The 232,077-nt window shown below is 44.5% G+C and overlaps 4 protein-coding genes and 2 pseudogenes across 6 annotated transcripts; 2 read left to right on the forward strand and 4 right to left on the reverse strand.

Annotated features, from left to right (window-relative positions):
- Nucleotides 1-14,547: 14,547 nt before the first annotated feature.
- On the reverse strand, nt 14,548-17,905 carry LOC138986237 (zinc finger protein 740 pseudogene; annotated as a pseudogene).
- Nucleotides 17,906-33,236: 15,331 nt separating this feature from the next.
- On the reverse strand, nt 33,237-46,055 carry LOC138986223 (coiled-coil domain-containing 92B-like). Its single transcript, XM_070365034.1, has 2 exons — nt 43,894-46,055; nt 33,237-33,844 (listed from the first exon to the last, which is right to left on the reverse strand). Exons 1-2 carry the CDS (start codon nt 44,388-44,390, stop codon nt 33,790-33,792), a joined length of 552 nt encoding a protein of 183 aa, XP_070221135.1. The 5' UTR covers nt 44,391-46,055; the 3' UTR covers nt 33,237-33,789.
- PRDM10 (PR/SET domain 10) lies at nt 43,030-142,082 on the forward strand. Of its 3 annotated transcripts, none has more exons than XM_070365031.1 (22): nt 43,033-43,461; nt 75,727-75,908; nt 78,213-78,377; nt 80,317-80,376; nt 100,724-100,949; nt 102,734-102,975; nt 104,783-104,986; nt 106,560-106,632; nt 108,992-109,109; nt 111,930-112,059; nt 112,563-112,805; nt 118,241-118,588; nt 120,706-120,861; nt 122,660-122,839; nt 124,170-124,280; nt 125,723-125,923; nt 126,621-126,764; nt 127,644-127,814; nt 129,616-129,756; nt 133,482-133,650; nt 136,532-136,635; nt 139,162-142,082. In XM_070365031.1, exons 2-22 carry the CDS (start codon nt 75,840-75,842, stop codon nt 139,357-139,359), a joined length of 3,453 nt encoding a protein of 1,150 aa, XP_070221132.1. In that variant the 5' UTR covers nt 43,033-43,461; nt 75,727-75,839; the 3' UTR covers nt 139,360-142,082. The 3 variants fall into 3 exon arrangements, with proteins under 3 accessions (XP_070221134.1, XP_070221132.1, XP_070221133.1); XM_070365032.1 differs by lacking the exon at nt 43,033-43,461 and adding an exon at nt 70,774-72,831; XM_070365033.1 differs by lacking the exon at nt 129,616-129,756 and having other exon boundaries at nt 43,030-43,461.
- LOC102280339 (caspase-3-like) lies at nt 89,861-90,960 on the reverse strand (annotated as a pseudogene).
- Nucleotides 142,083-143,106: 1,024 nt separating the features above from the next.
- NFRKB (nuclear factor related to kappaB binding protein) lies at nt 143,107-174,321 on the forward strand. The gene is given in 27 exon segments (XM_070365276.1): nt 143,107-143,220; nt 145,659-145,815; nt 148,245-148,446; nt 153,242-153,369; nt 154,019-154,193; nt 154,723-154,824; nt 155,434-155,507; nt 156,317-156,401; nt 156,751-156,931; nt 157,145-157,253; nt 157,486-157,612; nt 157,868-157,888; nt 157,891-157,932; nt 160,984-161,063; nt 161,185-161,231; nt 162,197-162,257; nt 162,656-162,830; nt 163,624-163,730; nt 164,465-164,588; nt 164,744-164,823; nt 164,914-165,134; nt 165,228-165,495; nt 166,103-166,315; nt 168,492-169,238; nt 171,813-171,919; nt 172,565-172,700; nt 172,808-174,321. Coding segments are annotated over 26 exon segments (3,873 nt in total). The 5' UTR covers nt 143,107-143,220; nt 145,659-145,680; the 3' UTR covers nt 172,934-174,321.
- A 2,835-nt stretch (nt 174,322-177,156) lies between these two features.
- On the reverse strand, nt 177,157-202,592 carry TMEM45B (transmembrane protein 45B). Its single transcript, XM_005887541.3, has 6 exons — nt 202,508-202,592; nt 180,815-181,010; nt 180,132-180,338; nt 178,999-179,183; nt 178,403-178,548; nt 177,157-177,378 (listed from the first exon to the last, which is right to left on the reverse strand). The coding sequence occupies exons 2-6, from the start codon at nt 180,993-180,995 to the stop codon at nt 177,267-177,269; spliced, it is 831 nt and encodes a 276-aa protein (XP_005887603.1). The 5' UTR covers nt 180,996-181,010; nt 202,508-202,592; the 3' UTR covers nt 177,157-177,266.
- Between the last annotated feature and the right edge of the window lie 29,485 nt (nt 202,593-232,077).

Here is a 232,077-nt window from a genome sequence, read left to right on the forward strand (position 1 = left end):
TGAAATTTCTATTTCTCATTTTACAAATGAGAAATGGAAATAAAGAGAAGCAAACACTGGCCAGTGGGCTCCACCAACATGACAGGATATCTGAAACTGAACTGGCTTGAAAAATTCGGGATAGAGGATGATCAAGGACTTGTTAAGTCCAGTCCCTGGACTCCTTAGAAGTATCTGTAGCTTTAAAATTCTTCTACTCTGTTTTTATCCAGAGTTATTTCTCAGTTACTAATTTTTCTTTGTTCTTATTCAGAGATTCAGCTGAGTTTCTGACTCATCTTGTTTCTTCATAAAAAAAAAAAAAAAGACATAGAACCCCTTCTCATCTTCCATCCATTGAATCTCACATTTTCGCTAAAGAAGCATAGAGGAGAGTTGATTAGAATATGTATTGCTGGCACCTCTCTCCCAAGCTTCTGAGTCACTGGGTCTCAGGTGGAGCCAGGGAACATGCTTTTTCATAAGCATGTGATTCTGCTTACACAGGGGGGGTCTGAGCATCACCCTGGAAAATACACTCAATGCACAGTGAAGTTGTTTGTAATGAGTTACTCTCTGTGGTTGATTAAAATCAAGGCGGCCTCTCAGAGTCTCCTTCCAGTTCATTATTGTTACAGCAGAGAGGCAAAGCAGGGAGCTGGGAGTGATGATTAACCTCTAGTGAACTGAAGATAAGCCAGTGGTGACGGCAGACAGGGCTAATATTTGCCTAGCAGTTCAGGGAGAGATTCACAGACTTAAAAGTCATCATATGTATCTTCTTTCCCTCTGAAACCCTCCAATTATGAGACCAAAATCATCTCAGGGTCTGCACAAGTTGCCTATTTGCTTCCAAGGAGAATTTTAAGGGTTGACCATGTCTGTAAAGACTTAAGTGGTTTGAGATTTGGTTACCCTAGTGACTGCCTCTCTCCCGCTGTGGCAATTTGTGATCTGGTGGCGCACACCTACTCACAGGTCCCAAATTCCATCTAGAAAACAGGGACCAGGAGACCACAGAGGCCTCACCGTGGAGGACACTCGTTTACCTAAGCTCTTCTCCCCTCCAACCCTGAAGAAGCCTCTTGTGTGGCTTCCTGCAGAGTTTGTACCAACATTTATCTTTCTTTAGCTGGCCTCTTCAAAAGAGGGAATTTTGTGAAAGCTGTTTTAAAATTATTTAAAATGGCTTAATGCCCAAAGAGTACATTTGTCAATGGCTGAAGGTTTTTATAGTTTTGCATAACTTTCTGAGGGTTCTTAATTTTGTACTCATGCCTCAAGGCAATTATTGAAAAGGACATACATTTATTCATTGAAATTATAAATGTTTTATAGGTGTCCTAATAAAATGTGATGATTTAAGGTTTAAGTGGTACATAGAGTCATTCTCGAAGAGCCATAGAGCACACTTGTGTAAAAGCCAAATGATAAAGTACAGAGGGAGGAAAAACGTAATGAAAAGTTAAATAACAGTGCACCAGGTACAGAGAAACAGTGGAGAGAATTTTAAGAAAAAAATCTTAGGACTTTCCTAGTGGGCCAGTGGCTAAGACTCTGCTCTCTCAATGCAGGGGGCCCGAGTTCAATCCCTGTTTAGGGAAATAGATCCCATGTGCCGCACCTAAGAGATCCTGAGTGCTGCAGCTAAGACCCAGCAGAGCCAAATAAATACATTTTTTAAATGACCCAGAGGGATGGTATGGGGAGGGAGGTGGGAGGGGGGTTCAGGATTGGGAACACGTGTACACCCGTGGTGGATTCATGTTGATGTATGGCAAAACCAATACAATATTGTAAGTAATTAGCCTCCAATTAAAATAAATAAATTTTAAAAAAAATTAAAAGCAAAAATCTTCTCATGAGTTTTGGAAAGATGTAGTCACGAGAAACTTCACTTGCTAACTGTTTTTCTTGTCCTCTACAAAAAGAAGAGTCATCCTGAGCTGTGACCACTTGTTGACCTTATGGAGTCACTGAACACAAATTGCCCAGTTTCCTGCTCTCCACATTGTGTTAGCTGACTGTTAGTCTACCTTTCAGGAAGGAAGAAGTGACTAGAAGTTCGTCTAAGAATGAAATTAGATTACTGATTACATTTGCCTCAAATCCTGGAACTTTCTCTCATAAACCAACATAGTAAGGAGCCTTGGGTATACAGACTTACTTCTGTCTCTTGGTAAGATCTTTTTTACAAAATATTTTTTTATTTGATTTTTGGCTGCACTGGGGTTTCACTTCTGCCTGCAAGCTTTCTCTACTTGCAGCAAGCAGGGCTACTCTCTAGCTGTGGTTCAAGTGTTTCTCCTCTTGCAGGGCACAGGCTCTAGGGTGCAAGGAGTTTAGCAGTTGTGGCGTACAGGCTTAGTTGCCCCTTTACTGGGGATCTTTACTCACAGACCTGGAGAAGGCGATGGCACCCCACTCCAGTACTCTTGCCTAGAAAATCCCATGGACGGAGGAGCTTGGTAGGCTGTAGTTAATGGGGTCCCTAAGAGTCGGACACGACTGAGCGACTTCACTTTCACTTTTCACTTTCCTGCATTGGAGAAGGAAATGGCAACCCACTCCAGTGTTCTTGCCTGGAGAATCCCAGGGACGGGGGAGCCTGGTGGGCTGCCGTCTATGGGATCGCACAGAGACACGACTGAAGTGATTTAGCAGTAGCAGTTACTCACAGACCAGGGAATGAACTGGTGCGTACTGCATTGACAGGTGGATTCTTAACCACTCGACTACCAGCAAAGTCTCCTCTTGGTAAGATCTTTATCTGAAAATCTTAGAACAATTCAAAGATGGAGACAGGACAGAAGCCTGAATAGCTCATGAGAAATAGCATTCCCTAGGGAAGAGTGAAGAGGGCTCAAATTAGCTAGTTTTACACACATCATTCATGTCTTACCCACAGTTTCCTCATCCAGAGTTGTACCTGCAGAAGCTCTTCACAGTTAGGTAGGAGGGGAGTGTGGAAAGTGCTGGAGCTGCTGGCACGTAACTCTAGACCAGGACCTTCCTACAGTTCTTTCTGAGACGCAGTTGTGTTTGAGACCTGGGCTGTCCAGTGTGGGAACCACCAGCCACACGTGGCAACTGAGCACTTGGACACGTGTCCTGTGCGACTGAGGAACTGAACTTTAAATTTTATTCAGTTCTAATGAATTTAAACTTAAAGAACCACCTATGCCTGTGGCTACTTACACTGGTGCAGTTTTAGACTTTCAGGTGACTTATCCAGTTATTAGAGCCCAAATTCAGATTTCCTGGCCAATTGAGTATTCAAACCTTAACCAACTCCTCAGTTTGGTTCAAACTCAAAGAAGTAGGTGGTTGAGAAGTGAAAAGGTGAAAAGAAAAAAAAATACCCTCATATATTTTTAGTTCTAAATTAAGTAGACTAAAAAAAAAATTTAGCTGATCACCTGAACAGTTGGTATCTATACAACATCAAAAAACTATTGCTTTAAAAAAAAACAAAACTGAATGGAGTGAACTGGCAGATGAATTTGGCATTATGTAACACAGTAAAATATAAATGAATAACAAACACCAGGCGATCCTAAGTGGATGTGGATTGAATTAAATATTTACGCTCTACGCAGCAGATCTTGTGTAAAGAGCAATTTTATAAACCATGCAGCTTCAATAATAAAAGGATGGAGGGAATGTTTCATTTTCTTAAGGCCTGTTGTTTGACACCTGGGCCATCTAACCCAGATGCTATCAGACGACTTAGGTACCACAAACAAAATGATCCAGTTGTGTTTAAGTGCATTTGTGTGTATAAGTGAATGAAAATGATGAGTGGTACATATACCCATGAATGTTGATAGCAATTATTCTAGTTGGGTTTTTATTTTTGTTATTGTCTTTATCCTTTTCTGTTGCCTCCAGATTTTCAATATTGAGCAGAAATTTTTTTTTTTTTCAAAAGATAAAAGCACAGAGAAAAATACTATAAACATTCATATGTCTACCACTCAGATTGAACAGTTGGCCCGAATTCATTATATTTGCTTTGACTATTTCTTTCTTTTTCTTTTTTTGAAGAAATAAAACATGATACCTATGGCTGAATCCCCTAGTTAGGCCCATGGCCCCTTTTTCCCATTAGCTTGAGTTTACTCATTTGAAAGTTACACATTTGAAGTTCTTTCTCTTCATATGCATATGTTCATGAACAACACATAGCACCATTTTTACATTTTAAAAAATTTAAAGTGTTTTGCAAGGAAGACATACAATGGCCAACAGATACATGGAAATACGCTCAACACCCCTTATCAGGGAAACACAAATCAAAACCACAGTGAAATACTGCCTCACACCTGTCAGCGTGGTAGTCATCAAAAAGGCAGGAACTAACCAGAAATCTTTTCTCCAGGATGTGGGGGAAAAAAGACCCTTGTGTACTGATGGTGGGAATGTAAACAAGTATAGACACTATGGAAAGCATATGGAGGTTCCTCATAAAACTAAAATTGGAACTACCATATGATTCAGTAATTCTACTCCTGGATACATACCTGAAGAAAAAGGAAGCACTAATTCAAAAAAGTACATACACTGCAATATTCATACAAGCATTATGTATAATAGCCAAGATACGGAATCAACCTAAGTGTCCATCAACAGGTGAACGGATGAAGAAGACACTGTGAAAGTGAAAGTCGCCCAGTTGTGCCTCACTCTTTGCAACCCCATGGACTATACAGTCCGTGGAATTCTCCAGGCCAGAATACTGGAGTGGGTAGCCTTTCCCTCCTCCAGGACATCTTCCCAACCCAGGGATCGAACCCAGGTCTCACATAATGCAGGCGGCTTCTTTCCCAGCTGAGCCACCAGGGAAGACACTATATATATATACACACATATATATGTATATATACAGCATTCCACTGTATACAGCAGTGTGCTATTCAGCCACAAAAAAGAATGAAATGTTGCCATTTGCAAACACAGATGGACTTGGAGGGTATTGTGGTTAGTGAAATAAGTCAGACAGAGAAAGATAAATGCTGTGTGATACCATTTATATGTGGAATCTAAAAGACAAAACAAGGTAGTGAAAATAACAAAAAAGAAACAGACTTACAGATGAAGGAGTGGTTACCAGTGGGGAGAGGGGAGGAGGACGGCAAGATAGTAGCAGGGGATTAAGAGATACAAACTATTATGTATAAAACAATACATGACAAGGATATAGTCTACAACACAGGAAATAGAGCCAATGTTTTCTAATAACTATAAATGGGACTATAACCTTTAAAAATTGTGAATCACAATATTGCACACCTGACTCATATATTGTATATTGACTACACTTCAATTTAAAAAAAATTAAAAATAGAACTACCATATGATCCAGCAATTCTCTTCCTGGGTACTTACATAAAGAAAATGAAATAACCATCTTAATGAAATAGTCACACCCCCGTGTTCGTCACAGCATTATTCACAATAGCCAAGACACAGAAACCATTCAAGTGTCCATCCACAGATGAGTGGATCAAGAAAATGTGACATATATACAAAGGAATACTATGTAGCCATAGAAAAGGAGAAAGCCCTGCCTTTTGTGATGACATGGATGGACATTAAGAGTATTATGCTAAATGAAGTAAGACAGAGAAAGCATAAATGAAGTAAGACAGAGAAAGACAAATACCATACATACCACAGGTACCACTTATATATGGAATCTTAAGAAGTTATACTCAGAAACAGAGATGGAAAGGTGATTTCCAGGGCTAGGGGGTGGGGAAATGGGGTGTCAGTCAAAGAGTACAAACTTTTCAGTTATGAGTAAGTTCTTGGGCTCTAATGGACAGCATGGTGATCACAGTTAGTGATACTGTCTTATATATTTGAAAGACGCTAGGAGAGTAGATCTTAAATATTTTTACCACAAAAAAAGAGGTGATGGAGGTATTAATTAGTAATTATTTTGTCATATACAAATGCACCAAATCATCACACTGTACACCTTAAACTTACAGAATATTGTGTGTCAACTAGATTCCAGTAAAGCTTGAAAAATAAAATATGCAAGAAATTACATTGCATATGTTTCTACAAATTACTCTTCATTCAATTTTTTTAATTATTATTTTTTAATTGGAGGGTAGTTGCTTTACAATGTTGTGTTGGTTTCTGCCATATAACAATGTAAATCAGTCGAAACTACACACATATATGTAATTCGCTCCTGCTTGAGCCTCCCTCCCACCTCTTTAGGTGGTCACAGAGTGCCAGGCTGGGCTCCCTGAGCTTTACAGCAACATCCCCCTACTGCTGCTACTGCTGCTGCTAAGTCGCTTCAGTCATGTCCGACTCTGTGCAACCCCATAAATGGCAGCCCACCAGGCCCCACCGTCCCTGGGATTCTCCAGGCAAGAACACTGGAGTGGGTTGCCATTTCCTTCTCCAATGCGTGAAAGTGAAAAGTGAAAGTGAAGTCTCCCAGTCGTGTCCAACTCTTAGTGACCCCATGGACTGCAGCCTACCAGGCTCCTCCATCCATGGGATTTTCCAGGCAAAAGTACTGAAGTGGGTTTCCATTGCCTTCTCCGAACATCCCCCTAGTTATCTGTTTTACCCACGGTAATGTATATGTTTCCAGAATCCTTTCTAAAATCATCCCATGCTCTCCCTGTGTCCACAAGTCAGTTCTCTACGTCTGGGTCTCTATTCCTGCCATGCAAACAGGTTCATTCTTTTCATTCAATTTTATGTTTCTGAGAGAAGTTGAAATGTACCTACAGATCTTAATTAGACAAATACTTTTTTTTACGGTGGTCCTTTAAAAACCATCAGCACGAAAATTAAAAGGAAGATTTTTGTGGAATTATATGGTATGTATTTTCACATTACCTTATATGAGCTTCACAGCCTCACAGGAAACAAATATTATTAATCCCATTTAATAGATAAACATAATTCGTTCAGGAACTTGCCCAGGGCTACAGGCAGAACATGAACTCAGACCCTGAGCACTGCAGGCAGAAGTTTTTGTTCCTCAACCTTTTGCCTCCTGTGGTGCCCTGGATTCTCATTTGATCCTTAGAGCCACCAGTGAGAAAAAAGGAAAGGGGGAGAAGAGGAAGAACGAGGTTTATAAAGATTGGGAGGAGAAGCCATTTAGCTGTCATTCTATCACATTTTCATCATCCTGGTTGGCAACGCTAGGGATGTAGGTGGGGCTGAAGGCAGCTCTTCACTTTCCCTAGAGCTGCTTTTCCTAAACTGTAGGAGGAACCAGAGATAATTTTAGATGTCACGGTCAAGGCAGCAGTTGAACGGCAGAGTGTGAAAGTGAGATCTTTTTAAGTTGGTTTAATCGGTATCTACCCAGTTTATTGAACAACCTGAATCAAGTTGGGTATAAACCCAAAAGAGGAAGCTCATGACTCAGTGGAAAAGAATCTGCCTGCCAATCCTGGGACACCAGTCCAATCCCTGGGTCAGGAAGACTCCCCTGGAAAAGGAAATGGCAACCCACTCCAGTATTCTTGCCTGGGAAACCTCATGGACAGAGAAGCCTGGTGGGCTACAGGCCATTATGTCACAGAGTCGGACATGACTTAGCAACTCAACAACATAAGCCTGAAATGTTTTATTTTTTTCCCTTCTGCCATGCTCAGTGGAATCTTTTCTCCCATAATTTTGGGAAGGAAAGAAGACAGAACACACGTCTCCACTCTAAATGAAGTCTGATCCTCTTAGGCTTAGTTGCCTCTCTGGCTAACACATCTTGACTACTGAGGTCCCCTTGTTCTGGGTGTCTTAATAAATGCTGATTCTCTCATTAGCTTGAATAGTTCCCTGACACCGGAGGGTAACTCTGGTTTGACAGCCTCACCTGTCTTTTAGCTGTCATTCCACGTACTTTCCACACTGTGGGGGTGGGGTGGGGGGAGCACCCACAGTCTCCAAGGCCTGTGTCTCTGTTGAGGTCACAGCTCCAGGCTGAGGCGGCTTCCAACCTCCAGTGGATGGGTGCCATCTCCTCCCTTACGATTCTGTGGTCCCCACGAGTGACTTTCTCGGGCCACGTCCTGCCTCAGAGGAGGCAGAATTCCTGCCCAAGTCAGGAGTCAGCATGGCGGTCCCCACCCCTCCCCAGCCCCTCCTTCTGGGCTCCTCTTCTGGATTATCAGCCACCTTCCACCTCTGATAACCTAAGAAGATAATCTGGCTTCCATTGTCTTCAAGTCTATCAATGATGGAGGCTCAAAAAACCTGCTTTGTTCTCAGTCTGGGATACCTGTCTCGGGTTCTGATTACATCAGAGACAAATTCCCCTTTGGTGCTGGTATAAACCACCTCGCTAGTATTGTCAGTCTCTTCTCTCAAGCAGAGAGAACGCGAGGCTTCCTTAGGTTACAGCACTTGTCTGCAAATCGAGATTGTTTGGCTTTCCCTGTGCTTATTTTCACAGTACATTTTATTTGTGACAAATGATACTGATTTTTTGTTTACCTTAGTGATATTTTTTAAGTGAATTTATCTAAGTTTTATTTAAGTAATTTTGTTTAAAAAACAATATTTGGTTGATAACTGGTGTTGACGGTAAGTGAATAAGGAAAAGATAGTAAAAGTGGTGTTTGAAAGACTCAAACTAAGAAGTAGGCCTTAGAAATAAATGAGTTGAATTGAGTTACAGCGTGTAATGTGTTTAAAGCAGCTTACCAGTAAATGTTTATTGTTAATATTATGTATTTATTATTAATTAATATGTATTATTTATTATATTAAATGAATATAATATGTATTATTGATACTTATTTTCTATTATTATTTAGTGATTTGTTATAGTATTGAGTATCTATACATGTCTGGTGGGTTTCTAAAAACAACTTTATTGAGGTCTGATTCAAATTTCATAAAACTCCACCATTTTAAGAGTATGTTCAGTGGCTTTTAATAGATTTTACAGAGTTCTGCATCCCCACCACCACAGTCCAATTTCAGAGCATTTCCATCACCCCGGACAAATCCTCCTGCCCACTTGCAGTCTCTTCTTTCCCCCCTTCCCTAGCCCCAGGCAACTCTAACCTACTTTAAGTTTCTATAGATTTGTCTCTTCTGGATTTGCCTTTCCTCGTGTAAATGGGCTCAGGCAATATGTGATTTTTTTTCATGTGGCTTCTTTCACTTAGCATAATGTTTTTGTGGTTCGCTCATGAATAAAGCGGCTATGAACATTCACACATCAGTCTTTGTGGTGACATATGTTTTCATTTCTCTTGGACTGATGCCTAGGAATAGAATTGCTGGGTTGTATGGCAAACTGATGTTTAACTTTTTAAGAAACTGCCAAACTGATTTGCAAAGAGGCGGCACCATTTTACATTCCTCCCAGCAAAGCACGAGGGTGCCAGGTGTTGTTAATATACTATTTTGCAGAGATGCTCTGTGTGTGCTTGGTTGCTTAGTCATGTCCGACTGTTCGTGACCCCCTGGACTGTAGCCTGCCAGACTCCTCTGTCCATGGGGTTCTCCAGGCAAGAATACTGGAGTGGGATGCCATTTCCGATTCCAGTGGATCTTCCTGACCGGGGACGGAACATACATCTTTTGCATCTCCTGCATTGGCAGGCAGGTTCTTCACCACTGAGCCACCTGGAAAGCCCCCCATACCACACTTGATCTTAGCCAAAAGCTTTGCAGATATATGAGGTCATTTCATGACCACTATTTTAAAGGTGGAAAATCTGAGTCTGAAAGAGCTTAACTGACTTGCAGGAAGTCACCCAGCCTTGACGAAGCCAGTATTCAGCCATATCTGATCCCACATTCCCATCGTTCTTCCCTGTGTGACTAGGCTCTGTGCTGGGTGTCTGTTTTCTCCAGAGAGGTGGGGGAAGTGCCGCGGTAGCTTTGTTCTCAGCTCCCTCTGTGGAACCACTGGAGACATCAGGTGAGTAATGGGACCTGGGGCCAGGGAAGGTGTCTCCTTTTCCCACCTGGTCCTGGGCACCAAGCCCCGGAAATGATTTACATGACTCACTTACTTCTTTAAACTTACAATGGAACTTCGGTCCTGCTTAACGGATGACATAGCAAATGACCCAGCTCGGTCTCCCATCCCCGTGAACTTTTGCAGTCTTGTAATCGCTTGGCTGGCCACAGAACTGGGAGAGGAGATTTTGTGCTTTCCTATCGCCTCTGAGTCAGCAAGTAGTTAGTTATTGAAATCACATCCGATAACAAGTCCAGGCAACTGCTGACTGCATTGTTCCCGTTGTCTTGTTTTGTATGGCCGGTCAAAACACAAACAGCAGGCTGTAGAAACTGACTCCATAAGGACAAGGGAGACAACGTAGTTCAACTGAACACATCAAGGAAGAATTACTGCTTTTTATAACCTCCACCTTCAGCAGGATTTTAATACGAATCCCTCTTCTCTTATTCACAGCTTTCTACATCACTGGCTCCAAGGGCCTTATGTTAGGGTAAATGAGCATGGAGTTTGGCATTTTTCTTCAATTATCCTTCCCGGCAGGAGCCATGTTTTGCTCAGCTTTTCTTCCCTGCAGTGCTTTGCAGGATGTCTTGTAACATCAGACCTTCACCTTATCTCACCTGGACTACTGAGTCCGTCTAACAATGGTCACCCTCCATCTGTATCTCCTCTCTGCAGCCAATTTTTCACATTGATTCCCGAATTATCTTTCTAAAACACATCTTTTTACTCAAAGAGAAATGACGAGTGTTTTTTTTTTTAATTTGATTAGATTCATGGTATTGCAGATATGGCAAATGTAGCACCATGCATGTCTGTGCATTTAAAGATGCCCACTGATTTATGGTACAGCCAAAAGAAAGAAAAAAATATATTTTAAGGCTGTTAATGACAATGGGGAAAAAATCCATATTCTTTCAGGTTATCAAAGATAATTTGTATCCTGGCTGTGGAACCTGCAGGTAGATTTCTCACTATTCCCTTTTCTTCTCTGCTTTACCTGAAATTATCTCCTGGTCATTCTCTTTATATCTCCTAGTACATGTGGCAGGTCTGGACATAAAGCAGTGATCAATAAATACTTCAAGGTAGATGATAGTTGTTCTGACCTGTGAAGAGCTCTATTAATTCCATGAGGCTTCAAAGGAGACTTCTACTAATTCCTAGAACTTTCTTCATAACAGAGGAGGTATAAGAATGGTAAGCAAATGTCACTGTTTGCTTTTCCCTTCTTAGTGAAACCACTGATTCCTTCAACCTCTGTCTTAAATTATTTTTAACTGAAGTTTAGCTGATTTTCAATATTGTGCTGGTTTCAGGTTCACAGCAAAGTGATTCAGTTGTTTATATACATACATTTTCTAATTCCTTTCCATTACAGGTTATTACAAGATATTGGATATAGTTCCCTGTGCTATACAATAATTTTTAAAGTCACTCAGTCTTGTCTGATTCTTTGCAACCCCATTGGACTATATAATCCATGGAATTCTCCAGGCCAGAATACTGGAGCGGGTAGCCTTTCCCTTCTTCCAAGGCATCTTCCTAACCCAGGGGTCAAACCCAGGTCTCCCGCATTACAGGCGGATTCTTTACTAGGTGAGCCACCAAGGAAGCCCAAGAATACAAGAGTGGATAGCCTATTCCTTCTCCAGTGGATCTTCTCAACTCAGGAATCAAACTGGGGTCTCCTTCATTGCAGGAAGATTCTTTACCAGATAAGCTACCTTGTTATACGCTTTATATATAGTGTGTGTGCATGCTAAGTCATGTCAGTGATGTCCAACTCTTTGTGTCCCCGTGGGCTGTAGCCCACCAGGCTTCTCTGTCCATGGGATTCTCCAGGCAAGAAAACTGGAGTGGGTTGCCATGCCCTCCTCCAGGGTGTCTTCCTGCCCCAGGGGTTGAACCCGGGTCTCCTGCATTACAGGCACATTCCTTACCATCTGAGCCACCAGGGAAGCCTTTATGTTTATAAGTAGTATCTGTTAATCCTATACTCCTAATTTATCCCTCCCTACTCCTTCCCCCTTTGGCAACCTTAAGTTCGTCTTTTATGTTTGTGAGTCTGTTTCTGTTTTGTATTATTTTTTAGATTCCACACAGAAGTGAAATCCTGTATTTGTCTTTCTCTGTGTCTTAAATTGTTTTTAAAGCCAAGTCTTTATTTTAAAATTACAGAAGTGCTCACCCTTCCAAGTGAAAGAAATTTGCGAAGAAATAACAAGGCTGCTTAGTTTGCTAACATTACACAGTTTAGTAAAATGTAATTGAAGGGATGTAATGGTCATGGGAAGGCTTCCCCAGTGGTGAAATGGTAAAGAACCTGCCTGCAATGCAGGAGACACAGGAGACAGGGTTTTGATCCTGAGTTGGGCAGATCCCCTGGAGAAGGAAATGGCAACCAGCTCCAGTATTCTTGTCTGGAGAATCCCATGGAGAGGAACCTGGGGGGCCGCAGCCCACAGGATTGCAAAGGGTGGGACACAACTGAGCAATGGAGCACACACAATGGTTATTTAAATGTGAACTGCTAAATATTTTCCCAGGAAAACAAAAATAAATAAAGGAAAGAAAACATAAATGAAAGGTTTCCAAAAGATTAAAAATTGCTCATACTTTACAAACTACACTGAGTTTAGCATTCAACGGTTCCTTCAGTGCTGTTCTAGGAAATGGATGAATTATGACCACTAAGAGAATCTTAAAGTTTTGCTCAGTCATGTTCGACTCTTTGAGACCACATGGACTATAGCCTTCCAGGCTCCTCTGTCCCTGAAATTCTCCAGGCCAGAATACTGCAGTGGGTAGCCATTCCTTTCTCCAGGGGATCTTCCCAACCCTGGGACAGAACCCAGGTCTTCTGCATTGCAGGCAGATTCTTTACTGTCTGAGCCACCAGGGAAGATTAGCACATTTGTAAATTGAATGATTATATTAATCATTTGACCACCAGAATGTCTTATCTATTGTGTGTATGACCACCCACATTAAAGTTGGACATGACTGAGCAACTTTCACTTTCACCCACATTAGCAAAGTGACATTATAATAGAATCAAGTTATTAAAACTTTTAATTGTATCAGTTCAGTTCAGTCACTCAGTCGTTCTTGGCATCCCCATGAACTGCAGCACACCAGGCTTCCCTGTCCATCACCAACTCCCGGAGCTTGCTCAAACTCATGTCCACTGAGTCGGTGATGCCATCCAACTATCTCATCCTCTGTCAAGCCCTCTCCTCCTGCCTTCAATCTTGACCAGCATCAGGGTCTTTTCCAATGAGTCAGTTCTTTGCATGAGGTGGCCAAAGTATTGGAACTTCAGCTTCAGCATCAGTCCTTCCAATGAACAGGCAGGACTGATTTCCTTTAGGATTGACTGGTTTGATCTCCTTGCAGTCCAAGGGACTCTCAAGAGTCTTCTCCAACACCACAGTTCAAAAGCATCAATTCTTCAGCACTAATGTTTCTTTATAGCCCAACTCTCACATCCATACGTGACTACTGTGAAAAACCATAACCCTGACTAGACGGACCTTTGTTGGCAGAGTAATGTCTCTGCTTTTTAATATGCTGTCTAGGTTGGTCATAGCTTTACTTCCAAGGAGCAAGTGTCTTTTAATTTGAAGGCTGCAGTCACCATCTGCAGTAATTTTGGAACCCAAGAAAATAAAATCTGTCACTGTTTCCATTGTTTCCCCATCTATTTGCTATAAAGTGATGGGACCAGATGCTATGATCTTAGTTTTTGAATATTGAGCTTTAAGCCAACTTTTCCACTCTCCTCTTTCACTTTCATCAAGAGGTTCTTTAGTTCCTCTTCACTTTCTGCCATAAGGGTGGTGTCATCTGCATATCTGAGGTTATTGATATATCTCCCGACAATCTTGATTCCAGCTTGTGCTTCATCCAGCCCAGCGTTTCGCATGATGTACTCTGCATGTAAGTTAAATAAGCAGGGTGACAATATACAGCTTGACATACTCCTTTCCCAATTTGGAACCAGTCCATTGTTCCCTATCTGGTTCTAACTGTTGCTTCTTTTTTTTTTTTTTTAACATACACTGCACTTTAATGGTAAAAAGATACAAGTTTATAACATCTTATAAAAACTACCATTTAAAAGTGATCTTGTTCATTTGATATTCCCCTCCCCTAATAGCAAAATAAGTATATTAAAAAAAAAAAAAAAAGGTGGAGAGGAAGGGTGGGGTGGGAGGGATTAAGATAAAAGCCCCAGGGCCACACAGAGGCAGAGAACATCTGGGGAGAGGGTTAAAAGTTGTGGTGGGACCCCACACCTCATTTAACCCTCTGATATCAAGCCATGGGGCATAATCAGTAGCTAAGTGATGACAAGAGGTTGTTGGAGGCGGGTGGACGGAAAAGACTTGAGGTGCTGGGAAGGGCAGGGCTGGTGGGGCCTGGTCCAGCAGCCCACCCAGGAACTGGCGCTACTCTTTCCCAGGTCCCTGAATCCCATGTCCTGGTTCTCAAGAGCTGGCCCCATCGCCGTTCCCTTCACTCCAGACACACCTGAGGCATCTTTCCAGTGCTGGACCCCACCCAGCAGAGGGGTGGAATGTTGGGCCCAGGAGCCTTTGCAGCCGTTGGTGATCTCCCTGGGGTGTAAGTGGGACTCTTGGGCACTGTCACTCCTCCTGCCTCTCAGTTCCCCTCTCCTCACAAACCCATGGCCTCATGAACATCAGCACCTGGGCAACTGAGCTAACCACCTGCTCCTGAGTTTCCACTCACCCAGTCCTCGGCAGGGGTGGTTCTGGTATGGCTCTCTGCACATATGCTCAGAAGTTCCCTCTCCCCCACACACCCAAGCAGGAAGCCGAGGCCTGCAGGGGGCCAGGACACATTCGGACCTAAACACACATTCGCACATGCAGGGGCACACCTCACTAATGTGATTCTCTCCACACACAACCCCAATCCTAAGCTGACTAGCTACAGGTGGCAGGGAGCGACGTCTTCCACTTGCAAAAGCACCGTCTGGAAGGACAGTTTTCTAAATGTGTCTGAGACAAACCCCAGCCCCCAGCGGGGCTCTCTGAGAGGGGCTGGCTCACATGCAGAAAGAGGCCCTACTTGCAGGGACCAAGAAGGGCTGGTTTCAGGACTCGCCGTCTAGTTTCTGGACCACGTCAAACGTGCCAACACAAAACTAGGCGAGAACAGGCTGCAGGCACGTTCCCCAGCGTTTCCCCATAGGATCTCAGATGCTGTCAGGGAAGAGCTCAAGGGTGCCACGCTTCCTTTCTTTTCCCCAAATCCTCACACCTCAGAGGTATGGAGACCCGCCCCCGCCTTGTCCCCACTCCCATCTCCTTCAGAACAGGTAACAGGAGTGTGCTGTTGCCTACCTTTTCTGAGAAAGGAAATCACTTTCTGCAGACTGCCATCTCAGACCCCCCACTGACAGCCTGGTCAGGTTCAGCAAATCTCCATGATTCTTCTGTAATTACTCAGCACACCCCCGTAGGTCAGGAAAGCCCACAACCTGGGAGTCAACCAAACCCCCAGAACCTCCTATAAGGATCCTTTCCTTAGCAGGAAGAAAGAGGGTTTTTATTTCACTTTAGAAAATTCATATTCACAAGCCCTGGCTTGGGTTAGCAACATCCTAACCAGCAGTCTGTTGAATCAATCTTAAAAAAACCCTCCAAAACGAAGCCCTCCAGTCCCCTCAAACTGAGTTCTTCAGCTCCTCTTGAACCTAAAGGTTCAGGCCTTCAGGTTTTGGGGGTGGGGCAGTCAGGAAAAGCTGTTTCATGCTCATCCTCCCAAGCTGGGGCTAGAGAAGGGTTTGGCTCAATAATATGCCATCTCCAAGCATACAAACACGAACACTCACATACCACACACACACTCACTCACACACCCCTGATCACTTCTGGGGAGGGTGTAGATAAGGTGGTGGTGTCGGAGCAGAGAAGAGCAAAAAATATAGTTAAGAGTAAAACCTACATCAGGTTTCTCCTTCGGTGTTTTCTCCGCAGCCCCCTCCCCACCCCCCCACAGTTCTTTTTGTGTAGGGACGGCCATCAGGAAGGAAGCCAAGATCTTTTCCTTTGGGACCAAAAGCTAGACCCCTATCTCCTCTACCTGAACACAGTGATGGGACGTGAGCGAGGAGAACAGCACAACACTGCTCAACAGTCACGTCAGGGGACACCAAATTTCTGTGTCTTCAACAGCTGTCACCGAACTTGGGGCTAGTCTTGGGTGGTTCCTAAGAGGGCACAAGGAGAAAGAACCCACTGTATCATCTGCGACTCCTTGCTCGACACCTCTGTCTGGCTTAGGAGTCAGTCAGTATCAGCGAGGTAGCCAAAAACTATCTCCAAGATCAACTACCCAAGGAGAGAAAGGGAAGGGGCTTCAAGGGCCACTCTCACCCAAGTTTCCTCCAAAAGGCACTTGAGCTGACCCCATTAGGTACCAGTGTGGCACCGGCCACTGCAATAGCCCAGGCCACAGCTCCTGCTCTTCCCTGAAGGAAATGAGAGGCACCTGCCCACTCTTCCTGGATCCAGCCCTTGTCTGCTCCCCTCACTGCTCTTCCTTTGTCGCTACAGTGTATAAGGAGGCCAAAGTAAGCACAGCCGCCACCCTGATCCTATTCTCCTCCAAACAGGAGGTGAGGTACAGGGCTGTGGAACATCAAGGATCAACTGCAACTAAAAACTCAATTTGGGGGAGGGCTGGACCAGCCATAGTCCCTGCTTTAACCAGGACTCTATACCTCCATATTACCTATTTCCACAGTGTGCCTGTTGAAACTGCTTTTGGATAAACAAAAACAAGAACAGAACAAACAAACCCCTCTCCCCAGTCTCCTCCATTTCAGCTGCCAGCGGGAGTCCAGGGTTGTGGGAGCCACGCTTCAGTCTTGGTCCTGCACCTTGAGTCCCCACCTGTGACCTCAGCCGAGGGTCTGGGGACTAGCTTCCCTACCCAGGAATGCTGAAGGAACTTCCCCGAGATACTCAGAGTCTCAGATTATTTACAGAGCTGAAGCTCTGGGGCCTGCCGTCCCCTGATGCACTCTTCCGGTCTCCTGGGTCCACTCCTCCAGCAGGGAGACAGGTACAGACGGGGCGGCGGTGGGACTATCAGACCAGAGGGGGTGCACTCTTCGGTGGATTCTTCTGATTACTCCCACCACCCGGGGCCCCTGTGCCTAGAGAGAAAACTGTCCGTCGGAAGTCTTGGACTGGAACCCTTGGCACATCCGTTTGTGTCTGAGTAATCGATCTGTCCGAGAAAAACACTGGTGACACCGTTCAAACTGGTAGGGATTTTCCCCACTGTGTACACGCTTGTGACGCTCCAGGTGGTACTTCTGGATGAAACGCATATCACATATGTCACACTCAAATGGCTTCTCACCGGTATGAATAAGGATGTGCCTCTTGAGGTGATAACTGCTCCTAAAGGCTCCAAAGCAGTGTTCACAAACAAAATTTTTGGGAATCTTTACTTGAAAAGAACCATTTTGTTCCACTACCACCACCTTTTTAACAGTCTTTTTTGAATGAGAGGCCTCAGCCAAGCTGTCATCGTCTTTGCGGCTCCGGGATTTATCACTGTCTTTTCGGTGGCCCTGACTCGAGCACCTCAGCACATCAGGGCTACCTGCCCGCTCTCCATTCTCGGCCTGCTTGCTGGCAATCTGGCTCAGCATCATCTTCTTGCTGGCTGCAGTGGGAACCGAACTCACACCTGCTAGGCCTTCACAAGCCAGGAGACTTGCCTCCTTCATTTGACTGGAAGCTCCCTGAAGGCAGGGGCTGTGGCCTGTCTCCTTTCCTTCCTCTAGATCTCCCCCTGGTGTTTAATACAGAGCTTGGCTCACTGGGTTGGTCAATATGTTGACTAAGGCAGCATTCAAGAGTGAAACTGCAAACACGCTTCCCAGTGATCTTGAAGGAGGAGGACTCTAGAGCTTTTTACCTGAGCCATGCTGATTTCTCACTCAATGCAACTCAAAAGTTCGAGTTCCTTGCTCCACCTTTCCTTAAGACACTGTTGTTTGAAGAACTGTCACCAAATCACTGTAACAACTCTTTCGTGTCCCTTCAGTCCTGCTGCCATACTGAAATGCCTTTGTCTTCAAACAGAATTTAGAGTCCTCCAAAGTAAAGATAGATGTTCCAAGAATCCCTGGTATCTGCTCGGCTCCTGCCTATTGTCTGAAGAAAAAGGCTGCCAGTCTCAGTTTTCCAGATGAATTCTCTGAATGAAATTCACGATTTGTTTCAGAAACCTCTCCTCGGGAGCGCCCCTAACTGTTGCTTCTTGACCTGCATACAGATTTCTCAGGAGGCAGGTCAGGTGATCTGGTATTCCCATCTCTTGAACAATTTTCCACAGCTTGTGGTGATCCACACAAAGGGGTTGGTATAGTCAATAAAGCAAAAGTAGATCTTTTTCTGGAACTCTTTTGTTTTTTCAATGATCCAATGGATATTGGCAATTATATGTCTGGTGTATCTGCATTTTCTAAATCCATCTTGAACATCTGAAAGTTCATGGTTCACATACTGTTGAAGCCTGGCTTGGAGAATATTGAGCATTACTTTGCTAACGTGTGAGATGAGTGCAATTGTGTGGTAGTTTGAACATTCTTTGGCATTGCCTTTCTTTGGGATTGGGATGAAAACTCACTTTTTGCAGTCCTGTGGCCACTGATGAATTTTCTAAATTTGCTGGCATATTGAGTGCAGCACTTTCACAGCATCCTCTTTTAGGATTTGAAATAGCTCAGCTGGAATTTCATAGCCTCCACTAGCTTTGTTTGTGGTGATATTTCCTAAGGCCCACTTGACTTCACATTCCAGCCAGGATGTCTGGCTCTAGGTGAGTGATCACATCATCATTTATTGTATACTCATAGGCATTATTTAAAAACTAAACCATGGACACAACAAATCTAGGAAAAAAGTATAGCAAATTTGAGAACAGATAAATATATTGTTATATAAAAAGCTATTAACTTGAGAGAAAATCCTCTCCAACAGCTTTGATGGGCAAAAGCCATGAAAGACATATTACAGAGGACGTGATATGATAACAGAAAAATTTCAACTTTTCCAGAAATCAACTGAGCAAACTAGTTGAAATTAAAGAAAAAATTTGCAATATCCATGGCTAAGAAGTATGTGATAAAACAAGGTACTATATTTCTGATGAGAATATAAAGTTGGCATAATCCTTCTGGAAAGCATTATTTTGGAAAGCATATGTTGGAAATCCTTATGGAAAGCATCCTTGACAATATGTGTCAAGGATCTAAAAAATCTTCATGCTTTTTGATAATTTCACTTTGAGGATCTACACTTATTTTTTTTTTGATCTACACTTAGAGAATAATCCTACATGAAAAAAATATAATATGCCAAGTGATATTTGTTAAAATATTGTCTGTATAGTTGCAAACCACCTAAATATTCAACATGAGAGAAATTATAGTATATTTATTTGATGAAATATGATATAGCAAATATAACTTGATGATGCCCATAAACACAGCATGGAAGAGAAAATATAAGCATGTTGCAGAATACAAATTGTATGATATTAATTATGTAGAGTCTGAAACATGCAAATGTTACTACATATTACTTGAGGATACATACATATGTGGTAAAAGTATAGAGAACTGTAAGAACTGAATAGTCACAGAATTTAAGAAAGTAGTTATGCTACAGAGAGAATGATCCCACAGAGGTATGAATTGTATTGTAAAGATTTATTTATTTTATTTTTTACCTTTTAAATAGCTTTATTGGAATATAATTCATATATCATAGAATTCCACTTTTAATTTTTATTTTTTTAATTTATTTATGGCTGCAACGTGAGGCTTGCAGTATCTTAGTTCCCTGACCAGGGATTGCCCCAGTGGCCCCTGCAGTGGAAGCCCAGAGTCCTAACCACTGGACCACCAGGGAAGTCCCTCCACTTTTAATTTTCCTCTCTTTAAACACTTTGTGTGTATTTACATTTGAGAAAAGTCCTGGGGAGTGTATATGTGGCACTGTGTGGCGAGGGAGCTTCCTTTTTCCAGGGCTGCAGATAGAAGCCATTCTAAAAATAAAATACTTTTGTACATTATTCCAATAGCTTGCACTTATCAAGTTTAATCAAGTACAAATGAATAATAAAAAGCAGTGAAGATATTTTACACAGAGACAAATTGGTTTTTAAGCAATAAAGGTTATATTAACATGGTTAATAATTAAAATGCTATGTAACATTTGTAAACACGTATAAACATTTACTGACTGCTTATTGTGTGTCAATTTCCCTGGTGGCTCAGACAGTAAAGAATCTGCCTGCAGTGCAGGAGACCTGGGTTTGATTCCTGGGTTGGGAAGATCCCCTGGAGAAGAAAATGGTGACCACTCCAGTATTCTTGCCTGAAAAATCCCATGGACAGAGAAACCTGGCAGTCTAGAGTCCATGGCGTCACAAAGAGTCAGACACGACTGAGCAGCTTAGCACTGGTGTATTCATATACTGTCCCAAGCGATTTAGTACTGTGCTGCCTCATTTGATTTTTACAAGAACCACGTCAGACAGGTACCGTTATTATTTCCATTTTCTGGATGAGGAAATTGAGGCAATGGTCCAAATTTGTATAGCTAATAAGTGACAGAACTATGACTGGAAGTGATTTAGGCCAGCTCAAAATTGTGCTGTCAACCATTATGCTAAGCTGCTCTTCCCTAAAGTAGTACAGGGAATTAAACTGTGGCTTTAAAATATGAAATTGTATTTTTTTCTCAGTCAGTTATATACCCTGTACATGGAAGTTAGTGTGAAAATTAAATGCAGATTGAGCTTTCAATTTTCAGACCACCTCTCACTATCTTGAAGCTTAATCTGCTTTTTACTTATATTTTACAACCGCCCCCACCCCCCCAGTTTTGATGACTCAGCTTATCTGTGTTGTGCTTCTTTTCATTACTTCTAGATCTAATAAGGGTTTCCCTGCTGGCTAAGCTGCTAAAGAATCTGCCTACAATGCGGGAGACTTGGGTTCAATCCCTGGGTTGGGAAGATCCCCTGGAGAAGGGAACGGGAGAATACCCCCTCCAGTATTCTGGCCTAAAGAATTCCATGGACTATTCCATAGGGTTGCAAAGAGCAACTTTCAGTATGAAACACTGCCATTGTTTTGGAGAAGTATGTTTTAATCTGGGGCCATTTCATTAGACTGAAAAAGCAATTTCACAAGGAACAGAGTTTTTATATAACAGATGCAAGCACTTCCCTGTTTTGAAGCTCAGCCTTGTTTTTTCTCTAGAGGAAGAGAGAAATGACTTCGCTGTTCATTTTCACTTCTTTTAGATTTATGAATGTGTATTTTAATAACTCTTGACCATATTGTTAGGCATGAAATAAATTAAAAGAAACATAGGTTTTATAACTGGAAGATATACTTTTTTATTATTTAGGCTTTCAAAGTATTTAGTGTTTTTGAACAGCTAAATGGTATTCAGAAGTCAGTATGAAAGATGCAGAAGGGCATTCAGTGAAAACTGAGTCCCGTTGCTTTTTTATTCTGCCCTTGACAGAAGTGACTGCTGTTATCACATTCTTACTGTGCTGTGGGAGGGGTTTTATCTTCATAAAAGCACCTTGTCCTTTTCAGCTTCTTAGACTACTTTTATTTATTTATTTAATTTTTATTGATGCATAGTTGATTTGCATAGACTTATTTTTTTTATTTACAAATATCTATTGGGCAATGATGACATATTAGGTCCTGTGATTTTTTTTTCATTAATTTTAATTGGACTGTTGTTGCTTTACAATTACAATGTTGTTAGTTTCTACTGTACATCAAAATGAATCAGCCACACATATACATATATCCCCTACACAGACTTACTTTTAAATGACTACCCCTACTTGTTTTGTTCCAGCATTTTAATGGTAATAGTCCACTGCTTTATGTTGTCCTTTCCTCTCAATAACAGGCCATCAGATATTGTATTGTGGTTCTATGGTTTATGTCTTAAGCTCTGTGAGGATACATGCATTTCATTCTATTTATTCCTTATGTCTTTTTGTGTGAAATATTTCATGATAAATTTAAAATGTTATGTAGCTATCAAAAAGTTACATATAAAGCAAATATGATAACATGGAAAACATTTGTGCTATAACATTAAACTAAAATTCAGAATGATTACAACTATGTAAAAGGCACCAAAAAAAATGGACAGAGGAAGACCTCTCCAAATTGATGCATTTCCCTTTGAATGGTGGTATTATTACTTCCTTATTTTTAAAAAGTATTTCATTTGCTTTCCTTTATGATTGGCATTATACTATAACTTGAACATAGTAAACCTATTTTTAAAAATAAGCACAATATATTTATTAGGTATTAAGCCATTTCCAACCGGTCTATCCTAAAGGAGACCAGTCCTAGGTGTTCATTGGAAGGACTGATGCTGAGGCTGAAACTCCAATACTTTGGCCACCACATGAGAAGAGTTGACTCATTGGAAAAGACCCTGATGCTGGGAGGGATTGGGAGCAGGAGGAGAAGGGGACGACAGAGGATGAGATGGCTGGATGGCATCACCGACTCGATGGACATGAGTTTGGGTGAACTTTGGGAGTTGGTGATGGACAGGGAGGCCTGGCGTGCTGTGATTCATGGGGTCGCAGAGAGTCAGACATGACTAAACACCTGAAATGAACTGAACTTCTGTTTTATGTTTTTGTTTTTTAGCTATGAGGCATGTGGGATCTCAGCTCCCTGACTATGAAACTGGAACCTCCTGCACTGGAAGGCAGAGTACTAACTACCAGACCACTAGGGAAGTCCCATCACATTTGATTTGTAAGTTAGTGTTTTGCTTACCTTGGAATTCAGCATCCTGCGTAAGCTGTAGGAGAATGGGAAGGACAAATATGGATTTCACTGGTACCCAATCTGGTTGACAGAGCAGTGTGAAAGCTGGGTGAACAAGGGTTGCTGCTATAGATTCCTGAAGTTTATAAGATGATTGAAGTTTGCTTCCAGTGAGACTTGAGGTAGCAGCAAATTTCCTTAGACCCAAAATATGAAATGTGAAAAAGTCGAGACTAATATTGAAATTGAGGCTCTGAACTCAAGTTTAGATATTAGAATATGTTCATAATTCCCAGTGACTCTTAGACTTCTAGAATGGTCTAGGTCTTTGAGAGCATCTGCTTTAACTTCCTCATGTGATAACTGAGCAAATGAAATGCCAGCCAAGTAAGCAAAAGAATCAAGTATTTCCACTTCTTTAATTGTATTGGTTCCTGTGTCAAACCCAAAACAGTGTCCTAAAATTTTCACAGGAAAATAGACTAAAAATTCTTTGACCTGCTCTTTGCTAGTCATAGAAAACCCTTGACAATATGGCTCCAAATTCTCTAACTTATCCCGCACGGATCCTCCAGAAATATGTGGAATTTCTGCTGCACTCTACTTCCCAACCTCCCTACCTGTGTTGACACCTCTGTTTCCCTCACCAATAAGACCCTGGTCTTTCTCTCTGCCTACTTAAGACAATTCATCTTTCAAGCCACAACTAAAACACTTGGTGAGTTGGTTACTGTCCAGATGCAACATAGTGAGTGGCTTGATTTGCTTGATGGATGTGGAAATAAAGTAGAATGCAAAATAACGTGTGTTACAGGGTTAGGGGTGGGAAGAATGATGGAGCCATAGGGAATAATAATAATAATATAATGGCAATGATAACTACTAACATTTATTGCATGCTTATTATGTGCTACGCCCTGTGTTAACGATTTTTATATTCACTGTCATACTAATTCCAACTCATTGTAAAAGACCCTGATGCTGGGAAAGACTGAGGGCGGAAGGAGAAGGGGATGACAGAAGATGAGATGGTTGGAGGGCATCATTGACTCAATGGACATGAGTTTGAGCAAACTTCGGGAGATAATGAAGGACAGGGAAGCCTGCTGTGCTGCAGACTACGGGGTCACAAAGAATCGGACATGAATGAGCAACTGAAAAACATCACACAATAATATTCTCAAAGACAGTGAAATAGGCTATCAGGTTTGTGTTACATGTAACAGAGAACCCTGCTGCTGCTGCTAAGTTGCTTCAGTCATGTCCGACTCTGTGCGACCCCATAGATGGCAGCTCACCAGGCTCCTCTGTCCCTGGGATTCTCCAGGCAAGAACACTGGAGTGGGTTGCCATTTCCTTCTCCAATGCATGAAAGTGAAAAGTGAAAGTGAAGTCGCTACAAGAGTTTAAAGAAGTCCAGTGTTTTTTTTTTTTCTCTTCTTTCATTTAATAAGGACTCCTCCAGTCCAGTTTTTGTGTGATTCAATGACATCACCAAGAATCCTATCTTCTTTCTTCACTCTTCTCAGCATATGTCTTTCATTTTCACAGCCATAATAGCACTGACACTTCTCCAAACATTGCATCTGCCTCCTGAAAAGAAAGAACATGAACATCTCTTTTCAAGAACCTCCATCAGCATCTTTTTGGTCAGAACTATGTCTCGTGGTCCCCTCTAGTTGCAAAGGAGGCTATGAGATCACTAAATAAAAATGTGTTAATAAAGAGGAAAGAATGAATATTTTGGAAGACAAACCAAAATATTATCCTCATTTTACAGTTGAGACAGATGAGGCATAAGAATGCTTAGAAATACTGTTGGAAGGAGGTCTGTCAGCAGAGCCCAAGTTATTAAGCATTTACATTACATGGCACTATTATTTAACCGCTTTGGTCCTGCTCTCAGTTAAGATGGGGTGTAAATGATTGGAACACACTTTGTGCCACCTTTTCCTTCTTTGGCACCTTCTCTTTGTCTTTGCTGTTGTCTTTCCCCCTCAGATCTCAGAGAGGAGGCTACAGTTTTTAGTTAGGGCTGGAGGGAGGAAACCCAGTGTAGTTCATCATCTTCTTTCCCACTTGAAATCCTCAATATTGTTTTTGAAAACGAGAGGATGATTTGACGAATCTGGTAAATGATTAAGTGTGAAGCTTGACATAGAGTCCAATACAATCTTAAGGTTTTGATCACAAGGTGTTTGGGTCATAGAAGATACATATGGATGAGAAAGGGGAATTGTTAAATTTCTTGTGTTAAGTTTCAGATGTTGGCAAAACTTCAAGATAAGACTTATGGACATGCGGAGAGGGGAGGGGAGGGTGAGATGTATGGGAAGAGTAACATGGAAACTTACATTACCATATATAAAATAGATAGCCAATGGGAATTTGCTGTATGTCTCAGGGAACTCAAACAGTGGCTCTGTATCAACCTAGAGGGGTGAGATGGGGAGGGAGATGGGAGGGAGTTACAAAGGGAGGGGATATATGTATGCTAATGGCTGATTCATGTTGAGGTTTGACAGAAAACAGCAAAATTCTGTAAAGCAATTATCCTTAAATAAAAAATAAATTAAAAAAAAAACTTCCAGATAGATATTGATCATCATGAGTGAGTCAGTCATAAGAGGCAGAATATACTGTGAATATCTGACCATACTTTAATTTAAAAAATGCATTAAAAAAAGAAAGCAGAGGAGAAGAAAAGTAAGGTGAATGTATGAAAAAGCAATGATATTACCCCACTGAAATAATAAAATAAATTTGTTTTGCTTGTTTCTAAACTTTTTTGTAACAAGGCTTTATATACCTGAGGATGAACAAAGAGGGTAATATTTCAATCTTGAAGATAATGAAACAATGACTTTTTTTTTTAAGGAGCATCATTAATTTACATCTATTCTGCACTTGGGGAATAGACAGCATCTTATGAAACTCTGTGAACAATTCTATGGACTGGGGCAGGGGATGGAAGAAATAGAAAAATAAAGAATGCAATCAGAGAGCTCCCATGATGTATGATATTTATAAAATCAACTTCAGATCTCCCAACAGTGAGGGAGAGTGTTTCTTTTCATCTCCTGAATATATTCTTTTTTCTGAGAGAGGCAAAAGTCAATGCTGGGGGTGTTTACTTTCCTGTCTTCATCAGACACTAGGATATACTGACAAACATAGTGTTAGAATCATCTTAACGGGTGAAATTTTCCAAGCTCTGCATAGGATCCTCTTTGGATGTGTCATATTTTTTTTGCTATTACTTAAAGTGTGCTCAAACTACCACACAATTGCACTCATCTCACACGCTAGTAAAGTAATACTCAAAATTCTCCAAGCCAGGCTTCAGCAATATGTGAACCGTGAACTTCCTGATGTTCAAGCTGGTTTTAGAAAAGGCAGAGGAACAAGAGACCAAATTGCCAACATCTGCTGGATCATTGAAAAAGCAAGAGAGTTCCAGAAAAACATCTATTTCTGCTTTATTGACTATGCCAAAGCCTTCGACTGTGTGGATCACAATAAACTGTGGAAAATTCTGAAAGAGATGGGAATACCAGACCACCTGACCTGCCTCTTGAGAAACCTATATGAAGGTCAGGAGGCAACAGTTAGAACTGGACATGGAACAACAGACTGGTTCCAAATAGGAAAAGGAGTATGTCAAGGCTGTATACTGTCACCCTGCTTATTTAACTTATATGCAGAGTACATCATGAGAAACACTGGGCTGGAAGATACACAAGCTGTAATCAAGATTGCCGGGAAAAATATCAATAACCTCAGAGATGCAGATGACACCACCCTTATGGCAGAAAGTGAAGAGGAACTAAAAAGCCTCTTGATGAAAGTGAAAGAGGAGAGTAAAAAAGTTCGCCTAAAGCTCAACATTCAGAAAACGAAGATCATGGCATCCGGTCCCATCACTTCATGGGAAATAGATGGGGAAACAGTGGAAACAGTGTCAGACTTTATTTTGGGGGGCTCCAAAATCACTGAAGATGGTGACTGCAGTCATGAAATTAAAAGATACTTACTCCTTGGAAGAAAAGTTATGACCAACCTAGATAGCATATTCAAAAGCAGAGACACTACTTTGCTAACAAAGTCAGTCTAGTCAAGGCTATGGTTTTTCCAGTGGTCATGTATGGATGTGAGAGTTGGACTGTGAAGAAGGCTGAGTGCCGAAGAATTGATGCTTTTGAACTGTGGTGTTGGAGAAGACTCTTGAGAGTCTCTTGGACTGCAAGGAGATCCAACCAGTCCATTCTGAAGGAGATCAGCCCTGGGATTTCTTTGGAAGGACTGATGCTAAAGCTGAAACTCCAGAACTTTGGCCACCTCATGCGAAGAGTTGACTCATTGGAAAAGACCCTGATGTTGGGAGGGATTGGGGGCAAGAGGAGAAGGGGACGCCAGAGGATGAGATGGCTGGATGGCATCACTGACTTGATGGACATGAGTCTCGGTGAACTCCGGAAGTTGATGATGGACAGGGAGGCCTGGCGTGCTGTGATTCATGGGGTCGCAAAGAGTCCGACACGACTGAGCAACTGAACTGAACTGAAAGTGTGGTCCATGGGCCAGCAGTAACACCATCAACTTAAATTTTGTTAGGAATGTAGACTCTCAGAGTCGACTTAGACCTTCTGAATTATAACCTGCATTTTAAACAGGATCCCCGCATGATTTGTGAATTAAACTTTGGTAAGCACTGAGGGAGCCAATTAAGAAAGCACACGGAATGCAACAGAAAAGCTTCTTGGTTCTTAGTAATTGTTATAAGGTAGTGATTACTGGTCTTCATGGGATCTTGGACTGCAGCAAACTAGGAGATCTCCCTTCACGGCAAGTGTACCTGAGAACTGAAACACAGTACTTTGCCTCAAAGTTTTTAGAGGAATCCAGTCTCAAGGCTAAAAGCCAGGATCTTATTTTCCTTTTCTAACCTGGGGAAACACTTTCCAACCACTGACATCCAAGCGGGGTGATTAACTATGGCATGAACACAAGCTGAATGTGTGTGTGACTTCTGCGTGAACAAACAAAACTAAAAAGTACTTTTTCTAGAAACTTGGTCACCAGCCATGACTGTATTTGCAGGTATTGGTGATTAATGTTTCTTCCTGCTGAGGAAATAAAAAAATTTAAACATAAAAAGCATTTAATTTTTGTCTTGACTGAAATGAAATCTGATGCCAGACTAGAGTTTGAAAGCAGCCTTGAGAAGAAAGAATCCTGCTTAAATCCCAAGCCCTTGGTTGATGATTTTAATAGGATAAGAGAGAGAAGTTAAGAGAATATTTACATTCTGTGACTATAGAAGTAGAGTTTAAAAAAAAAAAAAAAAAAAACACTGGGAAGGAGCAGGAAAGGTCTTAAATTTAAATCTATACAGGACCTGTCTCTTGTCAATATTTACTGAGAAGGAACAAAAAGCCTAAACAATTTAAAATCCACACTCATTTTTCCAGCCAATGGGACTGAGCTTCCTCTCAGTCTTTAAAATTAGGCATCCACGGCCCTGGTAACAGTAACGCTGTGTTTTATTTTTCTTTATCGTCATATGTGCTGGAAAAATTCCACCCCAATTTTTTTTTATCTGATTTGCATCAGCGATATCTATTTCTGAGGATTATTCATGGATTACCCATCAATATTCAGAACAACGTTTCTATGGATCTTAATCTTTACTATATTTGGCTTAGTGTTTTGATTTCTAAAAAAAATTTCCATTTCCTTTCTGCCACTCAGCATAAGACTAAGCCCAGTTTACTGTTTGGTTGGCCAATGTATTTGCAGTCTCACTTAGATCAAAAGGCCATCCACATGAAAGGCTCAGCAAGCTGAAGCTATACAGAGAGAAGGGCTTAACTCAAAATAGAAATTGTCCTGCGCTTTTTTTAAAATTAAGCTTTAAGCAACCCCAAAAGGGTGCTCTGAATGTTTCATTGTGGAAATTCTTAGAAAGTATTTTTCTGTAATATTTTCTGGGAGTTTTTGAAAACTGGTCATTCACAGCAAAACTTACTTGAGTGAAGTTGATGGCGGTGGTGATTTTGTTGTTTCTTTTTTCATTTTGCGCTCCATTCCTACTTTTCCCATCAAATTCTGCAGTTGTCGTTCTTGCTATCTGTGGTCTTGTCTTTCTGTCATTTTCTCCCATGATCGTTCAGCAAGAGGGGAAGCCAAATCATAAACAGGAGGAGAAAGTTGGCTAACAGCCACAGTTTGTTTAAAACAGTCTACATGTAATACAGCTCTTGGCTTCTGCTTAGAAAGTGACCTTCTCTCATAAGCAACCAGTAAGGCAGCGACTCCAGTGGCTTCAGATCAGATCAGATCAGATCAGTCGCTCAGTCGTGTCTGACTCTTTGAGACCCCATGAATCGCAGCACGCCAGGCCTCCCTGTCCAACACCAACTTCCTGAGTTCACCGAGACTCACGTCCATTGAGTCAGTGATGCCATCCAGCCATCTCATCCTCTGTCGTCCCCTTCTCCTCTTGCCCCCAATCCCTCCCAACATTTTCCAATGAGTCAACTCTTTGCATGAGGTGGCCAAAGTTCTGGAATTTCAGCTTTAGCATCATTCCTTCCAAAGAAATCCCAGGGCTGATCTCCTTCAGAATGGACTGGTTGGATCTCCTTGAAGTCCAAGGGACTCTCAAGAGTCTTCTCCAACACCACGATTCAAAAGCATCAATTCTTCAGCGCTCAGCCTTCTTCACAGTCCAACTCTCACATCCATACATGACCACAGGAAAAACCATAGCCTTGACTTGACAGACCTTTTTGGCAAAGTAATGTCTCTGCTTTTGAACATGCTATTTAGGTTGGTCATAACTTTTCTTCCAAGGAGTAAGCGTCTTTTAATTTCATGGCTGCAGTCACCACAAGTAAAGGCACACAGTCTTCCCCCATGGCTTAGCGGGTAAAGAATGTGCCTGCGATGCAGGAGACAGAGAAGATGCAATTTCCATCCCTGGGTTGGGAAGATCCCCTGGAGAAGGAGATGACAACTCACCCCAGTATTCTTGCCTGGGAAATCCCATGGACAGAGGAGCCTGGTGGGCTACAGCCCATGGGGTCACAGAGAGTCCGACATGACTTAGCGAGTGAACAACATCAAAATCACACAGGGGGCTTGGATGCTGCTGCCTATAGACGGCTTTGGAAGCAAACGACAATGATCAGAGAACAGAGAGTTGTAGACTGCCCCGCTGTATTTCCTGCTGTCAGGGAGGAATGTGGAGAGGATAAAAAGTAAGCACGGTAAGTGGGCAGACCACAGACAACATGGTAAAGCAGGTTGGGGTACCTGGAGCAGAAACCTTGCTGCTGGGATTCAGAAAGTCCTCTGAATGACTGAGCCATCTCTTGTCTTTTTTTTTTTCTTCTGTTTTCTGGCGACGCTGTGCAACAAGCAGGATCTTAGTTCCCCAACTAGGGATTGAACCCCTGGCCCCTGCAGTGGAAGCATGGTGTCTTAACCACTGACTGCCAGGGAAGTCCCTCAGACGTGTCTCACTTCTTGAAGGACAGAGCCAAGTGTGTAGCAGGCTCTCCATATCTACATATTTTTCTATGATACTTCTTAACGATTTTTGTTACTGTTAAGGAAAACTATTAATTTGCATTTATTATTGTGAGCCCGCCTGTCAACGCAGGAGATGTGGGTTTGATCTCTGGGTTGGGAAGTTTCCCTGGAGAAAAGAAATTGCAACCCACTTCAATATTCTTGCCTGGGAAATTCCATGGATAAAGGAACCTGGCGGGATACAGTCCGTGGACTCACAAAGAGTCTAACATGACTGAGTGACTAGACAACAACAACATTGTGCGTGTGGTCACCATTTCAAACTCTCTTATAGACCCAATTGTGTATCAATGGATAGCTTCTGGATTTCTGCACATAACCCTGACCTTTTCCCTTCTTTCCAACAATTATCTTGTTATTGTCTTCTATTTTATTGCACTGATTTGAGCTACCAAGGCAGTGCTAAATAATTGCAATTCATTTGACATAGTTGTTCTCTCCTTTTTAACAAAAATTTTGGTCAATTACTGTAAGTTATATACTATAGCGGGTTGAATTTTATCCTCCATGGTAAAGAATACACCTGCAATGCAGGAGACGAGGGTTTAATCCCTGGGTCAGGAAGATCCCCTGGAGAAGAAATGGCAACCTATTCCAGTATTCTTGCCTGGGAAATTCCATGGATAAAGGAACCTGGCGGGATATAGTCCATGGGGTGGCAAAGAGTCAGACATGACTTAGCGACTAAACAACAATGAAAAGATATGTTAAAGTCCTAAGCTTTGTTACCTGTGAATATTGACCTTACTTGTTGCTGTGATCAGATGAAGATGAACCCTAAATCCAGCGATGGTTGTCCTCTTAGGAGGAGATTTGGAGAAACACATGTACTCACAGAGGGAAGACAATCATGAGACAGCAGAGGCAGAGACTGGGGTGATGATCCTACAGGCCAAGGAATGTATGGATTGTCAGCCCCCAGCAGAAGCTGAGATGAACCAAGGAAGCATCCTTTCCCAGAGCCTTCAGAGTGAAACTGACCTTGCCAGTACCTTATCTTCAACCTTCTAGCCTCCAGGACTGTGAGACAACAGGTGTCTATTGGATCAAGCCATTCATTCATGGTAATTTTCTGTTTTAAAACAGATATTTGAGAGTAGTTCTCTTTGATTATGATGTTTTAGAATATTAACAATGAGTACTCTTTTTATCTATTGAATACTTGTTAAATATGTATGTTAGTTTTTAAGTGTCTTTATATATTTTTATGCACATAGATTATCTTATATAAATTCACAAATATGGAAATATGATGACATGATAGCCTGGATTTTATGTTTTTAAATTTTTTCAGCCTCTTCCTCAGTTTTTTTTTTTTAATTTTTGGCTATACCCCATGGCAGATGGCGGAGAAGGCAATGGCACCCCACTCCAGTACTCTTGCTTGGAAAATCCCATGGACAGAGGAGCCTGTTAGGCTGCAGTCCATGGGGTCGCTAAGAGTCGGACACGACTGAGCGATTTCACTTTCACTTTTCACTTTCCTGCACTGGAGAAGGAAATGGCAACCCACTCCAGTGTTCTTGCCTGGAGAATCCCAGGGACGGGGGAGCCTGGTGGGCTGCCGTCTATGGGGTCGCACAGAGTCGGACACAACTGAAGTGACTTAGCATAGCATAGCATGGCAGATGGGACTTTAGTTCCTTGACCAGGGATGGAACCCATGCTCCCTGAAGTGGAAGGTAGAGTCTTAACCATTGGACTGCCGGGGAAGTACTGTGCTTTTAATATTGTAGTCTTTTTCTTGCTTGGCAGCATCCTCCTCTTCTCCACCTCCTACTCCCATCCCCCATCCACTGTACATTACCCTAACCCATATACACAACTTCAGCATTTTTTTCTCCATGCTCAACCATGTATATATAACTTCAACATATATTCACAAATGTACAGATATTTGCATACATATATGTACATAAATACATAAACACACAGGCATTTTTCTCATTATTTGTTTTTCAAAAATGAAATATTACCCATGTGATGTCAGATGTGTGTGTCCTGGGTTATTCCACCAAACACTGATTTAAGTGTTGTTGTGTATTTTGTAGATGAGATTACAACCCATGACCAGTGAGTGACTCAGTTATGCAGGCAGGTCTTATCTAACCAGCTGAAAGCCTGGAAGAGCAGAGCTGGAACCACCAGCTTTAACCCTTCCAGCTGCCCTCCTGGGCATCCCTGTGGATTTTGGACTAGACCAGCTAGTTCCTATAGGTGTGAAAGCGAATCCTGCAATAAATCCCTGAATATATGTCCCTACTGGTTCTGTTTCTCTACATGAGTCCTGACTGATACAACACACTCTTCTTACTTTGCATTCTAATTCAACAATATTTCTTGGAAATCACTCCAAGCCCACTGACAGAGCTATAGTTCATTCTATTTAATGCCTGCATGCTGTACTATGGCATGAATGTACCATTAAGGTTTGACTATTTCCAGCTTTTTTGCCATTATAGAAAATGCTACATTAAACGCCTTATACTGGTGACTTTTTTCCTTCTAGATGGAATCCCAGAAAGGGGAGTGCTGAGTTAAATCATTACGTAGGTATCTTCTGTAACATGTATACACATATATACATAATATTAATTGATGTTAATACCTTACTTTCCAAAACGAGTGGAACAACTCCAGTGCTCTTCCTTATGTGAAAACATTCTAACTATAGGTGCTACTGTTCTATTTTTTCTGATGACTATAAAGTGATATAGAATAATCATTTTAATTTTCATTTCCTGATGTGTAAATTGAGTATGTTTTGTGTAGTTTTGAGCATTTGGATTTGCCCATCTTCCTTGAAATTTTCTTAATGTACCTTGTCTATTTTACTTTTGGGCTGTTTGCCCTTTCTTACAAATTTGTAAGATATTACTCTGTTCTCTGTATAGCAAAAATCTTAACATATTGTTTATTGACTTTGTTTATGGTATGTTAGCCAACATTTTTATTTACATGCAATTAAAATATGCCTATTGTCTCCTTTATATATACATACGTACATACATACATACCTACATACATATTTGGCTGTACTGAGTCTTAGCTTTGGCACACAAGAACTTCAACCTTCCTTGCAGCATGTGGGATCTTTAGCTGTGGCATGTGAACTCTCAGTTGGGATGTGGGATCTAGTTTGCTGACCAGGGGCTGAACTCCGGCCCCCTGCATTGGGAGTGTGGAGTCTCAGCCACTGGGCCACCAGGGAAGTCCCTCCATTACAGATTTTATCCCCCCATTACAGCTCCCTGTTTTCAAATCTCGGAGAAGGCAGTGGCACCCCACTCCAGTACTCTTGCCTGGAAAACCCCATGGGCGGAGGAGCCTGGTAGGCTGCAGTCCATGGGGTCGCAAAGAGTCAGACACGACTGAGCAGCTGTTTCAAATCTTGGTGAAGAAGGTTGCCGATGTGCCTAGAAGAGATGACATTTGAAGGCTGTCTTAGAAGATTTGTATTGCTTTATTGTTATATTTAAGCCTTTTAGTATTTTTGTGTATATTATGTTTACCTGAAAAACCTAAGCAGCTTTGGTAAATCTTAATCAAATGGAGACTGAATTCTCCTTTTCAAATTCATAACGCATTTAAACATTTCTTGACTTACTATAATAGTCAGAAATCCCCCACAAGCTGAACAGCTTTACTGAAGTATAATTGACATCCATTAAACTGCACATGTTTAAAGTGGGCGCCTTAATCAGCTTTGAAAGATGTACACATCCATGACTCCATCACCACCATTGGGAAAGTGAACATATCCATCTCAGAAGCTTCCTTCGTAACCCCTCCCCCTCCTGCCTACACGCAGGCAGTCAGATCTGCTTCCTATGGCTACAGTGAGCTTGACTTGTCTAGAATTTTATATAAACGGAATCATGAAGTGTGTACTTTTTTTTTTCTTGGTCTGCCCTTCACTTAGCATTTTAAGATTAATTTACATGATGGAATATATCAACGGGCTTCCGTGGTGGCTCAGATGATAAAGAACCCACTTGCAAAGGGGAGAATTGAGTTCAATTCCTGGGTCAGGAAGATCCCCTGGAGAAAGGAATGGCTACCCACTCCAGTATTCTTGCCTGGAGGATCCCATGGACAGAGAAGCCTGGTGGGCTACAGTCATGGGGTCTCAAAGAGTTGGACACGACTGAGCGACTTCACTTTCACACTTTCATGTATCAATAGTTTTTCTTAGTTAATTTCTTTTTCAAATTTATTTATTTATTGATGTGGAGTCTTTTTAAAGTCTTTATTGAATTTGTTACAATATTGCTTCTTCTTTTTTTTTTAATGTTTTGATTTTTGGCCAGGAGATATATGGGACCTTCAGAGAAGGCAATGGCACCCCACTCCAGTACTCTTGCCTGGAAAATCCCATGGACGGAAGAGCCTGGTAGGCTGTAGTTCATGGGGTCGCTAAGAGTCAGACACGACTGAGCAACTTCACTTTCACTTTTCACTTTCCTGCATTGGAGAAGGAAATGGCAACCCACTCCAGTGTTCTTGCTGGAGAATCCCAGGGATGGGGGAGCCTGGTGGGCTGCCGTCTATGGGGTCGCACAGAGTCGGACACGACTGAAGTGACTTAGCAGTAGCAGTAGCTCCCCAACCAGGGATTGAACTCCCACCCAGCTGTGTTGGAAGGCAGAGTCTTCGCCATTGGACCACCAGGGAAGTCCCAAGTTTATCTCTTTTTATTGCTGGATAGGACTCCATCATGCAGCTATACCACAGTATATTTACCATTCACATGTTTTTGGACATCGCCTTCAGCATCGGTTCTCATATGTGGAGAGTAGGCTTCTCCACACACCTGTGTGAGTTCTTCACATACAGTAAGCAGTGCGATTCCACAGGCTTTCCACCATTAGTACATTTACAGGGTACATCGCCTATGTGATGCTGTAATATTTAATGTGGCACAGTTTCTGCCTGAAAGTTTTTGCACATTCACTGTATTTACAGGGTATCTCTCAAATGAGATTTTTCACTTGCCTTTGAATACATTCTCATCTTCCTTACATGCATAGGGTTTATCTCCAGGAAGACCTGTCAAGCACCTACTAAGGCTTGACTTTGGAATAAAAGCTTTCTCATAGCTACCACATCCATAAAATTTCTCTCTTGCATGCATTTGATGAATAATGAGGTTTTCCCTTTTGTCTGCAGATTTTTCACATTCATTACATTCACCGAGTTCCTTTCCAGCCTGAATGTTTTGATCTGTAATGAGGCACTGCTTCTGGGTGAAGACACTTCCACATTGATTTACACTCAGGGCAGTCTTTCCAGCGTGGACTGTCTCACACTCTGTGAGATGAGATTTGCTACGGATGTGGAGATCGCCCACTCTCTTTATACTCACGGGATCTCTCCACATGCCCTCTTTGATTTCGAAGGAGAAATGACATTCGAATACAAGTTTTCCCACACATTTACAAGGTTTCTCCTTAGAAAGATGAGCGTGAGCTTTTTCTACAACAGCTGAAGGCTTTTCCACCTTCATCACTTTTATATGATTTCCTCCTTATGTGGATTCTGAAATGTAAAATGAGGAATGAGATTCAACAGAACACTTGAAAGAGAGAGAGAGAGAGACACTTGACTCCACTCAGCGCATGCCTGAATGCACAGTCTCCAGTATGCATTTCCTCCTGGTCTCTGAGGTACTTCTTCTGGCTCATTATATTCGTGCATGTTCCTCCAGTATAAATTTCCAACATTCCTTACATTGGAATGTTTCTCTTTGGTATTCATTCTCATGCATCTATTGACATTGTATTTCTGAGAAGAGTCCTCCCACAATGCAGTTTCTACACGTGGACTCAGTAGCTGTGACTCCAGGGTTCTAGAGCACAGGCTCAATAGTTGTGGCATATGGGCATGCAGGCTCTTCCTGGATCAGGGCCTGAAACCCTCAATGAGATCACTGCATGTAGGAGGAACCATATCAAGATCATTATATTCATAGTCATTCTTGCTCACATTGGCTCCCTCATCCTGAAATCTAAGTTATGGTCCAAAGTCTTCAAACTAAGCTACATTCATAAAATGTTTTCTTGAAGGAACAGTGTTGGATGGGAAGTACTTTTCCATTTGTCATTTTTGCTTTAAAAAATTAAATAATTGTTATGCTTGCTGCCAAATGATCGCTCTTCTTCTTCTAGCATTCCTTTCCCTCTGATCAGTTTGCTTTCTTCTGAAATGATGAGCTTTCCCTTTTTCGCTCATGGACTTTGTTTTTAACCTTTGTAGAGTCCTCACTCTGTTTTTTTTTTTAATGCAGCTCTGTGATGCATTAAAAAAAAAAAAAGTCTTTTACAAACAGCATATACAGCATTTTAGTTGTTTTCCTTTTTTTAACTTTATTTACTGAATTTTATTTTTGGCATACTGGGTCTTCGTTGCTGTGAGGGCTTTTCTCTAGTTGTGGAAGCGGGGGCTGCTGCCTAGTCGCGATGCCCAGGCATTGTGGTGGCTTCTCTTGTTTCAGATCTCGGGCTCTAGGGCGCTCAGGATTAGGAAGTTGAGGCATCTGCGCTTAGTAGTTTCAGCTCCTAGGCTCTAGAACACTGACTCAGTAGTTGTGCCACAGGGTCAGGTGGGATCATCCTGGATCAGGGATCAAACCCTTGTCTCCTGCATTGGCAGGCAGATTCTTTACCACTGAGCCACCAGGGAAACCCTTTGATCAACAGTTGTTTATACTGGCCTATCGTATATGCTATACTATTGGCAGCAGATATCACTCTTCACCTCCCACTCTTCCTTCAGAAGATTCCTACTACAGTTCCTAACCCTTCCCTGAAGCTGCTATTGACAAATGACCAGCTGCTTCCTCTCCATCTTTCTGGTTATCTGCATCTTTCTTTACCTCTCAGCATCATGAACTGCATCTGACGACTATACCCTTTTTCAAGTACTCTCTTCCCTTGGCTTCTCGGACTCCACCCACCCCTGTTCTCCTGTCTTACTGGCCTTCATGATCTTTTGGTTGGTTCCCCTCTCACCTCTTTGGTTGGTTCCTTTCACCTCTGAATTCAGCAGCTCCCCAGAGTTTAATCCTGGACCCTTTTGTTTCCTCTGTAAACACCCTCTCCCTTGTCTAATCCTCATTAGATGACCTCATCTTATTAGACTTTATGGAATCCAGTGTATTGAACAATGATTTATGGCCGGAGGAAGGATAAATTAGAAACTGGGATTAGCGATACAAACTACTATATATAAAATAGATGACTAATAAGGACCTACTGTATAGCACAGGGACTTCTACTCAATACTCTGTAATTAATGGCCTATATGGGAAAAAAAGATATCCTTTTCATTATAGGGGACTGGAATGCAAAAGTAGGAAGTCAAGAAACATCTGGAATAACAGGCAAATTTGGCCTTGGAGTACAGAATGAACCAGGGCAAAGGCTAATAGAGTTTTGCCAAGAAAACACACTGGTCACAGCAAACACCCTCTTCCAACAACACAAGAGAAGACTCTACACATGGACATCACCAGATGGTCAATACCAAAATCAGATTGATTATATTCTTTGCAACCAAAGATGGAGAAGCTTTATACAGTCAGCAAAAATAAGACCAGGAGCTAACTGTGGTTCAGTTCATGAACTTCTTATTGCAAAATTCAGAATTAAATTGAAGAAAGTAGGGAAAACCACTAGACCATTAAGGTATGACCTAAATCAAATCCCTTATGATTATACAGTGGAAGTGACAAATAGATTCAAGGGATTAGATCTGATAGAGTGCCTGATGAATTATGGACCGAAGTTCATGACATTGTACAGGAGACAGGGATCAAGACCATCCCTAAGAAAAAAAAATGCAAAAAAGCAAAATGGCTGTCTGAGGAAGACTTACAAATAGCTGTGAAAAGAAGAAAATTGAAAAGAAAAGGAGAAAAGGAAAGATGCCCATTTGAATGCAGAATTCTAAAGAATAGCAAGGAGAGATAAGAAAGCCTTCCTCAGTAATCAGTGCAAAGAACTAGAGGAAAATAATAGAATGGGAAAGACTAGAGATCTCTTTAAAAAAAATTAGAGATACCAAGGGAATATCTCATGCAAATATGGGCACACTAAAGGACAGAAATGGTATGGACCTAACAGAAGCAGAAGACATTAAGAAGAGGTGGCAAGAATACACAGAAGAACTACAAAAAAGATCTTCATGACCCAGATAATCATGATGGTATGATCACTGACCCAGAGCCAGACATCCTGGAATGTGAAGTAAAGTGGGCCTTAGGAAGCATCACCATGAACAAAGCTAGTGGAGGTGATGGAATTCCAGTTGAGCTATTTCAAATCCTAAAAGATGATGCTGTGAAAACAATGCCCTCAATATGCCAGCAAACTTGGAAAACTCAGCAGTGGCCACAGGACTGGAAAAGATCAGTTTTCATTATAATCCCAAAGAAAGGCAATGCCAAACAATGCTCAAACTACTGCACAACTGAACTCATCTCACATGCTAGCAAAATAATGTTCAAAATTCTTCAAGCCAGGCTTCAACAGTATGTGAACCATGAACTTTCAGATGTTCAAGATGGATTTAGAAAAGGCAAATACACCAGAGATATAATTGTAAACATCCATTGGATCACTGAAAAAACAAGAGAGTTCCAGAAAAAGATTCACTATGCCAAACCCTTTGACTGTGTGGATCACCACAAGCTGTGGAAAATTGTTCAAGAGATGGGAATACCAGACCACCTGACCTGCCTCGTGAGAAACCTGTATGCAGGTCAAGAAGCAACAGTTAGAACCAGACATGGAACAATGGACTGGTTCCAAATTGGGAAAGGAGTACATCGAGGCTGTATATTGTCACCATGCTTATTTAACTTACATGCAGAGTACATCATGTGAAATGCTGGGGTGGATGAAGCACAAGCTGGAATCAAGATTGCCGGGAAAAATACTGATAACCTCAGATACACAGATGACTTCATTGGGAGGACTGATGCTGAAGCTGAAACTCCAATACTTTGGCCACCTGAAGCAAAGAACTGACTCATTTGAAAAGACCTCGATCCTGGGAAAGATTGAAGGTGGGAGGAGAAGGGGACGACAGAGGATGAGATGGTTGAATGGCATCACTGACTCAATGAACAAGAGTTTGAGTAGGCTCTGGGAGTTGGTGATGGACAGAGAAGCCTGGTGTACTGCAGTCCATGGGGTCAGAAAGAGTTAGACAGGACTGAGCGACTGAACTAAACTGACTGGTACTTTCCTTCTCACTTACACTACTATTTTAGTCCAGATCACCATCAGTTCCTGTTTAGTTCATATTGCAACACTTACTATCCTTTTCTCCTGATTTGTTCCCTTCCCCACCATGATAAGCTTCCTTGAGCAGTCTGAGTTATCATTAAAACAAAACGAAATAATGTATCACATCTTTGCTTAGAATCCCTAACTACTTTAAATTGTGCTTCAAATACAATCTTCCATATCATAGCCTTCAAAACCACATATGGCCTTTGCCTGTTTCCTCAGTTTTTTTTTTTTTTTTTTTAAGATATATTTGTTTATTTTTGCTGTGCTGGATGTTTGCTGCTGATTGTGGGCTTTCTCTAGTTCCAGAGAGCAGGGGCTACCCTCTAGCTGTGGTGTGCAGGCTTCTCACTGCTGTGGTTTCCCTTGGTGCGGAGCATGGGCTCTAGGCCTATGGGCTCAGCTGTTCCTTGGCATGTGGGATCTTCCTGACCCGGGGATTGCATCCTTGTTCCCTGCATTGTCAGGCATTCTTTACCACTGAGCCACCAGGGAAGGACCCCCAGCCCCCAAGGTTTTTTGAATCACTATATTCCTTGCCCTGTGTTCCAGCAACTCAGGCCTTATTGTATTTTTCAGTGTGTTAGGATAAAAGCTCCATAAAGGCAGGGATTTTTATGGGTTGTTTTTCCTTTTGTTCATAATGTTGACAAATCTGAAAGCACCTAGGACAGTGCCTGACATATCAGAAGCATCTGGTGAATATTCGCTCAGTGGAAGAATGAGTATGTGCAAACTTTTCTTTCCCTATCATGCCCTTAAATTTGCTGCTCTCAGACTGGAATGTTCTCCAGGATCTTAGCGTGGCAGGCTTTTTTTGTTTTTCATCAATCAAGTCTCAGCTCAAATGTTAAGATGTTCGAAAGGATATCTTTGACACCTCTATTTAAATTGCCAGTGTTTTCCTCCCCTTTGCATTTTCCTGCTTTTATTTTCTTCAAAGCACTTATCGTTACCTGAAATTATCTCATTTATCAATTTTCTTCTGTTGCCTCCACCAGAATGTAAGCTCCATGAGAGCAGGGGCTTCATCTCGTTTTTGGTTCCCCATTCCATCTTCATTTTTTACAATGGTGATTGGTACACAGTGCATATGAACGTGACTTACTGACTAAACAACAACATATGCAATACCGAAAGGAGAGAACTCTACTGTATGCAAATTTAATTTAAACCTTTAAATAAAAGGCAGATTCCTGAGGCTTGTTCCAAACCTTCTGAATAAAAAATCGCTGGGACTGTGTCTACTCAGCGATTTTTTGTGCAATCTAAGTTTTAGACAATTTCTCCAAGTCCATGAGGCTAAGTTGGGCTCTCTAGTCCAGATAGCCCCATTTCTCATGGCAATCTCCCTATTTGGGTTCCTCGGCAACATTTAGGGTGACCAGGCCTCAGCTGTGATGATCCCAACCCATCAGAGAGGATGCAATCACATTATATCTGAGAGCAGGTAAGTTCTCTCCAGGGGCAGTGGATCTGTCCGCTTCTGCCATCGTCTACTCACCGCACCTAAAGAGAACATTCAAGTGGGTCTCTTACCCAACAGAATCTTTCCTAAGGCACCTACTATATAGCACAGGAAACTCTGCTCAATGTTGTGTGGTAGCCTAGATGGGAGGGGAGTTTGGGGAAGAATGGATTCATGGCATATGTATGATTGAGTCCCTTCGCTGAAACTATCACAACATTGTTAATCGGCTCTATCCCAGTGTAAAATAAAAAGCTGTGGGACTTTCCCTGGTGGTCCAGAGGTTAAGAATCTGCCTGCCAATGAAGTGGACACGGGTTCAATCTCTGGTCCAGGAAGATACTCACATGCCTCGAGGCAGCAAGAGAAACCACCACAGTGAGAAGCCCCTACACTGCAACGAGAGAGTAGCCCCCGCTCTCTGCAGCTAGAGAAAATTTGTGCACAGCAGCGAAGACCCCGCACAGTCAAAAATAAAATAAAATTTTTAAAAAGTCAATAAAAAGTTAAAAAAAAAATTTCCTAAGGCCACTGACTTACGCCCGTCTATACCCAGTGATGAGTCAACAGCACCTCTCACCATAAATGTTAAGGTCTGCCTCATCCAGCCCAAAATATGCTTTCTTTTCAGTTAAATTCAACAAATGTTTAACTACAGCTTGCACAGGAGTCTATGGAGGAACAAGCCATTGGCTAGTCATCAAGTTGCTTACAGGGTAGTCAACTGTCTTGAAATTCTAAAAACATAATGTTGTCCCAAGATTTCCCAAACTTTGTTTCCAGTTTTTAAAATACATAGAACAGTAAAGAGGATATTGTTGAATGAATTTTACCTCCTTCTCACCTTCTCCCGTCAGTGTTTTCTATTCTCGGGTCTTTTACTTGGTTGTACTTTTTTCTTGGTTAGCTAGTGAAGTGACGTTGCTCAGTCGTGTCTGACTCTTTGCGACCCCATGGACTAGTAGCCCGCCAGGCTCCTCCGTCCATGGGATTTTTCAGGCAAGAACCCTGGAGTGGGTTGCCATTTCCTTCTCCAGGGGATCTTCCCAACCCAGGGATCGAACCGGGGTCTCCCACATTGTAGGCAGATGCTTTTACTGTCTGAGCCACCAGAGAAATCCCACAGTTTACCAGTTTTGCCTGTTTTATCGTCGTTAATACTTTCATCCGTTTAAATTCTAGTGTGCTATTTTACATGTAAATTCCCCCTTATTCTTCAACACGTAGCAAGGTAGATGTCACGGACAGGGTAACTGCCCCCTGAAGATACAAAGGTTCAAGATCTGTTCAACAGCTAGTTGTCATTCATATTAGGGGCGGGGGGATTAGGGCTGATGTCTTGCTGCTAAGCCTGAGCTCATTTCTCTGCCCTGGGCTGTTACGCGAAAGCAATTTTATGGGATGGTACGACGCGGAAACCTGAGGTTAAAAGAAGAGTGAGTGAAGCCCTGGGTTAACCAGGGTTGATAAGACCATGTTTGTGAAAATCACTTCCTCTGAGCACAGTAAAGGTGAGAGGAGAGAGTCGGCGTGGCGCTCTAGGGTTCTGCCGGGCAGAACCCAGACTTCGTGGCCCGGCTCCAAGGCCAGGGGCGCGAGTCCCGGCCGCGCTGCGCTCGGCTGCGCGAGAGGCGTGGGCTCGGCTGGGCCTCCGCAAATCGGCCCGTCGGGTGCCCAGGCGCGGCTCCCGGGACGCGGGTCCTCGGGGGCTTGCAGGGAAGGCTGGGCACCCGACAAGCGGCCCCTCCTCCCGACCTGGGGTACAAGCCTCCCCACCTGGCAGCCGGGGGTCCCTGCAAGCTGTCCCGGCCCTGAATCCGGAGAGTCGGCTTCTCTGATTGGCTTAGAGCACAAACGCAGGAGAGCGCTGCCTGAGACGCGCTCTTTGATTGGATTTGAAACGAACAGCAGAACACGAAATAAAGAGGCCTTCCGTCATTGGGCCATCGTGTGAATCTCCTTTTGGCTTCTCCGCCGACTGAATTAGCGTCTCAGGAGCTCGGTCATGAGTCTTAAATCTGGGCCTGTCAATTCACCCCGGCGTTACTCGTCTCTAGACGAGGCACGGAGTTTACAGAGTTCAACCAATCACATAAGGCCGAGATCAGGTTGCCAGGCAGGTTATGCTAATGAGACCCCGCCTTTTATGCTGCTCCCACTCTGCGGCGGGAAGAACCACCTGGAGGTGGCGGGGGGGGTTTGATTTCCATCACCCCTAGGGAGAGAGGATCGGGGACCCGCTGATCTCCCAGCTCCCCTCACCCAACGTCGTGTAAGTACCTAAAGGATTAGGGGAACCGGATAAGCCAGCGTCCAGAGTACCCCATCGACTGGGAGGGTGTTTCGTCTTTGCTTAGTCCCACCCAAAATGGCGCCAAGCTCTTTCCGCGTCTCAGAGCCCGGTCGGGGCCAACCGACCGCGGACCCGGGTGGGGGGGGACTTGATGGTGGTGGTGGGGGGGAGAAATCCCGGCGGCACCGCCCGATGGTACAGTCCAGCCGGGGCTGGGACGAGGCACCTCACTCGGGGTGGGGGGTCAAACCATCTGCACCTTCCAAGGGGAAAGGGCCGAGATCTGCTCTCGGAGCCCTCCTGGCGCTGCGATCGGCCATGGCTCCGGCGCCTCTTCGCCCTGCCTTCCCCGCGCGCGGCCTCCCCCCTGCGACCCCCGAGCGGCTCGCACGCTCCGCCGGCCGCGCGCACCTCTCCTCCCCTGCCCGCGTTGGTTGGGCCGGGACGGCAGTTGGGCGCCCTGCGCGCTCCTGCGGCGGCGGTTGGCCGGGCGCTCGGGGTGCGGCGGGCCGTCTCGGTCGGCGGGCGCGGGGGCGGCGGGCTCCGTGGATCGGGCACCCTGCTTTGTCTCGGGAGGCCGCGCCGCCGTCCTGCCGTGGATCGCTGGTGTCCCCGGGACCCGGCGAGGCCCCGCTCGGACGGCGTGGGGGTGGCCGGCGTGGGTCGGTCGTGGTGGACGGTGTCCGCGGTGGGCAGGGCGCGGGCCAAGGTCCACGTGCGCTCGGGGTAGAGCCCGAGGCCTCTGGGGAGCCGGTTGGTGATTCCAGCCGACAGTCTGCTTTCTTTAAGCACTTGAAGCTGCGGCCCCTATCAGGCCCTCCACCAAATAGAGCGAACGCAGCGCTCTGGAATCGCGGGCGTGCGTGCCTGCCTAGCCTTTTCTGGCGGATTGGTGGGTTTCGGTCCATTTTCAGTCAGTGTCTACGTCTAAGCATGAGCCGGTTCTGGGTCTGAACCCGAGGGTTCGGCGCCTGAGCCATCCCACCCACCCTGGCCCTGTGCCGTCTGCGCCTGTTCAAATCTGGCCTGGCTCATCGTCCCCAAATGGTCTTGAAACTCAAAAGTAATCTTCGTTAAAAACAGAATTTGCTCGAGACGGTTTGCGGCCTCTGGGTCAGACCCGCTCCTTTGTTTCTTTTTCCACCTTTTGCTGGAAGCTCTTTGAGGGCAGGAAGATAACGCGGCGTGCCCCGAATACCCTCCCACACACTCCTCCCACGGCACTGCAGCAGCTTCCACGTTCAGGAGCCGTGCTTACATGATGCTGTAGAATTGAAAAAGCAAAATTAAGAAAAAAACTGGGCTGGGGCAAAGCCATCCTTAAAGCAGCTTTGATTCAATCTAATATGTTGACAAAGTAACTTCTGCGTTTTTAAATGAGTGAAATTGACATAAAGTGAACACTTTCGTAGTAGATGCACATTTAAAAATTTTGAACCAAGACTTTTATTTTCACTTTGTAACTCATATTTATTCCTTGAGCACCCATTCTTGGCTCTGTTCTTTGTTTTGCAAGGGCGCTAAACTGCTGTCTGCTTTTCTGAATAAGGCATTTTTTCCCTAATGTTTTGCAGTATGCTCCACCTCGCGATAATGTTTCCATAGAGTATGTATTGTAGATAAGGCTGTAGATACGGCGAAGCTCAGGTCTTCAAGGGCCCTCAGTACTTTTTAAGATACCGGTGGTATAAGGGATAGTGTAGCAATCCAGTGTAAACCTAAATTGGTTGGCACTGCCTCAGCCTCCACGTGTCTGAATTTTTTTTTTCTAGTTTTAACAGTAAGACATGATCATTGTAGAAAATAGAGAAATAGTATATAAAAAGTAAAAATTAACCTGAAGTTCAATTACTGGAGATAGTTTATACTAGTATTTTGGTTACTTCAGATCTTTTGTGTGTGCATAGAAAATGTTTTTACAAACTTGTCATCATGATATGTGGTTTTCATATCTAGTTTTTTGGGGGTTTGTTTACTTATTATTTTTCTCTTTTAAAAATGTAGATAGTTACCTAATGACTTCACTGATGATTTGCCATTTTCAGTAGTTTTTCCCCATTATTTGAAGGGGGCGTCATGAAATCCTCTGAACTAAAGGAATTAGGAAATTTGGATCATTCTGTTTTTCATGGGTAGAATTCATTGATTGCTGTTTAAATTTATCATAGGTAACCTAATGAAATAGGTTTCTGAGTAATAAGTGGAATTGTTTCAGGAGTTGAGAAATACTGTAATTTGGAGAAGGCGCTCTCAACCTACTCCAGTACTCTTGCCTGGAAACTCCCATGGACTCCCTGGTAGGCTGCAGTCCATGGGGTCGCTAAGAGTCAGATATGACTGAGCGACTTCACTTTCACTTTTCACTTTCATGCATTGGAGAAGGAAATGGCAACCCACTCCAGTGTTCTCGCCTGGAGAATCCCAGGGACAGGGGAGCCTGGTGGGCTGCTGTCTGTGGGGTCGCACAGAGTCGGACACGACTGACGTGACTTAGCAGCAGCAGCAGCACTGTAATTTTGGCTTCCATAGTAAGCTTATATGTTAAACTGGTGAACACATGGTAACTGCATAATTTCATTTGGTACAAGTGATAAACATCCTGTCATTCCAGTGTTGTATTTGTTTAGCCAAAGTTTGTTCTAAAATAGGATACTGATGTACTTTGACCTGTGCCCAGCAAAATACAGTCTTTCCCCACTGACTTCAGTCCCAGAGAGTGTAGACACACCCTGTCCAGCCATTTGTATGATTTTCACAAGCAGAATTCATTGGTTACCATTTAAATTTGTCACAGATGCTCTAGTAGATTAGCAGTATTGGTCTGGTGACTAGAAAGAGCCGTGAGTTAAGGCAATGCTAAGGCCACCGCTTTGTAGAATGGTCCCGCTGGAGTTCTCCTGGGGATCGGGTAGGGACAGGAAGGTGAGAGGGGAGCTTTTCTGACTTTATTATGTTGGTCATTCTCAAACTCTTCCTCTCCCTCTGTGGCCTTATGCTGTTTACATGAATTACTGCTTAAGGTGTGTCTGGGTCGTTTTTATTCTCTAAATTGTAAGCCTAGTTCAGGACTTAACATGGGGCATTCTGAGCAGTAGCCTTTCCAGTTTTATGCACAAAGCAGTTTATTTGCCCTTTCTGTGACACTTGATACATTACTATTAGTACTGAAACATTCTTCCCACTCCCTTTCCAAAGTCCTTTGGTGGCTTCAGACTTCCCCTTGCCCAGACCTGTGTAGATTTTAAGTGTTCAGGTTGTGGACAGCAGCTGCAAGTAGGTTCTTTTTGGATAACTTTGAAATATTCGAAAGAATTGGGGTTGAAGAAATGGAGAGGGAGGAGAGAGACTATATAGATCCTCCCAAGTTACAGTCATAGCAAGACCAGTTAAAAATGTGGTGAAAACACTCATTATAAAATTATAAAACACTCATTATTGCACATTATAAAACAATAATGTGCAGTGCTTTAATAACTCCAAACATAGAGATTGCTGGAAGGTGAACCTGCGAATAGCCTCTCATTTATCTCAGCATTGGAGTGCTGGAGCCAAATCCCCACTTTTCTGCCCACATGCTGCTCTCTGATTGCAGCCACAGTCTCTTCCTAACCGTCTCTCAGACCTGTGCTGTCTGGACCCGTGGCTAGTGCCGTGTGTGTGACTTACAGGTCAGATTTTGAGATTTAGTGTAAAAAAAATGAAATATTTCAATTTCTCAAATACTGATTGCATATCGAAATGATAATATGTTGTCAATCCCATGTTAATAAATAAAATACATTATTGCAATTAATTTAGCCTGTTTGTACTTTAAACAAATGTGGCCAGTGTAAGATTTAAATTTATGTTTATGGCTTGCATGTGTGGCTTTGCCTGATAACAACAGCCACCTTAGGCTTAGTCCCATGGGGCGGGGTGCTCCCAGGTGGCAGTAAATCATCATACTATGTATTATCTCTTTGTTTCTGTAGTTTCAGCCAAAAGATACTGCCTATGGTAGATGCATCTGATTTCTTTCAGTGCTTTTATGATAGCTCTCACAGAAGCACTATTCTTCTGAAGAATACCTTAATCTTAAAACCACTTCCAGGTAATTGAGTTAACTGTTACTGAGTTAATATATTAATTAATCATTGAACTTAATGAAATGACATCTGTTAAGCACATAATCCATTAAAGAAAACGTTGAGCTAAGCATAATCAGCTGAATTTTCCCCATTGGTCTGCTACTTACTCATTGATTTTTATAATGGACTATTTTTCAAAGATTTAAGAAATATTTCTGAGAGAAACTTGAAATTGAGAAAATCAAGCTCACGATTTATTTTTTTCTCCTGTGATTAAAGAAAAGGCTACAATAGTTAGCTTTTAAGTGTGGAACACTTTGGACCAGCTTGTGGGACAACTATCCTTTAAACACAAAGAATGGTTCTCTTTTGGGACTTCCCTGGTGATCCAGTGGTTAAACCTGCTCTTCCGTTGCAAGGGGCATGGGTTCTATCCTTGGTCAGGAAAGGAGGATCCTGCAGGCCAAGTGGCCTGGCCAAAAAAAAAAAAAAAGAGGTAGATGAGACACTATACTTAAAAAAAATCATATTATTTTTATTTGATTTTACTACCCTGTGTGAGGGTTTGATGCAGTGTCCATTTTAACAGCATGGGCCTTGTGGGGCAAAGGAACCTATATTCAGAGCTCAGCTCAATTAGACTGGCTGTGATCTTCGGCCCATTAGTTAACTTCTGTAAGCCTTAGTTTCTTTATCAAATTATTAAACTAGTTTCTTAATTATTAATGGGGTGTAGTAGTATCAGACTTCCCAGGTGGCACAGTGGTAAAGAATCTGCCTGCCAATGCAGAGATGCAGGAGATTCGAGTTTGATTCCCTGGGTCGAGACGATCCCCTGGAGAAAAAAATGGCAATGCGCTCCAGTATTCTTGCCTAGGAAATCGTATGAACAGAGGAGCCTGGTGGGCTACAGTTCATGGCGTCATAGAGAGTCAGACACGACTGAGCACACACAATATTGTGAAGCAACTATTTGTGCTTATTTCTTGCTTCCTAAATGTAAATACCTAGAAGCTTTGAATATTTTTTTAGTCCCCTCATATAGAATGCAGAGAAGGCAATGGCAACCCACTCCAGTACTCTTGCCTGGAGAATCTCATGGATGGAGGAGCCTGGTGGGCTGCAGTCCATGGGGTCGTTAGGAGTTGGACAGGACTGAGTGACTTCACTTTCACTTTTCACTTTCACGAATTGGAGGAGGAAATGGTGACCCACTCCAGTGTTCTTGCCTGGAGAATCCCAGGGACTGGGGAGCCTGGTGGGCTGCCGTCTCTGGGATCACACAGAGTCTGACACGACTGAAGCGACTTAGCAGCAGCAGCAGCAGCATGTAGAATGCAGTTCAAAAGTGTCTTTTACTTGTGCTGTGCTTAGTCTCTGTCATGTGGGAATAAAGGAGTGAATGCAATTAACATAAGACATTAAAGTGAGAACTGGAATTTTCTTCCCTCTCCTTCACAATTCTTACTTTTGTATGCACATCTCACCATTTTGTTGGCATTGCTTGAAGGTTTTGCTTGGGGGTTATTTTCAGTCTCGCCACAAGCCATCATTATAGGCAAACTTGTTATAATGCTTTTTCTGATAGAGGAATAGCTGTAATCCTTTGACTAATTATTGTTTTGTATTTGACTTTTCAAGTGTTCTTTCTGAGGCACCTGTTTACATTTAATTCTTACTGTGTGGTAGTGAAAAAAAGGGGGTTTACAAGTGAAAAAAAAGGAGACATAAGTTTTGTGAATGATATAAGAGTGGCGGGAGCAAGGTGTCTGGGTCCTCAGTCCCAGGCAGTGGTGTGTATAAGATTCAGCCTTTTACTCATCATCTATTCATCTTCTCTTTTATCCTTTTTCTCTTGAAGTTGGTGAATTGAAAGTTATCTGTATTTCAAGTGCTTCGTAAACAAGCACCAGCGGCCAATAGCCATTTAGGACACTTGTTTATGTAACACATAAGTTTTCTCAAGTATGTTTAACCCACTGAAGTAAGGTGTGAAATAACCACAAAGCAATAGTTCTAGAATGAAAACTAAATTGTGGAGCAGTAATTGTATTTTGATTAACTTTGTTTCATTTAAAATTTTAAGAAAGTTGAAAAGAATTAAAAAAACAAAAGAAAAACACACAAAAAAATAAAAAACAAAAGGAAATTTTAAAAAAAAGAAAAAACAATTTAAGGAAGTTGATCCTTATATATATATACATAGTTTTCCCAAACCTTAGAAATCTCATTGAACAATTGTATCCTTTTATGGGAGAAATATCAATAACCTCATATATGCAGATGACACCACCCTTATGGCAGAAAGTGAAGAGGAACTAAAAAGCCTCTTGATGAAAGTGAAAGTGGAAAGTGAAAATGTTGGCTTAAAGCTCAACATTCAGAAAACGAAGATCATGGCATCTGGTCCCATTACTTCATGGGAAATAGATGGAGAAACAGTGGAAACGGTGTCAGACTTTATTTTTTTGGGCTCCAAAATCACTGCAGATGGTGACTGCAGCCATGAAATGAAAAGACGCTTACTCATTGGAAGGAAAGTTATGACCAACCTAGATAGCTTATTGAAAAGCAGAGACATTACTTTGCCAAGAAAGGTTCGTCTAGTCAAGGCTATGGTTTTTCCAGTGGTCATGTATAGATGTGAGAGTTGGACTGTGAAGAAGGCTGAGTGCCGAAGAATTGATGCTTTTGAACTGTGGTGTTGGAGAAGACTCTTGAGAGTCCCTTGGACTGCAAGGAGATCCAACCAGTCCATTCTGAAGGAGATCAGCCCTGGGATTTCTTTGGAAGGAATGATGCTAAAGCTGAAACTCCAGTACTTTGGCCACCTCATGCGGAGAGTTGACTCATTGGAAAAGACCCTGATGCTGGGAGGGATTGGGGGCAGGAGGAAGAGGGGATGACAGAGGATGAGATGGCTGGATGGCATCACCGACTCGATGGACGTGAGTTTGAGTGAATTCCAGGAGTTGGTGATGGACAGGGAGGCCTGGCATGCTTCGATTCATGGGGTCGCAAAGAGTCGGACACGACTGAGCAACTGAACTGACTGGATACATCATTTAAAAAATCATCTCTTTTTCAGATTTGTGGTTTTTCAACAGTTATAAACTATAGGAGGTATATTTTAATTCTAACAAAATCTTTACAAGACTGCTACATAAAAAATTCAAAACTTTACTGAGTGACACTAAGTAAACTCTAAATAAATGGAGAGACTGGTTTGAGGACTGGAAGATTTAATCTTATAAAGAATCAATTTTTTGGAAACTGACTTATGGATTTAATGTAATCCTAGCAAACTGAAAAGCAAAAACTAAACAAGCTAATAATTTGCCAAGGCCTGGAATAAAGCAAGATACTCTCGAAAAAGAAAAGAAGTTGGAAAAACTTACGTTCCGAAGATCAAGAAGAGTTAAATAATTAAGACATTGTGATCCTGGCACCAGGGTAGAGCAACTAAACACCCCAAGGAATCCAGAAACAGTCTCTCACACAGTCAAACATTTGATTTATGACCCAGGAGGCATGGTCGATAAAAGGCCAAACCACACAACTTTTAGAAGTTGAGGTTGAGAACCAAATTCATGACCTCAGTCTAAAGAGGGGTTTTTAAAATTTAAGATGTTACCTGTACTAACAGAATAAGGGTAAAAGTCGTGAGCAGGCACTTCTGAAAAGAAGAAATCCAGGTGTCTAATAAACATATGAGAAGGTGCTCAACCTTGTTAATAATCAAGGAAATGCAAATTACAGCCAGAGTGCTATGTCACTGTGAACCTAAAGTTGGCAAACACGTACCTGACGAAGTTGGCAATACCAAGTCCCGAAGCTATTGGGCAATAGAACAGTCACACCTGGCTGGTAGAAATAGAAACTGGTATGACCATTTAGGAAAACCTTTTGGCATTGCCTGGAAAGTCAAAGACATGCAGATGTCAAAGCCCAGCCATTCCACTATTAGAGAAATTCGTATACGTCAGAGAACCCAGAAGAATATTTGCGTAATTAATTTTCCTGATGTGAGTTGATTGAATTCATATTTGAGGCCTGCTGTGTTCTGTAAACAGGTTAGCTGTATTTTGGCACAATGGTAAATAAATGTTACTTATATTTTTTCCTTCTCTGCTGGATCTTTTAATAATATCCAGTCTGGTCTTCATTTCCTAAAACAGTTGTCTGACTCTTTGCAACCCCATGGACTGTAGCCCACCAGGCTCCTCTGTCCATGGAATTCTCCAGGCAAGAATACTAGAGTGGGTAGCCATTCCCTTCTCCAGGAGATCTTCTGGACCTAGGGATTGAACCTGGGTCTCTTGCATTGCAGGCAGGTTCTTTACCATCTGAGCCACTAGGGAAGCAATAATATCCAGTCTGGTCTTCATTTCCTAAAACAATGCTGGCACAGAATAGGCCTTTAGTAAATATTTTATGTTTAAAAATTATTATTTGAATTTTTATAGTGAATACCCTTCACTATAGCTTTGTAGTTGCTTATCCCTGGCTGTTGATTAATTTGCTCAATTAAATCTGTCTGTGGGTTCCAGTTGTCAAGATCAAGATAAAGAACTTGCCTCACATCTAGTATTTTCCCACCACTTTGTACTGAGAAAACACTTTAAGAAATGTCCTGATTTGTACAAGCTATCTCTGAATACCAGGCCAGTGGTGAGTGCTGGCTTCCTATGAAGTGAAGTGAAGTGAAAGTCGCTCAGTCATGTCCGACTCTTTGCGACCCCATGGACTATACACCCATGGAATTCTCCAGGCCAGAATACTGGAGTGGGTAGCCTTTCCCTTCTCCAGGGGACCTTCCCAACCCAGGGATCAAACCCAGGTCTCTCGCATTGCAGGCAGATTCTTTACTGTCTGAGCCACCAGGGAAGCCCAAGAATACTGGAGTGGGTAACCTATCCCTTCTGCATCAGATCTTCCCACCCCAGGAATCAAACCGGGGTCTCCTGTATTGCAGGTGGATTCTTTACCAGCTGAATCAGGGAAGTCCCACTGGCTTCCTATGATAGTTTTATTAAGATGGAGGAGGTTGAAATTAGAACAGCATATTAATTACATGCCATTAATACAGAGTTTTTATGAAGGCAATAACTGCCTCATCGTGTCATCTGTCTGGGCATACTATTTTGTTAATGAGATGCTTATTTTTGACCATTCTGTGTTTCATATTTAACTTTGTGAACAAGGGACCAAGGCTGAGGAATGAGAATTTAAACACGAACAGTAGGTGAGACCCATATTACGTGTTCACAGGGGGACTGAACTGGATACAAAGGGAATTATTTGGAGCCAGTGTCTCTGGCTTCTTAGTCCTGGGACAGGGCCGTGGTCCAGTCTGTTGGAACAAAAGGCTGTGCTTATTTCAGGAGTAGAGTGTTTCATGCAGAGTGAATGGGTAGTCACACTGTCTTCTCTTGTGTTATACACATTATGTTAAATTATGAAACCTGTGCTCTAGAATGATTTCCTCTATGCAATTTAAATACTTTTTTTTTCTAGTTAAAACATTTTAAAGCACTTGAATTTATTGACGGAACAGCTTAGTACTTGAGATTATGCCTGTTAACATTACCTAGTATTTTACTCTAACCTGGATTTGTGATCATCAAGTCAGTTACCACCTGGAGCCCTCTGTTAAGTGCGGCTTCCAGGGCCCTAGAAGACCCGCCTGTGAGTCTCCTATTTAGTTACTGCAATTGTTGTTTCAGTGAGGAGCTTGCGATATATGGGCCAGATAGCTTTCTGTCTATAGGTGTGCCCGGGCCACAGACTGGACTTGTACTCTTGCCAGTTCTCTTGAGAACAGATGCTTCTGTTGAGAAAGGGGGGCTGGAGGGATTGTGCTCAGAGCTGTGTTATCCGCAGTTGGAAAACGTGGATGCTGCATATTATCTGATGAGTCATTCGTATCAATCGTTCCGTCTTCAGATGTTCCTCATAGACCCATATTTGCATACAAAGTTTGTTTCAAATATTGCTGGTAAGTGCCTGGAACGGATTTGCTTGTTATCACGTGGCTGAGGGAAGCTGGAAAATCAAGTGTGCCTGAGAGTAATCTGATTGGCAAGGAAGACCACCTGAAGTAACCACCAGCCTTTTCAGAATTCTAAGACATTCATACCACAAACGTATTAGAGAAGCTGGTAAGATGCATATTTTAAAGAAGAGTATAAAGATTCTTGCTAAGTTTTTGTTTGTTAATAAAAGATGTCTCTTTTTAAAAGGTGACTTTGGGCACTAATGGTCTGTTTTTCTTTCTTTTTGGCTGCAGTGCACAGCTTTCTGCATCTTAGTTCCCTGACCAGGGAGACTGAACCAACTGCCCTTGGCGGTGAAAGTTCAGAGTCTTGCCACTAGATTGCCAAGAAATTCCATGAATAATAATAATTATTATTATTTTGGGGAAATTGATACAATTATTTAATTTTTAAAGATTAAAAATTTAAATTTAAAATAATTAAAAAATTTTGAATTAAATTATTTAACAGATTTAGTAGATGTAATTCATATGCCATAAAATATACCCATTATAATTAATTTCTTAGCATATATGCAAAGGTTTGCAGCCATCAACACAATTTAAATTGAAAACATTTTTAGCACTGCAGAAAGAAGCCCTGTATCCGTCGGCAGTTACTTCTGTTCACCTGACAACCCCTCTCCAGGGGATACTTCTATCTCTATAGATTTGCCTATTCTGGACATTTCATATTACTGGAATTTACAAGTAATCTTCAGTGTGCATCAGCCATGAATAGTTATTAATATCATGAAGTTGGAATACGAGTTAAGTGCTCTAATCATTGCCTGTGCTTGGTTGCTCAGTTATGTCCAATTCTTTGCAACCTCATGGACTGTAGCCCGCCATGCTCCTCTGTCCATGAGATTCTCCAGGAAAGAATACTGGGGTGGGTTTCCATTCTCTTCTCTCGGGGATCTTCCCCGACCCAGGGATCAAACTCAGGTCTCCCTCATTGTAGGTGAATTCTTTACCATCTGAGCCACCAGCAAAGCCCAGTCTTTGCCCAGAGCTTCCAAAAGGCAGTTCCTGGCCTCAGTATAATCAGTCCTTCATATTGCTTCTAGAATGATTCTCCAAAAAAGTGCTATTACCATGATAAAATGTTTCCTTGGCCACGCTGGGCTGACTTCAGCATCCTCTGGAGAGGTTCATAAACAAAGACTCCTACTCTTCCCCTCTACCTTCGCAGTGGAGAGAATCTAGAATTTCAAGAGTGAGACTCTGGAATGTGTCTTTTTGCCTAGGTCCTTAGGTGAATCTGATAAAACCAGTTCACAGATGTTGGGAATTGTAATTTTTCACCTTGAAGTCTTAGAGCCCATCCTTAACTGTGTTTGAGGCTTTTCTCTCTTGTACACACACCAGTCCCTGAGCATAGCCTCAATTTCTATTGCCTTTGAAACTTTCTCAAGCTGTGTTCATCAGAAATGCCCTTATATTTACTCTAGAAGCAAATATTCTCTTTCTCTCTGTCTCTATCTCCCTATATATAAAGATTCTTGATGTTTATTGCCAAATGGCTTCCTTGAAGGTTAGCATTGATTTAAATGCCCATCTTTTTACTTTCTAAAAAAAACCTTGAACATATTCTGTTGTTCATTCTGTTAATTGATGTGCCAACTTAATTCCTATCCTTTCCTATTTTCTGCTGTAAAATAAAAATCTATTCTTTATTAAAAAGAAAAACAGCTTGAGGTATAATTCACATAACATACAATTCACTCAGTTAAAGCATACAGTTCCGTGGCTTTTGTGTATTCACAGTTATACAACTGTCAACACAATCAATTTTAAAATATTTTCACAACTTCAGAAGAAACTCTACATCTCTTAGCCATTACTCCCTAATTCCCCATTTCACCCCAATCCCTGGGCAACCACTTAGACCCATTTTCTATCTCTATTGATTTGTCTTTTCTGCATATTTCATATGGGTTCTATGTGTGGTTCTTTGTGACCAGCTTCTTTCATTTAGCAAAGTTTTAAAGGTTCATTCGTATTGTAGCATGGGTCAGTATTTCTCTCCTTTTGCTGAGTAATATTCCATTATATGGATGGACCATATTTTATCTCTGTTCAGGTTGTTTCCTCTTTATAGCTATTGTGAATAATGCTGCTAAGAATGTTCATGTACAAGTTTTTCTGTGGACCTATGTTTTTATTTCCTTTGGGTTCCCTTGGGTTTTTTAATACCTGTTGGCAATGCTCTGGGTCATTTGGTAACTGTGTTTAGCCTTAAGAAATCGCCAGACTGTTTTCCAGTGATTGCAGCATTTTACATTCTCCCCAGCGGTGTATGAGGGTTCCAGTTTTTCTACTTACTCACCAACACTTGCTATTAGCTGTTTCTGTTTCAGAATTTTGAATGAAATTGAGAAGATTAAAGTACGCTGCCAAAATGAGCATAATAGAAGCTAGAAGATCATTAACAAAGGCAACTTTGTGTAGTTAGTTATCATAAAAGATGTTGCCAGTGTTAAGGATATAGATGAATATTTTGCTGAAGTTGAGGGTACATAAACTATGTTCAGTGGGCTTTCCTGGTAGCTCAACTGGTAAAGAATCTGCCTGCAGTGCAGGAGACCTGGGTTCAATGCCTGTGTTGGGAAGATTCCCTGGAGAAGGGATAGGCCACCCACTCCAGTATTCATGGGCTTCCTTGGTGGCTCAGATGGTAAAGAATCTGCCTGCAATGAGGGAGACCTGGGTTTGATCCCTGGGTTGGGAAGATCCCCTGAAGGAGAGCTTGGCAACCCACTCCAGTATTTTTGCCTGAAGAATCCCCAAGGACAGAGGAGTCTGGCAAGCTACAGTCCATGGGGTCGCAAAGAGTTGAACACGACTGAGAGACTAAGCACAAGTTATGTTCATCTAGAATTCTGAAGCTGCAATATGCTGTATATTTTCTTAGCTGGGAAAACCTTTACTGTTAGTGGAGAGTTTACGAGTGTATGAATTGAATTTTAAGAATGTTCTGCTTACACAATAGCACATGAAAACCAGGGTTGCTCTTTCCTCCTAACCTTAGGAGTCAACTTGAACTGTTAAGGTGTTAATAATTAGTATCAGTAATGGGAAAAGACCCTGATGCTAGGAAAGACTGAGGGTAGGAGGTGAAGGAAGTGACAGAGGATGAGATGGTTGGATGGCATCACTGATACAGTGGACATGGGTTTGAGGAAACTCTTGGAAATAGTGAAGGACAGGAAAGCCTGGCACGCTGCAGTCCATGGGGTTGCAAAGAGTCACACACGACTAGTGACTGAACAACAATCAGTAACAAGAACAACCACAGCCAAGAACATTTGTCAGTGTTTCCCAAGTGTCCACTGGAGAAGGGAATGGCAAACCACTTCAGTATTCCTGGCTTGAGAACCCCATGAACAGTATGAAAAGGCAAAATGATAGGACACTGAAAGAGAAACTCCCCAGGTTGGTAGGTGCCCAATATGCTACTGGAGAAGAGTGGAGAAATAACTCCAGAAAGAATGAAGAGGTGGAGCCAAAGCAAAAACAATGTCCAGGAGTAGATGTGACTGATGATGGAAGTAAAGTCCGATGCTATAAAGAACAATATTGCATAGGAACCTGGAATGTTAGGTCCATGAATCAAGGTAAATTGGAAGTGGTCAAACAGGGATGGCAAGAGTGACCATTGACATTTAGAAATCAGTGAACTAAAATGGACTGGAATGGGCGAATTTATTACAGATGGCCATTATATCTACTAATGTGGGCAAGAATCCCTTAGAATTGGAGTAGCCCTCATAGTCAACAAAAGAGTCTAAAATGCAGTACTTGGGTGCAATCTCAAAAATGACAGAATGATCTCTGTTCGTTTCCAAGGCAAACCATTCAGTATCACTGTAATCCAAGTCTATGGCCCAACCGGTAATGCTGGAAAAGCTGAAGTTGAACCATTCTGTGATGACCTATAAGACCTTCTAGAACCAACACCAAAAAAAGATGTCCTTTTCATCATAAGGGACTGGAATGCAAAAGTAGGAAGTCAAGAGTAACAGGAGACTTGGCCTTGGAGTACAAAATGATGTAAGGCAGAGGCTAACAGTTTTTCCGAGAGAACGCACTGGTCACAGCAAACCCCCTCTGCCTACAGCACAGAAGATGACTCTACACATGGACGTCACCAGATAGTTAACACCAAAATCAGATTGATTCTATTCTTTGCAGCCAAAGATGGAGAAGCGCTATACAGTCAGCAAAAACAAGACCAGGAGCTGACTGTGGCTCAGATCATCAACTCCTTCCTGCCAAATTCAGACTTAAATTGAAGAAAAAGCAAATTCCTTACATTGTAGACAGTGGAAGTGACAAATAGATTCAAAGGATTAGATCTGATAGAGTACCGGAAGAATTATGGACAGAGGTTTGTGACATTGTACAGGAGGCAGTGATTGAGACCATCCCCAAGAAAAAGAAATGCAAAAAGGCAAAATGGTTGTCTGAGGAGGCCTTACAAATAGCTGAGAAAAGAAGAGAAGCTAAAGGCAAAGAAGAAAAGCAAAGATATACCCATCTGAATGCAGGGTTCCAAAGAATAGCAAGGAGAGATAAGAAAGCTTTCCTCAGTGATCAATGCAAAGAAATAGAGGAAAACAATAGAAATGAGAAAGACTAGAGATCTCGTCAAGAAAATGAGATCCCAAGGGAACACTTCATGCAAAGATGGGCACAATAAAGGGCAGAAATGGTATGAACCTAACAGAAGCAGAAGATATTATGAAAAGGTGGCAAGAATATCCAGAAGAACTGTACAAAAAAGATCTTAATGACCCAGATAACCATGATGGTGTGATCACTTACCTGGAGTCTGAAGTCAAGTGGGCCTTTGGAAATATCACAGTGAACAAAACTAGTGGAGGTGATGGAATTCCAGTTGAGCTATTTCAAATCCTAAAAGATGATGCTGTGAAAGTGCTGCACTCAATATGCCAGCAAATTTGGAAAACTCAACAGTGGCCTAAGGACTGGAAAAGGTCAGTTTTCATTCCAATCCCAAAGAAAGGCAATGCCAAAGAATGCTCAAACTACCATATAATTGGACTCATCTCACACACTAGTAAATGCTCAAAATTCTGCAAGCCAGGCTTCAACAAGTATGTGAACCAAGAACTTCCAGATGTTTAAGCTGGATTTAGAAAAGGCAGAGGAACCAGAGATCAAATTGCCAACATCTGTTGGATCATTGAAAAAGTAAGAGAATTAACCATCTACTTCTGCTTTATTAACTATGCCAAAGCCTTTGACTGTGTGGATCATGACAAACTGTGGAAAATTCTTCAAGAGATGGGAATACCAGACCACCTTACCTGCCTCCTGAAAAGCCTGTGTGCAGGTCAAGAAGCAACAGTTCAACAGTTCAACATGGAACAATGAACTAGTTCCAAAATGGGAAAGGTGTGTGTCAAGGCTGTATGTTGTCACCACTGGCTTTTAACTTATATGCAGAGTTCATCATGTGAAATGCCGGGCTGGATGAAGCACAAGCTGGAATCAGGATTGCCAGGAGAAATATTAAAACCTTAGACAGGCAGATAACACCACCTGTATGGCTGAAAGTGAAGAACAGAGGAGCCTCTTGATGAAGGTGAAAGAGGAGAGTGAAAAAGCTGGCTTAAAACTCAACGTTCAGAAAACTAAGATCATGGCATCCAGTCCCATCACTTCATGGCAAATAGATGGGGAAACAATGAAAACAGTGAGAGACTTTTTTGAGGAGCTCCAAAATCACTGCGGATGGTGACTTAAGCCATAAAATGAAAAGACGCTTGCTCCCTGGAAGAAAAGCTATGACCAACCTAGACAGCATATTAAAAACCAGTGACATTGCTTTGCTGACAAAAGTCCATCTAGTCAAAGCTATGGTTTTTCCACTAGTCGTGTATGGATGTGAGAGTTGGACCATAAAGAAAACTGAGCACCAAAGAATTGATGCTTTTGAACTGTGGTGTTGGAGAAGACTCTTGAGAGTCCCTTGGACTGCAAGGAGATCAAACCAGTCAATCCTAAAGGAAATCAACCCTGAATACTCACTGGGAGGACTGATGCTGAAGCTGAAGCTTCAATACTTCGGCCACTTTATATGAAGAACTGGCTTATTGGAAAAGACCCTGGTGCTGGGAAAGATCAAAGGCAGGAGGAGAAGGGGACGACAGAGGATGAGATGGTTGGATGGTATCACCGACTCGAAGGGCATGAGTTTGAGCAAGATCTGGGAGCTGGTGATGGATAGGGAAGCTTGGCATGCTGCAGTCCATAGGGTCACAAAGAGTTGGACACGACCTAGTGACTGAACTGAACTGAACTTACCACTGTGAGGTGGTCGCCTCTGTGTGCGGTGGTGATGGTGATATCTGAACGAATGTGATAGTGCCTTTGTGGGCATGACACAGGTCACGGTTGCAGAAACTTCAGAAACTGTACCTTCAGACGTCGAGATCTGCACCTGGGGCTGAAACGAGTGGACTTCTCAGAGAGTTCCTTTTAGTGCCATATGTGGTCAGTGTTTTCTGTCATATTTGGCTTTGTGTTTACTAGGACTGATTTTGGTTTTGGGTAAGTTGGGAGTGGCTGAGTTCCATGTACCTTGGTAATCTTACAGTTGGTGTGATTTCAATTCCTGTCTTGATATTCGGATTTGCTAGTTTATGGTACTACATAATGTCTTGAGTAATTTACTTTTCCCCTCCGTGTTTTTTTCTTTTCAGCTCATTGAAGTTCAGTTGTAAATATTGATATCATACATAAACTTAGCTTCTTTACCACAGAAGCAGTTATACACCATCATTTTAGTGGTAATGCATTATTTATGGGAATTCATCCTAAGAGGGTCTTTGTTAAGTAACAAGTTTCCTCTGAGGCAGAAGACTTGCCCAGAAGCAGTGGTGACTGTCTGCTCCTGGCCGGATTCCAGGTGCTGAGGGCCCTGCGTTGCCCCGTTGGGTGAGGGCACTCTTGTGCAGCTGCATTCCCCTGAGGCATGTGGCAGGGGACACAGACTCTGCACAACATGTGTGCATCAGTTAACTGATGGTGCACGCTCTAGAGAGTGTTATGGGAGAGCAGCATGTGGATGGGGAACAGGAAAGGCCTCCTGAGGAGATAACATTGACCTTGAAATCTGATTGAGGAGGAGGAGGTGGCCATTCGAATCCTGGTAGAGCCTCTGCGAAAGTCCTGAAGGCCGGCCTGAGCCCTGGGAGGGTGTAAAGCTGGAAGGAGAAGGAGAGGCTTACTGGTGCAGCCTTTAAGGGTCGGGCCAGCAAGTGAGCTTGTAAAGGAGGTGGCAGAGAGGCCAGAGGAAACCAGGGAAGTTCCATGTTAGAAGGTGGAGAGAAGAGCTTAAGGAGGGTGTGAATGTTGCAGAGGTCAAGTGAGATGAGAACCTGGAGAGGTAGAAGAGGAGGCCAACTGGGGATGGAATGTGGGGTGAGGAAGTAAGGAAGTGAAGGTGGATGTAGACAGCTCTTCATTGTGTGTAAAAGCAGCAGAGAAGGGTAGGTGAGCAGGGAGGTGGGCTCAAGGGAAAAGTTTTAAATGTAAACAATCAACTGAAATATAACAGCTGTTTAGAAAAGTGCACAGTAAAGTTAGAAGATACTGTTCACATTTGCTGATGTGAATGTTCCAACAGGGAGGAAGCTATGATGCTGCAGAGAGGGGTAGTGTAGGGTGCAGCCCCTGAGGGGACCAGCGGACTGGCTGCCGGCCAGCCCAGGTGGAGAGCCTGGCTTGGGCTAGACAGGGGATGTTTCCTCCATCACAGTGTATCAGGAAGGATGAGGGAGGAATATTTAATTTCAAAGTTGGGAGAATCACATTTTAATAACAGCACAATATTTTTAGATACTGCCTATATTCCAAAGCTTTCTCATTGCTTTTCCAGTCCTCAAAAAAGCAATGACCTGTTAAGTGATTCTGGGTGTAGATCGCTTGTACCTTGTCATATCAGGAACGTCACATGGCAGTGCTCTTTCTTACCAGGGTCTACCGTAACTGGTGTCCACAAATTTTGATAAACAGTCACAAGGTCAAAGAGAACATGTTTTCCAATCCCGCTGGGATTGCCCTCAGTTTCCTACCGAGGCAGCCAGTTCTGAGTGGTCAGATCCAGGAGAGAGGTGCTTATTAAAGTGTACCCTGCTCTCTGTACCTGCTCTCCCCCTTGGAGCATTTTCTGATTCCCAGGAGGCTGGGAAGCTAGTTGGAAAGGGCTGCTGAGAGGCAAAGAGGCAGGTAGTGCTTTAGGCTGCCTTGTGGGGCTGGAGACATAAGACATTCTGGGTGAAGGGCTGCCAAAGCTATCAGAACTGAGGGGCTGGCAGCCCAGAGGCAAGGAGGCAGCCTAATGCACCCTGCCCCACATCTGGTTTTCCTCTTGAGGTATTTGTTGACTAGGCCGGGCTGGTCGGGAGGCTCACAAGTCAAGCCCTAAGCAGCTGAATAGCAGAGTGGGATTTGAGTAGTTTCGCTTTGCTGAGAACAAAAAAGTTGGAATTCAGAGCCCACCAAGGAAGAGGCTCCCTAGAAAACATCTTGAAATTCTCATTGCCACTTCCAGAAGGTCAAACCTAGGAGGAGACTCTGTTTTCTGGTCCTTAAGAAACTGCAGACCGGCCTCAAGTCAGCTTGATGGAATGAAGGGCCCTTCCACAGCCTGCTGAGGGTGGTGGGGAGTGGTGGTGCCTTGGGAGAGAGTGCCATGAGAACTCAGGAGCTGGTGGCTTTCTGTTCCTTGATCCACATATATTCACTTTGTGAGCATCCCTCAAGTTTGGACACTCCTGATTGTGTGCTTCTCTCTAGGCCTGTTGTTTGTCATTGTTGTTCAATTGCTAAGTCTTGTTTCACTCTTTGTGACCCCATGAACACCAGGCTTCCCTGTCCTTCGCCATCTCCTGGAGTTTGCTCAAACTCATGTCCATCGAGTCGGTGATGCCATCCAACCATCTCATCCTCTGTCGTCCCCTTCTCCTTTTGCCTTTAATCTTTGCCAGCATCAGGGTCTTTTCCAATGAGTTGTTTCTTCACGTTAGGTGGCCAAAGTATTGGAGTTTCAGCTTCAGTATCAGTCCTTCCAGTGAGTATTCAGGGTTGATTTCCTTTAGGATTGACTGGTTTGATTTCCTTGCAGTCCAAGGGACTCTGAAGAGTCTTCTCCAGCACCACAATTTGAATGCATCAGTTCTTCAGTGCTCAGCCTTCTTTCTTTATGGTCCAACTCTCACATCTGTATAAGACTTCTGGAAAAACTGTAGCTTTGACTATATGGACCTTTGTAGGCCTGTGATATGCTGCTATTTGAGGTTTCCAGCTGAAATCTTGTAAGAGAAGAATGGAGGACTCCTGATAGATTTCTCTTTGAAACTGCCTTCACATTTTACCAGCCAGCCAGCTCTTCTTTGTAGAAAAGGAAAAGCAAACATCAAGGTTTACTGTTCTTTAGAACTCAGACTGAGTGCTGGTTCCTTTTGAACTCTCAAGGATATGAATGTAGAATTGTCTGGCTAAGACCTCCAGCATGTCCTTAGTCTGGGTTTTTCTTTCCTTTAAGAGTATAGTAGGAGTTGTTTTGAATGACTTGATGGGATTCTAATGCATTGCCAACAAACTGTCAAATGAAGTGGGAGGATCAATCTTTGTTTTTTTGGTGCATGAAAAGTTCTTATCTGAACTAGAAAATAAAGCCCACATTTCTTGGGCTAACACAAAGAAAGAAAGATTTGCTGGCATGCCTCTTTTGAGGCATGAAGAAAGGAGTGCCACAGCCCTGACTGGAAAAAATAACCTTCTTTCAAAGAACAGTACCCTTAGTTGATAGTCTCTGAAGCCCTTTTTGTGCACAAGAAAGGCAGGAGGAATTTCTGTAGGGGATTTAATACGATTTCTTTGGGAAGTGGAAAGCACAGACACACACGGAGAGGAGGCAGAGACAGCCAAGGTGACCGTGTCAGACCTGCCTGGCGCATCTCATTCCTTGCTTGCTGTATTTGCTAATCTTTTTTTTTTTTTTTAAAAGAAAGAAAATTTGTTCAGCTCTTTTCTGGTTACACAGTGTCATTCTTGTTTATGTCCAGAAACAAATTTGAAAGATCCCAACCAGGGATTGAGCCCTGGCCCTGGCAGTGAAGCTCCGAATCCTAACCTCTGGCCTGTCAGGGAATTCTGTTTGCAGTAGTTTTTAGATTGTAACAGGTAGTTCTGTCTCGTTAATATGAAAAGTGCCGCTTACGCTGAAATTTGTTGGCCATTGTCTCCCGCTCACTTATCCAGTTTCTGAAGGTTTTTCTGGAGTTTTTCAATTGGCATAAAATTTTATCTGGAGTTTTTCTGTAGTCTTGTGCATTTCACTATTTACTTCATTGCCAGCATTTGTAACAAATGTGAATGGCATCGGTAGAAATACCCGGAGGACCCCATTATGATGCCTTTTTCATCCTTTCTTTACCCTTAGACTTCTCTGCTTATATGGAAATATCCCCAATCCATAACTGCTTAGTTAAAACCCCCTCTTTTATTTGGAATCTAGTCAAAGGTTTGTTATTATAATTTTAAAAATTTCTTTTATAAAAAGAAAAAAATTTCATGAAAAGCTTTTATGAAAGCCTGGTTCCCTGATTATTTTCTTTCTTAGAAACTTTTTAGTTTTTTAGGCATATTTCCCTTCCCTGAAAGTGTGCTTATTTTATTAATATTTCCTTGTGGAGTTAAAAAATGATATTTTAGTCCTACTTCTCTGCCCTCACTTACAGGTTTCCAGGAGCTCTTGAGCTGGGGTCAGAGTGGTCCTGTGGATCTGGGCTCTGGCAGATGGAGGGACCTCAGGCTGACCAGACCCAGAGCTGTGGTTGAGGTCGCACTCTGTCTGTGGTCACTTTGTCTTTTGTGATCTGTAGGCCGGTCTGGCCGAGGTGAAGCCCGAATAAACAGTGTCTGCTGAGCGTGGGGCACCTTGCCAGGCAAGGCAAGAATGTTGCTGATCGTTTTCACTTCTCATTTTCATTTTTTCTCAGTGGAAATAGTCATTTGTTGTGAATTTTTAAAATTGAGAAACTATGTGATGAGTATTTGGTCTTCCCCCTTTCAGCAAGGATGTGAGTTTGTGTTGAAATCTGTATAATTCTGTGATGTGTCCATTGTTCCTTCCCCTACCGATTCCTCTTCGCCATTTAGAACCAAGTTCAGTTTTTCAAACTGATAAGAAAAAGAAACTTCTTTCTTCCAGATATCAGTGAAATGTAAAATCTCAACTTTCCATTCCAAATGAGTGAACATTGTAGAAGCTCCCCCCCCCCACTTATAATGAATTTATTTATTAAAATATAGTTGATTTACAGTGTTGTATTTGTTTTTGGTATGTAGCAAAGTGATTCAACTATGCATGTGTATATATTTATATATGTTTTCATAATCTTTTCCTTATAGATTATTAAAGAATATTGGATACAGTTCGCTGTGCTATATAATAGGACCTTGCTGTTTATCCATCCTGCATATTGCTAGTTTGTGTCTGCTCTCCCAAGCTCCCAGTCTGTCTCTCCCCGACCCCACTGCGACCACAAGTCTGTTCTCTGTGTCTGTGAGTCTGTTTCTCTCTTACAGACATGTCCACTTGTGTCATAATTTAGATTCCACATGTAAGTGATATCATAGCACATTCGTCTTTCTCTGTCCGACCTCACTTAACCTTCAGGTCCATCTACGTTGCTGCAAATAGCATCATTTTGTTCTCTTTTATGACTGAGTCATATTCCTTACACATATAGGTACCATGTCTTCTTCATGCGCCAGTCTGAGCGTCTGATCTTGTAGCTTGCACGTTTACTGCAGCACCTCAGTCACGCAGTGATGGTCAGGTGTGCGGAGCGGAGCACTTGCTGGGACAATGTCCTGTCGTGTCTTCTGAATTGTGAGGTTAAACAGCTTTCTTGGGTGTCATGACATTAAATCAGCTCAACGGACTGATGAGTGTCACTCCTGAGACCAGTGCTGGCACACGGCAGCCCAGCCTGTCCTGAGCTTGGCCAGGGGGCACTGTCTTCCCTCGGCTGCGCCAGGGTCACGCACCAGAGGGCTGGCTGGATGGAAGCTTCTCTAAGATGGAAGTTGTCCTAGATGAGTGGTTCCCAAACTACCCTCTCCCCAAACAGTAGTGTTCTAGAGCTGGGCCAATGTGTTTTCTCCATTTAAGTAAAAACAATGGATAGAATTTTCTTAATTTTGAATTTCTTGTCCCATGAAATTTCATTAACTGTTTATTGCTACTACTGCCAATCAACTTAGCACTGGGAGGTGACAAATGAACAAGGAGCAAAAAAAATTAGTGGAAGGTATGGGAATACCTAGTCTTGCTTAACTGGGTAAGTGTAAAGAACTGTAAAATGAGATTGGATGTGATATTTATATGACTCATATAATGGAGTCATTTATGCTGGAATCTTAACACAGGGCAAGTGATCTTAGTTTGTGGACTGAGAAGCAGGGTCGAATGGGAGCCTCCACCTGGATTCAGAAGCAGGTGCCTGGGCTTGATCACAGCTCTGCCACATACAGACTCCTCCCACTCTGTGACCCTGGGCAAGTCACCTAACCTCTCTCTTTCTCAGTCCCTCACCTATAGAGACAATAATGTACCAACTTCATGGTTGTTGTGAAAACTAAATGAATCAACACATGCAGAATACTTAGAATATGCCTGGCGCATAGTGCTATACAATGTTATGGAATGTTGTTCGTGACGTTAGACGTAAATATTTCATGGTGCTCAGCAGAGAACACTGTTGGTTCTGTATTGTGAACATATCTGAGAACGATGGGTTTGGGGTTTCTCTCCTAGTTCTGAAATCCTATTATTCTGTGTCACAGAATTAGATTCCCCATTATCTTTCTTTTCCTTTTTTATAACTTAGTGCTTTAATGAAAGTGGTTTTTTCCCTCCCCTCTGTACCTAGCGTGAAATCACTCTTTTCCAAGTGGGATCTAATCTTTAAATATGACTTCAAAGGGTTTCCTTTCTGTTTCTTGACACAAAAGTGGTTTTGTATTGTGTACATTGGTTACACTTATCTACTACTACACACCTAATATCCTTCAGTTTTTTATCCTATAGATGAGGACACTGAAGCTCAGAGAGAGTAAACAAACTGTCAGAAGCTACAAGTGGCAGATCCATGACTTTAAGTCAGGCTGTCTGACTCCGAAGCCTGGTCTAATGTCAGTATAGCAAACTGAAGTTGCCATTCCAGTGGCTGTGATCCTGTTCCAGTGTAACTAACCTAAAGCGAGTTCCAGCCCCACTGCTTTAAATGGAGACAAATTTCCACATAGGTATTCCTGAAGGTTGCTCTTTTTATTGCTATCCCTGCTCATTCAGAGAAAGCGGAAAGGTTCAACAAGCAGGGAGTTCTCTGGTGGCTCAGTGGTCAAGAATCCACCTGCCAATGCAGGGGATACGGGTTTGATCCCTGGTCCCTGGTCAGGGCAACTAAAGGTCGTGATCCACAACTACTGAAGCCTGCATGCCCTGGAGCCCATGCTCCAAAACAAGAGAAGCCGCTGCAATGAGAAGCCCACGCACCACAGCTGGAGAGTAGCCCCCACTCTCTGAACTAGAGAAAACCTGCGCGCAGCAATGAAGATCCAAAATTTAAAAGAAAAAAAGTTTTAAGCAAACAAAAATAAGCAATTGTTTGTGCACCAGGCCAGACAGCCTCTGGGCCCAGCCACTCTCTGTCTGCCCCAGGGGAACTTTCCTGTCCTGCACACTCTGCCCTAGCCCCGAGGAGAGGCAGCTGGCAGGCCCCCTCGGTGTCTGCTCCCCTAGCCTTCTCGTGCTTCCTTAGCGTTTCCCACCCGCTGGCTGCTGCGTGTCTGCACTGTGGTGCTGGTGGCACCAGGTGCTCAGGGAGAAGATAGAGCGTCCCACTCTGGGGGCTGGACCCCTCCTCTTCTGTCCCCAGACCCCACCCACTGCTCCCTCCCCAGATTGCGAAGCCACCACCTCCATTGCCTTCCACAGTTTTTATCCATTTTGCAAGTGTTTCAGCCTCCCTCTAACTTCTCTCCATGACTCATGTCTCATGTTAGAATTCAGGGAAGGGGTTAGCAGTTTCTGCTGGTTACTTTGTAATGAGCCAGAGAAGTTGGTTTGCATGCCTACCGTCTAGAATGCAGCACACTTCTCCATGTAAAGAATGATGTATCTGGAGGGTGCCATGCCACCCCAGCACAGAAACCTCTGCTGCAGCCTCAGTGTTTCTGAGGCTCAGTAATGTGCCTGTCTGCATTTGAAGGTGGGTCTGGGCCTCTTCTTCCATCTCTTCCTGCAGGTCATGAAATAGGAGCGTCTCGATTCCATGTCCTAAGTGGTTCTGGAGAACTGGCTTCTTTCAGCCCAGAAGGGCCAGTGATGGTGGGAACCAGGCTGGTGGGTGGTAGGGGGTGAGCAGCACCTGGGAAACATGGGAACTATGAGGAGGGGAGACGAGGTGGAGGCTAGACCCCTCAGCCACTCCATCTGGCTCAGGGCTGCCTTACCAGTGAATCGGCTGGAAAGGCAGGCGTCTCTCTTGCCTTCTTCCCCCTGACTGTTCCTTGGTGTCGGTCTTAACCACGCAAGTGTCCCAGGTGAGTTGGGAAGCCAGCTGCCCTTCCATCCCACTAGACTGTGAGCTCCAAGGGAGCAGAGTTCTTGCTCACCTTTAATGCTTGATGTTCACAAAGCATGAAAAAAAAATTACTACTGTTTTTTGAATATTCATCATCATGCTCTGTGATCCCAAATGCTGTCACGTTGTATTGAATCTAAGATGTTGCTGGTAAGAAACACAATTATTTTATGTATCATTACGAAAGGAACAAGCCTTGCCAACTAAACTCTGATACAAGGGCTTTCTGCTACTCAGAATTTTTACTGTATACTTGTTGAAAGAGTTCTTTTAGATTTATTTGGGCATGGATTGGTATCATTCATGCACATATGTGGAGGGGAAAATAAGTAAAATGTTTAAGATACTCCTAAATATTGTCACTGTCAGAATCTGACCCTTGAGAATCACTTTTGGCTCAGAGTCATTGCTGTCTCTGTGTCACCAAGAGTGTGGCTGACACAGCATTTCTGCTGTCACCTGGAATCTCCTGCAAGCAGCTCCTACCCATTCTGGGAGTTGTGATCCTGGTGTTGTTTTCCTCAGCCTGTGGCAGGCCTGTGTTTCCACGTCTCAGTAATAACGCAATGCAGCATCGTTCATGCTGCCCTGTCTCTTACCCAGGTACCATAGATCTGGTGGGCAAGGTCATTTTTCCAGTGATGGATGTTTGCTTCCCTAATCAAATTTATGCCCAGCTGCTGTTCATATGGCTCTTGGTTTAATGCCAAATTATAGTGTCATCTTTTTGAAGACATTTCAAGTGGCAGCTCCACTCAGGGAGTCTAGTGCTGACAGTACACTGACTCAGTGAAGCGAGGGCGGAACTAATGAAGGGCGGCGAGCAAGGTCACACTCAGACAAGCAGTGTGCCCACATCCTTACCGCCATCTGGATGGTAGTTGCTACAGAACCCAGTGTGGTGGAGTTGACCCTCGATCAGAAACGTGAGCAGGTGAAAAAAAGCACGTTAAAGACTTGATGGAACCTAGACTGTTTACTCTTACAGCAACCGAGCCAGGCAGATAATTTGGATTTTCCAGTGAGGAGACCGAGACTCAGTCTGTGGCTTATTAGTGTCATACTCTGGTAAACACGTGGTAGATTTGGGGGCATAGAACCCAGATTTGTCCAATTCTAAGGCTCATACTTTCAATTATATTGTTACACTCTTTATTCATATGTGTGTATGTTCAGTTATGTCTGATTCTTTGTGACCCCATGGATTGTAGCCACCAGGCTCTTTTGTCCATGGGATTTCCCAGGTAAGAATATTGGAATAGGTTGCCATTTCCTCCTCCAGGGGATCTTCCTGACCCAGGAATTGAACCCACACCTCTTAGGTCTCCTGCATTGGCAGGTGGATTCTTTACCACCAGTACCTATAATGCATATTAATATATATGACCTAGAATAGTCCCTGGCACATACTAATTTAATACATTTATTAATAAATTTAATAAATATTTGTTGAATAACCAACCCAAGGATCGAACCCAGGTCTCCCGCATTGCAGGTGGATTCTTTACCAGCTGAGCCACAAGGGAAGCCCAGGAATACTGGAGTGGGTAGCCTATCCCTTCTCCAGCTGATATTCCCGACCCAGGAATCTAATGAGGGTCTCCTGCATTGCAGGTGGATTCTTTACCAATGAGCTTTCAGGGAAGCCCATAAAATCATTAGAGAGTCCAAAAGACCGTTCAATACATCTGTGTCCCTTTTGCTGTCTCACATATAGGGTCATCGTTACCATCTTTCTAAATTCCATATATATGGGTTAATATACTGTATTGGTGTTTTTCTTTCTGACTTACTTCACTCTGTATAATAGGCTTCAGTTTCATCCACGTCATTAGAACTGATTCAAATGTATTCTTTTTAATGGCTGACTAATACTCCATTGTGTATATGTGCCACAGCTTTCTTATCCATTGATCTGCTGATGGACATCTAGGTTGCTTCCATGTCCTGCCTATTATAAACAGTGCTGCGATGCACACTGGGGTACATGTGTCTCTTTTAATTCTGGTTTCCTTGGTATGTATGCCCAGCAGTGGGATTGCTGGATCATATGGTAGTTCTAGTTTTTAAGGAATCTCCACACTGTTCTCCATAGTGGCTGTAGTAGTTCGCATTCCCACCAACAGTGTAAGAGGGTTCCCTTTTCTCCACACCCTCTACAGCATTTATTGTTTGCAGACTTTTGGATAACAGCCATTCTGACTGGCGTGAAATGGTACCTCATTATGGTTTGATTTGCATTTCTCTGATATTGAGTGATGTTGAGCATCTCTTCATGTGTTTGTTAGCCATCTGTATGTCTTCTTTGGAGAAATTTCTGTTTAGTTCTTTGGCCCATTTTTTGAGAATAGCATTGAAACATGTATATTATCATATGTGAAACAGATCGCCAGTCCAGGTTCGATGCATGAGACAGGGTGCTCAGGGCTGGTGCACTGGGATAGCCCTGAGGGATGAGATGGGAGGGAAGTGGGAGGGGGGTTCAGGTTGGGGAACACATGTACACCCATGGCTGATTCATGTCAGTGTATGGCAAAAACCACTACAATAATTGTAAATTAATTAGCCTCCAATTAAAATAAATAAATTTAAAGAAAAATAAAATTTACCACCTTAAAAAAATCATTAGAGAGAATAGAAATGCTTTTTTTCCTGGAAATGAAGTCTCTGACATTTTGGACAGTGGGTGAAAGAAAGAAAGAATGATGGGTGGCCATTCTCTAGACAAGCTACAGTTTGTGGCTCTCAGGTTCTTTGAGATTGAGAAGAGGAGCAGAGAACTCTGACTCCAAGTCACAGTGTCTGTCAGCACTCACCTGTTGGACAGCGCTAAGGTACTTCCTGGAATCATTCCTGCCCCTGACCCATTGCCTATAAATCAAGATCAACAGAGCTCTATAAACTGTGCTGTGAAATAAAAATAAAGGAAATCAAATATGACAAGCCTTGCTATGAAGGATGTCCAGGTACAGGGCAGTTGTTATTGGACAAATTGCTAAGTTAAAAAAATATAAAATGTTTTGAAAATTCTGAAGCTCTTACGGTTCATCAGGAAAATGTGAAAATTGGCATATTTGAGCACCACCATGTGCTAGATCTATGCCTGGGAGTTTTACACATGTCATGTAACCCTCACAGTAACACCAGGAGGTCATTATCATCTCCATTTTACATAGGATGACATCGAGGCTCCAGGAGCATATGTGATTTGGCCAAGGGATGTAACTGCTGAGCAGCTGAGCTAGTGGGGAAGCCCGGGTGCTCAACTCAGAGCCTGTGGATTTTCTACTGTTCTCTGCTGCTTCCCATCTAAGCTTAAGGCCAGAAACCCCTTTATACTCTGGTTTTACAGTTGACAGCGCTGATGCTAGAGGATTTCAAGTGACTTAGGAGCAGACTCATACCTAGATTTCAGTTTTCTTGAACAGTTTATTAAACAACAAATAATTGAAGAATATCACACAGTTTTAAATAGTTCAGTAGTTACAGAAACTCTGTAGGTCTTGTAAGTATATCTTAAAGAACAAGAACTGGGTATTCTATATCGGTGCTTTAGATTCCAGACATTTTTTGAATGAAAGAGTTCGCCATCTTGGGCTTCTTTATGTGCTAACTGTATTTTAAAATGAGTGAGTGAGTGAGTGAAAGTCGCTTAGTTGTGTCTGATTCTTTGCGACCCCTTGAGCTATACAGTCCATGGAATTCTCCAGGCTAGAATACTGGAGTGGATAGCCTTTCCCTTCTCCAGGGGATCTTCCCAATCCAGGGATCAAACCCAGGTTTCCCGCATTGCAGGTGGAATCTTTACCAGCTGAACCACAAGGGAAAATGATTGGGAAGTACCATTTGGGGCAATATTTCACATCTGTAATACTAAACTTTACTAGCAGGCTTTCCTATGTGTCAATGAACTGTTCTGTTATTTTACCCCCATCTGCTATGTAGTTATTTCCTTTTTTCTCCCCCTTTATCCTTGCTTTATGTGATTTCTGGTGTTTTATGTCATTGTTATATCTACTTCTTTATCTTGGTAAGATTAGAAGAAAGATATTTTAGTCTGGAGTAATTTCCCATCCCTTCCGATCTCTGCTTTCTTGTTCCTGTTCATCCTTCAACTTTCATCTTCTCCAACAAGTCATCTGTGGATACCCACTTAGGAATCAGGTGTCTTCTTCTTTTTCCCCCCGGCAACCATCCGTGCACATGATCAGGGACCTGCCACATGCCAGATCTAGAGCGACTCACATTCCTTGACATGGAGGAACTTAGGGTTGAGTTAGGGAGGCACACAGTTAGACAGAAAGATGCAATGTGATTGAATGCCTTATTTTAAAGCTACTTGGTAAGTGTTTGTCATGGGGCAGGCATTGTGTGAAGTGAGCGTCTTACGTGCATTATCTCATGTTCTCTTGATAGCTTTATGATCCCAATTGTAAGGAGAAGAAGAGTGATTTAGAGCACGTCCATGCTCTGCCTAACATCACTGAAGTCACAGAATTGCTGCCGAAATCTGGGTCCAGAGCCCAAGCTTGTAGCCACTCTGCCTCCTGTGCAGGTCAGAGCACTTACCTGTGTGTCCCCAGGCCCTCATGTGCCAGGCACAGGGAGGGGACAGCCCCAGTGCTGGAGTTAGAAAGTATCAGTTACTTAACAGTCACACAGCCCCTTTAACTGCTTATCATCCTTCAGCTAGGAATTCAAGATACGAGAATTCAAGACATAACATGCATGTCCAAACTTACTCATCACAAACGTTTATCAGCATAGCATTAAATACATTATGATGTGTTCATACAATGAAATGATAAAGCTATAGTAAAGAGGGAACAAATGCTATAGGGATCTGGAACAATGTAAAAGGGATGGTATTATATGGAATAAATAAGGTTTAAAAGAGATGCTGCTTTGTATAGAATCGATACTATGACGCCATTTGTGGTTTGGAGAGGCAGGGAGTATTTATATTTTTGTTTATATACAATATAAATTGCTTGTATAACATATCTTTGGAAGAATAGATAAGAAATCGATACTATGAATTAGTTCTGAAGACTGGTAAGGGATTCCAGGTAGCAAGATTGTCCCCCGTACACCTTTTTGTGCCTTTTGAATTTTGAGGCAACTGAATTTGCCACCTATTGAAAGTATATAGCTAAAAACAAAAGAAATAACAGGCAGCTTGCTAGAAATGAAAACAAATAAGAAGGCACGCTGGGCCGGTGTATTTTCTGAGTATGGGAGTTAAGCCTGCCTCCATCCTCGCTGCATCCCAGTGTCTACTTGGTTGTTTGTGCAGTTGATCAACTAAGTTGAAAAAATAAAATCTCCGATTCCTGTATGGGAAAAGCATAGCATTTTTTTTGCTTGTATTAATTCCTGTTGAAAATAGGTATCCTGAGTCTAACCATGAAGAGACATCAGACAAACTCAAATTAAGGGACCTTCTGAAAAATAAATGGCCTGTGAGTTTGTAATATGTCAAGGTCATGGAGAACTAGGAAAGACTGGGGACTGTTCCCGGTCGGAGGGAACTGACAGGACATGTTGGCAGCGACACGCCGTGCATGAGGCCAGAGTGGACCCTTGGCCAGAAAAAGAGGGCTTTCCTTCTCTGCAAAGGACGGTAATCAGACAATTGGCAAAAGTTGAATGTGGTCTGTAAGTTAGATAATAGCACTGTTAATATCCTGATTTTGATAGAAGTACTGTCGTTCTGTGAGAAAATATCCTTCTTTTAGGAAATAGGCACTTAATAATTTAATAGTAAAGGAGTTTTTTTGCCTGCAACTTACTCTCAAATAGTTAAAAAAAGATGGAAAAGAGAGAGAGAGGATGAAAGAGGAGGAGAGAGAATAATAAAGCAAACCTGGTAAAATGTTAACATTTGGGGGAACAGTGAAGAAATACAGAAATTCTTTGTACTATTTTTGCTGCTTTTCCATCTGAAATTATTTCAAAATAAAAAAGAATTAAACATTTCCAATGTGGAACATTTTCTGATTTTATAATATGGGGCCTCTTGTACAGTTTTTATCTCCTTTTGTACAATTTCGTGATTATCTTCCTGTAGCTCTTTATATTATTGGTGACATTCCTCTGAGTTTCTTAATATTTTTGTTCCTTTTAAAAAATATATAACAACTTTGTTGAAGTTTAATTCACATACTGTACAACTCACCCTCACTATCTTTTTATGTATGCTTAAATAGTACTACTATATAAGGAAGATATGCTTAACAAAAAGGCAACATTGTACGTGTAACTTACACATGATAAAATTCACCTCTTAACTGAATAGGTTGATGGCTTTTTACATGTGATTTCCCCATGTATCCGCCACCCCAGTCTAGATACAAGATAGAGAACATTATAGCCCCTTTGCTTACAGTCACCTGCTGTTGATGGGGGCATTGTTTGCAGGATCCTCTGGAGGGTGCAGGGCGAGTGTGTGTGGTGGGGCGGCCTCTGTTGGGATGAGGATGCTAGTGATGCACCGAGCCCCTCCCTGGCTCCCGAGAGGCTCCCAGGTGGTTCGGACGTGGCCATTCTGTATCCCAGACACCCCGAGGCTGTGTGTCCCAGTTTCTTTTCTTCCATAGGCCTTATTCCGGTGCATAGCTTCAAAATGTTTCTCAGGTTATTTCACGGTAGAGAAAGTTCTGGCAGGGTTCTGGGCAGTGGTCCTTCTCATCTTTAGTTGAGTGGTATTCTGAGCAGCTTGGCCTTGCCTGTCTATGATGCCACTTGCTGGGCCAGCAGAAGGAGGTGTATCAGGCCCGGCTGCCCTGTTAAACAGCAGATCTCACGTGACCTTTAAACCATCAGTGTTTTATCGTCATCAGAAGGGAAGATTGATTACAACATCTGTTTTGGAAAATAGTCATATTTCAAGATATAGGTTTTGTGCCCATTGATGTTTAGTGAGGCTTTGATTTGCCAGCTCATCACTCCTGTATTGACTCCATAGGAAACAGAGTTGGTATCTGTATTCACCAAACTGTGGCCCAGAAAATTTGGCTCCCTCCACCTGCCATTTTCCCTTATTTTGTGACTTTTATTATGCTGCTTTTCATTTTGAGTTGGTGGTATAGGAAGTCAGTGTCTTGACAGGTGTGCAAACAGGGACGAGCTGGCTGAGCCGCAGTAAGATTTGGTGTCAGCCCAGCACTTGACTGACTTGGGGGCCTTGTCATCCTCCTCCTGGGGAGAACTAGGGACCACACTCAGTGTGATGAAGGCTCCATCCACCTGGCATGGGCCCAGAGCAGAACGTGCATGCAGTACATTGTGTCATTTTTACATATAATTTCTCCATTTTCACCTTTTTTGCCCAGGTGTGTTATCTCTTACAAAGCTTTCTTTTTTTTTTTTCCCTCTTTGTGGCTGAGACTGTAACTTATTAAAACACATTCATGTATTTAAGTCTTGGGTCCTGTTCTCTTTTTCTCAGGCACGCTGCAGAGAGGCCTTCCTGTCCCTGACGAGCACGTGCATGGGAGACAGATGACTGTCCTTCACCCTGCACAACTCTAGGTGCCTGGGCCGCTGTCCAGCCGAGAGGGGATGGATTCCAAAGATGAAGGCTCACACGTGTGGCCCCCGGCTGCAGAGCACGAGGAGAACGCTGCGCAGGTGAAAAGTGCTCTCCCAGCTGGGCACTGACTGCGGTGTTTTAGTTGGTAGAGTTTGCTGACAGCTAGAGAAATAGCAGCTCCTGTATAGTGATGTGGGGCAAGGAGGGAGCTGATGGGCGGACGTGGTACTCAAGGAATGGGCAGCATTTCAGTGCTTCGAATCCTCCATCTGCATGGTCGCTGTGATTTCAAGAAGCTACATACCACCCATGGGCTTCTCTGCCTTTCCCCCAACTTACTGTCATAATCCTCTTCACTGCTCCATTTTATTTCATGGTGAAAGCTTCAAATTGCAGGGTTTCTTTTATGTTATCCAGGAAAGGGTTTTGATTTTTTGTGTAGTGAAGTACAAGGTATGTCTATAAAGTGAGTGGCTTTTCCTTTTCTTTTCAAATTCAGAATGTAAACTTCTCATTGAAAGTTGTCCCAGTGAATCAACAGCTCTGGAGGTTAGTCATTTATTCAGATATCGCTCTACTAACCAGCTACACATTCTTTTGACTGTCCTTAGCAAAAGTGAATCTCTGCGTTTTTGGTATGGATTTGAATTTTGGTAAGAGTCAGCAGTCATAGGGAGCCACATTTTATATGTGACCAAAGTATGAAACTTCATTGTATAGCATTATAATATATATGTAATTTCATTTTCATCAAATTACATAACCATAGTTGTTCAGTTGCTAAGTAATCAGAAACTTTATATTGAAGCCTTTAAATACACATATTATGTTTGATTTACATAGTATAACTAATGTTACAGTACATAAAATCAGTCATCAGATATGATTTAAAAGTCTGTGTCTGAATACTGAGAAAAAGGTACCAGAGAAGCTTCCAGCAGAATAATTCAGAATGCTGTTTTGGTTCTCATGGAAGCTATCTGGAAGGCTACTTTCATATAGCTATATATTTTGGGGTACTTTGTTTATAAAGAAAAATGTAGTCCATTAATAAATAGGGTCCACATTTGCAGGTAATCAGACAGTAGGCAGCAGAGCTCAGCATCCTTTGTTGCACCCCATCCTTGCAATATTTCTTCCCCCATCCAGGAATCCTGGTTTAGCCAAGTACTTGGTGATGAAGACCAAGTTGAAGAGTTTGGATAACTCTCAAGGAAAAAATTTTTTTTCTTTTTTAAGCACTGAGACTAGTTAAAGATTTTGATGTTAATGAACAAATCTAAACTCACAAAATTATCTTGCAGCACTTAAAATTGCACAGATATTTCAGAAGCCCAGTTCTTGTGCAAATTGTATCTTCATGGGCAGAGCAGATTTATGTAGAAGCTGGGGTGATCACTTAGTGCTAAAGTGGAAGTCTGTTTTATTTACATGGTGCTTGACTGCATCTTGTCTCCAGTTTTCTTTCTGTGGGTTGAATTAGCTTATGTCATCTTTGGGATCTGTTCTCCACTGGAAAAAACTGAAGTAAAAAATTATGTGTAAAGCCAAGACAGTATAAGAGTAAAGATTCCGACCTAAGAGGGCCTGACTTCAATATCAGCACATAAATTATTTCTCTCCCAAATGCGTGCTTTGACCATCTGCTTTGTACCTTCAATATCAGACACTAGGCTGTGTGCCAACCTGCAGGAACTCAAACCTCCAAAGCTGACTGCTCAGAAAGCACTTTACAGAATCAGTTTCTGCTTTACTTCTTCATAGACAGAAAATTATTTCCCCTGGTGACAACTGAAATAGTTATCCAAAACCCCTGAAAAGTACATTCTCAGAATTTTTTGTGTCCTACTTGGCAAAGAAAAGTTCTGTTACATTCACCAAGTCAGCAGACATTCACCCCTTGCCTACAGAACAGCGGTGGAGGACAGAAGAATCTGTACGAAAGCAAGTGACCTTGTTTTACTGTGTTTGCCAAAAGGCACTCTTTGTTAGAAGGTGGAATTTTTATGACATGTTGAAAGCAACTGACTTTTGAGTCTTGACATATTTTTCCACCTTACAGAATAATCCGTGTTTTGTAGTTTGGTAGTGTTGTCCATCAGGAATCTTCTGCCACGTTTCTTCTCAGCACGCCCCAAAAGAGAGACCTGCAGTTGATATTTGAAGCAAAGGGGTGTTTAAATCGGTTGCCTAATATTAAGTAAAAGTCAATGAGAAGGTCCTTGGATCCCTTTGCCAAGTCACTGACTCAGCACAGATGATCCATTCGTTCATCGTGTTCTCCTTTCATGGGGATCTTTTAGGAATGCAAGTGTGTGGTGTTCTCGGTCAGTTCCCCGTCTTTGTGCTACAGGGTGGCTTCCACAAGGGTGATCACTTTGTACTTGCTGCTTTTTGCCCAGGTGCATTTTGTTCCAGACGCTGGAACTGTGGCCCAGATCGTCTACACCGATGACCAGGTCCGTCCGCCACAGCAGGTGGTGTACACGGCAGATGGTGCCTCCTACGCCTCCGTGGATGGTCCTCAGCACACACTGGTCTACATCCATCCCGTGGAAGCTGCGCAGGCACGTTGGGACCATGGTTGATGGCTTGTTTGTTAATCTGTTAATTCAGCCCTTAGGTTTACGCTCTGCCAGTCACTGTGCTGCTGCCAGCTGATGCAGGAAATATGCAGATAAGATGTGTGCTCTCAAGGAGCTTATAACCATCGTGGCAAAGGAAGATGTGGTTTATTTATTTAAATTAAATGTTAAATATAAGGAGTTAGAGCACTAACCTGGAATGAGGTCTTTTCCCCACTGACTGTTGATATCGATTGATTATTATTATAAACAAGATTATCAGCCTGTTACTTTTCCTAAGTGTCAAGAACCAGGCCAAACATGGCATTTATTTCTGTGTAATTTAATCAAGATGAATCTCAGTGGAAACATGCACATTATTTCAGTTAAACGTGTAAGTGAGGGATCCTACTAGCTTGTTAACGGCTATTTACTAATAATTTATTGATTTTTAGGACTGTTATAGAAGTGAGGGTAAAAGCTGTACAATTATAACTGCTTTCATTTTTTTTGCTAGTGACTCTGAGTGTTGGTTTCCAAATGTATAACAGGAATATCCCCCAATATATAAATGTTACTTTGTATTTTTAGCACTTTATAATGTACATAGCACTTTAAAATATATTAGAAATCAGTTCCATTGTTTTTTGTTAAAAAAAAAATTTTTTTTTAACGTGGACCATTTTTGAAGTCTTCATTGAATTTGTTACAATATTGCTTCTGTTTTTATGCTTTCGGTTTTTTGGCTGAGAGGCATGTGGGATCTTAGCTCCCCCACCAGGACTGAACCTGCAGCCCTGCATTGGAAGGTGGTCTTAACCATTGGCCCTCCAGGGAAGTCCCCAGTTCCGTAGTTTTTGTAGTAGGATCCTGGTAATAAAAATTTGCCCTCATGCAATATTTAATCAGGAGACCCAAAGTACTCCCAAGAAGAAATGAGACCCACCTAATAAATGCCTTTCAAGTCTATATAAAGGTAAAATTGCCTGATAGTCAGATGTTACTTTTGGAATAGCCCTTCTCAGTTTTAGTCCCCCAGCTGTACTGAAATAAGAACATCTAGATTATGTAAAGAATGTCCTGTGCCCGACTTTTAAATCATTACTATGTTACTAAATGTCTGAGTTATGATAGTTTTTAAACGTCAAATATAAGAAATCAAAAGCTCGCTAAAATTCTCTTTTATAGTTTTCTGGAATCAGCACTTAACCATGGTTCCTATGACCATAAATTTGCTAAAGCCTTAGGCAAATTAGAGTCATTTAAAAGTTTTAGAGCAAAGAATACTTTTTTGGATTGGAGATTTCTTGTGGTGTCCTGGCTAAAATAATTTTGAAGGTTTTCCTTCTTTAGTTATCATGACTGTCAGCCAAATAATGTTTATAATGAGAACTTTGAAAATTATGATCTTACTGGCTTTATCCAAAAAAGAGTCTATGGAACATTAAATGCAATTTATTTATTTATTTTCTACATCTGCTGAGTGTGCATTTACATTGGAAGGAGTTGTAATCCTTGGGTATACAGTATTCTTCTCTTTGTTAGTGTATCTCCAACCATTTTCATTTAATTGCAAGTCTACCCCTATGACAGAGTGTTACGTGAGAATGCATGCCCCCTTGTTCACGGAATGCCTTTTTAATTAACCGTGACATTCAATCTCAGGAGAGGCTTTGCTTTAGAGTAAAATCACGAAGTGTGCAGTGTGTTAGCCAATGGAGAGGGTTAGCTTTTACAATCTCTTTGAAGACATATAAATGAAAGGCTTTAGCAAAATATAGGATTACTGTCTTTATCTTCTTTATTAATGAAAGATTATTACTAGCTATTTGACAGAAACTCTCTCAGGAATTGGTGCTTAGCAGTAGGATAATTTTTCCTGCACAGACAAGCTGTCTAAAGATCTATTGATAAGTTTTTGTCGTTGTTGTTGTTTGTTTAGACGCTGTTTACAGATCCAGGCCAAGTAGCTTATGTCCAACAGGATGCTACAGCTCAGCAGGTAATGAGTTGCTTTTTTGCCTTCTTGTTATTTCAGGGTAATATTATGAAGGTACCCTCTCCTGGAATACCCCCAACCCTCTGCACTGCGCATTCTCTGAAAGTCTGTGTCTCGTGTGTTTAGAATATTCTCGATGTCTGTTAATGAAGACAAAGCAGAACATGACATTAACACACTCCAACCAGTGTGTATTGAAATACTTTGGTAATACAAAAATGATCTGTCAGGGAAATTTAAGCATTAAATTAAAATAAGGATATTAATTGGGTATTGGTCCAAGCTCCAAAGAATAATCCTGAGTTTCAAAAGTGCCTGTGGAAATTCGGAAACATTTTAGTACTTGTTCTTTTTTTTTTGATTATTGACTTACATTTGATTTGTAATGTTGTGTTAGTTTCAGGTGTAGAGCAAAGTGATTCAGTTATCTCTATATTTATATTATATATAGTCTTTCTTAATGTTCTTTTCTTTATGGTTTATTACAGGATTCTGAATATAGTTCCATGTGCTATATAGTAGGATCTTGTCGTCTATCTGTTTTTTATTTATGCCCACCCCTCTCTCCCCTTTGGTAACTATAAGTCTGTTTTCTAAGTCTGTGAGTCTGTTTCTGTTTTGTAAATAAATTCATTTGTATCACATTTAGAGTCCACATATATGATCTCATATGATATTTGTCTTTCTCTGACTTAGTACGATAATCTATTTTAAAATATTGGGGTAAAATTCCTGCTTAAATTGCCTATACCCTTAATGGCAACTTTCTCCCTTTTAGTTTCTGAGAATTGAGATTCTTCCTGGTTTTCTTTAAAAACATTTCTTTTTTTTTTACCTCTATTTCTAATATATCCTGCTTGACTTTGAGGGATGTCTTCCTTATTTTTCTTCTGGTTGTGAAAGTGATAAAGAAGGTACACAAGCTTAACAATTGTCAGTCCTACCCTAAAAAGAATGTGACTCCAAATAGTTGTATTTTCACGATGGCTAGTATGGCCGTTATTCAGCTGTACCACTGAGTGTCATGAGTGATTTTTAAGTAAGCTTACTCATCAGTAAGCACTTTTTGCCTTTCAGATTTCTTAGTAGGTGATTTGGATACTTCCATTTTATTTTATTAGTACGTTTTAAATCAATGGGGCTTTGTTGTTCTGTTTTACTTTTGACTGTGCTGTGCAGCGTGTGCAATCTTAGTTCCTCTCTGAGGGGTTGGACCTGTGCTACCTGCAGTGCAAGTGCAGAGTCTCAGTCACTGGACTGCCAGGGAAGTCCTTGGATAATTATATTTTAAAATTTGAAAAGTGGACAGTAGTTGGGTTAATATTATTTATGGAATCTAGAGAAAATCAGGAGTCTTTGTCGTATCACTTACGGTTGAATTTATTCCTGATTGCTAGTGACCTACAATTTTGTGAGGTCTGTCAACTTGAATGAGAGTTTGTCTTAGTACATTGGGGCTACTATAACAAAATATCATACATAGCATATGTGCCTTTGCTCAGTTGCTCAGTCATGTCCAACTCTTTTCCATCCCATGGACTGTAGCCCATCAGGCTCCTCCGTCCATAGGATTTCCCAGTCAAGAATACTGGAGTGGGTTGCCATTTCCTTCCGGGATCTCCTGTGTCTCTTGAATTGGCCGGCAGATTCTTTACTGCTGAGCTACCTGGGAAGCTCCTACCATATACTGAGTGGATTATAAACAACAGAAATTTATTTCTTACAGTTCTGGAGTTTGGGAAGTCAAGACCAAGGTGCAATAGATTTGTTGTCTGGTGAGAACCCTCTTCTTATTCACAGATGGCTGACTTCTTGCTGTGCCCTCCATGGCAGACAGGGCGATGCTGCCCTCTGGGGTCTTGTAGAAGGGCACTCATCCCACTCATAGGGGCTCCACCCTCATGACCCAATCACCTTTCAGAGGCCCCACCTCCTAACTTCCTCACACTGGGGATTAGATTTGGACATATGTATAAATTTGGGGAGACACAAATATTTTGTAGCAGAGTTGCTATTTTATTTTAGTAATTTTGTACTAATTAAGTATATTCTTGATAAAGACAAATCATGTTCATTTCTGTGAATATTTATTGATTCTACCAAACAAGCAATGGCTAGATTTAATTCATTTTTACATCTGAAGAGGAAAAACAAAATGAAATGCCTTTGTATTTCTAGATAATTAATTCATTTACTCATTCTTAGAGTAATGATTTTTTTTCATAAAAAAGTTGAAGTAATGCAAAAAAGAAAGTACATAAAAACCGAAACAATATTTCTGCCCAGAAACATCTTCATTAACTTACAGTTGGTAACTATTATTCTAGACTTCTTTCAGACATAAAACAGACAAAAGATAAACAGGGGAAAACTGTGCCCTAAATGCTATTATTAATCTAAATACTTTAAACTTAATTTACTCATGTTTTCCTAACCCGCCTTGAGCTCTGGTCCCCTCAGGCTTCACCTCCTGCTGTGATAACCTGACTCAGCACACTGGTCCTTCCCCCGCTTCTCTCCCTCACTGTTTGGGATTCGTTGTGTTATTATTATAACTAATACATTTCTGTTCTATTCAGTAACCACAGCTATTTAGAATTCTTCTCTATTATCTCCTAGCATTTACTTTTGTAGAAATCTTGAGTCTAATTTTGATTATTTTCCTCATTCCTTCTCTATCTTAATGCCTGTTTGAGTCTTTCTTTATCCTTGAAGTTTTTCTTTGAAGTCTAGTGACTTCACCAGCACGTGAATCAGAATTCCCTAGGACAGGGTGTGTCCTTTTGATGGATAGGTTAAGACTCTATTTTGGGAACATTTTCATCTATTAGATTTTTGAATATCTTTTTAGTTTCATTGGATGTGTTCATTTTCCCAGGAATATCAATGTGAGTATATTGGTTTTACTTTCTGAACCTAACATTTTCTCTGATCATTTTTACATCTATTCTTTTCCATTTTATTTGTGTAATTTATTTTGTGTCCCTCATATTTCCTTATCATTTTTTTAAGCTTTCTGATTAAACTATAACATATACATCAGTCAGTTCAGTTCAGTTCAGTCGCTCAGTCGTGTCCGACTCTTTGTGACCCCATGAATCGCAGCACGCCAGGCCTCCCTGTCCATCACAAACTCCTGGAGTTCACTCAGACTCAAGTCCATCGAGTCAGTGATGCCATCCAGCCATCTCATCCTCTGGCGTCCCCTTCTCCTCCTGCCCCCAATCCCTCCCAGCATCAGAGTCTTTTCCAATGAGTCAGCTTTTCGCATGAGGTGGCCAAAGTACTGGAGTTTCAGCTTCAGCATCATTCCCTCCAAAGAAATCCCAGGGCTGATCTCCTTCAGAATGGACTGGTTGGATCTCCTTGGAGTCCAAGGGACTCTCAAGAGTCTTCTCCAACACCACAGTTCAAACGCATCAATTCTTCGGCGCTCAGCCTTCTTCACAGTCCAACTCTCACATCCATATATGACCACAGGAACATATACATAGAAAAGTACAAAAAATTATAAGCAGTAATGCAATGATATGAAGTAAGCATACTTTGTAACCAACACCCAGATTAAATAACAGAACATTACCATCTCCTAAAGGCTTCCCAGCTGGCTCAGGGTAAAGAATCTGCCTGCCAATGCAGGAGATGCAAGGGATGAAGGTTCAATACCTGGGTCAGGAAGATCTCCTGGAGTAGGAAATGGCAACTCACTCCAGTATTCTTGCCTGGAAAGTTCCGTGGACAGAGGAATCTGGTGGGCTACAATCTGTGGGGTCAAAAAGAGTCAGATACACACACATACACACACACCCCATCTCCTAAAAGCCATCCTTATGCTTCCTGCTAATTACTGCTCCTTCCCTTCTCGCCAAAGGTTACAGACCTTAGACTCGTTTTCCATTGTTTTGAACTTTATGTAAGTGGAATCCCTTAGTATGGTTTCCTTTCTGTTTTGTTCTCTTGTTTACCATTGTGCTTGGGAGAGTCGTGTAGTTCATGCTGTTTGGTGTGGCTGTGGTTATTTCTCCTTCTGTTTTTATAGCTGTATCATTTTCAGTTTTATGAGTGTACCACAATTTATCTGGGAGTGTGATCCCACCTCTACTAAGTTCTTCAAGAGTTTCTTATCCCTTTGCTTTTCCATGCTTCCCTGGTGGCTCAGCTGGTAAAGAATCTGCCCATAATGGGGGAGAACTGGGATCGATCCCTGGGTTGAGAAGATCCTCTGGAGAAGGGAAAGGCTACCCGCTCTAGTATTCTGACCTGGAGAACTCCACGGACTGTATAGTCCACGGGGTCGCAAAGAGCTGGACACGACTGAGCGACTTTCACTTTCACAACAATTTCACTTGCTTTTCCATACACATTGTAGAATCAGCCTGGAAGTTTCCACCAAAGTCCTATGGGAAATTTATTGGCATTTCATTGTACCTATGGGTCAGTTTGTGAAAAACTGACATCTTATTTAATATTAAGTCTTCTAATCTGTGAATATGTTCTATCCCTGAATTTTATTTATCTATTTTTAACATTTGTATAGAAATATAGTTGATTGACAGTGTTGTGTGTCAAGTGTACAGCACAGTGATTGAGTTGCACATACATGTATAAATATGTGTATTCTTTTTTTTACATTCTCTTCCATTGTATCTTATTATAAGCTATTGAATATAGGTCTCTGTGCTACACAGTAGGTCCTTGTTGGTTATCTATTTTATATATAGCGGTATCCCTGAGTTTTAAATGAAAGTTCAGAAATTGTCTTATGGGTAGAGGTCTTTCAATAGATTTACTGTTAGATATTTGGTGTCTTTTGATGGTATTTTAAATTATGGTATAATTTTAAAAAATTTCTTTTTCTAAGTTACAGTTCAATTTTCTTGGTAAATAATTATGTTGTCTATGAATACTGACATTTTTACTTCTTTGCAGTCCTTATATCTTTTTTCCCTTTGGTTTTATTGAGATATAATTGACATATAGCAATGTATTATAAGTTTAAGGTGTACAGCATAATGATTTGACTTACATGCATCATGAAACGGTTGCCACAGTAAGTTTAGTGAACATCCATCATCTCCAAAATTTAAAAAAATCGAAAAAAAACCTTTTTTTGGTGATGAGAACTCTTAGGATTTACTCTCTTAACTGCTTTTGTGTATAACACACAGCAGTGTTAATTTTATTTATCATACTATTCATTACACTCCTGCTGCTGCTGCTGCTAAGTCACTTTAGTTGTGTCCGACTCTGTGCGACCCCATAGATGGCAGCCCACCAGGCTCCCCCGTCCCTGGGATTCTCCAGGCAAGAACACTGGAGTGGGTTGCCATTTCCTTCTCCAATGCATGAAAGTGAAAAGCGAAAGTGAAGCCGCTCAGTCGTGTCCGACTCTCAGCGGCCCCATGGACTGCAGCCCACCAGGTTCCTCCACCCATGGGATTTTCCAGGCAAGAGTACTGGAGTGGGGTTCACTCCTAGGACTTACCTGTTTTGTAGGTGGAACTTTGTATGTTTTGACCACCTTCATCCATTCCCCCTTCCCCCCACCCACCACCTCTGGTAACCACATGTATGATCTCTTTTTATATGAGTCCGTTTTTTTTTTTTTAATTAGAATATAATTACTTGACAAAGTTGTATTAGTTTCTGCTATACAACAACACGAATCAGCTCTATGTATAAATACATCCCCTCCCTCTTGAGCCTCCCTCCATCCCCCAGTCCCACCCCTCTAGGTCATCACAGAGCACCACGCTGAGCTCCCTGTGCTCGGCTTGGGAACCTAGTAGGTTCCCACTGGCCATCTGTTTTATACACAGTGATGTATTTACATCAGTGCTACTCCCTCAGTTCTTTCTACCCTCTCCTTTCCTGCTGTGTCCGTAAGGCCAGTCTCTACGTCTGCATCTCTATTCCTGCCCTGCAAATAGGTTCATCAGTAGCATTTTTCTAGACTCCACATATATGCGTTAGTACACGATATTTGTTTTTCTGTTTCTGACTTCCTTCACTCTGTATGGGAGGCTCTAGGTTCATCCACATCACTACAACTGATTCAATTTCATTCCTTTTTATGGTTGAGTAATATTCCATTGTATACACGTACCACAGCTGCTTTACCCATTCATCTGTTGATGGATGTCTAGGTTGCTTCCATGTCCTGGCTATAGTAAATAGTGCTGCAGTAAAAAAATACAGATGTCTTTTTGAGTTGTGGTTTTCTCGGAGTACATGCCCAGGACTGGGATTGCTGGGTCATATGGAAGCGCAGGGTTTACTTTATTTGGTTTTGAAGTATAATTGACCTACAACACTGGGTTAGTTCCTGTTACACAACATAGTGATTTTTTCCTATATATTTCATATATTCCATGATGTCTAGTTATAACATGTCACCATACAAAGATACTGTGTACTGACTGTATTCCCCACACTGCACTTTTCATACCGATGACTCATTTATTTTGCAGCTAAGAATCTGTATCCCTTAATTTGCCATACCTATTTCTTTCCATCCCCCACCCTCTGCTACTCTAGTAACTTTGTTCTCTGTCTCTAACTGTTTCTATTTTGTAATGTTTGCTCATTTATGTCTTTCCTTTTTATTTCTTCTTTTGTTCCCCTTTGCTCTGCTGACTAGCTTACATCTTTCGTTTTTATTTCTTCTTTTGTTCCCCTTTGCTCTGCTGCCTAGGATCTCCAATCCATTAGTGAATGGAGTTGGTGCCGGTAGATGTGAGGGTTTCTCATTTTCCTTCCTGATTGCAGAGGGAAAACTTTCACTACTTCACTATGAAGAATGATGTTTAGTGCAGGGATTTTTTTTTCTTTCGGCTGTACCACATGGCACGTAGGATCTTAGTTCCCCAACCAGGGACTGAGCCTTCACCCCCTTCAGTGGAAGCATGGAGTCTTAACTGCTGCATCACTAGGGAAGTCCTCTCGTGCAGGCAGGATTTTTATAAAAAGAACACGTCAATGAAGAAAGCTCCCTTTATGGTTTTTAATGAATGTTTATTATTGATTGATGTTGATTGTTATTCATGGATGTTGATTTTTACCAAATGCTTTTTTTTAATCTGTTGAGATTTTTCTCTTCATTGTTAATAGGGTAGATTATATTAACTGATATTTAAAAGTTAAGTCACAGACTTACCTAGTGGATCAATCAGTAAAGAATCCACCTAAGTATCTGCCTGCAATGTAGGAGACGCCAGTTCGATCCCTGGGTTAGAAAGATTCCCTGGAGAAGGCATGGCAACCCACTCCAGTATTCTTGCCTGGAGAATCCCATGGATAGAGAAGCCTGGCTGGCTACAGTCCACTGGGGTCTCAAGACTCAGACACAACTTAGTGACTAAACCACCTCAAAAGTTAAGCCAGCCTTTCTTTCTATAATAAACTCCTTTTCTTGTATGTTTGGATTTGGTTTGCTGATATTTTGTTTGGGGTTTTATGTTTTTATTTACAAGTTCATTGTATTTTTAACCACTTTATTTGATTTTTTTTTTCTTTTAAAGTAGCTTTCATCTTGATATTTTTTTCTTTTAATAACATCCTGGAAAGCTGTATCATCATTTTTGTGGGCGTTACAGTGTTCTATTATGGGGATTTACTATCATTCATATTCTTCAACTATTGTTTGTATCGGTTTAGTCACTCAATTGTGTCTTTCTCTTTGCGACCGGATGGACTGCAGCACACCAGGCTTCCCTGTCCTTAACCAACTCCCGGAGCTTGGCAAGCTCATGTCCACTGAGTTGATGATGCCATCCAACCATCTCATCCTCTGTCATCCCCTTCTCCTCCTGCCTTCAATATTTTCCAGGATCAGAGTCTTTTCCTATGTGTCAGTTCTTTGCATCAGGTGGCCAAAGTATTGGAGTTTCAGCTTCAGCATCAGTCTTTCCAATGAACATTCAGGACTGATTTCCTTTAGGATGGACTGGTTTGATCTCCTTGCAGACCAAGGGACTCTCAAGAGTCATCTCCAACACCACTGTTCAAAAGCATCAATTCTTCGGCGCTCAGCTTTCTTTACAGTCCAGCTCTCACATCCATACATGACCACTGGAAGAACCATAGCTTTGGCTAGATGGGCCTTTGTTGGCAAAGTAATGTCTCTGCTTTTTAATATGCTGTCTAGGTTGGTCATAGCTTTTCTTCCAAGGAGCAAGCTTCTTTTAATTTCATGGCTGCAGTCACCATCTGCAGTGATTTTGGAACCCAAGAAAATAAAAGTCTGTTACTGTTTCCACTGTTTTCCCATCTATTTGCCGTGAAGTGATGGGGCCGGATGCCATGATCTTTGTTTATTGAATGTTGAGTTTTAAGTCAGATTTTTCACTCTCCTGTTTCACTTTCATCAAGAGGCTCTTTAGTTTATCTTCACTTTCTGCCTTAAGGGTGGTGTCATCTGCATATCTGAGGTTCTTGATATTTCTCCCGGCAATCCTGATTCCAGCTTGTGCTTCATCCAGCCTGGCATTTCACATGATGTACTCCGCACATAAGTTAAAAAACAGAGTGACAATATACAGCCTCGACATACTCCTTTCCGAATTTGGAACCAGTCTGTCGTTCCATGTCCAGTTCTAACATTTGCTTCTTGACCTGCATACAGATTTCTCAGGAGGCAGGTCAGGTGGTCTGGTATTCCCACCTCTTGAAGAATTTTCCAGTTTGTTGTGATCTACACAGTCAAAGGCTTTGGTGTAATCAATAAAGCAGAAGTAGATGCTTTTCTGGGATTCTTGTTTTCTTCTGTGATCCAACGAGTGTTGGCAATTGAATTTGTGGTTCCTCTGCCTTTTCTAAACCCAGCTTGAACATCTGGAAGTTCATGGCTCACGTACTGCTGAAGCCTGGCTTGGAGAATTTTGAGCATTTACTAGCGTGTGAGATGAGTGCAATTGTGTGGTAGTTTGAACATTCTTTGGCATTGCCCTTCTTTGGCATTGGAATGAAAACTGACCTTGTCCAGTCTTGTGGCCACTGCTGAGTTTTCCAAATTTGCTGGCATATTGAATGTAGCACTTTCACAGCATCATCGTTTTAGGATCTGAGATAGCTCAACTGGAATTCCATCACCTCCACAGACTTTGTTCATAGTGATGCTTCCTAAGGCCCGCTTGACTTCGAATTCCAGGATATCTGGCTCTAGGTGAGTGATCACAGCATCATAGTTATCTGGGTCATGAAGATCTTTTTTGTATAGTTCCTCTGTGTTTTCTTTTTTTTTTTTTTTCTTCTCATAATGATTTCCACAATCCATTTTTATTTCATCTTCATTAAACTCAATCTCAACTATCCAATTGTGCTTGAGGTAGCTGCACAGTAGTTCTATTGCTAGGCAAGTGGCATGTTTCAAAGTTATCACCTGAGTCATTAGGTTAGATTTAGAGGTGAGAGGAAAATGTAGTACCAGTTACACTGTTTGCTCACTTGGCATACAAGTTAAAAACAAAAATCATCCATGTCTTAGTGATTAGAAATACAGTTCTTTTGTGAGCATAGACATAATACAAGGAATCTGTTTCTTTGCATGAAAAGTGGAATCGGTGAAAAAGGACTCATATTCTATCGCTACCTTTTGGTTAACCCGAGTAAGAATGTGCATGAATTCGAGCTTGTGAGCGTACTTTTTCAGCATCTCACAAAGAGCCTGGATGAACCAGGATCTGTACTTTGTGTTTCGCCAGGAAAAGTAACCAGGTGCTGTAGAATATGCATACAAGAAGTCTGCCTCAACTGGTATTTTCTGACAGGCCGTCCTCAGCACCAGTGTCTGTCTCAATACCACAGTCCAGTTCTGTGCCTCGGCAGGCCTGAATAATGAAAAGTTTGGGTTTTCCAGCCAGACTTCTGCAGCAGTCCCCTCTGAAGAAACTTGCTAATTTTTTCAGATTGACGGGTCCATTGGTTCCAAAAATGATTCCTTCTTCACCATGGCTTCAGTTCAGTTCAGTTCAGTCGCTCAGTCGTGTCCGACTCTTTGCGACCCCATGAATCGCAGCACGCCAGGCTACCATGGCTTAGAAGCACGCAAATAAACCTGTTCCTTTTGCTATGGTCTTCTTTAGAAACGTTGCTCATTAATTCCAACATTTCTTTACGCGTAAGAACATTTTTAATCCTAACTTCATATTTCAAGTTCGTGAAGGTTTCCCTGAGGTTTGCTGCATCCACGTCTGTACCAGATCAACAGGCCACGCCAGTATTTTCGTGGAAGTTCTTATTATTGATTATTATACATAAACCTATTTCAAGATAATCATTTTGTAACTCTCTTCCAAGGATATTCCAGAGTCCATTGATTTGCTTCCATGTAAGGTCTTTGTCCCTGAAGTTTTAATGGATTTTGAATCCACTGAATTTTCGGTGTTCTCCGTGGATACTTTTTTTACATTCAGCCACCACACTGCAGCTCTGCTGGACTCCACTCCTGGTCTCCCTCTGTGTGTTCTTGCCACCTCTTCTTGCCACCTCTCTGCTTCTGTCAGGTCCATACCATTTCAGTCCTTTATTGTGCCCATCTTTGCATGAAATGTTCCCTTGGTATCTCTAATTTTCTTGAAGAGATCTCTAGTCTTTCCCATTCTGTTGTTTTCCTCTATTTCTTTGCACTGATCACTGAGGAAGGCTTTCTTATCTCTTCTTGCTGTTCTTTGGAATTCTGCATTCAAATGGGTACATCTTTCCTTTTCTTCTTTGATTTTAGCTTCTCTCCTTTTCACAGCTATTTGTAAGGCCTTCTCAGACAACCATTTTGCCTTTTTTGCATTTCTTTTTCTTGGGGATAGTCTTGATCACTGCCTCCTGTACAGTGTTATGAACCTCTGTCCATAGTTCTTCAGGCACTCTGACTATCGGATCTAATCCCTTGAATCTATTTGTCACTTCTACTGTATGATTGTAAGGGATTTGATTTAGGTCATATCTGAATGGTCTAGTGGTTTTCCCTACTTTCTTCGATTTAAGTCTGTATTTTACAATAAGGAGTTATTGCAAATCTGAGCCACAGTCAGTTCCTGGTCTTGTTTTTGCTAACTATATAGAGCTTCTCCATCTTTGGCTATAAAGACTATAATCAGTCTGATTTTCGGTATTGACCATCTGGTGATGTGCATGTGTAGAGTCTTGTGTTTTTGGAAGAGGGTGTTTGCTGTGACCAGTATATTCTCTTGGAAAACTCTGTTAGCCTTTGCCCTGCTTCATTCCATACTCCAAGGCCAAATTTGCCTGTTACTCCTGATGTTTCTCTACTCCTACTTCTACATTCCAGTCCCCTATGGAATGCAAGATGAAAAGGACATCTTTTTTGGGTGTTAATTTTAGAAGGTCTTGTACGTCATCATGGAACGGTTCAACTTCAGCTTCTTCAGCGTTACTGGTTGGGGCTTAGACTTGGATTACCGTGATATTGAATGGTTTGCCTTGGACACGAACAGAGATCATTCTGTCATTTTTGAGATTGTACCCAAGTACTGCATTTTGGACTCTTTTGTTGCCTATGAGAGCTACTCCTTTTCTGCTGAGGGATTCTTGCCCACAGTAGTAGATACAATGGTCATCTGAATTAAATTTGCCCATTCCAGTCCATTTTAGTTCACTGATTCCTAAAATGTCGATTGTTTGTATATGTAGGTTCTTTCTTTCTCCCTTCCTTACTTTCTTTTCTGCTAGTATGCAGAACGCTCTCATAGATGTCATATCAGATTATTTCCTTAGAGTAAATTCTCCAAAGAGAAATGATAGAGACTAAAGATATTCACATTTTAAATTATATAAGAACTAAGATTTTTGTGAAAGTGAAGAAAGATACAAATATAAAAATCTCACAAGTTAAATAAAAAGTTTGAATCCTAAATTTGAATTAGAATATCAGTATAAACTCAGGATTTTTTTTCTCTTAAAAATAGGTTTTCTAATTCTGTCCACTGGAAAGATTTGGATGTAGTCATCAGTCCAGTAGCAATGATTCTGTGTGGTCTCTAAATACAGCTTCCCAATGAGAGGAATCAGGGCTACTTAGAAAAATGACAGATTCTAGCTCTGGGGCTGGAGATGTACCTGAAACATCTACCTGAAACATCCTGTCTTATCAGAATGAAAGAAGCAAATACTGATAAAAACTTCTCTCCAGGGTCCTGGGAAAAGAGCTCAAGATGTAACTGAAGAGGCCAAAATGGAGGGTACAATTTGACCCATTAAAAAGGAAAAATATCTCTGATAGATTGAAACACATTACGTATATTTAAAACCCACGAGTTCATATTGATAGGAAAAGAAATACTCTTTGGTCACTTTCTCAGGATGCTAGGAGACCGCAGTGTTATTGGGAAAAGTGGTAAGTGATGGGCACGAATCCAGCCTTTCCCCTGGAATATCCTCGCTTGATGAGGGAAATTTCATTACGGAAGCATCCAGCTAATAAGTGAAAGGGGATGATTGGCTTAAAGCATCACCATTTCTCATCTCCTGTCATCAGGAAAAAGCTGAGGAGGCACTTTGCAGTGAATGGACCAGCTCACCCCCCTGAACACTGTTGACATCATTACAAAGAGAGAATTCATTATGGGGTTCCTGGTCTTGTGTGCCTCCTCTTGTGTTTTACCACATAGGAGGTATTCCTCTTCCTCCCCCCAAATGAAAGCTGAATCTGATCGAGTCTCTAGGCTTCACTGCCAGTGAATAGGAGGCAGAGTCAACAAAGCAGAACAAGTTATAAGGCCACATGGATGCAGTCAGCACAGTCTACACTGTGAGGAGCAGACAAATTGCAGAGAAAAAGAAGAGAAAGAGAACTTACTGATTAAAGAGACGTCAGAGACGTATCAGTCAGGTGCAATAGGCAGACCTTGTTTGGGTTCTGACATGAACCATCCTACTGTAAAAAAGAAAAAAATGTAAGACAGTTGGGGGAACTCCTAACAATAACCGGATATTTGATGATATTAAGGAGTGATTTTTTTTTTTAGGTATGATAATAAAATGTAAAAGTCGTTTTTAAAAAAAGAGTTATCTACTGAACTACTTAGAGATGAAAGTGTATAGTGTTTGAAGTTTGCTTCAAAACAATCCAGTGAGGGGAAAGTGGGTGGGTGAACAGTTGAAGAGAGGTGAGCTATAAGTTGATAAGTTTTGAAGCTGAGTGACTGGTGGATAACATCTATTACACCGTTCTCTCTGTTTGAGATATGTTTGAAATTTATAAGCATAAACGGGAAAGTTATTTTGATAGGACTTTCAAATTGCGTCTCCGATACTGAAAAAGTTTACATTCCCACCAACAATATATGAGCTCTCCCATTTCCATACTGGGTATTTGCATTCTTTTAAAATTGTGCCAATCTGATAAGCAAAGTGGCATTTTGTTGTTTTAATTTTAAGATATCGTTTTAATTAGAGGTTTTGTTGCCATTGCACCTCAAAGGGCCCTTCATCTTCTCCCATCTCCTGAAACAACCTGCCTGTTTCATGTTTTGCACAAAAGAAAAGTTGTACTCAGACAGCTCTGTTGCCACTGCCTCGCCTCTGTCTTTACTGCAGTTTCCTTTCAACCGGCACGATTTTTATTTCTGGCTGTAACACCTCAGTGATCATCAGTTTATTCTGTGACCTGGATAAATTCTGGATAGAAAGCTGGAGTGAGGATTTAACATAGATGATAGGTGCTTTTTCTTTTTTTTTTTTCTTTTATCCTTAGCAAAAAGTTTCCTGTTTTCAGTTGTCTTTAGCGGTAGCGACATCCACGTGAAGCCTTGTTCATTGATGCGTTCCCCCATCCATAAGGAAGGCATGGAGCTCCCAGACTAGAAGCGCAGTCTCTGCTTTGTTTCTGAGCAAGGACATGTGTGACTCCCCACACACTGTGAGGAAAACATGCTGCCCTCATGATTGGCCTCAGCAGGAACCCAGAGCATTCTGCTGTGTTTGCTGCCGTCCAGTGTTGTTTCATCCTTCCCTCTCAGATAAATTGTGTCCTGCAGTGTGTGATGTCGTTTCAGAAATAATTACCGAGAGTGATGCTAAGTGGGAAGGAGAAAGTATACCATGACTTTAACAAATTCCTTTTCCTCTCCCACGTTTTATGGTGCGTGACAGCATGCAGGCGCGTACACTATCTTTGTTACTATTCTTTCCCTCCAAGTGGAGTTGACACCCACGGCTCCCCGCCCTGCTGCCTGGCTGTTGCCTCAGGAGCAGCTGTGTTAGCTGGTTGCTCGGCCCACCAGGTGTGTGTGCAGTTTACCTCCTCCTCGAACAGACCCCACGCCTCAGGGGCCATTGTGAGGCAGTGGGAAAGCCAGGCCAAATCAGAGTGTGCATTTCATCTCTGCCTCTTAGGAGCTGGTGGTAAAATGACTTGGCCTCAAAGGAGCTTAAATGTATGGCTGGCACTCAGTGAATGGCAGCTGAATCTGAATTATTAATTAAACAAATCTGTAACACATGCCTCCTGTGTGTTAAGGTCCAGGCTGTCTGATATACACAGTTCTTACCTACAAATTGATGATCAGCCGTGCTTTTCAACAGTAGCTCTCATGATTCTGGTGTATGTTCCATCTGTGTGTATCGTATCAGTTCTCTTTCAGTGGTCCCCCACCTTTTTGGCACCAGGGACCTATTTCCTAGAAGACAGTTTTTCTACAGACGCAGAAGGGGATGGTTTCAGGATGATTCAAGCACATCCCGTCTACTGTGCACTTTATTTCTCTTATTATTGCATCAGATCCACCTCAGATCATCAGGCATTAGATCCTGCAGGCTGGGAATCCCTGCTCTAGATACTGCTGAAGCCTTCCAGCCTTTTCCTTGTCACAGCCTTTGAGGAGAGTTGCAGCCTGGGGATGAGGAGGTTGTCGGTCTGTTTTAATGTCAGCTTTTCCACGGTGGCAAGAAGCCAGCAGTAACTTGCCTGACCACAGTCTTTCTAGCAGCATCAGTTAGGAAAAAATAACATTGCAGCTTCACAGGAGTAACTCTCAATTGCTGATTTTATTCTTTCAGGTCAGCTCTGCAAAGAGATGAAGAATTTATGAGGAGTGGAGGTGGATGTATGCTTTGGTTTGCTCAATGTGTGATAACATTCATCCCTAATGCTGGCATAGAATTTAAGTGGCTCAAAGCTAAGGGTGATACCAGAGCCGCTCAGAGCGCTCTGAGATAGCAAGCGGGAGCTGAGCAAGTGAGGACCCAGAGGGGTGGCAGACGGAGTTTCGTGGCCAGAAGTCCCTGCTCTTTTTTCTTTGTTGAGACCTCACCCCAATGGGCGTTTTCTTGTTTTTATTGAAGTTGAAGCAGGAGCATGTCCCAGAATCGTGTCCTCCTGTCGACACTTGTACAAGGCCCTGAGCTGCAGGTGGAAGATCACAAATGAGTCTGGGCTCCTGGGCTGAGTGAATGCACAGTTCAGACATGCAGGTGCTGTTTGAGGCAGCTGATCTTATCTGCCTTCTTCAGCCTGAGGGTTTCTCGTGTTGGGCAGTGACCTTTAATTGCCAGAGCAGGTCAGATTCTGTAAACGCCCACAATACTGTTTCTTCACGGAGTTTAAGAAGTTCTTAGATGTAGATGCACAACTGAAAATGCACTTTTCTGTGATGATTGGCAGAGTCCCTTTAGGTGCCTAGAGGGATTGACATCCTTTCCAAAGGGCCAACTGCCTCTCCGCAGCCTGACCTCCCCTGGCCACCTGCCGCATGCCCAGCAGCCTGTTAGGGCTGTAGAGGAAACACGTGCTGTCGCTTCAGTCCTTAAAGGACTTATGATAATAATAATCTATGATTAATAGTAAACGCTTACTAAATGCTGGACACTACTACTGGCCTCATGCACACATCATTCCATTTAATCCTCACAACAGCTTATGAGGTATGTATTGCTGCTAAGTTGCTTCAGTCATGTCCGACTCTGTGCGACCCCATAGACGGCAGCCCACCAGGCTCCCCCGTCCCTGGGATTCTCCAGGCAAGAATACTGGAGTGGGGTGCCATTGCCTTCTCCATGTCCTTTTTACAATAAAGAAACACAGGTTCAGAGAAGTTTGTTCACTTGCTGAGTTGTGGAGCCAGGAGTTTAATCCAAATCTCTCTGACTCCAAAGCCTATGGTCTCCATCCCTGTGGTGCAGTTGGAGCGGCAAGCTGGACTCACGTGAAAATGCACGCAAATGGGCAATGGAGACCAAGCTGAGGGGGCAGCCAAGGTGTAAGATATGAGACCAAGGTTCTGAAAGATCTTGCCTGGCTAGAAGAACGGAAGAGGTGGTACAATGAAATTTCCTAGGGATAAATTTCCATTTAAGTAAAAATCTACTGTTAAGTCCTGAGCAGAAGATAGGGGTTCCATTTCCAAGGCAAACCATTCAATATCACAGTAATCCAAGTTTATGCCCCAACCAGTAACACTGAAGAAGCTGAAGTTGAACGGTTCTATGAAGACCTACAAGACCTTTTAGAACTAACACCCAAAAAAGATGTCCTTTTCATTATAGGGGACTGGAATGCAAAAGTAGGAAGTCAAGAAACATCTGGAGTAACAGGCATATTTGGCCTTGGAATACAGAATGAAGCAGGGCAAAGACTAATAGAGTTTTGCCAAGAAAATGCACTGGTCATAACAAACACCCTCTTCCAACAACACAAGAGAAGACTCTATACATGGACATCACCAGATGGTCAACACCAAAATCAGATTGATTATATTCTTTGCAGCCAAAGACGGAGAAGCTCTATACAGTCAGCAAAAACAAGACCAGGAGCTGACTGTGGCTCAGATCATGAACTCCTTATTGCAAAATTCAGACTTAAATTGAAGAAAGTAGGGAAAACCACTAGACCATTAAGGTATGACCTAAATCAAATCCCTTATGTTTATACAGTGGAAGTGAGAAATAGATTTAAGGGCCTAGATCTGATAGATAGAGTGCCTGATGAACTATGGAATAAGGTTCATGACATTGTACAGGAGACGGGGATCAAGACCATTCCCATAGAAAAGAAATGCAAAAAAGCAAAATGGCTCTCTGAGGAGGCCTTACAAATAGCTGTGAAAAGAAGAGAAGCGAAAAACAAAGGAGAAAAGGAAAGATATAAACATCTGAATGCAGAGTTCCAAAGAATAGCAAGAAGAGATAAAAAAGCCTTCTTCAGCGACCAATGCAAAGAAATAGAGGAAAACAACAGAATGGGAAAGACTAGGGATCTCTTCAAGAAAATCAGAGATACCAAAGGAACATTTCATGCAAAGATGAGCTCGATAAAGGACAGAAATGGTATGGACCTAACAGAAGCAGAAGATATTAAGAAGAGGTGTCAAGAATACACAGAACTGTACAAAAAGATCTTCACGACCCAGATAATCACGATGGTGTGATCACTGACCTAGAGCCAGACATCCTGGAATGTGAAGTCAAGTGGGCCTTAGAAAGCATCACTACGAACAAAGCTAGTGGAGGTGATGGAATTCCAGTTGAGCTATTCCAAATCCTGAAAGATGATGCTGTGAAAGTACTGCACTCAATATGTCAGCAAATTTGGAAAACTCAGCAGTGGCCACAGGACTGGAAAAGGTCAGTTTTCATTCCAATCCCAAAGAAAGGCAATGCCAAAGAATGCTCAAACTACCGCACAATTGCACTCATCTCACACGCTAGTAAAGTAATGCTCAAAATTCTCCAAGCCAGGCTTCAGCAATATGTGAACCGTGAACTTCCTGATGTTTAAGCTGGATTTAGAAAAGGCAGAGGAACCAGAGATCAAATTGCCAACATCCGCTGGATCATAGAAAAAGCAAGAGAGTTCCAGAAAAACATCTATTTCTGCTTTATTGACTATGCCAAAGCCTTTGACTGTGTGCATCACAAGAAACTGTGGAAAATTCTGAAAGAGATGGGAATACCAGACCACATGATCTGCCTCTTGAGAAATTTGTATGCAGGTCAGGAAGCAACAGTTAGAATTGGATATGGAACAACAGACTGGTTCCAAATAGGAAAAGGAGTTCGTCAAGGCTGTATATTGTCACCCTGTTTAACTTCTCTGCAGAGTACATCATGAGAAACGCTGGACTGCAAGAAACACAAGCTGGAATCAAGATTGCCAGGAGAAATATCAATTACCTCAGATATGCAGATGACACCACCCTTATGGCAGAAAGTGAAGAGGAACTCAAAAGCCTCTTGATGAAAATGAAAGTGGAGAGTGAAAAAGTTGGCTTAAAGCTCAACATTCAGAAAACGAAGATCATGGCATCCGGTCCCATCACTTCATGGGAAATAGATAGGGAAACAGTGGAAACAGTGTCAGACTTTATTTTTCTGGGCTCCAAAATCACTACAGATGGTGACTGCAGCCATGAAATTAAAAGATGCTTACTCCTTGGAAGGAAAGTTATGACCAACCTAGATAGCATATTCAAAAGCAGAGACATTACTTTGCCAACAAAGGTTTGTCTAGTCAAGGCTATGGTTTTTCCGGTGGTCATGTATGGATGTGAGAGTTGGACTGTGAAGAAAGCTGAGCACCGAAGAATTGATGCTTTTGAACTGTGGTGTTGGAGAAGACTCTTGAGAGTCCCTTGGACTGCAAGGAGATCCAATCAGTCCATTCTGAAGGAGATCAGCCCTGGGATTTCTTTGGAAGGAATGATGCTAAAGCTGAAACTCTAGTACTTTGGCCACCTGATGCGAAGAGTTGATTCATTGGAAAAGACTCTGATGCTGGGAGGAATTGGGGGCAGGAGGAGAAGGGGACGCCAGAGGATGAGATGGCTGGATGGCATCACTGACTCGATGGACGTGAGTCTGGGTGATCTCCGGGAGTTGGTGATGGACAGGGAGGCCTGGCGTGCTGCGATTTGTGGGGTCGCAAAGAGTCGGACACGACTGAGCGACTGATCTGATCTGATCTGATCCTCTGTGAGGGGACAGCTAGGCCCAGGGTCTTGGGGACCTACAGAGTCCTGATGGAGCAGCGCTAGGAAGTGGCTGTCTTCAGTGAGCGCAGGTGCAGGCTGATGGGGATCCACTGAGGGCTGAATGGACCCAGCAAGACCCTGAGGGATGTGGATGATTCGCCTCATGAGAAATGAGTCCATGACCTAGGGGTTTTGGTCTTGAAGTACTGGAGCAGCTGTCTTCACGTGGCGGAGCGGTGGACTCACTTGGTCTAACTCGAGAGGAAATTCGGGGGGCTCTTGACCCCCCGGTAACATTCCTGAGCTATTTCGGAACCATTTGGGCTGCCTGGTGGGCTGGACGGTGTTGTCAGGTGGGCTTCTGTGACTGCAGATGTACAGGAGAGAGAGCAGAGATGGTTCCTGGAGAGGTGGGAGAAGACAGGATTTAGGAGATTGCCTAAAGGGAAGAGCAAGCGTTCTAGGCGAGGACAGATACAGGCAAGGGAAGTAGCTTGATGTAACTGATGGTGCTACTGCGGCAGGAGAAACACCCTTGCATAAGAGGGCCTGGGTGGTGTATAACCCCAGGTGAGGACTCTCAAGACAACATTATTTTCTTCCAGCATATTTGGTAAAGTGGCATTAATCTAATCTATGACATAAACCATGTCTTATTTGCAGAAGATAATTTCAGCATATTTCAGCATGATGAACCAAGTAGGCATCTCTTTTCTTAAGGTCAAAGTCAAACCTTGACCTCTCTGGAGTGTGTGAAAGTGCGCCCATACCCACTGAATTTTGCCACCTGCATCTTGCACCACGTGTAAAGTTCTAAAGCCACGTGGTTGCAGGCTGGTCAGGCCTTTACTTGCACTAGGGTGTGGCCACTTGCAGAGGCAGGAGGGCCCCACCCAGAACCAAGATGTTGCAGCTGATGGTACCACACATGCTCCAGGAGGGTGTGGAAGGGTTTGTTACATTCATATTTGAAGTCTCCCGGGAGGCAGGGCAGGCCTCTCAAGCAAGTTTGGAAAGGCTGAGAGAGTGAGGAGGTGGGACTTGAAGTGAAGGGCGGGGTCAGGATGAGGGTCCCCAGCCCTCTGGCAGGAGCTTGTGAGGTTTGAAACTCTTGCTGACATGAAAGGAGCCCAGATGTGGGACAGAAACAGCAAAAATGAAAACAGATTCCTCATTACTGTCCATAGATAGGCCTTTCTGCACGGCCTCAGAGGGAGCTGGTGAGAAGAGTGTGTGCGTGTGTGTTAGTTGCTCAGTCATGTCAGACCCTTTGTGACCCCATGGACTGTAGCTCCCCAGGCTCCTCTGTCCGTGGGGTTTCCCAGGCAAGAATACTGGAGTACCTTCCATTAAAACCTCGTGTTCTGTGTGTCCGGGTTCCCTCCGACCCCACGTGGGCTGTGCTGACGTTGTGATTAAACCTTGTCCAGGCCTCGCTGCCGGTGCACAACCAGGTGTTACCCTCAATTGAGAGTGTGGATGGCTCGGACCCTCTGGCGACTCTGCAGAACCCCATGGCCAGACTGGAGGCCAAGGAGGAGGAGGACGAGGACGAGGACGAGGATTCTGAGGATGAGGAGGAGGAAGATGGTGAGGACACTGACCTGGATGACTGGGAACCTGACCCCCCTCGGCCCTTCGACCCGCATGACTTGTGTAAGTGGGGCTGCTTCTCGGGTGCAGGGTGGGCCCCTCTGCTAGGGCTCCCATGGCAGACTCTGCTTGTCTCTCTGAAGGCGCCCTTTCCCGTCATCCTCGGGCAGCCAGGGAGGGAGGTGTTGGCTGCTGCTAGAGCTCCGATTGCATCCATGAGCGGCTGCCGGAGGAAGCTGGGCAGCCTGCTGGTGTCACAGGGGCTGGGGCTTGGTCAGGACCAAGCCTCAGCCTCTGATCTCAGAGCCCCAGCTGCCAGGCTGTGATGGTGTCCAGTCCTGGCAGATCCGGCCATTCCTTCTTTCACATGTTTGGTGCCTCACCTCTCTTCGTACCAACCTTAAAAAATGCCTACTGTAAAAGGACGCCTCTCACACCCTGGGCCCTAGGGCTCTGCACTAGTTTCCTAACTCGAGCAATGCTCTCCATGGGCTTGCGAAGTCGGCAGCTTTCTAGAGGTCCTGCTCAGTTGTTGCAGGAATCAGGATTCCAGTACAGGTGGTCCGGTTGCTGGTGCCCACAGCCAGCCAATACTACTGCCTGTCTGTCCTGCCTGCTTGGAGGGCCTGCTTCCTTCCACCAAGCCACCGCTGCTGCCTACCAGTGTCCCACATAGATGGCAAAGTCCTTATCTCCTCTTTCGAGTTACAAGGCCATGCAGAGCTTTGTGGTCTCACCGTATCTCTCCTGGGACCTTCTGCATGGTGGTGGTGAGACTGTTTGCCTGGGGTCTGTGTTCATCTCCATACCCAAAAGAGAATTTCCTCGTTTTGCTTTTCCTTGAATTCTTAAGTTTTCAAGGCAACTCCTTAGTCAAATACACAGGAAGTCACTTTAATCTTCTAAATATGAACACAAGGTAGCTCTCCATTATTGGAGAGTTGTAGAAATTGAAAATACCTGTTTCCTAAGCCAGGCTACCCCACAGCCAGTTGGGTGAGATGCAGTTGGTTGACTAGATGTGTTGAGTCAGGAGTCTGCTCTCTGTGGGGCGCAGTCTCTTTCCTCTGTTCTGCTGCTGTACACATTGCAGCCTGGCGGTCAGCTCCAGGTGGGGGACTCTGGGAAAAAGTGGGTGGATGTGGACGCTTAGTGCAAACCCATCACTCCCGGAATGAGCTGAACGTACATATCAGGGCTAGCCTCGTTGTGTCATCGGGAGAATGAAGCGTGGGATGCTAAATTCATTCACTTCAGCATTATCTTCACGCAAATGCATGGGAATCTCAAATTTAACAGCACTGTTTCTACAACTCCCTTTGAGGAAACTGACTATATTGTCAGGTTTTAAAAAAAAAAAAACAGGTTTATTGACCTATAATTTACATACTATAAAGTTTACCTCATTTGTTTCATCCGATTTTGCAGCATTTAAGCAACTAATAAGCACCTCTTTCCTCTTTCCAAACATGTTTTATTTGATTTGTAAACTTTTTTTTACTTATTTTTAAATTGGAGTGTAGTTGCTCGACAATGCTGTGTTCGTTTTTGCTGCACTCAGCCACGTTGACTTGTAAATTTGCTGCCACTCTTCCAATGGACATCCAGTAGAAAAATCAGTCACAGCCTGCTTATTATTTTTGGCAGGCCACAAGCGAATTCTGCCTGATTTTAGAAGAAAAGACCAGGATTCTCCCAGTCTCTGGAGAGTCGTGTATTACAGTGGAATGGGTTGTGCAGTTGTAGGAGCTGACTGAATTTGGTCTTAAAAACTTAGACATGGGGGTTGTCCAGGTTAGGACCCTTTCCCCTGAGCCCGTCACCTAGAGGCTTTCTTTCTCGTTCAGGGTGCGAGGAGTGTAACAATGCACACTCTTCCGTGTGCCCGAAGCACGGCCCCCTGCACCCGATCCCCAACCGGCCAGTGCTGACACGGGCGCGGGCCAGCCTCCCGCTGGTGCTCTACATTGACAGGTTCCTGGGCGGCGTGTTCTCCAAGAGGCGCATCCCCAAGCGCACCCAGTTTGGCCCCGTGGAGGGGCCACTGGTCAGGGAATCGGAGCTGAAGGACTGTTACATCCACCTCAAGGTAATGTACACTTTGTCCCAGTCCCCTCGTGTCCTGATGACTTGTAAGGGGCATGCATTTTCCCACCGAGCCTCCCAGTTCAGCCTCATAGCAGTTGTTCACTGTGTTTTTCTTTCTAAGCTTGACCGATTTAAATGTAGACATTTTCTCTCTTACCTATAACATGGATGGTACAGTTTCAGACCTCAGTGTGCTCAATCGCTTAGTCCTGTCTGACTCTTTGCAACTCTGTGGACTATAGCCTGCCAGGCTCCTCTGTCCATGAGATTTCCCAGGCAAGAATACTGGAGTGGGTTGCCATTTCCTTCTCCAGGGATTTTCCCGACCCAGGGATCTACCCCGCATCTCCTGCATTGGCAGTGGAGTCTTACCGCTGAGCCACCAGGGAAGCCCTCAGACCCTGAAGCCTTATGTGAATAACTCTGAACTCTTGTCATTCTCAGGGGCTGGACTAGTCTTAGAGGGCTTCTAGGACCAAACACCACAGACCAGGGGGCTTAAACAATGTGTGTTTGTCACACTGCAGGAGGCTGGAAGGCCAAGGCCAAGGTGCAGGCAGGTTTGGCTTGGGTCGCGGCCCTTGGCTTGCAGGTGGCTGCCTTGGCACTAGGCGGTCCCTGTGTGCTCGGCGCCTCTGGTGCTTCTCTGTGTCCTGATCTCCCTGTCCTGTAAGGACAGGACCTGGTCTGATGACTTCATCACCTCTTCCAAAGCTTTGCCTCCAAATGCAGTTACAGTCTGAAGCTACTAGGGGCTGGAACTTCAATGTATGAATTATGGGGGAAACCAGTTCAACCTATAATAGAGGCTTGACAACTTTTTTTTTGAATATAAACTTTGACTATAATACAAAGAGAATTATGTCAACTCATGTTATCTGTTGGGCTTCCCTAGTGGCTCAGTGGTGAAGAATCCTCCTGCCAATGTAGGAGACATAGGTTCCATCTCTGGGTTGGGCAGATCATCTGGAGAAGGAAATGACAACCCACTCCAGTGTTCTTGCCTAGGACATCCCATGGACAGAGGTGGGCTACAGTTCGTGGGGTGGCAAAGAGTCATACAACTTAGTAACTAAACAACACCAATATCATCTGTGAAGTGCTCATAATGTTTTTAGGAAAACCTCTTTTTCAGTCTTTGAAACAGGTCTATCCTGTTGAATCTTCTGCTAAAGAATAGTTTACAGAATGTTCAAGTATGTGTATACTGATGTCTGTTCCTCACTTTCGATGCTTTTGCTTTGATCGAAAGCCTCTGCTGTCTACTTTTTGAGAGCCACTCTGGAGAACTGGGAAAGAACACTGGGAGGAGAGAATATATGGGGTGTGTTTTTGAGAAATCAGCAGCTGTCATGGGGAGATTTTCTTGATGAGAGCTCAAGACGTCCACGAAAGAATATCACTTTGTAGAGAGAACGATCTGTCACCAGCCTCCACGTTATAAATGAATGCAATTGAAACCCCAAAGGAAGCCACTTACAATGAACTGGAGAGTATTTTTCTTGCACTTTCTGGCTTATCAATAGCATTTTTTGATGTGTTAGTTAATGATGAAATGGCAACCAAAACTGTACAGTCAGTGTGCTGACTTTTAGATTTTGCTAGGTAATCCTATGACTGGGTCGTTAGAAAGCGTTTTTCCCTTTTTCATTTGGTAAGACACAATTCCAGTATCTTTCCAGATACAAAGGGGAGAACCAGTGTATCTGGTTAATTTAAAGAACAGCATTTTGCATATTACTACACAACCATCTATGATGTTAGCGGTTGTGTGTGTAGGTGTCTTTTCACTTTCACTCTGGTTGCAGGTTTCTCTCGATAAAGGGGACAGAAAGGACAGGGATTTGCACGAAGACCTGTGGTTTGAGTTGTCGGACGAGACCCTCTGTAACTGGATGATGTTCGTGCGTCCGGCCCAGAACCACCTGGAGCAGAACCTGGTGGCGTATCAGTATGGCCACCACGTGTACTACACAACAATCAAGAACGTGGAGCCCAAGCAGGAGCTCAAGGTACAGCACGGGGGCGGTGGCCACTCTGCTGGGAATTGTGATCGCTTCATGCTTTTCACACTTTTTGTCTTTCCCCTCGAAGTGGTATTCTTTAAAAAAAAGGTCCTTTTCTTGTAGTTCGCTTATTTATGAGTACTTGCTGTGTACTATACGCTTCTCAATTTTATTTATTTATGTGGCTACACTGGGTCTTCTTTGCTGTGAGATGGCTTTTTCTAGTTGCAGAACATGGGCTCTAGGGTTTACAGGCTTTGTTGTGGTGTTTGGGCCTAGTTGCCCTGGAACATGTGAAATCTTCCCGGATCAGGGGTTAAACCCATGTCTGCTGCCTTGGCAGGCAGATTCGTAACCACTGGGCCACCAGGAAAGTCGCTGTACACTTATAATAATCCCACAAATAAAATAGAATAAGAAGTGTATGACTTTGGGGTCTACCAAAGGCCTTAATTAAAGGTATTAGGCCCAGGGGGTGAGGAATTAGGAAGTAGTTATTTTGGGGGTACAGACAGGTCTGTTGATTAAAGATGGAGTTACTTCACTTCATTTTGGGCTTCCCTGTTGCCTTAGTGGTAAAGAATCTGCCTGGCAATGCAGGAGACCTGGGTTTGATCCCTGGGTTGGGAAGATCACTTGGAGAAGGACATGGCAACCCATTCCAGTATTCTTGCCTAGAAAATTCCATGGACAGAGCCTGGTGGGCTACAGTCCATGGGTTGCAAAGAGTTGGACATGACTGAGCGCGCGCACACACACACACACACACAACCTTTAGTTTTCAAGTCTGAGCAACTGGGTGGAAGGTGGGGTGTTTGTTGAGATGAGAAAGGTAGGTGAGGAGGGAAGTGTCTAGAAGTCAGTTCTAGACTGGCTCCATCAGGCAGGTGGCAGAATGTAGGTAGAGGGAAGAAGAGGGAGGGTCTGGGATACATGCGGTAACTTAAGAGTCATTAGCACAGAGTTGGCTGCAAACAGATGTGATTGCCTTGGGGAGAAAGGAGAAGGTCCTGGACATGGACTAAGCTTCCAGAAGCAGCACTATTTAGGAGTGGTGGAGGGGAGGGTGAGCCAGACAGGAAGCAGAAGCAACCTCCCCAGGGTGGGATGGAGGCAGAGACTCAGGAGGGCAGGGTGGCTCTGGTTGACCCCAGCAGTGTGAGGGTGGAGCCACTGTGACCACAGCTGCGTGGAAACCTGTGTTTAAACAGATAAAAAATCAGAAGAGGCTCTGTTTCATTAAATCAAGAGACTACTAATGTTATCTCTTGTGAAGCTGTTGTAATAACAAAAACATTTTTTTAAAAAGGATAAAGAAAACATTTACAATGGATAAGCAACAAGGACCTACTGTGTAGCACATAAAAAAGAATCCCACACAGTGTGTGTCTCGCCGTATGAACTTCCTGACTGACTGCCTGTGCCAACGGGGTCACCTCACAGTGCGGCTTCTTTTGTTAGTTTGTTGGTTTGCTGTGGGAAACCTGGGTCATGTTCTGTGAGCAGGAGGAGGAACTGAAGCCCGTGAAGCGCATCCTGTGATGTCCTTCGTCCCTGATGACGTGCTTGGTTCTTGCAGGTGTGGTATGCTGCTTCCTATGCTGAATTTGTGAACCGGAAAATCCATGACATTTCTGAGGAAGAGCGGAAAGGTACTCGGATTGTTTTTTTTTAATTTCATGTATTGATTGTAAATTGTATATATTACTTACATCTTTGGTGGTGGTTTAGTCACTAAGTCATGTTCGACTCTTGCAACCCCATGGACTGTAGCCTGTTAGGCTCCTCTGTCCATGGGATTTCCCAGGCAAGAATATTGGAGTAGGTTGCCATTTCCTTCTTCAGGGGATCTTCCCAACCCTGGAATTGAACCTGTATCTCCTGCATTGCAGGTGGCTTCTTAGAACTAAACATCCTTGTGTAATTCTAGGGTCAAATGACGATGACATATTTACATTTCTTTCATGGGTCCTAGAAAATAGTATTTAATATAATGAAAAGTCCAAATATTAAATTAGGACCTAGATCAGAGGATGATTTTTATCTTGATGTAATCGTCTCTGAACATAGCAAGGCAGGGATTGTCTTTGTTGTGAAAGTAAATGTCGCTGAAGTACAGTCTACATCCAGAAAACTACAAAGTCATAAATAACAGCCTGATGAATTTTCACAGCGTGAGAATACCTGGGGACCCAAGTCAAGACACAGGGTGGGCCACAGCCCCAGGAGTCCCCAACACCTTCTAATTCCTCTTCACTCCCAAGTAAAACTATCTCCTGACTTCAACACCACAGACACCATCTGCTTGTTACTGAACTTTGTATACATAGAATTATGTGACACATACACTTCCGGAGCATGAGAATCTTTTGTTTGTGAGACTTTTCCATACTATTGTGTATTACTGTAAGTTGTTCATTTTCTTTGCCACTTTGTTTTCTACTGTGTGAACTTGTTTTGTTCAGTCACTAAGTCGTGTCCAGTTTTTGGTGACCCCATGGATGGCAGCACGCCAGGCTTCCCTGTCCTTCACTGTCTGCCAGAGTTTGCTCAAACTCATGTCCATTGAGTTGGTGATGCCATCCAACCGTCTCATCCTCTGTCGTCTGCTTCTCCTCCCACCTTCCATCTTTCCCAGCATCAGGGTCTTTTCCAATGAGTCAGCTCTTTGCATCAGGTGGCCAAAGTATTGTATGTACCACAATTCATTTATCTATTTTCAGCACAGAAGTTTGGGTTGAACTATGCAATTCTGACACTGACTAGTTGGAGTTAGGTCACATCACAGGTCAAGGGCAGAGTCCTCCATGAGACTGTCTCTAATTTAGGCACCATCCTCAAGCGAGGGGGATCCCATGCCCCCTGCACTTCTGAGCAACTAGACTAGTAGCATTTAGGGAATTTCCACTACCCTCTTAGGTCTAATAATTCCCTAGAATGGTGCACAGAGGTCAGAAAAGTGCTGGGCTTAGAATTGCCATTTTATCATAAAGCACACACGTCAGGACCAGCCAAATGAAGAGATGCTTAGGGCAAAGTTTGGGAGGGTCCCAGATGAGAAGTGCCTGTGTCACAGCCCTGGAGGCCGAATGTGTCATCACCAGCGTGGGAGGCTCACCTGAGCTTCTGTGTCCAGAGTTCTTGTTGAGGCATCATCACAGCAGTGTGATCAATTGGATCCGTGGCCCATGACTGATCTCCTCTCTAGCCCCTGCTCCCCTCCCTGGCTATACCCCCTCATTCAAAGCCACAGCCCTGTTTTCAGGTGGTTGGTTTTCTAGGCTCAGTCATCCCCATCTGGGCCATCTCATTAGCATAAACTCAGGTATGGTCACAGATCATCAGGAGTGACAAAGACGTGCCATTTACTTGGGAAATTCCAAAAGTTGTGAGGCTATTTCCTAGGGGACAAAAGTCAGTCATAGTCTTTCTTTCTTGGTCAACAAAGTCATTTCCAGTGTCCAGTGTCTGGCCAATATGAAGGTACCACTGTGAACTTTCTTACATGTCCTTTACTGAACATATGTGCATATTTCTGTTGGGCACACATTTAGGGGTAGAATTGCTGGGTCATAGGGTACGGCTTTAACCTGTGCTTGTGAACCTTTCACTAAAGTGATGATATTGAGCATTCATCTTCCAGTTATTTGTGTTTTACACTATACTCTGATTATGAAGCTTGGATCTGAATTACTGGGTGATCTGCATACACATTTCCACTGTAGCACACCGTGTCTTCCCAGTGGGGTAAGGTTGTGTGTGTTGGGGGTGGGAGAGGGTAGCACACGGTAGTTGTTCTTTTGATGTCTTACATGAATGTATCAGAAAACCAGATCCCCAAAACTACTTTCTGTCAATCTTGAGCCTTTGCTTTTATAACAAAACAGCAGACATTGGGTATCTATGAGCACTGGGCTACGATGCGGTGAGAATGGTGGGGGTGCCAGGCATTTGAGTTTTATTGGGGCCCATTGGTCACTGGCCTCCATGGTCTCTCTCCTATGGCTGCAGTTCTTCGAGAGCAAGAGAAGAATTGGCCCTGCTATGAATGCAACCGCCGATTTATAAGCTCTGAACAGCTGCAGCAGCATCTCAATTCTCACGATGAGAAACTGGATGTGTTCAGCAGGTATAATGAGGGGGAAGTTTTCACAAACTTAGTGTTTAAAGTTCCAGAGTCATTTCTGCATCATCTATGAATGTATGAGGGTGTGTGTGTGTGTCTGTATGCACATGGGTGGGTGTGTAGACAGATAACCAGTTAGGCTGCTAAAGGACATTTCTTATGCATCATTTCCTTTCCTCCCCCTGGTCCTCATCACAACTTGGGTCTTTTCCAGAATAATGCTTACCTAGCAATAGGAGGTCTTTCCACCTTAGTAAACATTTCCCTGAACAAGCATAATCAATACCCAGCAATAGGAGATCTTTCCGTCTCCCCTAACTAGAGATTCTGAAATAGGAATTCTTGAGATAGCATACACCTTTGAAATAACCTGCACCTCTGATTTTCAAACTCTTCAAAGGTAAGATTCCTTCATTAAACTAACTCTTGTGTTTAATTCCTATATGAAAAAAAAGAAAAAGGGGTAAATGAAGGAGAATTCCACAGGGCGGGATGGGCAGCAACTGGATCATGTAGGCCTGATGGTAGTGATAGGAGATTTGAATTTCATTTTATGTGTGATAAGAAGTCCTCAGAGGTTGCTGAGCAAGGGATATTATGATGTCAATTATATTTCTAAACATCACTATGCGTGCGTGCCCAGTCCCTTCAGTGTGTCTGACTCTTTGTGACCCCCATGGACTGTAGCCCGCCAGGCTCCTCTGTCCATGGGATTTTCCAGGCAAGAATACTGGAGTGGGTTGTCATTCCCTCCTCCACGGGATCTTCCTGACCCAGGGGTCAAACCTGCGTCTCCTGCATTGGCGGGTGGATTCTTTACTACTAGCACCACCTGGGAAGCCCAAGCATCACTGTGGATAAAAGTGAAAACAGCACTGAGGTTGTACTGCAGTAAGAGGGAAGACGGGGAGTCTGGTTAGACACTATTGCAACAGTTTGGATGAAAAATGAGAGTGGTTTGGATTGGGGTAGTCTCAGTGGGACAGACGTAGGCTTGCCAGTGTTTATAGAATTTGAGAAGAGAGAAGGTGGTGTGAAATGACCTTTAGGAACGTGGGAGAGTAAATACTCCAGGGAAGTGCGGTGTGATTGCCTGCAGCCGCAAGAGCTCACTGGGGGCTCTCGTGAGTCAAGGCCATGTCCTCACCCAGTGTCTCTCCCCGTGAGGGTGTCTGTGCAGGGAGGGCACGGAGTGGGTTTCACCAAGCGCCTGCAACGCAGTGAGAGTGGCGAAGCAGCAGGGTGGGGGAAGAGCATGTGCGCGGGATCACTCCGCACTCCAGTGATGGGCTTTGGAGGTGATGAGTGGAAGAAGGGAGGGCAAACGTGAAGGGGACGCGACTGCTGACAGGCTGCAGGACTGGAGATGCTGGTGAGGGGGCAGGATCTGGGAGTTCAGGCGCCCAAGGGGTGAACTGGAAAGTTAGGACACAGTGTTGAAGTGGACAAGGCATGGCGTCAGGGTCCTGGGGTTCTGCAGCCACCGGGGACGACAAGGGCAAGGTGTGACCTCGGGAGCAGACGGCCGAGGTGCGTGGAGGGCACAGCGAGCATTCTGTCCTGCACTTCCTCCAGGGCATCCCAAACACTCCAACGTGGCTCTGTTATAACACCTTTTATACCCTCTTGAGAGTTTTGGTTTATATGCCTGCTGCCTCTGCTGGACTTCTGAGGGTAAGAACTGTTGGATATCACTTCCCATCTTTTAGTGCTGAGCACCAGGCAGGGCACACTGCAGATAAAATGTTCATTAGCCAACTGCTAAAAGAAATTTGAGACAATTAGACAAATCTGAACTTTGACTAGATTTAATAAACATTGAGCAACTATCAGTTGCGATAATGGTATTGAGATATGCATTTTATATATATATATATTTATATATCTTTATGTTTTAGAGATATGTATTTAAATATTTATGAATATGAATGAGATGAAATGATGTCTGGGATTTAGTTCAAAATAGTCTAATGGGTATGTGTGTAGGACAAGTGGTGATGATTCAAATAGAATAAAACTGCTCACGAGCTAATAAGTATTGAAATGAGGTAGTGAGTACACTGGGCTTGTATTTGCCATATTTGCCGACGTTCAGAATTTCCCATAAAAAAGGATCTTTTAAAAGTCCTTGGAAAAAAATCTATATTTTTAATTAAGTTGTTAAGTACGTGAGTGGAAGAATAAAGCACAGTCTGATTGATTTTAAATGCATCTTGCACGCATGTCTTCTAAAGGAGATTTTAGTGACATACTTTTCTGAATCCCTTTGATTAAGGAACTTTTGTATGTTAGAAACCTTTCAAAGGGGATAAAATTCATTTGGCATTTATTGGATATATTATTGAACCACTGAATTAGAAATTCGTTCTGGCCTCCCAGAAGATTATAGTAAAGCAAGAACATATCTTTGACTCTAGCCAGATTCCATGGAAGGAATATGAGGTGAGCAAGGGGAAAGACCCCAATCTTGTCTCTAGGACACACACCAGGCTCGGTGTGTTCTGTCCTGTCTGCATTGCTCACATAACTGTGGAGATGTGTTCGAGCTTTCAGAATGTCCAGTGGCAAAATGGTGTCAGCACTTTGAATTTTTAAAGCTCCCTTTATTCTGAATAATTTAAGATGTCTCTTTGAGCTATATAGACAAGGAAAGATGAGAAATTGAGATAGCGTGTATTGGCAAAATGATCGTCTACAGAATCAGGAAAAGAAATAAAGTGAGTGGAAATCAAGATTTGGAGTTACTCCGGATCATTTAGGGAAATATTTGTTGTGGAGTATTATGTAACTGTGACTATTTATCACCCGATCTCTTGTCCCCAGAGCAAGAGGCAGAGGAAGGGGCCGAGGCAAGAGGCGGTTTGGCCCTGGTCGAAGGCCAGGACGTCCTCCCAAATTTATCCGCTTGGAGATAACCAGTGAAAACGGGGAAAAGTGTGACGATGGGACACAGGTGAGGGGGGAGGGGAAGGCAGGAACTCTTCTTGGATGCCTGCTCAGAGAATTTAGAATTGTCACTGGACTCAAACACAATGCCTTTCAGAGGCTGACAGTCCTGCCTGTTGGCACTTCGCTGCCTGTTAATTAAAATCTGATCAGACAAAGACTCAAAAGAGCGTATTTTTAAACATTACTTACAACTGAAGGCCAACTTCGCAGCCCTAAAGATTTGAAATTGTCCAGAGACATTATGGGGGCCTCTGTTTAATTAGTTCAGACAATTGAAATTATGATATTCCAGAAGAATCCCGCCTTCTTTTTTCCTCATAAAGTGATCTGGAATATGTCATGGTTTTTACATCCTGTGAATGGTTACCTAATTCATGTTCTCAGGAGGAAAATAATCTTTTCTGAGCATTATGAGGCTAATCATTTAAAACATAAAGCAGCAGTTCTAAGTCCTTGCATGGATGTCTGTCTAGGCAGGGAAATAACTCCTGGTTCTTGTGATTTCAGGACCTGTTGCATTTTTCCACCAAGGAGCAGTTTGATGAGGCTGAAGCTGCGACTCCTAACGGGCTGGACCAACCAGAGCAGCCCACCCTCCCGCTCCCTCAGCTGCCCCCGGAAGCCCCATCTTCTCTAGAGCAAGAGCCGGACACGCATGAATTGCACCTGCAGCCCCAGCATGAGGAGAGCGTGCTGCCCGCCCAGAGCACCCTGACGGCCGACGACATGCGCCGTGCCAAGCGCATCCGGGTAGGCGGGATGCCCAGCTCCCCCTTCCCCCACCCCCTCCGCCCACTGCATGGGCGCCAACTCTCCTGCAGGCGGCCAGCTCTGTAGGCGCCATGCTGTTCACCATCCGCTGCTCAAGCCCTTGTTTGTTTTGGAAGAAAGTGTGAACTGTTTCTCAGGGCCTCCGTGTCCCATGGCAGGCTGGCATGGCTGGTCCTCGATTCCATCAATTTAGCAGTGACATGGAAGCCTGGCTCTTGGCAACATCCAGACTAGTGTGGTTAGAGTAGGATAGCGCCCTGGATCCTAAAACTCACAGATTGGAAATGGAGAAATAAGTACACTGAGCTATAATAGTTAATTACATTGAAGCCAGGCTAATCTGTGCCTGATCAGAGCTCTCAAGTCAATTTGGGGTTTTGAATTTGGTTGTCGACAATTTCCAGTGGGAGACTGGCAAATGCCATGTCGTGTCAATGCCCAGGGACCTGAGTCCAAGCAGATCTGGCAGGTGCGGCCCAGATACGGGGACAGCATGGAGCTAAGCTCCAGGTGTGGGGGTAGGGCAGTGTCTTCTCTCCTGTGTAAGCCGCGTTATGACTTCAGACCGTGTGGCTGCAGGGCCTCCGTCAGTGGCTGCCTGGCCAGGTGTATCTTGTCCATATTTAACAGATAGCGTTGAGTGTGCATTCGGACCTGTGGGAGACACAGGTGGAGAGCCGTGTCGTTTTGCGGGCTCAGTGCCTGTGCGGACAATTAACATCCAGAAAACAATGACTTAAATCCATGTTTGTGGCAGCAAGCTGTTTAAAGACATTTCCTAGTCCTTTATATGTGGATGAAAGAAACTTTTTGTGTATCTTCCCAGGCTTTGCAGTTTCTAGATGAACGCTCATTTCAGCTTATGTTTCTTTCAGTCTTATTTACCTATAGGCTAGAAGGCACAGACAAAACTTGAACAATAGTCTTGTCTGAGCCTTTATGTAAAAATACATTTAAACATTTGTTCTGTATGGCGTCGTGGACGGGATTCTGAGCAGTCAGGCTGAATAGCCTTTATGAGGGTCCTGAAATGGAAACCTGTGAACCTTATAGCTCCATGAATATTATTTCAAAAGCAAACATAAGCATACAGAGAAATACAGACCAGAACAGCAAAGGGCTATGAATACTTTCTATCCATCATGTTACATGATTCCCAGTCTGCTTTCCTCTCTCTCTTGCACAACTGCTGTCTTTTCGCTTTGGCCGTTCTGATTTCTTACTAGGTCCAGAGACTTGCTTCCTAGATTTAATTTTTTGCAGGCAAAAATTAAAGCCCACGTGTGTTGTGAGGCGTGGGTGTGCAAGCATAGTGCGGCCATGGTTGTATGTGTGTTCTGGAATGAACTGGGTCACTGGTTTTGGAACAAGTTTCCTTGTATCAAAGCAAAACCCACATGCATGTGACTTCTGGCAGTCAGTCTTAGGTGAGCTAGTTTTGTTTTTTTACCTTCTCACACATTCTAAAAAGCAGGGCTATGTATTTTTTCATCTCTTCTATCCAGATTGGTAATGACCCACTGAAGGGAAGCCTTCCAACCCCATTGGTAATGTAACTATTTTTCTCTCCTCTAATGCTGCCTGCTCAGTTGGAGCTGCAGGTATGTCTGTTTCCTGTTTCACTCACATAACAGAATGCTATTTAAGTGTCTGCCTGACCTACTGCTCTTTGCAACCCGTACTTACTAAATCCTAGTGGAAACTACAGTTTGGTTGCTATAGTCAATGTAAATTAGTTAATAAATAATGCTAATTTATTATTAATTTATTAAGAATCAGTGAGTAAACTGTGGGCTGCAGTGTGCTCATACATGAAATGACGGGTAGGACTAAGTAATCTCCAAGGTCCCTTTGAGCTCTGAAACAGCCGAGTGTTCTGAAATGCCTTCTGAAATGACACCGAGTTCTGACTGGATGTCCAGTACTTTCGAGGTGCATAGGAGAATTTTCACTGGAGTTCTGTCTGCTGGGATCTTCCAGTCTAACTAGGGACACAATGCTAATGTAAGCTGGGTCACAGTTCAGTATCACATTTAAGGGTGCGTACATACATGCGTGCTCAGTCATTCAGTCCTGTCTGACTCTTTGCAACCCCATGGACTGCAGCCTGCCAGGCTCCTCTGTCCATGGGATTTCCCAAGCAAGAATACTGAAGTTGGTTGCCATGCTTTCCTCCAGGGGATCTACCTGACCCGGGGAAAGGTAGAGCCCATAATTACTAGAGAAACTTGGAAGAGTGAAAGATTTAAAGAAAGCTGGATTCAGGGAATAATTCGTAGATGAAGTGAGAGTTAAACTGGTCCTTGAAAGACAGACAGGAAGAAGGGAGGCCGTTTCAGAGGTGGGCAGCCATAACTTCAAAGGCCAAGACCCAGGAATGTGCTTGGTGTGGTTGTGGGCACTGTGCACGTTGGTCTGACCCGAGCACGGGTGCCAGCTGGAGGAGAGTGGAGAGTGAGATGCTGGGCAGGACTAGCCCAACAGAGGTTCTGAAAACCAGGCAGAAAATAGACCAGAGGAAAGTTGTTGTTCTTTTTTTTTTTAAAGCAAACAAACATGATTGATTTCCTTTTCGTATCAGGGTCAAAATAACATGAAAATTGGTCAATAATTTAGGTTCCTTTTGCTATTCATATCAGACTTTAGAAACATTTTATGGGTTTTGTCTGCACAGAATCTGTTATCTCAGGACTCACTTCAATGTGAGTAGAATCCCTCGTCACAGGTTTTAGCATCTCTACCATTTTGGCAACTTATGTTCCATCCAGCACAGAGTTGTTGGCCAACGGCAACTCTGGGATTCATCTTTGCTGCCTCTGCCCTTTCTCATTATTGCTTCTAGAAAATATGTACCAATCGCAGCTCTGCAGTGCAGGAGGTATGGTAGAGATGGCCTCTAAGTGGGGAGAGGGAGCGGGCAGTTTCAGTACTTCCACTGCCTTGTCATGAAGGGGCCCCAGGAGGATTATTTGATCACAGATGCAATCCGGTTCCTGTATGTAGACAGCGTCCAGGGCTCCATGGAAGTCACAAAGACAGTCAAGACAAGGTTTGTCCACAGAGCTAAGGAAGTGGAGCTGCTGCTGGGTTTAGATCCAGTGTCTGAGGACACTCACACTAAACAGAGATGACAGGAGTCTTATAAGCGTAATGAACCAAAATAAAACTGCGATCCAGGTTTGGCGTCCAAGGGGAAGTGGAACCCCTGAGGGACCAAGATCAGTTGCTGTGCACTGTCTGCCCTTGGAAACATTGCTGAACCTGGGCAAAAGAAATGATGATTAGATTTCCTTCACCCTGTACCTTGAACCTCTGAACCTCATGATAGCATTTGTTCATTTGTAATATTTAAAGTCTGGAAAGTAGCCAGAATAGTGAGAGCTTTTATGTAAAATAAGTATATTTCCAGATAGAGTAGCGAGATTAGGTGACTGCTAAGCTGTATAATGAAGTGAAAGAGAGCTCTCTGGCTGATTTCAAAAAGGTTTTTTGTTTACAACCTCTTCAGATGCTGCAGAAAAGATCTGGAAATCATTCTTTTTGATTTTTCACATGAGATACATTTCATTAATTCACAGACTTTTACTGACACTTTCTATGAACTCAGCTTTTTAAAGAGATCTAGATTCAAAGCAGAATAAAATATGATGCAACCCGTCAGCTTGGGAAGACGACAGAATTGCTAAATATTTATTCAATAAATGAGTAGGTAAAATGTCTCTCCCAGCCTTTTTAGAGAAGCCTTGAGAAAGTTGTTTCCTGTTACATAGGAGCTATGTTCAAAATTCTTGACAGTAATAATAAATTAAAAAATTGACAATAATTATTTTGCTTTCCCCCAAGAGATTATTTCACAATAAATTTAGAAGTTGCTACTTATAAGTAATTTGAAATTTAAGAGTTTCAACATTGTTCATTATACTATTTTCCATTGCACAAATAATGCTTTAAGCTCTTCATTAATCCTTTAATTATTATTCTCTTATAGTTACCCAAGCATGAAAGTGAAAGTGTTAGTCACTCAGTTGTATCCGTCTCTTTGAGACTCCATGGACTGTAGCCCGCCAGGCTCTTCTGTCCATGGGATTTCCCAGGCAAGAATACTGGAGTGGGTAGCCATTCTTTTCTCCAAGGAATCTTCCCAACCCAGGGACCAAACCCATGTCTCCTGCATTGCAATATGAGCCATAAGCAATGGCTTATGGCTGCAATATGACCACTGCAATATGAGCCATAAGCATACCCATTCACAGATATATTTTTTGAGAAATTATTTTCTTCCCTCATTGTTGTCTAGAGCTTTCCTCCCGGTGTTTTGAGGAATTTATGAATGAGTCTTCATTATAGTAGAACTGAAATATTGAATCTGTATTCTCTGTGTGAAAGATGAGTCTGTTGATTTGCTGTCAGTAGAGAGGACAGTGTTTTCCCAGTGGTAGTGATGAATTTATACTAAGCATCCATATTCTCTCACTTGGATTCCTTATAACAATTGCATGAACTCACAAGATGGCTAATCAGCATTAGACGTGCAATCTGTAACCGAGAAAAAGAAAAAGAGCAGAATTGACTGGTCTAGACAGGGAACAGAGCAATAAATTTAACCCAGTTAGCGAGGAATTCTAACCAGTGGCACTAACCAGCTACACTGAAGAGCATTTCTTAAGTAGGACATAATTAAGGCACATATTCCATTTAGGATGTGTGCTTATATGTCTTATCTCAGCAGCAAACACGTCCATGTAAATCTGTATCTTTGTTCTCTTTCAGTTCTTTTTCATAAATTGATATGCAATTCATGTACTATCAAATTCACTCTTTGTGTTTTTAGAATACTCCTAAAGTGGTACAACCATCGCCACCAGTCCCGGAACATTTTCATCATCCTCAAAAGAAATCCCATGTCCACTGGCTCCTTCCTCCAGCCCCTGCTACGCTTCAGTTCTTTTTATTATCTTTAGTTTTGCTAAATGTCTTAATCAAGCTTCAAATTCTTTGGCTCAAGGACTTCAACAAGTAACATTTGGCTGACTTGCTCCCACCTCATCATGCATGCGTCACTCCCCCCAAGTCATTTCTTCCAAATCTTCAATTTTTATTCTACTTGACTCTGGGATTTTTTCTATTGTACAACTCTTATTTTTTGAACGTGACCTAGATCCTTTCAGAAGAAAGCACACACACGTAGGCATAAAACAAAACCCAAAGTCTGTCTTTTCAAGATCAACTTCTTTGAAGATGGCTTCATTTTTAAGGTCTCTACCAGAAAAAAATCTTCTTTCAACAGTGTATCCTAGTTTAATTTCTGTGGAAAGTCTGTGATTGCTGAGATCGTCCTCTCTTCCTATAAATGTGTGAGCTGCTTGCACGTTTGGCCTACTCACTAAGTAATCCCACTTGTGTGTGTCTTTCAGAATGCAGCTCTGCAGCATCTGTTCATTCGGAAGTCTTTCCGGCCTTTTAAATGCTTGCATTGCGGGAAGGCCTTCCGAGAGAAGGACAAACTGGACCAACACGTGCGCTTCCATGGGCGGGAGGGGAACTGCCCGTTGACCTGTGACCTCTGTAACAAGGGCTTCATCAGCAGTGCATCCTTGGAGAGCCACATGAAGCTCCACTCGGACCAGAAGACTTACTCTTGCATTTTTTGCCCAGAATCCTTTGACCGCCTTGATTTGTTGAAAGATCACGTGGCCATTCATATCAATGATGGCTACTTCAGCTGCCCAACTTGTAAGAAACGGTTCCCAGATTTTATCCAGGTGAGTACCAACTGCCGAGATGCCCGAGTACTGCCGTTTTTAGGAAAGAAAAACAGCGGTTTTTGGAAAATTGAGATGGCCCGTTATCTGTATCTTTCATCTCCCTTCTTGACAGCAACTTCATAGTTGGAAAATGATGTCTCTTCAAACTGCTTTTGATAAGCAGAGGATGATTGTGACCCTTAATTGTCGAAATAAGACATTGACGTTTAAACATTTAAGTTATATTACAGTTTGAAATAAACAATCAGGTCTGGTTATTATTTTTAAAAAAGTCTTTCTTCATCCTTGCCAATACTCACTACTTATAAAATACGTAGCAGCTGTAGAAGACAGACTCCCATTTCCTGCCTGGAAATATTTTCCCCCATTACTGTGGTTTCCTGTCTTAAGCTACTAAGGTGGTGCATTTTGGAAGGAAATGAAAGAATAAGTTGGTATATAACATACAGATTTTTGGGGGGAGACCATATTGTACAGCATGTGAGATCTTAGCTCCCAATCCTGGATTAAACCTGTGCCCCCTGCTTTTGAAGTGTGGACTCCTAACCATTGGACCACAAGGGAAGTCCCAGTATACTTTGATTTTAAACACTGAACTCCTCCCCTGTGTTATATTCTGGAGCCAAATGGGGTGAGGATAAGTTCCAGAATATTCATGATTTCATCTGGACTTCAAGTGATAATAGTGTTATATGCTAGTGAATGAATAAGTAAGTCTAAATATCTAATGAGTTTCCCTGGTGGCTCAGATGGCAAAGAATCCACCTGTAATGCGGGAGCTTGCCTGGAAAATCCCATGGACGGAGGGGCCTGGTGGGCTGCAGTCCATGGGGTCGCTAGGAGTCAGACACGACCGAGCGACTTCACTTTATTTTTTCACTTTCATGCACTGGAGAAGGAAATGGCAACCCACTCCAGTGTTCTTGCCTGGAGAATCGCAGGGATGGGGGAGCCTGGTGGGCTGCTGTCTATGGGGTCTCACAGAGTCCGACATGACTGAAGCGACTTAGCAGCAGCAGCAGCAGCAGCAATGCGGGAGACTTGTGTTCAATAATAAAAACATCCCCCTTCTCTGTTTTTTAAATTACCAAAAGAAAACTGAGATTTAATCATAGTTCTAGTATTGAGAGTCTTGGTAATTTTCTCACTTTACACAATTAGGTAAGTTTCTTCTTAAAATTTTTTTTTAATTTTTATTTTTTAGCCATGAAAAGTTGCATTAGGGCAGAATTTAATGGCAAAAGAGACTCCAAAAATAATAAAGGACAAGTCTTATAGGAATGGTTTGATAGCTCAATACCTAGGTCCCATACATAACTCTTCTTCACTGGATATTTATGACTGAGAGACTTCAAAGGCCATATTCTTTTATTTAAGTTATCTGAAAGTACAGGGAATAAGTCTCAAGTAAGAGGAAAGGATGCTAGTGTTGTATTGTCCTCATAAATGGGTAATGTGTTTTGTATCATTGAATTCATGTCTTCAGTGGTAAAGAACCCACCTGCCAATGCAGGAGATGCAAGAGACTCCCTTGGAGGAGGAAATGGCAACCCATTCCAGTATTCCTGCCAGGGAAAATCCATGGACAGAGGAGCCTGGTGGGTTCCAAAGTTGAACACGACCGAGAGACTTAACACACGTGCACACGTCTTTAATTCTTCAGAACCTGATTTTTATAGAAGGGTGTAAAGGGACCTATTACTGCAAGGGGCTAAATTGTTTGTATCCATATTGGAAGCAGCAAAAAGTGAGGAAGAATAATTTTCCGTCTTCTTATATTTAATTTTTGCCAAGATTCATTTAAATCCAAAGGAACTCTTACTTTTAATCTTTTTATTTTTTTTTAAAGAGGGAGAGAGACAAACATGGCCCATGTGATCAGGGCTTGGACTAAGCAAGCATTTTCTTCCTCCTCTCAAGTCCTGGGAGGTCCAGGCTGGTAAGGTTTTCTGGCCACCATGAAAAGGAGGCTGTTACTAAGGCCAGTTATCAGTCACACCCGATTGGCTCCCAGGCCAGGCTGATGAGAATCCAAGGCAATGCATTTGGCTCCCTCTAGTGTTGGCGAGCTGCCTCCTGTCATTTTCCCTGATTTTCTGTGTCTTCTCTGCCAGGTGAAGAAGCATGTGCGCAGCTTCCACTCAGAAAAGATCTACCAGTGTACAGAGTGCGACAAGGCCTTCTGCCGTCCGGACAAGCTGCGTCTGCATATGCTCCGGCACTCGGACCGCAAGGACTTCCTGTGCTCCACGTGTGGGAAGCAGTTTAAGGTGGGAACCAGCGGGCAGTCTGCGTGGTCTCGGGCCATTGAAATTGTCATGCCTGCTCATTTTGAGGGTGTATCACCTGTGCTCACAGCACAGACTTGAGGTGTAATTTGTGTCTCTTGTTTGATTTGAAAGTGATAGTTGCTCAGTCATGTCCGACTCTTTGTGACCCCATGGACTGTAGCCCGGCAGGCTCCTCTGTCCATGGGATTTTCCAGGCAAGAATACCAGAGTGGGTTGCCATTTCCTTCTCCAGGGATCTTTCCAGCCCAGGGATCTAACCCAGTTCTCCTACATCGCAGGCAGGTTCTTTACCAACTGAGCCACCAGGGAAACCCTAAAATTAAAGAGGAAACTCACTGTAATTTCCCCAAATAATTAATTCATATCTCCAAATAGGGTAATAATGCATCTCCTACAAGAATCCAAGTGTATAATGAATAGAACTAAACTGCTATCAAGGAATTCCTAAGAGGACAATATATTTACCCATCGAATCAAGAGATTTTTTTCTTGAGCATTTATGAAGTGTAAGAGTCTGATAATTGAGCCCTAGGTCATCAGGACGTCATCCAGTGGAAGTGGGAAGTGTATGGGATGTTGAGAGGGTTAGGCTCCTTTGGGGAATGTTAATGACTTCTGGGATTAAGATAAAAGATAATAAGTATAAGAACATGCCTGGAATTTAGAAGAAAGCAAAGGAAAACCCCACAGGAGACTCAGAGATAAGAGTTAAACAAGTAATTGTGAAAATGGTAAAACAAGCTTCCTTGGGAAGCCAGATGTTTTGGCAAAAATGTCACTGAAAGATACTCTGCAGAATATGAGTGTAGGTCATCTTGTCATAGAAACTAGAAAAGAGTCAGAAATGGATTCAGGAGGGGAAAACTGACTTGGAAAAGGAGTCCTGTGTAGAATGTGGAAGTTGGTGGGGCTGCCTGGCCATATACCTCTGAACTTAGCACGGTGGGCATTCAAGAAATGTTTGTTACTTAAATTGTGCTGAAAAATGAAGGGGGTTACAGAAACATCCTCGAGCCAAAATGTGGAAAGAACTGGTCTGGTAGGAAGGTTCAAAGTCTTTATAAGACCAATAACAGTGTAATTATATGTCTGAGAGCAGAGCCTCACTGGATAAGGGAGCTGGCATTTTCGGAGTTTGTTTTTATTCAGGATGGGCTCTGCCTAATTTTCTGTCTGTGGACTCATATCAGCCTGTATCCCTCAATCAGATCATCAGACTAAAAGCTGTGACTTTGACCTGTGATCGTCTGCCCCGTCCATAGCGGGTAGTATAAGTGCTTACACACTTCTAAATCCGTATGGTGAAAAACACTTAAATTCACTCGGGATTTAGAGGAATGCCATGATGTGTGTGAAAACATGTGGGAATTGTTTAAAAAAAAAAATGTGGGAATTGAGTACATACATGGCTTTGTAAATCCAGTATCACCTACCATTCACGATCAATTTATCTTATAGTTCTTAATACCAAATTTATTCCATGTGCCCTTTGATTGCTTCTACATAAATGCCAAGTCTTTCTTCTCAGAAGTCAGTGTGTAGCTTTCAAACTGAATGGTTATTTTAAAGCCCAGCTCATTGCAATGCACTTACTCCCTGGTGAACGGAATGATTCCCAGACAGTGTTGCCGTGTCCTTGTACCTTCTAGCAACTTGGAGCAGCCCGGTGTGTTCTGTTATTGCTAACTTGTACTGGTTTTTTTTTTTAATCCCTTCAATTAAAATTTTTCTATCCCCTCCCCCACCTGCTGCCTTCTCAAAAATTCTCTGCAAACAGCGGAAAGACAAACTCCGGGAGCACATGCAAAGGATGCACAATCCTGAGAGGGAGGCCAAGAAAGCCGACCGCAGCAGCCGCTCCAAGACATTCAAGCCCCGCATCACGTCCACCGACTACGACAGCTTCACGTTCAAGTGCCGCCTCTGCATGATGGGCTTCCGGAGGCGGGGCATGCTGGTCAGTGTCCACCGCCCTACACCTAAACAGAGTTCTGTACTCAGCCTGTCACCGGCTTTCCTCACTGGCTGGGCATGGTGGGGAGACAAACAGTTCCCAGCATGGGGCTCCTCTCCTTCCCAGGCTCCCTTGCCCCGCCTTGCCATGGTTCATTTCTGGTGTTTCTTAGAAGAGGTCTTTGTGACCACTTTTCCTCGCTGGTTTTGCTTTGTTTGCCATGCTGTCTTTGCTGTGTGTTTTCTTTTTCTCTTCTCTTCTGTGTTCCTGAACCAGCCTTTCTTCTGGTGGAGTCCTCGCCCCCTCCCTGTTCTCTTCTGTGTTCCTGAACCAGCCTTTCTGGTGGGGTCTTCTCCCCCAGCCGCCCACTCTGATTGTCCCAGATATGACACAACAGTAGACGGGACTTTCCATCTAGGCAGGGCATGGGGACCAGCTTAGCAGAGACACCAGGAGAGCTGGTTCTCAGTTCATTTTGCCCTGATGACAGTTTTTGCAACATGTATTTCTGCCAGGACCTGCCAGTAAAGTCGGAGACTGTTATTTAATTTTTTTTAACTTTTCAATTTTATATTTGGGTATAGTTGATTAACAGTGTTGTGAGAGTTTCAGGTGGACAGCAAAGGGATTCAGCTATATACATATACATTTATCCATTCTCCCCCAAACTCCCCTCCCATGTAGGCTGCCACATAACATTGAGCAGAGTTCCCTGTGCTCTACAACAGGTCCTTCTTGGTCATCCATTTTAAATATAGTGGTGTGTACGCGTCCATCCCAAACTCTCTTGACTACCCCTTCCCCATTCTTCCCCTCTGGTGACTGTAAATTTGTTCTCTAAGTCAGTGAGTCTGTTTCTGTTTTGTAAATAAGTTCATTTGAATCATTTCTTTATGGATTCTACATATGAGAGATATCATATGATATTTCTGATATTTCTCTTTCGGAGACCATTACTTATAAAGCAGAACCTTTGTTTGCATTCTATTCAATATCCTCAGTAAGGTTAGGGCCCTAAGCAATGAGAGACAGGCTTCTGTCAGTAGAATTCACTAAAGAAATTCCTGCTAGTGTAATTTTCCTTTTCTTTTAGTCAAAGGCTGTTAGTGGAATCCACAGCAACCCAATTCACCTTCAGTAATTTGCTGAATTACCGTTAACTCCTGTTAATGCTTTGGTCTCAGAGGGACCTGGCCATGCTGGCTCTGGCCGAATGCCTTACGTTCTGGGACATTGCTTCAGAGAACTTTAACTTCCAGCAGTTGATATCAGAGGTGTTTGTTCAGTGCTTGTAATGGGATCTCTTTTTCTCATTTGCTTTTTTTCCTTTTAGGTAAATCACTTATCAAAGAGGCACCCAGACATGAAGATAGAAGAGGTGCCAGAGTTAACTCTGCCCATCATAAAGCCCAACCGTGACTACTTCTGCCAGTATTGTGATAAGGTAAAGGGCAACCGTCCACAGGAGGACCTTTGCGGGAGCTCCTCTCAGGGCTGGCTTGTCTGTGTGTATAAACTCACGCTGGGCTTCCCACATGGCTCAACAGTAGAGTCCGCCTGTCGTCGATCATGGGTTCGGTCCCTGGGGTGGGAAGAGCCCTGGAGAAGGAAATAGCAGCCCACTCCAGTGTTCTTGCCTGGAGAATCCCATGGACAGAGGAGCCTGGAGGGCTAGTTTATGGGGTTGCACAGAGTCGGACACAACTGAGCAACTGAGCACACACACACATAAATACATACCAGGATCTCGCAGTTTCTCTTGACAGATGGTTCTCTGTCTCAGCAGTTTCCCATTTAGACAAGGAAGGACTAGAAGGGCACCCTCGTTTTAAGCCAAAATTTTTTTCTTAAAAATTAGTTGACTTTGTTTTTCTTGTTGTTTCTTCCTTTTGTGGTTATTATTATTATTATTATTGCTATAGAAGAAGAGGCTTATTGCCAAGAGCTTGGTTTATGAATTGGTTTTAAATTCATAAGCTCTAAAATGAGAGTGCGTGTCATCCTACAGTGGATTTTGGGTTTCTAGAAGATTGAGTAGGATGTGAAGAAGTTTTGTGGTGTAATACTCAACTTGTACATTCTTGATTTTTAGTAGTTTGGAAGAAGATAGGAATAGAATATACATTTATTGTTTCATTGCAACATTGTTCCCTATCCAATGTCAGCTGTATAGGGTATAAGCTATACATAAGTAGTGTCAACTTAAAAGCAAGAAACATTTTTAAAGCACAGATTCACCACTGTGGGTTCTAGTTGCTATTAGACTTGCTGTTTTGGAAGATTCTTTGGCGTATGAGCCAACTACATACATCACAAGAGAGCTTTCTCAGAAAGTTGAAAGGGTGAGCTGGCCTTAGAAGCAGTTCTTTCTATGACTATATATCCACCTCTTAAACTTCAGATAAAGGTATAGATATTTTTACTATTTCTGTCTTAGATGCATAACTTCAAGGAAGATGCCTCACATATCTGTTATGTTCTTGCCCTGCATGCTGTGCTCAGTTGCTCAGTCATGTCCAACTCTTTACAACCCCATGGACTGTAGCCCACCCGTCTCCTCTGTCCATGGGATTCTCCAGGCAAGAATACTGGAGTGGGTTGCCATTTCCTCCTCCAGGGGATATTCCTGACCCAGGGATCGAACCCACGTCTCCTGCATTGACAGGTGGATTCTTTTACCACTGAGCCACCTGGGAAGCCCCATTTATGTTCTTATGTTATTCTAATGTATGTTATATCCTCATTATCCTTCAATATGTCTGTTAATATATTTTATTTTGGGCTATATGAATGCTCTTTCTCATTTCCTTGTGAAATTGTTGGTTTACTTTAAGCAAGACAGCAGAACTATATACTGCTCTCACGGCAAAACTTTTGAATTTTCAGGTTTACAAAAGTGCCAGCAAGCGAAAAGCCCATATTCTGAAGAACCATCCCGGAGCCGAGCTTCCACCAAGCATTCGGAAACTTCGCCCCGCGGGCCCCGGAGAGCCAGACCCTATGCTGAGCACCCACACTCAGCTCACAGGCACCATAGCCACCCCGCCCGTCTGCTGCCCTCACTGCTCCAAGCAGTACAGCAGCAAGGTACGTGGAAGGCTCGGACTGCCTGGGAACCAAGGTCCCGGCTTAGGGAAACATGACTTAAGACAGCTTCTCGGCCGGGTGCTGTGATGGCTTCTTCTGCATTGGTGGGGGGCTAGAGGAACTGTTTTCTGTGATCAGGGACCACAGTACAGAACGGGAAGAGAATATGGAAGGACTGTCTCCAGAATTAGCACCATCTAATTGAGATCTCTAGCACCATCTAGAGAGCCCGAGCACTCTAATGGTTTCCTTTTCCGTTGGTCCGAGGAGGGTCTCAGATTTGAATATCCTGTGCTCGAGGTTTAAATGCTCAGGCTTGCAGCAGCACTATGTAAGAACTTAAATGATGGTTCCTGAAAAGCGAGTCACTTTTGCTTGGGGGCTTATCACCGATTGCTGCAGGTATAGGTGGGATGAGGTCATGCTGTGAGGTATCCTGACCTTACCTGATAGCATGGCAGGGGGTGGGGGGCCGGGGGGAGGGGGTGGGGGGAGTCACACACCTTTTTTTTCCCTTTCATACATGCCATTGTCCCACTTCAGGAAAGGCAGGTAGAGTCAGTGTTGCTCTGACTTTTTTTTTTTTAAAGAAAAAGTATAACATGAAAGACTTTAGGAACCATTGGAGGGTTTGCATTTGGGAAAGCTTGAAAATAACCAGTTCTAGTAATTATTCTTGGTTTTTGCCATTTTTCAGACCAAGATGGTACAACACATTCGAAAGAAGCACCCAGAGTACGCCCAGCTCCCCAACACCATACACACACCTCTGACCACAGCTGTGATCAGTGCCACGCCAGCTGTCCTAACTACGGACAGTGCCACTGGAGAGACCGTGGTGGTAAGTGTGAGCGGAAAGCACCTCTCCTGTCCTTCCTGCCTGTCACAGCTCCAGGGCCGAGGCCACGTGTCTCTTGGTGTTTAATTGGCTGGAGATGTAGCCCACCACCCTTCAGTGTCCTATGCGAGGCACGATGTTTCTGCCTGGGTCTCCCAGTCGGTGCTTTCCAAAGCTGTCTGTGAAAGGAACAGCAGGAAATCCTCAATGCTGCCTGTTCATCCCAAGACTCTCAGAACCTCTGGGCTAACTCCCCTGCCCGACACAGATAGACCGAGATAGAGAGGTCATTTCCAGCACCTTCTTCTTTTTCTTTTTTTAATATTTATTTATCTATTTGACTACACCAGATCCTAGTTGTGCCACACAGGATCTTGTTCTAAATGTATTTATTTGTAATTGAAGGATAATTGCTTTACATTGTCGTGTTGATTTCTGCCAAACACACATAGGATCTTTCAGCTGCAACATGTAAACTCTTAGGTGCAGCATGAGGAATCTGTTGTTCCCTGACTGGGAATCAAACTCAGGCCCCCTGCATTGGGAGTTCTGAGTCCTAGCCACCTGACCACCAAGGAAGTCCCCCAACATCTTCTTAACTTTGGATTTTTGTCTATCTGTGCTTAGGACTTATCTGTAGTCCCCTGATCCACCAGTAAGACAAACCGAAGAAAATTTTTTTTTTGATTGAGCTGTGAGGTATGTGGGATCTTAGGTCTCCAACCAGGGATCGACCCCATGCCCCCTGCATGGGGAACCCAGAGTCTTAACACTGGACCAGGGAAGTGTCCCAAGACAAACCAAATTTTGTAGGATTTCAGAGCACTGAAATAGCTACAACCAGCAGTGTTATTAGCAACGTGCTTCTCGTCATTTTTCTAGACGACAGACCTGCTAACCCAGGCAATGACAGAGCTGTCCCAGACCTTAACGACGGATTACCGAACACCACAAGGGGACTACCAGAGAATCCAGTACATCCCTGTGTCACAGTCTACATCCGGCCTGCAGCAGCCTCAGCACATACAGCTTCAAGTGGTGCAGGTGGCTCCGGTACTGTCCTGCGTTTATTTCTCTTTACCTGCATGAATACCGAATTGCCGTCAGTCAGTAGAGCAGTGGGGGTCACCTAAAGCACCCTATGCTCAGAGCTGGAGCTAGGCCCTACATCACTGTGCCTGTCAGCTGGGAGTCGAAGGCATTTGTACAGCCCCTGCTGTTGATGGCTCTGTGGTGTAAGGGATTTCTGTCAATAGTGTCTAGAGATTTTCTCTAGACACTAGTGAAAATGTGCAGCTAGCTAGCACACTAGCTGCAGTGTGTACCATTATCCTGCCCTACTGCAGGGCATCGTGAGCCTCTTCTGAACCCTTACCTTGGGCATCCAGGTTGACTACTTGTTGAGGAGCCTGTTTGATCAGCCCCTACCTGAGCACTGAATGATGTCTATCAGTGGGAGCTTATAAGGAATAATTGTGAATTTTGAGTATCAATACCTTATTAATAGTGAGGTATAATTGTTCCTTCTGCAAGGTAATTAGTAGCTCATTCTTACTGATTCAGGAGCTAAAAGGAAAAATCCTCCTCAAACTATTGTTTCACTTAATTATGCTGAGAAATTGTACTCAAGGCACACATGAACAAACGTTTTGCTTTGAAATAAACTGGACTCTGAAGATTTAAAACTAGTATGAAAGCAGGAAATTGGAAGTTGTCATCGACTGTTCTGTATTTTTTTTATAGGAGGGTTTTTTTTTTTTTTTAATATATAGCAGTGTTACTAATTTTAGGCTTTGGAAGAATCTTTGAATATCTGAAGTTGTCTGTAAATTGTGATACATATGTACATTATTTTGGAAAAAGTGTCTCTACTTTGGCCACATGTTCACAGATGTCTGTGCTACAAATAAGATTAGGAACCACTGCTCTAGTGATCGAGAGTGACAAACCAAAAGCAACTTCTCTACTTTGATCTCTTTTAGCTGATAAAGGGTAGGCCATTACATTTAATTGAAATTTAAGGGGAAAAGATTTTTGATTCCTGAGAGCTTCTTATTCAGCTATATTCCCTCATTTCCCTTCCAGTATTAAATCACATTACTGTTTCATGGTTAGTAAGCATCATTTTTAAATTAATTTATTTTAATTGGGATATAATTACTTTACAATATTGTGATGGTTTTTGCCATACATCGACATGAATCAGCCATGGGTGTGCATGTGTCCCCCTCTCCTGAACTCCCCTCCCACCTCCCTCTCCACCCCATCCCTCTGGGTTGTCCCAGAGTACCAGCTTTGAGAGCCCTCCTTCATGCATCGAACTTGCACTGGTCATCTACTTTACATATGGTAATATACATGTTTCAATTCTGTTCTCTCAAATCACCCCACCCTGACCTTCTCCCACATAGTCCAAAGTCTGTTCTTTACATCTATGTCTCTTTTGCTGCCTTGCATGTAGGATCGTTATTAGCATCTTTCTAAATTCCATATATATGTGTTAATATACTGTATTGGTGTTTCTCCTTCTGACTTACTTCACTCTATATAATAGACTCATTAGAACTGACTCAAAAGTGTACCTTTTTATAGCTGAGTAGTTTTCCATTGTGCATATGTACCACAACTTCCTTATCTGTTTGTCTGCCAATGGATATCTAGGCTAGCAAACATAATTTTTAAGGCTGTCTTTTCCTCTGAAGTTTGCCAGCTTGGCTTCAGTGTGGGCTCTTGGGACTGAGCTCTGGCTCTGAAGTCCCATCTCTTCTGGGGGACATGGTTTCAGCTGCACTTTCTCTCTGGAAGGCTTTCCCTGAACTGTACTCAGCATAGGTCTGGGTTTCTCCTCCCACAGGCCACTTCCCCACACCAGTCGCAGCAGTCCACGGTGGATGTCGCCCAGCTCCACGACCCTCAGACCTACACACAGCACGCCATCCAGGTGCAGCACATCCAGGTCACCGAGCCCCCTGCCCCTGCTATGTCCACATCCCAGGTACGCTGGCCCCTGCTCCAGGGACTAGTCCCAGGATAGTGTGGCCTCAGGGACTCTGGAGATCTACTAAGAGTGGAGAGACATTATCTCAGACCTAGTCTCCTTGACTATGGGAGTGATATCTTTATTTGGGGGGCCTTTAAAGAGTCATCTTTGCCTCCAGTGGCTCATTGGTAAAGAATCCACTTGCCAATGCAGGAGACCCAGGTTCCATCTCTGGGTTAGCAGGATACCTTGAGTGACTGAGCATGCCTGCATTAGGGACACACCATTGAATGCTCAGCCTGGCCTGTCTGGATGGAGCCTGACCTCTGATCTCCTGGAGATCTCCTGTCCTCGGTGGCTGGATGACGGCCGGCAAGAGAGGGGTTGTCTCTGTAATTTTGGAGCAGTGAGATTGTGAAGGATTACTGTGTTTGTGTGATAGAGACCTTCGTTGAGAAAGCAGAACGCTGGAGTGGGTTGCCATTTCCTTCCCCAAAAGCAGAGCTACATCCACTTGCAAAATATTTATTAAATTCTTACTCTTTGCAGGAAACTTTTCTAGATCTTGCCCTCAAGGAGCTTAGAGTCTGGTAGGGATGTAACACGTGTGCACAAGCAAACAGGGCATGAAGGGAAGGTACCTGAACCATAAAGGATGCCCACAGTCTCTCTCCTGACATTCACAGGGGCCAGGACAAGAACACACATGAAGGCTGCATGTCACCACCCTGAGTGGGTAAAGGTTTCACTCAAACCCACCAGCCATTAAATAAGTATGTTCTATCTTCCTGCTTGACATAGGTACTTTCATAATGATCACCTTGGAAAATATACATAAAGTACCCATGGATATTAAATAAGGTGGATAGCGCTAATTAAAAATTAAATGTATCCACAATGCAGTGGGATAATATTTACAGACGTGTGCAAAATTAGCTGTTATACTAAAATAGTGTGCACTGGAAAATAGTAAAAATGAAATTAAAAAAAACAATTAAAAAAAATTAAATCTGTTTTTCTGCCAAACACACGGCTGGCACTGGCAGTGGCCAGGTAGAGGTGGGAGGAAGTAAGGAAAAGGATTGCTGTCATTGTCATTTAGTTGCTAAGCTGTGTCTGACTCTTTGCGACCCCATGGACTGTAGCCCATCAGGCTCCTCAGTCCATAGGCTTCTCCAGTAGTGGGTTGCCATGCCCTCCTCCAGGGGATCTACCCAACCCAGGGATCGAACCCATGTCTCCCGCCTTGGCAGGTACATTCTTTACCACTGAGCCACCAGGGAAGCCCTTTTTTATGGTCTCCAACTGCTTCCTCTTTTGTATCCCACTTTTCCTGGCTCCAACTGCTATGGAAATCTGTAGGATAAACATGCACTTTCTCTGCCCTCCTATTTTTTTTTTTTTTGGGAGGGGGCCTCTGCTGCTTGCTGTCTAATTGCCCCTCCCCTCCTTCTAGTGTAAGGTTTCTGGTGACTTGTCCCAGCCCAAGACAGGCAGCCTCTTCCCACAAGGGGCCATGAGTTTCTCAGGTGCACTAACATCACGCTTCTGAGTTTCTCAAAGGAACCAGAGGCTGGAGGGCCAGGACGGGCTCCTCAGAGTCCCTTGTTGGGATAAGCTGGCTATTCTATCTTCCTGTGGGAAGCAGGGGCTGCTTGCTGCCCCCTTCTCCTCACCCAGGCTCCTTCTTGCACTCATGGGGCCTCTGTACTATGTGGACACCTCGGCTCATGTGTCTCAGCTCCATCCACACCCCTGCAGGTGGCAATCCAGGCCACCCCATTGGTCTCAGGTGCCTGAATACAGTTAGAGGAGCCCTGTGTGGGAGACAGGACCCCTACGGGAGGCCACGCTCAGAGGAGAAATGTGTGTGGATGGATATAGTTAGAGGAGCCCTGTGTGGGAGACAGGACCCCTATGGGAGGTCATGCTCAGAGGAGAGATGTATGGATGGATACAGTTAGAGGAGCCCTGTGTGGGAGACAGGACCCCTGCGGGAGGCCACGCTCAGAGGAGAGACATGTGTGGATGGATACAGTTAGAGGAGTCCCGTGTGGGAGATAGGACCCCTACGGGAGGCCATGCTCAGAGGAGAGACGTGTATGGATGGATATAGTTAGAGGAGCCCTGTGTGGGAGACAGGACCCCTATGGGAGGTCATGCTCAGAGGAGAGACGTGTGTGGATGGATATAGTTAGAGGAGCCCTGTGTGGGAGACAGGACCCCTATGGGAGTTCATGCTCAGAGGAGAGATGTATGGATGGATACAGTTAGAGGAGCCCTGTGTGGGAGACAGGACCCCTATGGGAGGTCATGCTCAGAGGAGAGATGTATGGATGGATACAGTTAGAGGAGCCCTGTGTGGGAGACAGGACCCCTACGGGAGGCCACGCTCAGAGGAGAGACGTGTGTGTCCTGGAAGTGGGTACAGGGCCATTTCCAAGGTCCAGGAGGCCTCATGTGAGAAGAGCCAGCCAACATCCCTACAGGGTGCCTCTTGCCCATGTCTAAGGATGACATGGATATGTCATTAGGTTATGGGCCTGTGTCTGAGGATGACGTGGACATGTCATTAGGTTATGGGAACTCAGTGGAGGGAAAGATGGTACTTAGCAGCTACTAAGTCACTTCAGTCGTGTCCGACTCTGTGTGACCCCATAGACAGCAGCCCATTAGGCTCCTTTGTCCCTGGGATTCTCCAGGCAAGAATACTGGAGTGGGTTGCCATTTCCTTCTCCAATGCATGAAAGTGAAAAGTGAAAGTGAAGTCGCTCAGTCGTGCCCGACTCTTAGCGACCCCATGGACTGCAGACTACTAGGCTTCTCCGTCCATGGGATTTTCCAGGCAAGAGTACTGGAGTGGGGTGCCATTGCCTTCTCTGGTACTTGGCAAGGAATCAAGGAAAATCATGTAAAAGTGGTATTTGAGTTAGGTCTTGGAGGAGGGTATGATTTTGACATGGTAACTGGGAGAGGTTGTATGATCTGAATATGCTGTCATTGTGAGGAAGACATGGGGGGAATGAGTGAGACAGACACAGACATGAGAAATTGTGGTGTGTCTATAAATTGTGATGTGGTGTCTTAGTGACAGGAAATTGTGCTTGGAAACAAGGCCAGGAAGGTGGTTTGGAACTGAAGTGTGGACGGCTTGAGTGGCAGACAGTGGTGGTGGGGGGTGGGGGGTTTATCCTGTAGACAGAATGGGTCCCTGTGTTTATCTCCACTAACTTGGGGGTATCTAGTGCACGGAAGTGGAGATTCCAACTTCTGGGTTCAACTTCAGTTTGTGTTACAGGTTAGTTTTGTGACACAGGAAAGTCATGGAGCTTCTTAGTTTTTTTTTTTTAAAAACCTATGCATTGAATATAATTATACTTCCATTCATTTACTTTTCTAACAATTAAGTCTTTGGATACCCTTGTAGATAATCATCCTTTGGAAGGTAATTAGGATTTCATAGTTATGATTGCTTTTCATTAATTCTGTTCTTATTTAAAATAGGTCTAATTTTAGGGACTTCCCTGGCGGTCAAGTGGTTAAGACTGCGCTTCCACTGCAGGAGGCATGAGTTCAATCCCAGGTTGGGGAACTAAGATTCCACATGCAGTATGGTGCAGTCAAGAGTAAAATTTACTATTTTAACCGTTCTGCATTCAGCGTTACAATTCCCATGAGCATGATTTATTTTCTTCAGCAACGAGTTGACAGTTCACGCATCCCACTCTCTTTCTCTCCAGGTGGCTGGGCAGCCGCTGAGTCCCTCCCCACAACAGTCTCAGCAGGGGCTCAGCCCCCCCCACGTCGCAGGTAGCTCCTCACAGGGCCAGGCCCTCCAGCAGCCTCCCCAAGGCTCCACGGTCCAGCACACGTACCTCCCCAACACCTGGAATTCCTTCCGTGGCTACTGTAAGTAAGGCTGGCACTCCAGGGTGCAGGTGGGGAACCTGCAGCTACAGGGCGGAATTTCATCGGCTTTATCATCGATTTTCTGGATTAAAGGTTCATTAGCCATTTTCTACATTCTGTGGAGCTTGTACTTCGATGAGTTTCACGATTCAGGCAGCGTCTGATGTCAGGGCCACCCCGAAATGACATTTTTCTGAGAAATCAGGAATATTGCTGCAGCAAGTGTAGGCAGGTGGTTTAAGTAGTATAGTAGCTGCATTTAGGATTTGAGGTCATGATTCATCTCTTCTAGCCATGTTTATTGAATGTGTAAATATCAATCACTGTGCGAGACTCTGTGTGTACAAAAGATGAATATTGACTTTCATACACATAACACCACACAATAATCATGCTAACCAAGTTTCATTAAACTCTTACTGTGTGCCAGGAAGGATTCTACACTGAATCTATATCACATCTACTATCCGTAGCAGCCTCCTAGATAAGTTATCAGTACTTGCATTTTATAGATAAGGCAGTTTGGACACAGAGTAACTCATCCAAGGAACACAGCTACTAAGCAGAGGACTAGGGCCCAGGCAGCTTGGGCGCAGAGTTTACACTCTAAACCAGCACACTGTGCTGTTCCTCCTCACCAGACAGTCTTGGGCTCTGAAACTGTTATCTCACTGTTATTCAGTCACTCAGTTGTGTCTGACTCTTTGCAATCCCATGGACTGCAGCATATCAGGCTTCCCTGTCCATCACCAACTCCCGGAATTTGCTCAAACTCATGTCCATTGAGTCGGTGATGCCATTCAACCATCTCATCCTCTGTCGTCCCCTTCTCTTCCTACCCTCAATCTTTCCCAGCATCAGGGTCTTTTCCAGTGAGTCGGCTCTTCGCATCAGGTGGAGACAGATATATGAGTAGCTGATTTCAAAACCCTGAGGTTAGTGTTACCAGAAGCAGTTGGACTGGCTGCCAAAGGTCAGAACAAGTAGAAATCTTGGTGGGGACAACAGCTTTGGGTGTCAGCTGAAAAGTATGAGACCTTTATCACTGAGGACATGGAAGAAACAGGAATAGTAACAGTTAAGAGCTCCATAGCAGGAACTAGGAGAACAGGGGCTGTGTTGGTCTCTGTCTTACTACTGATTTTGTTTTTTGGACCATCTTGCTGTGATTGATCTTAGGCTGTGTTATGTAGATTTGGTGTGGAGACAGGCTCAAACGCTACAGTTTAGTTATCTTTACAATCTGTCCTCTTAAATACTGGTGGTCACAATGAGAGCTGAGCCTAGTGTGTGTCAGGAAAGGCCTCCTCCTCATGATGAATCCCAGTAATCCTGGTAAATAGACTGACATTTACACTCAGTTTCATTCCGGTGAGAAGAATGTGGAATGATGCCGACAGTCATGGTAGTCATAGTAAGAACTAGCATTCTAACCTGGTGAAACAATCTGAAATTTCTTATTTGGAAAAAAAAAGTTTAAAATATACAAAAATAGGGAATTCCCTGGCAGTCCAGTGGTTCGGACTTGGCGCTTTCACTGTGAAGGGTGTGAGCTTGATCCCTGGTTGGGGAACTAAGATCACACAAGGTGCACAATGCGGGGGGAAAAACCCCCAAAAACCATATATATAAACACAGAAATACACACACACACACACACACACACACACACACAAACAGAACAGTAATGAACTTCCCTGTACCAATTATCCAGCTTCAGCACTTACCAACTCTCGGGTGGTCTTGTTTGATATGTACCCACTGTCATTCTCTCCCAGTCCTCCAACTATATAATATAATCCATATCATTTAATATAATCATTCATAAATGTTAGTATCTATCTCTAAAATCAAGGCAGTGAAAACAAAAAAACACAACTCCAGTCTCATTATCACACCTAAAAATAAATTACAGTAATTGGTTAATACCGTCAAATGTCCAGGGTTCATATTTCTGTGACTGTCTCATAAATGTTTTAACAGTTGGTTTTTCAAATTGGGTTCCAAATAAGGGCCCGTACATTGCCATCGATCATGTCTGTTCAGTTTCGTTTGGTTTATGTGTTCTTTTTCTTTCTCCCAAGTTGCAGTTAACATGTTGATGAAACTGGGTCACTTGTGTTCCCTTTTGGATTTTGCTGTTGACATCCCTGCATTGTCTGTCATTTAAGATGCTTTCCTCTGTCTCTTTTATTTCCTATTGATGGGCAGTTAAATCTAGAGGCTTGATCAGATCAGGTTCTATTTCTTTTCCCCCCAAACACTGCATAGCTGTTGATGTATACCTCCATCAGGAGGCACATGACGCTTGTCTGTTTCCTTTACCCTGCCATTTCATTAGACACTGCAGAGTTGTGCTGTTCTGATGCTATCACACTCTTCTTCTTTTTTAATAAACGTTTATGTACTTGGCTGCACCAGGTCTTAGCTGCAGCACGCGGGACCCTTTAATTGCGTCATATGGGACCTTGTTCCCTGACCAGGGATTGAACCCGGGCCCCCTGAATTGGGAGAGCAGAGTCTTACCCACTGGACCACTAGGGAAGGCCATTGATTCTATCATCCTTTATACACTTATTGCTAGGAAACGTCCACAATGAAAACAATTTTACATTAACTGTCAGGTTATTATGGGGTACAATTTGCACAGGAACGGCAGGATAGATGCTTTAAATACTTGGCTCATCTCCTTAATTTACCAGTTTTCAAAATAATGAATTGTCTCCTTGTATTATCTAATCACATCAACATAAGACTCTGGGAGCAAGCAAACCGGTGGAAAATGACTCAGTAGGGAAAGTGGTCACTGGTGAGATATTTGTTTTTACCACTTGTATTGAAATCTGAGACTACTGAACTGTGGTTCTTTCCTGTTTTTCAGCATCAGAGATTCAAATGATGACACTTCCCCCAGGTCAGTTTGTGATTACAGACAGTGGTGTGGCAACTCCGGTCACCACTGGCCAAGTGAAGGCGGTCACTCCGGTAAGCTGTGCTGCTTGGAGGGTTTTCCTGTTTCCCATGCTGTACCACCCCTGCCCTCCTCCCAAACTCTTCCTCCAAACTCTTCCTCCAAACTCTTCATATCTGAGTTAGAAGTATGTCTTCTGTTTTCCCATAATATCTGTGGTACTGTATGATAGCACAGCTTATTTTAATTATTGGTTCACCATCTTTTCCTAGTAGGCAACGAATTCCTCAAAAGCTGGGTCCTAGTCTTTATTATCCTTAATGTCTTGCACAGGAGGCTGGGCTATAGCAAATGCTCAAGAAAGATATATTCAATTAATAACTACAGTGAACCTTCTGGATCCATATATGTATTTCTTGTGTTGTTGTTTAGTCACTAAGTCATGTGTGACTCTTTTGTGACCCCATGGATTGTAGCCTGCTTGGCTCCTCTGTCCATGGGATTCTCCAGGCAAGCATACTGGAGTGGTTGCCATTTCCTTCTCCAGGGGATCTTCCTGACCCAGGGATGGAAGCTGTGTCTCCTGCATTGGCAGGCAGATTCTTTTACCACTGAGCCACCAGGGAAGCCCATACATATAGATACATGTAGATAATTAATCATCTTTTTATGTGTTTCTTAGAAAGTATATGAGTCTTCATGATTGTTGATCCTCAAGTAGGGAGAGAATAACATAATGAATGTGTTATGAAATTCTTTTTTTTTTTTGGTCATGCTGTACAGCTTGTGGGTTCCTAGTTCCCTGACCAGGAATCCATACCCTCTGTTGTGAGAGCAGAATCCTACCGACTGGACTGCCAGGGAATTCCCTGCCATAAATTATTTTGTTGTATTGCACCTGCTACCTTTGTTTTTATCCTCACTGGGTTCTTCTGGCCTGCCTCTGGACGACAGAGTGTATAAATTTAAATTAAGAAAGATATTCTTAACTAGCCTGGGATATTGAGATGTGCCCAGGGGAAGACTGATTACTGCCCAAGAGGCCTCAGTGTGTAACACGGTAGTTTAGTGGCCTCAGAAACCTGGCTTTTTTTTTTTTCAAATCACACCAAGAGCTCACCCGTTTCTCAGCACATGAGTTCATGTTAACTAGACTGAGGAGAGTTGTATAAATCTGGAGTGACACTTTTGTCATGGAAACAGTAACTAATGTAAAATGGAATGGTCTCCCTGGCATGATGAGTGAAATTTTTGCTCTTTTTGTGAGTCCCACAAGGACTTACTGACTCTTTTTAGGCCCTGCCACAGTATACATGGGGCTTCTCTGGTGGCTCAGTGGTAAAGAATCCGCCTACCAATGCAGAAGACTCGAGTTCAATCCCTGGGTTGGGAAGATCCCCTGGAGAAGGAAATGGCAACCCACTCCAGTATTCTTGCCTGGGAAATCCCATGGACAGAGGAGCCTCATGGGCTACAGTCTATGGCGTCACAAAGAGTCAGACACGACTGAATGACTAAACAACAGCAACAACAACAGCAGTGTACACACAAACAAATTTACTGTATAGTTTTGGTCGTAGATTATCTGCAGCCCACCTATGAACCACTTAGGTGTCCATGGACCCTTGGTCGAGAACCAGACCCCTCCAGCTAGAGAAAGACCTATTTGGGAAACTAAATGCTGATCAGAGAGTTGCTTTGATGAGCATGGACTCAGAACATATGCTCCAGATAAATCAAATTCATATTTGGCTGTGGCTTTCTCTCCGGACAGTCCTTGGAAAAGCTGCTATCAGTTTTCCTCTGTGACTTTTTTCTCTCTCAGTCTATATTGCTGACCAATCTTCCTTCTGACAGACACATCTTTTCTTTAAAAATGTCAAGGTAGCTGACATGGAGATGTTTTTTATCATCAGAGGGAAAAATGAGGAAAAATTAAGACAGTGTATGTCTTCATAAAGTCAAATGTATTCAATGCACAGGACTTTATTCTAAGACTGTGTTCTTCCTGTGCTTTTGAGTGTTAAAATGTCTCTTATTTGCCAGCAGCGTTTAAAAAATGATTTCACTTGGCAAATTAAAATTTGGAAACATTAATTCTTACTTTAATTTTGCTGGGTCTTTGAAATTCTGAACTCTGGGAACCATTGATCTTGACTTGGGAGGGTTCATTCTGCCTCTTTAAGGATAATTTAACTATCTCTTCTTTGATCCATTTTGTATTCACCTTTAGACATTAATTGATACAGTCACCTTATTTTATGAATTTCTAAATTCTTAGGGACAATATATACCACGTTTCCTTTGCCAGGTAGGTTACCATCATGATGCAAATTTCTGTACCTGATGTTTCTCACTCTATCATTTGGTAGGACAACTAAGGTCCTCCTTTAAGTCATCTTTGTAGTCTACTTCTGTGGCTGAATCATCCCCCCAAAGGACTCAGGTAAACCATCTCCCCCCATAGGTGCCTATTTGGGTTCCCCTTATAACATTTCTTTGCATATTCCTTCTCTCCTCCGCCCCGCCCCCCCGCCTCCATGGCTCTCACTCCGACATCTGGCCTCAGATTTCTAAAGATCCTTTTCTTCCTGCTCTAGGGTCATTATGTGTTATCAGAAAGTCAATCAGAATTGGAGGAAAAGCAAGCATCTGCTCTCTCTGGAGGAGTCCAGGTTCAGCCAGCTGCACACAGTGACTTGGACCCCCAGACCACCAGCCAGCAGCCCACCCAGTACATCATCACAACTACCACCAACGGGAATGGGAGCAGTGAAGTGCACATCACTAAACCCTAACTCCTACCCTCAAGCCAGAATCAAGCAGTCACATCATGTCTTTTCTTATTCATATGTCTGGAAGCTTCTGACACTTACAGCTCCTTTTTAAGATTTATCATTCACTCAAGAGTTTGGAAATCACAGTTTTGATCCTCACCAGGGCTTATTTTACCAAGATCATCTTTACCAAGTGGACTCTTCAAATCCTAGGAGTTCCCGCCATGGGATGGAGGTCATGCAGATTTCAAGACGGAAAAACTTTGCCTTGCTCTTGAACTGGTTTTTTTAACCCATGGATAAGCCTTACTTTTCCTTTGTGGAAATATTAAGTGATGTATTGTATTGTACCAAAGGTGGAGAAAGGATGTGCCGAGTCCACGGCCACTGGACTTCTTAATCCCAAGCCACGGCACCAAAGGCAAAGGGGCATTTTGTAGGTGCATATTAGGTCAGAACTGCTTCCTCTTGTGAGTTTGCATTTTCAGTAATTTAACAAAGGGAGCCCACTGAATATGAAAATTACAATGATGAAACCTTATGATGGTCTGAAGGAAAAACTGTCATCTAAATTTTTCTTACTGCTGATTTTTAAAAAACTTGCCATTTTGGGGAAAAGCGCTGTTGGGCTCTTGGTAGTGCTTTGCACAGACCCTGGTCCTTAGCATATTAGGTCAGAACCTCGTGTTCTGACAGATCTTACTTTATTACTCCGCAACTATGGACTCCCTGTACAAGGAAAGGTTGCTTGATGTCAGCAGAATTTAAACTCCCACCTTAAAGCTTGGCCTCCCATTCTCTGGTTGAACTTGTATGAAGGAGAGACTGGAGATGACAGTATCAAGGAAAATGGCTAAAGCAACTATACAGAGAGTGAGAAGAACTGAGACCTCGTCCTGCCTCTCAGGATCCGTTTACCACTCGTTGATAAACGCGCCAACCCCTGCTCTTCCCAGGTGTACCTGCAACCCTCACTCACAGCACGCAGTGTATTTTAGTCCTTCCAATACTGTCTTAAAATGAACATTCTTTCAGGTTGGATGGAAAGGTGGTCTTCCTTCTTTCTTAACACTTTAAATATATTGCAATTCATCTGGGCCTTTTGGTAAGATAACTAACTTCACACCTTGGGGAAAAATTTTAAAAGGTAGGACCATTTATAATGTCTGTTAGGGCAATTATAAGGGATCTGGAAGAAACCCAATCTTCATATTACATTGTTAGTTGGGAGAGGGAGAAAATTCTGCCTCAATGATAGTTTTTATCATTTTTCCTGTTTGGGAGTCTTAGTAGCTATGAATTCAGCGGGGGAAGGTACTTCCCTTCTTTTTACTGTACATTCCAGTTGTGCACAGAAAACATTGCAGAAACCAGTATGTATTTTTTGTGACATACATTTTTAGAATAATTATGGAAATGGTAGAATTTATCATTCCAGAACAGGAAGACTGACCTTCAGTTTCAAATGAAGTTAACTAATTTATTTTATTTACATTTCTGGGTAAAAACTGGCTCTACAAATTAAGAAGCATAGTAGCTTCTTTATGGTAAAGATACCTTTCTGAAAAGTAAACCATTCTATTGAAGTAACTTTACTAATATGTAGATTTTGCACTTTATTCCTGAGACCTCATTCACGTAGTTAGCCCTGAACATTTAGGCACTAAGAGAACCTGAGAGTTCTTAGGTAGTTGTGTGGAGAATGAAAATGGACTCTGTTTCTTTGGTAACAAAGGTGATGCTGGTGTTTTCAACAGAAAATACAGACTGTGTGTCACAATGCAGAGATTCGGAGTCCCACAGTCCTCCACTGTGATGGTTACAAATGCCCTAGTGTCCAGCCTCAAAAGATTTGCTAGGTAAAGAGTATCAGGCTTTCCCAAAGGTCCAGTTTAGTTTTTTGGCCCTGTTGGCTTCCTTTTTTATTTGAACCATCAATGTACCTCCTCCCCTCAGGAATAACTTGTCGACTAAGATGGAAAGCTATCATTGAATGGAATGTTCATTTTATGCCAGCTATTTCAAGTTTTAAAATACACAGAAGAGAAAAAATATTGTGCAAGGACTTCTGTTTCTTTCCCATCTAAGTTCTTTCTTTTCCTTTTTTTTTTTTTCCTTGTCCTTATGTGGAATAAGTAAGGACTCTAGAACTATTGATAATTTGTATATTATCAACCAGAGATGCAGGTGTGGCAGTTGAGCCAAACAACTTTGCTTTAAGATCAGGTATTCAGCACATTTATTTTAAGGTAATGGATTTTGAAAAGGACTTGGATTTGAGGAGATGGCAGATGATAAGCCATCTAAGACCCAATTTGAAAAAAAAATTTTGTAGCCACTGTTTATACTGTGATCTCTCCTAGGACACGCTGGCACTGTAGACTTCAGTGCAGTGTGGAAATTTTGGAGTAGGTTACATACAGATTTTACATTTTTACTGTTTGATTTGTGCCCACATAAACAGACATTTCATCATGTAAACTTTCAGTTATTCTGGAAAAATCTATTGTTTTGGTCTTCTTGAATTGTTTTCTGATTTGGAATTGTCCTTTCAAAAAACTCTTAAGACATGTAGGGCTAAAAAGCACTTCGTGAGATGCTGAAGCTGACCCACAGGTTGGAAATGTTGACCCTACCCTGTTATTTAAATGTGAACATTTATGTACATTCAGTGAGTTATAGTGTTAATAGTCTTGTGCTACTCAGCAGGTGTAAAAATTAATAAATATTTTTTTTAATAAACATCCTACTTGTTTGTATGTGTACAAAATACAAGAGCTTCTGATAGTTACTTTTTTTTTTTTTTAATAGTACAACTTACATTGTTTTGACTCTGGTTTACTCTGGTGTGGTCAGAGACACAAGGTCTGGGAATTTATGGATGACAGTACGGAACATTGTTCCCCTGCTGTTTTACTTGGTGGTGTGTAATTCCAGACCCCTCCCAACAATCTAAAGGGAACTAGAGGCAGGCGTGCAGTCAACAAGGGAACAGAGATTGGCTTTGTTTGGAAACCACTATTTTCCAAGCAGGAGGAACACTAGTTTGGCCTGCCAGCTTGTCTGACATATTTCTATGCAGAGAACAGAGGATGGTCCCCGAACAACTGGTTGGAAGTAGCTGTGTAGTAAGAAGTTCGAAGCCGTTCAAAATAAAACCTAGTGAGTTAGAAGAAAGGGGCCTAGGTTCTTAACTATCGAGAATAGTTGAGAGAAGGTATAGTAATAGAGAGAAGGCTATCCAGTTTGATTTAAAATGTATTTTAAATGTGTGTGTACTTTCTTTCCGGACGTCGAGGATCCAGGGATGGGAGAGAGAACTGGGGCCACGCCGGGGTTAGTTGGAGCGGCACAGGCTCTGATTAGCATTCTCCTCGATGAAACTTGAGAAATCACAAAGTAGGAGCTAACAGCGCACCACGCGGCTGGTACAAAGATTCTTGGATGGAAAGTGCTCAGGTGCCAGGAGCAGGGTATTGCGCTCTGCAAACGTTAGCTAATAAAACTGCTTTCACTCCCTCAAGTGCTCCGGAGCTTCAGCTCGCGCCCAGGTAAAGACTGGCCACACCGGGTTCGCCCTCCGGACACTTGTAAGCCCGGTGCGCTCGACGAGCCAGACAGCAGCCCTCCAAAGTCCAGCCCTGAGGGCTCTCGGCACTGTAGGCTGTGTGCCTTGCGAGCCCCGCCCCGGCATCCCCGGCCCCGCCCTGACCGCCACGCCCCCGGCACTTCCAGGCCCCGCCCCGCGCAGACCCGCCCCTTCCGCCGCCCGACCCCGGAGCGTGCACGCACCGAGACGCCTTGCGGGAGCGAGCGCGTCCGGTCCGGGAGCCCGCGGACTGAGAGGTGCGGCGGGTTACGAGACCGGCTCCCGCGGCGCAGGTGAGGGCGGGCGGGGGTGGCGAAAGCGTTAAAGTGTTGTGTGGGCAGCAGAGGGAGGAAGCGAGCGGCCGGGTGTCCGAGAGTCGCTGGTCCCTCGGGCTCGAGGCAGGGGAGCGGGCGCGGTGGGAGCCGGGCGGCCTGGGTGGGTGGGGGTTAGGGTTAGCGCGGTGTGGGGGAGGGGCCGTGGGCGCGGAGGTGGCCCGGGACCCGGGCCTGGGAGCTGCGGAGGGGTTTGTAGTTTGAAGCGGGCGGCTGCCGCGGCCAGATCCTGGGGTTTAACTTCTGTGTTGGGGAGGGGCCGGGAAGAAATGTTCTCCCAGGTGCAGAGGAAGGGCCCTGGGGAGAAAGGCCTTCCTGGTTGGTCAAGCGGTGCAGGACGCCGCAAGAGTTAAAAACCCTAAAAAACCCTTGGCTTCCGGGGTCCCGACCCTTTGTCAGCGGCCTGCTTTTTTGTGTTTTGAGATTCTCTAAAGAATAGTGGACAGGGAGGCCTGGCGTGCTGCGATTCATGGGGTCCCAAGGAGTCGGATACGAACTGAAATGAACGGAAAGAATAGTTGCAGGGCATAGGTTGCCACTCGGATAGATTACATTTAGCGATCCATTCAGTGTAATTGAAGAAACCGGTGAGCAGTTTGAGAAACAGGTGGTTCTCCTAAGAGTCAGGTAAAACTCTGCAGCTGTTGCCCTCTTCGGTGCCAGTTCTGGTAAGAGGGCTTTATTCTGAGCATCAGGTTGCATCTACTTTTTTCTGTTTTGTTTCTAAAAGTTTTGTTAAAGGCAGATGCCATGTGCTTTCTCACCGGTGTCAGTAGTTTAGGCATCAGAAGTGTTCAAGATGCCGTCCTTCATCGTGTACTGAAGGGTGATAGGACATAGTCCCTTGGGGACCACGCAGCTGCTTTGAACAGGAGTCTTTCCACTGTATCATTATGTAGATTTGACATCTCTTCCAGATAACTAGAAATAATTAGCGGAAAGGCGCTTGTTTTAACAGTAATATTACAGGCCTGCTCTTTATCCTTTGAGAGTTTTTCAGAATGAGAAGTCATTACATGACTGCATTAAGTTATATAAATGCATCCATCTGGAAATGATTCACTGCAGGCTTCCAGGATTGGAAATAACTGTAGAGAGGACCAGAGGACCAGGTCCTGCTCCTCTTCATCTTAGATAGGTAAGGAAATTGATAGCTGGTTAGGTAAGATGTGCTCAGAGTCGCTGAGATGAGACTAGGAGTTTGGTGTGTTTTTATTCCTTTCCATTTGGTAGGAATCAGAGTCAGAGAAGGGATTTAGCAAATGTTTGTAGAGTGGTTGAGTTCAGCCTCCCCTTGGACCAGTTTTTAATAACTATGGCCTCTGCTTTGCACCTAATTCCAGCCATCAGCCTTATGAGATGCTCTCTGAAAAAATTTTCATATGTATGTTTCTAAAGGTAGCCAACAGTGTTCACTTATTACAGGAAGGAGAAAAATAGCATTATATTTACGTGGTTATATGTATCAGCTGGACCAACTGAAGTGCATTGGCCACTGACTTTTAGTGTTAAGAACATGGATTTGCAGTCATGCACACCTGAATTTCAGTCCTGTCTCTGGGGTTGGGCAAGTTGCCTATCTATTCTGATCCTAGGTTTTAGTGTCTGTAGTGCAGATGTAATAACCCTATCTTGCACACGTATAAGAATTAAATCAGTTATATGAAAGACCTGGCAATAGGCTGTCATTAAGTAACTTAGTGTTACTTTCTGAACTTCACTAGTCTCTGGATTTTCAGTCAATGTGAAGGAACAACAAAGAGTTGCTTAAAAAACAATATTAAGTAAACTATATTAGTGTGAGAGATTTCAAGTGTTGGTCGCTCAGTCATGTCTGACTCTTTGTGACCCCATGGACTGTAGCCCACCAGGCTCTTCTGTCCATGGAATTCTCTAAGCAAGAGACTGGAGTAGGTAGCCATTCCCTTTTCCAGGGGATCTTCCTGACCCAGGTATCAAAACCTTGTATTGCAGGCAGATTCTTTACCATCTGAGCCACCAAGGAAGCCCCCAAAGTAGTGAAAGTGTTAGTCCCTTAGGGAAGTCTAAATGGTGGACTCTGATCTAGTTACCATTTAATCTGTAAGTCTCATTTTGCTTGTGTGTGAAATGAAGGTATAAGAAATTCTGTTGATTGGGGAGTTGCTGTAGAAGTGTTCTGAGTATTGGGGGAGACCTACTGGATAGGATGGATAAGATGTGAAATTCTGATGAGGATGTGGTGAGAGGGAGGGAGAAGAGCTGTTTAGCAGTGGTTAGGGTTTAAGGATAAGGTAAAAGAAGAAATTAGAGATTGAATATTTTCTGGGTTGGATATTTTGTGAAGGAACATTAGTGTCAACAGATCCCTGGGATTTCTGCCTTTGTGTCTCATGGTCTGACTGCACGGATTTGTCTAGCTTAACCTGTGGAATGTAAACAATGGATTCCTTGGACCATATGCTGACGGATCCCTTGGAACTGGGCCCGTGTGGGGATGGCCAAGGCTCGCGGATCATGGAAGACTGCCTCCTGGGGGGCACCAGGGTTAGTCTGCCTGAGGACCTTCTGGAGGACGTGAGTAGTGACATCCACACCGTTGTTTCCTTCTAAGAGTTCTTCTCTACAGTCTTTTCTACACTCTGCAAGTTTTCAGGATTTTGTGCTCCCTTCTTTGTGATTTTCTACCTTGCAACCAGAGAGATGTTTTAAGTGTAAATCGGTTTAATATTCTGATTAAGGAAGAAAGTATAAGCTGCATTCTCCATGTTTAATAACGTGTTCACTCGATAATATGGCGTAAGCCATATTTTAACAAGACAATTTTCAACAGTTTGCTAGTTGTTTTTTTTTTTTAATTATTTGGCCACTCAGCCTGCGGGATCTTGAGTTCCCCAAGCAGGAATTGAACCTGCACCACTGAGCAGTGGAAGCAGAGTCTTCTTAACCACTGGATCGCCAGAGCAGTCCCAAGAAGTTTTATATTTAAGGACAGAATTATGTGTATCTTTTATATTAGATGTTTACCCAAGTTGTGAATCATGATACAGAATGCATACATTATCTGTCCATAAGGTAACCAGCTTTCTAGTCAATTAATAGTTCATTTCTTGAGATAGTATTAATAGTGTGCTTTTGGCCACTTTTCACAGTTGAGCTGTGCGATCATCATCGGCTACCATTTATTTAGTGCTTATTATGTGCAAGGCACTAGGTCTGCTGAAACATGCCAGAGTTCAAATATACGGACAGGCATAGAGTATCATATGGTGAACATCCATGCGTTCGGTTTGGGGAGACTTTCATTTAGTCATATTTGGTTCAGATTTTTCTTTCATCATATGTTTAAAAACTGTGGATAAAGTTAAAGCCACCATTTTGCCGCCTCCTTTCCCAAAATAACAGCTACTGAACTTGGTATATGTCTTTCCCAGCCATGTTTTCTTTGCATGCTCTTTCAAGTAAACCTCTGTATGCCGTCCAGTCAACCAGCAAGTACTTGTTTTACCTAAGTACCTGCTCTGTGCCAGGTGCTGAGATGCCAGTAGTAACGTGGTGTGCAGATGCGGGTTTGTGCGGGGACCTTAGGGAGCGGGAGCTGCTGAGCTGCCCGCCTGCTGAGACGCCTGCAGGTGGTTGACTTCTCGGTCGTCTCCTGCTGACGCCCTTCAGTGTCTCCCTTGTCTGTCCTTGTCATTTAGGGTAAAGGGACAAGTACTCACCGTGTTCCTAGGTCCCTTGCTCATGTCTTACTGTCTGCTGCTTCCCTTGCCCTCCTTCTTCTTGAGCTTCTTGATGTTGCCTGGACTTCTGTTTGTTTATTTATTTACTTGGTTGAACCAGGTCTTTCTTAGGGCGGAGCAGAGTCTTGGCCATGGACCACCAGGAAAGTCCCCTGAACTTTTTTTTTTAATTAAAAAGTGAAAGGTGTCTCACATAAGAATATATAAAGTACACACACATACACACACACACACATATATATGGAGTTTAAGCTGTAATAAACACCTGTGGAGCCCCCACTTGAATGCTAACTCTCCTCTTCTCCCTCCCTATTGCCCCTAAAGGTTGCTGCTGTCTTTTGTTTTGTAGTAATTATTCTTTCATTACTCTGGGTTTTGGTCTGTGGGTTTTTAACCCTTCTGCCTCAGCACATTTTCCTCTTATCCCTTGCCGTCTTAGACGTCACTTGGTATGAAAGGTGTTCTCTGAGACCATAAGTCTGGGAGGTGTGCTTCTCCCCTGTACTCACGGGTAAACTTCCACTCCATTGCAATAGCTTGTTTAATTGTTCTCCCTCCAGACGGTATATACACTCGTCCATCTTAGCTCACAGCACTTAGGATGGATGTTTCCTGTATGTAACTGCCGAGTGGAGAACAGACCCGGTCCTGTTGCTTCGGGTTCTCAGCAGATGCCCTCAGCTCTTCAAGTTCTCACCTCCCATGTGGGCTTTTTCTGCCCCTCGTCTTGAGCTGAACTGAGATGTTCACCATCCTATCCCCTGTTGGCAGAAGTGGTTTCTAAATGAGATTCTCTCTGCTGAGCTCATTCTCCTGAGGATTATTATTTACTGCTGGGTATAAGATTGTGATTTATATGTAATCTTTACTGGTCTCTCAAGTTTTTTTTTTTTTTTTTTTTGCTGTCCTGTGCCGCTTTTGGTATATTAGTTTCCCAACCAAGGGTTGAACCCGGGCCCCAGCAGTGAAAGCATGAAGTCTTAACCACTGGCCTGCCAGGGGATTCCTGACAAATCTCTCAAGATTTCAGAATTGAGTAAAGATCAGTGGAATTTTAGTTTGTTTAAAAAACATAAGAACTTGGATGGTGTTGATGGTTGCACAACATTGTAAATGTACATAATGCCACTGAACCGTATACCCTAAGATGGACAGAATGGTAGATTTCACGTTATGTGTATTTTACCACTTACGCGCAGAAAACTTAAAAACTTTGTTTTTTTTCCTCGTTTGCTTTCCTCCTGCTTTTCCTGATTCTCCCAGCCCGAGATCTTCTTTGATGTAGTCAGCCTGTCAACGTGGCAGGAAGTGCTGAGCGACTCGCAGCGTGAACATCTCCAGCAGTTTCTGCCCCTCTTTCCTGAAGACAGCATGGAGCAGCAGAATCAGCTCATCCTCGCCCTGTTCAGTGGGGAGAACTTCCGCTTTGGGAACCCTTTGCACATCGCCCAAAAGCTTTTCCGAGGTGTGTAGCCCCCCAGTCTTGTCTTTAGAGGCATGGGGGTGGAACACGCCCCGTTCTGTGCACGCTCCTTTCTCGTTTCTCGATTTTATGTGCAGATGCTGTCCCCTTAGTCAGAGTGATTTCAGGAAGCACTTTGCTGCCTAGGCTGTTCTTTTTTTTAAAAAAAAGATTTTCACTTAATAGGAAGCATAAATCATAGTAGGTATTGCTCATTGATTTGTTATATGAACCCAGCTGTGTAGCCACCACTGAGATTAAGAAGCAAAATGTTATTAGCATCTTGAGGACACCGTTTATGACTAGTCTTCAAAACTCACTAAAGACAGTTTACCGTTTGGTTTATCACACATGTGTATGTGTGTGTGATGCCCATACACTTTTTTTCTGCAGAAAAGTTGACACTTTCCCACCAGGCACTTCAGCATATAGTGTATCTCTTAGCAAAGACGTCCTTCCACATAATCACAGTGTTAATACCACACCCAAGAAACTTCACAGTGAACAGGAAATAGCATAGTAGCCCTTGTTCAGATTTTCCCAGTGGTTCAGTGTCCTTCATGGTCAGCTTTTAAGCCAGGTTGCGCTCATGGTTTGTGTGTGGTGTGTGGATTTCCTGTCTCTCAGCTCCCTGAATCTGGGACCTTTTTTCCCTTGTCTTTCAAAATACATTTGTGACAAGCCTAGGACACTTGAATTGTAAAATGTCTTGCTTTCTGGGGAGTTACCATGTTGTTTCCTCACGATATAAATTTGGGTTAAACATTTTGCCAAGAAAGGAAATGGGAAATTTTCATCCCCCAACCCCACCCCCACAGAGGGCATGTGAGGTCAGTCTTGCTTTTGATCACTTGGTTCTGTGGTGTCTGCCGGGCCTACTGATTGTAAGGGCACCTTTTTTCATTTAATTAATATGCAGTCTATAGGGTTGTACTTACAGACCATGTGATAACCTTATTTTCAAAAAGCCTTTGTTTTCCCCAGTGGTTTTAGCACCCACCAATCCTTTCCTGAATCCATAATTACACTGGGGATTCCAGAATGGGTTTGGGGTTACTCTGAAGTCCCTGTTTGCTTTGCTCCCTGTCCCATGGAGAGGAACAGAAGGTGCTTCTCCCCTTCCTGCTTTCTGGGGTGACTTTGCTTTGGCAGGAGCCCCTGAAAAACACCACCTCTTGTGTTTTGTTAAATTGGACAGTTTGACAGCTGCAGAAATATTGGAGAGAAAAAGCTTATCATTTCCTGTCTCATTATCTTAGGGGTTCAAATGAGTGTTCCCTTCTTCAGTGGGTTATTAAGGAGGATTTCCCGCTCTGGTTGGACAGGGTTTATGTGGCTGAAGCCAGGGTCTCAGGTGGGAGTTAGGCTGGTAGGCCTGGTTGGTGGTTGAGGCCATGTCAGGGACTGTCTGTGACGTTGGCACATTTCGTTCCAAATCAGTGTGATGGTTCTGGTGAGGATGCAGACAAGGAATGTCAAGGTAGGAGTTGTGTGGTTCTCACTGTCCTGCCTCGTGTTTCAGGTCCAGTGTTGCTGAGGATGGCCGCGTCACCATGGTGATTGTGGTTGTGTGTCTTGACCGAGTTGGCATTGCTGCCAGTTCTCTGACCTTTGGTTTTGTTTTCCCGGTAATGTTTTAAATAGAATCCTTTTTCTTCTTAAGCCCAGATGCTTGTCAGGCTCCCTGGTCTTCTGTTTCCGAGGAAAGCCTCATCTGTCAGGGACTCAGCTTCCCACTTGTAGCCACACCCCAGCTCACTGTGGTCGTTGCCCCCTCACCTGCTTGTCTCAGAGGAAGGACCTTTCTTCGTTTAAGGCTGACCCCCATCCTTGCTCTTTTCGTGTTTTGCGTCCTCCAGGACCTCATTTCTTAGCAGTTGTTCCACCGTGTGTATTTGCTGTACCTGTTCTTTTTCAGTCTGTAGATGGGATCAGGGATCTCACACTAAAAAAGTCCTTAACCGTCTGTCCCCTTCATCATCGTCTGTCATTTTCCCTTTTCTCCAAACTTCTGGAAAGACGTCATAGCTTGCAGTCCTTGGGGGCTGTCCCCTGTACCTGTCACACCTTTCTAAATTTTAAACTGCAAACCTACAGAAAAGTGACAAGAATCTGTAATTGACACCCACATACTCCTCACCAGGTTCACCAACTATTAACATTTTGCCCCATTTATTTTCTTGTGCTTATTACCACTATTTTTAGTTTCCCTGAACCACTTGAAAAATCCTAATTTTTCAGCATTCATCTCCGAAAAGCAAGAACATTCTCTTAGATAACCAGAAATGATCAAGTTCAGAAATACATAAAATACTGTATTGAATTTAAATTCTGAATGTCAGTATGAATTTTAATGCTGTTATGCTACTGTGTGGCCCATATTCCTATTTTGCTACTTATTCCAGTGCTCATTTTTTCCTCTGGTCCATATTTCTTTTCAGTGAAAATGCAATTTGCAGACCAGCAGATGATTTTCAGTTCTCTTCTTAACCTATCCGTAATGTCTGATGTCTTGACCATCATGTCTGATGTCTGAAGTGAGACTTTTGCCTCCCCACTTAGTACTCGTGGCCCTCCAGTTCCTGACTTCCTCCTGAACCTTACACACCCTTCCAGCATACCCCTCTCTGCTGAATCCTCATTGACTCACTGTTCCTGCCTCTGCTCCTGCCATTAAGCCCACTCTCCCTCCTTACTTGTCTGCTCCCATCTACTAGCTCTTCTTTGGGAGCTTTTATTGGGGCTACTTCAGACACCATCTCCACACAGCCACCAGCGTGAGGATCTCAGAGTTTCAGTTTTCAGAATATTTGCCAATTGCCTTCACTTGGAATAAAATCCACCGCCTACCAGGCTCTTTTGCCCTCTTAGGAACCTCACCCAGGGCTGTAGTTGCCTTTTCCACTGTTCCATGGCTCAGCGCAGTCAATAGAAATACTACATGAGCCACATGTTCAGGTAAAAAAATTCCAGTGACCACATTAGGCATACTAAAAACAGTTGATTTTAATGATGTGTTTTCTTTAGTTTGAGGTACTCAGAATTCTCTTTTAATAGAGCATTTGTCTGTTGTGGTTATCAAAAGTGGGGGAAGCTAAAGACTGACAGAAGGTCACATCAGAGAAGTAGAGAGGTAAAGGAGTAGAACTTTCGTCCAGTTCCTGTATGTCAGCGTCAGTAGCATTCAACTCTTGCCTCTTTTCTTAAAAGTCAAATTCCCTGTTTCTCTACAGCAGGCAGCATTCAGCGTGGTGGCTGAGAGCTTGAGCTCTGGAGCTGGATGGCCTGTTTTCAGACTCAGTTTCCCCTTTTAGCTGTGTGACCTTGGACAAGTTATATAATTTCTCCACGCCTCAGGCTCTTCTGTAATTTGAGAATGTAGTGGTATCTTCTTTATGCAGGGAAGGGGGGTTGTGAAGATGAGGTGAGTTAATATATGCACGGCCCTTACATGATGACAGTTATGTGCCAGGTGCTGTTCTAAGTGTTTGCTGTTATTGATTACATTGGAATGTCATTAAAGGCGGTTCGAATAAAAACAGACATCCTGATGCCGTGTTTTAGCTTTCTGAGATTAGCTGTTCCATCTGTCTACTTAAGTTCACATTGTAGCACCCTGCTCAAATCTAATATTCCAAAACGACTTCTCTCACCACGGCTCCCGCAGTGGCACCAGTTGCCCATGTCGAGTGATCTGGGTACCACGCTCCTCTTCCTGCCCCAGCGTCCAGGCTGTCAGCAGGTCTAACCTTTGTCCCTTGAACTACATCTCAAGGCTCTACTGCCGGTCACTTAACCACTACTTAACTTATCAACTGACATACGGCTTTCTTCAAGGTTCTGGAGGTGCAGTCGTGTTCTTAATTCTAATAGGGGAAAACAAGATGATAGATAAGCAAGTGTGTCTTGGTGTTACGCACTGCAGAGACTGAGGAAGGGTAGTGGGCCTGGGAGTGACACGAAGGAGCTATCTCGGGTGGTGGTTGGGTAGGGCTTCTCTGATGAGGTGCGTTTGGACAGAGGCTGCGTGAAGATCTGAGGAGCAAGCTGTGAAGACACTGGGTCTTAACAGGAAACACTGCGGGTGGAGGGGACTCTAAGGAGAAGTACGGTGTGCTCGGGAAACAGCGTGGAGGCCAGTGGGGCTGGGGTGGAGGGAGCAGAAGGGAGGCTGGTGGAAGAAGAGGCCGCCATGCATGGGGCCCACACAGCAGGGTCCACAGGCCTCCTGGGGCCCTGGCTCTGCCCTGGCTGTGGGGAGATGAGGTGGGATCAGGCCACTGTCGGCCCTCACCTGGACCACTGCAGTGGTGACCGTCTTTCTCTTTTGCTCTTGGTTGTGTTATTCTCCTGCTTCAAATCCATAGAGTTCCCCAAACTACACAGAAGGTTCTCATTATTTATCTGTCTTATACGTAGTAGTATGTATACATCAATCCCGATCTTGAAATTTTGTAAACATAAGAAAAGTTGAGCAACAATATGTCCAGTGCACACCCATGAAACTGGCCCACGTTCATTAGCTGACGTTTCCCACGGTTGCTCTGATCAGGCCTCATTTTATGTCGCCGCCTCTAGGGCGACTCTTCTTGCTCTTGACGGTTGTTCCAGGCTGGTTCCTGCACAGCCTCAGGGAGTCGAGTCCCTGCGTGTGTGCTTCCTGTGTCTTCCCACCGCCCTCCCCCCGCCCCCCGTCCGCAAGCTCACCTCCCCCAACACCGTCCCCTGGTCAGTGCAGAGCTGTCCCCTCCCCAGCCCCCGTGGATGGTGGCTGATGTGGCGGTGCCTGTTCCTGCAGATGGACACTTCAACCCCGAGGTGGTCAAGTACCGGCAGCTGTGCTTCCGGTCGCAGTACAAGCGCTACCTTAGCTCCCAGCAGCAGTACTTCCACCGGCTGCTGAAGCAGATCCTGGCCTCACGCAGCGTAAGTGACCCCCCTCCCGGGAGCGGCGCGGACACGCACCTGGTGACCTGAAGGGGCGGGCGGGGCAGCAAGGAAAGGCCACAAGGAAGGAAACTGCCCGTCTACGCCCAGCACGGCCAAGTGCACCCTTCCTTTTTAAGGTGCATTTTCAGACATGTCCTCATTTCAGAGATGTTAGGACAGAGGGAAGAAAGGAGACGTCTTAGATTCGATGAAATGTCGTAGCTTCCTACCCAGAGAGGTGGCTTTCAGGTCCATGGTGGGTCGTGCAGGAGAACCAGGTTGCCCTCAGTTTCACGTCTGGCTGCCTGAGGGGAGCCAGGTTTAGTGGCCCCAGGTCTGGACCAGCCTCGGGAGGCCTCGGGGTCAGGTAGTTGTGGCCCTCAGAGGACCTGTAAGTTTCGGTGTGGAAATACTTAGGTATAAGTATAGTACTCTGGTATAAGTACTCATTCTCAGTGGAGTAGCTCTCCAATCAGGGATTTTCCACCATAATCGATACAAGCCCCTTTTATTTGAACGTACTCATCCACGTTCTTTATGATCGGAGGGAGGGAATTGAGCTCGTTGAAGAAGAGAAGGAAGCATGGACCTGGGGGACCAGCCAGGGTAAGCTTCCAGGACCCCGTCCTGTCTGTCCTGTCTGCAGGACCTGCTGGAGATGGCCCGGCGGAGCGGCCCCGCCTTCCCGTCCCGGCAGAAGCGGCCCTGGCCATCGCGGGCGCCCGAGGAGCGGGAGTGGCGCACCCAGCAGCGCTACCTGAAGGTCCTGCGGGAGGTGAAGGAGGAGTGTGGGGACACGGCGCTGTCCTCCGACGAGGAGGGTGTGTGTTTTCGGGCTCCCGGGGCTTGCGTCCATCTCTACCGCTGCTGCTTGTCTGCCTGGAGCCAGTGGGCGCCATTTCCCCACCCCCACGATGAGGAAGCCATGCCTGTGCCCTGTGGTCTGTCTGGGCCAGTGGTGGAGCTCGGAGCCCCTGGTCCTTGGGCCCTGAGACACTTCCGCTGGGTGGCTGTGACTGCAGACCACTTCGCTCTTGGCGCTTGGGTGCCCGCGGGCCTACCGCAGGCTCTCTAGTTCTGCCGGCTGCTCGAGAGGACTGCTTCCCCACAGGAGGGGCGTAGTGACCTGGCCTCCACAGTAACCCACCACTGTGGATGTCTGTCCTCCTGGAAAAGCTGCTTACATGACCTCAGAGCTACAGTCCAGCTGGGAGGGGTGCAGAGGGAGTGCTGGAACCTGGCTTCCCGATTGTTGGCTTAGCCATCTTGAACCCCAATGACCACTTGCCCAGTCTCCCCTGCCGGGGTCCAAGACCATGTTGGATTTACAAGGAAACTTTTCTTTTGAAGATCTCAGCTCATGGCTCCCAAGCTCCCCAGCACGCTCCCCAAGCCCTGCTGTGCCCCTGAGGGTGGTGCCCACGCTCTCCACCACAGACATGAAAACCGCAGGTGAGTGCTGGTCTGGTGCCAGGGCATGGAGGGGTGTTGAGGGGGTGTGGTGAGGGGAGCAGCACTGGCTTCTTCTGCCAGAAAAAGAGCAGTGTTCCTTAGACCTAGGAGGTTTGGAGAACTTTTTGTTTGGCTCTACTTTTTTACAAATAGGCCAGCTTGCATTCTTTACTTGAAAATTTCCCTTAGGAGTTGATCAGCTGGCATTTTGGCCTAAAGAAAGCAGAATCTTAACAATACTAAGGGACAGTTTAATAATAGAACAAGAGAGGTAACCAGAAGCATAACAGTTTCTTGGCATATCCATGGAATTAGAGAATATTCTTTTTTTTTTGAGAATTTTCTTAATTGAATAAGAATTAAAGAAGACTGTGAAGAAATTCAGGAGCAGCTGAGTACGGAGATTATTGTTACTGACCAGGTTACAGAAGAGCTGCAGAGTTGAGTCAGTGACTGTTCCATGTTTTAAGACTATGGTACTTGTAGCACATGAGTCAGAAGGGAAACCCAGAAGTGTCTTACTTATGAATACTAAAGTGGCCAGGAAAATGTGAGTCTGAGCCCTGTGTAAATAAGGACTATCCATGTGGTTCATTCCTTTTCTCCCAGATAAAATAGAGCTGGGGGACAGTGACCTGAAGATAATGTTGAAGAAGCACCACGAGAAGCGGAAATACCAACCAGTAAGATTGGAGGGGGTAGTGGGTAGGTTGTCAGTCTTATCTCCGAGCGGGTGTCCTGAGGACCGTACAGGGAGTCACTACGTCCTCAGTCCCCTTTCCTTGTACTTGTTAGTGGGCAGGAGCAGCATGGAGGCCCAGGAACACCAAAGACGTGAGGAGAAGACAAACACTTTGGCTTCATAAGACGTGCTCACTGTGATGTCTCATCTAGTCTTTAGGGCAGCACTGTTGCGTGAATCATTATGTCCAGTTAGCAGGTCTCAGAGAGGCCAGGGAGCTTGTCTTCTGCCTGATGGCTAGCAAGCAGCAGAGCCTGAACTCCTCCCACATTTTGTGTTTCTGTTCCTCCACACCACCAGATCAAGGTAACGCCAAGCCAGAAAGTGTAGTGGAGGAAGGAAAGGCAGTTCTTCTAAGGTGGAGGGGTGAGATGGGCAAAGTCTCCATGGGAATTAAATCCAGGTTCTGTCTCGTCTTTTCCACTCACAGTGATGTTGGGTGAATCCCTTCATTTCTCTGAGCCACGTTGTCAGTCTTGGTAAAACATAGCACCACTTAACAGTATTACTTGAAGAACATATAAAGAATGCACAGGAGCTTTATGAACTGTAAATGCCACACGTGAAAGGTTCTTCTCCGCCCTGTTAGAAAGAGCAGTAGTTTTTCTCTATGTACTTTTTAAACTCAACACAGTTTCCTCAAGCACACATACCATCTAATTGTGTCTGTTAGGTACACGGGCAAAATCACCAACAGTGTCTAGCTCCTCTCTGGAGCCTTGATAACACATCTCTGAATATCACGTCTAGGATCATCCAGACCTGTTGACAGGGGACTTGACTCTGAATGACATCATGACTCGAGTGAATGCCGGCAGGAAGGGCTCACTAGCAGGTAAGAACATCCTGCAGAGGTGGCCGTCGTCCAACTGGTGTCTGCTTATACAGGCCTCTGCATAACGCAGAAGGAAATGTAGCCACAGCCTCTTCCTTACTGATGATCTTTGTTTCGTTATCACCTCTTATGGATTTGTAGGGGAGAATGGTTATTAAATCAGATCAGCAGATCATTGGCTTTTTAAAGCACTCATTGGGTTTGGTTTTAAAAACAAAACTATGTCTTTATTACTGAGGCTTTTCTTTGATTTGCTAGTGGGCCTTGGGAAAATAATAAGCAGATAAGCTCCCTCATTTCCTGATGTAGAAGTTGCAGTTTTATGACTTATGTTGTTTTTTTCCCCCAGCCCTATATGACTTGGCTGTCCTTAAAAAAAAGGTTAAAGAAAAAGAGGAAAGGAAGAAGAAGAAAATAAAATTGATCAAGTCAGAGGTAGAGGACCTGGCTGAACCCCTGAGCGGTCCTGAAGGGCTCCCACCCCTCTCGCAGGCTCCATCCCCACTGGCCATACCTGCCATCAAGGAAGAGTAAGTGAGCAGAGGGGTTCATGGCTCAGGGCCACCCCTGTGTTGGTGCCTCCTCTGAACCCTGAGTCCCAGGGTCCTGGGGAAAGTGCGTGGTGTGGTCCTTCACTGAACTGTTCTGTGACTGCTAGGAGGCTTGGAGGGCCTACAGCAACTGAGAGTTGTGGGTTTTTGTTTTTTTTTTTGGTGGTCCTTATCTTTTTCTTCCCTTACTAGGCCTCTCGAAGACCTCAAGCCTTGCCTTGGAATCAATGAAATATCTTCCAGCTTCTTCTCTCTTCTGCTGGAGATCCTACTGCTGGAGGGACAGGCTAGTCTTCCTTTGGTAAGAGTTTAGGAAAAGCCAAGGGCACTGCGGTTTCAGGTGGTAGAAATCTTCAGTAGACTGTGGCTTGAGAACTCTGGGCTCTCCCCAGAGATCTGCAGCCAACTTGCTTTGTGAATTGGGCTCACTGGACAGACCCCCCGCTGGCTTGTTCCGGCACAGTCATAGAATTGCCATTGTGTTGAAACAGAATGGAAATCTAACCAGGTCCTGCCTTTACTTTTTACCTCAGCTAGAAGAGCGGGTTTTGGACTGGCAGTCCTCTCCAGCCAGCTCCCTCAATAGCTGGTTCTCTGCGGCCCCCAACTGGGCAGAGTTGGTATTACCAGCCCTGCAGTATCTTGCTGGAGAAAGCCGTGGTAAGGTGCTTTTTTCTGTAGGGTCAGTATCTCCCTCCCTCCCACCCACCCACCTTTGTCCGATTCTCCTATTAGAATGCAGCCTCACTGCTTACATCCATCATGACCCTGCCTGACGCCATGTGGCAGTGGGCTGTGCTGCCCTGATATGCTGTTGACATACAGAAGTGACCTCCCAGCCCAGGGGAGTCAGTGGTTCTGGGTTCAACACTCTCTGGCCTGTGTGGCTTGCTTATGGGCATCCATTTCTTGTAGCTGTGCCGTCCAGCTTCTCTCCGTTGTTGAATTCAAGGAGAAAACCCAGCATTGGAAACTGCTTGGTGAGTACTGCATACCACTGACCTGTCACAGAGGTGCTTTTTCTCTCTTTTTCTCCCCTAAGTTTCTGGTGCCTTCCGGGCAGTGCAGGCCATGAGAATGTTGAGAAGGCCCTGTTAGGCCTTGTTTTGCTCAGTAAGAGGATCCTTCCAGGCCCTTAGGAGCTCTCACGGTCTTAAGTTCATGAACCCCATTGGGTTTTGGCTAAGCTGAAATTGCCCTCTGTCCCGATGCACCCCGGGGCTGCTGAATCGAAATCTGTGGGGGCTTTTACATTAGCACCTGTGTTTGTATCATTCATATCTGTGCCCTTAGTGTAACTTACAGTAACATGATTGTTTTTCTTTCCTAAAATGGGCTTTGTTGTTGAGGATAATGTGTCAGGCAGCCCCAAGTAAGCTGTTTCTACAGGAAAGACTTCTTTTGTTATAAATTTGTAAAGTTCCACCAACTGTGTAAGTTGTAGTAATGTGTACTTGAAATAACTTGGTGATGAGAGGAAGATTCATGTTGATTTCCTGTGGAAATACTCAAACCTCTCTCCACTCTGTCTAGTGGTCTGTGAAGAGAAACACGGAGAGAAGCTTGTGAAGCAGTAGGTTCATTCCTTCCTTACAACGGTGATTCACTTTCTAGGTGTCAGGCAGTGTTAGGTGTTGGGGGTGTAATGGTTTGTGATGTAAACAGTGTGTTCCCCTCTTGGTGGAGCTTAAGACTTGTTTGGGGAACAGGTACTCAAATAGCAAAAGTGCACATTCTGTAAGGGAAAGTGCTGGTAGGGGTAGGTATTTGTAATGACGCATCGGTGTGGTGTGAATGCAGAGTTTGAGACAGCTGTCCTGGGGAAGGTCAATTGAGCAGAGTTCTTCACGATGGTTAGGGACCAGCCCAGCAGTGGGAGGGGAGAAGGCTCCCATGGAGGGAGTGGTGTGGGTCAGTGGGGTGGGGAAGCTTCCTTTTAGGATCACACCAGCCTGCAAAGAGATGATGATAATCTGGACTAGGGTAGGGAGAATGGACGCGCTTGAGAGTTTTAGGTAAAAGCTAGAGAGGTGGTTACGGGCTGTGACGTGAGTGAAGGCAGAGGCTGTCAAGTGCCACTGGTGCTGGACTCGTAACTGGTGAATGGGGCCCGCCATGGGCAGCTGGTGCTGGACTCGTGACTGGTGAATGGGGCCCCCCATGGGCAGCTGGTGCTGGACTCGTAACTGGTGAATGGGGCCCACCATGGGCAGCTGGTGCTGGACTCGTAACTGGTGAATGGGGCCCGCCATGGGCAGCTGGTGCTGGACTCGTAACTGGTGAGTGGGGCCCGCCATGGGCCACTGGTGCTGGACTCGTAACTGGTGAGTGGGGCCCGCCATGGGCAGCTGGTGCTGGACTCGTAACTGGTGAGTGGGGCCCGCCATGGGCCGCTGGTGCTGGACTCGTAACTGGTGAGTGGGGCCCGCCATGGGCGCTGGTGCTGGACTCATGGTGAATGGGGTGGGCCGCTGGTGCTGGACTCGTAACTGGTGAGTGGGGCCCGCCATGGGCCACTGGTGCTGGACTCGTAACTGGTGAGTGGGGCCCGCCATGGGCAGCTGGTGCTGGACTCGTAACTGGTGAATGGGGTCCGCCATGGGCAGCTGGTGCTGGACTTGTAACTGGTGAATGGGGCCCGCTATGGGCAGCTGGGGAGGATGTCAGGCTTGGTGAGGTAAGGAGCACGCGTGTGGTTATGGACGTGCTGCGGCTTGAGCTTCCTTTGAGGTGTTGAGTGGATGGTGGGTTTAGAGTCCAGACCAGAAAGTCAGGGTAGAGAGCTGTGGGCATGTGTGCAGTAAGAGAAGCCAGAGGCATGGGCCCAGTGAGGAGGCCAGAGGGCCTGGGATGAAGCCTTGAGAGACTCCAGGGTGGGAGAGGCAGAGGGGACTCTGGAGGCAGTGACCACAGAGTTGGGAGGAAGCCATGAGGTCTCAGTCAGGAGATGGGGAGTGTTCATTAGCCTCCATGGTTCCTGCAGCTCAGGAAGGTCAAGACGGGGTCTGTGGACATGAAGAAATGGTGATGCTCTTGGAAAAGTGACGCAGGCTGTGGTCAGAGGTGTGCTGAGGCCATGGGTCCACCTGGCATGGGGCTGGGGGTGGCAGGCCAGACCCAACCAGGGAGTAAGTGTCTCGGGCTTGTGGGTCAGATGCATCCGCTGCAGCCGCTCAGCTCTGCCCTGTGCAGGGCAGCCAGAGACATGACACAGGTGAACAGCCACAAAGCTGACCTCTGCGTGCGCTGTGGAGAGCTGCGTGTCCTGGCTGTCAAGGCCCTCTCCTGCAGCTCGCCTCCAGTTAGGGAGACAGCGGATCTGGACCGCACTTTCTACAAGTGTTTGTTGTTGCTGTTATTTATTTAAAAAACTTTTTGTTGGCCGTGCTGCATTGCATGTGGGATCTTCATTCCCTGACGAGGGTTCAGACCAGCACCTCATGCATTGGAATCACGGAGTCTTGAGCACTGGCCTGCCAGGAATGTCCTGGGAAACTTTAAAAAATTCTGATGCCTGGGCCTTCCCCACATCTGTTCTGATTAGTTGGTTTTGGGGAGCCTGAGCCTCAGCATTTTCAAAAGTACCCAGGTAATCCCGCATTACCAGGATTGAGAAACTAGATTAGGCATCTTGAAGATTGCTCTTTCGGAGAATGACAAGATCTAGTTGTGATTGTGGGAGTGCTTGGCTGGGGTTGAGGGAGGCCACCAAGATCAGGTGACTGAGGAGTTAAGGTGCTGGCTAGACAGCCCGTGGGGATGTCCATCAGACACTTGACGTTAATCCCGTCAGGTTTTTAATCCTTTCAAGTCAGTTTCAAGTTAATTTCCACACTTCGTGTTGTCAGATAGCAGTCCAGTTTCATCCTGCGTGTGGAAGTCCTGCGAGGGCTGTTCTGTACACAGGACCATTGCCACAGTCCTGACAGGTTCTTCCTCGGGCATAGGTACAGCCAGGAGGAGGAAGTGGGGTCCTCACGTTGTACCTTTAGATCCCATTGTTGTTATTTTCTGCCTTTTTGTTCCAATAGGCCAGTCCCAAGATAATGAAAAGGAATTAGCTGCACTCTTCCAGCTGTGGTTGGAAACCAAAGACCAGGCCTTCTGTAAGGTATGTTGTGAGAACCTTCTGTACGATATGTTGTTGAAAAACACCAGCTCTCGTCTTGGGCTTCCAGAAGTTAAACAGAATTCTGCAGTCCACTGACCTGTCACTGTTTTCCTTTCTCCAGCAAGAAACTGAGGACAGCTCAGATGCCACAACGCCTGTTCCTCGGGTGTGAGTATAGCAGTACCTGACTGAGGGTGGTGCCCCAGGAAACCCTTGTCTCAGTCCCGCCCTGGTTGCGCTGACACGTCCTTGTACGTTAGAGCCGGAGAGCTTGAGAGAGATTGGGTCCATGGGTCCTTGCCTGCCTCAGCCTCCCGGGGGGGCAGCATGCTCCCAAAGTAGGAGTGTTGCCCCAGGAGTCTGAGTGGCAGGATCCACCTGTAGCTGTGTGCTTTTCCCCAGTCTCCCTTCAGTTCCCTTGGAGAATGGTGGTCTTGGGTGCTGGAGAAGAGGTGATGGACCCGGTAGTTCTAGGCACTGGAGAAGGGGCGATGGATCTGGTGGTTCTGGGTGCAGGAGAAGGGGCGATGGACCTTAGTGGTTCTGGGTGCAGGAGAAAGGGCGATGGACCCTGGTGGCTCTGGGTGCAGGAGAAGGGGCAGTGGACCTGGTGGCTCTGGATGCTGGAAAAGGGGTGATGGACCCTATGGTTCTGGGTGCTGGAGAAGGGGCGATGGACCTGGTGGTACTGGGTGCAGGAGAAGGGGCGATGGACCTGGTGGTTCTGGGTGCAGGAGAAGGGGCGATGGACCTGGTGGTTCTGGGTGTAGGAGAAGGGGCGATGGACCTGGTGGTTCTGGGTGTAGGAGAAGGGGCGATGGACCTGGTGGCTCTGGGTGCTGGAAAAGGGGCGATGGACCCTATGGTTCTGGGTGCAGGAGAAGGGGTGATGGACCTTAGTGGTTCTGGGTGCAGGAGAAGGGGCAATGGGCCTGGTGGTTCTGGGCACTGGAGAAGGCGTAATGGACCCTGGTGGTTCTGGACACTGGAATAGGGGCGATGGGCCTGGTGGTTCTGAACACTGGAATAGGGGCGATGGGCCTGGTGGTTCTGGACGCTGGAGAAGGGGTGATGGGCCTGGTGGTTCTGGGCCCTGGTGGAGGGCAATGGACCCATAGGTTTTTGTGTTCCAGAAGGACTGACTACGTGGTGCGGCCCAGCACGGGGGAGGAGAAGCGAGTTTTTCAGGAGCAGGTGAGAAAAAACTGGAACCCAGTGTAAATCTCTGTGTCTGCGAGACCAGGCGAAGAAGAGATGCTCTGAGCCCAGCATTCTTGGAAGCAGCTCACACTCTTAACCTCACTGTTCCCTTAGTCAGGATTGCTTTTCCGGAGCAGAGATGATGTGAGGAAGGGAACAAGAAACCTTTTGATGGTTTTTTTGCAGATAACAAGACACATTGGCTTCTGGATGACTTTGCTAGTGACTGGCCTTTGGGGGTCGTCCTTTCCCCACTCTGGTCAGCTCAGTGGTCCTAGTGGAATAGCCTGATTCCTCCTTGTTCCAGTCTCTCCAGGCTGACCCCTTACTGCTTGGGGTGGCTGGAGAGAGCCCTCTGACTGACTCAGGAGCTCTGTCCCTTCTCTTGACAGGAGCGCTACCGGTACAGCCAGCCCCACAAGGCCTTCACCTTCCGCATGCACGGCTTCGAGTCCGTGGTGGGGCCCGTGAAGGGTGTGTTCGACAAGGAGACCTCGCTCAACAAGGCGCGGGAGCACTCCCTGCTGCGCTCTGACCGGCCTGCCTACGTCACCATCCTGTCCCTGGGTGCGCCACCACCCCCACCCCCCAGCAAAGGCTGGAGGGTCAGCTCCAGGAAGCTTTGCAGTGGGGACACGGAGGGTGGGCTCCTGCCCAGAGAGTTACAGGGAATCCTTGTTTTCTTTCCGGATTCTGTGCTCAAGTTTACATTCCTTTAGGAATAGTTCAGTTAGCTTAGGTGCCAGAATTTGTTCCTCCAGACTGGGCTTCTTTGAAAGGTGAGACTTTTCACCTTTTTGGTACCATGAGTTGTTGGCAGTCTGGTAACCACTGGACCCCTTCTCAGAATAGGTTTTTAAATGCCCAAAATAAAATGCACAGTTATGAAAGAAACCAGTCATATTGCAAAAATATTCAAGCAGGTTTATGGTGCAGAAATAGGTCTTTACTATGTTAAATGATGTGACATTGCCACAGGTGTTGTGACTCCTCTGATCCCCACGTGGTGATGAGTAGCACTGATACTTTGAGTTCAGCAGCTGTGCTGTGGTGAGAAATCATCTGATTTCTGTTACATATCACAGCACTGCCAGCATGTGGTTGGCAACATATGCCAGCAAAGATTGTGCCAGCCTTGGCTCACAGTGGAAGGAAATGCTGGGTTTCAGTTTAAGTTGTAATTATCTCCTGGACCCCGTAAACTCTCGAGTTCAGGGCCTTCAGCCGTGGCTGAAAGTGTGAGGGGTGTGGTGGAAGCCGCCCCCAGAGGGCCGTGTCCCCCTGCTCCTGGGTCAGCAGCTGAGGGGTGGCTCCCCTAGGAACCCTGCTAACGTGTGCACTTTGCTGTTTCTCGTGTTAGTTCGTGACGCTGCAGCACGGCTGCCCAACGGGGAGGGCACGCGGGCGGAGATCTGTGAGCTGCTCAAGGACTCCCAGTTTCTGGCGCCTGACGTCACCAGCACGCAGGTGTGAGGGGAAGGGCTGCTCGTGTTTTGTTCAGGGGTTGTTTAAAGATGCTTACAAGGGAACACAGAATGTGCGTGCTAAGATACTTTAGTCGTGTCTGACTCTTTGTGACCCCATGGACTATACCCTGCCAGGCTCCTCTGTCCTTGGGGATTCTCCAGGCCAGAATACTGGAGTGGGTTGCCATGCCCTCCTCCAGGGGACCTTCCCAACTCAGGGTTCGAACCTGAACCTGTCTTATGTCTCCTGCGTTGGCAGGTAGGTTCTTTACCACTGGAACCACCTGGGAAGCCCACATGAGGGAATACAGACTGGAATAACAAATTTAATAAAACTGATGAGGAATTTCCTGGCGGTCCAGTGGTTTGGATTCTGAGCTTTCAGTGCCAAGGGCCTGGGTTCAGTCTCTGGTTGGGAAACTAAGATCCCACAAGCTGAGTGGCAAGGCTAAAAAAAAAAATCCCAGAAGAAAGGAGTCTGTCTGGGGAAGGGTGAGCAGAGCTGCCCTGTGACCTTGCTGATGGCGAGGCTTTCCTTCAGCGTCTGCTGAGGGTCCTCAACTCACCGTCTTCAGGGCAACTCCGTCCCCCTGGTCTCCTGGTTTCTTGTTTTGCTGAGTGACAGGTGAGCCACTGGGAGTAGGTTCTGTGTGGGGGCTGTGCCCCGCCCCCCCCACCCCGGGTTTCCTCTGGCGTCTGAGCCGGTGGTTTTCCTTCCCTTGTCCCGGGTCTCAGGTGAACACAGTGGTGAGCGGCGCCCTGGACCGGCTGCATTATGAGAAGGACCCGTGCGTGAAGTATGACATTGGGCGGAAGCTCTGGATCTACCTGCATCGGGACCGCAGCGAGGAGGAGTTTGGTATGTGCCCCGCTAGCCCCGGGCGTCCTGACGTTCTGTCCCGGCCCCACCCTTCTCCTTGGCATTCGCTCAGGACGCCACTGTGCAGGGGTCGGAGCCCTGGCTCTCAGCGAGACCGCCCTCCTTCCTGAGCTCAGCTGCCCACTTGCCCACAGAGCGAATCCACCAAGCCCAAGCAGCTGCGGCCAAAGCCAGGAAAGCCCTCCAGCAGAAGCCCAAGCCCCCGTCCAAGGTGGTGAGTGACCTCGTGGGACGGCGGCAGAGCGGCTGAGCCATCCCTGCCTCTTTGCTCACGCTGCGTGCGTTCCGTCCCGTGTGCGTGCAGAAGTCCAGCAGCAAGGACGGTCCGGTGAAGGTCCTGAGCGGCGGCCCATCTGAGCAGAGCCAGCTGAGCCTCAGCGACTCCAGCATGCCCCCAACCCCGGTCACGCCCGTGACGCCCACCACGCCTGCTCTGCCTGCCACGCCGATCTCCCCACCACCAGTCCCGCCAGTGAACAAGAACGGCCCCACGACAGTCTCGGAGCCGGCCAAGTCTACGTCAGGGTGAGCATTCCGCTTCCTCTCGGGCCTTCTCCTCCAGGCTCCTTCCGCGTGCTGTCCTGAGCTGTGTCTTCTTTCCCCGGGTGCTCCTCGCAGTGTTCTTCTCGTGTCCTCACCAACCATGCCGCAGCTGGGAACCATGCTGTCCCCGGCATCCAGCCAGACCCCGCCGAGTTCTCAGGCTGCTGCCCGTGTCGTGAGCCACTCGGGCTCAGCTGGGCTCCCCCAGGTGCGGGTGGTGGCCCCGCCCAGCCTTCCCGCCGTGACGCAGCCAGCAGGGCCAGCCCCGCCACTTCCACCGATGCCCGCGGGAACGCAGATCCGCATGCCGGCCACTGGCGCGCAGGCCAAAGGTGGGCCACAGGTAAGAGGGACGGGCTGCACATGTGGGCTCATGAATCTGGTGGGCAGTCTGGGTTGGGACCCAGGACCTGGGTCACTGCTGCTGCTGATGGCATTTATCACAACAGCTCAGTTAATGCCTAGGGCCCAGTGACCGAGTTATGAGTTGTGTTTGCACGTCGGGAGTCAGAACTATGGGAAGTTTAGTGAGGTACCCCAGGTTGTGACATCAGGAACCTGGTGGATGAAGGTGGGATGTGAATGAGGCCCATGAGTGTTGGTGTCAGGCTCTTTCTGTCGTGACTCTAATCTTCTCTAGGCCACTGATCGTGGGGCTGTAGACAAGAGTCTCCTGCCTCAGGCCCCTGTGCTGTAAAGGGGTATGGTGTTTCCCCTCTCTTTGCATGGTTAAAGTGAGATGTTAGATATGAAAGTGTTTCTGAAAGTTAAGCTGTTCTACCAGCATGTCAGAGCTCCACACTGTCCATTTCAGGGGGTAGTGAGTGCTCGGTACTATAAGCTTAGAAACCCTTCTATGGGAATGCGTCTTGGGTGGTGACAGCTAGAGACTTTCTGGGTTCCGGTCTGCGGCTTCCTGTCTAAACTCTCGGCCTCCTGCCCGGAACTAGACAGTCATGGCCACTGTTCCAGTCAAAGCGCAGACAGCGACGGCCACCGTGCAGCGGCCGGGACCCGGGTCGGCGGGGCTCACAGTGACAAGTCTCCCCGCGGCGGCCAAGCCCACGAGCAAGCCTGCCACCAGCTCTCCTGGGGGCCCCACTCCCAGCACCCCCACGGCAGCTGTTCTTCAGAGCGTCGCAGGACAGAACATTATCAAGCAGGTACATGAAGCCTCTCTGCGCGGGTCTGAGTACGTTGTCCAGAATCAGAGGACAGTTGGAGACCTTAGTGGTTTGTGACCTCTGATTCTGAGTTCATTTCTATTCAAGTGTGAGTTTCCAGCAAGGGCAGTGCAAGCTTGGGAGACGCTGGAAAGGGTTTTTTTGTTTCTCTCCATGTAATTCAGGATTTAGTAGCTGAGTCCTTGGATTTGGAGTCAACTTTTCACGGATGTGCTTATCTAAAACCCTGTAGAACGGATGGACAGGTGGTGTTGGCATTTCATTTTCCACTTGTGGAAACGGAACGTGTGTGTCTGTGCTTTCATAGCAGTGTGTGCGCGAAGATAACCGTGGAGCTGCAGGGACTGTTTGGGCAGAATCGCCCCGACTGCTGAGAGCAGGGCCTGGGTGGTGCTGAACGTGCTGTAGATGCTGAGTGCTGTCGTTCTCCTGACACCGCAGGGCAGCCACTTTGATTATTCCCATTTTACTGTGAAGAAACGGAACTACTAATGATGAAGCAAAGTTATTTCTTCGTCAAACGAAGGTTTCTTGAGTGCCCTCTGTGTGCCGGGCACTGCAGGGTGTGGGGTCAAGGGGTGAATCACATGGACCAGGTCCCTGCTGTCCCGAGGCTTGTAGTGTCACATGTCACAGCTCTGGGGGACAGGCACGTACTTCCGGGGTGAATTCCAAAAGGCCGTGACAGTCGGTCAGCGGGAAGGGCGGGGGTCAAGGGTGATGGGCAGAGGTGGCGGCTGATGAGAGAAGGCCTGTCTGGGGAGGGGGCTCATGAGCAAGGTGAGCGAAGCTGGAGGGCACACGCCGTGCTGTGCTTTCCAGGCCCAGCCTCCCAGGTGTGGGAATGCCACGTGAAGAGGCCTCCATCAGGAGTGTGTGGGGAACAGCAGGAAAGCAGCTGGACGCTCCTGAGCACATGCGAAGGTGTTAGAAGGCGAGGCTGCCAGCAGCTAGCTCAGACTTCGCCTTTAATTTAGATGTGACGGGAGCCGTGGAAAGACTGTGGGCTGGGATGACTTGACCTAGTTTACGCTTACAGAGATTCCTGTTTGGGAAGGGAGCTGGGAGGGGTGTTCAGGTGGAAGAGAACATAGGTCACTGTGGCCGGTTCATGTTGATGTACAGACCAGCATAATACTGTAAAGCAATTTTCTTTCAATTAACGATACATAAATTAAAAAGAAACCCCTGCTTGTGCACCGTGGACACTGGAGCCAAGAGCAGAAGCAGGGAAGCCACGTGGGAGTGGGTAGCAGCCGTGTAGCTCCAGCATTAGGCGTGTGTAGAGGCCTGAGAAGTGAGCACTCAGTGGACAGGGGTAGTGAGTGAGCTTGACCGGCACACTGGGTCATGGATTTTGGGGAACGGGTTCACGATAGAATGTGAGGCAAGGCAGGGGAGACGGTGATAGATAGCCTTGCTTTTGCTGAGGGCGGAGACCTAGGCTGCAGGGGGATGTGGAGTGAGGCAGGGGTGGGCATGCTTTAGGGTGGGGGCGGCACTGTGACACTCAGTGGTCCGGCAGAGGTGGGGGTTGGCTCACTAGACACAGTTCTTCGGCTAGGAGGGTCGTACCTGTTGCATGTGGATGTTGGCTCTAGGTAAGTAGGCGTTGGTGTGAAAACCAGTCTGGTCCCAGGGTGCAGCCCTTCAGCACCGAGTGTGGTGCTGCCTCAAAGTGGAGGTTGGCTCAGCCATAATTAGATGTTTTTGAGACAGTAGGAGAAATGTGAGTGTGTCTTATAATATTTACCAGGTGGTTATTAGGTAAGAATAGATAGTTACTTTTAAATTTGGTCCTGGGCTATTTTATGTGAAGGTCTGGAGCAGCCTTGGATACCCAGGGACAAGTGTTGATGAGCAAAATGATGTTTATTGGTTTACTTTAAAATATTCCGACTCCTCCCTCCCTCCACCCGGGCCCTTGAAGAGTGGGGAAAAATAGATATTCCTGGCCACGTGGTGACTTCTGAAGCTGGTGGTATGTGAATTTGTTAGGCTGTTCTCTACTTTGGTGACCGTCCTCCATTTTTCAAAGTAAAAAGTTAGGAAAGTACAGGAAACATACATCTCTTGCAATGGAGGTTCCCTGGCTTTCCCCTGAAACCCGTTGAGCCCGGAGAACATCTGTGTCAGTGCTCTTCTTTCCTTGCAGGTGGCAATCACTGGGCAGCTTGGCGTGAAGCCCCAGACGGGCAGCAGCGTCCCCCTCGCAGCCACCAACTTCCGGATCCAGGGCAAGGACGTGCTGCGTCTGCCACCCTCCTCCATCACCACGGACGCCAAGGGCCAGACGGTGCTGCGCATCACCCCAGACATGATGGCCACACTGGCCAAGTCCCAGGTCACCACAGTCAAACTGACCCAGGACCTCTTTGGGACGGGCGCCGGTACCACGGGCAAAGGCATCTCGGCGACCCTCCACGTCACATCCAACCCCGTTCATGCCACTGACAGCCCTGCCAAGGCCGGTGTGGCCACTGCCCCATCGTCCACTCCAACAGGGACCACTGTGGTCAAAGTGACTCCTGATCTCAAGCCAGCGCGTTTGATGCCAGCGCTCGGCGTGAGCGTGGCCGACCAGAAGGGGAAAAACACGGTGGCCTCATCGGAAGCGAAACCAGCTGCCACCATTCGCATCGTGCAGGGCCTGGGGGTGATGCCCCCCACAGCAGGCCAGACCATCACGGTCGCAGCCCACACCAAGCAAGGGCCCTCAGTGGCTGGTGGGTCTGGAACTGTTCATACGTCGGCCGTGTCTATGCCCAGCGTGAACGCTGCCGTGTCCAAGACCGTGGCTGTGGCTTCTGGGGCGGCCAGTGCCCCCATCAGCATCGGGACCGGAGCCCCTGCCGTGCGGCAGGTCCCAGTCAGCACCGCGGTTGTCTCCACGTCCCAGGCCGTGAGTAACTTCAGGGGTGTAGGCTGGAAGCCCAGTCTGTCTCCTCTTTTGACCCAGACAGGCTTATTCACTGTGTGACTCTTGTTTAGTTCTGAAACACGTTACGAAAGTGTGGCACGGGCGGTAGTTCTCATAACATTAAAGCAGCGCAGAGGTGCGTGGAGTAGATGCGAGCTTGCTCTTCCCACCCTCTGGTTCCCCTCTCGTGAGGCTCGTCACTAGTGGTGTTTTGCCGTTTATCCTCCAAGTCCTTTTTCTGAGCATTTTCATACATATGCACGAAATTTTAAGGTTCCTATGAGAAACCTCGGTCTATATACTGTTCTGTGATTTGCTTTGTTCATTTAAAAGTACGTCGTGGGGGTTGTTCCAGATTGTACGCTGAGACTGTGCCCTTTTAGTGAGATCGCTGTCCCTTGTTAACACCCGGCGCTACGGGGCCTGTTTGTTGTGTGAACACGGGACAGTGTTTCAGGAGTGGGCCGGGGAGGTACGCATCAAACGTTCGACACTCCCGCTGTGTTCAGAGAAAGACCACACCAGCCTACGCTGCGTCAGCTAGCCTTCTGTTTCCCTTACCCCTTAACCAGCACGTGAGAGCCTGTTCTGTAAATCACTATGTCCCTGTCTTACTGGGGTTCTTTTTCTCTTTTCCTGGTTTTTGGTGGGGTGGGTATCCCTTTGTTGGGGGAGGTTGGTGAGGGCTCTCCAGGGGTGAATGGGATATTTGCCATTGTTTTTCTGGGGTGTTTTTCTGGTATTTTCATGTTGTATGAGCTCGTACCAACCTTTATATTTTTCCCATATTAGTTCTTTTATGTGTAGAAAATATTTTCTTTCAGTCTGTCATTTTTTAACCTTGCATGTGAAGCCTTTTTGCTCTGCAGGTATTTTATCTGATTAGATCATCAGCATTTTCTGGTTCCTAGGTTTCACCGCCTTATGCCTCAGCCCAGGGTTATGAAGATGTCGGCTCTTGTTTTCATAAAATATTTTTAGAGTTTAAAAAAAGTATAATGGATAAATCCACTTGAAATGTATTTCTGTGAATGTCGTGTCTGAATAAGCTCCTCCTTCATTTTTCACATTATTCCAGCATCGTTGCGTAGTATGTCTCTTCCCAACTAATTTGAGATACTGCCCTTATCGTAAACCAGATTCCTGTATCAACAGGTATGTTTTGGGGAGCAGGTGTTTATTCTTTAGCCTCTGGGTAGGGGGCATTGTTCTGTATGGCAGGTGCATCTGGACAGTACAGAGCGCAGTCTGACTTCTCTAAGTAAGCCGTATAGTAAAACCTCATCGATTAGGATAAAAGCTAGAGTGATGGGGAGAGCAGGACCAACACGGTAGGAAAGCCAGGCACCCAGCCCTAAAGTGCAGCCTGGCTTTAAAGGAGGTGTTTGTTGAGGTTCTCACATCAGAGAATTAAGGCAACGAAGAAACGGCGCTCACTTGATCCACTTTTCTCTTGAATCCTGACACAGGTGTGTCCCGCGGCATCCAGCTTGTGGCCATCAGTCGGGGTGACTGTAAGGAGAGAGCTCCGGGTGGGGCAGGCAGGTTGAGGGGTGGTGCCTAGGCAGCTGTTGCCTTGCTCACAGAGGGACGCACCGTCGGTGGGTGCTGCTCTGAAATCTCCCCAGCGCCGGGTTCTTAGCACAGCCGTGCAGCCCTCAGTCGATTCCCTGAAGGCACCACCTGGCTGCGTCCTCTGGCCTGCTGGCACCATTCAGTGCTTTCTCTGGGGCTATAGTTGACTCATTTGGAGATCAGTGTCCGGCCCGGGGGACAGGTTTCCTCCCGAGTGCCTGGCTGCTGTAGAACCAGTTTGCCTGTAGGAAATATTGATTCCTTTTCTTTGCATCTTGTTGACTGCTCCTCTTGAGTTATTTTTTTCAAGTCAGGTTTACACAAGATTTTACCGTGTATAAATTTTATCAACCAAAGGTTAAAACCAGGCCACCTAAAAACTGGTGGCTGTAGTGACCTACCCCAACCATCCTGAAGTCCCAGACACGCCAGGCATCTCCAGCTCCCTTTGCACTCCTTCCCCACATTTAACTGTGAGGTGCACTTCTCTCTTGGGTGAGTTTAGTATTAGTGTCCCCAGCTCACCTCTCTCATCTCTGGGAGGAACAGTACCCGGGAATGTGCCCTGCTGTGTGCTCCCCTGCTCTGCACCTAACCATGACAACTCCTGATCGCCTCTGTCCCGGCTCGGGTCCTCCGCCTGGCTGCCTTGTGCCAAGTGTCGGGGTGCTGGATGAGTGAGAGCCTTCCCTCTGGGACCCAGCCTCTACTGCCATGAAGGGAACACACGCTTTCCTTTATGGCTCGGGCGCACGTTTTATCCTGATGCCGGCAGGTGCCCTCGGCTGCTTTGATTCAGCAGGAAGGAGGAGGCTCACAGACAGATGACCCCTTGGTAGAACACATGAGCCCTTACCTGGACCCCAGCTATAGGAGCATTGGGCCCTACAGAGGACTCCTTGGCTCCGGCGGCCCCTGGGTGACGCTGCACGGTGGTCCTTGCCTCCTCCTTCTCATAAACCTGATTCTGTTTCTCTGTAGGGTAAGCTGCCTACACGGATCACAGTTCCGCTGTCTGTCATCAGCCAGCCCATGAAGGGCAAGAGTGTGGTCACAGCCCCCATCATCAAAGGCAACCTGGGTGCCAAGTAAGTGCTGTGGCGGGTGGGGGAGGCAGTGCTGGGGGCTCCTGGACACGAGGGCACGGGGAAGGCGGCTGGTTCCTGGGCTCCTTCATTGTGCTTGACGGTGTCTCGAGCACCTCAGGTTGTTTCAGGTGCTGGGGATAAAGTGAGGTCAGTGCTACCAACAGGCTCACGCTGTAGGAACAGTGAACTAACCTCGTCTATGGGGTGGTAGTGCATGCTCTGGGGACAGAGCAAGGGACCGACAGGAGGCACTGGGTGGAGTGGGCGGTGACCGGCGTGCTGTTAGGGAAGCCTCCCCGCGAAGTCAGGCCCTGGGGTGTGATGGTGCAGAGAACGAGGGCCTCCCTGGGTCCAGAGCTTTGTGGCTCTGACTTGACGAGAGTGAAGGTGAAGACAGGAGTCTGGGTCTCTGGGCAACTGCCCTGGGGCCGGGTTTGTGGCTGGGAGCACACACCTCCTGGCACCCATCCTGACCCCGGCCGGTCACCAAGTAGACACAGAGCCTTTTCATCCAGAGCACCAGGGGCCTTTGTCTGACACGGGAGTGTGGCAGCTGGAAGAAGGGGGGGATCTCTGGCTGGTGTCCCGTCAGTCCAGTGCTGGGGTCCCCTGGCCCGGGCTTGGCCTCACGCCTCTCCCCCACAGCCTCGGCGGGCTGGGCCGCAACATCATCCTCACCACCATGCCGGCGGGTGCGAAGCTCATCGCTGGCAACAAGCCAGTCAGCTTCCTCACGGCCCAGCAGCTGCAGCAGCTCCAACAGCAGGGTCAGGCCACGCAGGTGAGGCCCAGTGCCCTCTCAGGGCTCGGGCTACTCCCTTCCCTGTGCGCTCGTCCTCACTGCAGGCCGCTGGCCATCTGCCCACCAGACGCTCTTTCTGTGCACAGGTGCGCATCCAGACAGTCCCCGCATCCCACCTTCAGCAGGGAACAGCCTCCGGTTCCTCCAAGGCCGTCTCCACCGTCGTCGTGACCACGGCCCCATCTCCTAAGCAGGCACCCGAGCAGCAGTGATTCTCAGGGAGGAAGACATTCAGTGGCCGGATGCCACGCCAGTCGGCCTTCAGGCTGGGAGGGCAGGAGCGCGGGTGGCTGCCTCACCCACCTCTGCCGGGCGGGGTGGGTGTCTGTCTGAGGAAGGCCAGCGGTGCGACGCTGGCTGCCCAGCTGCACTCCGCGGGGAGTGGGCTGCACCAGGTGTGCTGCGCCCCCGAGCTCTGTCCTGTCTGGTCCAGGAGAAGTGTCTCTGGTGGGGGTGTGTGAACTCACTGTGGTCACATGAGCCCAGCTATCCCAAGAGGAGACACTGGGACGGGCTGATGTCACAGATGTGTGGATGGTGAGTGAGACTCATTCTGTGCAGGGGTTGTGTTTACCCTGGTCTTGTCTGTGATTGGTGGTCTGGGTCGGTGTTCTGTGTCCAGATGTTTTTATGTAACATTTTTTGAAAAAACCTGTTGTACATCTCTATCAAGGAGAAACCTGGGCTTAGACATGCCCCCACCCCCAAAAAAACGCATATTAAGTTGCTTCAGTAGTGTCCAACTCTTTGCAGTCCTATGGACTGCAGCAAGCCCAGGCTCCTCTATCCATGGAATTCCCAGGCAAGAATACTGGAGTGGGTTGCCGTTTCCTTTTCCAGGGGATCTTCCTGACCCAGGGATCGAACCCAGGTCTCCTGCATTGCAGGCATATTTACTTAATTTTTTGACGAGAGTGAAAGAACAGCAAGATCCCTAGTAAGTTAGTGGCTGACTTGATGGCTGCATGCTAGCAGAGTGGCCATGAGGTGGGGGAGAGACGTGGGCATTGAGGTCATGTGGGGTCCCAGAAGTGGAATTAGTGTGGCAGCTCTGCTTAAAGACGGGCAGTCAGGATCTTGACCGCGGTCCACCCTTCACCTGCTGACTCTGTCCACCTTGTCGAGCCTGTCTACATGTACGTCCAGAGCCACTGGACAGAGTAGGCAGAAGCCAGGACACATAACTGCTTTCACAGCACAAGTTTTATTGTGGTTCAGAGATGATATGTTTTGCTTTGCTCCAGAGCAAGAGTCAGCAAACCCGATTTTGTAAATAAAGTTTTACTGGAACATAGCCCACACCCATTCACTTAGGTATGGTCTGTGGCTGCGTCCAGTTAGAAGGCAGAACTCAGTAGTTGTCACAGGGACTGCACAGCTTCAAGTACAAAAAACTTCCTACCTGACCCACTGAGTAGAACTTTGCTGCTTCTGCACCAGAATATGGTGGGGCTGGGGGGTATGTGGCCACAGCTGCCTCGTGGGTCTGGGTTTATTGTCATTAGCTCCTGGGTGTTCACGGTTCTCAGTCTCCACTGAGCCATGGGCAGAGCTCAGAATGTGGTTTTAAAATGTAATTAAAAGCACTGGTTGTCAACAATGTGTGCCTCTCATATTGGAGTGGGTGTTGGGTAGTAAAGCTTTTCTGCAGCCATGGGGCTTTCCTGTCTCTCAGGAAAGTATCCAGGTTATTAAGAATGTTTTCCTCACCCATGAAAGTTGAGTGACATTCTTTGATGGAGTCAGGGTGAGGAAGTGGAGTTGGAGGGCAGTATCAGGCAAGTTGCAGTGGTGCAGAGAAAGTTAGAGCAGCTCACTGGACACAAAGACATTTGATTCCTAAAGCAGATCTGTGAGATAGGCGTGGTCATTCCTCTTTTAACTGAGAGAACCCGCGTCTGAGTTGAGGTTAGAACCAAGACGTGAGTGCAGTCTTCTGGTTGTAGGTCAAGTGCTCTCTTTGCTACCTTCCTGCAGGGAAGTGACATGTCCTGATGAGACCTGGTGGCCGCCCTGAGCCGGGAGGGGTGGACCTGGGGGCCAGATTGCAGGGGTGAATGGGTGGGGCGGGATGGAGCTCTTGATGGGTGGTTGAGGGCTAGCACGGAGAGGAGATTGGTGACGGGTGGTTGAGGGCTGGCGCAGAGTGGAGGTTGGTGATGGGGAGAGGTGGAGCCTGCAGGGAGGGAAAACAGCCTTTGAGCTGAGTGGAGGAGGGTGCGTCTGCACAGTGTCACTCCCTGCAGCATGTTGCACATGGAAACCCTGGGTCCTGGTTTCTGGGTGAGAAAGAGGCAGTAATTTGAGGAATCCTGGCTCTGATATTTATTGCCGGTTAAAATAAACCCCTTTTGAATTTACTTAACAAGTGATTTAATGATGTTTCCAGCCTCAACCCTCACCCCCACTTTATTTGCTAAAGTCACCTGACTCTGACCGTCTCCCTGGTGCCCACAGACATTTACATCCTAGCAGACAGGTTTTTTTCAGAACCCTGGTAATGTGTGACCTGGTGCTACCTGCCCAGCCTGTCTGTGGGTCCCCAGGGTGGCAGCCCCTCCACCCCCCAGGCTGCTCGAGTGCCACTGCCAGCACAGGCACCAGCTGTGGCTGCTTCCGGGCAGACCTCAGGGGTCTTACAGAAACATGGGAACTATTGTGGGGGTTTGGGGGGAACAAATTCAGAAGAATTTGGTTCAGAGGCTGGTGTAAGTATTCAGACCACGTATCAGACTGGATTTGGTGCAGGGCATCATGATGGGTTTGTACGTCATCACACACACCTCCCTGAAGGTGTCTCAACCTGTGCTGTGCAGGGGGCGTGAAAACAAGTTTTAACATTTGTGTCTGACCCTCAACACCTCGATCCCTCACTTTGGAGAAAATGCTGCAATTCCCTAAAGTGTTTTGTCCCCTCCTGGTGAAAGGAAGACTGGGACTAGGTTCTTCCTTCTCACCTCCAGTCCCTGAGGAAAGAACATGTTTACATTAATTACCAGTAATAGAACTTGGTTCATTCAGGACTTGCCCAGTGAACGTTTGGGCTCGTACTTAGCAGGCAGACCAAAGTGATTCCTGAAAGGGGACCCACAGGTTCTTTTCTCAGAATTCAATCAGTGTAGCTCGTTCTTAATCCCAGAGGTGTGACTTCAGCCCTGAGCTGCTGGCTCACCCTGGGAGGTTCGTTGCCTGTCACATAAGTAGAGCATTCCTTCCACAGAGCATCCGGCTTCACATAAATGACCTCTGCTGGCTTGGTGTGCAGTGTGGAGGGTGCAGGACAGAGGAGCTGGCCTCTAAGTCTTGCTGAGGACTGGCTTAGGGACTTAGTGACTTTGTGGCTTCAGGCTACTCCTGTTCCGTGAAGGGCCCCATGTTCTTGAGTGCAGGCAGTTGTGAGAACCTCACGAGACTGAGTGCATTTCAAGGTCTGGGAAATCCTGTACGAATGAGTGGCACTCTGGGTCCACACGGCCTTTCACATCTGTCCTAACCCACTCTTACAGAGCCTGATTAACTCCACATTTCCTTCACTGGAGAGTTCGTACCTGGATTCTCACTGCCTTGGATGTGCTTTTCTATAGGGCACCCCCACCCGCCTTCTTCTCCCCTCCGTGTCCTGGGGACACCAGTCACCCTGCATGGAACTGCTTATGGCGCTCCCTTTAGGCTGAATTCCATGCTGGACACATATTTTATAATCCTTAACAACCATTGCTGTACTGGTGCAAAGTAAATCTTTAATAAGTATTTGTTGAAGGAAGTTTAAAAAAGAACAAAAGATCCAGAACTAAGACTTGCATATCCAGAGTTTGTTACTCATTCAAGATTCACATTCTTTGCAGGATTTGCAGGATTCTTATCCTTGGCTTTCAGCTATATTTAAATTCAAAGCCTCCCTTGACCTGAGATTTTTCTCTGCCTCATTATGGAGCTCTCTCAGAACCCTGTCATTAGGTACTTCTGAGGAATAAGAACATCTGAGTTCAGTCCTAAGCCGGACCAGACTGGCTTCCTGGTTAAGTACAAAGTCACTTTGGCCCAACTTCATTGTTTATCAGCAGTGAGTGGTATTGCAGTCCTGTGGAGTATTAGGATTAGTTAGGAAATGCTTAACAAGTAATACCTAAAGTACCAAAGCTTGTGGATTATTTTACTTAGAAAAATTAGAATTCTCTCTCTAAAGGTTCTATCATTGAATTGATTTCTGATAGGAAAGTACCTGCCGCATTTGAGAGAAACGGTGCTAAATTATCAAAACAGTAAATTCTTCTGGATTTGTATCCTGAATTCATCCGGGTGGTCACTTCCTGTTCTGAAACTTTCAGTCTGATTTCTCCTTATTCTGAGACGTACATGAAGGTTGACTTCATTTTTCTCGACAGGATAGCACACCCATACAGACCTTAGTTGGTTAAGCAAGATGGTGGGACCCTGGGAGCAGATCACGGTGAGGGCGGCGGTGGAGGCAGGGAGCCGGCCCGCTGATTGCTGGCTGAGCACCTTTAGGACACACCACCCTCCACTGCTGACTGGGAGCTGCCCCTACTCCTCATCTGAGCCACTCAGGAGGGCCTTCCGGTATGTGTGATCCGACCTCAGCTTCTGAATCCCAATGACTTCCCTGTCTTCCGGCCTCTTCACCCGCGTCAAGAAGCTGTAACGGGGACAGCAAGGGCAGATGGGTGAGCCCCCAAGTTGACTTACTCCCTCACCCAGGGGTGCAGAGGCATTCACCAGCTCTCAGAGCATTCTTTCTCTTTCATATACTACCTTTCTGACCACATAGACAGGACTCTGGTAGATGAAGGGCCTCAGGGTCAGTAGTACTTACAGGTTAGTGTTGTAATTGAGACTGGACGTAGGTCTCCCCCGACCCCCAGTTTATCATTTCACAGACCGTGCAGTAGAACTAAAAGGAACCACAGCCTGCTTGCCTGCTGTTTAATGTGTGTGCAGCTCTCTGGGTGAAGCATCTGTGCATTGGGTAGGGAAATCAGGAACCAGGAGAGAACGAGGCATCTCTGACAACACAGAACTGGTAGGATCAGGTGCATGGTGGTTAGACTTGGGCTCTGCCGTTTACTCCTGGGGTGACCTTGGCCCAGTTACCCACTCTTGCAAAGCCTTGGTTTCCCCAGCTACAAACATGACGTGCATCCTTCACAGGGGAAGCGTGAAGCCAGGGGATTTATATACTAAGTGTAACCACAGTGCCAGGGCACAGGCAGTGCCTGGCACTCAGAGCTGCTCTCATGACCTGGAGACCAGTGCTGTAGTGAACACCTGCTGTTGTGTCTCACCTGAGAGTCACGTGTGCCTGGATCCAGCGCTTAGGTGATGGGCTCCGAGTAAACCAGGACAGAGTCCTGATGCAGAGCTACTCCTGTCAAACCTCTGGCCTGAAACCCACCAGAACTGCCTTCAAAAGCTGGGTCTGTCGGATCTCTGTGACCAGACAGGTCCTTTGTTTTCTCAGATTTCATCACCCTCGTGTGCAGGCACAGAGTACCTTGCACAGAAGTAGGTATATGCCTGGTCCTCATCAAGTGGTGGGTGTTTGCACTGCTCAGTTAGGAGAGGTGGTCACTGGAGGTAAGAAAAGTGTGGGGTGATACATTTCCAGGACAGGGCTGGTTAGGAGGACACATGTGACACGAGTTGCCTCCTCTAGGACCTACCAGTAAACCAGCGAGTAGCTGGCAGCCAAGATGCAGAGTGCGGCCAGGTAGTGCCAGCAGAAGCACATGGTGACGAACATGATGTTGTCGTGACTGTTCTGGTCCCATTCAGGGCCTCCAAAAGGCGGGAACAGCACAAACCCAATCTGGTGGATAAAACAGGGGAGCCAGCCTTGCCGTTAGTTGGGCCCACGAAGCCCCCAAGCCCGCCAGAGTGTTTGCAGTTACTCAAACAGCTCACACCCCACCCCTCTGCTTGTGTCGAGCAGCCTCTGTGCAGGGAATTGCTCTCAGTTAGCTCTGGGTTCAGTGTGGCCTTGCTTAAAGTTTCAGGGCCCACGTTGCAGATGAGCAGTTTAGCAAGGAGAGTCTGATGACGGTTAGCAGCTCTGCTGGGAAGGTCGGTCAGGGACAACCTCAGCCTGCTCGCTTGTTTGTGCATCAGCAGGTTGTGGCTGGCTAAGGTCACACAGGTCATGGGCGGCAGAGAAGCGGGCCCCGAGCCCCTTTGCGTGGTGCGTCAGTGCTGCCCCTCCCGGCCTGCTCAGCACACCTGCTTCATCCTGCCTCGCACCAGGTGAGGGGCATGGGTTTACCTGCCAGAACCAGGTGCCCTGCAGGAGGAGGAGGCTGGTGCGGAAGAGTTCCAGCACGATGTTGTCCCGAAGGACTACTTCCACGGCGAGGCTGAGGGCGCCTCCAAATACAGTGTACAGCAGCAGGGAGTGGATGTGCTGGTCCAGCGGCGGCCGGTCTCGCACGTGGTAATAGAAGAGGAAGCCTGCGTGGAGCAGAGACCGTCAGGCCCAAGCGGCCCCTCCTGGCCTCAGCCTCGTTGGGAAACGTCTGCGTGAAAGCTGGACCTTCTAGCACTCAGGAAGCCAGTTCACGTAACGCTCGGGGGCAACTCTGATGCGGGGGTCGTGTGTGTAAGTGTGTAAGCAGCACAGGATGAATCTTAGCATCTCTTCACCGAGATGGTAGGGTACAACACAGGACAGTGAGACGTTGCCGATGTGTGACAAGTCGTGTGTGTATACCTGAAATTCAGTTTTACCCTCGTTCAGCCTTTATTCAGTTCTTCCTGCAGTACAGAAGCAGATGACGGGGTTGGATCACGACATGCTTGCACTTTCCCAGTTAACATGAGTTACACTAGGAACTGTGTCCTGGCTGCTGGTGGGCCTTCTGATGGAGCCAGACAGTAACTGCGCTGCATCAGGGTGAGGTGCAGAGCCCTTCTCCCCTAACCAGAGGGTTACCTCCTTGCCTGATGGTGTGTGGAGGAGCCGCACAGGCGGGCAGGAGGAGTCTGTGCCCAGTGTGCTAAGTTACTCAGTCATGTCCAACTCTGCGACCCCATGGACTGTAGCCTGCCAGGCTCCTCTGTCCATGGGATTCTCCAGGCAAGAATACTGGAGTGGGTTGTCATTCCCTTCTCCAGGGGATCTTCCTGACCCAGGGATTGAACCTGTGTCCTTTGCATCTCCTGCATTACCCGCCCGGTTCTTTACCACTGACACCACCTGACTTCGGCTAAAAATCCCATACTTTCCTGTACTGCTTTATGGAGTCTCTCATCTGTACCATCCAGGGCACAGGATCAGGTCCTGTGTAGGGTTTTCAAGTTCAGAGAGTGGGATTTTCTGGGGAAAGTAACTAAGTTTGCAATATTTCTGATCTGTTGTGCTCCAGTCCCTTTAAATCTCCATCCATACCACCTTGTTACCTTCATTGAAGGCAGCCAGAGCCATAACCAGTCTGTCCAGCCCCAGGGGGACGTGGGTGATGAGATAGGTCAGCATGTCCATGATGCCTGAGACTGCAAAGAACAGGTACATGGTGCTGTGCTGCCAGTTCATGAGTTTTACCCAGTGGTCCTCGTGGTACAGGTGGAGGTGGGGCCCGTCAGGAACAAACTGCTCTACCAGGATCCCTGCAGGGAAACGAGAATGGAGGTCAGGGACTGGAGAACCGCTCCAGGACCAACAGACGGCCGAGTGACCCCCAGGGACAGGTGGGGATGGCCACGGCCCTGTGGACCCACATCACTGCCTCGGATGCCACTGTTTCCATGAAAGGTATTTGCCAAGGAATCTGCAGACACATTCCTGTGTTGTTCCTTAGAGGGACAAAGAGCAATAGGAATGCAGCCACACAACTGTGGTCCGTGGGGTCACAAAAGGGTCAGATACAACTTAGCAACTAGACAACCAACAGCAAAGGCGGTATCGACCATCAGCCTACCAAAGCTTGATACCCAGTGGATGCGGTGGTAGGATAGTTAGTGCCCAACTGAAAATTCTCCGTTACCCCTACCGGTGGAGACAGTTGTTTCACGGGGGCCAGGAGATGGTTTGCGTGTTCTGGGTTTGATGAGAATTCCCTGAGTCAGATGACCCCCAACCTTACCGATGACTGCAAATAAAGTTCTGATTGCGGCTTCGATGATCTCGAGACGCTGGTAATGATGGGTCAGTTGGTTGCTCTTCTCCTTTTGATAAAAGTACTTCAGTGGGTGTTTTAGCGACCACCACAGTCCAACTATCAAGAAGAAGCTCCCGGGGAGCGCGTGGCCCTTGAAGTTCGCCATCAAGTCCCAGGACACCTAAGCAGTAAGGAGACACCTGTTAGGCGGCTGAATGAAAACATAAACGGTTGTTTCTGTAGGAAACATGATCCATGACTGAGGCTTCCGAGTTGTAAGCTGTATTAAGAAAGAGCCCCTCCTCATAGAACAAACCTGTGTTATGTCACTAAAGTCTTATCTGTTAAGTGAGTTAACAAGCCCAGGAGAATACACTAGCTCTGAGGCTTTTTTTTTTTTAAGCGAAACTGTTGGTTGCCCAGTCATGTCTGACTCTTTGCAATCCCACGGACTACAGACTGCCAGGCTCCTCTGTCTGTGGGATTTCCCAGGCAAAAATACTGGGTGGGTAGCCGTTCCCTTCTCCAGGGGATCTTCCCAAACCAGGGATCAAACCTGGGTCTCCTGTAATGCAGGCAAATTCTTTACCATCTGAGTCACCAGGGAAGTCCAAGGCTTTAAAAGAATGGGTAAAATAAAAGGGTAGGGGGGACTTCCCCGGTGGTCCAGTGGCAGACCCCCGACCGCCCAATGCAAGGGCTCAGGTTCCGTCCCTGGTCAGGGAACTAGATCCCACATGCTGCTGCTAAGAGTTTGCGTGCCGCATCTAGAAAATCAGTACTGCAATTAAGATCCGGTACAGCTACATTTTTTTTTTTTTTTTTAAGTAGAAGGGAGGGAACAGGATGGGTAAATACGTCTTGATCTTCGAATAGAAAAGCCTGCCTAAACATAAGGGTAAAAGAGGGACTTCAAAAAGAGAAAGTGACCTGCATAAGCATCTTACATATAAAACAATCAGAAGGCAAACTGTTCAGGAAGACGTCTGCAGGAGCTGTGATAAATGGATATTCCACTACGGAGCTGTTACATATTAGTAAGGAAAAGACCACAGAGGAATGGGCAAAAGACACGAATGAGAATGCTAATTGATAATCTCACTGTAAAGATGTTCTGTTGAAAATACTGTTTTTTTCACCTAATCTGAAAAATTAAGGGTTTTTACGTACCCCTCTGAGTATAAGGTCATTCGAATCTGGTAAAATGACAAAGCCTGTCATTCAGCCAGAGATATGCGGAGAGCTTTATCTCAACTGTTCTGTGACTCACTTCTAGGGTTTTCCCTGTTAAATTCCTGGTTGGCCTGCTGCTCACCCAGCTGGGACTTTGACCGCAGGCTAGCAAAGCTGTGCATTTATTTCCCCTGCTCACTGCCCAGCATTCATTCCCAAGTTTAGCCTGTGAAGCCAAACATTTCTTAGCCTGCCCCCATCACCATCATGAGCTGTGTCTGTCCAGGCAGCCGAAGTGACTTGTTTTCATGGCCAGCACCACCTTATTTGAAAGTCACGGACTGAGGGGGACTTCCCTTGCAAACCAGTGATTAATATTTTGCTTGGAGTTTGACCCCTGGTCAGAGAGCTAGGCTCCCACATGCTATGCGGCCAAAAAACTAAAACAGAAACAGTATTGTAACAAATTCAATAAAAGCTTTAAAAAAAAAAAAAATGGTCCGCATTAAAAAGAAATCTTAGTAAGTCATGTGGACTGAGTGAGGGGGACCCCATTAGGATGCAGTCAAAAGGCCACAGTCTCCCACCATTCTTACCTGAAGATCTGAATCATTTCTTAATAAATGCTGCTGTTGAGAGTCTAGCTGAGCTCCTCCATAGCATCACTGCCTCAGCACCTTCTGTGTGGCAGGTGGCCTGCAGGGGCTTTGAACTGACACTACTCTCTCGTGAGCACGCCCTTGAAACAGCTGCTGAGTCACAGTGATAAAAAAATTTGACGTCCCAGGGCCTTCCCCACAGTGCACCCCTTGGATGAGAAGCCTGCAAAGCGTACCCAAGCCCTGCTCTTTTTGGTCTGAGTTGACCAGTTTGGCTTCCCTGGGAACCCTGAAGCAGTCCATCTGTGGACCCTAGTAAGGGCCTGTGTCTGCAGTCCTGCCCCCCTGCCTTCAGCCTGCTGCCCACAATGTGCTCTTCCAGGTCCTGTGGGTAACCAGTTTTTCTATTTCAGTTCTGTTGTAGGCTTTTGTCAAACTGAGGCTCACCATGCGACATTCCAGGACCTTATTTAACAAGTACCTCAACAGTCACCACAGCTTAACCATTTATTGTCTACCTTGGCCAATTTCCAGTTCCTTGAAATAGATGGTTTTGGTAACTTTGTCTAGTGGTATGCTTATTGTGGAGTGGGAGTGGGGCAGGGGCTGCAGAAAGGAATTGCCTATCTATGCCATAACTGGAAGGCCCCCTTCTCATTCTTTATTAATCCTCTACTGGAAAACATTTTTCAAAATTTCCATTTTCATGTAATGCTTAACCCTGTCCTCCAGATCAAGCCAGTGACACTCCTTTGCTTTCCTAATCAGGGTGCAGAAAGCCAGCTTTGCAAATCCTTGCCCTTCCCCATTTTTCTGAAAAGCAGAACCCTAAATGGGAACAGTTCTTGTCTGCTTGAGTGGCGCCCATCCAGTTTGTCCAGCCTCACCCTTCCCGTCTACCTGTTTAAAAATCCACACCAGTGGATCCTAAGACCTGCACCTTGTCTGGAGGAACCAGTTTTAACTTCCCGTGTACTTCTTGGAAGGCCGAGTATCCTGATTTGACAGAGGAGAGGCGCAGGGGAAATTCCATTAACAAATCAGTAAATTATTGCCAACAAAGACCCACTGTATATAGCAAAGGGACCTCTGCTCAATATTATGTAACAACCTAAATGGGAAAAGAATTTGAAAAAGTATAGGACATGTGTATACATAACTGAATCACTTTGCTGTATACCTGAAACAATCACTATGCTCCAATATCAAAAAATTTAAAAAGCACAAATTGATAAGTTGTTGTTTACTCGTCCAGTCACATCCAACTCTTTTTGCAACTACATGGACTACAGCCCACCAGCCTCCTCTGTCCATTTGATTTCCCAGGTGGGAATACTGGAGTGGGCTGCCATTTCCTTCTCCAGGGGATTTCCCAACCTGAGATTGAACACATGTCTCCTGCATTGGCAGGCAGATTGGTTACCACTGATCCACCTGGGAAGCCCAATAGGTTATTAGGTTAGCTACATTATAGATTGTCTAGAGAGATAAGATGGGTCCGGTCTTGAAAAAGAGGAAATGAAGTAATTTCAAACAGAACAGTAAAAATGTAGACTTCCAATAATTTGTACAATACTATTCAGATAGACTAAGTCCTTGAAAAGTCTAGCTTAAAAAAAAAATTCTGAAATATTAAATAGAAACACTTAAGGGGTGAGGGTCCTTGAATACACAGAATCCTGTAAAATACTTCAATCTAAGGAAAGGCTACAGATAAGAAAACATTAGAAAGTGGTTCCATAAAGACGGGCTTCCCGGATAAGCTCAGTTGGTAAAGAATTAATGCGGGAGACCTGGGTTCAATCCCTGGGTTGGGAAGATCCCCTGGAGGAGGGAAAGGCTACCCACTCCAGTATTCTGGCCTGGAGAATTCCATGGACTCTATAGTTCTTGGGGTGGCAAAAAGGTGGACATGACTGAGCAACTTTCACTTTCCACAAAGACAAATTCCCTTGCTTTTAATATGTTTATTCTCTTTTGGTATCACACGAGATAAAATGGGAGTATGAAGGGAGGGTTAAATGTTTTGAAGGATAGTAGCTTTGAGTTAAAGCTGGAAATCAAGAAAGCTAGAGGTTTGGGCAACTGTTCATTCTGAGATCACTGGAAAAGGAACATTAAGGTTTCATGTCTTTCCTTAGACTCCTAGTTTTTAACCATCTCCCTCAATCTGTATTCTTTCTTTTTCATTTAAGGTAATTGAAATGTAAGACAAGGTAGAAGTTGTCAAAATAAGAAAAGGAGGTGAGAGTGGGGAAGAGTCGGGAGCAAGGAAAGGAGAGTCCTAGGAGGCGGGGCAGTGATGCAGAGGAAAGGAGAAGCCAGGGCTGGCGCCACTTGCCTGTCGTTAATGCAGTGCCTTTTAAAACAAATCCAGTGTTTCCCTCTATTGTAGATGGGGAAAGTAGGAATTGTGAAGGAAAGGGTGTATGGAGGTGAGTGAGAGGATCAGAAAAAGAAACAGGAAAAATGAATTTCATTTTCTTTCTCAAGTGTTTCATTTTCTTGCTCAAAATTAGCAGAATCAAGGACTTGGCATCCACAGCAAGGGGAGCATTAAAGCCAATTTCCTCAAATTTGTGATGACAGGATATAGATGCATAGACTACCAGCTGTTACAGCCTGGACCTCTGCTTCACCATGGGATAGTCTTCACTGTGGAATGTTATGTGACCACTGTCAAGAATGAATTAGTGTTGGCTTTCCATGAGGTTCTGTTGGTGGAGACACGAAAGATGGAAAAGACCACTTATAATACGATCTTATTTTATGTAGCAGTGAACGTCAAATTATGGAAGATAATTTGAGGGTATATCATGCTGTTTATTAAGCATTTCTGGCTGTCCCCTGGGCACATGGTATGGTTGCTTTATTATTTTGCATATCTAGTTATCCCTGCTATTTGTTGAAAAGATTCTTCTTTCCCCCATTGAATTGTCTTGGTGCCCTTGTCTCCTTTTTTTTCTTGAAAATGTATTTCATCAATCTTCAGCAGAGGGGTTTGCCTACAGTAACGTCAAACTGTGCTGAAGAAGGGTAATTTCGTTACTGTGACACATATATTAACTTTTAATACAGTGTACAGTGTTTTGACAATAAAGGGAGGACTCCAGCCTGAGGGAAAGAGGAGGAAGGTTACAGAGGGAAGTATCACCGAAGCTTACTTGAAAAACAAATATTGCATGTAGTGTGGGTACAAAGGCTGAGAGGTGGTTGCAGCCAGGCATCCCTGCAGCTGGGTGATGTTGCCCAGCACGCTCTCTGTGCCCTACCATCACTACTGTCTTTACCAAAAAGACCAGATGTTATTCTCTTCCATGGGGTATGTATGTAAGGGCAGTGGGTGGAGGGATGCATTAAGTCTTGAAATTGTCTCTACTGGGAATGGAAAAAAACAGTGGACTCAAAAGTCAAAGACCTTGGCTGAGTCCCCTAAACTCACTGAATCTCAGTACGCCTCCTTCTAAAAAGGGACCTTAACGTCTACCTCACAGGGATCTTGTGAGAATGAATCGAAAATGTCTTGGAGTTAACTAGAACAAGTGTGTAATAAGTGTCAGCTTTGTCTCTTCCATGGTCCTCTAATTCCCATTCCCACGTTCAATGAGGGAGAAACGTAGTCCTGTCAGAACCAACAAGGCTCCTGTCCTTTGCTTTGAGTGGCTGACCCGGAGGTGGGGAAGTCACTGTGAACCTTCATGTCACCTTGGAGATGGCAGTGGTTGGGTGTTTTTTTTTTTCAGTGGGAACAGGGGATGTGTTTGGTCAGTCAGGAATAGGTTATGGGAAGAAGATAGCGTATTCTTTTACCGCAGAGCATGGTTTTTATACTTTCTGAATCTGTCCTTCCTTGGAGAAACACTCATGATTTCTGGTCTGTGTTTACTTTGGAATAGAACCAACTGTGCCTGACTCAGTTTTCTGTCACTTTGCTGACACGGCTCCTTGTTTAACCACTCCTGTGAGCTTCTTAAGTAATAGAGTGCAGAAGAATCGCAGGGTGTGGTATTGGAAGTTCCAACAGGCTAGTGGGACTGTGGCTTAGTCCTGAACTTCAGGCAAGGTGTATCCCTACTCTGTGCTAGCCTAAGAGACTTCAAGCACCTCTGGAGTCCATCACTTGTCTTCAGAATTTGACAGTTACTATGCCTTTGTTATTTTCTCTGTGAGATGGGTTCTTAAAACAGCATGGTCAAAAGGGGTAAGACCAGAATGAATCTGAACCTTTTTCTGGCATGAATTCAGTATGATATGGAACAAAATTACCATGAACAAGAGCTCAGTTAGGGACTTCCCTGGGGGTCTGGTGGTTAAGAATCTGCCTTCCAGTGCAGGGGACATGGGTTCTATCCCTGATAAGGGAGCTAAGATCCTACATGCATGAACAACTAAGCCTGTGAGCCACAACTGCTGAGCCTGCACGCTCTGGAGCCCAAGTGCCATAACTTGAGAAGCCCATCTGCCACAGTGAAGAGTCAGTACAGCTAAAAAACAACAACAAAAATGAGATTAGTTACCTCCCAGCTCCATTTGATTCCTCAACAAAAGATGATCTCATTCCTCCTTGTTTTTTTCTCCTTAACCTGCACCTATGAAATGCACCTATGAAATACAAGACTTGATGCATAAGAAAGGATCCCTACTAGCAAGGGGTCTATAATCTAGCAGGGAACTAGATACTTGTGAAAGTTGAACGTCATGAGGTATCCTGACAGTGGTTGCTTGGGGACATAGAGTAACTCTCAATGTCCCCAAGAATTTGAGAAGGCTCCACAGAAGGGATGGCATTGGAGCTGGACGTTTCTTGATTGCCTCTTCAAACTGTCATGAAAATCAGGTGGTACTGGGATCTTGTCTTAAGGGCTGAAGAACAAACCTGGGCTAAGTTCCATTATTTTTGAAGCTCTAATAAAGAACTTTAGCCTCTGAGACAGAAGACCTGGGTCCAAATTTTGCTGTGCACTTACTCCATGATCTTGAGTAAGATACATAAGCTCTCAGGATCAGAATTTCATTGTTTGAAAAGAAATGGAATATCTCCTGCTGCGACCAAGTCCAAGCTTGCTCTGCTCACCACACGATAGGCCAATGAATTGGAGACAAGGTGTTGAGGCAAGGAATACAACTTTATTTGGAGAGCCAGGAGATTGAAAAGATGCAGACTATTGTCTCAAAATGGCCATCTTGTCCAGGTTTGGATGGTAGGTTCTTTTATAGATCAGAGATGGGGGGAAGTGAGGAAACAAAGAAAAAAGACCATTTATCTTGCAAACATCTCCTAAATGGTAAGCCTCAGGCAGAGAATGTGCTAATTTCTCCCTTTCTGCCGTCTATGGTGGACAGAGTCCTGAACCGAGGCACTTTTAACAGTCAGGCAGAGGGGCAGGATTCTCGGAGGCAGGCCATTATGCATGATTATGACAACAAAAGCAGTGAAAAGCAGGTCAAATAAACAGTTCCAACCTGGAGTTAGAATTTATTTTCCCCTGAAACAATTTCCCACTGTCCAAGTTCATTCGAAAGTCTTGTGGAAAAGGGGGCAATGACTCTTCTAATTGCTACATCAGATGGATCTTTTTCAGAGTGTCCACCCCCAGTGCCAACGTCCCAAATGTTGAGACTTGTCTCCTTTGTTCCCCTTGAAAGTCCCTACTTTATTCCTATAGACTTGGAAATATTGAACTTCAAACCCAGGAGGCAGCATTTTAAGTTAAAGAATTGTGCTTTTCTAGTATGGGAAGATGCAAGAGTCAGGGCTCATTTAAATTGTTTCCTTGATAGCGTGTCAGCTATCTGGGGCCTGTGGTCCTGTATTCCTCAGGGTTCACCATAGGGAGTGGCCTCAGCTGATGATCACCAGATGGCAGGTGTTCTGCTTCCTTGGGGCTCGCTGGCTCATGTTGGAGGGCTGCAACTGCTGATTGCACTTCTCAGGTCTTTCTCTCTTGGTTAAGAATTTGACCAATATTTGGGAGACATTTCATGATCAACTTTTATCCCATGGTGCTGGAAGACTCATTCCAGTTCAGGCAAAAATTCTTGATATGCCATTCCAGTTGCTAAATTTTGGACTAGGCCCCATCAATAATTAAAGATTCTCTGGATTCTCTCTAATTATAGTCCAGAAGACATTTTCCCTTGCTGCTTCTTCCCATACCTAGAATCACACTACTGCAATTATTTTATGTTATAAATATGACCTATTTTCTCAAGATGTTTAGCCATAGACGTTTTGTTGGAAGCCTGATTACACTTTGATTACTGTCAGAAACAACAATCTTATACGTTAGACAGGATGTAAGTAATATAGCTAGTATCATTGACAGTGACATAGTGCACAGGCAGACACAGTGCACACCAAAGGACAAATTCAAACAGTGATCAGTATAACTAATTGTAATCCAGCTGCAATAATTGAGCAACCAAAGAAAGCATAACTGATTTAATGAGCTGTTTGCAGTTTCACTGTACTGGTCACACATACTTTTGCATGGCTTAATCTTTGAGACAAGCATACGTTACTGGCAGGATCGACCAGGTAGAAAGGGGGAAAAGTAAATGTTTCAGTTCTGCTCACAAAAGGTAAAATTTACCAAGTTACTGTAAGTCATAATTAGTTTAAGGAGAAGGTTTTTCTTACACCTGGAAAATATAGATTTGAACCAGTAATTTTTAGATGGAAACCACAAAAATTATGACCATATTTACCAGTTCACTCAGTCCTAGGTAACTAATCCTTTTTGTTAACAGCTTTATGAAGCCATCAGGTTTCCCATTAGAATTCATCAATTTCTTACTCAGTTCAGCACTATGGTCAGAAAGTCAGAAACTTATATTTATGCAAAAGTCCTTTTTATAAATCTTGGAGGGGAGGTGTTTTTGCAAAGGCATCACAGTGAAACCATAACTGTCTATAATAACAAAAGACTTAAGAACTCATGTTTAAGCCTGATGATAGTGCAGTTGACAAAACAACCCAATTACTGTTGTGACATGCAACTGTTTCAGATAATAACTAGAACTATGATTGATAATATATTACCAGGACATATCAGAATTCCACATAGTATGTAGAATCCCTGTACCATTTACCACACTATATAACCTAAGAAGATGTATTACTCATTTGACAATACTTCCTATGTAATTTAATATACTAAGTGAACCCAGTTAGTTTAATATCTCCCTTTGGGGTGTTTTAGGGGCTCTTTGAAGCATCCCAAAGTTAGCTAGAGGTCCAAAGAACTTTATTAAAACTTGATTTGGGAAGTTTTGTCAAAAGTAACTTTAAAAAATTTAAAACACAATAGGGTCATAGGTCATTGTGAAACAATAGTTATTTACTTAGCCAAAGTAACAAAGATTTCAAAGGCAAATACAGAGCAAATCATGTAAAAGTAAAGAACTTAAAATTTGTTATAAATGTAGTTCAACATCATCAGAAAACTGATGAGCATGAGCAAGATTCTTTCCTCAGTGTCACTTTCCACAAACTTTTCTGTAGCCATAACTTATTTTGCTCATCATTAGAGGTAAGGACAGAGGAGCCTGGTGGGCTGCAGTCCATGGGGTCCCTAAGAGTCAGAGTCGGACACGACTGAGTGACTTCACTTTCACTTTTCACTTTCATGCATTGGAGAAGGAAATGGCAGCCCACTCCATTGTTCTTGCCTGGAGAATCCCAGGGACGGGGGAGCGTGGTGGGCTGCCATCTATGGGGTCACACAGAGTTGGACATGACTGAAGTGACTTAGCAGCAGCAGCAGTCACCTCTAAGTCAGACTTACTTCCTTTTTACTTAATAAAATGCAATTCCAATCTACATGCCTTCTTTACTGAAAACACACATCCTACTTTCCTTCAGCAACCATGAGCTGACCTTTATATTAGCATTCTGTAGATTGGTGAGCATAAATACCAGTGATAATTTCTAAAAGTATTTGCTTTCTTAGAGAACATCTCAAGATGGCACCAAACATTCATTAACAGTCAAAGGTATCTTTAGTTTCTGTATAAGGAAGCCCGTGTTCAGTAATGTTTCAGTATCTTACTTATTTTACTTGGGAGTGACCTCGCTGTTCAATAAACTTCCATCACCACATTCAAACACACAAATAGAGAGGTCTCACTTATCTCAAGATTTCAGCCCTGAGTCAGGTACAGCAATGTAAAACCGATCGGTTTACAAAAGAGGTTGTATTAAAATTGGGTTACTGCCACATGGAACAAGTCAAGCTCACCTGGTTAGACAGCTGAATATTTGCAGGAAGAGAATTTAGGATTTCTGATTACCTTGGACAAGCCAACTTCTAAATTACTTTACCCTCTATAAAACTGGCATTTTAAGAGACAACAAAGAGGAGGGTTCCTGAGAAGACCAAATGGGACATTTACAGCTCAAAGATGTAGGCAGGTTTCTCCTAGGATGACTAGGTTTCCCCTTTGTTTAATACCAAAGGGGAAAGAGGTGAAGGTAAGAGAAAAGACAGGCTGAATAGCCTGCCTTATGGTTCTGCCAGGAAAGTGGTGGCTAGGGGAGTAGGCTCAGTGTTTTACTTGAACCAGTATGTGCCAGATGGCACATGGAAATCTTGCTGTGGGGGAAGACACCCTGCTGGTAGCCTGGCCTGTTCTGTGACCCGCCTTATCCTGTCATGGGACCTTTCAAGTAGCGGGTGCCCTAATGGCTTTTAAGGCCTGACCCATGCCCACACAGTTTTAACTGTCCTGTTTCTCAGCTTAAAGGAGAAAGAGGAGAAGAGAGTCCTCACCCAACTGGGTGGTAGCTCCCAGGGCACAGTGGGCTGTGGGACCTTCAGAACATGCCAGAGTAAGCCTGGTCCAGAGTCCCTCAATTGCTTCCATAGCCACTTGCCTGTTTGCAGAGGCCTTGAGGAGAAAGAAATGAGAAGTGGGGGTGGGTGGGGGTGGGGTGGGGTGGGACACCTTAAAAGAAGCTCCAGCAGTTAGTACTAGATGTCTGCGTGTTGCCAGAATAACCAGAATAAACCAAAACATAGCCACAAGAAAGCCACACTAATGTGACTTCTCAGTCCCATTAGACCTGTGGTCTTTGTCCAAAATGCCTTGTAAAGGGAGTTTTCCTTCATAGGCAGAGCTTCAAGCTGGAGCTGAAGCTCTCCACTGTCAAATTACTTGGGTCTCCTGTAGGGGAAATCAGAATTCAGAAATGGAATATTTCTTGCCATATAGTAAACAAGGATTTTACAATCATCAGTGAATCTGGCTCTCCAGTGTAAGCTTCTGAGCCCTCAGGGCATTCAGGGAGGAGGAGAATATCTGCGTGATCTCATAACCATTGGCTGCAGCCACTCCCTGCGGTGAGCATGGAGGAACTCAGGATGTGAAAACACAGGACACTGGCCCCACATAGCTGAGATGCATACGAAAGGAATGATTTCAGTGAGCCCAGACTCTTACATCTTCCCATACATAGAAAAGCACTAAATTCCTTAACTTGGGCTATCTGGTTTTCTTTAATTCACAGAATATTTTTGATGTTCAGACTACCTCCCTTTTGTTGCAAGCTTCTATTTAACCTGGCTTCTCCACTCACTCCTCGGAGCAGTTCTCTTGAGGGTCACTTGAATGCTGTTTCCTGGGCTTGAAGTCCTAAAAATTCCCATTGAATAAAACGTAACTCTCAACTTTCAGGTTGTGACTGTTTTTTAAGTCAACAGAAATGGATGCCTCAAGACCGAGGGAGCTCCTTGGTTTGTTATCAGTGTTTCTCTCTTTTGCAAAATGCTTCTAACTGTGAGACTGTATAATTATGAACCATTGAGGGGCCATTACTCTTCTGATCATAATGTATCTAATATATGCCCCAAAGAGTTTTGCTTCGGGATAGATGAAATACTTCCCATTTTTATAAGTTTGATGGCACCAAAACACAAAAGATGTAGGCAAATTCTTACACAAATGACACAAAGTCCAGTACTGATGCACAGATGAACCAATTTCCAACTCAGGTAAATAAATTTACCCTGAAAAACAACTGAACAAATTCCAGCTAGGCCACCTATCCCAACAAGAACCAGTTCCCCAAAGAACAGGTTCCAATTGAATTGGCTCCCAACTCAAATAAATCTTATCTTACAAAACAAATGGACCAGTTCTAGCTGAGGAACCATCCAGGAACAATTCCCCTCTCCAACAGGGTGGAAGGAAAAAGTGAAATGCTTAGTCACTTTGTCTTTTTGTAACTCCATGGACTGTAGCCCACCAGGTTCCTCTGTCCATGGGATTCTCCAGGCAAGATTAGTAGAGTGGGTTGCCATTTCCTTCTCCATGAGATAGTCCCTGAGCACAGAGGAAACTACCCGTCCTTTGATGCAAAACTCCTATATATCCCAGTTCCTCCCTTAGATGGCAGTTTCTCAGAGCCATCTGAAATGCTGTCTCTCAGCCTGTGGTCCTCATTTTGTCCCAAATAAAACTTAACTTGAAACTCTCACATTGTGTGTGTGTGTGTGTGTGTGTTTCCAACAGTTAAATCGATATAGTTTGGAAGAGGTAATTTCCATGGCCTTTCCTCGTTCTAAAATCCGTTTGTGAAACAAAAAATGAAAAGGGACTGTAACTGAGAAGCACTCTATGGGACCTTTCCCCATATCCTCTGCTTTAGCTCCTTTATGAATTCATTGTAAGGACTGATGTTGAAGCTGAAGCTGAAATACTTTGGCCATCCGATGCGAAGAACAGACTCATTGGAAAAGACCCTGATGCTGGGAAAGATTGAAGGCAGGAGGAGAAGGGGATGACAGATGATGAGATGGTTGGATGGCATCACCAACTCAATGGGACATGAGGTTGAGCAAGCTCTGAGAGTTGGTGATGGACAGGGAAGCCTGGCATGCTGCAGTCCATGGGGTCACAAAGAGTCGGACACGACTGAGAGCCTGAACTGAAGTACCCAGATGACAGTATTTGATGCACATTTCCTGAGTTGTTTTGCAGATGTACAAACCTCCCCTTCTCCAGCAAGTGGATGATGTTAACTACTTGATGACCATGAGCATATAGCCACAGACCTCCTGGAGCCTAAGGACTGATAGGTTAACTCCTGTGATATCGCCCTACTGCCTCACCATCAGCCAGTCAGAGAACTGTACACCTTTACTCTGCGACCCCCATCCCCACCCCCACGCGCCCAACCTGCCCTTTAAAGATGCTTTGCTGAAACTCTTTGGGGACTAAAGGCTTTTTAGGACTTGAGCCACCTCATCTCTTCACGTGGCCTAGCAATAAACCTTTCTCTGCTCCAAACTCTGACATTTCAGTTTGTTTGGCCTCACAGTGCTTTGGGCACAGAGAACTTACGTTAAAAGAATTTGAGCAGGTTGAGCCATGGTGAAGGAAGATGAAAGCTTACAGATGTCATCAACAGAGGGCCAGTTACCAGTTGCCACTTCAACATACTTAGAGTAAAAGGGGGATATCTGGACTTGAAAGATGGGTTATTTTTCAAGCAACAAGGGAAGAAAAGTTTAACATATTTCCCTACCCCACTTTCAGTGAAGTGTCCAGCACTTTCCCAGTGAACAAGATGGCTGCCCAGCCTCCAGCTTCACTAGTGGCCCTTCTTGCTCTGGCAAGCTCTTCCTCCCATTTCCCATAGACAGGTTTTGAAAACACTTAGCTTCCCTCAAACTTGAGTTCAGCCAACTCCAGATAAACCTGTTCTCATTCTACTAATACTGAGGAGTGGAATGTTTCCTGCCATATCAGCTGCAAAAGATGTCCCAGTCATTGGTGATCACAGACCTCCAAGGTGAGCTGGTGAACCCAGAGGAAACTCAGGAAGGAGGGCCAACCAGGAGCTCCCAGGATGAGAAGGAGCTCAGAGAAGGAATGGGGGCTGGCTGAGGCAGAGATGTTTCCAAGGGAAAAAAAAAACCAAAAAAAAAAAACTGGCTACTTACTTGATGTTGATTAACTCTACTGAGATTTTACCACCTTGTCAAAGGTTAGGCTCGAAGTACCAGGTTGATCAAAAAGTTCACTCAGTTTTTACCACGTTACAGAAAAACACAAATGAACTTTTTGGCCAGCTTAATAGTAATGCATATTCAAAACCTAAGCATTTGAGGAAGATGCAGCAATGACTAACTCCAGTGGGCAGAGAAAAAGGTATACAAGAAAGGAGGTGTAAAAAAATCTTGGTTTATCACATGTCTGAGTTGTGAATATTTACATAGGCATAAAAATGTAAACCCTAAATGTTACTGTATCTGAAAATATTAGAATATGACTATAGAGACCATGCAAGAAAGGGAAGCGAATGTGAGGTAGAATTATGAGGGTTTAAGAGAGCTAAAACCTCATCCTTCCTATGACTGATTCATGTTGAGGTTTGACAGAAAACAACAAAATTCTGTAAAGCAATTATCCTTCAATTAAAAAATAAACCTCATCCTTCTAGATATCATCTAGATATTATCTAGAATGGTGGATAAAAAAAGAGTGGATAAAAAAAGAGCCAATATTTGCATGTTATTTGGGAATATGATAGAAAATATAAGAAAAACATAGCAAAAAGCATTGAAAGTGGAGAGGTAGCTTAGTACTGACTCCGCAAAAACCTTGTAGAACTTAACAGATGTTTGTGTATGTGTGTGTGTGCTCAGTCATATCCAACTCTGCAACCCCATGAACAGTAGCCCACCACACTCCTCTGTTCATGGAGTTTTCCAGGCAAGAATACTGAAGTGGGTTGTCACTTCCTTCTCCAGGGAATCTTCCTGACACAAGGATTAATCCACATCTCTTGTGGCACCTGCATTGGCAGGCAGATTCTTTAAAATTATAAGTTTGTATGGCCTTCTCTTTTTTTATCCTCATATTCTGATATTTCACAGTGTTGTAAGTTGATGTTGGGCTTTTTTTGTTTGGTTTGGTCATTGTTCTAGGCACTTTAAAGACCTTTTCAATCTAAAAGTCATACTCTTCAGTTGTGGGTGGTTTTCTTCTGTTATATAATTCCTACTATTCTTTCTGAAACATATTAATTACTTAGATGTTGGATCTCTTGAATTCGAATTCTAATTTTCCTATCTTTTCTATTTTATTTGTTTTGACCAAAATGGGGAATTAAAAAAAAAAAGTGATAGCCTCAAGAGGAGTGAGACAGAAAGCTGTTGGAATAAAATGAAGCAGCCTTTACCAAACTCCTCCAAATTCAGTTTTTTTCAAGTTGTAGTCCTGTGACCATCTGCATTCAGATTACCTGCAGTGCCCAGTTTATAGTTCAGATTCATAGACCCATCCCAGATCTAAATAATCAGCATTTCTCAGGGCCAGACTTGGAACCTACAATTTCAAAAAGTTCCCTAGATCCACTGTCTTGTTTATTGCTTTTTAGTTAACCAAACAATAAAAAGTAAATAAAATGAAAAACAACAGCAGATGTAGAAAACAGTCAGTGACCCATAAAGCACACTGTGGTAGACGCTGCTATTTGCTTTACCAGATATCCCTTCTTCCTTATTCACAGGGTCCTTATTTTACTGTATTGGCAACACATTCAACTAAAACACTAGATTTTCTCAGGCTCCTTACAGTTTGGGGTGGTTGTGTGGTGTAATTTTTATAGCAGTGAGATGTAAGGGGTCTACTGGGTGGAGCTTCCTGGGAAGATCTTAATGTTACAGTAAGTCTCCTACATATAAACAAGTTCCGTTCTGAGTCTGTTTTGTCTTTTTTGTTTTGCCTGCACTGGGTCTTCATGACTGCGTTCAGGCTTTTCTCTAGTTGTGGCAAGCAGGGGCTACCTTCCAGCTGTCGTGTGCAGACTTCTTGTTGCAGAGCATGGCTCAAGGGCTCTAGAGTGCTGGTTTAGTAGTTGTGGCTCATGGGCTTAGTTGCTCCATGGCTTGTGGGATCTTGCCATATAAGGCATCGAACGAGTATCTTGCTAGGCAGATTCTTAACCACTGGATCACCAGGGAAGCCCTGACAGTGCGTTTGTAAGTCCAATTTGTAAATCCAACAAAGTTAGCCTAGGTACCCAATACAATTGGCTGTATAGTACTGTACTGTAATAGGTTTATAATACTTTTCACACAGATAATGTATAAAAAACATACACAAAAATAATGAAAATATTGTTAATCCTATAGTACAGTACCTTGTAGTGGGTACTGCTCTGGGAGTTGGTATGAGCTCCAGGAGTTGGTGATGGACAGGGAAGCCTGGCATGCTGCAGTCCATGGAGTCACAGAGAGTCAGACATGACTGAATGACTGAACTGAACTGAACAGTACCTTGAAATGTCAGTAGTACAGTACAACAGCAGGTACACAGGGGCTGGTATTGCCTAAACAGGCAAGAAGAGTTACTGACTGGAGGAAGGAGAGGAGGAGGGAGATGGTTGAGCTGAAGGATCATCAGCAACAGGATGGAGGGCAGGCTGCAGTTTCCCTCACACCTGATGGAGATGGAATTCATGTTCACATCTCTGAAAGTTCACAACTTGAAGGTTCATATCAGATCAGTTCAGATCAGTCACTCAGTCGTGTCCGACTCTTTGCGACCCCATGAATCGCAGCATGCCAGGCCTCCCTGTCCACCACCAACTCCCGGAGTTCACCCAAACTCATGTCCATCGCGTCAGTGATGCCATCCAGCCATCTTATTCTCTGTTGTCCCCTTCTCCTCCTGCCCCCAATCCCTCCCAGCATCAGAGACTTTTCCAATGAGTCAACTCTTCACATGAGGTGGCCACAGTACTGGAGTTCCAGCTTTAGCATCATTCCTTCCAAAGAAATCCCAGGGCTGATCTCCTTCAGAATGGACTGGTTGGATCTCCTTGCAGTCCAAGGGACTCTCAAGAGTCTTCTCCAACACCACCGTTCAAAAGCATCAATTCTTCGGCACTCAGCCTTCTTCACAGTCCAACTCTAACATCCATACACGACCACAGGAAAAACCATAGCCTTGACTAGACGGACCTTTGTTGGCAAAGTAATGTCTCTGCTTTTGAATATGCTATCTAGGTTGGTCATAACTTTCCTTCCAAGGAGTAAGCGTCTTTTAATTTCATGGCTGCAGTCACCATCTGTAGTGATTTTGGAGCCCAGAAAAATAAAGTCTGACACTGTTTCCACTATTTCCCCATCTATTTCCCATGAAGTGGTGGGACCAGATGCCATGACCTTCGTTTTCTGAATGTTGAGCTTTAAGCCAACTTTTTCACTCTCCACTTTCACTTTCATCAAGAGGCTTTTGAGTTCCTCTTCACTTTCTGCCATAAGGGTGGTGTCATCTGCATCTCTGAGGTTATTGATATTTTTCCCGGCAATCTTGATTCCAGCTTGTGTTTCTTCCAGTCCAGCGTGTCTCATGATGTACTCTGCATATAAGTTAAATAAACAGGGTAACAATATACAGCCTTGACGAACTCCTTTTCCTATTTGGAACCAGTCTGTTGTTCCATGTCCAGTTCTAACTGTTGCTTCCTGACCTGCATACAAATTTCTCAAGAGGCAGATTAGGTGTTCTGGTATTCCCACCTCTTTCAGAATTTTCCAGTTTCTTGTGATGCACAGTCAAAGGCTTTGGCATAGTCAATAAAGCAGAAATAGATATTTTTCTGGAACTCTCTTGCTATTTCCATGATCCAGCGGATGTTGGCAATTTGATCTCTGGCTCCTCTGCCTTTTCTAAAACCAGCTTGAACATCAGGAAGTTCACGGTTCACATATTGCTGAAGCCTGGCTTGGAGAATTTTGAGCATTACTTTACTAGCGTGTGAGATGAGTGCAATTGTGTGGTAGTTTGAGCATTCTTTGGCATTGCCTTTCTTTGGGATTGGAATGAAAACTGACCTTTTCCAGTCCTGTGGCCACTGCTGAGTTTTCCAAATTTGCTGGCATATTGAATGCAGCACTTTCAGAGCATCATCTTTCAGGATTTGGAATAGCTCAACTGGAATTCCATCACCTCCACTAGCTTTGTTCGTAGTGATGCTTTCTAAGGCCCACTTGACTTCACATTCCAGGATGTCTGGCTCTAGGTCAGTGATCACACCATGGTGATTATCTGGGTCGTGAAGATCTTTTTTGTACGTGGGGGCATGGGGTATCTCCTCCCGGCCACCGCCCCTGACCTTGGACGCGGGGTAACTCCTCTCATCGCCGCCCCTGACCTCGGACGCTTGGTATCTCCTCTCAGCTGCCCCGCCCTGACCTCGGACGCGGGGTAGCTCCTCTCTGCTGTTCCTGTGCCGTCGCAGTCTGGTACTCTCGGCCGCTGCCCCTGACCTCGGACGTGGGGTGGCTCCTCTCGCCTGCGCTTCGGCGCGCCCGTCGCAGCCGCCTGCGCTACAGGAGACTTATTATATTATAAAAAAGGGACAGACTCAAGCAGTACATGCCTTCTGCTCTTCTTTCTATTAAGCACAGAAGAGCTGCCTATCCTCAGGTGAGGATGAAAGCATGATAAGAGCGGAATGAGCCTACTCTAGCGCTGGACTTTGCGCCTCCAGACATCTGGTGCTGAGAACAAACTCCTTATTTACTGAGCCCCCCATAGCAGGGTCTTCTGTGACTTGTAGCTACACGTGACATCTCATACTTATTCAAAAGTGTGTTTGATATACTGTATATTGAACACTTTTTTTTGGGGGGGGGAGGGGCTTTCGGCAGTGTGATAGGAATAACACAATAGGCCTGATAACCAAGATTCTTTCCCTCATGTAGTGTGGAATACAGTTAAAGTAGAAGAATCTACAGGTATCTGAGTCCAGGATTCAGAGGGGCTATGGTTTGCTGTCACAGACCTTAAAGCAACAGAGTCAATGGAAATAAACCACTCAATTTATGTAGGTAGGAGATCTTCAGGAGACCACATGTCAGAAATAGCAACTGTCTGGACACTGGGAGACCTAGGTTTTCTCTGTAATTCATTAGCAAAGTACATTTGGGGAAGCTTCATGGGGGTGTTTGTTTAATTTTCCCTGAATCCACTTTTCTTCTTTGAAAACAAGAAGATTGGTTTTAATAATCTTTAAGGCTATCCTCAGCTCTAAAATATTTTGTGATCACATTGAACAAAGATGGCTATGAAATGTATCCAAAAGAGTGTTTCTATATTTAGACTCTAAGAGTTCAAGTCAGAATATATTAAACAAAACACAAACCACCCCCCCCCATCTAAACTAAACAAATTAAGCAACAAAGAACACATGACAAGGAGTTGTGGTGTCATAGAGGAATTTCTGGCTTGAGATCTGGCTTTGCCACATAGGCCTGGGACAGAAACTGTCTCTAAGTCTCAGTTTCTCATTTATGAAATAGGGCTGTAACTCTGACCTCCCTGGTGACTCAGTAGTAAAGAACCGGCCTGCCAATGGAGGAAATGTGGGTTCAATCCCTGGATGGGGAAGATCCCCTGGAAAGGAAATGGCAACCTACTCCAGTATTCTTGCCTGGGAAATCCCATGGATAGAGGAGCCTGGCGGGGTACCGTCCATGGGGTCACAAAAGAGTTGGACACGACTTAGTGGCTAAACAGCAACAACACTCTGACCTCACAGTGCTGCTTATTAAGGAAAGTGCCCAGTACTCTGTAAAACCCCATTATGATTTTATACCAGGAAGCTATGGATAATGGCTTAGACATCTCAATCCTTCCAGGGGAATACATGAGCGTGCTTTGATGTTTGCCATTTAATTCTTCACACAAGGTGGACAGATCTTTTGAGTCTCCTTCTTCTTTCTGTTGTGTACCTTGAGACCCATTTTATTTTTATGTAGGTGAACAGACAAGGGAAATAAAAACAGCTAAATTGAAATCATCTCTGTTTCTAACCCCAGGGGAGAAGGCTGGCTGGTTAAAAGGGAAGCTGGGTTCAAACAAAAGGTGGGAGTTACATCACTTATCTTTGGCTAATAATTGTCCGTATTCAATATTGTATAGTACTGTGAATAATCTAGATACTGCTGTAAAACCTGTCTATAAAAACAAGTGTAGACTGGACATTTGTCTACAGATTTAGCCATTAGCTGATGACACAGTAGTGACTTCTGTTCTCTTACAATCATAAACAGGTTTGCAATAACAGGAACTTTGGCTATGGGAGTGGCTCTATGTACAGGAAAATTGCCTTTATCCATTTTCAATGAGCAGATGCATTTGAGGGAAAGAGATAATCTTTTGATAACAGCCTACACAGATAGGCTGTTTGATAACAGCCTATCTTTGATAGGCTACTACAGCTGTACTTTGACCAATGAGCATGGCAGCCAATGTTTCCTTGAAGGTGGTAGTGAGATAAGAAAGTGGAAGTTTTTCTTTCTTTTTATCCCCCTTTTCCCTCAGCCCTGGCCAAATCCCAACAGTTTTGAAATGCCCTGTGCTAAGATTAGGGAAGACACATTACCAAGGATATATTGGCAATATACTTTAAAAGTTACTGGTGAGATTCAGTAACTTCACCTAGCCCATCATAACCAACATCCCCAGTAGGGGCAGGAAGGAACCCATAGAATGTAAGGAAAATTGCAGAGTGTGAGATAAGCAAGTCAGGGTGATTCTGTTTCCACTGTGCATGGAAGAAGTGAGAGGAAATCTAAGTTCTTTGAAAAGAAAATTGAATGCTTGCCTCCTGTAGTACCAGAACAGATAATGCATAACCAGAAACCACGCCTTTTTCCTCAGCCTTTGTCAGGTGCCCTCCCTTGTAAAATTAATATGAGGGCTCTGTTGAATATGGCCCCTTGTAAAATTAAGGGGCCATATTCAACAGAGCCCTCATATTAATCCCACATCTTTCCCAGAGACTCTGGAACAGAGTGTAACTACATCATATCAAGCAGACAAGCTCTCAGTCATGAAGAGCAGGTGTCGGCCCCATAGCTCACAGTCTAGCATTTTTCTCCCCAACGGTGTTCAACGTGGAGCAAACCCCAGATAGTATTGAATGTGCTGCACATCAGGTTAAAAACAGGACACATTTCCTTTAACCATAAGCTATATCACCTATTAAAGTGAATGTAAAAATACAGGTAAAATCCATTTGTCACTTTATGAGCCAAGCAGAGCCATGGGTGGGGCGACCGTGCCAAGGGTCAGGGATGCGGGGGAAATGGCAGCCGCAGAGGGCCGTGGTGGAAGAGAACATGAAGGAAGGGGTCATTTCCACTACTTTTAGACAGGCGCCTGGCTAAAATTTTAAAATGATTTCTTTCAGAAAGTGACTGGTTTCCCGGTTGCTGCAACACAAACCCTTCTCACGTCTAGGGTTAGCTCCTGTCTCCAGGGGCTCTCCCTCTGGATCCAGACAGGAACACCTAAAACTTCTCCAAGCACCGCTAGCCTTCACCCTTTGCCCCTCACATCTCTTGGCCCACTAGCCTCTTCGTGGAAGCTAAATAATGGCTCCGGGGACAATATCTGTCAATCGCCTCTTGCTGTGAACCTCCAGGGTTCCTGGCCTAAGGGGGGATGTGGTCGGCACCCTCGTGGGGGTGGCACTGCCCAGTGAGGGTAGCGGTGGATGCGCCATGAGCCCCGGACGCAATGGACGCAATACAGCTCGGGTCTCCAGGAGGGACACCAGCCGTCCCCGCGGGAGTTTCCGATCCTGGGGCAGAACGGAGTCTGGGGCTTCACACTTGGAAGCTCGTCTCCCCAGGCGACAGGGTCGCCCTGCCAGGCTGGAGACGCAGCAATATTCACCCCAGGGCAGCCCGCCATCCGACACAGGTTCGGGGCGAGGTGGAGCCGCCAGTGCGCCATCTGCCAGCCACGAGGGGGCCCCGGATCAGCATTCCATCCCTGGGCCTCCAGTGCCTCCCTGTCCTCTCGAGTCGCGCCGCCTCCCCTGACCGAGCCCCCTTCCTTGGCCGCGCTCCGAGCCCTTTGCCCGTAGCCAGCGTCTCACCTGCGCCGAGCACCTCCGGGCCGTCCGTCCGTCCGTAGCCTTGTTGCGCGCAGAGTGCAGCCACCACCCAGCAGGTTTGACGGCCCCTCCCTCTCAGCCAGGCCACCACCAACCAGCCCTCCCTGTCCCCGCTCCACCTCCCTCACCTGCCAGCTGCTGGGCCTCCCGTCTCAAAGCCCGCGCTGGTCTCCACGCCCCTGACCTTCCCGCCCGGTTTTCCCCAGACTCCGGACACTCCCTAAGGCGTGTGCTCCCACAGGGGCCGGGCCAGGTCACCTATGGTTGGCTGTGACTAACCTTGACCTCCTATGATGCAAAGCAATTAGAGAGCCTGGAAGGGGACAGCGCAGGTAAACAAGGAAGACTGTTTACCAAGTCAAGCAAACAGGGTGAACAGGCCAGCAAACTAGTGAGGGAGCACTTTCCACAGGCTCCAGTATGCTGTCCTGGACCAGTTTTCTGGCTGAAGCTTGGTGATATATTCATTCATTTACTCCACCATTCTGCCAACAAATCTGCCCACTAGGTAGACACAGTTCTAGGTTCTGGAGACACTGCTGCAGAGGAGTTCAAGTCCCAGCCTTTGAAGGAGCTGCTTCCAGGAGGGAACACACATCTGTCTGTGTAGTGTCTTGAGGTCTCTATGCCCTCATCTCTAAGTTAAAGGGCTGGCCTATTGCATTTATTCCCACCCCATCTGTTGCCTATCCCCTGTGGAAGTTAAAATAATCCAAGAGCCATAGCTATATTTCAGACCCACCGATCAGAACCTGGGAGAGGAGTGTGGACAGATGCTCCTGGTAAAAGCTTCTCAGGGGCCATAGGAAGTCAGGGCTGAGACCTGAAACTCCACATGCCTTCCAGCTCACTTCATTGTTGCAGGTGCTGGAAACCAGGAAGGGTTCACAGAAGAAATGCTGTATTTAGGTTTTGGAGTGAGACAAAGGGTATACTCTGGGCTTGCCTGGTGGCTAAGTGGTAAAGAACCCGCCTGACAATGTAAGAGACATGGCTTTGATCCAGGGGTTGCGCAGATCCCCTGGAGAAGGAAATGGCAACACACTCCAGTATTCTTGCCTGGGAAATCCCATGGACAGAGGATCCTGGTGGGCTACAGATCCTGGGGTCACAAAGAGTTGGACACGACTGAACGACTAAAAGGGTGTACTCTACCAGGGTGGAAAGGGGACAGGATCCCAAGTGCAGCTTCTTTTGATCACAGAGCTTTTCTCTGAAGTCAAAGGAAGGACTTTCACGTATAAGGCATAAACCTGACCAAAATTTTCCTCTATTAACAGATGATGCCACAGGCAGTGCTATCAGGAGACAATGCTAGAGGCAGTGCTGTCAGTTAAGAGGCTAATGGAGCCACATACTCGAGAGGGACAGTGTGTCAGAGCCAGAGGCTGGAGCGCACCTCTTCACTTTCCCATCAACGTGGGAATTGATTTAACATTAGAGCTCATCCTGACACTTGCTCACACCCATTGTTTGTGAAATGAGTGGTAAGGTGGAGTCCAGTTACCCTGGGAAGCTCCGTCCCTCTTTCTAGATCTCTGCTGTGATCAGGCTTTTACTTCAGTAATGGTTTCTTTTCCTCTAAGGCTATGTTGGTGAAACAAATCTTTAATGTCTTAGCTGTAGTCCCGGTGGGGTAGAGATGCTTCTTAACACTGAAAACCTGGAACTAAGACAATGACCTCTGCCTCAAATGATAATATCCAGGTGCTAGGACAAACCAGTTTTTACAAAACAACTTTGACTGACTTTAACTTGATCTGTGGAAATAGTGTAAATCAAATAGCTTTAACAGTTAACAGAAGATAAATTACTAATATATCAACAACTATAAATTAATATAATAAGAGCAGCTACCAATTGTTACAAAACTCTTTTAATATAAAAATGGAACAGTTTAGGGACTTCCCTGGCAGTCCAGTGGTTAATACTTTACCTTCAGTGTAGTAGCTGAGGGTTCAACCCCTGGTCAGGGAGTTTAAAAAACCCCACATGCCTTGAGGTCAAAAACCCAAAACAGAAAACAGAAGCAATAGCTCTGTAATAATCTAGAGAGGTGGGAGGGGGATGGAAGTGGGAGGGAGGTTTAAGAGGGAGGGGACATATGTATGCCTATGGCTGATTTATGTTGATGCAGACCATCACCATATTGTAATTATCCTCCAATTAAAAATAAAATTTAAAAAAGAAAAAAAAGACTAACAGCAATATAAAAAACAAGCAATATTCCATAAATTCAATAAAGACTTTAAAAATGGTCTACATCAAAAAATGGAACAAATTAGCATTTAGAAACAGATCAATTGTAGGTTTGCCTAAATAAACACAAGGAGGGCATTTTAATTCAGTGGGAAATGGTTTATTTTATAAATATTGCTGACATAATTGACTGTTATATAAGTAATAGCTTTTGCAAGTTTTTGTTACCTGCAGCCAAATCCGTAACCTAACTAATGTAGAACACATTCCTTCCTGCTTGATACCCTGAACAAGCAAAAATTTTAAATGTATTAAATAGGGACTTTCCTGGTGGTCCAGTGGTTAAGAATCGGCCTTTCAATGCTGGGGACTTGGGTTCCATCTCCGGTTGGGGAACTAAGATTCCACATGCTATGGGGCCACGAAGCCTGAGTGCCACAACAAAAGATCCTCTGCATTGCAACTAAGACAACACACAGCCTAAAATAAATATTTTTTAAATGAATTAAATAAAGATCTAAATATACCATTTACCAGTAATCACAGTTTGGAGACTCTGCATAGAATGAATACATTATAAGAACCTTAACGGCTCCCAGGTGGCACAGTGGCAAAGAATCTACCTGTCAATGCAGCAGATGCAAGAAACACAGGTTCAATCCTTGGGTTGGGAGGATCCCCTGGAATAGGAAATGGCAACCCACTTCAGTATTCTTGCCTGGAAAATTCCAAGGACAGGAAAGCCTGGTGGGCTACAGTCCATGTGGTCACAAAGTCAGACACGATTGAGTGACTGAGCGTGCGCTTGCACACACACACACACACACACACGTGTATAGCATTAAAAAAAACTTAAAGATTCTGACTGCAGAATTATTTATTATAGCAAATGTTTCTAAGTATGGGAGTAGTTAAATATGGTGTAACATGCCCTTTCTATGATATGTTGTCGTTGTTAAGTCGCTTAGGCATGTCAAACTCTTTGTGACCCCATGGACTGCAGCACGCCAGGCTTCCCTGTCCACCATTTCCCAGAGTTTGCTCAAACTCATGTTCATCGAGTCAGTGATGCCATCCAACAATCTTGTCCTCTGTCTTCCCTTCTCTTCCGCCTTCAATCTTTCCCACTATCAGAGTCTTTTTCAATGAGTTGGCTCTTCGAATCAGGTGACCAAAGTATTGGAGCTTCAGCTTCAACATATGTCCCTCCAATGAATGTTCAGGAGTGATTTTCTTTAGGATTGACTGGTTTGATCTCCTTGCAGTCCAAGGGACTGTTAAGAATCTTCTCCAGGACCACAGTTCGAAAGCATCAATTTTTCGGCACTCTGTGTTTTTTATGGTCCAACTCTCACATCTGTTTCCATACATGACTACTGGAAAAACCAGTAGCTTTGACTACATGGACCTTTGTCGGTAAAGTAATGTCTCTGCTTTTTAATACGCTATCTAGGTTCGTTATAGCTTTTTTCCCTAGGAGCAAGTGTCTTTTAACTTCATGGCTACAGTCACTGTCTGCAGTGATTTTGGAGCACAAGAAAATAGTCTATCACTGTTTTCCATTTGCTATGGAGTGATAGGACCTGATCCCATGATCTTACGTTTTTGAATGTTGAGTTTTAAGCCATCTTTTTCACCTTCATCATGAAGGTCTTTAGTTCTTCTTCACTTTTGGCAATTAGGGTGGTATCATCTGTGTATCTGAGGTTATTGATATTTCTCCAGTCTTGGTTTCAGCTTGTGCTTCATCCAGCCTGGCATTTTGCATGATGTACTCTGCACATAAGTTAAAAAAACAGGGTGACAATATACAGCCCTGATGCCCTCCTTTCCCAATTTTGAACCAGTCTGTTGTTCCATGTCTGATTCTAACTGTTGCTTCTTGACCTGCATACAGGTTTCTCAGGAGGCAGGTAAGGTGGTCTGGTGTTCCCATCTCTTCAAGGATTTTCCACAGTTTGTTGTGATCCACCCAGTCAAAGGCTTTAGTGTAATTAATGAAGCAGAAGTAGATATTTTTCTGGAATTATCTTGCTTTTTCTATGGGCCAGTGGATGTTGGCAATTTAATCTCTGGTTCCTCTGCCTTTTCTAAATCCAGCTTGAAGAAGTTCTCTGTTCATGTACTGTTGAAGACTAGCTTGAAAAATTTTGAGCATTACTTTGCTAGCGTGTGAAATGAGTGCAATTGTGTGGTAGCTTGAACATTCTTTGGCATTGCCCTTCTTTTTTTGCATTACCCTTCTTTGGGATTAGAATGAAAACTGACCTTTTCCAGTCCTATGGCTACTGCTAAGTTTTCCAGTTTTGCTGGCATATTGACTGCAGCACTTTAACAGCGTCATCCTTTAGGATTAGAAACAGCTCAGCTGAAATTGCATCATCTCCACTAGCTTTGTTCACAGTGATGCTTCCTAAGGCCCACTTGACTTCACACTCCAGAATGTCTGGCTCTAGGTGAGTGATCACACCATTGTAGTTCCAAGTCATTAAGACCTTTTTGGTATAGTTTTCTGTGTATTCCTGCCACCTCTTCTTAATACCTTCTGCTTTTGTTAGGTCCATACTATTTCAGTTATTTATTGTGCCCATATTTGCATGAAATGTTCCCTTGGTATCTCTAATTTTCTTGAAGAGATGCTAGTCTTTCCCATTCTATTGTTTTCCTCTATTTCTTTGCATTGATCGCTGAGGAAGGCTTTCGTATCTCTCCTTGCTATTCTTTGGAACTCTGCATTCAGGTGGATATATCTTTCCTTTTCTCCTTTGCCTTTCACTTCTCTTCTCAACTATTTGTAGGGCCTCCTCAACCATTTTGTCTTTTTGCATTTTTTTTTTTCTTGGGGATGGTTTTGATCACTGCCTCCTGTACAGTGTTATGAACCTCTGTCCATAGTTCTTCAGGCACTCTGTCTATCAGATCTAATCCCTTGAATTTATTTGCCATTTCCACTGTATAATTGTAAAGGATTTGATTTAGGTCATACCTGAATGGTCTAGTGGTCTTCCCTACTTTCTTCAATTTAAGTCTGAATTTGGCAATAAGGAGTTCATAACCCGAGGCACAGTCAGCTCCTGGTCTTGCTTTTGCTCACTGTAGAGAACTTCTCAATCTTTGGCTGCAAAGAATATAATCAGTCTGATTTCAGTATTGACCATCTGGTGATGTCCATGTGTAGAGTCTTCTCTTGTGTTGTTGGAAGAGGGTGTTTGCTATGACCTGTGCTTTCTCTTGGCAAAAGTCCATTAGTCTTTGCCCTGCTTCATTTTGTACTCCAAGGCTAAACTTTCCTGTTATTCCAGGTATCTCTTGACTTCCTACTTTTGCATTCCAGTCCCCAGTGATGAAAAGGACATCTTTTTAGGGTGTTAGTTCTAGAAGGTCTTGTAGGTCTTCATAGAACCATTCAACTTCAGCTTTTTCAGCATTACTGGTTGGGGCAAAAACATCTTTTTGGTGTTATTTCTAGAAGGTCTTTATTTCTAGAATGATCAAACCAGTCAGTCCTAAAAGAAATCAGTCCTGACTATTCATTGGAAGGACTGATGGTGACCCTGAAGCTCCAATACTTTGGCCACCTGATGCGAAGAACTGACTCACTGGAACAGACCCTGATGCTGCGCAAGATTGAAGGCAGGAGGAGAAGGGACAGAGGATGAGATAATTGGATGGCATCACTGACTCGATGGACATGAGCTTGAGCAAGCTCCAGGAGTTGGTGATGGACAGGGGAGCCTGGCGTGCTGCAGTTCATGGGGTGGCAAAGAGTTGGACATGAATGAGCAACTGAACTGACTGAACAGACTAGAAGGTCTTGAAGGTCTTTGGCATTAGTGGTTGGGGCGTAGACTGGGATTACTGTGTGATTGAATGGTTTGCCTTGGAAATGAACAGAGATCAGAGAAGCAAAAAAAATCAGGGGGCCTATTTTTTCAGGTTTCTTCAGGGAGAAAAATGAAACTGTTAGAAGATGAAATATATGCAGTTTGTGGGCTGAGTCACTAATTGTTTGCAGGAATTTTCTTATTTTTTTTTCAAGTGTGACCTTTCATTGATATGTTAAGAAATACAGAATTAGAAGAAACTAGTTTGAAATGATGGCTCACTTCTACCTAGAAAATCTGAATACAAAGGAACCAATGGGAACCACAAAGATCAGGGTGCCAAGGTTTTAAGAATATTTTAGGTTTGCAAATAATAGCTAGTATGCTTGTAATGTCAACAATACATTTTTCTCTGATAAAGAATATCCTTTTCCAGAAGGTTTACAGTGTGGCCACCTCCTGCCGGAAGCCTGTGATGCTGGAATCGGGCCACTTTCTGTCTGTCTTTACAGGATACTGGGCTGCACTCTAAGAAATTCCTAGCTGTCCCCTGGATCCTGACCATCATATGGGCAGAGAAATTGGTGACATTTTTCTTTTGCCTGTTGAAATGACACAGATTCTTTCTGTTTCCTGATGTGGGTAAAGTGTGGAACCCAGTGATGATTTCTCCTTCAAGAAATGTACATCCTAGTCCAAACGAGGGTAAGCCCCCTCCAGCAGTGAGAGATTCTGCATGTGTGTGACCTGTGCCTCCTAGGAGAGCAGCTTTAAGCTAATTTAAACCTGGCCAAGTTTAAATTAAATCTACCATTTATGTGGTAGATTTAGACTTCTCTACACTGATGATGTTTAGACATGACCGTGTACTTTCTACAGTGAGAACATTTAGACCTGACCCTGTTCTGTGAGCTAGGACTGGAGACCTGGGTGGGACCTGGCCTGCCTCTGTCCTGGAAAACTCCATGCCTGCATCTGAATGTCAGCCCTCAGATGTCTGGGGTCTGGAGCTGAGGTGGCTGCTCTGGGCAACGTGCTCTTCTCTGAGGGGGTTCCGTGGCCCTCCCGGAGTTGGGACTGCAGTGGGCTCTGAGTCTCTCACCCTGCCAGGTCCCCCCTCCCTGGGGCATGGAGGCTCCTCAGGTGGGCTACCTGGTAATTATTCCAATTTTCCAGCACATTTGGGTTGAGTAGGGAGGCAGGTTCACCTGCTGAGCTGATTCCAGGGATCGGGCAAGAAGTCAATAGGCAGCAGGTGAGTTGCCGCTGCGATCTCCTTCCCGGTCGACTCTCCTCAGAAGAGAACAGGGCTGCCCCCTGTCCTTCAGCCCAGCTCTCCTGTTTCCTCATCATCTCAGCAGGACAGGAAAGACAGAGCCCGCCAGAACCAAGGTAGTGTGTTCAACTCTAGTACGAGCTTTCAAACCAGCAAAAAAACTCACACAGAACCAAAGTGACAACAGGAGGGGCCTGACTTCTCAGGGACCACTGTGGGGAGAGGAGAGGACCCTTCACTTCTTTCTTGGGTCCCAGGAGGCCCCAGGGGCCTGGCTGGTTTACACACTGGGGGCCCGCTGACCACAGCCATGGTGTCCTGACTGAGGGGACGTGTGACCCCAGGTGGGGGGTCTGGGGACTGTGTGAGTCTCACCCCCTCTGCATGGTCAGGATCGTGTGCGGGGAGACCCCACACACAAAGCTAAGAAAGAGGGAAGAGCACGTGAGAGCTTCACTTGTGTTTAGGAATGAATGCTTTAGTGTATTCACTTTACACAGGCCTGTACCTGTTTGCCTCTTTACCCCTGCGAGGTTCCCCCTCCCTGGGGCTCCTGGGGACTCCTCAGGTGGGCTACCTTGTAATTATTCCAATTCACCAGAATGAACATGGTGAGAAGAGAGGCAGGCACGTGGTGGATTGACTGCAGGGTATGTGGATCAGGCAAAAAGCCAGTGGGATCAGGTGAGGTTGCTGCCATGACCTCCTTCAGGTCGACCGTCCTACTCAGCAGAGACCAGACCTGCCCCTCGTCTTCCAGCCCTGCGTCTGGTGTGTTTTCTCAGCTCCTCAGTGGGACAAGAAAGGATCGAGCCTGCCAGAACCAAGGTGGTGCCTTCAACATGATCATGACAGCCATAGAAACAGTTAATATCACAGAACCAAAGGAAAAGGGGAGGACTTCTGTGGGACAATGTGGGGAGAGGAGACCAACCCTACCCTTCTTTCTACCATCCCAGGAGGTTACAGGAACCCCCTCATTTCCACCTTAGGGGTCCAACCAGCAGAAACTGGTGTCCTAAGCAAGGGTTGTGTGACCCCGAGTGCAGTGTCTAGGAGGTGGAATCACTTTGGAGACTGGAAATGTGCTGGGTTTGGAAATTGTGTGGGTCTCATCCCATGCGCATGAGTCAGGAACCTGTACCCGGAGACCCTGTGTCTGCTCTTTACCTGCAGCCTGTCTTGTCCCCCCTGAGATTCCCATCCTCTGAATTGAGGGTGTTGCCCTGATTAACCTGTGGGTCCTTTTCCTTCTGTTCATCTAGTTGCATTCATATAAGATCAGGCACCTTTGAGTGGGTTGCTGCTGTGTGTTCTGCTGGGTGACATCACCTTTGGTGGTGTCATATTAATGTCATAACATAGCACATCTAATTTATAGGGTCACCGTGGTCTGGTTTCTTCTAGAATGAGTTCATGTAATTTAATATGTAATTTATTGTTATTTTATATTGGAATAGCATTGATTTCCAACATTTTGTTTGTTTTAGGTGTACATGAACTTGATTCAGTTATACATGGATGTCTATCCTTTTTCTATTTTTTCCTCATATAGGATATTATAGATTTTTTTTTTCAGTAGAGTTCCCTATTCTATTCAGTAGATCCTTTTTCATTATCAACTTGATATATGTGAGTGTGTATATTTTCATCCCAAACTCTTTATTCCTCTCCTGTAACTTTCTTTTGATAATCATAATTTGGTTTTCTCAGGCTGTGAGTCTGTTTTGTTTTATACCTTAGTTCATTGGTATGAATTTATAGATTCTACCTGTATGTGGTATCTTAGGATATTTGTCTTTTTCTCTCTGACTTACCTCACTTAGTATGAAAGTCCATCAATGGTACTGCCAGTATGATGTTTTGTTTTGTTTTATGGCTGAGTAATGTTCCAGTGTGGGGCTTTCCCGGTAGGTTAGTGGTAAAGACTGCCCCTGCAGTGCAGGGACGTGGGTTTGATCCCTGAGTTTGGAAGATTCCCTTGAGGAGGGCTTGGCAACCCACTTCAGTACTCTTGCCTGGGAAATCCCATAGACAGAGGAGCCTGATGGGCTGAAGTCCATGGGGTGGCAAAGAGTCAGACATGACTGAGTGACTAGACAACAACAGCATTTGTTTTAAGGTGTATATTTTGACTGGAACAGAGCTAGTTACTCCTTGCCTACCGGGAGCCGGCGTGAGGACTTCCACCCATGGCAAAGGTCATGAGGAAGGAGGCTCGACATACGCAAAGGCGGGATCGAGCCTCAGGAGTCCCCCTGGAAATTTTCGAGCATCTACCCCCAAAAACCAGAGCCTTCCTACTTTACTACTTTGTGCTCTCACCTACACCTCTGACTTTACGGGGGGCTGTCCCCCACCACCTCTTTCGGAGAAGGAGTTAACTTAGAGCTCCAGTTAATAATTATTCCTGGCATGACAGGAGTGTTTCAACCTACAAACTCCTCTGAAGATTCTCTAGCCTGCCTGACAGGCTTGTCCGGCCACATGTGATTGCTCACAGCCTCCCAACCGTGAGAGGCAAGAGATGCTTTAAACCTTCTAAAAACAGGTTCTTTAAAGAAGTTAGAAAACTATTAGCATAAGTATAGTGGGCTGATTAGAAATTGTATTCGTGAAGGGTTTTTCATTTGTTGAGCCAATTTTCACGGCTAAGTTTCCACATCCCCTGCCCTTATACACATTAATGAATATATAGAAGAAATAAGTATTAACCTTTGATATTAATCACGTTAGACCTTAGGCTAAGCAAATTCTTTCCTTAATTAAAACCCACTACACCCTCACCCTATAGGAATGTAACTTTATTTGGATGGTGTCTGTTTTAAGAATAATCACCCCTGGAGAAATAAGTGTTGACTGACCGCTGTCACAAGGAGAGGGTCATAAATTGTCAGCAGGCCCCCTGGCCAGAAGATGATGTAACACCCCTAAGACCTCTGTATACATCTGTATGAAGCACCTGACTTTAATAAAAGTCAGGACTGCTGACCCCTCGTGACTTTTGTATAACATCTCAGTGTATAAAAACAGACCCTGGAAAATAAAGAATTGGGATCAGTTCCTTGAAAGACTGGTCTCTCCATGTCATTCTCTCTCTCAAACTCTGGCTGAGTTTCCATCTGGAGCGTGGAGCCCGCCAAGCTTACTAATTTTGCCTGGGCTTCTAAGATCTGACTGGGGAGGCCTCAGTGTCTCCTCTCCTTCAGGAGGATGGAAGGACGCCTGCGGCCTACGTAAGTGGTGCAAACTTCTTGTCTTGAAGTTTTATTGGTTTCCCTCGTAAACCAAGCTACTCAGCTTCTTTTCTCCACTGAATTTTCCTGCTGAGCTATCCTCATTCTATTACTCTTTATATCTCTAATTAATATCTAATTAAAGCCAGTGTATTCGCCAACGCTGTCTCCCCTTCGAACTCCCTGGATCAGCTGGGGCTGGACCTCGGCACTTGCCCTTTTCTTATTTGGTAACCATAATTTTCTTTTCTAAGTCTGTGGATCTGTTTCTCTTTCTAATGACGTTCATTCATATCCGTTTTTAGATTCCACCAGAAGTGGTATTATATGATACTTGTCTTTCCCCATCTCACTTCACTTAGTATGATCACCTATAGTTTCTTCCCTATAACTGGATGTGGCATCATTTCATCCTTCTCTATGTCTGAGTAATATTGCATTGTGTGTATGTACCCCATCTTCTGTATCCATTCATCCATTCATGAACACTTAAGTTGCTTCTGCATCTTGGCTATTGTACCCAGTGCTACCATGATGTTTGTGTGCAGGTGTTTATAAATTTTGGTTTTCTCTGGATCTATGCCTTGGTATGAAATTGCTGCATCACTTGAGTTTTTTTTTAAGAACCTCCATAATGTTCTGCCTAGTGGTTATACTGATTTACATTCCTACCAACAGTGTAGGAGGGCTCCCTTCTCACCACACCCTCTTCAGAATTTATACTTGTAGATTTTTCGAGATGGTCATTCTGATAGATCAATGTGAGGTGATACCTCATAGTATATTTGATTTGCCTTTCTCTAAGAACTAGTGATGATGAGCATCTTTTCATGTGCTTTATGGCCATCTATGACTTCTTTGGGGAAATGTGCATTTAGATCTTTGGACGATTTTTTTTGTTAGGTGAGTTGTTGTTGAGCTGTATGAGTTGTTTGTATGTGTTGGAGATAAATTCCCTGTGGGTATCTTCGGTTGCAAGGATTATTTCCATTCTGAGGGTTGTCTTTTTCTTTAACCAATGGTTTCCTTTGCTGTGCAAATGCTTTTAATGTTTATTAGGTCCCATTTGTTTTTATTTTTCATGATCACAAATGCTGAATTTTATGTTAAAGTATGTTCTGCTTTCTTCCTCAAGAGTTTCATGGTATCTCTCCTTTTATTTAGATCTTTAATTTGTCTGGAGTTTCTTTTTCTGTGTGGTGTTAGGGAGTATTCTAATTCCATTGTCATTTTCTTTTTATTTTTTTAAATTTTATTTTATTTTTAAACTTTACAATATTGTATTAATTTTGCCAAATATCGAAATGAATCCGCCATAGGTATACCCACGCCCCCAATCCTGAACCCTCCACCCTCCTCCCTCCCCTCCCCTCCTCTGGGTCATCCCAGTGCACCAGCCCCAAGCCTCCAGTACCGTGCATTGAACCTGGACTGGCGACTTGTTTCATACATGATATTATACATGTTTCAATGCTATTTTCCCAAATCTCCCCACCCTCTCCCTCTCCCACAGAGTCCATAAGACTGATCTATACATCGGTGTCTCTTTTGCTGTCTCGTACACAGGGTTATTGTTTCCATCTTTCTAAATTCCATATATATGCGTTAGTATACTGTATTGGTGTTTTTCTTTCTGGCTTACTTCACTCTGTATAATAGGTTCCAGTTTCATCCATCTCATTAGAACTGATTCAAATGTATTCTTTTTAAAGGCTGAGTAATACTCCATTGTGTATATGTACCACAGCTTTCTTATCCATTCATCTGCTGATGGGCATCTAGGTTGCTTCCATGTCCTGGCTATTATAAACAGTGCTGTGATGAACATTGGGGTACACGTGTCTCTTTCCCTTCTAGTTTCCTCAGTGTGTATGCCCAGCAGTGGGATTGCTGGATCATAAGGCAGTTCTATATCCAGTTTTTTAAGGAATCTCCACACTGTTCTCCATAGTGGCTGTACTAGTTCGCATTCCCACCAACAATGTAAGAGAGTTCCCTTTTCTCCACACCCTCTCCAGCATTTATTGCTTGTGGACTTTTGGATCGCAGCCATTCTGACTGGTGTGAAATGGTACCTCATAGTGGTTTTGATTTGCATTTCTCTGATAATGAGTGATGTTGAGCATCTTTTCATGTGTTTGTTAGCCATCTGTATGTCTTCTTTGGAGAAATGTCTATTTAGTTCTTTGGCCCATTTTTTGATTGGGTCATTTATTTTTCTGGAGTTGAGCTGTAGGAGTTGCTTGTATATTTTTGAGATTAGTTGTTTGTCAGTTGCTTCATTTTGCTATTATTTTCTCCCATTCTGAAGGCTGCCTTTTCACCTTGCTAATAGTTTCCTTTGTTGTGCAGAAGCTTTTAAGTTTAATTAGGTCCCATTTGTTTATTTTTGCTTTTATTTCCAATATTCTGGGAGGTGGGTCATAGAGGATCCTGCTGTGATGTATGTCAGAGAGTGTTTTGCCTATGTTCTCCTCTAGGAGTTTTATAGTTTCTGGTCTTACGTTGAGATCTTTAATCCATTTTGAGTTTATTTTTGTGTATGGTGTTAGAAAGTGTTCTAGTTTCATTCTTTTACAAGTGGTTGACCAGTTTTCCCAGCACCACTTGTTAAAGAGGTTGTCTTTAATCCATTGTATATTCTTGCCTCCTTTGTCAAAGATAAGGTGTCCATATGTGTGTGGATTTATCTCTGGGCTTTCTATTTTGTTCCATTGATCAATATTTCTGTCTTTGTGCCAGTACCATACTGTCTTGATAACTGTGGCTTTGTAATAGAGCCTGAAGTCAGGCAGGTTGATTCCTCCAGTTCCATTCTTCTTTCTCAAGATAGCTTTGGCTATTCGAGGTTTTTTGTATTTCCATACAAATTGTGAAATTATTTGTTCTAGCTCTGTGAAGAATACCGTTGGTAGCTTGATAGGGATTGCATTGAATCTATAAATTGCTTTGGATAGTATACTCATTTTCACTATATTGATTCTTCCAATCCATGAACATGGTATATTTCTCCATCTATTAGTGTCCTCTTTGATTTCTTTCACCAGTGTTTTATAGTTTTCTATATATAGGTCTTTAATTTCTTTAGGTAGATATATTCCTAAGTATTTTATTCTTTCCGTTGCAATGGTGACTGGAATGGTTTCCTTAATTTCTCTTTCAGTTTTCTCATTATTAGTGTATAGGAATGCAAGGGATTTCTGTGTGTTGATTTTATATCCTGCAACTTTACTATAATCATTGATTAGTTCTAGTAATTTTCTGGTGGAGTCTTTAGGGTTTTCTATGTAAAGGATCATGTCATCTGCAAACAGTGAGAGTTTTACTTCTTCTTTTCCAATTTGGATTCCTTTTATTTCTTTTTCTGCTCTGATTGCTGTGGCCAAAACTTCCAAAACTATGTTGAATAGTAATGGTGAAAGTGGGCACCCTTGTCTTGTTCCTGACTTTAGAGGAAATGCTTTCAATTTTTTCACCATTGAGGATAATGTTTGCTATGGGTTTGTCATATATAGCTTTTATTATGTTGAGGTATGTTCCTTCTATTCCTGCTTTCTGGAGAGTTCTTATCATAAATGGATGTTGAATTTTGTCAAAGGCTTTCTCTGCATTTATTGAGATAATCATATGGTTTTGTTTTTCAATTTGTTAATGTGGTGTATAACATTGATTGATTTGTGGATATTGAAGAATCCTTGCATCCCTGGGATAAAGCCCACTTGGTCATGGTGTATGATCTTTTTAATGTGTTGTTGGATTCTGATTGCTAGAATTTTGTTAAGGATTTTTGCATCTATGTTCATCAGTGATATTGGCCTGTAGTTTTCTTTTTTGTGGGATCTTTGTCAGGTTTTGGTATTAGGGTGATGGTGGCCTCATAGAATAAGTTTGGAAGTTTACCTTCCTCTGCAATTTTCTGGAAGAGTTTGAGCAGGATAGGTGTTAGCTCTTCTCTAAATTTTTGGTAGAATTCAGCTGTGAAGCCGTCTGGACCTGGGCTTTTGTTTGCTGGAAGATTTTTGATTACAGTTTCAATTTCCGTGCTTGTGATGGGTCTGTTAAGATTTTCTATTTCTTCCTGGTCCAGTTTTGGAAAGTTGTAGTTTTCTAAGAATTTGTCCATTTCTTCCACGTTGTCCATTTTATTGGCATATAATTGTTGATAGTAGTCTCTTATGATCCTTTGTATTTCTGTGTTGTCTGTTGTGATCTCTCCATTTTCATTTCTAATTTTATTGATTTGATTTTTCTCCCTTTGTTTCTTGATGAGTCTGGCTAATGGTTTGTCAATTTTATTTATCCTTTCAAAGAACCAGCTTTTGGCTTTGTTGATTTTTGCTATGGTCTCTTTTGTTTCTTTTGCATTTATTTCTGCCCTAATTTTTAAGATTTCTTTCCTTCTACTAACCCTGGGGTTCTTCATTTCTTCCTTTTCTAGTTGCTTTAGGTGTAGGGTTCCATTGTCATTTTCATTGCTAAGAAACCTGCCTGGTGTCCTCCACTGTGGCTGTTTTCTATTTCCATTTCCAGCATCTGGTGTAGGAGAGTTCCCTTTTCTCCATACCCTCTCCAGCATTAACTATTTGTAGACTTTCTGTTTATGGCCATTCTGACCTGGTGTGAGGTATTTGAAGTTTTGATTTGCATTTCTCCCATCTTTACTGATATTAACATAGTTTCATGTCATTTTTTTTAGACAGTGTGAGTTAACTTATTTATTCAAATTGGGTTTTCAAACACCTGCCCTGTTTTGGATATTTTTCTGATGACCTTCCCTAGGACATTTCTTGAGGGCAGGTATTTTTTACTTATAGCCCCACAGTTCACAGGGTCGCTACAAGTCGGACACGACTAAGTGACCTCACTTTCACTTTTCACTTTCATCCATTGGAGAAGGAAATGGCAGCCCACTCCAGTATTCTTGCCTGGAGAATCCCAGGGACGGGGGAGCCTGGTGGGCTGCCGTCTATGGGGTTGCACAGAGTCGGACACGACTGAAGCGACTTAGCAGCAGCAGCAGCAGCCACAGGCCTTGTGAATATCAAGTGCCCATCAGCATTGGTTTCAAAGGTTTGTTGTGAGAAATGACCACAAGGTGGTTACTGTCTTTATGCCCAACTCTGGTTACTGGGGGAACCAGAGTCTTAGGGAAAGTCCTGTTCCTGGATTGTCAATCAGAGTGGAATGTGCCAGAAGAAACACCCAAGGCTTGTGTCCCATTCCTTCTTCCTTCCTTACCCCCACATCCTGGACAAATCCTAATTCTTGCCATCCCACTCTGTGGAGGGTGCTTTCATCCATAGATGGGGTGACTGTAAAGAAGGAGCCTAGAGATGGGAACCCCAGCACCACGAGACATGGAGCCCATGGGGCTTTTCAAAGCTCCTCCAGCCCAGAGGCTCCACATCCTGTGGGTGCAGTAGGCATGGTTTCACTGCAGGAGGACCCCCTGGATCTGGAGGTTGTGGGCCCCTGCAGAGGCGAGCAGGCATGCCAGGTCCATGGGGCAGGGCTCATTGGCTGGTATATCCTCCCAGCTCTGTCAGCCCCATGATAGTCCATCCTTGGGAACCAAGCCTGCCCAGGGATGTGCCAGCAGTCCAGGGCACCAAGGCCTGAGGGGAACAGAGTCAGCATTCTCTTTTTATAATTCGTATTTGTATTAGCGTACAGGTGCCTTACAATGTGGTAGGGGGTGTTTGTTTGTTTTAGGTGTACACCAAACATGATTCCCTTCGCATAGATGCGGACATGTCCTTTTTTGGGTTTCCTTCCCATATAGTTTATTATGCGGTGTTGATTAAGGGTCCTTGTTGATTATTTTTAAAAGAGCGTGTGTATGTTCATCTCTACCTGCTCGTTTCTCACCACCCATCTCCTTTCCCTCTGAGGCCATTTCTCTTTGGTGAAGACGTCCATGTGCATCCACTTTTAGACCTCACCACTAAGTGTTACCATATAACGCTTGTCTTCCTCTGTCTCACGTAGTGTGATCGTCTCTACGTCCTTCCTTGTTGCTGGGCATGGCATGATGTCACCCCTTTATGGCTGAGCGATATTGCTCTGTGTGCGTGTACCCTGTCTTGTTTACCCTTTCATCTGTCCGTATCCACTGAGGCTTCATCCCTGTCTTGGCTCTTGTAAATAGTGCTGCCATGAATGTTGAGGTGCACCTGTCTTTTTTATTTTTAATTTTTTTTTAGTTTCAGGAAGGAGTTTTACAGACCATTTTCAAGGCCATCATATTCAGCCATAGATATTATGCAATACATAATATGTACTTTAGAATTGTATGGTTCCAAAGGGCACAGTTCATATAGACTAATGACACCCCTTCAGAGGTGAGCAAAGAGGTGGCCCTCTTTATAGCAATTCCTTAAACTCCAGGCTAAAAACTCTTGGGCCAAGTGAACTCTAAGAGTCTTTATGGATCTTATTGTTGTTCAATTGCCAAGTGGTGTCCAAGTCTTTGCAATCCCATGGACTGCAGCACACCAGGCTTCCCTGTCCTTCAGTGTCTCCTGGAGTTTGCTCAAACTCGTGTCCATTGATTCAGTGATGCCATCCAACCATCTCATTCTCTTTTTAAGGATCTGAATGTCCCTAATTCCACAGTGACATTATTATTTTCAAAAACCTTGTGTTAGCTCAAGCTTTGAAATGAAACTCTAACCCCTAAATGTGGCTGTTTTTGGAGAAAGGATACTTATAATTAAATGATGCCATAAGGGTGGGACCCTGATCTAATAAGTTTGGTGTCCTTGGAAGAAGCAGCAACACCAGGAGTGTGCAGGTATGGAGAAAAGAGCCGTGTGAAGACAAGAGAGAAAGCGGCCATCTGCAAGTCAAGGAGAGAAGCCTCAGGAGAGACATCACCACTGGCACCTGGATCCTGGACTTTCAGCACTATGAGGAAGTACACTTCTGTTGTTTAAGCCATCTAGTCTGGTGTATTTTATTTCAAACCTCAAGCTAGCACCTGTCTATTAAAATTACGGTTTTCTCTGGATCTGTGCCCAGGAATGGGATTGCTGGGTCCTGTGGTACTTCTCAGTTTAGTTTTTGATGAAACTTTGTCCTGTTCTCCTTCGTGGATTTCCTGACTTTCATTCCCACCAACAGGGAGGAGGGTTCTTTTCCTCCATCCCCTCTCCAGCACTTATTGTTGTAGATTTTCTATGCAGACCTTTCTGACGTGTGTGAGGTGATGCCACACTGTACTTCTGATTCGCAGTTTTCTAATACTCACAGATGCTGAGCATCTTTTCATGTGCTTCAGGCCATCTCTCTGTCTTCTGTGGAGAAAGGCCCATTTAACTCTTGTGCCTCTATTTAACTGGGTTGTTTCTTTGATATCAAGGTGGACAAGCTGTTTGTATGTTTTAGAGAGAAATTCCTCATGGGTGTTTTTGTTTGCAAATATAGTTCCATTTGGAGGGTTGTCTTTTGTTATGTTTATGGTTTCCTCTGCTATGTCAGTGCTTTTAAGGGGAATTAGGTCCCATTTATTTATTTTTGTTTTATTTTTGATGATTCTAAGAGGTGGGTCAAAAAAGAACTTGCTTCATTTTGTGTCACAGAGTGTTCTGCTGTTTTCCTCAAAAGTTTCATTACATATATATCCTTTTATTTAGATCTTTAATCTATTTGGAGTTTATTTTTGTGTATGCTGTTAGGGAGTATTCTAATTGCATTTCATTATCATTTCTTAAAAAACCTGTACGTTGGTCTCCATAGTGGCTGTTACTAATTTATCTTTTCACTGACAGTGTAAGAGGGTTCTCTTTTTTTCATGTTTTCCAGCATTTATATGTTTGTTCACATGTGGACAATGGCGGTTGTGAACTGTGTGAGGAAATTATTGTTGTTCAGCCACTCAGTTCTGTCTGACTCTTTGTGACCCCATGGACTGCATCATACCTTGCTTCTCTGTCCTTCTCTCCGAATCAGGTGGCCAAAGTATTTGAGCTTCAGCATCAGTCCTGTCAATGAAAATTCAGGGTTTATTTCCTTTAGGATTCACTGGTTTGATCTCCTTGCTGTCCAAGGGTCTCTCAACCTTCTTCTCCAGCACCACAGTTTGAAAACATCAATTCTTCATCACTCAGCCTTCTTTATCGTCCAACTCTCACATCCGTACATGACTACTGGAGAACTATTTTGACTATACAGACTTTTGTTGCCAAATTAATGTCTCTGCTTTTTAATATGCTGTCTAGGTTTGTCATAGCTTTTGTTACAAAGGGCAAACATCTTTTAATTTCATGGCTGCAATCACTGTCCGCAGTGATTTTGGAACCCAAGAAAATAAAGTCTGTCATTGTTTCCATTGTTTCCCCATCTATTTGCCATGAAGTGATGGGACTGGGTGCCATGATCTTAGTTTTTTGAATGTTGAGTTTTAAACCAGCTTTTTCACTCTCCTCTTTCACCTTCATCAAGAGGCTCTTTAGTTCCTCTTCATTTTCTGCCATTAGGGTGGTGTCATCTGCATATCTAAGTTTATTGATATTTCTCCTATGAATCTTGAATCCAGCTTGTCCTTCATCCAGCCCAGCATTTCACATGATGTACTCTGCATATAAGTTAAATAAGCAGGGTGATAATATAAGCCCTGAAATACTCCCTTCCCAATTTGGAGCCTGTCCCAATTTCTATGTCTGGTTCTAACTGTTGCTTCTTGACCTGCATACAGATTTCTCAGGAGGCAGGTAAGGTGGTCTGGTATTCCCATCTCTAGAATTTTCTGATGTTTGTTGTGGTCCACACAGTCGAAGTCTTTAACATAATCAATGAAGCAGAAGTAGATGTTTTTCTGGAATTCTCTTGCTTTTTCTATGATCCAACAAGGATGTTGGCAATTCCCTTGCCTTTTCCAATCCAGCTTGTACATCTGTAAGTTCTTCATTCATGTACTATTGAAGCCTGGCTTGAAGGATTTTGAGCATTACCTTGCTATCTTGTGAAATGAGTGCAATTCTATGGTAGTTTGAACCTTCTTTGGCATTGACCTTATTTGGGATTGAACTGAAAACAATCATTTTCCAGTCCTGTGGTCACTGCTGAATTTTCCAAATTTGCTGCCATATTGAATGCAGCACTTTCACAGCATCATCATTTAGGATTTGAAATAGCTTAACTGGAATTCCATCACCTCCACTAGCTTTGTTAGCAGTGATGCTTCCTGAGGCCCGCTTGACTTCACATTCCAGGATGTCTGTCTCTAGGTGAGTGATCACACCATCGTGGTTATCTGGGTCATTAAGACCTTTTTTGTATGGTTTTCCATGTATTCTTGCCACCTCTTCTTAATATCTTCTGCTTCTGTTAGGTCCATACTATTTCTGTCCTTTATTGTGCCCATATTTGCATGAAATGTTCCCTTGGTATCCTCTAATTTTCTTGAAGAGATCACTAGTCTTTCCCATTCTATCGTTTTCCTCTATTTCTTTGCATTGATCACTGAGGAAGGCTTTCTTATCTCTCCTTGCTATTCTTTGGAACTCTGCATTCAGATGGATATTACCGGGGTCCAGTCCCCGCTGATCCAGGGAGTTTGAAGGGGAGATGGCGTCAGTGAGTACACTGGCTTTAATTAAATATTAATCAAAGATGTAAAGAGGAATAGAATGAGGATAGCTCAGCAGGAAAATTCAGTGGAGAAAAGAGGCTGAATAGCTTGGTTTATGTGGAAAACCAATAAAACTTCAAGCCAAGAAGTTTGCACCACTTAGGTAGGCCACAGGTGTCCTTCCGTTCTCCCATGGGAGAGGACACACTGAGGCCTCCCTGGTTGGATCTTAGAAACCCAGGCAAAATTAGTAAGCTTGGTGGGCCTCCGCGCTCCAGATGGAAATTCAGCCAGAGGTTGAGAGAAAGAATGACATGGGGAGACCAAGCTTCATTGAGCAAGGCCCGTAGCTTTATTTTCGACAGGGGCTTTTATACCATAAGTTGCACATAGAGGATAATAGCGGGTGTGAAATCACGCAAAGTCAGCAGTCTTTGATCCTTATCAAAACTAGGGTTTCTTTTCTGCAAACTTATCGTACACAAATGGTTTAGGTGATTTACATCATCTTCTGGCCAGAAAGCCTATTAACATTTTATGACTCTGACAAAGGTTTGTCAACCATAAGACTTATTTTCTCTAAAAGTAATTATTTTAAAGTTTGGTGCCATCCTCTGAAGGTGTTAAAGTTGCATTCCTATAGGACAGAGGTGCAGTGGGTTTACAACAAAGGAAAGAATTTATTACCTTAAGGGTCTAAAGTTGCTAACACCAAGGCCACTACTTATTTTTTCTACATACCAACTATATTAATTAATACACATTCAAGGATACAATACAGGGGATGTGGAAACTTGGCAGCAAGCATTGGCCCATCAATGAAATCTTCTACTAGTTTTATTCTGGCAATTTCTAACTCTCCGAGAGGCTCTATGCTATTTGGATATCTTAAGCTTCCCGTGCCTCTCGCGGCTGGGAGACTGTAAACAATCGTATGCATAGCTGTAGGAGTCTGGGTAAACTTGTCAGGCAAGTTAGAGAGCCATCTGAGGGGTTTGGATTTAAACACTCCTATTATGCCCAGAAACTTTATTAACTGGAGCTGTAAGTTAACTCCTTTTCAGAGAGAGCGAGATGGCGGTGGGGGACAGCCCCCGTAAAGTCAGAGGTGAGAGCACAAAGCAGTAAAGTAGGCAGACTCTGGTTTTGGGGATAGATGCTCGAGAATATCCAGGGGGAGTCCTGAGGCTCCATCCCGCCTTTGAGTATGCCGAGCCTCCTTCCTCATGACCTTTGCCATGGGCGGAGTTCCTCACGCTGGCTCCCAGCAGGATATATCTTTCCTTTTCTCCTTTGCCTTTCACTTCTTTTCTCAGCTATTTGTAAGGGCTTCTCAGACAATCGTTTTGCCTTTTTGCATTTCTTTTTCTTGGGAATAGTTTTGATCACTGCCTCTTGTACAATGTTATGAACCTCTGTCCATAGTTCATCAGGCACTTATCTATCAGATCTAGTCCCTTAAATCTATTTCTCACTTCCACTGTATAATTGTAAAGGATTTGATTTAGGTCATACCTGAATGGCCTAGTGGTTTTCCCTTCTGTCTTCAAGTCTGAATTTTGCAATAAGGAGTTCATAATCTGGGTCACAGTCAGCTCCGGGTCTTGTTTTGGCTGACTGTATAGAGCTTCTCCATCTTTGGCTGCAAAGAATAGAATCAGTCTGAATTTGATATTGACCATCTGGTGATGTCCGTGTGTAGAGTCTTCTCTTGTGTTGTTGGAAGAGGGTGTTTGCTATGAACAGTGCATTCTCTTGGCAAAAGTCTTGTTTAGCCTTTGCCCTGCTTCATTTTGTTCTCCAAGGCCAAACTTGTGCGTTACCCCAGGTATCTCTTGACTTCCTAGTTTTGCATTTACGCATAGTGGTAAATGTGTACCTTGCTCACCTCGCCCCCCTCACTGCTGGTAACCATTAGTACTCTATATCAGTGAGTCTGCTTCAGAGAAAAATTCATTCCATGTGAACTCATTCATATATTAAATACCACATAAAATGATATCATGGAATTTTTCATTGTCTTCCTGACTTCACTTGGTAGGATAATCTCTAGGTTCATGTTTCTGAAAATGACATTATTTTAATATTTTCTCTATTTCATATATGAAAACAGAGATGCATATTTCATATATGAAAAGTGGTAACTTTTTCTATATTTTCTGTTTGAAAGTAGAGGTACATATTTCATATATGAAAGTGGTAGAATTTCCTTTATTTATATATGAATGTAGAGCAAGTGAACCAAGTCTTGTCTACACTGATGACGTTTAGACATGACCGGGTGCTTCTACAATGAGAACATTTAGACCTGACCCTATTCTGTCTACACTAGGACTGGAGACCTGGGTAGGACCTGGCCTGCCTCTGTCCTGGAAAACTGCGCCTTCGTCTGAATGTCAGCGCTCAGATGTCTGGGGCTGGAGCTGAGGTGGCTTCTCTGGGCAATGTGCTCTTCTCTGAGGGAGTTCCGTGGCCCTCCCGGGGTCGGGGCTGCAGTGGGCTCTGAGTCTCTCCACCTGCCAGGTTCCCCCTCCCTGGGGCATGGAGGCTCCTCAGGTGGGCTACCTGGTAATCATTCCAATTTTCCAGCACATTCAGGTTGAGTAGGGAGGCAGGTTCACCTGCTGAGCTGATTCCAGGGATCGGGCAAGAAGTCAACGGGCAGCAGGTGAGATTGCTGCTGTGATCTCCTTCCGGTCGACTCTCCTCAGAAGAGAATAGGTCTGCTTCCCGTCCTTCAGCCCAGCTCTCCTGTTTCCTTTACACCTCAGTGGGACAGGAAAGACAGAGCCTGCCAGAACCAAGGTAGTGTGTTCAACATGATCATGACAGCTATAGAAACCGTTAATATCACACAGAACCAAAGAGAAAAGAGGAGGACTTCTCTGGGACAATGTGGGGAGAGGAGACCTACCCTGCACTTCTTTCTACCATCCCAGGAGGTTACAGGAATGTAACCTTAGGGGTCCAACCAGCGGAGACCTGGTGTCCCAGGCAAGGGTCATGTGACCCGAGGTGCAGGGATTGGGGAGGGGGTGTCGCCTTGGAGACTGTGGACATGTGTCCCCAGGTGCTGGGACTGGGGATGGTGTGGGCCTTACCCCATCTGCACGGGTCAGGAACCTGTACCTGGAGACCCCACATCTGCTCTTGACTTGCAGTGTGTCTTGTCTCCTCTGAGATTCCCAACCTCTGAACTGAGGCTGTTGCCCTGATTAACCCGTGGTTCTTTTTCTTCTCTCTTCTTGTTGCTTTCCTTTGAGGTCAGGACCTTTGAGTGAGTTGCTGCTCTGTGGTCTCCTGAGTGAAAACCTTTGCTGGTGTCTTATTCATATCATGACATATCATATATCTAATTCATAGGGTCACCAGTGTCTGATATCCTCTAGACTGACCTCATGTAATTTAATTTTTATTTTGTATTGCAGTAGAATTGATTTTCAATGTTTTGTGTGTTTTAGGTGTACATGAACTTGATTCAGTTAGACATGTGTGAACGTTGCTCAGTCGTGTCCAACTCTTTGTGACCCCAGGGACTATACAGTGCATGGAATTCTCCAGGCCAGAATACTGGGTGGATAGCCTTTGCCTTCTCAAGGGATCTTCCCAATCCAGGGATTGAACACAGGTCTCCCGCATTGCAGGCGGATTCTTTACCAGCTGAGCCACAAGGGAAGCCCTCAGTTATACATAGACACTTATCTATTCCTTTTCTGTTATTTTCTCATATAGGTTATTACAGTTTATTCAGTAAAGTTTCCAGTTCTGTTCAGTAGCTCCTTTTTCATTATTATATTTTAATTATTATATTTATTATTTATTTATTATATATATAATATATAAATAATATATAAAATATATATAAATAATAAATAATATATATATTATTAATATATATTGGCATATATATTTTCATCTCAAACTCTTAATTTATCCTTCTCTTCTACCTGTCTTTTGGTAAACATAATTTGGTTTCCTCAGGCTGTGAGTCTGTTCCTCTCTTGTACATTAGTTCATTGGTACGGTTTTATAGAGTCCACCTGCATGTGATATCTTAGGCTATTTGTCTTTTTCTGATTTACCTCACTTAGATGAAATTTATCAGTTCATCCATGCTGCTGCCAGTCTAATCATTTTGTTCTAAGGCTGAATAGTATTCCTGGGAAAAAATGAAGGCAATGTAGTCTTCATTTCTCTGTCAGTGGTCGTTTTGGTGGATTCTGTGTCTGGGCTATGGTAATAGTGCTGCGGTAAACACCAAGGTGCACATGTCACGATTCTCTCTGGATCTAAGCCCAGGAATAGGATCATAGGATCATATGTCACCACGATGTTTAGCATTTCAAGGAATCTCCACGTTGCCCACATCGTGGCTTCCTCATTTATATTCCCTCCAGAATGTAGGAGGATCCCATTTTCTGTACATTCTCTGAAGTATTTATTCTCTGTAGATCTCTTCGATGATGGCGATGGGGACCAGTGTGGGATGAAACCTTACTGTAGTTCTGATACACAAAATTTGTCCCTAACCCTTTCGTGTTGGTTTTTAAAGAAATGCTTGGTTGTGTTCGAATTCTAGTGGATTTAGTTTGTGTTTAAATTACTTCCCCTGTAAAGTCTTAAAGTTTTCCTGTAAGGGATATCACTTCCTTTTGTCTTCCTCTCTCTGGCTGTCATCACTTAGTGGGTGGTCCTCCAAGGGCCATCTTTGTGTTGACCAGTGGCACAACTGTACCACTTCAGTGGTGGCTTTTCCTGGCTGAGAAATCGCCATTGTATATCGTACCATATTTTCCTGAAGCTTAAACTTGTCAGTTAAAATGTTCTTGGGACTCTGGCTCTGGTACTGAAGGAGACGCTGCAGTGAATGGGGGGGGTCACGTGTCTTTTTGAATGATGGCTTTCTCGGGATATGAGCCCAGGTGTGGGTATGTCAGATCCTAGGCTTAGGTCTCTTGAAAGGTTTTTTTCCCCCCTGGTATGCAGAGGCTATGTTTTCTAGGGTTTTTTTTTTGGCTTTGTCCATTCCCAACCACCCTGTGGTGGGGTTCCATCATCCGCTGCCTCTCTCCTGCATTTACTGTAGACCTTTGAGGATGTCCATTCTCCATGGTGGGATTTGATGTCTTGGTGTTGTTTTGACATTCCTCGTTTCATAATTAGAGATGCTGAGTATCTTTCCTGTGGCCGTTTGGTTTTGTTTTCCTCTTACTTTTTTTTTCCGTTAGGGGTTTGAGGAATATACCTGTTGCAGTTGGCTTGTGTACACTTGGTTGTGTTTGGAACTGATCTCTGCAATACCAGCCCCTGGACATTTCCTGAGGGCAGCTGTCACAAACAGGCCCACAAGCCTTGTGAATTGAAAGGTGTCCGTCAGCCCAGGTGGTCGAGTTGTAGTTACAGGCAATGTCCATTAGGCGGCAGCACTTCTTCATTCTCAACTCCGGTCCTCCTGCAAACCAGAGCCTTAAGGGAGTGTCAGCTTCCTGGGCTGGCAATTGAAGTGGAATGGGCCTGAGCAAACATTCAAGGGCTTGTATCTCACTATTACTTCTCCCTAAAGCTACTCCCCTCCCCTCCCCTCCAGACTCATCCCAGCCTGGGCCATAACCCCTGCTAAGGTGCCTAGGAGGCTGCACTCTCAGGATGGAGACTTGAACTGGGGACCCCATCACCAGGACCCCTGGCGACTAGGTGAGCTTTCCAAGGTCCTCAAAGGCAGAGGGTGTGCCCACATCCTTTGGGTGCACGAGGGCGTGTGGTCCAGACTGAGCCAACCAGACAATGCAGGTGTACTCGAGCTCTAAATTAAGGGCCCCCTCTCCGGTGCCACGCCCCCATCCCAGTCATGGGAACCAAGCCTGCTCAGGTTCCAGGGAAGGGGTAGCAGCTGGGAGTCAGGGAGGCTGGAAGGAAAGTCAGGGAGGCTGGAAGGAAAGTCAAGGAGGCTGGAAGGAAAGAAATAGATATTGCTGTTATTTCTTTTTGTTTTCTTTAGTCTCATGCCAGTGCTACATTTGAATAGAGCTGATTTGTGGTTTTGAGCTTGTCTTGACTGTACAGATGCTTGATTCATCTTCTCTGGGTTCTTTTTCCATAGAGGTGATTGCAGAAGATAGAGAAAAATTCCCTGGGCTGATCATCAGATCCTTGTGCAGTATCTATCAGAGATACTGATTTTATGTGAATGTCAAAGGAAGGAGGAATGAATTCTTGTGGATTATCTATACATATACAGATTTTGGTGTATATGTTGGAGTAATGGATTTCTTTATGTATGTTAATCCCAATCTCCTGCATATCATACTGGCCTTTTTTTTTTTTTTTAATAATTCTTTGTGTTTGATTTTTCAAAGGCTCCTTTTGTGTTGTAAATTAGTTCCTTTTTTATCTCATTTTAATTTTGCCTGGAATGTTATCTGCTAGTTTCTTTCTTTGTCTAGTAGATTTCACTTAGCACGTGATCCTTCAAGGTCCAACCTTGTAGAGAAGAGTGGAAAATACCATAATTTCAGTAATGCTTTTTATGACTGAGTAATAGTCTACTGTATATATGTACCACATCTTGTTTAAGCTTTAGCTGTGGGTGGAAATTTTGTGGTTCCTGCCTTGCCTATTGGAAGCTGTGCTACAGTGAACAGTGGGGTGCATGTCTCTCTATGAATGGTGGTTTTCTTGGGATTTAGAACTGCTCATGTTGTACCTTGAAGCTTCCAGGCATATGCTCACTTTGTGAACAAATATGAGGCCTCTGCTTAGAGGTTCAGCTCGTTTATAACTATGAGGTCTGTAGGTAGACTCTCAGCTCGTGGACAACAATGATGCTTTATTCAGACTGTCAGCTCATGTGTAAGTTTGAGACCTCTAGGCACACCCTCAGATCATCTGTCCAATGAGGCTTCTAGCAGAATTTCAGCTCGAGTATTACTATGCGGCCACTGAGCATATCCTCAGCTTGTGTATAAATACGAGGCCACAGAGAAGATGCTAAGATGGTGTATAACTAGGAGACCTCTCAGCAGATGCTCAGCTTGTATACAACTATGAGGACTCAGGCTGGTGCTCAGCTCCTGTATAACTATGAGGCCTCTGGGCAGACACTCAGCCGGTATATAACTCAGAGGCCTCAAACAGGTGCTCAGCTTGAGTATAACTATGAGTTCTCTAGACAGAAGCTCAGCTCCTCTGAGGCCTCTAGGCAGACTCTCAGATCCTGTGAGCCAATGAGGCTTCTAGGCAGATGTTCAGCATGTGCATAACTATCAGGCCTCTAGTAGATGCTCAGCTTGTGTTTAACTATGAGGCCTCTAGACAGGTGCTCAGATCCTGTGGGCCTATGAGGCCTTTAGGCAGATGCTCAGTTCGTGTGTGTCTGTCTGCTCAGCTCGTGTATATGAGGACTCAGGTGAGACGCTCAGCTCCTGTGTTTCTATGAGGGCTCTAGGTAGATGCTCAGCTCATGTCTGTCTAGAGGCCTCAGACAGACTCTCACTTGTGAATAAAATGAGCTGTCTAGGCAGACGCTCATCTCTTGTGGGCTTACGAGGCCTCCAGAAGCTCTCGTGTGCCTGTCTGGAGCTTCAAGGAAGATGCTCAGCTCCTGTATAACTAAGAGGCCTGAGGGCAGACTCTCAGCTGGTGTATAACTCAGAGGCCTCTAGGGAGACGCTCATCTTCTGTGTTCCTATGAGGCCTCTAGACAGGTGTGCACCTCATGTCTCTCAGGAGGCCTCAAGGAAGATCTCCACACAATAGTGCTTATGAGGACTCTAGGCAAACTCTCAACTTGCGTACAACTATGAGACCTCTAGGCAGATGCGCAACTCCTATGGGCTTATGAGGCCTCTAGGCAGATCTCAGCTCCTGTGGGCCTATAAGGTCTTTAGGCAGATGCTCAGCCTGTGAGGCCTCTAGGCAGAAACTCAGCTCCTCTTTCCTGTGAGGCCTCTAGACAGACACTCAGCTCCTGTGTTCCCATGAGGCCTCTAGACAGATGCTTAGCTCTTGTAGGCCAAGAGACTTCTAGGCAGATGTTCAATTCCTGTGGGGCTGTGAGTCCTCTAGGCAGACACTCAGCTCCTGTGGGCCTAGAAGCGTCTATGCAGATGCTCAACTCCTGTTTTCCTATGAGGCCTCTAGACAGAGGCTCAGCTTGTGTCTGTCTAGAGACCTCAAGGCAGATGCTCAGCTTGTGTATGAGTCCTTTAGGCTGATGGTAAGATCCTGTGGTCCTCTGCGGCCTTTTGGCAGACCTCAGCTTTAGTCTGTCTAAAGACCTCAAGGCAGACGCTCAGCTTGTGTATAACTATGAGGCCTCTAGGCAGACCCTCAGCTTGCGTCTATCTAGAGACTTCAAGGCAGACACACAGCTTGAGTATAATATGAGGCCTCGAAACAGACACTCAGCTCCTGTTTCCCTGTGAGGCCTCCAGGCAGACGCTCAGCTTGTGTATAACTCTGAGGCCTCTAGAGAGACATTCAGTTTGTGTCTGTCTAGAGACCTGAAGGCAGACACTCATCTTGTGTGTAATTTGAGTCCTCTCGGTAGATGCTCAGATCTGTGAGCCTCAGAGGCCTCTAGAGGGACTCTCGGCTCCTGTTTCCTGTGAAGACTCTAGGCTGATGCTCAGCTCCTGTGGGCCTATGAGGCCTTTAGCCAGATGCTCAGCTTGTGCCTGTCTAGAGACCTCAAGGCAGATGCTCGGCTCCTGTTGTCCTGTAAGGCCTCTAGGCAGACACTCAACTCCTGTGGAACCATGAGGGCTCTAGACAGATGCTCAGCATGTGTCTTACTAGGAGGCCTTTAGGCAGAAGCTGAGCTCATTTATAGCTATACGGCTTCTAGTAAGACATCTTTTGTGCGCCTGTGGGGCCTCTAGGCTTTCACTCAGCTGGTGTTCCAAGGAAGCCCCTAGGCAGATGCTCACCTTGTGTGTAGCTATGAGGCCCTGTGCAGACACTCAGCTCCTGTGGTCTGTGAGCCTCTTGGTGATTCTCCAGTTGCGTATGTTATGAAGCCTCTCTCAGCTCCTTTGCATCCAGTGTCCTATTAAATTGATTATCAGTTAACACCTAGGTATACTATGTCTGATCTATCTATATTCTGTAGTAATAAATTATTCAAAATACCTGAATGTGAATCTATATATGTATATTTAAAGTTAAATAAACACTTATACACTATAACCCATATCACCTTGTCTGTCAATGTTACTTCAATTATAACTAAAGGCATAGTTAAGAAAAAAAAAGTGAAACACAAATTTTCAGCAATTGCTCTGGTATGCTCCACTCTGAATTATAAGCCCAAATCAGGACTTTTCCTTAGGCTCTCATAGCCTGTGTGGCCACAGTTAACATGAGGAACTTCTGCCATCTTGTGGCACTTCCCGCTGTCGCAACCAGCGACAATTGTCGCTGACAATTATGGGTAATGAGCAATTAAT

This window comes from Bos mutus, chromosome 29 (genome assembly GCF_027580195.1).
Source record: "Bos mutus isolate GX-2022 chromosome 29, NWIPB_WYAK_1.1, whole genome shotgun sequence".
Taxonomy (NCBI): domain Eukaryota; kingdom Metazoa; phylum Chordata; class Mammalia; order Artiodactyla; family Bovidae; genus Bos; species Bos mutus.

Bases quoted from the DNA above. Each gene is read 5' to 3' on its own strand.
- PRDM10 (XM_070365031.1), top strand. From the start codon at position 75,840: ATGGATTCCAAAGATGAAGGCTCACACGTGTGGCCCCCGGCTGCAGAG. The intron at 104,987-106,559 runs GTACAGCACGGG...TGGTTCTTGCAG, and splicing joins AGCCCAAGCAGGAGCTCAAG to GTGTGGTATGCTGCTTCCTA. The intron at 109,110-111,929 runs GTATAATGAGGG...TCTTGTCCCCAG, and splicing joins AAACTGGATGTGTTCAGCAG to AGCAAGAGGCAGAGGAAGGG.
- TMEM45B (XM_005887541.3), bottom strand. From the start codon at position 180,995: ATGGCGAACTTCAAGGGCCACGCGCTCCCCGGGAGCTTCTTCTTGATA. The intron at 179,184-180,131 runs GTAACAAGGTGG...TGCTCCACGCAG, and splicing joins TCTGGCTGCCTTCAATGAAG to GCTTCCTCTTCTATTACCAC. The intron at 178,549-178,998 runs GTAAACCCATGC...TTTATCCACCAG, and splicing joins AGGGCACCTGGTTCTGGCAG to ATTGGGTTTGTGCTGTTCCC.
- LOC138986223 (XM_070365034.1), bottom strand. From the start codon at position 44,390: ATGGACCGAAACCCACCAATCCGCCAGAAAAGGCTAGGCAGGCACGCA. The intron at 33,845-43,893 runs GTGCGCGCGGCC...CATCTCTTCTAG, and splicing joins ACGCGGGCAGGGGAGGAGAG to GCACATCGGCAACCTTCTTC.